The sequence below is a fragment of the Panthera leo genome, chromosome C2 (genome assembly GCF_018350215.1).
Source record: "Panthera leo isolate Ple1 chromosome C2, P.leo_Ple1_pat1.1, whole genome shotgun sequence".
Taxonomy (NCBI): Eukaryota; Metazoa; Chordata; class Mammalia; order Carnivora; family Felidae; genus Panthera; species Panthera leo.
The window spans coordinates 61449433-61713059 of record NC_056687.1 but is presented as its reverse complement, the minus strand read 5'-3'; the positions used below and the strand labels follow the sequence as shown (position 1 = coordinate 61713059).

At 39.3% G+C, this 263627-nt stretch overlaps 1 protein-coding gene, 1 long non-coding RNA gene and 1 pseudogene across 2 annotated transcripts; 1 reads left to right on the top strand and 2 right to left on the bottom strand.

Moving 5' to 3' along the window:
• Positions 1-28652: 28652 nt before the first annotated feature.
• LOC122198796 lies at positions 28653-28987 on the bottom strand (annotated as a pseudogene).
• Positions 28988-32389: 3402 nt separating this feature from the next.
• GAP43 (growth associated protein 43) lies at positions 32390-132715 on the bottom strand. Its single transcript, XM_042955803.1, has 3 exons — positions 132664-132715; positions 76267-76876; positions 32390-32962 (listed from the first exon to the last, which is right to left on the bottom strand). Exons 1-3 carry the CDS (start codon positions 132691-132693, stop codon positions 32874-32876), a joined length of 729 nt encoding a protein of 242 aa, XP_042811737.1. The 5' UTR covers positions 132694-132715; the 3' UTR covers positions 32390-32873.
• Positions 97209-99679, top strand: LOC122230112. The gene is made up of 3 exons (XR_006207287.1): positions 97209-97448; positions 98476-98529; positions 99661-99679. It is a non-coding gene; the product is annotated as an uncharacterized LOC122230112 (long non-coding RNA).
• Positions 132716-263627: the final 130912 nt, after the last annotated feature.

Sequence of the window (263627 nt, the reverse complement as noted above, 5' to 3'; positions counted from 1 at the left end):
TGAAAGGAACAAGGTCACAGAATAAAAATATGGCTTCCAGAAGACTAGGGAAAAAAGTGTGCTTACATGCCATTCCTACATGTATTACATGACTACTTTTCAGAAAGAATTCAACCTAACAAAGTATGGGAAGTTTCAGAAACAGGATGACTAGGAAGAAGCAGAAAGGGGAGCTTCGATAAAAAGAAGGGTACCACAGGGCTAGAAAGGTAGGTTCTCAAGTCCAGAGAATCAAAGAGAAGTATTTAGGAAAGACATATCAACTCTGATTGGCAAAAGTCAGGATCTGTGAGGGTCAGGAACAACCCCCAAACAGAACATGTGGTAGAATGGTATTGGAAATCTTTAATAGGATTTTTATAGAATTAAAGACTTAGCTGGAAGAGAAAGATAAAAAGAAATCTTTAAAAGTAAGTTCTAAACATCATGAATCTTAGAATAATTTTAGCTATCAAATAAGATTTCTTCAGTGTAATCAGCAAAACTAAAAGGCAACTGATGGAATGGGAGAAGATATTTGTAAATGACATATCAGATAAAGGGTTAGTATCCAAAATCTATAAAGAACTTAACAAACTCAACACCCAAAAACAAATAATCCAGTGAAGAAACAGGCAAAAGACATGAATAGACACTTCTCCAAAGAAGACTTCCAGATGGCCAACCGACACAGGAAAAAAATGCTCAACGTCACTCATCATCAGGGAAATACAAATTAAAATCACAATGAGATACCACCTCACACCAGTCAGAATGGCTAAAATTAACAACTCAGGCAACAACAGATTTTGGCGAGGATGTGGAGAAAGAGGATCTCTTTTGCACTGCTGGTGCTGATGCAAACTGGTGCAGCCATTTTGGAAAAGGGTATGGACGTTCCTCAACAAAATAAAAATAGAACTACCCAACAACCCAGCAATTGCACTACTAGGTATTTTACCAATGGATAGAGTAGTGCTGTTTTGAAGGGACACATGCACCCCAATGTTTATAGCAGCACTATCAACAATAGCCAAAGTATAGAAAGAGCCCAAATGTCCACCGATGGATGAATGGATAAAGAAGATGTGGTATATATATATACAATGGAATATTACTCGGCAATCAAAAAGAGTGAAATCTTGCCATTTGCAACTACATGGATGGAACTAGAAGGTATTATGCTAAGCAAAATTAGCCAGTCAGAGAAAGACAAATATCATATGACTTCACTCATATGAGGAATTTAAGATACAAAATAGATGAACATATGGAAAGGGAAGAAAAAATAATATAAAAACAAGGAGGGGGACAAAACATAAGAGACTTTTAAATATAGAGAACAAACTGAGGGTTTCTGGAGGGACTGTGGGTGGAGGGATGGCCTAAATGGGTAAGGGGCATTAAGGAAGACACTTGTTGGGATGAATGGGGTGTTAACATAGGGGATGAATCACTGGAATCTACTCCTCAAATCATTATTGCACTATATGCTAACTAACTTGGATGTAAATTTAAATTAATTAATTAATTAATTTAAAAAAATTTCTTCAGTGGAGTCCCCCAGTAAAGGAGAAATTACAACAATCAGTTTCAAACTGGTTCAGATTATAACTGCAAATCTGTCAGGGCAAAGCTAGGGCCAAAACCTTTATGCACATAATTCAGTAGGCTTCTCTAACACACAAGAGAAAAGGTATAAAGAAAAATACAAAGAAATCGTTGTACAGTATGAAACAAGATCCGTGAAAATAGGAGGAAAATGAGTTTCAGTTTGAATGAATGCTAACTAAATTATCTGGGGGAATATCCAAAGCACCATATAGTCAATGATCAGGAGCACATGTAACAATGATAATAATGAAAGAAACCTTAAGGTGACAGTGGACAGCAAATTCAGTGTGAGGTGTGAAGTGTGAGTCGACAATCAGAAGTAGCCAGTTTGGGCTGCATAACTGGAGAGGTGAGGGAACCGTGTGGCTCCTTCCAGTCAACCCTGGGAGGTTGTATTTGGGAAAGTGTACTCTCACCAGACCTTTAATACCACTGAAGTGAGATCATGGAATTACCTCATTAAAATTCTGGTCTAGAGACAGTGGGTACAGGCAAGGCATCAGCGATTGGGGACTGAAGACAGAAGATTTTGCTCAACGGCCCCAAAGTCTCTTAACGTAAGTTGGTTTGCCCCTCAGTGTAAGTGAAAGAGGATTTTCCTTCTTCTTCTGAAACAAAACAGGATTATACTCATTTTTCTCTCCTGAACAATGTATGAAAAGATCCAATAGATCAGAAGTCAATTCCTGAAATTCTGTTGGCACTTTCAGATCACAGAATTGCTGAAAGTTGTTTTATCTTTGGGAGGAGGGTGGTTATAAAAGCGAGGATAAAAGAAATGGCATTGAAGTGAATGCTGAAGAATGTTGAGAAAATCAAAGTCTAGGGCCTTTCTGACAGATGGTGCGAGAAATGGCAGGATGTATTTCAGGCCTGGCAAGAAGGCTGATCCGGCTGTGCCTAAAGCACTTTTCTGCACATTGGTTCCATTTGCCTGCTTCTCTCTGCTCCTCTGTGCAGAGTGCTCCTGTTGTCCAATGCTCAGCACCCATGGGCCCTGTAGAGCTGAGGTGAAATGATAGCCACACAGCCTTGGTCAACATTACCATCCAAGCCCGGTAATATTAGGTAACCAACTGAGCTGTTGGTTACCAAATCCAAATTCCTTAAACAGAAGATGTGATTGGTCCAGCTGAGTCAGTGGTCCACCCCTTGTTCAATAATCTGTGGTCAGACGGGTGGGACCTCAGGGCTAATCAGGAAGATCTGGCACAGTGAACTCTTTAAAGACCTTTTACAGAAGGGAGTATAGAAGCAGGTAGGAAATGGTGAACAAAATTAAAGTTAAAAAAGAAAAAAAAGTAAGTTGTTCTTTCTCAATGAAGGCCTTAAATGCTAGACTGAAGGGTTTTTATTCTTATATGGCAAATAATTTAATGCACTTATTTAAACCATCCTTTAAGCCGTTTAAGCAAAGAGAATTAAACAAAGAATTGCTATTATACAATTACTCCAGCAGCAGGAGAAACTGAAGAAGGGAATGACTGAAGAGACAAAGACCAGAGTAAAGATGGCAATAACCTTAGCTTGGCACAATAAGATTTTAAGCTGGCTGATGGCAGTGAAAATAGAAACAGAGAGAAGGATTTGAGAGAATCCTGACAGAATTTGTTACACCCTAGTTGTGGGAACCAAGATAATGTGTATGGATGCATGTTAAGAACAGAAAGGAACTGTATAAATGTAGCAACAAACATGTCTGAAAATAAAGAATGAGAAGCATGATGATGCTATTTTGATACCAGATTTGCTTTTGCAGGAAATCCATGTGATAAAGTCTGACAAACTAGTGGAAAAGCCGATCTGGAGCTCAGGGGAGAGTACAGGCCAAAGACAGGGACAAAGGGTAGTTCTCCTGGACTGGATCATAATAAAAGGGAATGAGAGTGAGTTTCCTTAAAAAAACTGGTAGGGAACATAGGAATGTCTAAGGTGGGAAAATTTATTTTCACATATTAATTTAAAACATATAATTATAAGACTCCTTCTTCTTACTTTCTCTTCCGAAAGAGTATAGGGTACCTTTGCTGGCCTGATCATGAGATTTCAGCTAGGGCTGGGAAAAAGAACTCTGTCTTGCTGGCCTTAAAAATGATTCCTCTCCTCTGCACAAAAGAGGAAGGAGTGGGCATGACCTCACATAGCTGCCTTTCATGGTCTCTCGCTAAATTTTTGATTGTGTAATTTCCCTATTGCCAGATGATTATGCATGGCAGGCTGATTCAGAGGCCATTGTCTGTTTTTGAAATGAACCCCTAGAGTGCACTAATGGGATTTTATGCCATTAATGCTGAATAGAGTGGGATGAGAAATCACTTTTCTGATCTGTCTGCTTCTCGCTCTTGGGGCTCAATGTGAACACCAGTGGTTACCGTGAGAAAAAGAATTCACTGAGACCTTGGCCCCTTCCATCCTCTCCCTAAGCCCCTGCAGTGAATTAACAGTGGCCTCACCTTTTCCCATCTTTTTATCTTTTCTGGTTTACTTCAGGGTATCGTCATCAGCTCCAATCTGTCAGGGTGGGTGAATCATACATCAGCTTCTCTAGAGCCCACTTTATCCAGAATAAAAAGGCTTGTGCCATGAGGATATTTTAAACCAGGGACAATCAGCTTTGTACAGCCCGTTACTATGCCAAATCCTTTTTGAAGACTTTCCTTTGCAGATTTTCCTTGTCTGGTCCTTCTAACTCTTTGAAGAATCTACTGTTTTTGTGCCCTGTGGACAAGAAGGAGAGATGAGCTAAGCCATAAGCTGAGCTCTTTACACTTCTTCCATCTTGCTCCCATGTAAATCACCCTCCAACTCTACCTGACAAGAGCAAAACCTGAGGTGACTCCCGGTCCCCCTGTTCTTGCTATAGTCTAAGAGCATGTTTACTTCCAAAGTGTCCACATTAACAAAATTCTTTTGTAAGAAAACAACACCACTGTTTTGAAGAGTTTCTTACCAATTGCGTTTCCCTGTATCATCACATCCTCCTGGTGTGGGAGATGGAGAAAAAGTAAAGAGGTGGTTCTGCACCACCATCCAGAGCCATTCATAGAAATTAGCCAGGTACCGTGATGAAGGGGTCAGCCCATGTGAGAGCTCCAGAGATTAGCAAAGGAGAGATTCTGAGTGCTGCGAGGACATGAAGAATTGAGGATGAAGCAAATGACTCTTACTGTTACTGGCAGAGGTCCTGGCGCATGGGCACAAAAGCCATCTCTGTCCCTCAGCTGTCCGTGTCTGCCTCTAACGTCTATTTGTGCACAACACAGTGAGGATTCCCTTTACCCTTTCTCCCATGTCCTGGGGAAAGTGAACTAACTTTAGGCTCTGAACTAACCTCTGAGAGACGTTTAAGGTAATCTTAGAAACAACCTGAGATGTAGGCATTGTTCTTACCAATTTACAGACGGGAATAAAGCTAAAAGTTGGAAAGTAACTTGGCCAAGGTCACACAGCTCCTGAATGGGAAAGAAGCTTAATATCCAGGCCGTGCATGATTCATACCCTTTCTACTATGCTACACTGATTTCAAGCTTTTAAAATTAATGTAAAATTTTATATGTAAAAATTGAAAACCTGATGAAGGGATAAGTTTTAATTATATACATATAACAAATGCTAATTCACGGAGATCTTTAATTATAGAATTTATACGTGGAGTTTTCTCAATTTTACGAAATAATAGTGCTAATTAAGCACTCAATTATATAGGTAATGATCCATATTCAGGGGGAATTTGAAATAATACTAATATTAAGACAATTCTATTTTAGGGTGGGATAGCTGGTTGATAAACTGAGGTAGTAAGTAGAAATAAAACATGTCTCCCTTCTCTGTATGTGTTTCCATATCCAGAGTATGGTAAAACAAAGGTAATGTATCTTATGCCTATAGGAAATTGAATTTAGGAATGTGTGTCACCACAGAGTGAAAATGAAAACCTAACTGAGAAATCATACCTTTATAAGATAGGTACTAGATGCCACCCGCAAGTGGCCATTTCCATCTCTGTGAACTAAGGCACTATGGCAGCAGGTGGGAGTTTACTCCAGCCTTCACCAGGAAAATGCATCCTTCCGCCTGATTACCACTTTTCTGGATAACTGCTCACATGATTTGGCTTCTGGTTGGCTCTGTGTCTGTGGAAGGCAAGCGGACAGAAACAACATGCCTAAGTCAATGACATGCCCCTGTAGAAAGATCTGTGGGAAGCATATGAATACCTGGTAATTGGGACAATTCTGGGCACATTAGTATGATTTCATGGCAGCATGGCACAATCTGTGAACATTTTGATGAACATTTCACTCCTGGAGAGTGTGTAGGAGGTCCGATGAATATTTTCATGCTACAAATAAATGTGTGAGTGCTATAGCTTCTTCCGCCTACCACCCCACTCCCTTTCAACCATACTAAGAGAAAGGGAGGGGGAAATACATAGGTTTGTATATATGTATTTATATATGCTTGCATATGCATATAAATGTATATGTGTGTATACAGATATGCATGTTAATATGCACACGCTTCCACATATGTATAAATAATATATAGTTGTGCCTAAGAAAAAAATGAAGGAAAAAAAGAAACTTTTATATCTTAAAATAGAGGCTTTGAGATAAATATGTGAAATGGTGAGTTCTGGACGCAACCTGCAAGCAGGGCAGGCCTACCCACTAGACATCTCTGCAGATTAGAATTATTCTGCTTTTGCTGATAAATGTCATGGAGAACAGGTGATCCATTTCAGACAACTGGATGGGAACTTTAGTTGTCCCAAACAAATATCTGTCACCATCACCATCCCCTCAAGTATTCTGTGTTAATTCATATTGTCCCTAATCATCAGCAAGGATGACATTTAGGCATATATTAGGCAGTTATCTAACCTCAAGTTACAGTTTTTGAACTCATTGGCACACAGGAAATAGATGAAGCAATAGAAAAAGAGGAAGATGCCTAGGGAGGATGTACAGACCAGGAAGGCAATATCACTGAAATGATCTTTTTGGAGGTGAGACATAATCAGGAGAAGCCAAAATAGATAGGGTGTTAAGAGGGTGCATGGTAGAGAGCAAATATATTTTTTTATTCTTCTAAATAATTAATAAAGAGAAAAAAGCATCTCAATAAAAATGCCAAGGGAGATACTAATATTTTTTGAGTACTCCCTGTGTACCAGGCACTGAGGTAATCATTTTGCATATGTGTTGGAACATGAAAACATTCCTGAATTTGGGTTTTATGGATAATAATTCAAGATTTGAGCTCTTTATGGAAATGTGGAGCTAAATGTACATTTCCTGAGGAATTGTGGCCCTTAATTTATTACTGCCAGAAACTTGTACAATGACCTGGAACAAAGCACTTCATCTTCCTGGGGATTTTATTTTGTCATCCATAAAATAAAACAGAGGGTTTGGAAATATCTCTAGGTTTCTACCCAACTCTATGTACATTGATTCGGTTAAGTGCCCTTATAGAACATTGCATGCTACACACAGAAATATAGTCTAGTGGTTAATGAATTCATCAGCAAAAGATCCAATCCAGACTCCAGTGCATTTATTTACTTATTTGTTGAAGGGCCTTATGGAGATTATCAAACTTTTCTGTGCTTTTAGTATGTTCATGTATAAAATACGGATAATAATATCTCCAGCCTTACAAGGCAATTGGAAGAATTAAAGAAGCTGATGCTTATCAAGAATTTAGCATAGTTCCTAGAACATTGTAAGTGCTCAATAATTGTTTTTGTATTTGTTGAAGGTGATATTATCATAATCATCACAGATAAGGCAATTATGAGCATTGATATCTTTAGATTCTGATTTCACAATCAGGACTCAGCAGGAAAGAGCCAGTCCAGTAGAAGAAGAGCTGCTTCAGACTGTGCTTGATTGAGTAATTAAAATCATAGCTTTAAAACTGCTTAGTTAAGAGCCAATGAATAGGCAAAATTTTTAAGCATCAACTTTTGTGCCATGTTCCTTCTTTTCCTATCCTTGCTTTTGTTGAGGAGTTAATCTGGATTTCAAGTAATAAGAAAAGGGGGTAGTAAAGGCCAGTGCATTACATCAACATACTGTACCAGTGACAGTGTTGACACTTTGATCAAGGCTTCTACTCATCATGATGTTTGTAAAGTTGGGCCATTGTCAACCCTGGCTAAAACCATTCAAGGCTATGGCAAGGTTGCTCTTTGTTCAATCAAAGGTTTGTCATCAAATATGTGCTCCAGTTATTGAACCGTAAGCTTAATGTGAAGCACCTGTACTGTGAAAACTACTTCCAGGATAAGTGCATGTTTTTAAAAAATATGTGTAGAATATCCAAACACCAAATCATCCAACCTGGAGGGAGAATTTAATGTGTTTGTAATGTAAGAAGGATCTGCCCGGATTTCTGTGTCCCATGATCCTTTCCAATCTAAATCTGTGTTAGGATAAAGGCAGGCTGCTAATAAATGATGTCAGCTGAGCTACAGGCTTCCTGAAGAGTAGGCCATTTGGACCATCACAGGGAATCTTAATGACCACATCATATACACCAATTTCGTTTGATTTATTTTTATATTTTTTTCTCATTTAACTGGAAATTGTACTGCATAGCAAAATTATGAGTTGTGGTTCTCAAACTTGGCTGCACATTAAAAGCATCTGGGGATGTTTTTAAAATATGATGTGCCCAGGCCATTCCATATGCCAATTACATGAGAATTTCTGGAGTTTGGACTCAAGCTCAATAGTTTTTAAGGCCACCCAAATGATGTAATGTGCAACCACGCTTCAGAACCAGGGCCTTCCAACACTGCTACTCAAGCTTGCCAAATTGGATTCATCAATTTTTTTATGTAAAGACATAGGTTTGTGAACTATGGCATAGTTTTAGCTGTAAAGTTTTTTCTTCCAAACTCAATTAAAAGGGACCATGTTTTTAAGTTTGAAACTCTAAGTTCCATGACCCTAGCTAGAGATGAGTCCACTCAAAGTGTGGTATGTACTTCCAAGATGAAAGGGCTGCCTTAGGGCTTTGGCTACTAGTAATTAAGAATCATTTGAGGGGCGCCTGGCTGGCTCAGGTCATGATCTCACCATTTGTGAGTTTGAGCCCTGCATTGGGCTCTGTGCTCACAGCTCAGAGCCTGGAGCCTCCTTCGGATTCTATGTCTCCCTCTCTCTCCACCCCTCTCCCTCTCATACTCTGTCTCTCTCTCTCAAAAATAAATAAACATTAAGAATTAAAAAAAAAAAAAATCATTTGATGAGCTTGTTAAATAGGCCAATTCCAGGTTCCTTTATCCCTAATTTCTGATTCTTGCCTGGGATAGCTCCTAGAAATGTGCATTTTTTAACCAACATGACAGGTTTGGGGTTGGGATATTATAAATTTACAGAGGCCTGAGCTCCATTCCTGGGTTTTCTGATCCAGAGAATCTAGGTAAGGCTTAATATATTGTTAAGTTCTTGCTTCATAGCAAATTACCTGAAAACATAATGGCTTGAAACAGCAGCCATTTATTGTTGTTCACAAGTGTAGGGATGCTTCTTCTGGTCACAACAGGCCTCACTCATGCATCTGTGATGATCTGAGTATTGGCTTTGCTGAAGTTGGCTGGAGTCTGTCAAGTGTTGGGGGCTGGCTTTCTGTTACTCGGTTTGGGACAGCCTTGGGTCTTCTCCATGTTTCCCTCACGTCTCTCTATGAGGCTGGCCCAGGTTTTCTCATGGCCCAGAGACAGAGCAATAGAGAAAGCAGAAGCCTACAAGACATACCATCTCTTTTCTCATATTCTGTTAGCCAAAGCAAGTACAAGGCCAGTCCAGATGCCCAGATTGGAAAATAGACTCTACCTCTTATAAGAAGCAGTTCTAAAGTCATTTTACAAAGAACATGGACACGAAGAGAGGTCAAGAACTGCAGCCATTTTTGCAACAGACAGAACAAATCCAGGCATCTATTTCTTTATCATTATTACATATGGTATTTCATAAAATTGTCACAATAATCTGATGAAATGTGTAGTATTAGCCAAGTTTTGCTGAAAACAAGGGACCATAGGGATCCCAGGGGATGATAAAACAATTGCTAATGATGTGTAGGGACAGGTTTCAGGTACAATTTGCAGATAAATATTTTAACTTAAATGAGCAGCAGAAGATGAGATCATTACCAGTTTGGCAGGCATACTGGATTAAAGTACAAATGCGCTGATATTGTGAGATGGAGGTATTTTATGAAAGAAGTGGTGGCATTCAAGATTCTGTTTCATTTAGATTTCACGGCTCTCTTTTGAACCCTAATCCTGATTTATTTTATCAGATTCTGACACAGTGGGGCATATGCAGTTGATGCAGCGATGGCTGGCACTTACATTCAGCTCCATCTCAGGCCTCAGCAATGGGAAACTGGAGGATTATATTCATTTGACCTTTGGGGAGAAATTGCCTGGTGATCTAGTTAATTGAGGTTGCAAGGAAAACTATCAAACCTCTATCCCAGCTGGGATGATTATGTAATATCGTTTTGTGTTTTAAGAGCTCTGCAAGAAAAGTTAACTTGTATAAAGGGAATGGAATGCATAGCAATGAGGGACAAGAACTATGCTTCTGGCCCTGCACCAGCCCCATTTAACCTGCTGTGCTATTTCTCATCTCTGCCTCTCTTATCTCAGTGGTTAAAGCAGGAGCTCTACCCCCTCCTTACAGGACAGACAGGGGAAAGCTCTATTTTTATGTGGCCAAGTAGAACTGCCTTTTCAGCATATCAGGGCAAGCGAACAAAATGGTTTCTCAGATAAAATCACAGCTCATTTTTAGGCCTAATGTCAATTTTTACTTTTCTACCTTGGGAGATACGTTACAGGAGAATGGAGTAAGATAATTTAATGTTCTTTTGTACTTATTTGACATCTCTTACACAATTTTGTAGCAACTCCGTGTTAGCTTCTTATTGGGGAGTGAACTTATTTTTTTCCTGGGCTTCTGGGTCTGCTTTCACTGACGTATCAACAGAGCACTGGATATTTGGGGGGCTTGGGTCAGAGGTCATAGGTGAGAGGCCTGGTGGCAGGATTTATCACCTATGAGAGCGTGCGAGCCTTAAAAAAGAGCTGTGTTTCCCTTTGTTGTCCTGTGGCCTAGTTCAGTGCCTGACACTTAGGCGAGAAGTGTAGGACAGGAGATCGGAGACTGGCATCTGAGCATGGACTTCCTGAGTTTGTTTTTCGTATCTGCCACATGCTGAGGACTTCAGGCAAGTTACATAACATCTCTGTGCCTCTGTGTATTCATCTCTAAATGGCGACAAAAGTAATGTCTATTTCATATCATTATATCATTATGAGGATTAAATTTGGCAATACACATAAAAGACTGAAATGAGTGCCCTAGGTACTTAACAAATATTATCATTCCTTAATAAATATACATTCAGTAAGTAGAAAGAAATGTTATATTAGTATCATATAATCTGACTATAGATTATATTAAATGGAAGAATTCCTAGGGAAAAGGAGTATAATTTTTAGGACCTAAAGAAACAGTATTAATAATTTATGGACACCTGGGTGGCTCAGTCAGTTGAGCATCCGGCTCTTGGTTTTGGCTCAGGGCATGATCTCACGGTTCATGGGTTCGAGCCCCATGTCAGGCTCTATGCTGACAGAGCAGAGCCTGCTTGGGATTCTCTCTCTCCCTCTCTCCTGCCCCTCTCCAGTGCACATGTGTGCATGCTTGCATGCACTCTCTATCTCTCTCTCTAAAAAGTAAACTAAAAAAAACAATTAAAAAAACAAATAATCTAGTTTTTTTTTTACTAGATATTGTTTTTCTATCTTTCCTAGTACTGCAACTTTACATTTTATGTAGATTTCCCTTTGTGCACATAAATCCGGTTTCAGTTCCTTTCCTTCCCACAGAAATTCTCCCATATCATATGATTTATAGTCTGATTACATGATATTTATATAAGCTTACAGTGAGCAATTATTATAGTTTTTACCTAATTTATGCTTTTAATTTATTTTTAATGTACTCATGTAATTGGGGGCTATTTGTGGATTCTCCAAGCTTAATATCAGAGTATCTATGTTCTGCTTGCAATACACTTTTTTTGGTTTATTTTTTTAAAAAGTGATATTAAGCACTGGAACTCTGAAACCACCTTTAGCAAAGGGGCAGAAAAATAAAAAGAGCTTGGGCTTTGGAATGAGAATAGGGTTCAAATCTCAGCTCTTCCAGGAGAGGCTTAAAATTATTTGATTTCTCTGAGCCTCCATCTCCTCTCTAAAAGGGGTTGTATGTACTTGACAGTCTCAAGACTGTTATGGTACCTGGCACATAATAGATACTTTGTAAAGGATACCTATTAAGGGGGGTAGCCTTTGGTCTAAAAAGGGAGTCGGGTTTGGTAGAGAGGCAGTAGTTGTTAACTAAAAGCGTTATAAATCAATCTTTGTATCAATATAGATCGAGCTATCTATCTTTTTTTTTCTGTTTCCACTTTCATAAACCAGGATTAAAACCATTGAGGTACCAGGGCACCTGGGTGGCTCAGTCAGTTAAGTGCCAACTCTTGATTTTGGCTCAGATCATGATCTCACCACTGGCTAGTTTGAGCCCCGAATCAGGGTCTGTGCTGACAGCGCAGAGCCTACTTGGGATTCTGTCTCTCTCCCCTTCTCTCTCTGCTCCTCCCCTGATTGTGCTCTCTTTCTCTCAAAATAAATAAATAAACCTTTTTTTTAAAAGATCATTGGTGGCCCTGATATGCTCCTATGTGATTGCTATATCACTTCTGTGACTGAGAGGGGCAGATGGATAGAAGCAGAGAAGGGATCTGGGTGCGTGGGTGTGATGGTTGAGCAGGAGCCCTGAGGCCACAGGTGAAGGTGCTATTGTGAGAAGTGTGAAGTCAGTTCATGCTTTATTCTTGTTTGCCACCCTTCACTAAGTCGTTCCACGGAGGCGGTTTCTCAATGTTCTTTTGAGCCTTGGAAAACTCTTATCTAGTGGAGACAGCAGACACAGGCAGAGAAATGACACAGTCAAATCCCATGTCCCAGAATGGGTTGTTTCTACACTTCCTTTCTTTCAGATCTGGGGAGAACAGGCATGCTTCCTGGGAGATGAGCACTTCCTCTCCCCTCCTGAAGCTGGGAGTAAGCACCCGCCGTACCCACCATACCCGCCCATGTCTTCCAGACTCTCTTCCTCTCCTTGTCTCCTCAACGTCTCTTCCCTAATTGAGGAGAAGGTGAGCATGGAAGAAACTGCTAAAGGCCCATGAATATTTCAAAGGGAAAAGCCAAGGGACTCCATTAAACCTCGTACACTCTTCCGTAAATGGGGAAAGAGACTGAATAATGAAATGCTCAGAGCTGCTGAGGCAATGCCAGAGCAAAACAGGCAGATATAAAATAAAATGCTTCTCACCATGATAAAAACTCCATTTCCTCTCCAGCCTTCTCCCTCAGCCAGTTCTTTTCAAACCTCCAACATTTTTGTGCCTATCGCCACAAAAGGGCATGGGAGGCCAAATAGCACAATGGCTAAACACAAGTCTTCCCAGTCCAAGAGTCCCAGTTGGAATCTGGTTTCTCATAGGGACTGGCTGCATTACTCTGAAAGGTACTTTACCTACATGTCAAGATGAAGAAATTCAGGATCGGGGAGCTAATGATACAGTGCCCACATTAGAATAGTGTGATGAGAATCAAGTGCGGCAAAATACATAAATCTCAGAGCACAGATTACTTGCCTAGGAAATGTTCCTTTTTTTATGTATTCCTCCTCCGCATTCTTTTCTTACATGCCTGGAAACTATCTTCTTCCAGCTTCTCACCAGACCACAGCTGTGCAAGGCCTCTACCCGTCGGTCGGGTCAGCAGCTGGTTCTGGCATTTCCAGGGCAAGCAGCCCATCTGCCTGACAGACGCAGCAGACTCAGTCCTCTGTCTAATGGCCCTGGGGGAACAAGGCTTTTAAGCCCACACAGGCATGCAACAGGCTAGAAAGCCTTCCTTAATGGCCCCTGTGCTGTCAAGATCAGTTAAGTCAGTAAGGCAATACCTTCTGCTTTCTAGTCTGGCAGGAAAATATGCCTCTTTTCGTTCCCTTTCTTTAGCTACATCCGCACAATATAAAAATCACTTTTGAATTGTCCAACCTTCCATATTTGCCACTATCAACTCAGAGCCCAAGCAGGTATCTCTTGAACTCTGGCATTGCTAGAGTAGGAGGAACGGGAACTATTTTCCCAGTGATGAGCTCTGTGTAAACTCCCTGAGGGCAGAGATGGTGGAGACACTGACCAAGATGTTTTGGAATCAGTTCATCAGTAAAGCATCCTCCTAAAGATTACAGAATTTTCTCTGAGTCATTGAAAAATACTGCAGTTTCTGCTCACAAACTGTCTCTGTTCAGTTTTCTATACCAGAATACCATAGCCTGGGTGGCTTATGAACAACAGAAATTTGTTTCTCACAGTTCTGGAGGCTGTAAGTTCAAGGTCAAGGCACCAGCAGTATAAGATTCTGGAGAAGATGCTCTTCCAGGTTTAAGACTGTTGACTTCTTGCTGTGTCCTCATGTGGCAGGGGAGCTCTGCGGGGCCTTTTTTGTAATAGCGCTGATCCCATTCATAAGGGCTCTACCATCATGACCTAACCAACTCCCGAAGGCCCTACCTCCTAATTCCATAACATAAGGGGTTAGGATTTCAATATGTGAATTTTTTTGTGGTGGGGAGAGGGGGGCACAAACACAGTCCACAGTATAAACATTATTGCATGACTACTTAATAGTCAGTCTCAGTATTAGAAGCTGGCAATGCAAAAAACATTTTAGTGGTCCCTGCCCTTAGTGTCTTAGAGTCTAATAGACAACTGAATTTGCATTAAATAGGCAACTAATTGGGTAGACAACTAAATGGGTGAATATAATGCAGTGGATGTCTAACATAGAAGTTAAACTCCATAGCAAGACACATGTGGGAGGACGCCTATAAGCAGATGGCCGCGGGAGTGGGGGGGGGGGGGTGGGGAAATCAAGAAAGACCTCTCGAAGGTGGTGGTGGGTGAATTGAGTCCTGAAGTGTAAGAATTAACCAATTGCTTGGCACAAGACACAATTTTCTGGTATGAAACTAGAGAAAATTCAAATAAAATGCCACATACTTGATCTCATATCTCATCTTTTTTGTGATGACTCCCCCCAGCTATTCTACTGAAAATTAATCTCACCTATTTTTTATCTTCTATAGCTGACCCACTTATATCTGTAATTTAGAATTTAAACTGTTTTACAACTATTTCAAGTCTCACTCCCAGCAAAATTGTAGGCTTCTTGACAGTAACGGTTTTAGCAATGTGAATTTTACATTTCCAATATTTCATGTGAGGTTTTGTCAAAGGTCATCTATCGAAGACAAAGACCATGGATTCTACTCCTGACTCTGAAACTGTTTGCATGATTTGCTGAAGTTTTCATGAATAACAATTCCTAATTTCAATTGCCCAATCCATAAATTAGGGATAATATCCCTCTTTCAGTCATTACATGGGATGATACGATGTTAATGATGGAATACTTCTAAAATGCTTCTTGTAAATACTTCTTAAAATACTCTAAAATTAGCTTACTGAACATACCCCCTGATAATTGCCTTTTACTGAATATAATGCTGGACATTCTGTACTTTGGTATCTGCATCAGTCAGGATAGGTGAGATTAGGCTGCAGTAATGAACATCCCTCAAATCTCAGTGACTGAAATCAACTAAGGTGTATCCTTAGTTATTTAACTTGTCCCCCTAATGTGTGGAGGATGGGATATCTGCTCTTATAGTCACTCAGGGACACAAGGAAGTGGCCAAATACCTTCTTTAGTACTCCCAGTTGCAAAGACAGAAAGAAAGAATTTGAGAATCTCACATGGGCACACACATGCTTCTGCCAGGAGGTCACTACTGTTTACAACTCAATAACTAGAGATAGTCGTATGATACACACACAGCCATAAGAAGTACAATCCATAGAGTCCTAGGGAGTTGATGAACAGCAGGAGCGTTCTGGTGGTACTGGGTATTAATGGTCTGCTGCCTTTGAGTAGCTCACAGTGGAGTAAAGAAGATGGACAAATAAAAACTGCAGAGTGACTATAAGAAAAGGTGACCTCATGGGGCTAAGGGACATAAATAGTAGACTAATTCATTCATTCAAGAAACACTTATTGAACACCTATATTATGCTAGGAACCAGGGATCCCAAGAACCCAATTCCTGCTTTCAAGGATCACATGGCCTTGATGAAATAAAGAAAGAGAAAAAAAGAGCATGAATTTTCACCCTTGTGCCAAGCTCAGGGATGTATTTAATCCTCATTACAATTCTACAAAATTGCCAGTGTCCCCATGTTACATGAAACCCGATCATCTCCAAGGTCCCTATGTTATGGTGACAGAGCTGGAATTGGAACCAGATCTGTCTGTTCCAAAAGCAGTGCTCTTTTACCATGGCATGCCAACTCATTGGTCAGAGAGAGAAAATGTATAAGCAACAAATTACAGCATGGGAAATATAACAGCATGAACAGTGTGTTCAGTGTGTATTCTGTGCACCCTGGAGAGGCAACTAAATGCCTGGGGAGTATCTGAAAGGCTTCTCCACGGAGGTGACATTTTAGCTGGGGCTTTTGAAAGATGAGTCAATATTTGCCATGCAGAAATCAATTCAGTCTAAGTAGTAATAAATGGGGCTTAAAGAGGCAAACAGCCAAGTTGTTTATCTAACGTCAAATGTCCCCATGATCACACATTTCCATCTGTCTTCCTTGCCACCAGCATCCTTCTAAATTGTCAGATTCATAACCCTACAGCCACCCTCCATTTCCCTCTCTTTTTCACCCTTTCCATCCCATTGGCAATCTATCACCAACTTCTGACAAATTCTTCCTTGTGTTATTTCCAAAGAGTGCACTAAATAACCAAATCTCCAAGAGGGTGGCTGTCTGGAGGACAGGAACGTTTCCTGGTGTAATCACAGATCTCCTATCTGCTTACGTTGCTGAAATAAACATGTTTCTCCACTGTCAGCAAATCTGAAGTCAATGTCGTGGGAACAGGGCAAAGCCGTTTTTCTCACCCAGCTTCAGCAAGTGCCAGTTTAGCTCTGCCTGGTGCTGGCAAAGGAAGAAGGAAGAGTGAAATGTGATTGTTTCTGAAGGTGTAAGCTAAAGCTGGAATAATAGTAAAGGGAACCCTACTTCAGATTTTCCCTGCAGATGTTTCCCTCTTTTAGCTCCTTACAAAAGTGTAAGAGAAGAGTTTTCTGTTTTTTAAGAAAATTCCATTTTCATTTGTTAAATGAGCCAACTTAATATAGAAGAGATGGAGAAAGAATAAGTAAAGAATATTAATATATATTTTGAAGACACTGGATTTATGTTCTACTCAGCCTCTCTTTTTTTAAAATGTTTTTTATTTATTTTTGAGAAAGAGAGAGAGAGCAAAGCATGAGCTGGGGGCGGGGAGCAGAGAAAGAGAGAGAGAGAGAGACACAGAATCTGAAGCAGGCTCCAGGCTCTGAGCTGTTAGCACAGATCCTGACATGGGGCTTGAATTCTCAAACTGTGAGACCATGACCTGAGCTGAAGTCAGACGCTTAACCGACTGAGCCACCAAGGCACCCCTGTACTACTCAGTCTCTTAACTATTTTACCTGGTTATACCAAATCAGAACATCTTCTTTTCTTTTTCCCAGGGGTCAGCATTATAAATTTTATCATCAACAGAAAATCCAGCGATTCTTTCTTTTACTTATGATGAAATATGGACTAAACAAACAATTAGAAATGATCTGGAAATGTGTCAATGATGCATTGTTTAGTTTGCTAGTACTTTGTATGACTTGAAAATCTCTTCAAAAAGGGCTTACTATGTTAAGATTTAGCCAGCAGGAGGCCAAAGATGTGGAGGGAGGTGACATTCTGCAGGTAGCATTATACTTATTTAAATTTTCTAAGCAATTTCATTTTAACTGACTATAAAGTAGTTATAATAAAACTGAAAGATGGCCTCTAAATTATGTTGGAGATGTTTGGAAGATTCTCCAATATGAGATTTGGAAAAGTCTTAAGGGGAGGAATATTATTGATTCTGAATCCACATAGCTAGTGAGGAAAAAAGGTCCTCTCTTATTTTTAAAAGATTTATGGAGAAACTGAGGATTGGGGATCCTTGAGTAGTAGGACAGTAATACTCTGGAGGTAGAGAATTTGGCAGGAACATAGTATATGTTTCCTGAATCTTAAAATGTGGATTTTTTCATATGTTAATATTTCTAAAATAAGATTCATTTTCAATGATGTATATACTTGATATGATAAAGTTAATTTTATTATTTTTTTTCTAAAAGGAGCAATTGTTTATAACTATTTTATTAGCCATTTGTGTGAAATGCCTGTTCAAATCTTTTGGCCAATGTTTAATTGAATCACATATATATTATATATAATATTACATATATATGTATATATACATATATATATATTCTTACTGTTGAGTTGTAAGAATTTTTTCATATATTCTGGATACAGTCTTTTATCAGATTATATTTGTGTATGTCCAGAATATATCAAAGAATTCTTACAACTCAGTAGAAGTGTATACATATGAAATATATATGTATGTATGTATATATATATATATATATATATATATATATAAACTGTTTCACAATATGTAGCATGTGTATTCATTTTCTTTATATTGTCTTTCAAAGATCAAATGTTTTGTTGGCATTCATTTATTGATTTTTTTCTTTTATAAATCATGCTTTTATCTTATATAAGAAATCTTTGCCTATCCTATGATTACAAAGATTTTCTCCTATATTTTTAGGCATATTATAGTTTTAGTTTTTACATTTAAGTCTATGATGCAGTCTGAATTAAATTTTGTATATAATTGGATGTAAGAGTTGAGGTTTATTTTATTCTATATAGATATCCATTGGTCTAGTGCCCTTTTTTGAAACAACTATCTTTTCTGCATTGAATGACCTTGGCTTTTTATCAAAATTCTATTGAATATATAACCATGGGTGTATTTCTAAACTCTCTATTCTTTTCCTTTGAGATGTGGCAACACCATACTGCCTTTATTACTGTAGCTTTATAGTGAATTTTAAAATCAAATAGTACAAGCTAGTTCTTTCTCAAAATTACATTGCCTGTTTTAGGTCCTTTGCCTTTCCAATAAATTTTAAAATCAGCTTGCCAATTTTTCCAAAAAAGAAAAAAGCTTGCTGGAATTTTAATCATTAATAATCTGTGAAAGGCAAATTAAAAGCACAATAAGATACCTCTACATATCCACTAAAATGGCTAAAATTACAAAAACTGACAACACCTGGTGCTGGTGAGGGAACAAATGGAACTCTGCTGTGTTGCTGATTAGAATGAAAAATGGTGTAACCACTTTAGAAAACAGGTCAGCAGCTTCTTAAGAAATGAAATATCCACTTACTATGTGACCCAGCCATCTTACTCTTAGTTATTTGCTCAAAAGAAATAAAAACATATGTTAACACAAAGATATGCACATAAATGTTAATAGCAATTTAATTCATAATAGCCTCAAATAGGAAATAACCCAAATGTCCAATAACAGGTGAGTGGATAAACAAATTATACTGTATCCATACAGTGGAATAATAGTCAGCAACAGAAAAGCCTGAACTACTGGTACATTTGGTACATTAAACAATGTAGATGAATTTTTAAAAGATGCTTCTTGAAAGAAGCCAGACACCATGCAATGCAGTTTATATGAAAATCTAGAAAAGATCAAATATGTAGTGATAGAAGGAAGATTCATTGGTGGTGGAGAGTTGGGGTAAGGTTGGAACTAGACTGGGAAAATACAAAAAAGGAATCTTTTGGGGAATAATGGAAATGTTCTATACCTTGTGATGAGGGTTACACAAACGTATGCATTTTCCAGAGCCTATTGAACAGCACAGTTAAAATATGTTCATTTAATTACATGTATAGTATACATCAATAAAATTGATTTTAGGGGCACCTAGGTGGCTCAGTCAGTTAAGCATCTGACTCTCAATTTCGGCTCAGGTCATGATCTCACAGTTGTAAGATGGAGCCCTGAGTAGGGCTCCATGCTGGGCATAGAGTCTGCTTAAGATTCTCTAAATAAATAAATAAATAAATAAATAAATAAATAAATAAATAAAATTGATTTTATAGTTAATAAAGTTGATTCCTATTTCCTTCTTGAAACACTTTTCTTTCTCAAGAATTTTACACTTTTATGGTCTTTCCCCTGCCTTTCTGGTTGCTGCCTCTTAGTTTCCTTTATTGGTTCCTGTGAGTGTCCTGAGGCTTGATCCTCAGCCTTTCTCTCTCTTCGCTCTCTCAGAAATAGTCTCTATAATATTTAACTTTAATACCACCAGCTTAGCTCTTTCTTTTGTGTTGGAGACTCGTAAATGCATCTTCCTACTTGACATCTCCAATTAAATGTATCATAGGCATCTCAAAATTAACCAATGCAAGCTAAACTCATTTACTTTCAAACCTGCTCCTCCCTCACTCTTTGCTTTCCGAGAAAATGAATTAAATGGTATCATTGTATGCCCAGTTGTTCATGACAAAAGTTTGAGAAATATATTTTATATCTTCCTTTTCCTCACTCTCCAGCTAGTCTGTCAGTAAGTTTTGTTGAATCAACACTTAAACATATCTTATATATTAGTCACTGTTCTCCAGAGAAGTAGAACCAATAGGGTATGTACATAGGAAGAGATTGATTATAAAGAATTGACTCGCATGATTGTGGAGGCTGACCAGTCCAAAATCTGCAGGATGGGCTGGGAGCCTGGAGACTCCAAATGGCCAGTATTCTAGTTTGAGTCTGACAGCCATCAGGCTAGAGAACAAGGAAGAGCCAATTTTCCAGTTTGAGTCCAGTCGGTCTACTGGAGAATTCACTCTTACTTGGGGATGGTTTATGCTTTTAGACCTTCAAGTGTTTGGATGAAACCCAACCTTGTTATTCAAATTGATCTGCTTTATTCAAAGTCTTCCAATTTATGTGTTAATCTGATCCAAAAATATCCTCACAGAAACCGTAACGTTTGATCAATTATCCAGACACCATGGCCCAGCCAAGTTAACAAATTAAATTAACCACTATACCATATTAAATCTCTCCCCTCCTTCACCACCATTTCTCCTGTCCCAGCCACCATCATCTCTCATTGGTCTCCCACTTCTATTTTTGCCCTCTATCCTGACTTTGCAGAAAATCAGAGTTCCCTTTTTATAAGATATATCAAATACATTGACTCCCTTGCTTAAAGTTCTTAAATGGCTTCACATTGTACAGATGGTACAATCTCCTTATCAAGGCTACAGTGACTTAATGACGTGGCCCTTCTACTTGACAGTCTCAAACTGTCCCACTTTCCCTTACTTGCCACCTCCCAGCCACTCATTTCCAGCTGGCTGGAACACAGCCAGCTCTTACCCACTGGGCTTGAACTTGCTGTTTCTGCTGCCTCATCTTCTCCTCCCTTCTTCCCACAGCTCCCTTCTCCTCAACCCCTTTTTCCAGTGTTTCTGCTTATTCCCCTTCATCTCCCATCTAAACAGTAACTTTAGCCTCCTGACCAATCTTCACCTTTACAACTTCTTTGTACTCTGCATTATGGGCAGTTTATTTTTAAATCACAAATCCAGTCTCTAAAATTTCTGTAATATAAGGTTCTTAACCTTTTTTGTTCCCTAGATCCTTTGACAGCTGACTAAACATATACATCCATTATCCTTCTCAGAATACTGTCTGAAAATAATAATATAATGTTTTGCTAGCTACCTTCATAACTGAAGGTGTTATAACTGAATCCTTGTCTCCTTCCAAAATTCTTATGCTGAAGCCCTAACCCTCAACATTATGGTGTTAAGAGGGGTGGGGGTTGAGAAGCAAGTAGATTTGGATGTGGTCATGAAGGTGGACCCCATGATAGGATCAGTGCCCTCATAAGAAGAGGAAGAGACAGCAGAGTGCCTTCTCTCACTGCCAGGTGAGGATACAGCAAGAAGGTGGCCATCTAAAGCAAGGAAGAGAGCCTTCACTAAGAATCAAATAATCTGCTCTCATCTGGGACTTCTCAACCTCCAGACCTAAGAGAAATAAATGTTGTTTTTGAAGCCACACAGTCCATGGTATTTTGTTATAGCAATCCAAGCCGACTAAGACAGAAGGAGACACTGTGTTTTACATGATAATCAGTAAAAATAAAGATTTATTGTATTTTTCATCTAAGTTTACAAACCCATTCAATTCTATCCCAGACGAATTCTAGTGGTTGAGTGCTTATATACTATAATTTATACAAGAGTTCAAACTCCTTAGTTAGTTTTCTAAACTCTTTACAACTATCTCCAACGCTTTTCCAAGCCTTTTATGTGTACAAAAACCGTGCATCCCTTTGCACTCTATAGATATGCAGACTTTTTGCCATTTCCAGCTCTCTTGTATGTTTAGGTCTGTAAATGTCTCTCTGTGTGGGATTTCTTTCTCCTACTTCTTCACCCAACAAACTTTCACGTTACTAAAGACTAAGTGTCTCTAATTTCTCCCCCTCCTCCAGGAAGCCTTCCCTATTCTCTGCACAGTTCGAGTATACCTCCACCTGGTTCTCACAGAAACATTCCTATACAGCAGCCATCACAACAATGCACTACTCTTGTTTTATGTTGGCACCCTTTAATTATCTGGATGGCTTCTTATTTCTTGTGTTATCTCCTGTGCTTAGGGCACAAGTGTTTAATACATTTCTGTGTAATCAACTGATAGTGACTTGAACCCAGGGTAGCTTCGAGGCTTCTGTGGAATAGTCAGAAAACAAAGACTGAGCATGGATAAATAGAAGAAATCATCCCATGTGAATTGCCCTGGTAACAGCTTTAAAGTAGCAGATGAGGACTTGCTTAATAATACACAACATGATGTAGTAACTCCAACTTGAGCCTCACAAAGACTATTTGAAGAGAAGGTAAGCAAAGGGGAAAAAGAAAGAAACTTGACTTTGTTCAAAAATAGAATAGGGGTGCCCGGGTGTCTCAGTCAGTTAAGAGTCCAACTCTTGGTTTCAGCTCAGGTCATGATCTCACGGTTCATGGTTCAGGCCCTACATCGGGCTCTGCGCTGATGGTGTGGACCCTGCTCTGGATTCTTTCTCCCTCTCTCTCATTCTCTCTCTCTCTCTCTCTCTTCCCCTCCCTCATTCATGCATGCTCTCTCTCTCTCTCAAAATAAATGAATAAACTTAAAAATATATATAATAAAGCCCCTTCCAGGGTGCTGGCTAATCATCCCTGTTTTAGGTGATACTTTGGCAAAATGAGCTCTTTTTTATTTCCTAATATCTTCAGAAGAGTTCCAAGATAGACAGTAGTGACAATTGATTCTATGTTATAGCTGTTAAGGTGAGTTTCCTGTTTTTGTTTTATTTTTGTTTTCAATTTTTTATTTCTTGTCCCACTTTCTGCATCTTATCAAATTATCATATACATGTATATATATACACACATTCATATTATATGTCTGTGTGTATATACATACATACATACATACTAACACATATGCAGTGTTTTCTACCCTAGGTAACAAAACTATACTAATTTTTATTTCATTCAACACCCACTCTATTGTAGCATAACAGTAATATAACCAGAGTAAATATTTTTAAATATTTGTTCAACATAGTTTGCCAATTGCAAAGGATTCATGTTCATTAAGATGTATAATTACTTTCATACCATATGCTGTTCTGATATAAATTAAGGTTTGATATTTGAAAGAGACACCTATGATTCCAAGATTAGATCACACTCAATAACCTTTTCTTGTAAGCATATAACATGCTTTATGACTTTCACTCAGAGTTTGGGGATGGGAAAAGTGTTATTGGCATCACAACCCACAACCCCACTTCCAACCTTCCAACCTCATGTTTTCCTCCTCCGTAGACATAATGGTGTTATCTCTCAGTATTTTTAGTTTAGGCATTAAATCTTGAAAATATGCGATCAACATGTGGGCAAAGGGATATGCTATATACAGTGGATAACAAATCGCCATGCTTATGCCACACATGTTGTGAAAATGTCCAGGGGCCAAAAACCAGGACCAGTAGGGTGGAAGCATCACCCAGGGGCTTACTTATGTGTAGGAGGTTACTGGGGCTGGGGCAAGCATGGAGGGGATGATATATCAGGAGTCTTTTAAGTTGCACATGGCAGAAATACAAATTCAAACAGAGAATTGAAAAGTCCAAGAACAGTACTTGTTTCAAGCATTGCTGGAACTAGGTGACCAGACAATGTTACCAGGACTCTGTCTCTTGCCGTTTCTTGGGCAGGCTCTTTCCAGATGGTGAGCAAACAGCCATTATAGAAGAAAATTCCAGGGAAGGACCTGGTTTAGTCACTTGCTGGTGCCTAAGCTAATTGCCAAAGCCAGGACATGTATTGGGCTGACTGGCCAGGCCTGGTTCCTACATCTAGTCTCTGTTGAGAAGAGAAAAGATTCAGAGTCAGCTGTATTCAAATTAAATGGCATAGAGTCAACACAAGAAAGAGGTAGTCTATTACCAGTGGACTGTGAAAAGATGCAGTGAACACATGTCCACTGCTAAGTAACGTTGTGAGAAAGTAGCTCATGGATGAATGCTATAGTTAGGAGAAACCAGTTTTTAAAAGTGAGAAGGTCAAAAAGTATGTGCTAAATTTAAGGAGCAAATAAAAGACTTAAGTAAAATTTGTGGTTGCAGTTTTGAGAGGGATTCATTCACTTGCTGTTGTGATAGAAAATACTGAGTCAGCTGGGCATGCAAGGCTTTGGTGAGAAGATGCTGTTTGAGAAAAGACCTGAAAGAGCCACGGAGGTATCTAGGAGAAGAGCATTCCAAGCAGAGGGAACGGCACATGCAAAGGAGACAATGAAGTAACCGAGGGCCAAGATGCCGTCAGGTGTGAGCAAGCAGGGATGATGAGGAGGCCATTGCTGGAATCTCTTAGCCATCATTTAGTGACTGAATCACAACCTGTGAGAGTCACAAAGCCATTGCTGCCCCAAGTTCATCACCAGGTATGATATGTGAGAGTGCTGAATTCTCCCTCTTCTTGGATAGGAGCCTGAGTTGTAACTTGGAGCTCCCGTGGGTAGTTTACAAAGCCAAAGGAAGGGAAAAGGAGGTAGACACTGACAGTCAAGAATCAAAGTCCATCATTCATTTCCTTCATCCATTCGTGCATTCTTGAAGCATTATTTGATATCCACTTGCTATTTTCAAACACTCAGGTAACCAGAGCACGAAACAGTAGGACAAAACTCGCTCGCCTAAGTGGTTTTACAGTCTAGCAGGAGTCATCTAAGAAGACTGGGCGGGCTACACTGGCAAGAGGAGTGGGAAGGAGGCAGGATTCATAGGCCTAGGCCGGTAGGAGGTCAGAAAGTCAGCAAGGGGAGCAATGTCAGTGACCTCCCATGCAAAGACAGAGGCTGCCTACCCTGTGGGGGTGGGGAGATGACTCTTGCCACTGCTGAGGTCAGCACACAGGCACTGCCTCCCTCTGGCTGCCACTTGGCATTTCCCCTTGTTGATGAAACATCCCAAGGTCTCCAGGCTCTTCCCTGCCTCTACTTACTAAAGGTGGCGGAGGAGGGCTATGGAGGGTAGAAAACAAAGACAGTTGGACACAAAATGTCTCCTTTTGTTTCCACCCTGCATCTTCTTTTCCCAACATGTTGGAAAAGAAATTTTTAGAAAACATAATTCTACCTCTTTTGCTTATAAAATTCAATGCAAGAAAGATACCTTCTTTTTTACCCCAAGTATAAAATGAAATATTCATCTTATCTATAGTTTAAACATAAATTTGCACTCATGATGAATTAAATGAATGCTTGGTTCTCATAGCACTTAGTAACCATTAGCTCCAGGTTATAAGAGGCCCTGGTTGATCAGCTTTTTCACGAACATGAGTTTTGAAGTGACCAAAGTAGTTTCAGGGCTGTACGCTTCCCGGGCAAACATAGCCGTGAGGAGTAGTGAAAGCCCAGGGGGCATCACAAATTGGTGGTTTGATTTGACAGGCCAGTGTTATTCTCCTTTACTCTTCAGTTTATTTCCAGAGTGTCTAGGTAGGGCATGAATCTTTCAGTTTGCCACAGCACGGACCAGTTTTGAACCACTCCCTATTGTCTATATCCACATGTTTCACCATCTCTACCTTCTCTTGAAAGCAGGGAAACATCTTATCGTAATTCTATTAACTTCCTAGGAATATTAGACATTTAATTCTGAAGTCCTCATGGGCCCACATGCTCTCAAGCCTTATAGTCCCTGGGTATCACTAAGAGCCCAGATAGTGACAGTTTTGCCAGTCATCAGAAAATGTCTGTCTCGAAAACAACAATTCTAGCATTCTCTTTGGGAGTCTCAAGGACAGGATTAGGGTGGGTGCTCGCCTGAAGGGTGAAATTTAAGGTCACATCAAAAAAAATCAGTAATTGAGACAAACGACATATTTTTTTTAAAGTTTATTTATTTATTTTTGAGAGAAAGAGACAAAGCGCAAGTGGGAGAGGGGCAGAGAGGAAGTGAGAGAGAGAAAATCCCAAGCAGGCTCCAAGCTGTCTGTGCAGAGCCCAACGTGCACACCTCACAAACCGTGAGGTCATGACCTGTGAGCCAAAATCAAGAGTCAGATGCCTAACTGAGCCACCCAGGCACCCTGAGATAAATAATAATGCAGTACTTGCAAAATCAAAGTTAATGCAAAAATATCTGTGATAATCAAAATATCAAAATTTCAAATAAAGACAGGTTTCTGTCTGCATGTCTGTGACTCTGCATTACTGCACAATAACATCAGTCCTTTTCAATCAGCCTCCATTCCCTGACCCAACAAGGCAAAGAAACCCATGGCCACCAACAGGCAGGTTTATGATGGGTGACAATGGTGTGCCAACAGGTTGGGCAACAAACGTGGGGCTTTCTATAGACTCATGTCTAGACCTTTCATTAACCTTCCCACTTGGTTCAGGATGTAGGATAATGTTTAAGTAAGTATGTATGCATAAAATTGCACACTTTCCCCTTTACCTCAGGCTTCACTAAGGCACAGGGAAGAAGTTTTATTTTTTCTTTAAGTTTATTTATTTATTTTGAGAGAGAGTATGCGGAAGGGGCAGAGAGAGGGAAAGAGAAAGAATCCCAAGTAGGCTCCACACTGTCAGCGCAGAGCCTGATGTGGGGCTCGAACTCACCGACCATGAGATCATGACATGAGCCAAAACCAAGAGTTGAATGCTTAACCGATTGAACCACCCTGGCACCCCCCAGGGAAGCAAATTTAAAGTCTTCTGTCTATAATTTAGCAGTCTGTATGAAAATGTCTGTCTTGTGTGGAACAGTTTACAAAATATATTCAGCATGAGCCCATTTTAAATATCTACCTATATATTGATACAGATGTAGATAAATAGATAAGCAGATGGCCTTTAGGAAGAGAAGAAGGCAGATAAACAAGCAGACAAACTATATAAAACTGTATCTCTAAATGTTAAAATGTTCAATTGTGGGTAGCAAATTGTGGATTATTTTTATCTTCCTTTTCTTATTTATATTGTTTACCTCTCTACAATGAACCCATATTATTTGGGCAATTAAACAATAAAATTATTTTAAGATTCTTTTGACAACCCTATGTGCTTTCATAGCCTGATCACATGCGATAAGATGTTAACCAGAGACGTTTTTCTTGGTTTGGTGCCATCTCGGAAACACTAAATATGCTGTAATTACCAATAACACATACCTGTAAAAAAAAACCAAATCAAGTAGCCAGTCTTCTGGAAAATGTACATTTAACATGTGTTTGCCACTTTAATAGAATTCTCCAAGAGCATTTACTAACTCGTCATCTCATAGCTATAACCTTGCCCTCCTTCCTGATGACTACAAATTTGTTTCCAGGAAAACAGGACAAAACTGCAATTACACAGGAGTAAATATGTGACTGAAAGAGGTAGTGGGTGTGGATGCCAGCCTTACCTACATGATAGGCAGGCATGAGTTTTAATCCCCTAGGAAAAAAGTTAGGTGAGTTGTTGTTAAATAAAGAAAGCCCACATTTCTAATGCTTATTAGCTAACATTTAGCTGGAAGGGTCACCAATCGTTAAATTATTTTTATAGGCAGCTTAGCAGAAGCTGTGTTTCCATGACAACAGACAATGTATGGAAAGGTTAAAAAAAAGTTAATGGGATTTGTGGTGATCTCAGTAATGCTCTATGGAAATCACTCATTAATTTGATTTTCCTATTTCTCAGGCTTCCCTGCCAACTGCAGAACTGGATTTTCTGGGGCTGACTGATGTTGGAAATAATGCATTTCTGAGAGCTTCACTGTGCCTTTTTCCTGAGGAGTTGAGAAGGAGAGTTTGATAATCCCTCCCTGATCTCTCTATGAGCTGAATATGGGCAGGTGCCTCTGTGAAAGACCCATAGCACCCCTCAAACTGACCAAGGGAAGTGAAGGTTTGGTCAGAGCAGCAGGCACAAGTTTACCTTAATTTTCTTCTGGAATCCACATTAGCATGTTTGCTTATAATTAAATGTTTTATGAGGAAAGAGAAATCAGCCTACTTTCCAAGTTTCTGAACTGAGTCACTGGATGGATGATGGTGGAAAAGATTGAAGGATGAGCAGAGTGTGAGCAGAATGATAGGAATTGTATTATGTCATGACTGAACATTTTAGACCCAAAAGACTACTTCATGCAGACATGGCCATAGTTTTGCTATCAATAGAATATCAGGAATAGTGCCCAGAATATTATTTTATTACCATTTGAAAGATTCACCTGTTGGTGTTGAGGCCTTTTTTACTTGTCCTCAATGTAGTTTTAATTTTTTTTTTTTTAACAAAAATACAAGAGAACAAATCTACACCTTTACTTATTTACTTTTCAGTAAGTTTAAATCCTTGAGGGATACAGCATTTCACAGGTTCTGTGGCCGATGGCTTTAGCAGGAAGCTTACTTTGGAATTTGGCATGAACCATGCCACTGTTTTCATGAGCATGAGTTACTTTTCCCCAGATTACTCTGGTTTTGTTCAGTTTGCTACCAGGAGTCACTGTGTTGTTCCTTGCTTTGTACACATAGGCACATCTCCTGCCTAGACAGAATTCAGTTTCATCTACAGCATAAACACCTTCAATTTTAAGAAGAACTGTGTGCACTCCCTCTGGTTCCAGAGACCCTGCTTATGGCCAACAAAAGTGGCCTTGGACCACAGCCTTCCAAACATATTTGTCATTTTAGGGGTCCTGTTCCCAAAAGGCATCCACAGGCTCCAAGATGGTGGAAAGAGAAAGACCAACTTAGTTTTAATTTTTATTAAAGTACTCCAGATGCAGATGTTTTAAAGATTTCTGCTCTTTTTTTTTTTTATATACTATTTATTTTTGAGAGAGAGAGAGAGAGTCAGGGAAGGGCATAGAGAGAGGGAGAGGGAGAAAATGTCAAACACACTCCATACTCTCAGCATGGAGCTCATCACAGGACTCAAACTCATGAACCTTGAGATCATGACCTGAGCTGAAATCAAGAGTCATCTGCTTAACTGACTGAGCCACCCAGGCCCCCCCAGATGTAGATATTTTAGAATCAACAAATTATGTTGCTTTCTGAACAGAATTTAGAATCTATTTATTTCCATATCTTGAATGGTCTATACTTCCTAGTATCACATTGACTTTGTGTGTGTTATGTATGTTAGAATCACATTGTTTTGTATCAATGTGAGGCTGCAATTATCCTTAGTATGTCTTTTAGGATTATTATGAGCTTCTCTGATGTGTCCTTCTCCACCTTAAAAATTCTATTAAGGAGCCAAGAGTTTACAAAGCAAATAAAAACAGATATTCACAGGGGCACCTGGGTGGCTCAGTTGGTTAAGTGTCCAACTTCGGCTCAGGTCATGATCTCTTGGTTTGTGAGTTCGAGCCCCATGTCGGGCTCTGTGCTGACAGCTCAGAGCCTGGAAACTGCTTTGGATTCTGTGTCTCCGTCTCTGTCTGCCCCTCCCCCACTTGTGTTCTGTATCTTTCTATCAAAAATAAATAAAATGTAAAAAAAAAAAAAAATTAAAAAAAACAAACAGATATTCACATGTAAAAAAACCAGAATCCCAACTTTGACCAGGAAGACCACTAAACAGTGTATATTAATATAGACTTACAATGCTATTGTTTTCAGTGTGACCATGAATTCAGTGGAAGAAGTTTAGAATTATCATTTGAAAAAGAAGTGATTTTTTAATTTTTGTTTTACTTTTATTTAAATCCAAGTTAGTTAACATAGTATAAGAATCGTTTGAGTAGAATTTAGTGATTTATCCCTTAAATATAACACCCAGTGCTTATCCCAACAAGTGCCCTCCTTAGTGCCCATCACCCATTTAGCCCATCCCCCAACTTAACACTCCTCCGGCAACCCTCAGTTTGTTTCTCTGTATTTAGGAATTTCCTATGGTTTGCCTCTGTGCTAAGTTACAAGGATGTTATTTTGAGGTATAGATTTGGGAGGTAAGTAAAAGCATTTATCCTACCAAAAAAAACTTTAAGGTAAAAGAATGCCTAAACAATATACTGCCAATATGGCTCCAACCCATGAAAGACCTTTATCAACATCATATCCCACACCTGTTGAGACCCTAATCAGATTATGGTTAAGTCCCGGATACTTACTCCAAAGTCTTCTGTGGAAATCATACCAACTCAGAATGAAGTAAAAAACTCTTTTAAATTGGTTACATTAATGATGCTTCCTGACCCTTTTCTGTGTGGTTTTTCCTCCCAATTAAAAGTTTCACTCAGTATCAGTGGCAAGGAAAGACCCTTTGATTCGGTAAGGACTCATCCCTATGTGACATCAGCTTTCTTCAAAACATTAAATAGGCACCAGCTCCACACAGAGCCGAGTAGAGTTCCTAAGGTATAAGTTGTTCCTCCTCAGATCACTTATTTCCATGATCTTCATTATCATGAAGGCTTTGACATAATTTTCTTTTCCTTGCTAGGGAATTCTATGTGCAGATGAGTGTCAGAAGCTGAAGGGAGTCCACTGGCCATGTTTGTCTATGGTGGGGACTCAGGGTCAGGGCAAAGTATGACTTGTTAGGAATTTGAACCAGGATTGATCTAGAAAATTTAGAGTAAAAAAGAACAGAATCAGACACTTCAGGATTTAAGAACATTGCTGTTTCTCATGGGAGCTGTTTACCTTCTAATACAGGGTACTTAGAAAATGGAATTAGAAGGAAATTTGAAAAGGATGGGTGCTAATGTACAACTTTTTAAAATATAGTATCACCATTGCAGGAACAATGATTATGAATAATCAAGAATCTGATAGCTGACTTGTGTGGAGATACATCCAATAGAAATATTAACTTATTAAAACTGAAAAAGATAGAATGTACTGCATCAATACATGTATTAAAACAAAAGCCAGGGACAGGGTGCCTGGTGGCTCAGTCAGTTAAGGTTAAGCATCCGACTTTGGCTCAGGTCATGATCTCATGGCTCATGAGTTCAAGTCCTGCATCAGGCTCTGTACTGACAGCTCAGAGCCTGGAGCCTGTTTCAGATACTGTGTCCCTCTCTTGCTCTGTCCCTCCCCCACTCATATTCTGTCTGTCTGTCTCTCTCTCTCTCTAAGAATAAATAAACATAAAAAAAAGCCAGCAGTTTCTAGGAATTATGTATGTCTCTATAATATTTAACTTAGCAAAACCTAGAATAGCTTTCCATTGGATACTTCTCCAGAGTCATGAAAATATTCTGAAGTGATTTAAGTCTTAGTGCCTGTTATGAGTTGAATTGTGCCCCTCCTCCCCAAATGCATATGTGACCTTATTTGGAGATAGGCTTTTGACAGAGTTAATAAAGTTAAGATGAGTTCATTATGGGGTCGAGCTCAATAAAATTGGAGTTTTTACCAATCTCAGTTTGTGACCTTGAGCCCCACACCAGGCTCTGCGCTGACAGCAAGGAAACTGCTTAGGATTCTCTCTCCCTCTCTCTGCCTTTCCCCAACTTGTGCTTTCTCTCTTTCAAAATAAATAAATAAAGTGTTTAAAAAAGGCAGAGGAGGGGATGGAATTTGAACATAGAGATATCCACTGGTGATGTAAAGAGACACAGGGAGAAGGTGGTCATTTACACATTGAGGAGAGAGGTCTGAAACAGATCCTTCCCTCCCAGCCCTCAGAAGGAACCCACTCTGCCAATACCTTGATTTTGGACTTCTGGCCTCCAAAACTGTGAGAAAATAAATGTGTGTTGGTTAAGCTACCCAGGCTGTGGTACTTCGCTATAATGCCTCAGCAAACTAATACAGCACACAACAATCCCATCAAGGACCAAAGCAATTGGTCCTGACTGGAGGCTTAGGCTTCATCCTTCTTTCCCTTATCAGGGTCACTGATGTCAGACTGGGAAGCCAGAGAGATGAAATGTGAGACGGCACTATGTCAAATCAACTAATGAGGAAAAGAAACACAGAGCCACTGGAGTTTGATTACTCTCATGATTTATTAATATTCAGATTGAAAAAGGAGCCTTAGAGCCGCAAGTTACGCTAATTGGCACATTTGCTTTATTTTATTTATGTATTTATTTATTTATTTTCAAAACAAACTGGGTTTTTGATTTTTTTCCTTTTTGTTCATTCCATCACATTAAAAGGAGGAAAAGAAAAATGGTTTTGAATTCACTCGATATTTTGGACTCCTCAGATGAACGGAACATTGCACACACACTTGGAACAGAGAGAGATAGAGAGGAAAGTGGACTCCCACAGGGCCACACGCACCAGATCAAAAAACTTGGATACAGTGCAAGAATTTCCCGAAATGATTGGATCATCATTACCAAAAACTCGCCATAACAACACCAAGAAACAAAAAATGTTTAAGCCACACTGTTTGACTTGGGATCTTTCCTGCTTTTTTTTTTTTTTTAAATGTTTGCCACACAGAGAGAAAGAGGGCTAGTGGGTAGGAGAGGACAGACTCACGGACGTGAGCAGGACAGGAAGGGGAACTTCAGAGTGGAGTTGAGAAGAGGGATGGGGAGAGACAGGGTTCAGGAGAGGGGAGAGTGGGGACATGGAAAGCCATTTCTTAAAGTTCAGGCATGTTCTTGGTCCGCCTCACGTTCTTCTCCTTTACCCTCATCCTGCCGGGCACTTTCCTTAGGTTTGGTTTCATCTACAGCTTCTGAGGAAGAAAACAAGAGTGGGGAGGGGAGAAAGGGGTTAGTATTTTGTCTCATCTCTTCATATGATAGTGCAATGCATGTCTCTTTTTCATACCATTTCATAAGAGATTTAAGATAAAAAGAGATTATTGTTATCTCAGTAATACAATTTCCAAGTTCAGAAGGGTTTACCTCCAGGAGGCTCTTCAGTGACATGTATGGAAGAGCTCAGGAACAAAGCTGTGATATTGGGGGAAGGAGCCACTAAACAGAAATTACCACAGTCTTTAATCTCTCAGCCTTGCAATCAAGATATCCATACACAGGCTCTTCAAATAAGGAATTGACAACAAGCTTGTATCTCTTTTCAATCCATGGCAAACTGATTGTGACAGATAGTTTCTGTGGATCGTTGAACAGCCATTCCAACTCTCTCACCTCTTATTAGTGGTGTCATAAAGGCTGGAAAGTAAAATAATTGCGTTTCCAGATCCCCTTGAAGCTAGAGGTATCCGTGTAACACAGTGATGGCCAATTAGATAGAGACAGAATTCCTTGAGGAGGACCCCAGAGAAGGTCTTTGCTTTACTTTCTGTTATTCCTGATAACTGAGACATCAAACGATACCTGGTAGTATAGCAGCTATCTTGTGACCATGAGGACAAAGACTATACACTAAGAATGGTGGAGCAGAAAGGAGAAAAAACTATCATTGAGTGACCTATCAGTCTCAGATAACTTTACCTCAGACTTTTTCTTGTTATGTGAGATAAATAAACTTTAAACTAAACCATTATAGTAGCTTTTAGTTTCTTGTAGTCAAGAATATTCCAACTGAATATACTTATCCATAAGGCAGTGTGCTTTGTTTAACATGGAAGACTGTGTCTTTTTAAAGGATAGTTTCTTCCTCAGGAAGCAGGCAAATTTTCTAACTTTTCTGCCTGGTTTCCTGATAGAACTCAGTCAATTGATTTCATGTGACAGATGGTTCACTAAGATGCCAGCTAGTGGAAAGAGAATTCCTTTGCCCTGAAATCACCCATATTGCTAACCTAAATTCCTTGTGTTGGGTGTCCCCCAGATTATCCCTGGTTTCAATAATTTGCTAGAAAGACACACAAGACTCAGTATATAGTCCTATTCATGGCTATAATTTGCTACAGTGAAAGGACACAAAACAAAATCATCAAAGGGAAAGTTGTATGGGGTGAAGTTTGGAGGAAACCATGCACAAACTTCCAAGAGCCCTTTCCCTATGGAGTCATACAGAATGTGCTTAATTCCTCCAGCAATAAACTGCAACATGTATGAGATGTCAGCCAACAGGGAAGCTCATCTGAGCTCACAAGTCCAGAGTTCTTACTGGGGGCTGGTCATGTAGGCACCCTCTGCCTAGCATGTACCAATTCCAGACTCCCAGAAGGAAAATGGATGTCCAGCATAAACCACGTTGTTTGCAACAAGTGTTTAGGCACAATAAAGACTCTTAGTTAGGAAATGGTGAGACCCTTCTCAAAATTCAAGTTCCCAGATTCCAGCCTAGGATCAACTTTACAGGCATCCTAAGAAGTGAGAGATTTTGAGACTAAAGAAATCGAGGCCTTTTAGGAGACCGCTAGAACAGTTCACATAAGTGTATGTTTCTTTCAAATCAGTCAACTCTATATTTATATTCAGATGAAGTTCAACATCTACATACAAATAAGACAACTGCTGGAAATATATTTTTGGAATTCTTTCTTTGGAACAACCATCTAATAATATTCTTTTAAATCTGTCAGCAGCAGAAAATGTTTATCTCCTTGAAAATAAATTTGAGTTTTAGAATCAAATGAGGCTGGACTGGTAAATAAGGTAGCAGCTATGATGGTTCATTTTAATGTTACAACGACTAATTTTTGACCAAAATTTTTAAGTCTGATTTATTTTGGGAATTTGTAGCTGACTATCAGTCACTTTCCAAATGTAATTATTATACTAAGGCTACCTACTATTACTCATAAAGCCATTTTGTTGGGCCTAGCCTTCTTAAGCGACCATTATTACTCTTAAAGAACTGGGATACCAATCATATTTTTCAGGAAAAATTTTTGTATAAAACTAACTCAGTTCTGATCATTGTAATACTCTATGTACCAGCATTGTCCCTTGTGGATTATAGAACTCTGGTGAACTAATGAATCAGCTAATTTTCTGCCAGAAGAAAGCTTTCAGGTTTATTTCAGTGAGTTTTTTGTTTTTGTTTTTGGTTTTTTGTTTGTTTTTTATAGCAATCTGGAATTTGCTCAGAGAATTTACTTAGTTCCTTAGCTCTACTCAAACTTTTGGATACTACAGGTATCCCCAAGGTGGTTTACTATCCGTATCACCCAGGAAACAATGAATTTAGTGCCCTCTTCAAACTGCAAAAAAAACAGAACATTAATTTAAACTGGCCTGAAGCATATAGAAGTTTCAGGTGTAGGAACAAGACAAGACTTTAAGCCTTTCTACCTGAAGTAAAAACTTGGGAGCTAAGAGGTAGATTTAAGGGAGGTTGGGGAACTTGAGAGAAAAGGTGGAAGCAGAATGTCTGTTTATAGAAAAGGAAAGAACATTCCAAAAGGAAAAACAAAAGAACAAAGATTCAGGTAATTCTGAAAAGCAGCCACACTTTCTGTCTTCTGTCAGAGTGGAATCAGGTTAAATTCTCCCAAATGCCTGTACTTTCTCTCGTCATCCTTTGCCTGGGCCTGGGGGAAAGAGTGAAAATGGCACCCATCTCTTTATTCTGGCAGGAAGTGCTGCTGTCCACTCCCTGTTAAGAGAGCTTCAATATCTATATATTCTTTCCTTTAAATGCTTCAAAATATTTGAAATATACTTATTTATTCATTTACTTGTTCAATAAGTTGTTATTGAACACCTGTAATGTGCCAGACATTTTTCTAGATATTGAGAAGAGGTGGAAAAAAACATTTAAGACTCATTTAAGTCTTTCACAATATACCTTTAACAGACAATGAAATCCATAATCATAGAATGGCAGGGAGAGAGGCCTCAAAGAACATCCAGTCACCAGACACAACTCTTTAAGGGTAACAGCAATTTCATTTTTGCTCAACTTTGAACCCCCTGTGTCTAGCACAGAACCTAGTGCAGGGAAGGCCCTCAATAAACATTTGTTGAATGAAAGAATGGATAGACATCCTCACTTCATAGATGAAGAAGCAAAAGTCCAGATGTTTCCCTAAATCATACAGTTTTCTCATGACCTAGCCAGAACAAAAACCTAGAACTTCTACTAGTCTCAGTTTCCCATTACATCAGGTGGTCAAACTTGACCAGAGAGGGTCAAGATCAAATCAGTTTTATTCAGCACTAGAAACAGGTAGCTAGGGCCCACAGGCTTTTAGTGATCTAAAAAACTTCTGAGATTAAAAACAAACTGTTGGCTCCAAAATTTAAAATAAAAAACATAAGATTAAAACTGATGAAGTTCAATTAGTTGACTACAAAAGGGACCATGTCAGTCAACTAGCTGGAACTCAACTGAATACATATAATTATATACACATTATATTTTATACGAGGTAAGATTAGTTTTTTATTTACTTGATATTACTGAATACTGAACAAAGGAGTCATCTGTGTGTTAGATGTAGGGATGACTAGCTGGTAGAAATAATATGTGTCAAGTCAGTGGATTCAGCTACATTTTTATAGGCCACCAGGAAATTATGGAGAGAAAAATATGGAGGAAGGAAACAATACAAAGTAAGAATCTTCCCCAACCACAAAAGCAGAACAAGAACTCATAATGATATATTTTTTAAAGCATACACAAAAACAGAAACAAGCAAACAACAATATGAAGCACATGCCTGCTCTAACCAGATCCACTTGGAAGGGAGACTGTGTATGAGTTTGTGAAAAGTTTTAACCTTAGACAAAGGGAAGTTATTGGAAACAGAATCCAAGTTATGTATAAATGGGTCCATTTGAGCGTGAATGCCAGAGAGAACTTCTGGATATTGCTAACTTGTTCCTTCTCCCTCGAATGCCAATTCTAAACAAGTCACTGTAGTTAATAAGTGATGTTGACCATAAACTTATATATCTACAATTTCTTACCTGTTCTATTCAGCAACCTCACTCCCTGGAAAGAATCACAAATGACAACTTTCCTGGCCCTTTGTATAAAGTGTTTAGCTATAGCTAACATAGTTGAGCACCTCCTATAAGCTCACAACAATTCTACATGTATTTGTGTCATTTCATTTAATCCTTACAGCTCTTTAATCAGTCCATTTTACAGTTGGGGAAGCTGAGGTACTTAGTGAGATGAAGTTACTTACCTAAGTCTGTACTGTTTGTAAATGGCAGCAGTGAATTTCAAACTAGGACAGAGACATCTAGGCAGCTTCTAATTTAGATTCCTCTCCCTGCCCTTATCTTTGCCCAAGAAGGATGGGTGGGCTCAGAGAGGGAACCAGAGCAGGGGGTCCACAGGTGCCTAGGCCTGCAGCCCACACAGTTCAAAAACTGGTCTTAATACAAGCAGCTCAGAATGGAGGGAAGAATCTTGATTAGTCTTGAACAATATGAAATCTGGTCTTGGCACTCTCTGGCACTAATTACATAATTATAAATGCTAGAGATGAGTTAATATGTAATCTTTAGTATTTTGTGCAAAAACTTTGATCACCATGGTGAGTGTCAGAGATAAATGAATGGCTGAGGCCAGCTGGTCACTCCAATTATCATGATCCAATTAGGGTAAATAATCACATTCCCCATCTAGAGGATCAACCTCCCTCTGAGACAGTTATTGCTTACGAAGCGGCGAAGAGGCAGTGGAAGCTAAAGACTGAATGAGATTTTCAGACCAAGTGACACAGAACAAGTGAGTGCAAGTAAATGGGCCCAGAACTGGCAAAAGGGGAAAGGCTGAAGTCATTAATGTGATTGTTGAAAGTCAGCAAGTTAAAGAGTAGAAAGTGCTTTTTCTTTTTCAGTTTAGCTCTGAATAGCAATTTTGCTCATATTAAACATGGAAACCTAATATTATTAAGACATTACAAGAAAGGCAAGATTAAATGAATCATAGGTTATGCATGTACCAGATGACCAGTGAACGTATTTTCATTAACAGTCATTACTATTCAATACCTAGTAATGGTTTCTCCCCCCCAAATCAGTCTTCACCAAGGGAAATCAGCCCCACAAATCCAGTTTTATTATGAGGCATAATGTATCCTCCCAAACAAATAAAAAAAACCAAACACCCAAATCCAAAAACTGATGATGCATTTTAGTAGTTTGGTCTAAGGGGGGAGGGGGGGGAGTATTTTTTTTTAATGAAATTGGGCAGTGTTTTATAATTATATATATTTAATTATTAAATATTTAAATTCTCAAAAACTATATATAGTCACTTTGAACAGGTGATGTTAGCTTCTGGTAAAGACCTATAAAATTCTCTGGCACTAGCATTTTAACCTTGACAAAAACATTACTTCTTTCAGACCCAAAGACCTCTTAGAAATGACCATGTTCAGGGGCGCCTGGGTGGCGCAGTCGGTTAAGCGACCGACTTCAGCCAGGTCACGATCTCACGATCTCGCGGTCTGTGAGTTCGAGCCCCGCGTCAGGCTCTGGGCTGATGGCTCGGAGCCTGGAGCCTGTTTCCGATTCTGTGTCTCCCTCTCTCTCTGCCCCTCCCCCGTTCATGCTCTGTCTCTCTCTGTCCCAAAAATAAATAAAAAACGTTAAAAAAAAAAAAAAGAAAAAAAAAAAAAAAAAAAGAAATGACCATGTTCATTAGAAGTCTCCATGAATTTTAACATTTCTGTGTTAACTTAAAAAGAAAGTTAGCATCATAGAAAGTAAAGTCATGTATTCTTAATGTTCTGGAGTTAAACACACTAAAAAAGGGAAGAAAAAGTGTGCTGCTCATTTATTCATTTATTTATTCAGTGAAAGGTCCTGAGCCTATGTGCATTCTACATGTTTCAAATATAGCAGTGGTGCTATAGCAATGAAAACACCAAGTAAGATAAGAATCCCTACCTTCCTGGAAATTATACACCAGTTAATCACTAGCACATTTATATGGCAGTGTATTGTTTGTTGGAGAAGGAGTGGTAAAGGAAAAAGTGGTAGCTGGACAAGAAGCACTCAGCCCAAAGGGGTGTAATTTCTCCTGGATTTGTAAAGTTGAGTATCTTTAATAAGTTTCTAAATACGGAAAACCCTGGTAACTTTCACATTCTCAATCCACAACCATCATTCCTAAGGAAGATCAAGACCACATTAAAACAGCAGTAAAGGGGCACCTGGGTGGCTTAGGTGGTTGACCATCTGACTCCAGCTCAGGTCATGATCTCATGAGTTTGCCCCTGCATCAGGCTCTTTGCTCTTAGTGCAGAGCCCGCTTCAGACCCTCTGTCTCCCTCTCTCTTTCTGCTCCTCCTCCCACTCTCTCTCCCTAAAATAAATAAACATTAAAAAAAAAAACCAGCAATAAAGATGAAAGTCATTTCTTTATGTATTTGAAATAGTGTGGTGGTAGCCTTAAAACAGTAAGGGGACCCAGGTGTATGATTTCACAGTGGTGCTTGAAAGATGTATGCAAATTGGCTCTCTGATCCTTACTGAAATAGAGTCTAGAAGCAGCTCTTGACTTGATGCATCCCATTCATTTCCTCGAAAGGGTGAGAATAGCACGTCTGCACATTCTGTCGGGAGCAGATACCAGGAGCATATGCAGCAGCGGCTGCTCGCGTGCTCAGTCGGGCAGTTCGGCTGCAGTGCTGTTGGAGGGATGGCGGTGTTCCCAGCTGCTATTGCCTACCCTGAGCTCTAATGGCCCTGTTTACTGGCTCCAGTCCAGGCCCCTCCTCAGCCCTACATTACTGAAATTAGGTTGAGTGGATTTCCGAGTAAAACATTATCTCTTGGGACCTGCCCAGCTCTCCCCAGCCTTGTCAACATTGATTAAATAGAAGCTGCTATCATCCTGGGGCCATGCCTACAATTACTCTACCAACCACTCCAGGCTGGGGTGTTTGCTTTCCCTTTTTATTTTCACTTTTCTTAAATATTAAACGTTATCACCTCAAAGGCTCAAAGGAAAGTAACAAAAAAAATTCTGAAGCTAACTCACACATATCCCTTTGTCACTTACATGGTCTTCCGCTGGAGCTGTGTGCCAGATGTCAATCTGGAGCCTGGATCATGGCTTTTGGTGGGCACTGGGATCCACATTTTGACCTTCACTTTTGGCCACTTTTTAAATCTTGTTTTACATTTTAAATTTCTTTCAAAGCATTGAGCCAGGATACACCATTTTCATGTCAGCAGAATGATGCAAATATTACCTATGCCCCCCACCTCTTGCTTTTTGAGCCTTCGAAAGAGAGGATAATTCTATTGCTTCTAACACTATTCACTTGAGGATTTTAAAGAGTAGCAAGCAAAAATTTAATCAAAGAGAAAACTCAAAGGCAGCATGATGGTGGGGTCCCAATGATATCTGAAACTACATACACATGTTTACTTTTCTTAAAAGTTTAGGCCTAGAACCAAGCTGATTTGTATTCTAGCCTTGACTTTGCCACCAATTAGTCATATGATCTCAGAGAAGTTATTTTTCCTTTCTATAAAATCTATACAAATTCTATAAAAACATGAATAGTGATTATTCCACCTTATTGCAGGCAGGTTGTTTGGAGGTTGAAACAAGAAATCTGAAAGGACTTCATAAAATTTTAAATGCAGAATGAAGTACATTGAGACTTAAATCCAACCTGTGAGATTTGGGTAAAAAAGACCCATCAAGTTTAATATTCTTATCCCAGGAAGATAAGAACCATTTCCCAAAGGAAAACAAAAAACAAAAAACAAAACTTCCTTCTCAGATAATTGCTTAAGAGGACTTCTCCACTAGAATATTCCTGTAGTCTCTGACTCTGATCAGAAAATAAGGATACACGTGATGTGTTAATAAATAATAATAAATTTAGTTAAATTTAGTAGATGTGTTAATAAATAATAAACTCAGTTACAGAAGTTAGGAAAGAATCTAGGATCTCTAACGTTTGAAATGAAAGTCAGTGTTTTTTTGGTCTCTCTCTTTCCTTCCTTCCTTCCTTCCCTTCGTTCTTTCTTTTCTGAAAAAAAAATGACCCAGAGATTTTTGTTTTGAAAAAATTAAAACAAAAGCCAAAGAACATACAAGTTGACTGGCCTTGAAAACTTCTTAAACAATCTCAGTAGAAAATGTCTGCCAAATCAAAAAGAATGAAATCTTGCCATTTGCAATTACGTGGATGGAACTAGAGGGTATAATGCTGAGTGAAATTAGTCAGAGAAAGACAAAAATCATACGACTTCACTCATATGAGGAATTTAAGAGACAAAACAGATGAATGTAAGGGAAGGGAAACAAAAATAATATAAAAATAGGGAGGGGACACAACCTAAGAGACTTAAACTGGAGGGGTTGTGGTAAAGAGGATGGGCTAAATGGGTAAAGGGCATTAAGGAATCTACTCCTGAAATCATTGTTGCACTATATGCTAACTAACTTGGATGTGAATTTAAAAAGTTAAAAAATTTAAAAAAAAGGAAAATGTCTGCCAAACCACCAAAAATTAGTGTTCTAGCTTCTGCCCCCATTAGAAACATGCAGAAAGATTTTAAAAATTGCAATTTATGTGTCTTGCATAGTTGCCCTAAATCATTTTTGGAAAAAGATGGTATAAATGAATAAAATTAAACAGTGTTAGCATTTCTTACCATTCTCATAATGAATAAGTCAACTTTTAAAAGTTAAAAGTGACAACAAAATTGGAGGAGTTTTACTCTAGCATAACAGTCAAGGCAATTCACCACCTCATTCTTCCCCTCAGCTAAACTACGTGCCAAATGGGCAGTGGAAGCTGGAGATCTAGTGAGACACAGCTTTCTGTTAGTCCACAGGAGGAATGGAAGATTGGGAGTCAGCATGAACAATCCATGGCTCCTCGGACACTGAGAAATATGGAGAAAGGTCACATTAAGGATAGAAAAGTGATGCTGTGATATTGAGTGTTGCTAGTAATGATGATCAGAAACAGTTCAGCCTAGAAATTAAGTTTTTCCCCTTTTTTTTGTGGGGAATTTTTTAAATAGTTCAAAATGCCATCTAATAGGAGTTCAACTCTGCATTGCCCCCTTTTCACTTCACAGTAGCCCAGGTGAGGAGAATCCTAGCTGGGAGAAAGGCTTAGCTGCATGTCTCTAGCCTTTATAAACTCCATTGTCTTAGAGGCTAGGAAGATAACATTAATGTGAAAAATCTGACAATAGATAAAACCAGTGGTAAGATCAAAAGGCATTTAAAAAATGTTAAAACACTCTCACTGGAAAAATAAAAGGGAGCATGATATCTGGAGTAAGACTCTTTAATTGTACTGAGAAGATACATTTGTGGACTCTGATTTCAAAATGGAAGAGGTTCCCTTTAATCAGAATAAAAGTCATATTCATCTTCAAGAACCAACTTCAAATCAGGAGCCCTGAATAATAGTACTGCCTTTTCCATTTTGCTAATTTTATATTACAGATCTTCCTCGACTTACAATGGGGTTATATCCCCGAAACCCCATTGTAATTTGAAAGTATCATAAGTTGGGGCGCCTGGGTGGCTCAGTCAGTTAAGAGTCCAACTTCGGCTCAGGCCATGATCTCGTGGTTTGTGGGTTTGAGCCCCACGTCAGGCTCTGCGCTGACAGCTCAGAGCCTGGAGCCTACTTCAGATTCTGTCTCTCCATCTCTCGGCCCCTCCCCTGCTCATGCTCTGTGTCTCTCTGTCTCTCAATAATAAATAAACGTTTAAAAAATTAAAAAAAAAAAAGAATCATAAGTCAAAAATGCATGTAATACATCTAACCTACTGAACATCATAAATTAGCCTTGCCTATCTAAAACGTGCTCAGAATACTTACACTAGCCTGTAGTTGGGCAAAAATCATCTCACGCAAAGTCTATTTTATAATAAAAGTGTTGGATATCTCATGTAATTTATTGGATGCTGTCCTGAAAGTGACAAACAGAATGCTTGTATGAATACAGATGACTGTATGGGTGCAGAATTGTCTCCGGTGTATCGGTTGTTCACCTCTGTGATCGTCTGGTTGACTGGGAACTTCAGCTCTCTGCCACTGCCCAGCATCATGAGAGGATCGTACCACATACTGCTAGCCTAAGGAGAGATCAAACTTCAAATTATAGTTTCTACTGAATGCATATCGCCTTCACACCATTATAAAGTCAAAAAATAGTAAGCCAAATCATTATTAAGTCAGGCATCATCTGTATTCATATTTCAAGATTTTTTTAGTGAATGAAGTAAAAAAAAGTAGTATCTATTTCAGATTTTATACATGGCCTACCAAAGCAAAAAGAGATAGCAAAAAAATTAGTTCACAATATTGGCTCTCCCTTTGCTCGTCAGTCAAGTTTTCACTACATCCCTACTTATACTTTTCACTACATCCCTACCTATGCCTTGCAGATGAGATGTCCTACATTCTTTGTCTCAGATGCTGTTGGTACCCTCTCAAGGTCCCCATTGCCATCTTCCAGCCACCGGAGGTGTTGGCTGCCAATGGCCCACTTCTGCCCCTGGAATGGGGATGTGAATTGTGAATTACCTCAACCAGAAGTGTCTGAAAAGTGATGCGTTGCCTGCCCCACAAGACTCCAGGGCCCTTGTTTTTGGGCAAAACCATCTATTGGTGGTGCAGTTTGTACTTCAAAGTTCTCTGTGGGATCAGGTTGAGACTTCACTTTTCCAGAACCCACATCTTGGTCTGTCCTCTTTCTCACCCCTTACAGATTTCCACCAATAAAGTATTCACATAAGAGTCCCATATCAGGCTCAGATTTTAGAGAATGGGACCAAAGTTATTCCTTTAACCAAAAATTAAGGACTGGAGTTGGAAGGGAGGCCACTCAATTACCTCAGTCAATGTGTGTAGCAAATCTTCAGGATTTGAATCATTTGGGTTTGCTGCTTAATTGTCTCTCATGACGCAGCTCAAATACTGTTTCCATACCTCCAAAGCTATCCGAGGCATAATTAGTCAGTTCCTTCTCTTTGTTTATATGGAAATTATATCTCTTGCATTATACATTAGTTTGTGGTATCCTTTTGTGTCTTCTTGACTGTGAACTAACTTTTCAAAGGAAAAGGATCTATTTGCTAGATTTCAAACTTCTCTAAGGAAGAGACTTTTTTTTTAGTTGGTCTACCTTTTATTAAAACCATGCTCTGACAATCATAGATAATGTAAGTAATAAAGCATTTCCCCACCATCAGGGAAGTGCACACCCACCCACCCACACCATTCTTAGTATGCTACTGCTTGTAGGTTTTAGCATCCAGGTTAATTTCTCAAGAAAGTCATCCATGATCCTTTAGACCAGTTCCTCCATCATGATCCTCAGGCAGAGATTATTTTAAATTTATTTTGTTCACTAATAAATCCCAAATGTCTAGAAAACTGCCTGGCAAATATTTATATGTATATTCATATTCATATTCATACGAATTTATTACTTTCATGAATCAATTCATTTATTTTTTTTAATTTTTTTTTTACACTTATGTATTTTTGAGAGACAGAGTGAGACAAAGTGAGAGTAGGGGAGGGGCAGAGAGAGATGGAGACACAGGATTAGAAGCAGGCTCCAGGCTCTAATCTGTCAGCACAGAGCCCGACGCGGGGCTCAAACCCACAGACCATGAGATCATGACCTGAGCCAAAGTCGGATGCTCAACCGACTGAGCCACCCAGGCTCCCCTCAATTCATTTATATTAACCCCAACTCCTAGTATCATGCTTATCACAAGATGAGCATTTGGTATTTTTAAGGGAAAGAAAGTATGGAAAAATGGAAAATCCCAAAAATGCTTTGTGACATGTAGATAAAACCTTAATTTTAAACCCCAAGCAGAAAAACTTGTAATGATGAATGGTGAACTTGTAATGATGTTCTGAATTTCAAAATGTTGGATAATAAAAAGGAACCGAAACATTATTCTGGCTCAGAGCCATGGAAAGCATTATGCCATCACCCTCCTTTTTTTTTTTTCTTTTTTTTTTTCTTTTGGCTGATTTGAATTTTATGTCTATCTTCTAAGTTTATAACAAATTACTCAGATTAAAAAAACAAATGTAAAAAATAGATATTTACTAAAAGCATAACTATTTTTAGATGGCCTAGAGTAATGAATAAGAAAGCTGGTTCTAGGGTCAGACTATTTGCATTTAAATTCTATCTCTGACACTTACCATGACTTTGAGTGAGTTACTTAACTTCCTACTGCTTCATTTTCCTTATCTGTAATTGATGGCAGTATTGTTACTCACCTTATGGAGTGGTTATAAGATTTAAGTATGTTAATTATTTAAGATATTTAATACTGAATGGTATATTTCAGTAAGTGCTCAATAAGTGTTGGCTATAGTATTAGTGACTGAATTGGAACTAATACTGGCTTAATGTTTACTATGTGTCAAGCATTGTATTAAGGAGTTTCAGATAAAGGCATTCAATATGCATCTTCCTTGTTTTTCTATTTCTCCATCAGTGGAAATAATAATAATATCTATCTCATAGATTTGTAAAGAGCATTAAATGAGAGGAAACAAAACCTAACTCCCTGCCACTACCTTGCTTGCCTGTGTATCTAATAAATGATACATTCATGCTTATCCAATCTTAATGCACAGCCCTCCCTTTTTTTTTTTTTCAATATCCCAAGAAAGGGAGAGAGAAAAACCTGTGACTTATTTAGTTTTTTGCTTATAAAATGGAAAAAAAAAAAAAATCATTCTTTGAAAAAGGCTTTGAAGTCAAAGGCCAAAGTCCAGAAATGACATCAGCAAAGATGATAACTGGCCAAACTTAAGGGGCATGATTCTATGATGTAGGATGCAAAAATCAAGGCTGCTAAACAGTAATATTTCAAAAGGCAGGAGCTTCTCTGCTATTGCCTCTACTTAAGAACAGAACAATCTCCTCTATTTTATACCCAAAGAATAGCAGCCTATTGGTTTCAAAAGGAAATAACTTTATCTTCGTCCTTTATCTTTGGTCATTTGATTCCATAAATGTTGTAGCAAAAATGTACCACACTGAATGAACAAGAACTAAGTCACCCCCATCCCAGATGTGTAGTAAATCTTGCATCCAATAGGCAAGTTACAGAGGGGATGGCAATTCTCCAGGCATAAGACATCATATCTGGGGCGCCTGCGTAGCTCATTTGGTTGAGCACTGGACTCTTGATTTCAGCTCAGGTCAAGATCTTTCAGTCATGGAATCAAGCCCCATGTTGGGTTCCATGCTGACAGTGCAGAGCCTGCTTGGGATTTTCTCTTTCCCTCTTTCTTTTCCCTTTCCCCCTCTCCTCTCTCTCTCTCTCTCTCTCAACATATAAATACACTTAAAAAAAAGGAATTATTTCCAATTTTAAGAAAAATTTCCTTATTTGATAATCACCAAATCCAAGACTTGAAAGAGACCTAAGACTTCCCATCCCTTAACCTTAAGGAAAACAAGTAGATACACTGAAAATTTTAACTTCATTATGAGAAAGATCTTTTCATTTCCAAGTAGACTTGCTGTCATCTGGGGACAGGGCTTGTGTTGGGGGAGAAGTCCTTGGAGCTGTGTCAAGGACTGCTCTGATGGCTTATTTTTCTTACCTGTGCACAACACTCTCTCATTTCTGGGCCTCCTGAAGAAAGGAATTCCAACAGACTTTGAAGGATAGTATAAAGATGGAGTAAGAAGGACTGTTCTCTTTTAAAAATTCCAGGCAAAGAAATACCATACTTTTTGGAATCTTGTTAATATTGTTAAGTTAGCATTCCCCACCCCCAAAATTTGCCTATAGTTTCTCCTGCTGTATTTTGGAGGAAGTTAATAATTTTCAAAAAAAAAAAAAAACCCAAAAAACAAAATCAGACCTTAGGTATTTGATATTAATTAATGAGGTCTGTATTTAGGAGATGGGAAAAATTAAACAGGCTTGTTATGTTTGTTGCTCATTTTTCATTGAGACTACTTTTTAGCTTTCCTTTATTGTAATTTTCCAATTTCATTCAAACAGGCTGCTTAGGCATTATACCAGCCTTTTCCTTAGGTGTTTCTATTGTAGTCACCCTAGGTCCCATTTAATGATCAATGTCTCTCAGACCTTAAGAAATCTAAAGAACAATCTTCTAAGCTATACTGGTTTTCATTTAAAAATTCAGCTAATCAGAGTGCCTGGGTGGCTCAATGGGTTAAATGTCTGACTTTGGCTCAGGTAGTGATCTCATGGTTTGTGAGGTTGAGCCCTCCATCAGGTTTCTGCTGTAGGCTTAGAGCCCGCTTCACATCCTGTTTCCCTTTCTCTGTCCATCCATCTCTCTCACTCTCTCTCAAAAATAAGTAAACATTCAAAAGAAAAAAAAAAGAAAGAAAAAATTTCAACTAATCATCAGTAATGTTTTAATACAGAGTCAGTTAATATGCTTATTACATATTTTCAACATTTGTCTTTAAAGCCAAAAACAGGGGCGCCTGGGTGGCTTAGTCAGTTAAGCATCTGACTTTGGCTCAGGTCATGATCTCACAGTTCACAGGCTCAAGCCCTGAGTCAGGATCTGTGCTGACAGCTCAGAGCATAGAACCTGCTTCAGATTCCGTGTCTCCTTCTCTTCCTGCCCCTCCCCCACTTGTGCTCTGTCTCTCTCTTTCTCTCAAAAATAAATAAACATTAAAAAAAATTTTTTTAAAAAGGCAAAAACAGATCCTGGGTTGTCAAATCCCAAGATCTGATATTTGAGTAAATGATTTGATTATCTGACCCCAGGATTAAAATACAGAAACCCAAATTAGACATAACTGTAACTGTATAAGAGTCACTCCAATAATGACTATGGCTGCCTAAAAATGTTTCCTACTTGTGAATATCTATTGTTTCGGTAACATTCAGATTTTTAAATAAAAGCACTACACTTATGAATCATGTTCAGCTTGTGCCTTGCCATGACTCGTTATGATGTGTTTGGGTGGTACTTGACTATTATTTATCTTTGTTGTTTAATTTTTCCCTTATGGCTATATCTATACAGCACAAAGAAAACTAAAGATGTGGCAGTTGTCTTGCTAATTTTATCAATGCAAATGGATAAAACACATGAGTCAGGACAAAAATACAAAATTTGTATATATGGTCATAGAGTTGGCTTATGACTATAAAAATACAGCATAGTGGAAGCTGAAGGAGGTCTTAGAAATGATCAGATCTCAGCCCCTCATTCCTTCCCACAAAAACTGAGGATGGAGAGTCTCCATGACTTGCCCAAAGTCACAACAGATAATTCAGATCCTCCTGGGGCACCTGGGTGGCTCAGACGGTTGAATGCCTGACTCTTGATTTTGGCTCAGATCATGATCCCACAGTGGAAATGGAGCCAAGCGCCATGAGATCAATCCCTGTATTGGTCTCTGCTCTGACAGTGTGGAGCCTGCTTGGGATTCTTTCTCCCTCCCTCTCTCTCTGCCCCTCCTCTGCTAGTGCTCTAAATAAATAAATAAATAAATAAATAAATAAATAAATAAACTTAAAAAAAAAAAAAAGAATTCAGAGCCTCCCACAATACCATAATACCTCCCATAGCCTTTGGGGATGAGTGGATTCTACTGCTTGATTTTAACTTGCATCTCTCTCCAGTGGTCCTAAGTGTACTGCATAAGTCTCTTTCCCTCATCCTTTCCCCCTTTACTCTCTCTAACCTCCCTCCTCCACTCCTTCCCTCCCCCATTCCTTCTTTCCTTTGTGAAATGAAAGGTAAACCTAACATAATTTTGCTTTAAGGGCTACCAGAAGTACTTTTAGATACTCTGGATGTTTTCAGAACCAGGCTATGGATTATTGTTGCATCAAACTTCAATATATTGTACACATTGTGAGGGGTGAAGCAGAAATTCTACGCAGACAGGGGGAAAATGAGGACCTCTAAAATTAGTAACTTGGGTTGAAAAGTTATCATCAACTAGGGTAGGCTTCATAAACTAAATGACTAGCTACCAGATAATGAAAGTCCAGAATTGCTAAAGTTACTACAAGTGCTGTCATATCTAGGAATCTGTAAAAGACCATTACTATGTCCTGAAGAAGAGAGAATGAAAATGCATGCCAGTTCCCCATTGACCACCTCCTTCACTTCCCAATGGAAGCAGAGTGTTAACAAGCCAACTGAGAAGGTTTAACTCAATTTTGAAATTAATTTTAAAAATATTATTGTAATAAGAAAGTCCTACAAAAGATGTTTGTGTTATATGCTTGCATGTGGATAAATAAATGCAATCCCCATCTCTTACCGGGACAATTCATTTTGCACTCATTGTGTGTTTTGGCTTCCTGGAGCCTGTCACATTATGGCACTGCCTTTGAATGAAAAAATTGCTTTAAAAATCAATAGCACTCACTGGAACACAACCAGAACTGTATCGAAAAAGTAGTATTTGTATTTGTACTGATTATTCTCTTTAGTCAAAGAGCTGAAAGTTCTTTACTTAGTGGCAAAGAATGTAATAGCTTTGGCTCTTGAGGACATTGGGACAATAAGCAATTAAAGAATAAAGATTCACAGTGAGTCTGAAGCTTGCCTGGGATAGAACTATAGAATCATATATGTTCTGCCTGTCGTATAATACTCCCACTTGAAAGATCATCCCACTGAAGGCTTTCTCTCTTTTCTCCACCCAGTGTCATTCTCTAATAAAGTCATTTTTCAAGGCACATTTTCTGTCTAAAATCTACATTCTACTATCTTCCTTCTTTCAAACCCCTATTTATTTGAAAATAATCAAACTATATACATACAGAAACCTTCGAGTAGAAAGGGGTTTTGGAGACCCTCCAGCAATGCCTCACCTTATATACTGGATTCCCCTAGAACACTCCTAGCAGATGGACAGCCTGTTTCAATGGGCCATTCCAATTTTAACAGTAACTTATTCTTAATATTTAGTTAAAATCTATCTCCTCTAAGCTTTCATGGAGCTTTTTCTAGAATAACATGGAACAAAATATATCCTAAATATATATTTTTTTGTACAAGAAATCCCTAAACACAAAGATAACAGACTCTTTCTTCAAGAAGTTTACAAATCTGTTCTTTTCTTCTTCAAACTGCATGAAAAGCTAAATTGTAGCTATGCTATCGTTTCTTCACCTCATCTTTTATTTCTCTATAAGCTGACTTTAACTGTTATTTTTCTAACAGTATTCTCCTCAAATTCACCAAAAAAGAAAAAAATCCAAATGGTAAGGCCTTTTATCATTTACCATTGTTCTTGATCTTTTTTTGACAACTTCTTTTGACAGTATTGAGCTTTATGCTCCAGAATACAGTGTCAGTTAAGGAATTTCCCCAATCTTTTGTTTTCTGAAGTCTCTGCACCTTTTTTGTGCTCCAGAAAACGTCTTACTGCAAAACACTCTTCACATGATTCGCTATCCACTCTTTCTCATGATTCCCAGACTTGTGGGTGATTCCTTGTTTACCTGTAACAAGGCCAAACCTGGTTCTTTCCCCACTTTGCCTGCACCTGTTGACAAAGCCAGACACAGACCCTCATATTTCCCATTCTTTGTCTCATAATTGAGTAGCTGAGATTACAATTGTTCATCCCTTTGAAACAAGCTAGACATGGAGATAAACAAATCCTGTTCAGATAACTGACTACACTTCCTCCTCTGACTACACAACAACCCTGGTTGTAAGTCACCCCGCATATAGCTTGACCATTCTTCCCCATAAATCTAAAGGAAACCCCCCCTACCAAGACACCATAATCTTGGGAGCTGGGGGTCTCTATTGCAATAGCTTGAATAAAATAATCTCTTTAATTGTTGGTGCATTTTTGTTTCTTAAAATATTCCTTCTTTCCTAGTTTTAATGGAAACTATGTTCTGGATTTATTTCTGCTGTTTCCCAGATTTTCTCTTGCCATTATGGGTCTAGTTTTTATTCCCTGTCCCCTAACATGACTGTAATCCAAGACTCAATTCTACATTTTTTGTAGACCCTGCAACAGAAAATGCATTCTCTCTAATGACTTCAATCCTGACCTCATAACCAGGTAACCACCCTATCTATATCATCACTGTCTTATTGTTAATACTTATACATTATTGTAAGCATATTACTTTCTTTATCACAAAACTTTAATGACTCCTGCCCTCATACACATTAAATTCCAATTTCTACAGCCAAATATTTCTCTATATCCTTGACTCTACTCCTGGCTCCAATCTTATATCTCAATCTCTACTGGACATCATACAATCACTACCACTACAAATATAACCAGGTTGGCCTTATCATTCCTTAAAATCCTCTCTCTCCAAATATACAGATATAAATAATCTGTTGATTATTCTTTCTCAGCAACACATCTCTCTGAGACCATGAAATGGAAAGAAAAAATTGTATTGATTCTCTTGTTGAAATATGTGCCAAACTCAAAGGGAATAGAGGCTAGCCATACTACTACTGCCTTGGCATGGATCCAGTAGTAAGCAATGAAAGGGAGTATAAGTAGGTAAGAATAACACAGTATGTAGACTAAATGGTTAAGGGCAATAGTCAGTAGAAGGTCAACAACAGGAGTAGTCAACAAGTGTTGGAGGCCAGTATAGATAGACCATGGACATTTGGGGAAGTTTATTAGCCAGAAACAGGCCCTCCAATCATACATCCAAGAACAAGATTCTCATCTCTAACAGAATGAATGAGAATAAGGCAGAGACTTAGTCTCAGGAAACCAGTGTACAAATGAGATGAATGAGACAGGGACCTAGGTAAAGCAAACGAAGCAGAAGTCTAGTTAGTGGCACTGTTCCTAAGTAGGAGATCAATTATTGGTGTTTGGGCAAACTTGACTTGATGCCGAGCTAATTGTGTATAGTGCTCTTTAAATTTACCTAGCCTAGGAATGAGAACAACATCGATTCCAGAATCATACCGCAACAAATTCTCTGACATCATGGAGTTTAAAGTAGGGGACATGACTTTCCTCATGTTTTAATGAGAATGTACTAAAATCACATTTTCTTTTTTTTGTCATAGTCTCACTATAATTTTGCTTAGACATGTTTGATGTTTGCACTCTGTCTGACCCACATGTCTTTGCCATCACTACTGACTCAGGTTACAAAATTTCCAAAGAGGCTTTTAAACTCATCCAGGGGCCTAGGCCATCATGTCTCATGTTGAGACCAAAAGCAAGAAAATATTAGGGATAGGAAAAATAAATTAGGAGTTAATTTTGTTTTTTAAGTTAGATTTTTATGAGACCTTAGAAGAATTGGTGAACTCATGGAGATGTAGCAATAATTTGGGGATAAAGATAGCATTGAAAATATTCAGAAGATATGGGAGAAAATGAAAAAAAAAGATTTTTAACTCAATTTTACTATAAATTGTAATATATAAATTCTATGAATTATCAACACTTCCAGCCAAGGACTACCAGGAACACACCTGCAGTTGAACAAAGTTGGATTTATTGACATGTTGCTCCTAGAGAGAACATAGCCATGTGGCATTGCAGTAAGACAGGGTTAGAAAAGACTTATCTGGGCCTGTGCTAGTCAATTTGGAGTAGGATTCAAGGAATCAGAGCTTTGGTCTGAATTGAATGCTTACATGACACAGGGGTCATTTTATGACTGGTCATCTCAACAAACATTATCTAGGAGGAAGAAGGAATGAGGTAAGTATCGGCACTCACATTAGCCAGGCTGGGGAAATATCTGGCCATTTTATGACTTAGATAATGCCCACAATTAATGTGCATTCAGACACAATTATGGTGGTCTTGTCTTGAGCCACCACACAAAGTCTGATATTGGTGTTCTATAAAATTGATTATGTCAGCAAGAGAATACCAAGGCCCACCTGTGAGTGCCAGGCCAGCACCTGATTGTCAGGAGCTGGTTTCTCTTTCTAAGAAGAAATAAGGGAGATTAAATTTGACATTTCCAGATCTGATGTGTAGCTGTTAAGGCCCTTCCTTGTATTTGCCTGTATCCCACTCCATCCATCTGGTAATACTTAGGGACGTATGATTCCCTCAAGAATCAGAGAAAGAGAAATAACATTGATTGTCCAGAAACAGTGAAAGATTCTACCTCGGTCCAGTGCCATCAGCTGATGCTGATCCTGAAATGCTTTTACTGGCTCTTAAAGATGCTTATGGCTCCCAGTGGACTAATGGCACTGTTTTCTAAATTAAAATATTTTAACTATATAAAATCCTTGGTGAGGAAGAAAGAAGAGTCAGATCAGGATCTGTCACCTCAGTGTTCTCTCACATCACTGATATGATAAGACAGCAAGTTTGGCTTTACCACCCTCTCTCTCTTCTCCTCCTTCCTTTAATGGCCTGTCAAGAGGAACTTCCATCCTGTGTTGGCATTAATGCCTGCTGTAAATACAGAAGAAATGGGAGGAAAGAGGAGGAGGGAAGAGAGGGGTGTGTATGATAGAAGCTACATTTGCAGCTCAATTGCAAGGCATCTCTCAGTGTCTAGACACCAGCTGCCTAGTATCCATGGAAACCCACTAACTTTGGCTGATGGGCTGAGGAGTAACAGCTCTCAGGAGATCCAGTGAGAACATGGTGGTGGGAGTGGAAGAAGGAAGGTGGGAGTAATGGCAGAGAGTGAGAGTAATATCAGAGAAAGCAAGAGCAAACAAAACTCTCTTTGAGAAAGGGTGGCATTAACCTTGTTACCGTTTTTCTCATGTGCATTCCACACATGGCGACAAGTAGAAATCTGCCATACCCAGCAGGTGTCAGGACACAGGTTGCTAAAGATGAATAGCTGAGCTGGAATGATTATATTCCCATCAATCTCCTGCCATGCCAAAGTACTTCCTCAGTAAACTAAAGCTTTCCACAGTAAACAGACATGATCAACAATTGTCAGTGGAAGTCTCAGGCGTAGGAAATTCCAATCCCCAAGACTAGATGCCGCTTTTATAAGCACTCAGCAATGAAGATTGATCACAGCTCTTTATACCTGAACTGTCCTCCTTTTTTGCTGCCCCATTTTGCCTTGTTATACGCAAGGGTTGGGCTGCTGTTCAAATAAAGAAGGATCTTGAAGGAATGAGTAAGAAATGAAGAGCTACCAGTCTGGGACAAAATCATCAATCATACAAATATATTTTGTTCTTTTCTTCATAAACAGATTCCTATCATCAGAGGTTTCCAATCCATAGATTTTAAAGCTTTGCAGTTGTATGCTATAATACTGGTCCCATCTACCACACATTCCTTTTGGATTGGGATTCTTAGGCAGCAATATCCCCAACAAGTCTCATCACCTAATTTTTTCCCAGTGCCACCCTCTACCCACATGTCTCCACTTCACTTCCTTGACTGAGCGCCACCACATACAAACATACCCCTGGGGACCTCCAGGCTTTTTGCTAGTACAGAACAGTCCTTTCTCACCAAAGTTCATCGAGACTATACAGACTCGATTTTCTTGTCTCCCAGGGTTTTCCTTTACTCAGGCATCCTTACCCACTATAGTTAGAATCTAATATAAGACCTGCTGGTTTTAGTAGAGTTATCAGGTCACAATACTGTTTTCCAATTTTGCAAAGATAATAGATGTTATGAGAATTAATCCTTGTCACTTTAATCAAAACTAATAGAGATGCCTAAACTATATACATATATACATATACAAGATACAGTCTGCAGGTTTTTATGCAGTGGTTATTCTGGAGAAATGCTCCCAAGTGAAAAAGAAATGCCCCATTCATTATCATATTGAGCTGTAATCAACATTAGGCAAATTCAACATACTCGGAAAAGGGCCACTAAGAGGTAAATGCTTACTTAACTATAATTTATGACAAGTAGAACATTTTAATCCACCAGGGACTCTTTATTAGACATAAAAGCTTCCCTGGATTTGATTGGATGATGTCCTATGAGAAAAGGCAGCTCACTCCTAAGCAAAGGTGTGTTTTTGTCATCTATTTCCAGTCAGGGAAGAATTTCCAATGGTTTTGAATTGCTAAAATGGTTCTCTGCTTTTAGAGATGTACTTTGCATGGGGAGATAAAACCAGTTTATTCCCTGTGACCTGTGCACCATGTAGGCAGTGACAGAAGCAGTGAGACTAGGACTTGGGGCTGGTCCTCTGCTACCTCTAGCATAGCCCAGTTACAGTCGCTGTCCAGCTGCCAAGATCTTCTGGTCAATAGGAGGGATGACATCGCACGTCAGAACTATTTGAGCCACCAAAGAACTTTTAGGAACAAAGGAAGATGGGGGAGCATCTGCCCAGGTGGCAGAGAAAAAGTTTCTTTAGTGGCAATAAGGAGTGAACCAACTGAATAAGAGAGTGATTTGGGGTCACCTTTGTTACCTATGCACTGACCATCGGGATTACTCAGCTACTCTTTCCTACTAAGTAGGTATCTTCTTCCTCACTTGTTGAATTAAGCACACCTATTGAGCACTCACAACCTGCTCCAGTTGCTGGAGATACAGTAGTATACAAAACAATAATGAGACAAACAATCCCCCCCCCCAATGGAGCTTATATTATACTACAAATAAATAAGTTAAATGTATAGCGTGTCAGGTGGCAGTGATAGGCAATAAAGAGGGTAAAAAGAATACAGTATGCTGGGATGAGGCTGAGGTGACAATATCAAACAAGGAAAGTCTCTCTGAGGAGGTGACATGTTAACAGAAGCCAAGGAAAGTTAGGGAGTGAACTATATGAGCGTCTAGAGGAGGGAGATTTCCAGGCAGAGGGAACAGGAGGTGCACCCATCCCCTAGCTATGGGCACATGTAGCTGCTGGAGATGTGGCAAGGGCATTAGTATTGCTAGAATAGAGGAAGAAAGGGAGAGTAAAAGAACAGGAAATCCGAGCAGTGACCTAAGGGGATGTTAATTGTCAAGGGCTTTGAGGCCATTTTAAGATAGTGGGCTTTTGTTGAAGCCAGATTTGTGTTAGGGAAATTGAGATGGGCTCAGTTTCTAGACATATTCTGAACGTGGAGCCAAGAAGATTTGGTGGCAGATTTAATGTCATAAAAAAAAAAATAAATCAGGGATAATTCCAAGATACGTGGTCTGAGCCTCAGGAAAAGATGGGCCTGCCATTTCCTGAGATGGGGAAGACTTGAGAAAGAGTAGGTTCAGGGAGAAAAGGCAAGGGTTTGGTTTTCAGAAATGTTTAGTTTGGGGTGTCTATTAGATATACAAGTTGAGATGTAGAGTAAGCGATTACCTGGAGTGGGGACAGAGGTCTGGGCTGCAGATGGAACACTGGGATTTATTAGATTATAGACAATATTTACAGCCATGAACCAGGAGAGATGACCAAAGGACTAAATGTGAATGGAGAAGAGGAGGTCCAAGACTGAGCTGTGGAGTACTCCAACATTTAGAAGCCAGGGGACGAAGAAGGAAGGCAAAGGAAACTGGAAGGGAATAGACAACGTGTTAGGAGAAAAATCGGGAAGAGGTAATATGCTGGAAGAGAAATAACAAATGAAGTACTTACTTCAAAGAGTAGAGAGTGATCAACTACCAAATGCTTTTGGTAGGCCAAAGAAGGTGAGGCCTTAGAATTCACCACTGGATTTTAGCAAAGTAGAGGTCATTCGTGACTTTGGTAAAAGTTGTTTCAGTGGAGGGTGGGAGGGTAGGTGTGGTTGTTGTGCACTCAAGAGAGATTAAGAAGAAATTTGTAGACAGTCAGTATAGATAACTCTGGTTAAGAATACAGACTCAAGGGATAAACAGCCCTTGGTAACTACTGCTTCCCAACCATTCTGTGCCTTGATTTCTCTGTCTATAAAATGGGGATACGGTACCTACCTCATAGGGTTGCTGTAAAGTGTATGAGACATATAAAATGCATAGATGATGTACTATGTATTAATTAAAATAGTCTTTATCGTCACTTCTTACAATTCTCAGTAAGATAGGGTCCTTGTTCTATCATCAGTTCTGGAACCTAAAATAATAAAAATTGTTGTTTGAGCAGCTATGAGGGAAACTCTGCTAACCTTGATCTACTTATAGTGCTTTATGACAGATTTGGATCAAACTACCTCAAGGTAGTTTGGATCAAACATACCTCAAGGAAATGTCATATTTCATATGTGTCACATATTTTATATGTGTCATACACATAGTGTAACGTTTTGGTGCAATAAAAACAGTTTAATAAAATACACAGTGATCCAGAATGTTTAATGAGTTTGAGCTTTTCCAAGCACTACTACTCTTTAACTTTGAAAGATCCCCAAATATTTTTTTTCTGATCACATTAGGCTTCAGTGGTGATTCTCATAAAGTACTTCTAAATATATAAAACTCAAAAGTGTTAAGGCATTGATATGTCTATGCTACAAAAACAGCTCATCTGGTATTCTGTCAAATAGACATCTTTATCAACTAAGACTTCTGCATTACAATAAAAATTGACATTTGTATAATGATCCTGAAGCATTTTATGACTATAATTACTACACTTCTAATGTTGTGTGTATTTTATTATGTCCCAAACCTTTCCCAATTGAAAATCCAATTACGACTCAGATGGCAATTATTAATCAAAACATTTGATTAATCAGAATGTTCCATTCCCCAATCACAATGGAGAACACAGAATTTACTATAAACGTGTTGTTCCTTTTCTATCTTGAGGACACCCAAGTTTAACAATAAGGGGAAAATAAAAGTAATTATATAGAGAAAGCAGAAATGAGACCCTGATGTATTAACACTCACTAGCCATGTGTCTGAGATGAGATGTTTAAATTCTCTTCCTAAAAAGGGACAGTGATACCGCTCATCAGAGGGTCACAGCAGACAGTCTGGTACAAAACACATAAATGTTATCTACACTGTTATTGCTATCACTATTATTGTTGCTATCGCAGTTGTTCTTTGGTGAGGGCCTAATAAGCGAGCATCAGACCAAAGATTGAGTAATTCAGAGCTACCAAATATGCATTCGAAGCAAATACACATTGGCTTCACATGCTAATTAAGGCTTGTATTAATATTAGAAAAATAAAGTCACCATTGAGGAAGCCTCAATTAATTATAGGAGCTCAATAAACATACGGGGCATATGATATATTCACATGGATTTACTCCAGATGGATGGCTTTCGGGGTGGGGCTGGAAAAAAAACTGTCTCCACTTTGATTTCTGGGCTGCCTGCAGCAGCAGCCTCGGCCACTCAAGGCGTCAGGGATGCTCACACAGCCTCCTGAATGACTGCACCCCCCCCAAGTGACAGGGGGACAAATGGCTGCTGTCTCACCACACATCTCCCCTTCCTATCGCCTCCACCCTCCCGCCAGCCCACCAGGCACGTGCCAGCAATGAGCTGCCTGCCTCACTGAGATCCTCAGCTCCATTAATAAGCCCTGCAAGGCTGATAATTGGGGATTTGTGGAGCCTGCAGTCTTTCAATAGCCAGGTTGTTATGGAAACCGGAGGCAGGCCTCCATGTCCCTGCTATTGATCCTAAATAAAATAAAATAAAAGTGGAGGGTTAGAAGTGATCATTTCATTCCACTCCCCCCATCGTGTTATTTTAGAAGTTCACCTCCAATTTGCACACATGAGAATTCACAACTCTTCTCTCTTTTGCTTCCCTTCTCAGCACTTCCCCACCCCTTTCTTAATTACAACTGAATGTGTTTTCACCTCTAGCGAAAAATCAGCTGAGCAGGGTACTACAGGAACACCAGAGTAGACACTCTAAATTTAATTTAACACCATGGCATTAATTCTAATTATTTGAGCCAAGAAATCAGTGATGAATATCAATGTGCTTTACCCACCGTTAAAAAAACAAACAAAACAAAACAAAACAAAACAAAAACACAACAATTGAACAGGATAAAAAAAAATGGCCTCAGAGTCTCTCACTGGCCTCTCAGGAGGTATTGTTCTGTAGCAAGATGGCCACCACCCACAATGAGTCATGGTATTGTGTGCAATGAAAGGAGAGTCCAGCTCTCAAACTGTCAAGGAAAAGGGGACAGTTTTCTTGGACTTTTAAAAATTAGCTGACAACCTCCTTACAATAAAAATCCGATTACTGTTTTTGGTTAATGAATTCAGGCATGATCCCAGAGCATACCTGACTGGGATGGCTGTAAGGAACACTAAATGGGTCCAGCCGGGAGGCTGCCTTGGGCTCAGAATCAGAGACTAAGTCTCTACACTGCAAAGACCAGGACACCATTGTTTCCTGCTGAACTTCCCATCTCTGCCCAGCAGAGGGCACCAGTGTAATTCCGTTCCCAGACTTGGAGCCTGGGTGGAATGCTAAGTCAGGAGTTCCTCTCCAGGAAGAAATGACTCCGGGCAAGTGACAGCAATGCTGTCAGTAGGGTGGGTACAACCTATTGTGACTGGGTCCTACTTTTAAGCTGTCCTGAATTAATTTTTATTTTTCAGTCCTTCTGAAATGATTAAACACTCAGACTAAATACTGTTCATTTAACCTGCTTTAAGGAATAAACTAAAATTATTACTAGTCTTTGAAGTGAATTAGTAAGTGTAGATTGTGCTTTGTGTAGATGCTCTTGTAGAGAAACATCAGGGTCATTCTTGGTGAAAAATAATAATAGTAAGACGGAACCTTCAACCACCCTCTATGCACCCTCCATTCATTTGCACTGTCAAGTCCTTTGAGCACTTTAAGGTTTTTTAATAAGCAGGTCCAGCATATCCACCTTCCCCACATGGACACAAACTACTAGGGACAATATCCTCACCAATACTCCATAGTGACGTTCATTTCTTTCCTTTGGACCCTACTCACCAATCTGACCTCTGAATTCCTTCTCTTCAATTACAGACTGCAGCTTGCAGGCAGACACATTGCTCTTTACTGATCCTTACCTTTTTTTTTCAATCAGACTGTAACTTTCTTTGACAGCAACTATTCCCTTTATACACTTATATCCCCCATTGTGCCTAGTGCAGTATGGAAATTATACATACTAAAAATAAAAATTAATTGAATGACAGGGAAATTCAATTGTTGGGACATCTGTGTTTATAGCCTCTATTCTGATACTCATTGTGTGACCGTGGGCAGACCATGCAACCTGAATCCCTTAGCATGTTTCATCTTTCATTAAAACACACATCTACACAACCTCTCCTGAAGATTGTTTGAGTACAGTGGATCTTAATGTTTTTGTGTGATGGTCCCAGCTGAGTATCTGATGAAAGACAAGGACACAAGAATGTCATCCATATATACACTTAATATAACATGTTGCAAATGATTTCAGGGGATTAAAAGACCCTCATGAAGCCCACTCATTTGCCAGGTCTAGGCGATTTTTTAAGTTTCCTTTTAGGTCTAAGAATTATTATAAGACTGAAATCCAAGATGTCACAGTTTATAGCTGGTATCTACCTAGAAAGAGTGTATTAGCGATTTCCCTTAAGGGACCCCAACAGTTTCTATTGAATCCCTAGATCACAGTTTCTAAGGGACCAATTACATAGAGCCTAAATTAATCCTAACATCACTACCTGTGGCCTTGGCTGACTTCCAGGCTCAATCATTACTGATAATGTAAGGACTCAGTAATCTTGCTGAGCTAAAAGGTAGACCAAATAGAATAGTCTCTGACTCCCAGAAGAGACTGCAAATCATTATGTGTCTCTCTTGCTGGCCATAAAACATGTCCTATTTGCCCATTAATTTCCTTTATAAAATCGGAAATGTAATGCCATGGGAAAAAAAAGTTTCCTGATAGCTTTAGCTGAAAGCAAACGATGGTGACTTTCCATTAGGTACTTACTATGTGTTCAATAAAATACCATAATAGGCACTTTACATGTGATCTATTTAATGTTAACAACCACAAAGTTCAGCAATGAGGGTATTATATTATTTTGGAGCTGACAAAACTGATACTGAGCTAGTGGCATAAAGCGAGTTAGAGACTGGGCCTTTCATTCAAGTCCAATTCTAACACCTGTGATTTTCCCTTGCACTGCCAAGTCTCTAAGGAAGAGAGTTGGCTAAATTCATGGCTGTTGCAATTGTCTGTCTACTGTTGCAGTATCTATGAAGCAGTACACTTTTTTGTAGTACTTTATACTCTGAGATAATTTATTTCGGGTTGCCAAAAAAAAAAAAAAAAGATTTTATTTTCTGGATGAAAGAATCTCTTCCACTATTTTACCTATGGACAGATGACAGACAATCCTTGCTTCTATTTGAAGATCTGCCCAGGGGATGTCCCTATGGGGAGAGGGGAGCATGAGAACGATTTATTTCAGATTATCAGAAGAGAGGGAAGGCAAAGCGATGTTCACTGAGGACTTACACTCTACCAGGTTCTTTAAATATGTTACATTACCAAATCCTCACAACAATGGTTTGAGGGTAGCATTATCTCCATCTTATGAATGAATAGACTGGGGGTTAAACAAATCATGAAAGCCACATTGTGAGAAACCTGGAAATGAACCCAGGACTCAATACTGTTTGCCTATGGGGCATTCTACATAAAAAAATTTTCAGAAATATGCCTTGGAAACCATAATGGGTCAGTATGAAAGTAGCCATCCATTTAAACTTGCGGAGTAATGAAGCTCTCAACTCCTCTTTCCTTCTGCTGCCTGGCAGCAAGCGGAGGCAGTGTTTCTTGGTGGCGGAGCCTGCACTGGCTGGGGACTGACTCTGCCGTAGAAGGGCTCTAACAATAGTGAGCCCAGGCTGGGTGGGGGCGGGTTCTCCTTGGGGAGCTGGCCCCATCTGCCACTTAGATCTGCTCAGAGACAGAAAATCCATTTGCTAAGAAGCTCTTTAGGCCTGTTATTTGTGACATCGGAATAGAGAGAGCTAGAGATGGAAGACACCTTCAAAACCATATCCTTTTATCAGAGAGGAGGGTAAATGTGGCCTGCCTATTCAGCAAACATGTTCCGTCCATTGCTACAGGACCCCCATCTCTTGTGCCTTAGCTCAGTGCCCTTCCTCTGCTCTTCTCTGCCCCTCAAGTCCTGCATCTACCATGCTTCAAACTTTCCTCTTTCTCTTTTCCACCTTCTCTTCTTCCTCTAGTTCCTTTCTTATTCTTTCTGGTCCCCTGATACTTCCATTTCTGGTCCTCATTGACTTTTCTTATTCTTTTCTCCTCTCCTATTTTCTAGCCTCTCCTATTCTTCCCTTCTGCCTCTTCTTTCTTCTTTGTTCCATGAAGGATTGTCACCCACACCTCATCTGGTTTTTCTGGGGCCCAAACTTCTTCTCATACTTGAATCAATTTCCCTTCTGAGCCAAACACCCTCATCCAGATGCAAACTGCTTGGGTGACTGGCTGATATTCAGAAATAGGTCATCAAAAGGAGGTTCCTGATTTATAAAGCCTAAACAAGTCGGCCTATAGGCAATACAACTGGACTCTTGCCTTAAAAATTCTTAACTTTTATTGTGGGTCTTCAAATTTGAAAACTGAAATAATTCTTTCTCTTTCGCAAGCTGTTTACAAAGAGAAATCTCTCCATAGGTGAAATTTGTCTTATTCGTTCATCAGTGATGTCCATCAAGGGCTATCTATGTGCCAGGCTCCATCCTGAGTACTGGGACTACAGTGTTGAAAAATGCCAAGTCCCTGCTTTCAAGGAATAGGAAGTCTAGAGAGAGTTAAATAACTCATTTTAGATAGATAAATACATCTTATTAGGCACTGAAAGTGATATGGAAAAAACAAATTGGGTAATGTGGTAGAATTGATGGGGCTGGCCAGGGTGGTGCTGCTCTGGTCAAATGGTCAGGGAAGTCTTCTCTGAGCAAGGGTTATCCAAATGGAGACTTAAGTGCTAAGAGACAGCTAGGGAAGATCAAAGGAGAAAGCAAGTGCAAAGTCCCTGACATAGGAACAAGAAGTGTGTCCTAGAGACATTAAAAATGTAGTGTGGCTAAAGAAGAGTGAAGAAGGGCAGAGTAGAAAGACATCAGATCAGTGAAATAAGCGGAAGTCAAATCATACGGGGCCTTGTAGGCCATGGTAATCCTTTAGATTTCATTCTAAAGGTACACACTGGAAGGCTTTCTATAGGGTATTTATATGGATAGGTATACATTTGTAGCTTTGTACGAGTGGTTTTCAGAGTAATCTATTAGAAATTCTAAGAAGAAATCAAACCCTGAAACCCTAAACCTAAGATTATCATTCCATGATTGGATCTACTCCTTTTATCCAGGTGGGTTATTTCACATTGTGATTTTAATCATTCAGGTGACATTTAGGATGTTAATCTCTGGAGTAAAATAAGAACTGGCCTGGCTACCCATGGGTGTTTTCCATTTCAGGCATCCTTTTAGACAGAGGCACAAACAGTTATTATACACTAGGGCTGAGAAGTGGAAGAAAGAAGGGTGGCAGATTGTTTTAGAATTTTTGAGACAGACTTTGGCTTTCTAGAAATCTTTTTTTTGGTAGATATTTCAAAACTACATATATGGAGTTCCTTAAGTGGTTTCTCACCAGAGAGAATGTTTTGTTTATAAAATTATGTTATAAATTGAAGAACGAAAAAATATTACAGCATTGTTAGTCTGTCCCCTTAAATAAGATCCAGAAGTTATAGACGCAGTAATTTTACTTAGCCTTGGTTAGTAACCCTAGGTGAGTCACCTAACTTCCATTTGTGTAGAATTTGCAACGTGAGCAAATTCTTATAGAATTTGAACAATCTCAACAACTCCTATTTGAATGCAAACAATTAGAATTTGAGCAATTCCCATAATATATCTGGGAAGATCATATGTTGGTAAAATAAAGAATTCAGGCTACATATAGAGTGGATGCCTGAATGAAAAGAGGAGTTCTGATTAAAATCAACTGAGTTTGAATCATGCCAAAATTCAAAGACTTTTGAAATTGGCCCTAAGTTTAGACCAGTAATTTTCAGGTATTATTAGTTAGAATGTCAAAATTTTACCAAGATCCAGAAACCATTAGTGGAGGTAAAGGAGATTATGGAATAGTGGAGGACCCAGATCTTTGTGCCAGCCTGGCCCCGCAAAACAACCCAATTTTCAGAAACCATTTCTGAGGTGCTACTCCATGGAATTTCAGGGCTCCAAAGAACACAATTCAAAATTCACCGATTTAAGGTTTTAAAACAAGATTTTAGAAAATAAATTCTCCTTGGGTTTGCTATTTATAAGTTTTGAATGACTTCAACACTGTTTGGAATCAAAATAAAATAGGACATTGTTTAATGTACCCAACACCATGCTGAGAGGTTACTCAGACCAATTCTATCTGTGCCTAAACAATTGGACTATAATATGGGGGGTGGGAATGGGGAGAGTTATGTTGACCTTCTAAATAATACACATAATCTACTACTTAATCAATATGGCTCCAGTTATCCATACTTGTGAAGACCAGCTGCCATGAGTGAGATCAACAGTTTTGAACCTGACATCGACCATTTTGCTGGACATGTGTAGAAAGCCAGTAAGAGAGAGATTTCTTCATGTATTTTTCAAACTTACACTTCAGAGCCCGGAGGTCTATTTAGAGGGGAAGGAAAGATGCAAAGTAAAAGGAGCCCTGGGTCTCTCCAGCCATCATTTCCCCCTGCCATTGTCAACTGGCTCAGCTCTGTGTGGGGGTTTCCTACATATATATTTGAAACTCATTTGAAAAAATGATAACCTGGCTAAAAATTTTGAAAACATCTGTCTTCAATAATTACTCACTAATCTGATCCTACCTTCTATGACTTCACTGTTTCACAGAGCTTTGCCTAGAATTAAAAGCATCATGCTCACTAAAAAGGAAATAGGCAACCCTTCCTCTCCATTAAGGGCTGGAAATGTCAGCAATGATCACAACTCAATCCAAACCCTGAATTCACCTCGGAAAAGATAAAAACTTCAATTCATTAAGAGGATGCAGCTCAGATCACACTTTTGAGGGCAATATATCTATCCTTTCAGTGACAACTATTTTTCTAGCTGTATAGCAGGTACAATTCTAAACTTTACCCTTTTCCTTAACCTTTGATAAATGTACAATGCATAACAGAAATTACTGCAAATGTTAAAACTAGTTCTCAAGGCATACATGTATGTGATATATATCTATACATATATATGTGTATGTATGTATGTGTGTGTGTATATACACACACACACACACACACACACACATATATGTATATATATATATGCATACCTATATATGTTTGTGAGTGTTATAAACAGATATTTATGTGCTTCTATACTGACACACTCTCTGGGAGCTGATAACTACTGTCCCAGTATTTTAGAGTCACCAAAAGTAAAGTTTATTACATTATTAGAATATATTGATTTGGGGTATGATAGAGCTGGCTCACATTGGCTACTGAAAGTAAGCTGTTAGCATCGCTGCCCATTTGTGTGTTCAATGACAACACACTGGTAGCCTGAAATCAGCTACAATCAGGGTATTTGTACCACAGAAATTGGCAAATACTACAAATCAAGGCTTTTTGAGTTTGGGTGTTTGTTTTTGTTTTGTTTTGTTTTGTTTTGTTTTGGAGAGCCAGCTGACCAGCATATCACTGCAGATATCTGATAGAGCCGTGAATCCCGAATGATACATGTTTTGGGTTTGTTTTGTTTTGTTTGTTTGTTTTTTACACTGTTATATATATCCATGCACAATCATCAGGAAACTCAGATGGCAATGGCCAGACAGTGACTAAAATGCAGATAGGGAGAGAGTGGGAAGGAGAAAGATTATTCTTTAATACCTTAAAATATGATAAATGCTCATTCTAGCTCATATACCAAACAAATCCTATGATGGTGACTTCTGATGTGATAGACACACCCAGAGTTCCAGACTTTTGAACATGAAAACCGATTTCTTCATTTATTGTGAGGTACTCTTGCAAAAGCCTGCTTTATCAGGATGTTAGGGAAGTAGAGAGGCTTTCCCTTTAAAGAAGTTCAAAAGCAATGTGTAATCTGACAACTGCATGAACCTTGTATCCAGACGGCTCTCAGCGTAGCCCCCAAACAGTGTTACATCTTAAAGGTCTACCTTTCTGCTGGGGTGAAAAACATGCATAAATAGCAAACCAGAAAGTGACAAGATTTTGCTTCATTTTTACCCTCTGCTTTTCCTTTTTTAAAAACTGGTAAGAAAGAGGAAACTGACGTGTATTTTCTAACAGAAGCCAGGTTCTGTTCTCCACCTAGGATAGGTAAGCCCTCCATGTTCAAAGAGAAGGAAGGAGGGAAACAAACATCTTCCACTGCTGCTTTTCTTTCCAAAACAATCTAATTACACCAGTGGGAAAATACTGCAAACTCATGACTAAACTCTGGGCTTTCTCAGCCCTTTCGAATGGACTAGAGACAGTTTCATACAGTGGGGGCCTGCCTTCTTTTTATCAAATACATGACAGTTGCTTCAAGTTTGAGTTTATATGTGGGGAAAAAATCTATTCAGACTCCCACTCCAACATCCTTCATGGCCTATAGCCTGAATGGCTCACAAGCTATACATAATTATGTTTATAGCACCGTGGGGAAGGAAAAGAAGCAACAGGAGTGCGGAAGCCTGTCTTCTGGTCTCTGTCCCAACACTGTGGGTTTGGGAACATATTAACAATTCATCCTATCGTGGGGGCACAGCAGGTTCAGGAGACTCTTAACACCCTGTGAAAATTACTTAAACATGTCAGATGAAGAAAAGGAGCCAAAGAACCTGGCAGATCACTCCTTCTCCGGCTGTACCTGTCACACGCTGGCACAAGCCCCACACAGGTCACTCATGGGGCTGGAACGAAATTAATCACCTGCTTTCAGAAGGGAGCCGCTTTGGTTTCCTCTAGTTCTCAATATGCTTCTGAACACAATGCAAAATGCTCACTCTGGTCTCTGAACAGTTTGAAATCTAGCTACCTCAGGGATGACGTATGCCTCTGAGTAACAGCGAAATTTCCAGCAAGCTCTGTATTCAGCTTCCAAAATAGCAAGAAAGGTTGACAGCAGCACAGCTTTCTGTTTAAGCCAGTGTCTGCCTCCCCTTGTCACTTAGAATCTGCATAGAGGTTGGGATGTGTCATAACATGGGCACTGTTGAGCTATTTTAGAAACAGTGGTGATCCTGAGATCCTCTGTCCAACACTTTTGTTCTAGGAAAGGGTAAACTTACTCCCAAAGAATGCAAGGAATTTGCCTGCCCAGAGTGTTAAGGTTAGAATCCAGTCTCTTAGGGCAGTTTAGGACTTTCTCTACTGTAATAACATTGTTCACTCATTCTTAGCTCATTCATCAAGTATTTACTGGCTGCCTTCTATTTCCCAATCATTGTTATAGGTGTCAGGGACTCGACAATAAACGGAACATACCATGGAGCTACCTTTCCCACTAAGGATTAATCTTCAATAGCTGCTGCTGAATTATGACTTGAATTAAGTTATTGTGATTTTTGTGTGAGTTTGAATGAAAGGTAGTTTCTCAAGTTGCTTTTTTTTTTTAAATAAAAAATACCCCCTTTTTAGTAGATACATGTTGTCCTTCAAGACTTAGCAGAGGTAACCTCTACATCAAGAAGTCTTCCCGGACTATTTCCTCCTATTTAGCTTATACAGAAGTTTAATTTTCACACACTATAAATTTCATCATAGATAGCCTTAGTCCTGACTCCTAGCTCTCCCCATCTCTCTGTACATTCCAATAACACAACTGGCAGAGAAAGGAGAGATGCTCTCTACACATATCTTCGGAAAGACAGTGTTCCCCCAGCCATCCATCCACCTCCTCCCCTCACCCCTGACTTCTTGACGGTCATAAGAGTGAAAACACATGTATGTAGTTTATTATTTTTCCAGATTTTCTCTGACAGCCTGAACTCACCGGCAGGCCTTCCCTACATGTCAGATCTGTGTGTGTGTGTGTGTGTGTGTGTGTGTATGTGTGTGTATGTGTGTGTGCATGAGTGTACACACATGTGCTAGTGCGTTGGCAGAAGAGTATGCTACAAGCATAGATACAATGCTTAAGCATATATAAGTTAAATCTTTCACCTTTTCATATCCCAAAGAGAATATTCTGGCAGGGCTATAAAAATGTTCATCCCCACTCTATCTGAGAAATGCACACATCCACCATGCACCAGCAAGAAGGGATCACTTTAGGTGAATGGTTTCTGGTTTCTATTACAAAATCCAAACTATTCTACTATGTAATACTGGAAAAATATATTTAAAAAAAAAAAGCTAGCCTCAGGACTTACTTGACTATATAGACACTTCCAGGAAAGAATACTATACATGACTTACAAGAAAAGGCACCTAGCCTTCCTACGGTATTTTTTCCCCTTGAAGATATTTAGGAATGGTAGTCTCTATTCCAAATAGAATAGTATGAGATGATCAAACTGGAATGTTTTATCTTCTACATTCCTATAATTTGTGATCTGAGGATTGAAAATATGTGTGAGAACTGCTAAGTAATCACAACTAAGTTGTGTGTCATCTAAACTGTTTTTTTCTTGGAATATATGATAGCCCAATTCTAACCACTTAGGCCTGTTAGCTAATTTCACTAATGGTGTAAGATCCAATTACTGTGATTGTAGAATACATAAAAGAATTGGAGGAAAGTTGTATTAGGCCCATCCATATAATTCTTATGTTTTAGTGACACTCTACAGACAAAATTTTTAAAATTATCAACCACAATTGCCTATCAGATGCAACCATTGCTGTACACAGGAATCCAAGGCTTTACATACTCTTGAAGTGGTTTTAATTATTTTAATAAATAATATAGGTATCAAAATAAATAGTGAATTACGTCTAAGAAGACAGTGAAACTACTGACAGTAAATTATGGCCACGATAGCTGTAGATTTTCATCTCAGAGACAGAGTCAGCAGGGGTATAAGCAAGAGTCTAACCATGTCAGAAAACATCATTGTCAACTCCTCATTTTCAATCTCAAGTATAAGGTGGGTTAGAAAATTTCACTGAGTTTGTTTTGCAGTCTCCTGGGCCTCCAGTATAACCATAAGCTTTCTTAGAGTTGACTCTTCCTGGATTCTTTGCCCCTCTTTTTAGAGCTGTTTATTACTGCTCTGTCCCCTAAACCCACTTGGCTAATAGTTTAGAAAATAAGGCCCTGCAGGAAATCAAGCATGGTTGAATAAGAGGTCATGTGCCCACACTTCAAAGATTCCTCTTTAGTCAATCATTGCATACTTGCCTTTGGGAGCTAAGAGGCAGAGAAAACCTAGCTGAGCAACACTTACTTTGTGGGTGTTGGAACTAAGCCCAGCGGGTAGAAGGGCTGGCCTGGAATCACAGCAGGACCTGAACACAAACCCAGGTCCCTTGATTTTAGGGGGTGTTTAGTCTATTATGCTGAAAATACAGAGCGTTGGCACCAGATACTTCCTATAAGATATTAGATCTATTAAAAACATGGATTCTATTCATCAGCCTTATGAAAAAAATTTATGGGCAATTCTTTTAAATAAGCCCAGAAATAAATTATTAGCTTAGGGAGCCAAGCTTTATTGCTGTGAGATCAGTAACTGACTAAAGCTATTTAGAAGAAGGCAGAGATTCAAGTTTTCCTGATGATAGGTATTGATACGAGGTTCAGCACCTGATTCAGTCATTTTATTATGACGCAAAATTCACCCAGGACTAAGAGGGCTGGCAAAACTTATACATCCTTTCAAACCTCTCCCTCCTCTTTATGCATGTTGCAAAAACATCATCTTGGGGGATCTTTAAGGGCTCAGGTCCTGTAGCTTGAAGGAGCACCATTGGTTTCCTTCTTTCTTCCCTTTTATGTCTGGTTATAGAAAGCCTTCCTTTCTTTATTTAACGAAGCTATGATTGTGAGAAGGAAATAAGAGTAATGACCACTCAGTGCTTTCTAGTCCATTAGATTGAGTGCTCTGCTTTCTCTCCATGTTTAGCCAAATGGACTGACTGTGTAAGCCTTGGGGCTTTTAGTTCTGTCTCCTCCTCCTTTTAATCCTTCTGGGAATCTGTGTGCATGGGTATATGTGCAGACAAAAGAAAATATATTTGATGAATATACATTAGCATCTGAAAATATTCTGTATTTTAAGAAATACGGCTTCATTTTCTGCTCCAAATATAGTTTTATCACTTTAAAATTAGCAGAGTTACTTACATGCCTTTCTGATTATTAGCTTTGTTTATGAGGCAATAGTAGCTATTTAATACGAGCTAATAAAATAGGTCATAGAATACGTAAAAGCCTTCGTAGTATGAGTTTCTTGACTCTAAAGCATCTCTTGTCTTTTGTCAGCTTACATTTTTTTTAAATGAAGAGAGAGTGATGGCTCTTCAATCTATTAATCTCCATTAAGTTCTTTATATTATTTTAATCATAAATAGAAAGGTATCAGGGTCCTTTTAGAAATGTACTTGCCAAAAGGGAGGAAAAAGATATAAATAAGAATTTTAAAAGATACTAATTTTGATAAGCCAAATTCAGAGTAGGGATCACCTGGAACACATGAAATCGCTTCTGTCTGATTGAGATCTGAAAATTTCACTTTCCAATGTTCAGCTCTCCCAGCATATGAAATGGAGTTAGTAGCACTTCTGTCAAGAATAGCCAATTTTGACTGATCTTTATAGCTCTCTTGGGCCTAATAAAACAGTACTTGAAGGATTTTCACACTAGGAACCCAAGATTCAGAACTAGTTTACTATTCCCAATAATTTGGGGGGTGATGCAGCTGTGAGGGAATTATGATCAGGTAGTATGGTTAATTATTGGTTACTCATCTGTAAAAGTAATCACTCATGATTCCTAGACAAGGGTCTTATAGGTCTAATTATACAAATGAGAAGGCGGCTCTTAGATATCCCTCTCATCTTCGTTTCTTTCAGAATAATACTTGCAGGAGTGTCAGGGTTCAACGCATGACCTCTGTAATCAGGCCGTCAGGGCTCAGCCCCTGGTTCAGCCACTTGCTGGCTGTTGACAACCATCAGGTTCTGCAGTCTCTCTGAACTTCAGATTCCTCATCTGTAAAAGTACTTACACACAGAGTGTTTCTGATGGCTAAATGGGATAATCCACAGACAGCACTCAGCATATGGTCAGGCACTTGATAAATCCTCATTAAGTGCTACCCATGATAAAAACTATGTATTTCAAATCTCGAAAAAAAACCTTAAAAACCAACTCTCCCAGACCCTCCTTTCAAAGATGAGCCAACTCAAGCCAGGCAAAAAGCAATGACTTGCCTAAAATCTAACAGCTGGTTAGTAGAAACATTGACATAGAACCCTGGTGTCCTTATCCCAGTCCAGCGTTCTTTCCTCCACATTACCTTACTGGGCACACAGGATATAGGATGGCCCAGGAAAGTCCTGGTTGGGATTGCCCAACAATAATCAGAAAGTGGTTGCAACTGCTAAGCAAAAGAGAAAATGCAGGAACTGAGATACAACAGCACCTTGAAAGAGATGTAAAGAACTCCAGGGCTAAAACTAAGGTGAGGATTTAGAGTTCTATCAGTTTGACCCCTTGGTTTGTCACTGAATGTGTCTGCGGGCAGAATATGCATTTATTTTGCCTCTATTCTCAGAATGTAAAGGCAGAAAGGAAAATATTACTGAACGCCAGTGGATTGCTGTCAAGAAAAGCCAATAAAAATGATTACTCTAGCAGTATAAAAATGCTCCATAAAAACTTAATAATCAACAGTTTTTAAGCAGGATGCCACTGAGTATCTGACGGAGTGCCCACATTTTATAGACAACATTTATGGGCTTTCACAACCCAAATTTTCACTCTTTATGAGTTGTGTATAAATTTGGGACGTGGTTGAAACCACATCTCAAATCAGAACTGCTTATGAGTTGCCCTGCCAAGTAAGTGTAAATATCCTCTGGAAATCTCACATCTAACACAGAGCTTCGTGGACGAGGATCTGTCTTTTGGAGAGCTAAAAATATTATGGATGGTTACCCTGGGCCTTAGGAAAATTTTGTTTGGAGGAACATAAAGAATTGCCCCAAATCCAGAAACACAGGCTGGGTATTTCATTTTCTTACACTTAATTATGATTCCAGAAACTATAACTTTTGCATCCATTATTTTTGCTAACAGTTTGGCAACTGAGACACACATTACATAAAAACTTTTTTTTATCATGCTTCAAACTGCACGAAGCACTGTCTCATTCATATTTTGCTCCACAGTGCCTTGCCATACCTTTGGCATCCTCCATACCTCTTGCAGAATTTAATGGAGTCGATATTATTACTGTGATTGTTTTCAACACCATTCTCTGAATTTCATCCCACACCCACTACTGGATCAGGACTCTTTAAGATCAGTGGCCATATCTACTCGTCTTTGTGATCCTAATGCCACACACAGTAAAAAGTTGACATAAATGGAAGAAAAAAAAAAAAAAGAAAGAAGGAAGAAAAAGAAAGAGGGAGAGGGGGAAGGAGGAAGGAAGCAAAAAAGGGAAGAAAAAAGAGGTAGTTAATTTTTCTGTTCAGACAAATAAAACTCCCCTGTTTCCAAGATCATTATTGACGATACCAGATAGAAAGAGGCAATGAAATTATGAAAATAAAATGCAGCCAAGTTCAACCTAAAGAAAACCTAGGGTAACTCAGAGTTATACCTGTTAGTAGTATCAGTCAAGTACCCTGTGGCAACCACCTAGTCAAGCTCTCTGATTTCCAGCCACCTGGATGGGTTACTCTGGTAGTGTTGCATCACTGCATATGGCCACGTAGAAATTCTGGAGTCCCCTATTGGGGAAAGTCAATACGATATCATGGAGAAGAGACACAGCAAAATTCTTTCACTGAGAGCCCAATGAACACAGTGTGACATTGCTCAGCAGGAGACACCAAGAACATTATCATTAAAGGCAGCTTGAAAGTTCTCTCCTCATGGCTAAAGGGGAGCAGGGTCCTAGATATGCCTAAATACTCCTCCTATAAAAGAATCATCATCAGAAAAGCACTGAAGTCTCTTGGTCATAGGCATATCAAGAGATGGGCAGGGAGAGTGGCAAAGCAGAGACAGGGAGATATAGTTGGGTGATTTAAAAAAAAAAAAAAAGGAAGAAAAAAAAAACCTAACCAACTCCAAAGGTTAATGTAAAGAGCATCCACCTGTGATAGACCCATAAATAGTAAAAGAAGTGAAACAACATATTTATAATATACAAAGCATTTCCATTTGTATTAAAGCAGTGATGAGATTTAGTCCAAATTGTTTGACTCTCTTGCTGACAGAAATTATTGTCCTGAATTCTACTGAGTGACTTGTTCTGCCCCGAACCCCACTCCACCCTCTCTGCTTGTCTCTCTATACCCATCCAGACAACCGTGGAATCCTACAGCAACCCAGGGTAGCCATCTGTTTCCAGACAGTGGAACTCAATTGGAAATACTGTTATTTTAACCTGGATTAGAATGAAATCCAATGGGAGATAGAGGAAAACGTGGTACAGGGCTCCTGGGAATTGAGGCCTGCTATGCCGTGATAGATCTCCCTGTCACCTCTAGTTTCTGTGATTCTTGAGATTCACATATCTGGGTAATTTGTGCTTGTCACAAACAGCAGGCAAGGCTAATAGACACATCAGTTGGGATAGAAACTACAGGCAGCATTTCAGAATGTAACCAACATGACAATGCCTGCCCCAAACTCAGAAGCAGTGTAAAATAAAGTGTCCTTTGTGATTACTTTCAAGTACTTCATCCACAGTTTCAATTACCTTTCAATGTACATTTTAAACTCAGACTAATTGAGACATTTTTCAGTTGGAATTTGTAAAATTGAGGTTTTTGTTTGCTTACAAAAACCCAACACATTTTTAATCAAATATAGTGAATAGAGTAAGCCAGGTTGCAGGAGGAATAAGAGTGAGTGAACAAATTATTATCTACAAATTAAATCTAGTCAATTTCATTCATTCATCCATCACTAGACATTTACTGAGCACGTACTAGATAAAATACTTTATTAATTCATTTGGAATCACCATAATGTGCAAAATAATGAAACCGAATTTCCTTAAAAATTTTAGACTTCTCATTGATTCAAGCAGTCCCTCTTTCTATTGATCCAAATCATGAGCACAAACCTAAAATCACATCACATCTTTGTTTATTCTCATAATGTTAGAAATTGCAACTTAAAAAATATGACTTTGGCAATGTCAAATATTTTGTTTTTAAAATCATGATTAATTTTTAAATTTACGAAAATAACATAATAGGTGGTGCGTCATACATAAAGTGATTTCCAGCCATCATATCTGAGACTATAACCTTAAACCTAAAGAAAAACAGTTAACTCTCTTAATTATAAGAAACAAACTGATGGTTATCATAGGGGAGGTGAGTGGGGGGATGGGTGTAATAGATGATGGGGATTAAGAAAATACCATAGTCCAGGTGGCTTATAAACAGCAGACATTTATTATTATCATGATGAGCACCAGGTGACGTATGGAATTGTTGAATCACTATATTGTACACCTGAAACTAATATAACACTATATGTTAACTGACTGCAATTACAATAAAAAACAAAACAAAACAAAACAAAACAAAACAACCAAAAAAGTAGTTAACGAGGTTTGTTCTGCTGAGTAAATTAAAATCAACACACCATTCTTCATCATGTGCCTTACCTTTTCTAGGGAAATATCCCCATCTTCTTAACCACAAGGTCTGACCCCTGGGGCAGGTATGTAGTTAGAATAAAGATTTAAAATGAGTCACTGGTAAAAAGAGTTGTGTGATCTGTCTGGGGCTAGGGAATGCTAATAACAATAATAATTAATATAGTCTGGCTTCTTACAGAATTTAGGGGTTAAGGTGAAAGAAGTTGACTTGAAAATATCTAAAATAAACATCTGCCATATTGTAGTATCTAATTTTGTATCTAAAATGAATATCAAGGCGAATGTCCAATGATTACTTTCTCAATATAATGGTCAGATGCCAAAATATTTCCCTCTTGGAGGAGGTCCTTTCTCAAGGGCACAATGTGGTCCGGTCCAAATGTGGGTCCTTGGACACATCATGGGTTAAGTTCACAAAGTTTGAAAGAAGTAAACCCAAACTTTTAAATTGGCACAGAAGCAACTTTATCTTTATAATCTTTGAGGCTGAAAGGTATTCATGGGTCATATTAGGGTAGAGAAAAATCTTGGAGACTGTTGACCTCCTTCACCACTACAGATGGTTAGGGTGAGAGATGGGTCTAGTCTCCAGAGGTGAAGTTCTGTTAAATCGATCTTGCTCTGAGAATGCTCTACTCCAATTCTGCACAGGCTTTTTGGGCCATAATAGTGAAAACACTCCAGCTTTCAAGTAAGAGCTCTAAACCAAAGAGAATCCAGTTCCTTTTTATAATCATAGTCAATCCTCAATTATTTATGCATATGGTAGAAAGTCGCATCTTCAATAATAAAATGATAATTTATGTTTGACTTCACAGCCATGTTCTATATTTGGGGTTTTTCTTTTGTTTTTGGCAACGTCAACAGACTTATTTTCCTAATTAGTTTGACCCTGATTCAATGTTACAATTAACATTCTCTGAGCGTACACACACATACTCACACTACTCACCAATTGATGGTGGGGAGAATGCCCAGAAACATACTGTGGGATAGGCAAAGGTGGTCTGAGATTATGTTTTTGCTGCCAGCAATTCACAAACTAGATCATCTGGATCAATAGGGAGTTGGCTGTACTTATAACCAGGCACTTCCTAGAGCCAAATAATCACATTAGCTAATTCCCATCTATAAAATATATGTAGCCTCAGTAGTTACTTATTAAACTAAGTGTATCCAGCACACAGAATCTTTTTTTTTTAAACCAGGATTACCTAGTTTTACTATTTATGTCAATGCAGTTAACAAGATAATTGCCACATCTCGCTAGTACCAGCAGCTACACAGACCTGCCAGCGTTCTCTCGAAGGCTTGGAGATACTTGGGAATGTAAGTGGCCAGACTTAGCTCGTAGTCTTGCCACTTTGGGGAATTAAGCACAGCTTCCCTTCATTTCTTGAAAACCCTTCTAGACTTTTCCCCTCTCCCTCAATGACCCTGGTGGCCTGGCCTTTCCAGTAGGCCCCCTCTGGCCCACCCACCCGTGGCATGGGACCCTCGAGGTTGCTCACCTATCTTCTCCTCGGCTTGGCTGCTCTCCACAGCATCCGTTGGAGGCTGGGCTGTTGCCTTGGCAGCAGCATCCTCTGCAGCAGGGGTGGTGGCGGCAGCAGCAGCAGTGACAGCAGCAGGCACGTCGGCTTGTTTAGGCTCCTCCTTGGCTGGGGCGTCTTCGGCCTTGGAGGACGGCGAGTTGTCAGTGGAAGCTTTAGTGGCACTTTCTGTCTCAGCAGAGCCAGCCTTCTCCTCTGAGGGGACAGGAGCCTGGGGGGCTGCCTGCTCTGTGGCAGCATCAGGGGTGCCCTCCCCCTTCTTCTCCTCGGAAGGAGTTTCGCCTGCCTTGCCGGTTTCCTCAGGCTTGGGGCCAGAGGCAGGGGCCCCGTCAGTGGGAGTGGGACCTTCTCCCTCCTTCTTCTCCACACCGTCAGCAACAGGGGCTTCATCCTTCTCATTCCCTTCAGCCTCAGCAGCTTGGGCATCACCCTTCTTCTCTCCTTTGAGCTTTTTCCTTGTTATGTGTCCACGGAAGCTAGCCTGAATTTTGGTCGCGGCCTTATGAGCTTTATCTTCTGGTTTGATGCCATCTTGTTCGATCTTTTGGTCCTCATCATTTTTTTCAACCTTTGTGGAGAAAAGGGGGGTTTAAAAAAAAACAAACAGAAGAGATGGAGTGATATTCTTTTCCTTCAAATCACAGCATTCAACAAATATTCATCAAATGATTTAGTTTCACTCAGGCTCCATAGTTGAAGTGAAGAGGTCAACAATACCCTGGAAATTCAAATCAAGTCTTTTGTCTCTCCATGATGGAGAATTAAGTAGAGAACACATTATCCGATGGGAAAACCAATGTCCTTTTGACCTTCCAGAATGACTGGCATTATTTTATATGTATTTCTTTCCCCAGATCAATGTCTCTTCATTACCAAACTTAAACCAGCCTTTTTAAAGATGTCCCTTGATAATTCAAATTACATTCATCCTAGGTTTTCATCAAACAGCTGTGAAAGATACTGGTTTTTCAGAGTTCCGGAAAGGGGACTCTGTGAAAAACGTGATGGCTTCAAAAAATATCATGGATGAGCACTGGGTGTTGTATGGAAACCAATTTGACAATAAATTTCATTATATATATCTATATATATCTATATATATATATAGATATATATAGATATATATATATATACACACACACACATATCATGGAAAAGTCTATTTGTTTCCCCAAGATTTCAAGTCTGGTCAGGAAACCAGTAGGACTGAGGCAAAGAGTATCAGGTTTAGACAACAAATCCATCAGAGTTTAGTGCAAAATGCAGATGAGTTTCAGGGCTTTGAGGGATTTGTTCGGAACGTGACAACTCAGAATGCTGGTCACAAAATGATGTCTACTTTGACCTGTATGTGGTCTAATATCAATAGTCAACACAGAGACCTTCAATATTTGAATACAGAAAATGGCCTTTTTTTTTTTTTTTTTAGTGAAAAACAAAAAAAGAATGGAAAACACTGTTTCCACTTTTGAAAGAGTAGCATATATTCACTAAATCACAATTTCTTATTCCCAAAGCAATTTAAAACTAAAATTAGTTTGATATTATCATTAATAGAGTCATCCTGGTACTGAAGGCAAGAGACTAGAACAGAAAAATTTTTTTTTACCATTTGGTTGTAACATTTATAGAATAAAATATGCTGCAAATAACTTTTTTTCCATAAGGAAATTAAATCATAAGATAGGCAAAAAAAGTATAGTCATGAAAAGAAATGTATAAGCAAGTACACAAAATTCTACATAGCTCCATTGCTTGCCAATGTGCCCTCATATGGTTAGATATAGTCTCCATTCATTCTTCCTTTAACTTTTGAACATTTAACTTTTGTTCACTTTTGTGAACACTGTTCTAGGCAATGGGGAAATACAACAGTGAACAATGCAGCCAATGTCCTTCTAAAGACTAACAATAGAAGAGTGCTTATCATATACTACATCCTGTGTTGGGCCCCAATCTTGACTTTGGCCTGATCTTGGCCTCTACTCCAGTTTAGGAGGTAAGCCACAGCAGACCAACACAGGAGTATATTTTCTATCTGTCATACCAGCTCTGTCCCAGTGACCCAGATCTTGCTAATCATAATGTAGGTCTATTTGACATTCTTTGGACAGGCATATGGGCCTGTTGCTATGTAGGTTCATCAACATGCTAGTGGATGGTAGTTTTGAAAATTAACTACATGTGAGAGTAAAAGCAGGGTTAACAATTTTCCATTAAAATTTTTAAGATAAGTTCCTCCTCAGTTAACTGTGCATGTATCCACACAAAGAACAAAAGAGTGGATGAAAAGCACTTTGGAGAGCCCATTGGGCTCCCTCCCCCCAATGCCATGCTGCGACACTGTTCAGTTCTCTAAGGCAATACCACCTTCCCTCCATCCTGCTGCCCTTGATAACTCCTACTGGGATGCACACAGCACAATCTGGGGCACGGGAGCAGCTGTCCCCGCCAGGAACTCTCTGCTCAGAGATGGAAGCATAACCCTGTTAAATTAACAGTTGTGAATGGAGCACAGAGCCAAGATGTTGTTAATTTATTTTACTCTATCTTGAGTTTTCTGAATGAGGCACAGTCTTATATGATAGGACATCTGTACTTGGGCATTGATGCCAAGTGATCCTTTAATACAAATACTGCTTCTTGTGAAAGTAGACAAACCAATTATTTCAGAGTGGGCAGGTGTGCAGAAAAGACCCTCTGATGATTCAAAAAAGCTACAATTTTACAGCCTCCCTTTTCTCTTCAAGAACACAAAGCAAAGGGGATGAAACTTCTTTTAAAAATCTGGAAAACATAAAAAGAAGAAAGCTGAGACTGCGTGCTATAAAGAAAGAAACTTTACATGGATAAATCAAGGCTCCTCTGTACTCTCCCCCCCCCCCCACCCCACCCATCTCTCTTTCTCTTTCTCCCCCTTTCTCTCTCTCTCTTCCAATTTTTCAGATTATCTGCCACTTTAGCTTTCCAAATGATCAGGACTTAAGTTTCTATACATAGCATCTATGTTACAATATCTATTTAGAGGGCTCAGACTGGGCTTGAGTGCCAAGATTGTGGGACCAGCCTCAACTGAACAATCCAAGAGTATAAGGCACACAAGAGAAGAAGGGGTACTAGGAAGGGAGAGAATCATGTAAGACCAAAGTTAGGGGAGAGAGATGAAGGCAATCTTGTAAGAGCTAGGCAAACAAATAGGCAGGTGTACCTAAAGAGATAATCAAAGTGTTCCATGGGCATGCAGCACATTCTGGAGAAACTGCTGGACCACTTAACATCATTAGAGATTTAGGGAAACTGGATTTTAGAGATTGGTTGAAAAAAGACCACTAATATATGTTTCAGATAGAGGGAAAGAGACAGATTGAGATGAAAGGAGAGGGGAATAAGGGAAGGGGAGGAAGGAAGGGAGGCAAGGGAAAAAAACGAGCCTAACATAAGGTCAGACTTAAATGACTGAATAGAAACATCCAAAGACAAAAATATTTTAAGTAAAAACTGGGTCTTATGCTAGACAGTGTTGGATTGTAAGTGTGCATATCCTTTTTTTTTTTTTTTTTTTTTTGTACCTTTAATTGATTCTATTAATATGGCTTAAACTACAGGTTATTTTCTGGTAAAATTCCTTTCACAGTACTAGAGGTAATTGGACTAGGAGTACATTTTGGTGAGAGAGAAAACAAGAAGAGGACGTTTCCCAAGACCGGCTACGGGGTAACCTAATGTGTCAAGCCACATAGGCCTTTTCCTAATTGGAAATATAATAACTTACCCAAGACAAAGGCTATTTGAGCCCAGAGAAACCAGAGATCACTCAGTAAAAGCAGCACGGCTCCTTCAGTTTCTAAAAATGGCCCCGAGAAGTTAAGTGACTTGCCTAAATTTATAGAGTGATTAAGTCAGTGGCCCAGGTTATACTTGACTCAGGTCCTCTTTCCTCCCACCCAACCCCAAGTCCAATTTTATTGCATTAGTGACTTGCAATATCTTAGCCTTTCTTCTGGCAGATAATCCACTAAGCATCACGTCAACATTCTCATTCATTTATTCATTTAACAATACAGAGTGCCTATGCTAGGTACTACGGATACACTACTGAACAGATGGTACTGTATCTACCCACATAAGATTCTTTTTTTTTTTTTTTTTTACACTTATTTATTTTTAAGAGAGAGAGAGAGCACGAGTGGGGTAGGGTCAGAGAGAGAAGGAGACACAGAATCCGAGGCAGGCTCCAGGCTGTGAGCTGTCAGCACAGAGCCCAACGCGGGGCTCGAACTCACAAACCGTGAGATCATGACCTGAGCCAAGGTCGAACACTTAACCGACTGAGCCACCCAGGTGCCCCCATAAAATTCTTTTGTAAGTATGCTTTTGGGAGAGAAAAAACCTCATGGTGCTTTAACAATCATTAATTTCTCAGGAATTCACAGTAGATGCCGGATTTTACACCCATTTTGTAAAGAAGTTAGGCCAACAATCTATGTAGTGTTACAGGTGCAGAAGGTCTGGAAAAAGGGGATCTTGGTATTTAATAGCTAAAGAGTCAGTTCATAAGTCTCATCAAGATAGATTTACTTTTAGGGTGCCTGGGTGGCTCAGTCAGTTAAGCGTCTGACTTCAGCTCAGGTCATGATCTCGTGGTTCATGAGTTTGAGCCCTGCATCGAGCCCTGCATCCAGCTCTGCATTGACAGCTCAGAGCCTGGAGCCTGCTTCGCATTCTGTGTCTCCCTCTCTCTTTGCCCCCTCCCTGCATGTGCTCTCTCTCAAAAATAAACATCAAAAAATTTTTTTTAATTAAAATTCTTAAAAAAAAAAAAAAAAGATTTACTTTTGGGATACCTGGCTGGCTTAGTTGGAAGAGCATGTGACTCTTGATTTCAGAGTCTTGAGTTCAAGCCCCACATTGGGTGTGGAGATTACTTAAATTTTTTTTTTAATTAAAAAAAAATTACTTTTTCAGCTCAGTCCTATAACAAATAAGCTTTGGGCTGACCTCTGATGTTTTCTGAGATCATTTCAAAACTCTTTAATTTTTACATGGGATTGTTGCTATCTGTGAATTAATTGAGGAGGACATTCCAATGCAGTGCCTTACATGTAGGAAGAATCTCATTATAAGTTACAATCACTTTTTCAATCTTCACTTCTATAGCTTATTGTCTTTATTGACAAATTTGTTCGGGAGCTCTAAAGTCTTAAAGGAATCTAAAGTATGTGAAATCTTTACTTTTCAACCAATGCTAAAACCTTGGATGAATACTGGTCTGAAAAAGATGGATACCACTTTGCTAACTTGTTAGAAACTAGTCAAATTTCTAAATGGATTAGATGAAAGGGGAATAATTTTCAACAGTATTTAAAAATCACAAGTAAGAAAGACAAATATAAGATGTAGCTATTTAATATCCAACATTGTTGCTCTGGTTAATATTTTCCTTTCCTTCTGGGGAAGGGGGAGTGTATAACTTAGGAGACAGTCTAAGATGTCCAAACATTTGCATTAATTATGTTACAAAAAAACTTTAGGCAAAACTCTATGAATGCCTGACTTCCAGAACTAAAATAACATCATCTGTTCAACTGGGACACCACAATTCATTCAATGTTTTCCAATTATCATAGGACTGCCTCAACCTTCCAAACACAAAAAACTTGGCCCTATATCTACTTCTGCCAGCCATAAATACTACTATTATAATATTTCAAATTATCTCTTAAACAAGATTGAACTATAAATGCTTTTAAAAATTCATTGGTGTAACCAATTCTTCTAAGAACATCTTTAGTTAATCAAAATATTTTCTGATTGAGCAAAAGATATTTCTGAGAAGCAAAATTGAAGGACCAGAAATATCTTAAGCCACCCTTTCTTTCTCATACTAGTTTTCATGCCTATCAGGATCTTATGCAATCCATAAAGGAACCAAAATAAAGTAGTGATGATATATATAAAATTTGGCAGACATCTACCTATGGCTCACTCTAGTTTTATTAATAATTTATTGAGGTAAAATTCACATAGAAAATTTCACTCTATTTTTAAGCAGTTTATTTTAAATATATTGATAGCATATACTTTAGAAAAAATGTCCAAGCATTAAAGGATGTCATGCTGAAGCTTCTGTATTTCTTTAAACCCAGTCAAAGATCAGAAATTCAGGGACGCCTGGGTGGCTCAGTCCGTTAAGTGTCTGACTTTGGCTCAGGTCATGATCTCGTGGTTCACGAGTTCGAGCCCCGCGTCGGGCTCTGTGCTGACAGCTCAGAGCCTGGAGCCTGCTTCCGATTCTGTGTCTCCCTCTCTCTCTGACCCTCCCCCCATTCATGCTCTGTCTCTATCTCAAAAATAAATAAACGTTAAAAAAAAATTAAAAAAAAAAAAAAGATCAGAAATTCAGTGAAATGCCCCTTATGGAGGAAAAAAAAAGGAGGATGCACCAACCTCCTCCAGTTCTGAAGATAAAATGTCTTCGGGTTTCTTTCTGGGCAGTTATAAGGAAGAAAGTGTCGTTTTTAAAAGATGAATGGCGTGCCTGGGTGGCTCAGTCCATCAAGCCTCTGCTTCTTGATCTTGGCTCGGGTCATGGTCTCCAGGTTCATGAGATTAAGCACGGTATGGGGTTCGACATGTGGAGACTGCTTGGGACTCTTTCTGTCCCTCTCTCTTTGCCCCTCCCCTGATCTCTCTCTCTCTCTCCCTCAAAATAAATAAACAAATGCAAAAATTAATAAAGGAAGGGGCACCTGGGTGGCTCAGTCGGTTAGGCATCGGACTTCGGCTCAGGTCATGATCTCACAGCTCCTCAGTTCGAGCCCTGGGTTGGGCTCTGTGCCGACAGCTCAGAGCCTAGAGCCTGCTTCTCATTCTGTGTCTCCCTTTCTCTCAGCCCCTCCCCCGCTTGTGCTCTGTCTCTCAAAAGCGAATAAATGTAAAAAAATAATAATAATAAAGGATGAATTGACACAGCTATGCTACACACGGTTCCCTCAACACTCAATCTGGTTTGACGATCTAAGGGTGTGGGTGGGGTGGAGCAAGATGGAGGTGAAAGCAGTGAAACTGTGCCTTTGCCAACAAGTGTCATCACATTTTAATTTCTTTTAACTTAAAAATTTTTATTTTTTTGAAAGAGAGAGCACATGCACGAACAGGGGAGGGGCAGAGAGAGGAAGAGAGAAAAAGTCTTGAACAGGCTCCACGCCCTGCATGGAGCCAGAGGCAGGGCTCAATCTCAGGACCCTGAGATGATGACCGGAGCCGAAATCAAGAGTCGAATGATTAACTGACTGAACCACCCAGGTGCCCCTGACATCACACTTTTAAACTCTGACTTTCAGTCCAGTACAAAATCCTTTTTTAGTTCCTGGTCAGGTGGGAGCACAGCAAATATATAATGACCAAGAACATCTCCAGGGGAATGTGGGACATTGAGTTATTTTGCAAAGCCTGGAAGAGTGGTAGTGAGGCAACTCTCTTTCTCCCTTCAAGTAAACGATGCAGCATATTGCTGCAACTTCAGAGTTATACTAAACGAATAAGCGATGAATCATGGGAATCTACCCCCAAAACCAAGAGCACACGGTACACACTATACGATAGCCAACTTGACAATAAATTATATTAAAAGAAGAAGAAGAAGAAGAAGAAGAAGAAGAAGAAGAAGAAGAAGGGGAAGGGGAAGGGGAAGGGGAAGGGGAAGGGGAAGGGGAAGGGGAAGGGGAAGGGGAAGGGGAAGGAGAAGGAGAAGGAGAAGGAGAAGGAGAAGGAGAAGGAGAAGGAGAAGGAGAAGGAGAAGGAGAAGGAGAAGGAGAAAGACATGTCCATTGGTTGACAGACTACATAAGAAAACCAAATATCCCATTTTGGAAACTGGAATAGTAATGTTAACTTTTCAGATAAGAGCTGGTTATCAAAATATGGGTCTTTAGCACACTTTCATATACTATTTATTTAACATGTACAGCCCACCTGCTTCCAAAAGAATACAAGGTGGCATATGTATCCTAGTGGAAGAGGACACAGTTTCCTTTCAAAAGAGTTACCTTCCATTTTGTATTATATATTTGTAACTATTTTTGTCCCACAAAGACACAGAGAAGAGGTAAAGGGCATATGGTACTTGGTGGCTTCTAACAGACCTAAATCGGCATATGAAAGACTTTGTCCATTTTGCTTACAGCTGAATTTCCAGTTTCTAGAATGGTGTCTGGCACATGATAGATGTTTGATTAATGCTTATTGAAAAAATCCAAACTTTGAACATATCTATTAGTGTCATTTCAGAAAGATGATGACAGACAAGGAAGTCCAGCGTTCCATTTTATCAACTTTCATTAAAATCTTTCCTTTCCCAGGGTGCCTGGGTGGCTCAGTTGGTTGAGGGTCTGACTTTTTGCTCAAGTTATGATCTCATGGTTCATGAGTTCAATCCCCACTTTGGGCTCTGTACTGACAGCTCAGAGCCTGGAGCCTGCTTCGATTCTGTGTCTCCCTCTCTCTGCCCCTCCCCTGCTCATGCTCTGTTTCTCTCAAAAATAAACATTAAAAAAAATTTTTTTTTTAAATATTTCCTTTCCCAGGGACGGAATTCAATAGTTTCGGACTAAAACTGGTATATATATATTCCCCAATACCTAAGTGACTGACCTCATATGGTGAGGTTGAACACAAAAACCAATCAGAAATGGAAGAGGAGAAATCAGACAAGAGAAGTCACAAACCTATAGAATGGCATTGATAATTTCAAAAGGCACTTGAAAATGGAAATAAATCTAAGGTAGACAACTGACTTATATTTATCTTATCTATGAATTGGCTAAAGTCATATCAATCAAATTATTTTTCAAATACAAATCTCTGCTTCTCCATTGTAAAACAGGTGAAAATATTCATTGAGGATTGTTGGAGACCCCTCCCACATCCCTCCATTTATACTTAATCTGTATACTGAGCCCTAGGGCCTATGATTGTGAGCTGGGGATAACTAGTCCTTTAGTTACTCAAAGAAGAAAGTTCTGCCTCCACACAATGGAGCTGGGGAGAGCCTAAAGTTGAGATGAAGCACATACTTATGCTGGTCCATCTATCAGCGCATGTGCTGGCCAGAATTTGACAAAACTCTTTTAGAAAACCTTGGAGTGTAAGTCGCCCGACTGAATCAAGGGTTGAAGTCATTAATGCCCAAGCAAGTACTTACTAAGAGTCAGGTCTGGGGAAAAGGGGTGCCATTCTTGAGCAACGGGACCAGCCCCTCTGATAAGTGTTGTCCAATGCAGTTCACTGTCTCTACAAGTGCTCACTGCCTCTACAAGTGGCACACACTGAATGGAGGAAAGGTGAGGGAGACACTATATTCTGATCTTGGAGAGGCCACTGAGCAGGAAACAAAAGGGAGGGACTCCCCATCAAGTGATGAAAAGGCTGGAATCACACAGGAGACTGTGAGAGGGACCGTGAGGCTTCTGCTAACAACTGGACAAAGAAGGAGAACAGCACGCAGCTGATCCATCTGGGAAAAGATAGAAAAGCAGTCTCCCAGCAGACAGTCCCTTGTACCACCATCACAGGTGAATTCCTCCCAGGTGTGATTTCCCAAGAGCAAATCACAGCCCAAGCTGCTGAAGAAGATACTACAAAATGTCTCTTGTTGGACACTCAGGAGCACAAGACACAATAAGTATTTAAATAAATATTCTTCCTATTATACTGAATAGTGATTATTGATTTATTTCTTGATTGAGCCTCTTTCATAAATTACTTTCTAAGTCAGCAGTACTTGATGTGTTTTGTTCGATGGATACGTAAATGAGAAAGAACTTCCTCATCCACTGTAATACGCACCCTTCCTCTTGGTCTACCTAACTTGCTTTTCCTTCTTTGCGCTTATGGTTACCTGACATATTTTTATTTCATTATTAACTAAATCTTTCCTTGGACTATAAACTTTCTAAGAGCAGGACCTTGTCAGTTTTATACAACCCTCAAAACCTCCATAGCTAAAATATTGCTGGTTCATAGTTGATGCTCCAAAAACATGTATTTGTAGTTGTTGTCAAATGACTCTGCCACACTGTGTCAGTGACCAGACGGCATGTCAGTAAGCAGCAGCCAGCTAACTGGCCAGGTGTCCTCTCTCCACTCTGGGAAATGAATGCTCAGGGTGTATCTATCCTCTTACATGTATAATGAGTTTATAGCATGTACAGGTGGTATTTCAATTCAGTCCTCATCAGAACCATGTGAGGAACACATCACTGTGCCTGTTTTATAGTCTAGGTAACGGAGAAAACAGAAAGTGGCCCATGTTATCCAGCTTCTAGATGACAGGACCCTTTCTCAATCCTACTTCCCACCCAATGTATTTTAAAGAACGCAACAAGTCAGTATTCCCTGACATTTAAGAGCATGGGCTATGGAGTTAGATAGCCGGGCTGGACCTAGACCCTGCCACTGAATCACCAGCTCTCGAATTTGGCTAGTCAGCTTCAGTTTCCTTACCTATAGGACAGGGGGAGAACAAGGCTCTCGCACTAGATTATCATGAGGATTATATGAGTGAGTGTCTATAGAGTTCTTAGCACAGTCCCTGTCGTGGTACACATGTTCAAAAAGGGCTAGCTGCCACTTTTTCTCATCTTAATCACTGTCCTCATCACTATCATCCCAGAGTAACTTATACATTATCATTAGACTAAGTTTAGACATATTAATAAGATAGAATCTGTAGGGGCCAAGGACAGGTCACCCCAAAACATAGCACATTGGCATATTATTTTGAATTGAAGCTACTTGGGAAACAACCAATTCAAGGACACTCTGTCCCCTTAAAAGTGGGAAACAAATTTCCCATATGAGAAATACCCTCCCGGAGCACCTCTCCGTTGGCTAAGCATCTCACTTGATTTCAGCTCAGGCGATGATCTCATGGTGGTGAGATCCTGAGATCGAGCCCCAAGCCCCGTGTTAGGCTTTGTGCTGAATATGGAGCCTGCTTGGGATTCTCTCTGTCTCCCTCTTTTCTGCGCCTCCCCTGCTTTTGTGCATTCTCTCTCTCAAAAATAACATTAAAAAAATAAGAAATGCCTTCCCTGCATTAAGAAGTAAAATGATATCCTTATCACCATAGTGACTTTAAAATTGAGAAAGCTATAGAAACAAATCTTGTTGTTTTTTTTTTCCAATTTGTTAGCCTCAATTCTGCTTACAATTCCTTATTAATTAAAGTTTCCAAGTGCTTGTTTTCTTTTTCCTATCAATTAATCACAAATTTATTGTCTTTTTGTTTAAAATGTAATGAAAACTTCCTGCCCTGGTCATTTCTTTGGATCTCGGTTTCATTATTGGGCCTCCATGCACATGTACTAAACCTTTTTTTTTTTCTCCAGTCTCATGTAAATTTAATGCTTAGTCCAGCTGGCAGACCTTGAAGGGTAGAGGAAGAATTTTTCCCTCCCTATAGTACAAATCAGGTTTGACCCTAAGACCTTATTCGTCTCCACAATTGCTGGTATCCCTACCCAGGGAGGGGAAGAATCCATTTCCTTAACTTTACAGTGTTACAGAGCTATCTATCCTCAAAGAGATAAGCAGAAGTCTGTCTAAAATGTATACAATAGTCAATCCACTTCTTTCCATCCTAGGGAAGGGGGAGGATCTGTTCATAGTGTCAAGCATAAACCATAATCCCTCTCCTCTGCCAACTAACATGCACCAATCCTTCCTAACCATATCCAGCCCTAAACCTCCACATGGTCCAGCATCTGGTGATGAAAGTTCACTTAAACTACACGTCTACTCATTTTCAAAACATATAGCCTTCACCTGACACCAGCCCTCCCACACACACACACAAATCTCATTCAGCTACTATTTCACTTATCTCTACCCCATGGATCAAGCGATAGACCTTATACATCCAGAGAACACAACTGTCTGTATAGGTTCTGAGAGTACTCTGGTTACTCGTGTTTGGTAATACTCATACCTGGTAAAACTGTGGATGCAGCTGGCAGACATTTTGTGGGGGGTTAGCTTAGGAACCTCTGGTCCTGAGGAGGGAGGGCTTCATGATTTGGGATTTCCAACTCTATCCAACACACCCCCACTGGATAGTTAGTAAAACTCCTCCTGAATGTCACTGTATTTAATACCTAGTGAGGGTACAGAATGTGTCAGAGTGCATGTCATTATAAAGCCTAGCTGATGGGAAATGGAAAAAAACTGGGATTCCATTTGCTAAGAAAAAAAAAAAAAGACAATAGCTTGAATTTTTATATTACAGGTTATGAAGTACTTTCAACTTCATAAAACTGTTCCTCTAGGCTGAGTAAATGTGCTATCCCTTTTGCAAAATAAAGAAATTAAAACCAAATGGAAAGCCCCACAAATGGTAGAATGGGTCTTAACCCTAGGCCTCCAATCTCCCACATTTCAAGGAACTTAACCAAGAATTCAATCTAAGAATTTAACACTAGACACTCAGAAGGTATCATCAAATAAGTAGCAATCCTCAATGAGCACCAAGACTACCTGAAGTACTTTTTACTTAACAGAATTGGTCTGTATTTCAGATCTTAAAAGGGAGGTGGCTCCGGAATCTCTATGTAGGAGGGATTAGGGGCAGAGATATGTTTGGAAGGGGGAGCTAGGTGATTTTGCCAGAAACTGCACCAACATGGCAAGCTTCTTACAGTAGGCTTATTTATCTGCAGAGGCTCGTGGGATGATTTTGCAGACACTACTATCTATCAGCAATAATTTGCACATGACTTGATGTACTATTATCAATCACCACATAAGTGATTGCACATTTACAGCAGTACCTGAGAAATCTTTTAAAAAGCCTAGTATGTTTTCTCTCTGATTCTAGAAGATATGTTGTTGTGTTCTTCCATGTGTGGAAAAAATGATGGAGTGTTTTTGTTAGGGGTGGAGCAGGGATGTCAGGTAAAGGGCATACAGTTTGAGGACAAATAGACTTCCATTTAACAGGGTTTCTAGAGGCACCTGGGTGGCTCAGTTGGTTAAGCATCTGACTTCGGCTCAGGTCATGATCTCGCAGTTCGTGGGTTCTAGCTGACAGCTCAGAGCCTGGAGCCTGCTTCGGATTTTGTGTCTCCCTCTCTCTCTGCCCCTACTCTACTCGCACTTTTTCTCTCTCTCTCTCTCAAAAATAAATAAACATTAAAAAAAATTTTTTTAAAGGGTTTCTATTCCCAAGCTACTAGACAGTTTAAGAACAAATACATAGACCCTAGAAAAATCTGTAAATCATAACTGAGTCAAAATTTGCTCATGATGTTTTTGTCTTTGTCATTCTTCCTATCATTTGCTCTGTTTTTGGCATCCTGTTCTCTCTTGATTGTCAGTCACTGACACTCACTGATTACATGTTCCCTGGTGTGGTTTGGGGGGCAAGTGATTTGAGTTCAAATCCTGCCTTGGCCACTAGTTAAATACATGACCTGGAGTAAACTACCTAATTTCTTTAGAATACAGTTTCTTAACCTTCAGATTGGAATATTAATACCTACTGTGCAAAATTTTCTTTAGGATGAAAGAAAATGGTATTCACAAAGTGCCTGATACTTGAGAACTCAATAAATAATTGTTTGGAAGAAAACAATATGAGTGAAGTGAAAATTACTACTTTCTGGAGACTAGGGATTGAGTATATTATTTGACAAACATTTTTACGATTTTCTCTTTGATATCTCATGAAGGAATTTTTTTTCAGGGCTATGTACATTTCATAAAAATATACCCCCTCTGAACAAAGAAAACCCTTTAAGGTAAAGACTATACACACATAATTAATAAATAAATAAATAATAAAGGTAAAGACTATAAAATACCATCAGATCCTTGGAGGAAATAATACTAATAATAAATTGAAAAAATTATATATTACTATGTGCCTAGTACTCTTCCAAGTACTTTATATATATTTTATAGAGAGACATACAAATATATTTATTAAATATATATATTAACTAGTTTAATTCTAACAAGGCTATACAATGGGTACTATTATTTTACAGATAAAGGAACTGAGGCACAAGGACATTAAATAACTGCTCAAAATCACATAGCTAGTAAGCGACAGAGCCAGGATTTGAACTCAAACTACTTACATAGGTTGCATGTGAGATAAGATCATCCCAGGGAGACAGGGCTGATCTACTCTCTACAGGTTTTCCCTTTAGGCTCCCAGGCAAAGTGAAACGTGGAGAGGGAGATGGAAAAACCCACAGCAGGACTTTCTCAGGGCCAGTGCCTGTTAGGGCTGGGCTATAGCTCCTAGTGTCTAAAGGAGCAGGCTTTAGAGCTTGTACTACAATTTCATCTTCCCCTTTCAGATTTCCTTTACAGTAGAAAAGTACAAATACATTTTCAAAGCAGGGGCTGTGGTATCATGACCTCATCACCAGTTGATGCCATGACTCATTTTCCTTGTGAAGATGTTGACAGGGAAGATTCACACTTGAGATTTTGAGAACAGCCCAGAGACTAGGTTCCATATTAATTCTGAAAACAGGAGAGGGAAAATATCAGAGATCAGAGAAAGAAATACTGGGGAAAGTGGCAAGGGAGGGCCCCAGGTTAGGATAAATTAGGGCTATTTAATGACATAAGAAAAGCAGATGAATGAACGAGTAACCATATGCATTCTTGTCAGGAGGAAGGGCTTGGACAGGTGGTAAAGAGCAGGTTCTATGACTTATTCCCAAATCTAAGGATTTAATCCAGCCAGCGTTCCTGAATTGGACATTGCCTTTTCCTCAAACCAACTATTCTTGTTATTTTTCTCACAATTGTAGGGAAACAGGGAAATCCATCTAGAATGTTCCATGGATGTCATACTAGTTGTTTTGGTTATATTCTAAAAACACGTCATACTATTTATGCCATGTAGTTCACTGGAGGAATTTAGTGACAGTGCTCATCATGGTACAAAGAACCAGCACACCTCCCGCTTTGTGGTTCTGAAGGGTGAAACACTGCACCATTTGGAGCCACCAAAGAAAGTTCCCTCTTCTCTGTTTTTGAAACTGAGCAGGCAAATTCTACAACTTCTGAATTAATCTGTATGAGCTGTCTGGGGATTTATGATAATCTGATCTTCGAGCCAGAATAATTAGGCTGACTTGGGTAAAAATAAGGAAATATTAAGTCTGACTCTGATCTTGAGGTAAATGAAAATTACTTTCCTTTTGAGGCATAGACAATGATGAGATGTGCCATAATCCTCTCATAAGTGATATCACATGACCCAAAGAGCCACCCAGGGCAACAGGTCTGCCTGGCAGTGTGAAACTGAGAGCTTTAAAACAGAGCTTTACAGATGTGTCACAACCTGGAGCGGCCTTGGAGAAGGTCCTGAGCTTGAGGCTCCCCGGAAGGAAGGGGGATGTCACCACTCTTCCCTCAGTTCCCATAGACCCATCGGAAGTCAGTGATTCCCCATATTCCTGTGTCTGCTCAGGACAAGACCCAAGACTAGGAATAAAATATTCCAGGGCAGTCCAGTAAGCATCTTTCCCTTGTGGCTGGGGCAGCTCAATAGCTCCAGGCTAGAACAATTCCCTACATTCTATCCAGGCTGAACTCACAGTTAAGTCACATATAAAAGCCCAGTGATCTTGGGGACCCCGGCTGGCTCAGTCAGTAGAGTGTGAGACTCTTGTTCTCAGGGTTGTAAATTTGAGCCCCGCGTTGGGTGTAGAGATCACTTAAAAATAAAATCTTAAGGGAAAAGAAAGCCCGTTGAGCTCAAAACGGTAATGCTAGTACCTCTGCAGCCTCTGTGTGTTGTCATCAGCCTGTGGAGAATTAAGGTAATGATGGGGGTGCTGGCAGCAGGAGCAGAGGGGGTACCCAAGGAGAACCTAGACAAAGATTCTCCTTTTATCGAAAGTCTGAAATTCCACCTTGAAACATTATTCCCTTATTCCCTTATTATTATGCGCTGAAAGCTAACACCATAGACACCCTCTTAATTGGTCTGCCTTCCACTCTCTACCACACCTTTTAGCAGATTAAGCAGAAATAGAATTAGGTCTTACCATTTGCCCACTTCCACCAGTCTGAACCTCCCTATGCCCCTCCCAAAACACATTAAGTATTCCTGTTGCTTATCACACTAGAAAGTCATGCATTGTTATAGCATAAGAAATTTGTGCAATGGACCCAGTCTGCCCTTCCAGCTTCTCCCATGAACACACCCTTTACTTTAGCCAATTAATTCACATGCTGCTTACTGAACACTCACCTCACTCCCTGAGTTCCCTGACTTCACATATGATGTAGCCCCCCTCAAACATTTCTGTCCTGTGTCTGCTGAAACCTTGCACACCCTTCATGACTCATTCCAATCCTCACCTCCTTGGCAGGAGGAGAATTTCCTTGCACCATCCTAAATGAACAGTCCAGAGCTTTTTCTGCAAAGGGACAGATAGTAATTTTTTTCTTTCTTTTCTTTCTTTTTTTTTTTTTTTGGCTTTCTGAGACAGTTGAGTCTGTCTCAACTCTTCAGTCTGTCATTGTAGTGTGAAAAAACAATAGGTGCTACATAAATGAATGAGCATGGCTGTGCTCCAATAAAACTTTATTTATGAACACTGGAATTTGAATTGCATATAACTTTAAAGTGTCACAAAATGTTACTCTTGATTTTCTCTCAACCACTTAAAAATGTAGGAAAAACACACTCTTAGCCCATAAGCTGTAGTTTGCCAATCTCTGGGGCAAGATATACCATTACATTAAGCTCCCACATCATCCTTGGTTGTATTTTTATTATTACTATTATTATTTTTTGTATTGCAGTTATTGGAGTACTTGTTCCCCAAACTCCATTATTTTATAAGCTTTTTGAGGGCAGGAAGATTGTCTTATTAGTAGAGGCTGTGATATGGTGACTTCTATTAAGAAATATAGGGGCGCCTGGGTGGCTCAGTCGGTTAAGTGTCTGACTTCGGCTCAGGTCATGATCTCGCGGTCTGTGGGTTCGAGCCCTGCGTCGGGCTCTGTGCTGACAGCTCAGAGCCTGGAGCCTGTTTCGGATTCTCTGTCTCCCTCTCTCTCTGCTCCTCCTCTGTTCACGCTCTGTCTCTCTCTGTCTCAAAAATAAATAAACATTAAAAAAAAAAAAATTTAAGAAATATATATTTGGTCTTTGTCCCATTTCTGGCACTGAGTTCCTAAAACCTTGTAAATTTCCTGCAATGACTGCAATAAAGGTGTCTTTTTGTTATGTTACTGAGATGACTTTTGGAGAGCACCTAAAGATGGGGCTGGTTGCCTGGAGAACCACCAAGTGATTTGAGGGTTGGAACTTTGAGTTCCATGCCCCCTGACCTCTGGGGAGAAGAGGCAAGGCTGGAGGTTGAATCCAGCACCAATGGCCAAAGATTTGATCAATTGTGCTTAGGGAATGAGGCCTCCATAAAAATGCAAAAGATCAGAGTTTCAAGAGTTTCTTCTAGGTTGCTGAGTGTGTGGAGGTTTGCAGAGAGAGGCACATTCAGAAAGGGCATGGAAGCCCTGTGCCCTTTCCCCAAACCTTGCCTTGTGGGTTTCTTCCTTCTGGCTGTTCCTGAGTTACATCCTTTTATAATAAACCAATGATCCAGTGAGTAAACAGTTTTCTTGAGTTCTACCAGCCACTCTAGCAAATTAATTGAACCCAAGGAGGGGGTCAGGGAACCTCTGACTTGCAGACAGCTGGTGAGAAGTGCAGGTAACAACCTGAGCTTGTCATTGGTGTCTGAAGTGGGAGCCAATTTCTTGGGACTGAAACTTTTACCTGTGGAATCCATGCTCTCTCCGGATACATAGTGTCAGAATTGAGTTAAATTGTAGGACGCTCAGCTGGTGTCCAGAGAACTGGGGTTGCAATAGGGAAGCCCCACCCCCACAGTGGAATTGGGTTCAAGACCCTTTAAGAGGCTAACATTTATTGGTCACTTTGTTGCAGGCACTGAGCCAAATGTTTTACCTGGAAAATACCCTAATAATTTGATAAGGCAGGTTTTATTATTTTTTAGTGAGGACACTATAGTATTATTTTCACAGTGAGGAAAATCATAGACTGAAAATGAGCTCACAGGGCAACTTAGAGCGCAAAGGCAGAGGCACTTCCTGGGCAGGTGAGTTTCAGAGAACTGAGAAATGTGTGGCACTGAAGCTTGCCTACCTTAGAAGGGTTTCTGTCCTGCTATCCCTTAGCTGCCTGCTCAACTCAAAGGGTGCACAAAGACACTCAGACCTGAATCCAGGTATCACACGCGGCTTGAGCAGAAATACAGGGCAGAAGTGAGCGGTGGGCAAATGCACTGCACGGAGAACTGCTGAGCCCCAGGGGAAGGGCCTCGCCTGTGAGCCAGCAGCAAACCAGCTGCACTCCCAGAAGAAGAGAAATGAGCTGCAGCTGGGAGGACATTTGTGGGAGAGAAAAAAAGACTTTTTTTTTAACCATCAGAACTGAGCAGGTTGTTTATGTGTGAAAGCTTTTGTGGAACCAAGTTAGAAGGTGCTAAGTCACTAGACAAAAGATCACACCCTCCAGCTCGAGACACCTGCCTCCAGGGACTGTTTCTAACAAGTCTCAGGTCTCAGTGAGGACAAGGAAGTGAAAGACATCTGGATTAGCTGAGTGAACACTGCGACTTGGTAGGGGGAGGGGAAAGGGCTCTTTAAATCCCCAGGGCTGTTCTATCAGTGAGAAAGAAAAGACAAGGAGGAAATGCTGTTCACAGTTCTGCTGCTCAACTTTGACCACCAAGAGCTGGGTGGCAGTGTTCATCCCCGCCCCAGATCTGCCAATCAGGATCTGCATTTTCACCAATTCTCTGCGCATCACAGTGTGAAAGGTACTGGCCTACGACATCCAGACGAAACGTACCTGTCCCAGGAAATCCACAGTTCCTTCTGAATATTTCTTTACACAAAAGTATAATTTCAGAGGTGCTTCTATTATGAAGCTCGTAGAAATAAGAAGCAGCAGGTAGAGCAGCAGAAGCCATGGCTTAGCTATCAGGAGACAAGGACTATAAACATGATACATCGCAAACTTGCAACCTCCTGGAAGTCTTTTCACTTCTCTGGACCTCAGCTTCTGTGTCTGTACATTAAGGGAGTTGACAGGAAGATTTAAGACTCAAACATTCAAAGTCTCAGCGTCCTAGTTGTGTACACATGTATATATGTTCCATTTTCCTATTTCCCTAGAAAAGAAAGCCTTCAGAGAATTGACTATCATCCAATCCTACTACCTGCAATGGACAAGGTCTCCACCACACACTGTCACTTACTTTCTAAAGTTAGTTATATACATTGAACATATCATGAGACTAAGTTCATTCTCAAATGTGCTAATCCCCAGAGGGGATCACCAACCTAGGGGAGCACAGAGTTTGTCCACTGACCAGTCTCCCATGCACCAAGACTCTTAACTGTACAATTCAGGATGACTTTCCTTACATGCTTCTATGAACTAGTAACAATGCACCTCATCAAAACAGACACCACCTTCCTTTAGGCACCGAATTCCAACCCTTTGAGAATGCAGGAACATATCATTCCTCAGTCAGCAAAAAACTGCCTCTTCCCCACCTTCCCTAAAGCCTTTTTGCAGGAGAGTGAAGCCATTCTAAAGGAACACCTTACTTTACAATTTTCAAAGCGTCATTGTCAGTCCGTGTGGAAAATCTGAATGAAATTTACTAGTGGGGTGGAGGGGAACCAACGCTGCTAAAAATAAACAAATGCAGTTTACTCATCCTCTGCCACAGTGGGTTCAACCTTTTTAACCAAGAAAAAGAGGTCAGAAAAACAGAGAAAGAGAGAACTCTAAGTCCCATCAGCTTCCTACCCTCCTCACTAGTGCAGCTCGTCTTCTGCAGCTCTTCTATTCTCCAGGTCCCTTCACAGTCTCTGACTCCAGGGCGGGGCCCATTCAGGCCCTAGAGTAGCTAATAACCACCTCAGCTCTCCCTTTCTCTTCCCTGCAGCTCTCGGGTCAGGTGGATCTGTGGTCACTTACAGCCAAAGACAAAGTCCATCACAGAGTGTGTTCAATGTTCAATGTTCAAAGTGTTCAATGTTCAATACATATTGTTAAAGTAAATTTCTAGGCTCAAGATGGCGGCGCTCCTGCCCTTGGAGCCATGTCAGCAAACAGTTTTTATGGCCCTGTAAATGCTCCACTTGACCAGAAACAGTGTACCCAGTCAGCCCATCTCCGAACGTAAAGCGAAGGCTGGTATCCATGTCTATTTCCTTGTTCCTCATTCCTTACCCTGTAAAAGCTTCCCGCTTTCCTCCCCATTTTGCAGTTACCTGGAATCCTTGAGACCAGAGACTGCTGGCCTCATGAAGGGTTCAATAAAGCCTGTTTGTAACACCTAAATGACTTCTTCAATCATTTTTAACAGTATTATTGAATGAATGAATGAATGAATGAATGAATACCGGCCGGCACCATGCATTTCCAGGTTAAGACAAAATCTCACACCAAGTCTAAACTTGGCCACACCTCCAGAAGTCATCTCATTTCCTCCCACCTGCTTCAGGTACCCTCCTTCCCTTAATTGTCTACGGAGTCCGCATTTCATCGCGGTCTGAAATGGAAAGTTCAAATGAAGAAGCCTAAGAAACTTTTTTTTCTTTTTTAATAATTTAGGATCATCGTCTCTGGCCCTGACCTAGCTGGTTTTCTCATGTCTGCTACACTCCAATCAAGGCATTCCTATTTACTTTCCAAAGGTCTTTGCCTGCTGACAAGCCCTCCTCCTCTTCCGGTGCTGCGCGCCCGAGGAATGCTAATATGCTCTTGGCTGCCTCCAAGCAAGGAAAAACTGGGAGGGACAAGAATGCCTTCCAGTTGACCCAGCTTTCTCTCCCGTCCTTCCCCACCCACTGAGTAACCTTGACGTGACAGAGGGCCCAGTCCCCGCAAGCAGGCTGCTGCCGCTCCTGCGGCAGGCGGGAGTGGAGGCCAACAGACTAATGAAGGGCGAGGGAGGGAGCCCACGCGGCGCCCCTGGCTGCTCCTCCACCGTGGACAGGCCCGGGGCTTTTGTTCTCCGAGCCACCGAAAGAAGCAATTACCGCGCAAACAGGAGTTTGCGGAGGTTGGTTAGAACAGCGATCCGCGGCGAAGCCAGGAGCAGTACGCCTCCCCCGAGGGCGGGGCGTTGGGGAGAGGCGGTGCGGTCCTAGCCACGCCCCGTAGCCAGGCCCCGCCCGCCGCGCCCGCAGCCCTGCCCGAAGGCGGAGGCTCAGGGCGGGGGCGCGGGGCGGGGCCGGCGGCGGTAGCCGGGGAGAAACAAAGGGATGAGGTCACCCTGAAGAGAGGCCGGAGGGAACGCCTAAAGGGTGCGGAGGAGGAGTAGCGGAGCAAGGCCGTGGGACGGAAACCCGAGTCCAAGTGCTGGGGGGAGGGGCCGGAAGACAAAGGCTGAGCTACGACGCCCCACTTGGGGAAGGGAGAACCGGCGCACGGTTGTAGGTGCTGGGAGAAACGGAGTGCGGAGAGACCAGATAGGAGCAGCTCTCCTGAGGAAAAATTTTAAAAGTTTGCTTAAACCCTGCCCGGTGCTCCCCAGTATGCTGTTCCGCAAACTCCCACGATTTTTGCCAGTTCTTTGAATTGCATGATTTTTTTTTTAAGTCTGGGGTGGGGCGCCTGGGTGGCTCAGTCGGTTGAGTATGTTGAGCACCCCACCTCGGCTCAGGTCCGGATCTCTGGGTTTGTGAGTTCGAGCCCCTCATGGGGATCACTGCCTTCAGCCTGTTAGCGGGGAGCCCGCTTCAAATCATCTGTCCCCCTTTCTCTATCCCTTCCCCGCTTGCGCTCCCCCCAAAAATAAATATTAAAAAATAAAATATTAGAAAAAGTCTGGGGTGCTCTAAGGATGGATTCCTGAATCTGAAGAAGTATGCAATGCAGTTTGTTTATATGATTATGTTTATATGATTATTCTGTTAAATGTCCATAGCTTTACTAAGAATGTAAGAGGTGACCATTACCCTGCAAGAGATTAAATGTTACTAGACTGCGGCATTGTAGGAAAAAAAGAGAAAGAAAAGAAACACCTAACATGCAAATGGTGCCACGGTTGAGGAATTCTGTAACACCTCTTCTCTTTCGTTAATCAGGTTAATACCCATCACTCTAGCCAGGATAAATATTTTGAAGACAAGAGGCAAAAGGTTAGTAAGATTTTTTTGAAAGAAGGCTGAAGGCGTGGTTCTGAACGACCAAGAGATGGGGTTGGAACAGAACTCTCAGGAGGCATTGCCACCCAGGTGTGGGGAGCTGAGTGGAGAAGAATTATTGACCTATCTTTGGTTTTGTCTGGGCTAACATTGAGGCAGGTCATCAAAGGAGCAAGTGTGCACCTCATTATATACCAACTACCATTCTAGGCCACTCTTGCACTTGGTTAACCTGATACCCAACAGTAAGTTCACTGAGGGCAGGGGCTTTGGTTGGCCACTTCAACATCAGTTCCTAGCATAGTTGATAGGACATAGTGGGAGCTCCATAAATATTTGTGAAGGAAATAAGTGAATTGCCACAATCATACCACATAATCTCCCCTCTTCCCTACAAACTGACCAGTACCCAAGAGGCCTTGGATCAATTTTGCCATCTGGTGGTAAATCTGGGTAATTGACAAAATCTCTTACCCCCTGTTCCTTTTGTCTGGGGTTGGTGAACAGACACCCAGTAAGTGTTTCTCCGTAGACCTAAGTAACTCACCTTTCCTATGCTTTCACTTCAGGTCACCACCTGCTCACATAAACCACTTATTTCCTCCTTGAGCTTCTTTTTCGCTGTTTGTCCCTGCCCTAAACTCCCCCCACCCCCAACGGCATTTCTTCTAGTTTTTGCCCAATCAGCATGAGAAATTTCCTTTTTATCCCCCCTCTTCTCATTCCTCAAGAGAATCCCACTATGACCCAAAGTTGTTTGATAAACAAGAATTTTGCTATAATTTTCATTCTCACGACTGTTGAGTGGGGTAGCAAAACACCTTACCAGAAAAGTTGTGTGTTTGTACATGTTTTTTTTAAATGAAATTAAATATAAAAAACTGTTTCTGTTCCCTTCCAAAATGCAGTAACATTATTGTTTTCTCCTCTGCTTCCATTACACATGTACAGAATCTCAGCTACATTGGCTTAACCTGAATTTTATAGACAGGTCTAGAAATCTTCAGATGATTTTATTTCTATGCAAAAGCATTTTAAGTTTCAAATTCAACATTGTATTTTTGGAATATACTCCATTTGTTTTTTTTTTTTTAAGGACTTTTTTTTAATGTTTATTTTTGACAGAGAGAGAGACATGAGCGGGGGAAGGGCAGAGGGAGAGGGAGACACAGAATCGGAAGCAGGCTCCAGGCTCTGAGCTGTCAGCGCAGAGCCCCACGCGGGGCTCGAACTCACAGACCTCGAGATCACGACCTGAGCCGAAGTCACGCTCAACCGACTGAGCCACCCAGGTGCCCCAGGAATATTCTCCATTTGTAACTAGGAAATTGCTCGCTTTTTCCAAGAAGCCGTTATCCAAAAGGCTTTCCACTAAGACACTAATACTTTTACTTTTTGGGGAGTTGGGAAAGATTGATACTGTTTCCATTATTACAAAACTGGGGTTTAGGGTAAATTCAATGATTTTGCCCCAAAGACAATGTCAGATTAGCCCCCCAAAAAAGTGCTCTTTCATCGAGATTAGGGTTTCCAAATCTCAGCATACATATTACCAGCAGGATGTTTGTGTAAATCAGATTCATGGCCCCACCTCCCACCATGCTCACAGAGGGAGTCTGGTGTAGAACCAGCTGTAGAGCACCTGAAATGCATTTTAATAAGTCCCCTAGTGGGCTTTGACCACAATAAGGACTATAATCTGACCACACTCCTGTTTGGAAATAGTTCCCTTGATTTTATTGAAAATGTCGGTAGTAAGCAACAGTCAGAATTTTCTATTCCTACTCCCATTGCCTGCTGATTTGGGAGACAATTGGCACTCACCCACACACATGACCAGGAATTCCTATTCTAAATTCCAGCATCACGGACACACTGAACACAGACATGAAACCTAGAAGAGGTCATCAAACCATGTCATTTCACAGCCATAGGAACTGAGGCCTAGAGGTGAAGCAGTCACTGGTAGAGCTGGGGCTAACCTTCATCACCTCCTGTGTTTTTGTTTTGAGTCCCCAAGGTCACAGAGAATGAGAAGGCTGAATTTGGGACAAAGTAGAGAATTGAATTAGATCATTACTGTCAAAAGGCATGCTTTGGCCTAAGGCAACTGGCAGGTCTCTTTATAATCCTTTCATTCTGGGCCTGAATGATCCAGATTAGCAGACTAGATTGTTCCTGTTACATTTCAATCACAGAGCCATGGTTTGGGGCTGCTGGGTAGTTAGTATGGAATCATGAATGCAGAAAAGCATAGCCTGAAAAAAAAGATTATGCTTCTGCCCCAGAAGCAAAATTCCCAAAGGTAGGCGTGATATCTTTGCATATTATAGTTTGTAATGTGAGCAAATTAACTAACAATGTTTTAGCACATTTACTAAATCATGGGATACATAGTGATCTTCTGCAAAATTTTGGTACAAGCAAAGGTACAGATAGCCTGCGTTCAAGAGAAAGCTCATACTTTAGGTACACACTGAATCACTGTATAACATTCTACACACAAAATTTGACATAGTTTAAAAGGAAAAGAGAATTTATACAGAAAGAAGGTAGCAAAGCTTATAGTAATATACATATCTGTGATAACAGACCTGTTCAGTAAGCTCTACCAGTGCAATAAGCTTACCTTGTTTGGTTAGTGTTTTGTTTTAATTTTTAGGGATAACACTAATTTTCATATAGTAACAAATATACATCCTTAGGGAAAGAAAGTATTTTCAATACAATGAATTCATTAGTAGAAATAGTTTCATCGAATTCTTCTTGTTATATCCAAGGTAACATAGGCTTTTAAAATAAGGAACCATAGAATCCTAGTTTTCAGGGGAGGATCTGGGGACCCCCAATCCTTGCCAGCCCCTGCAGTGGTGAGTTTAGGAATATTCTGGTGTTCACAGGTCAAAAGTATGATCACCTTAATGCAATCTGGCCTCACTGACATCTGGTTTTTATATCTTAAATGCACAGAGGTTTCCTAATTCCACTTTCTATTCAATACATATTTCTTGCCTGAAAACTTTAGAATCCGAGATGTGTTATTACCTTCTCTGGATGTGGAAATTTGTCCAATATCACTAGGAATTTTTAAACACACCAAATAATCTGAACCATTTTCTGGATGCTCCTGGACTTCCCTGCTAGATGCCCCACTGAAATTTCCTACTCTTTAGGCACATTCAGTAATAGACACTAAAGAGACCTCCATACAGAGTGTTACAGCTGCACTGCACTATGTACATTTCTGGAAAGTGGACTTGGTATTATTTTCCCCCAAGAAACCACCAATTCACACATCTGTTCTTTGCAGCAACGGATATAATTACCACAATGCTGTTTGTAGGCACATGACCCTCTGAAGGGGCACTGGTTAAACATCTGTAAACAGGGATAAACATCATATTGTGTCTCACTCTCAAGCAATTTGAGTAATTTTTGCTGGAGATAAAAAAACAAAAAAACTTCTTTTGTTCAGTCTATGTTCAGCAGTATCTGTTTTCCTGGGAGTGTTACTGTGTGATATTGCTTTGCCCCCAGGAAGGCAGACTTTGCTGAAGCACTCTTTTGGCTCAGGAACACAGTGTTCAAATGAAATAGGGCTTTTAAAAAAAGACTGTGAGAGACGTGTGCTGAAGTAGTATTGGGTTTGCTCACCATTTCCTCAGATCTTCCTGGGAAGAGCTGAGCTCTTCAATAAAGAGACAGTTTGTATTTCCTAAGTCTCTTTCTCCAGAGAAGAACTTTTCAGGTAAACTTGTGTAATTTGCTGTTTCATTCACTGTAGGTGGCTAAGCGGACAAGTTTGTGATTTGCTTACAGTCATACTAAAAGTGGATAGAATAGTCAATATTTGAATCACTTGGTTCTTTCCTCTGAGTACCGATTCTGTTTCATACATATAGTGGCCAACTGAAAAATTAAAATGAAAACAATGGAAAACTTGAAATATAAGCTATTTCACAACAGAGCAGAAAACTTCAAACCAGTGAGAGTCAACTGAGCTAAGTTTCCCAGCTTTAAGAATGGCAGAATTATCTTAACACAGAGGCGATGCATAAATGCTTATATACAGTGGATTTGGGGTAGAGGGAGGAGTGGACAGGAGAAAGACAGAGAGTAGTATTTCCTTCTTACTGTTGTTCCATATATTTGGGGAAATATTTTTTAGGAGTACTTTTTAAATTTCAAATGTTAAGTATCTGAAGTGAGGAGGGGATCTACTTTTTCATGGAAAAATCCATTAAACACAAACAGGGCATTTAAAATTTTAAATGCTGTTTTTAATATAATAGCAATATTTTGGATGGAATTACCCAAACTCTAGGACTAGTACAAAGTTCGGGCTTCAGAGATGAGGCCCAGAAGAAACAGGTTGCATATCTGTAAAAAAGGGATTTGAAGTAGACGGTCAAGTTTTTTCCAGCTCGATAATTCTAAAGAATCTCTAAACCTACTCCTGTGAGAAATAGGAGTTTAAGGGGTAGACACAAAGTAAGAACAGAAACCATTCCTCAAAACCTTCTTAGCCTCCTTTGACACTGGAAAAACTATCCCATAATTTGGTCAAGGAAAAAAATAAGAAAATGCATCCCTGATGTCAGTATTTTTTCACATGAGGTATAGAAATCCAGTCGCCAATTTTTAGTTCAGCTTCACCTCTCATTTGGCTATCTGCTTAACCTAACCTAACTCTAGATCCTTCAACTTGACTCATAAATGTTTTGACTCATAGCTTCCCTCTATCAGAGGTTATGAACCGCAGGACACATTCAGTGTAAACATGTATAAAATTGTAACGAATCCACTGTTAATAATGTTACAGAAATTCTCCTCTAAGTAAATTTATTAGCTGCCATTTTGTCTCAAGATGGTGGTCTGAACCATAATTGCATCTTTATGTCTACTAATTTTTATCAAAATCTATTAACCTTTCAAAAGTGACCACAATGAAAGAGATATATACAAAATATTAGCAACTTAGCTGAAACATGTCAACAATAAAAATTATTTATTGAACACTAGATTAGAATCAGGAATATAGAGATGTAGAAAATGCAATTCTTGCCCTCAAAATATTTACTATTTATGTAAACAAGCAATAAAATGCTAACAAGAAATAAAATGAAAGAATTAAATAACACAAAGTAGCATACACTCAGAATTAAGTGGGTGGCACAGTTAGTTTGTGCTTTAGAAATTCAGATGAGAAAATCATCACTGAGTCTGCAAGAAATAACAACAGATAGGGGGGAATTCAAAGGGGAAAATGGGTTTTGGAGAAAGGTGATGGATTCAGTTTCAATCATAAAGATTTGGAAGGGGAGTTCAACTAGAGATACCCAGAGATACCTAGAGATAAGAAGCATTTTAATACAGGAAACATAAACTTGAGAGCCCTTTATGAAAAGGTAGTCAATGAAGCTAAAAAGGTGAATGAGATTTCTAACAAAGAAATTAGAGATTAAAGGTTAGAAAGACTAAGATCTTGTTCTGTGGGGGATATCTGTATATAGAAGACAGAAGGAGAAAGTTGATCCAGTGAAAGTCAGTCTCATTAAGCATTGAAAGGAACCAGAATAGGAGCCAAGAGAGAATCCTAAAAAGGAGTGTCCAGAAGAGTCTAATGCAATGAAAATGTTAAGTGAAGCCTGAGAAAAAGTCTTCGGAAATGGGAATGCAGAGGCCACTAAGGACCTCAGAAAGGGATTTTAGAACAGGGGAAGAGGGTGGCAATTACATGTGTTTAAGAGAAGCATGGGCCAGATAAAAATGGAGGAAATTACTATACTCTTTTAAGGATATGGGTATATGGGTTGAAGAAAATTGAGAAACTAAAACTTCCCATTTCTGCGTTGGTAAGTAAAATGGAATGCATTGTAAGGAAATATAGAATTTACATATGAAATGAATGTAGGATATGTTTACTCTTGATGACAGGGTCCAATTCAATTTTCCAGCATTCAGTGTTGATGTTCTCTCACCCTAGGTAATTGGTAGTAATTTCTTTTCTCTTTTCTTTTCTTTTCTTTTCTTTTCTTTTCTTTTCTTTTCTTTTTCTTTTCTTTTCTTTTCTTTTCTTTTCTTTTCTTCTCTTTCTTCTTTTCTTTTCTTTTCTTTTCTTTTCTTTTCTTTTCTTTCTATGTTTATTTGTTTTTGAGCGAGAGAGAGACAGGGAGAGAAAGAGCACACTAGCGAGGGAGGGGCAGAGAGAGGCAGGGACAGATGATCCAACGCAGGCTCCACACTGACAGCAGGAAGCCCATGCAAGGCTTGAACCCATGAACCATGAGACCTGAGTTGAAGTCTGACGCTCAACCCACTGAGCCACCCAGGCGCCCCAGTAGTAAATTTTTTTCTACCAAATAAATAAAAAACCCAGCCAACCAACCAACCAAACTAAAAACAAATGAGATAATCTTCAAACACTAAGCCTAACTTTTCAAGCAAAATAAAATCACAGCTCATGTGCATGGTGTGTGTGAGAAAGAGAAAGAGGGAGAGGAGAGGGAGAGGAGAGGGAGAGGAGAGGGAGAGGAGAGGGAGAGAGAGAGAGAGAGAGAGAGAGAGAGAGAGAGAGAGTGACTAAGACTTCACTTGCTAAGAAACTAATAATGCTACAACTCACAGAACTCCACCACAAATCCTATGCTCCTCCTTTTGTGGGCCTCCTGGCATATGGGGTCCACATAATTAAAGGTATCCCAGTGTGGCAGAATTGAATTTTACTTTCTTCCACCCACTTTTTCTTTCCTTTTACAGTTTATGAGGAGTTAAGGCTAGATTAAGAAACACTGACTTCTTAAACATGAAATAATACATCAGAGTTATGCTACAGAGAAAGGATCAAGGTTACCAAAGCAAATGTCAGTTGATCTACATGTGCAGCTTCGAAAATTTTAGGGACCAAATGTCTGAAGATTCTAATGCTCACCCCCCCCAGAATAGAACAGGCACAGAACAGGCACCTCAAGTCTGGGATGGAACTGGGGTGGGGGAGGAGGAGGGACAAAGGGCTAGAAAATGGGAATGAGTGAAAGAAAAAAAATAAATAAATAAGGGAGGCTAGAGAGAGAAAGGGACTCCCAGATGCCTACCTGAAATAAACTCCTAATGAACTAAAAGGAAATTCAATGGAAAAAATAAGTGGTTTACATCACCCTCTAAACCATAGATGTGTTCGTAATTGATATTAGGTTTTCTTCTTGGTTGTAGAGATACCTTAGCACTCTCCCAGATATTATGGACCTAACCAAGAGCTCTTGCCAGTTTATGCTGGGATGAGTTTCACTCTCTTTCTCATGGAAATACACCTAGGGAAGGAAGCATTCTAAAGGATGTGAAGATTAAAATGGCCACAGGGTAAGAGACATTGTAGCTTCCTGTTAGCTTCCTAAATTCATAGTGCTTTCACCTTTCACCTTTCACATAGAGGCTTCACCTCTCAGTAACGGACGGCTCCTGAATTCTCATGCATTAAACATCATCTGAGGAGCTCATAAATGAAGTCTCTCTCCCTCCAGAAAACTTCATTTTAAAAATCTCTAGGTGATGCAAAGTCAGGTGATCTGTAAGTCACTGGGGAGCATGCTGCTTAACTCACTCTTGTTGCTTAGTAAGCTCTTCTGGCAGTGTTTCTCCTTTTCACTCTGAGCCACTGACCAGTTTTTCACCAGGAAAAAAAAGAAGGGGCATTAGAATCTTGACAGGATCTGCTGAATACACACCCACCCAGTCCAACAAATCTCTCATCCCCTTCTTTCTCCTTTTTTTTTCAAAGGAAATTTCTCCACAAAGAACCTCTCGTAAAATTTAGGAATTTGGACCCATCTGGTCATTGATATCACATTTGTTTCCCGCTTTACTTAGCCTTTCTGTCTCTCCTTCCCTATTTTCTCTGCTTTACCATAGGTCTCTCCCTAGCTAAAAATAGCACCCTTTTACTACAATCTCATTTCTCTCCCTCTTTTCAGTGCCAAATTTCTTGAATGTGTGGTCTCTGCCAGTTGCCTGTATTTCTTCCACCTCAGTCCCCTCCTACACCCCTACAATCTGGCTTTCGTCTTCATCATTCTACTAAATCACCCGCTTGGAGGCTATCAATGGTCCTCCCACATGCAATGATCTATTCTCCATTTTAATCCCTTCTTGATCACTCGGATTTAATAGTGTTGACCTTTCTGTTTTGGAGTTTTCTCCTTACTGGCTTCTTTGATTCTGTATGCTAGATTTTTATTGACCAATGTTTCTTTTCTTTCAATGAAATATTTTCTGCCACTGAAGGGAGAGTAAGCCTTTCCCTCAGCTCTTCTTTTTCTAACTCTCCCTTATCTGAAGCCTATGGAAATGAATACACTTTCAATCACCCTTTGAGTCACTCGCTCCTGACTCCTTCCCCACCACTTCCGAATCTTCAACTAAGCATTGTTTTCTGGACACCTCACTCATATAACCCATGCTGGAAATCAAAACCATGATCTTCCTTACCAAACTAGCTCTTACTTTCAAGTTTATCAATTTTGCCAATAGTATTTCTACTCTATTTATCTAAGCTGGAAATCTTACAATCATATTTTATTTCTCTACCCATCCCAGGGCAACTTAGGGGCATTGGCATGGCTTATCGGGTTCAGTGGGTTTGAAATGGGCGATGCAGTTCAACGTTAGAAATATTGTCCAAGGCTAGAGAAGACAACAGGACTAAGAGGCCAGTAGAAGAGAATCCCCAGTCTCAGGCAAGGGAAGGAATTCCTGATAGAGTCCACATGAAGGAGTCAGAATCAGAAAGTGTGGGAAGTAGAGCTAGCAATCCAAGAACTAGGGAATTGAAAATGGGGAGCAAGTAGATCTGTAGAAAGGTCTATCTGTAGAAGAGTAAATGCCTAAAACAAGGGCTGTTCTTATAACTTGCTTTGTCATACAACCTATGCCACATGTCACCTGGTCCGAAGAATGGGAAGAATCACAGGCCACATGTATTGACAGAGACTTTGCTTCATGCCCTCTAGCCTCTGAAATTGGTCCATTTTCCTCAAAAGGGCCACAATTAGCTTTATATTTCAATTCCTCTAGTTGTGAACACCATTTCATCACTCATATTTACAAAAGTAATAATAACTTCTTTTTAAAAATGTGTTTATTTATTTAGTTTTGAGAGTGAGGGAGAGAGAGAGAGAGATAGAGAGCGCACATGTTAGGGGGAGGGGCAGAGAGAGAGAGAGAGAGAGAGAGAGAATCCTAAGTAGGCTCTGTCAGCACACGGCCTGACATGGGCTCAGTCCCATGACCCTGGGATCATGATCTCAGCTGATATCAAGAGTATGATGCTTAACCAACTGAGCCACCCAGACGCCCCAAGTAACAATAACCTCTTAACTCATCTTCCAGTCTCCAGTCTCCCTAGGCAATCCCTCTCATGCATATGTGCCCTAAATACCTCTTCTATCATGTCACGCCTTTAGCCAAAAGCTGCTAATGACACAAATTTCTTACCACGGCAAACCAGTTTTGTTTTTTTTGTTTTTTGTCTTTTGGTTGTTTTTTTTTTTGGCTAGGCCTCATCTACACACCGATTTCCTCCCTAATTCTCACCATTGAACACTCTGCACTTTTCTCAGGATGTTCCCCTCAAAGCTGCACAATTTGTTCTTTATCACTCCGTGTAGCCAGAATGCCACTTCTCCTCTCCTCTTGACCACACTCTACTTTTCTCATCCCTAAAGTCCTCATGCTTCCCTGCCTCCTCCAGTGCACATCTGTCATGGCCCCTGTATCCTTTCATTACAGACTACCTTATTTCATTATTTTCATGAGTGCCATTCCACAGTTTGTGCGGATTCCTTAAACATAAGTCTTTTCTCTCCTAAATGGTGGGGTTTGCATTCTCGCAGTTGTCACAATATGTCCTCAGAGTTAGGCCCACAGTACAAGCTCAGGAAATACAAGCTGGTTGCTATTTTCCTGGAAAAAGATACTTGATATATAAAAAAAAAAATATGAGAAGTGGATTTCTAAAATATAATATAGTATCAAATGGCAATAAGTCCCAGTGGAGGGGTCTCTGTGATTGGGATTTTTCCTGATTATATCTTCACTGTAAGAAATGATAATCTAGTTAGGGCACTGCAAATATTTCTGAGGGCTTATGTTTAATTCAGGATACCTATTGAGCTTTCCCTCCTTTGTCTTGAATTATTTCTAGTGTTTTCCATTTCTTCAGAATGATTTGAAGCATGTGCTCACTCTCTTTCCCTCTCTCATTATACCCTTTCTGAACCTCCATTGGCAGCAACCATCCCTAAGTCCTTGCTACATGATCAAGGCACATGATACAAAGCTTGAACACTATAATCTTTAAAAAAGATTTTTTTAATGTTTATTTATTTTTGAGAGACAGAAAGAGACAGAACATGAGTGGGGGAGGGGCAGAGAGAGAGGAAGACACAGAATCCGAAGCAGGCTCCAGGCTCTGAGCTGTCAGCACAGAGCCCGATGCGGGGCTCGAACCCACGAACAGAGAGAACGTGACCTGAGCCAAAGTCAGATGCTTAACCAACTGAGCCACCTGAGCGCCCCATTGAACACTATAATCTTGATGGCTTCTTTGACTTCTATCCTTGACCAAAACGCATGGGTTAACTGAGCCCTTCTTGGCTCCAATACATAGGAAAAAAAAAAAAAAAGGTAAAGAAAGAAAGACAAGACAGAAAGAATGACCCAGCACAGTAGTAATTAGTTGTATAAGCAAAGCAAACCTGGGAATGACAGTTTTGGAAGTTTCCACTGTGCCTATAAACAGTTGGCATAAGCAGAGCTGCTTGCAGGAAAAATCTTTATAGGTCACAAATGTTGGACAGATTGGTGGCCTAGGCCAGACAATCTGTTTATCTAAGGCTGACTTACCCTTGGCCCTGAGTTTCTGGACCCTGACAGTGAGGAAATATTAGGAGAATCTGAAATCATGGCTTAAGCTCATCAAGAAGCATAATCTAATAGCTTTAGTTTTAGTACCAAATTTTAAACCTTAAAAGTTAGTCCAATGCTTAATTTTTCTAAATTATTGTTAAACCAGAATGCTGACAAGTGATAATTGACCATAGCCTTAGACACAAACTAGAAATCTCAGTAATCCCTAAAATTCCATAGTTTGGGTTGGTGTGTTTATGTATGTGTTTGCATGCCATTTTATTTTTCATTTTTTTGGGAACTCTTTTTCTTAAGTATTTATTCATTGAGAGAGAGAGAGAGAGAGAGAGAGAGAGAGAGAGTGCACTTGGGAGGTGCAGAGAGAGAGGGAGAAAGAGAAAATTCCAAGCAGGCTCCACACTGTCAGTGGAGACCCCGACGCAGGGCTCAAACTCACAAACCATGAGATCATGACTTGAGAGGAATAAAACTAAATTGAATTAATGAGGCTTCGTTCAATAAGAGAAAGTGTCTGAAATACATTAAGGGGGTTGGGGACATTCTTTGTGGCAACAAGGGACTAATACTCATTGGATTACAAATATCCAAATTGAGTATTTAGCTCCCATCTCTTGGTAGGCATAGAGAATGGTCAGGCACAGTGATAGTTGACAGGATCAAGACAAGAATACAAAGGCAAAAGGGGTCACTAAATTAACTGCTCAGAGCTTCAAGGACTCTACTTTGGTCTCTGTATCTGACTTTTTGAATGATGACGGGTAAGCAAAATTTTGTTTGGGCCTCTGTACCCTTGTGAGTGAGGTTAATCTAATTTCTCTCATTTGAAGAATATTGTAAATATATAGCAACACATGAAATATTAGAGATACTCCAGCAAAGGCCGAACTCCAGCCTCACAAGGATATCATGAAAAGGAATTAATGAATCCTGTAGAGGGGACAACCATATCTGATTCATATTTTTAGCCTACATCTTTTAGTTTATAGTAGGTACTCAATAAACATTTCCTGATGAATAAATGAATGATGCATGATTTAGTTGACTTCTAAAATCCCTTCTAGCATTGAGATACTATGAAAGAGGTAAGTGATCTACTGATAAACTAAAATAATGTAAGGGCCAGCCACACATGTACCTTAAAGTTATCTTTCTCTGGAGAAAGATATAAGATTGAATAATAGCTTCATTAGGCTTCCTGCTCCAACAAGACTGTCAGATGGACCTAGGCATGCTGAACACACCTTACATTAGCAGAGTTATCATCACACTTCTGCCTGGAATAAAGCCTCTGATGAAAATTGGACTTTGAGAATGCCAGTGGGGGACTAGATTTTGATTCAAGATCAGCTTATAACCACAGAATTCAGTGCCTGACATGGTGCCATTTGCCATTATACATTTTAATCTTCAATTCCTATGAATCAAATTTCTTCTTACAATGTCTTGGGATGTCATTAAAAGATTCATTTAAAAAAATATATATATCCATTTATAAGTCACTAATGCTGTTAAAAGATATACACAGAATTCTAGCTGCAACCACAATCATGTGGAGTCATGGCATACTCAGCAACCATAAAGGATTTTTCTTTTTCTTTGCAACTTGAATCTTTTCTAGAAGATCTTGCTATTTTTATCTTGGAATGTTTTTGCCATGTTGGCTCTTGGAAAATTAACCTGGAATGCAAATAGGACATGCGATGGGTGTTCTATCTTACTCAGTGTTTAGAATGCCTCATGGTGTCTGACGTTCTGCTACAGGTTTGTTATCCTTTCTCAACCAGTGTTTGAACCCCTCCCACTCTCACCCATTCATCACCCTGATAGTCCTGTCCAAAGACTATCAGGTAAAATACAATAATCAGTCAAAGCCAGATGGTGCCAGTGGCAAAAGCAAGCATTTCCCCTTACAGCACCCACCATACATAAATAACTAATACCGTCACATTTGACAACTTAATGAGTATAAATTTACCACAGCAGGAAAATCCTCCCCAAATATTTAAACAATTAAAATGTAAAAGAAGAAATGAGTAAGCATTTTGTAGTGGTAGGCAGGGCAAAATTTCTCTTTAATTATTCTTAGGTAATCTAACCATGTATCTGGGACTGACAAATCAGCAGAAAGAAATATACAGAATGCTACTGGTCAAGAGTAAGGGATAGAACTCAAGAAAGACGTGGAGGACAGAGGAATGGATGTATTAGCTATAGCACATTTTTAGCTTATTGTTGTTACTGCATCTGAGCAGAATTTAAATTCATTATTCATTCAAGAAAGATTCATTGAGCATCTAATAAGTGCCAGGCCCTGTACGAGGTGTCAGAAAATATCAGTAGCTAAGAGTCAGGAAGTTTACATGCCACTGGTGTGAACAGATAATAATAAATAAATATCTTGGGTGGATATAAAGTCTAGAGAGAAAAATGAAAAGAATAAAAGGGGCCAGAAAGGGAGTATAGGGGTGGGAGTTGCTTTATATGGAGTGAGGAGAGAAAGCCTCCTTGATGAGATCTACACAGCTGAGATTCTAGCAGAGCCCTAAGAAAGTCAGGAAGCGAGTCAAGAGAATAGGTGTAAACAAAGCATTTCAGGCAGAAGGAAGAGCAAGTGCAAAGTCCTGAGGCTGTTGCAGTAATCCAGGTGAAAAAGAGTAGCTTGGGCCTGATTTCTTGAGTATTGGGTTGCATCAGTCAAATTCTTGGCTGCAAGCAATAGAAGCTAGACTGCATTAGGACAATATCAGAGCTCACAGTGTTAATGGGAAAGCCAGGAATGTGGCTGGAAAAACAGGCAGGAAGCAAGAAAAGCAACCTGAACCCAGGAAACACAGGCAAGCCAAGACCACCAACTGGTTAGGACATCAGTCTGTGGACACCACCGCCACCAGATCCTGGATGCCCCCACTGCTGAGGATAATTTCTAATTGTCACTGCATGTTTGCATTGCTCCTTGAAGATTCAAAATGGCTGAGTCTAGATCCTGAGATGCTCACATTCCAGTCACCTGGAAATGATGGGCTGCTTTAGCTTCTAACTGTATGCCAGGCTCAAAGTTCTATTCCTATCTTATTGGCCACATCTGCAAGATAGCTAATTATATCTCTGGGTTCTAGACTCTAAGAACCAATACAGATTAGCCCTAAAGAGCATTGAGAGTGCAAGGTGTACAAAATCTAAATCAATGACATTAATAACTCATTTTTCAGTTAGCTAGTTGTATGTTCACTAAACCTCAGACATGCATACACGTACACACACACACACACATGCACCAAAGTCCAGAAACTAATCCTTGAAGGATTCCTACAAAAAGATACCTAGACATAAGATTCATTTAACATAGATACAACACCATTATCAACAGCATCAACTATAAAAAGCCATAGCTAACATTAAGTGCTTATATATGCCAGTGCTTATATATAGTTCTAAGTATTTTATACATATTAACACATTTAATCCTTAAAAATCTTTTAGAGTCATGGCATTTAAGCCTTAATACTTGTGAATGTTCTTATATTCACAAAACTCAACCTCCAGGCCTCCAAGGCAAGTTGGGTAGTTATACATAATGAGAAAAAAAAACACTTGTTTATTCCTATAATGGGAAGCTTCCTTGAACAATTAGGAAAACACAACTGAAATTAATAATTATCTAGGAGCAGTTTCTAGAACACAGACTTTAAAATAGACACACATAGGTCTGCCATACTAAAGGATGAAGAGTGTTTTGTTTTTTTTTTTCTAAATTAAAAAAAAAGTTTACTCATTTATTTTGAGAAAGAGAGAGTGCAGGGGAGGGGCAGAGAGAGAGGGAAAGGGAGAGAATCCCACACAGGCTCCATGTTATCAGTGCAGAGTCCAATGTGAGGCTCAATCCCACAAACTGTGAGACCATGACCTGAGCTGAAATGAAGAGTCGGACACTTAATTGACTGAGCCACACTGGAACCCCCAAGAGTGTTTCTTTTTTAAAAATTACTTCTATGTTTCCTGTATCTTACATAGTTTCTGGCATAGGACATGATTAATAAATGTCTGTTGAATGAATAAATGACTTCCATATAATATTTGAAGAAAATATCTCCCCAAATTCATTCTGGTAAAAAAGACTAATTGAAAAATAAGATGAATGAGTCAAAAGGTAGAAAAGAGAAAAATAACTTTTAGTCTTCATTTGTAAAAGAGTCCTGTCTACTGCTGAACCACGTAAATGCTGACATCACAGGTTTACAATATTTAGGAATTTGTACATCTGGAAATTGAGAGTATGATGCTCTCTCATCCTCTGAAAGAAGTAGTACTGATGTAGGAAGGAATTCCTGGTCAGCCCTTCCTGCGCTGAATGACCTTGATCACACAAATGCCAACACTGGCACCATGAAAGACTGGATGTAGATCAGTGTTGCCAAAACTCTGCTCCCTAGGCTTCCTCAGAGGGGCCTCTGGGGAAGGAGGGCGTCGTTGACCAGACAGATCTCTGAGCCTCCAAGCTGTTTGGCCACAATGGCAACTTCATCTGTTTTATATATTTGGGATTCCAAGAAATACCTGGGACAAAAAGTTTCTGTGGCTAAAGAGAAATTAAATAAACAAAAAGGCTACAAAAATTGTAAAATCCCCTTAGCCCTACTAGTCAATGATAATTATCACCATCAGGCATAGCATGAAAAAGGATGAAAACTTTTCCCTGGGAGATTAAATAAAAAGGTAGTAAGGTAAACTGCAGACCCAGGATGTGCAAGCACTGGACTGTGCCTTGTGAAATCGAAGAAGAGAACTCATGAATGGCATTGAAGCAGCATCTAGGGAAATAGGAAAGGACAATACACAAGTACACTTATAAAACATATATGAATGCTCTCTTTCTCTGACTATGTATGTGTGCATATGTATATATATGCGACATATACCCATACACACAAACAACCTGGGGGAGGAGGAATTATTAGGGAGGTTACTATAGTGATTGCAGTATGGGACCAGATGGGGAATGAAGAAAAGTCTGAAATGATTTATTAAGGAGGGGATCTTCAAAAGAATTTTTGGAAGCAAAACATGGTTTGGCAGAATGGAGGAGAAAGAAAGCATTTCAGGTGGAAAAAATAGCACCACTTATGGTTAGGAGGTAATAAAAGCTTGTGTGTGTAGAATGCCTTGAATATTTTGTTAGCCCCTCATCTATTCTATCCTCTAATCTTCTTGTACCTACATAGGCCTGACCTGTGGACCCCTCACTGGAATCCAGAGAAATTCCCTTAGTTTCAGAGAATTTGGCTGAAATTGGTTTAATCGAACAACCCAGATTGATTAGCTCTTCCTGGAGTATGATAAAATAAGTTATTGGCAACTTAAAAATTTACAGTGGCCTGACACTGCAGGTTTCTGGGTATATATCAATCGAGAACCCAGAGCCTTGATGCAGAAATGGTTTTCCACCCTGTTGAGGGTTCTCTCTCGAGAGCAGCCTATGGAAAAGTCTGTGGAAAGTGGAAGCAAAAACTGTATAACTAGATCACTGGGATGAAATGCAAATCCTCATCTAGAAATGGTTCCAAGTGGTTCCACCTATGTCTGGTGGGTCTTCCAATGTTACACCATATCCCACCAAACCAACCTCTCTTATGTTGAATACTTGCTTCTCTCATCTACTCTCTCAGCCACCCAAACTACGCATGCATCTTCTCCACCTCCCACATCATTACCGAAATAAAAAATGTACAACTGAGAAAAGTGACTCATTTTTTTTTTTTTTTCAGCTGAAGTCTGCTTCATCTTGCCTTCCTTATGTTCATCCATTCCCTAAGCAGACAAATTATATTTCTTTGGTCCTTCCCAATTTTGATTTTAGAGTGAGCATTACCCCAAACTATAAATGAGATGTGTTTCCAAAGTTTGTTTTGCAAGTTAGCAGCTTGAAACTTAGAATATCATTTCCTGATATTGAAAGAGTGTTTGAAAGAGCGTTTAAGTTTTCCAGACCAAAAATGTATATTTAATCTCTCTATGTTATTTAGCTTTGGTTTAAAGGGACTTGGCTACTAATGACCATGGTTCATTCTTCTCCCTTCTTGAATCTCATAAGTATACTTACAAAGGAGGCAGACTAAATTGAAGAATATTTCTCCCTCTCCAGAATTCTAAAGAAGAGCCCATTCCTTCTCAGTTTCATTCCCCAGAAGGAATCCTATTTTTGTGTGTAAGAGACGTAAGTTAGATGTTGATAACTCAATGATTACCTGGCCATTTGTTTCTTCATTCCCCTGTAAGTAAATCTACTAATATCTATCTGTTTGTTTATCAGTTTGGGGATAGGTACAGCAACATCAGACAGATGGATGCTTCTATAGCACACATACAGGGACCAGGAAAAACAACAACAATTAAACATGCACATTTTTTCTAACTAGAAATTTATTTTTTTAATATATTTATTTATTTATTTATTTGTTTGTTTGTTTGTTTGTTTAGAGAGAGTGTACATGACTGCTTAAGTGGAGTAGAGGCAGAGAGAGAAGAAGAGAGAAAATCCCAAGCAGGCTCTATACTGTCAGCCCAGTGTGGGTCTCAAACCCATGAACTGCAAGATCATTATGATCTGAGCAGAAACCAAAAGTAGGACTCTTAATTGACAGAGTCACCCAGATGCCCCTCTAACTAGAAATTTAAAAGAATGAAAGGAGAGGGAGAGTGCCTACATGAATATACAGATATAGGTCATATCATTAACAAAGACGAAGGATATAAAACCTCACCAAGATTCCTGTGGGTACAGTACCAGAAGACATCAGTTTTAGGTACTAGGAAAGGGCTGGATGTTTAGCACCAGGCTTAGGAGGCAGATGAATGGGTTAAAAAGACTACAGCAGTATATTTTAAATGGCTACTTACCCTTAGCCCAGATCATAAGAAGTTCATAGTGTCAAGTATGGTTATCTTTCTGTCTATGTTGAAGTATCTCTCTACAAAATGGTGACTGTTATTTGCTGAAGCAACCAGCTGGCACCACTTGGGTGAAATCCAAGTCTGTGTAGTCTTAGCTCTGTGAGATATCTATTAGGTGCCCAATTATAAACTGTGCCAGAGTGAGCAGATTCCATGATTGATCAGTGAAACTGGGTGACTTTTGCCTTAGATCTAACCAAATTTTGCTCTCACTTACTACTCACTAGACCCTGATATTTGCTCATTTGTGTAGGCTCCATTTACTCAACTTTTATTTAATGGGAGCCTAGTATGTGCAAAGCATTGAACTACAGCTACACATAGGCAATAAACGAAACATGATTACTACTTTAATGGAGCTCCTCGTATAGCAAAAGAGCCACATATTCATGTAAATGAATATTTATAATAGAATCTGTTGAAAGTTGTAGCAGAGGTATATACTAACATAATAATGCAGAAAGGAGAAGATCATCATATCTGCCTGGAGGATGAGGGAATCTCCACAAAACCACTCTAGCCACATTATGTAAATAAATTAGAAATGTGTTATATAAAAAGAAGAGAAAGGAAGACATTCCAGACAAAAGGAACGGTGTTTAGAAGGGAGGAAAAGACGAAACAATATAGGTTATTCCATGAAATTATACAACTGCAATGGAGTGTAGGTTGTGAAGAGGGGTGGATGTTGAAGTTCAAAGAGATACACAAGAACCAGAAACTTAACAAATATTTTTAAAAGAATCAAATTAAGAGCAATACTAAAAGAAAATAAAAGAGGTGGGGTGATGTGTTAGAAGGTGACTTTCCGAGGGATGCCTGGGTGGCTCAGTCAGTTAAGCATCTGACTTAGGCTCAGGTCATGATCTCACAGTTCATGAGTTCTAGCCCCGCATTGGGCTCTGTGCTGGCAGCTTAGAGCCTAGAGTCTGCTTTGGATTCTGTGTCTCCCTCTCTCTCTGCCCCTCCACCACTCTGTCTCTCTCTCTCAAAAATAAAATAAACATTAAAAAAAAAAAAAGTAAGAGAGAAAGTGATTTTCCAGACACCACTCAGATGGATTTGCCACAGAAGGCCTCTCAAGTGAAGGCCAGAGAAAGGCCTTGAAAAAGGAATATGCATGATGAATTTTTTTTTTAATTTAAATGTATTTATTTAAATTCAAGTTAGTTAATATACAGTATAGTATTGGTTTCAGGAGTAGAATCCTGTGATTCATCACTTACATATAACACTCATCCCAACAAGTGCCCTTCTTAATGCCCATCACCCATTTAGCCTATCCCCCTACCACCTACCTCTGGCAACCTTCAGTTTGTTCTCTGTATTTAGAGTCTCTTATGGTTTGTCTCCATCTCTGTTTTTTATCAAATGTCCATTGGCTGATGAATGGATTAAGAAGATGTGAGATGCACACACACACACACACACACACACACACACACACACACACATATGCACAATGGAATACTACTCGGCAATCAAAAAGAATGAAATCTTGCCATTTGCAACAATGTGGATGGAACTAGAGTATATTATGCTAAGCAAAATAAGTCAGTCAGAGAAGCACAAATATCATATGATTTCCCTCATATGTGGAATTTAAGAAACACAACAGATGAACATAGGGGAAAGTTTTAAAAAACTAAAAGGCCAATAGTCTTGGCAACGAAGCGTGTATTTTATAAGTCTTGGTGATAATGAATTTGGTTTTGATTCTAAGTGGAATGGAAAGCTATGAAAAGTTTTTAAGTGGGAGAGTCACATGATCTTATAGGCACTTTAAAAACGACTACTCTGGCTATTGAGGGGAGAAAATTATAAGGTACTGAGGTTAAAAGAAAAGAAATTAGAAAGGAAAGTTATTGCACTTGTCTCCATGAAAGATGAGTGTGTTAGAGATGACAGAGGAGATGGAGAAAAGCGGAAAGAGCCAAGACATATTTTTGAGGTAGAGAGTGAGGGAAAGGAGGAATGAAAGGATATTTTGCTTTTTACTTATAGAAACTGGGAAAAGTAGTAGTATCTAGTGATACAAGAAAGATGGGGGGAATGAAGCAGGATTCTGTTTCCATTTAAATGACGGGATAAGAAAGAAGACATTGGAACAAGAAATGACCGATTTTTAAGGTATGTGGAGATTGGGGATCCTGTTGGTCATGAGACAAAGATTTTCAGTGGACAGTTAGATTTATAAAGCTCTAGGGCACATGAGGTAGTTTTGGCTAGAGAGCGTGGAGAATTTGAGACCCACTAGTCCATGTAGGAGTTGTGGGGATGAATTAGAAACTGCTGGAGTTTCTGCTGAGGAAGAACATGCAAGAATAAGGGTAAACACCTGGGTAATATCAAATTTTCAGTCAGTAGAGAAAAAGGTACTCAGAGGAGGGGGGGAAAGAGTATGTAACCAGAGATGCAGTAGAGAAAAATCAGCTAAAATAGGTGTTATGGAAGTCAAGAAAGTAAAGAGATTCAAGACAGAAGATATATTTCATGGTTTCAAATGTCCCAGAGAGTTCACTCAAGATAGCTATACTTGTCTTTCTGAGAGTTTACTGAGACTTCTATTTGAATTATATATTACCTAAGAGTCGAATGCAGAGCTATTACAGAATAGATACCCAGATATCAATCAATATGTGTTTCTTGAGCCAGCCACTGGATGTGATAACTTCAAACAGTTTACAACCAGTTTGGAGAAATCAGGTACATATAAATATACATGGTCAATTAAGTAAGACTCTGTTTAAATGAATGCTGAAGAAATGGGACAGGTAATATATGCTACTGAAGATCTAAGCAGGGAAGAAGTCACAGAGAACTGTAGTAGTCAGAAAAGTCTTCACAAATAAGAGAACTCTTGGTTCAGGACTCAGGTTGGGTGAGACTGAGCTAGGCAGAAAGAGGACTTTGCAAATAGTGGGAACGACAATGAACAAAAGTATAGGGGAAGTAACACTTAAATTCATATTAAGTCTGGCTGGGCTAGGATGCAAAAGTGGAGGAGGAGCTTAGCTATGGAACATGTTACTTCCTAAGCTGGAAGGCCTTAGACACAACTTAGTCTAATACTCTTGTTTTATAAAGGAGATGACAACCCAGAGAGATTAAATTTGTTTAAATTCACAAGCCTAGTCAATGGCAGAGCCTTTAAAAGGCAAGGCAAGAATAGGAGATTGGTACCAGATTATGAGGAGCCCCAAAAAACAATCATAGATAAATAAATTGGAATTAACCCTGTAAACAAAGAAATACCATTGACATTTTGAGAAAAAGCGGGGGGGGGGGGGGGGGGGGTGTGAAATGTAAGATTAACCAACAGGCAGAGTGCAAAGGCAATGCCAAATGCAAGGAATTTTGGTGACTCTCCAGCCTCTCACCTGGATCTTCTCATCTGAACCACAGAACACAAATAAATGATCTGAGTGATGATTTTCTGCATTCTCACAAGGATGGTATGTAACTTGTGTCAGTCCAGATGCACAGGAAAGAGGTTAATTCATTATGTACAATCATAGGTCTTAGGGCTTGGTTGTCTTTTAGATGGTTGGCTGAAAAAGGCTGGCAGAAGAAGGAAAGGACAGATGTGAAGGATACTGCAAATAGAATTTGGTAACTGATATTATGGCCTTTGTGAGGGAAAGAAGAATATTCCCATGTTATGAGCTGGGAAACTGGGAATGTTCTGGTATCACTAAAAGATATAGTAAAGGAGTTGGAGTTCTAATCTAGGGAGAAGATAATTAGTTTAACACGGGACTTTCTGAGGTACCAACAAAAAATAAAAGGAAAAAAATATTTTTAGTACCTGGAAATCTTGGATTATGGGAAAATTAAATTTTCTTTCGGTTTACCTATAGTTCTTGCAGTTTGGATCTTTATGGATGGATTTTTACAGTATACCCAGATCAGTAAAAGTAACAATATTGATAAAATATATTTAATAAAATAAACTTTGGTTTGTACCTGGGCCAGATTCCAATGTTGCTAGAATGGTAATGCAGAATTGTAGAGGCCTGCAGAAAAACGCTTAAGTATTGAAAGATATAGTCTTACATAAAATGGGACAATATGTGTGATGACAAAATTGCATTTCTTTTTTAAGCCAAGGATTGATAATTTCTTCACACTTAAGTGAGGATAAACCTGAATTTGGTCCTGAGGATGCTTGAGTATACTTAAAGTATACTAGGGCCCAAACTTCTTAGATTCTTTCCTGAATACACATATTCTTGGGCTTATTATGGGCTTACTGCATCTTTCAGCTGATGTTCAGAAGTGAAGTCAGAGCCATCTGTGGTCATTAAAGTTCCCATGACAGTTTTTACTAGAAGGTTATGGCCCAATTCCAAACTGAGTAATTCTATTTTACAACTCCTCCTCCCTTTTCATTTATAGTCATCTTCATTTTCTCTTCTATACTGGTTTCACCCCAGAGGTGTAAGGTGTGAAGTTCAAAATGGAAGAAAGAACATGCAAGAAACTAGGTCTTCATGTTTTCCATATAGCTCTCAGTATTGAACACAAATCTGGCTGAGTTATCAAAAGCTACCACCCTGTGTCTGTCTGTCTTTCTTTCTTTCTTTCATTTGAGAGAGAGAGAGTGCAAGCTGGGGGTGGGGGGTGGCGGCAGAAGGAGGGAGAGAGAATCTTAAACAGGCTCCACACTCAGTGCAGAGTCCAATAAGGGGCTCCATCCCACAATCATGGATCAAGACCTGAGTCAAAATCAAGAGTCTGATGTTCAACCAACTGAGCCACCCAGGCACCCCCACCCTGTATCTTTCAATCAAAAGCAATCAAAGTGTAGAGGAACATTGAATTTATATTAGCATTAAAGACTTATTCAAATGAATACTAAATACCAACCTGATTTCTCCAGAGTAGCTTTCCCAGGTGATCAGAGTAAACAAGTCCTTGAGATTCAAGAGTTAGTGAAAGATTGCAAAAGGTACTCTTCAGAAAAAAAAAAAAAAAAAAAAAAAAAAAAAAAAAAAAAAAAAAAAAAAAAAAAAAAAAAAAAAGTTTGAATATATCAAAACCCCAGGTCAGATCTGACTAAAGAAAAAGCCAACATTTTTTAAGTGAGATAATATAATTCTCTCCTTCCTTTTGAAAATCTCTGAAGTTCTTAGAAATATTAGTCAGATAAAACTTTGGAAGAAAAATTCTCCAAATGCCTAGAAATGGGGTAGGTTTACAATGGACTACTTAGAAAGTCTCACTACTGCTTTACATCTCTCACATAAAATAATACCTTTTTAAACATGATTTGAAGAGAAAGAATTTGCAAGTGCAATGTCCACCAAATAATACCCAATACCTATTTATGTAAGAGTCTGGATAGCCAAACTGAGCTGTCTCAATACATGTACCTAGACATTTAACTACAAGTTAATCATTAAGAAACTGAGAATAAGAAACTGAGAATTTTCTTTTTAAAGAAATTCTGTTTTGACTGGTGGGGTGGGGAGGTAAAGAAATAATGGAGACAATTGCCTATACTGGAGTTTGAATGGAATTGTGGAATGCATCTTTGCAACAGCTGTTAAGGATCCAACTTGGTGATTAGGAGGAGATTTGTACTTCTCAGTTTATACTCCAAGCAGGTAAATTGGTTTCCGAACCAAAGAAAAGTAACAGTAGGAAGGAGGATTTGAATTCTAATACTCCTACTCTAGCTAGTTCCTAGGCTAGTTGTGCCAAGAGATTCTGAAGCCCTTTATTTATTTATTTATTTATTTATTTATTTATTTATTTAAATTTTAAAAAAAATGTTTATTTATTTTGAGAGAGAGAGACAGAGCATGGTCAGGGGAGGGGCAGAGAGAGAGGGAGACACAGAATCTGAAGCAGACTCTAGGCTCTGAGCCATCAGCACAGAGCCTGACACGGGGCTTGAACCCACAAGCAAGATCTGACCTGAGCCAAAGTCAGACTCTCAACCGAATGAGCCACCCAGGCACCACTGAAGCCCTTTATTTAGATTTAGATTCTGAAGCAGTCAATTTTTGCTTAACCTTTGGAGATCACTTTATTTATTTATTTATTTATTTTTGCCTCATCTAGTTCTTTTATATAGTCATTAATGGGAAGATATTAGGGTCTTTCAAATATTCATTTAAAAATAACATTTTCTGAATAGTTATTGGAACTGGGTTTATAAATAATGGATGTAAGGTTAATTACCAAAATTCTACATTTAGAGCAAACTGGTGCATATGGAGACAACAGCTCAATATTTTAGAAAGTGCCAATTTGCTAAAAATAGATAAATATGATGATTATTGCTGGAATTGATTCAAGGACATTCAAAATGAGATGACTAATATCAAGGGGTAGCATTTCCCTGATACAAATCCAAGGGAGATGTTTTACACCCATTATTGCCCAATCCTTTCATAGAAATAAATCCCAAAAACTAAAAAAGAAAAATTAGAGCAAAGCCAGCCCAGGTCAAATTAGCAAGAATATATGATAGCTGGCATTCCTCTTAGACAGGTAGTACCTGCCAGAGTTCAGCTCCTGGAAGACCTTGGAAACCCGGTGCTTATCAACTCCAGATGTGGAGATTTGCCTTAACTTTTATTTTTTTTTATGTATAAAAACACATAGGATCAGTTATCTGTGTGGTTGCTGCTTCCTTTTTGAATCATCAGTGATGACAACCCTACCAAAAATAGGAATATGCAATACAAGACAACTTGAAAGCAACCAATGGGGAAAATTAGTGATCCACCACATTTGAGATAAGTCTCTCCTGATCTGGGTAGCTACCCTATCATATATACATATATATACATATATATACATATATATATATATATATATATATATATATATATATATCTTTCTCAGCCAATTTATTCTCTTACTAGATTCACAGGTGTGGGCTTCCACAAATTGTGTCTAAACTGTGTGACTTGGCCCTTCCTTCAATCAGAGATAAGTGGTCTATTGGTAACTAGTTGATCCAAGAAGGATCCATCATATTCATTCATTCTCAGTCTTTCTCTGTTGTGAGTATGAAAAGATGATATATATACACATACATGTATACATGTGTATTTATCTCTCATTTAGAATTTTGAATTGTGAGATAGTTAAGGTTATTAGTAACTGAGTCTTTTAAATGCAGGGCTCCAGAAGTAAAGTCTATGAATTCCTGCTCTTGAGATTACCAGATCTAATCTAGTTTCCATAAGCTTGGCTATTCAACTTCTTAATTTTGTGTGATAGCTAGTTTCCCTTCCATAGATCCCTTTCATAGACACTTAAAGTTGATTTCTATTACCTGTAACCCATCAAAGTATACATAAATAATGGAAATGTGTGTGTGTGTGTGTGTGTGTGTGTGTGTGTGTGTAAAGAGAAAGACAGAGAGACTGAGAGATAGAGACAAGAGAGAGACAGTGGCTAGCATGAAGGATTAAGGGGTGATACTGACCATTAATAAACTAGCAACATCATCAAAGAAATAATTGTTTCCCTCTTTATACCAACTTATTTCAAAATTAGTAGTTAATATGCCTTTCTATTAAACTCTATATAAGACCAACATATAAAAGATTTTCCAAAATATGCACATTTTTTCTACATTAGACTTCTAGTCCTGGACAAACTTATTCAATTATTACACTTTAAAATATTTTCAAATATATCCATATATTAAGAAATCAAATTCTTTGGGTTATAAAGTTCAATTGCTTATATGAGAATTGATAAATTTATTTTATTAAGTTGGTAACTTATGTCAGTCAATCAGGGACACAGGAAAACAGAAATGTCCTTTGTAGAGATCCTGAGAGTTTAAAAGATAATACATGGCCTTAGAGTTGGGTTGGAAAAGGTTCAGGATGGCATATCACTTCTTCTGGTCACAGTTAATAACTGATGCAATGAGGAATCTTGAAGCTGTATGAAAATGGTGCTCAGGGGATAATCTTTGAACTGTGCTTCCCCAAGTCAGGCTTCATCCCCATTTGCAGTCTCCCAACCAACCTCATATGCCTATTCTTCTGTCTGACTGGGCCCTCATGTGATGGATGTGAGCACAGCATGCCTTATCTTAGTGCTGAGAACCCAGTTTAGAAGTGAGGTGGGGGTGGGGTTGGGGATGAGGGAGAAGGAGCCAGTTTAGCAAATGGAGAAGAGAAGAAACCCAAATGTGAAGGAAAGACTAAAACAGGAAAAAAGAAAAAGAAAAATAGTGGATATTTCTAAATGCATTTGAACTGATCCTTCGGGTTTCATGACGATTTGAACATTGGCTTATTTAAATTCTGTCACTGAAGTTGTTGAAGGAAATGATAACGATATACTATGCTTCCATCCATTAGCATGGTTAATATTTACTCTGGAGAATAAGAGAGGAGGGGTGGGAATGGCAGATAAATATATAGACACATTCCGTACAGAGAGCAAGGGTACCTCTTTGCAGAGAACCATGAATACTGTGGGTTTCAGTATGTGGAATTCCTCAATTGATAATGCCTTCCACTTGACAAACACATTGTTCGCAAAACACTTTTATTTTTATCACTTTATTTTGAGCCTCACAGCAACCTAGTAAAAAAGGCAAGGCAGGATTTGGGAGTGTTCTTTTTATGTGCCCACTACATAGATGGATAAACTGAGGCTCAGAAATATTAAGCTACTTACCCAAGGTCACACGACAAGCAAGTGGCAGAGCCAGGTCTAGAACCCAGGGGAAGGGTTTATTTCACTACAAAGACATGAAACAGGACATTAAACAAAGAACATCTAAGAGAATAAGATCTGTAAATAATTAAGGACAGGAAATCTGGAGGGTCACACTCCCATACTATAACCTGAGTTCACTGCAAGTGAGCCACTCTGGTCTAAGCAGACAGGAAAGGGAATTGTAACTTTGACCACAACCACCTTGTAAGGAGGACCAGTAGAATTGAGTGTGCATTTACACAAAGCCAGCTCTGAAGAAGTCCACAGAATGGTCTTCTGTTCCAAAACATCTCCCCTAATGACCCATTATGGTATCTCTCCCTTCCTACTTTTATCAATGAATATTATTTATTGAGAAGCTACTATGTGCTAGACAAAGCTTAAAATATCTATTTTGTCTAAAACACCTATTTGGAAAGCTGGAAAGAACACTTTTTCTTGAAGTTCTCTTTTCATAGCTTCACACATCAAACACTAGCCTGGGCCAATGTCGCTTAATCAGAAAACTCCACCCGGACCTAAAGAAGAACAAAAGAAAAACTCAAAGAAAGAGATTGAAAGAGATTGCAAGCAATGAGCAAGATATGGAATAAGGGTGTGGAGATTAGAAAATATTACCTAGCTTTAGGAGCTGAAGACCAACATCACCTATAAATCATTTTATCTTATTGCTCTTCTGAAGGCCATGCCAATTCAGTCAGAGAAAATATACTACATAGAGTCTGGCCAAGATCATGTTCATAGAAAGCTGTGGTTGCAGTTTGCCCTATGGTAGCCACAATAGGTCGACTTCAGAATCCAAATCCCTTCAGTCTATTCAAATGTAAGACAAAGTTGATCTGATTCTCATTCACGTAACAGACATTTGAGGAGCTACTTACCATTTAACCCCCCTTTACCTCCATGAAAGATTTCCCTTTGTGGAACAGTATTCTGTGGATACTTCAGTGGGAAGGAAAGAAACCCAAAAGAAGACAAAATTGATTCTTGAACACAGGCCCCCCCTGAGCACAGGCCAACACTACATGTACTTTTGGAAGTTTGTGTATCAATGAAATAAATCAACTAAGTAATCAAGAGATTGAGTCAACATGTGTAAGTAAGCACTGTGGGGTCCTAAAGGAAGGATACTTGAAGATCCAAGATTGGTAACCATATGTCTAACCTGGCACTATGCTAACCTCAGAGGGTAGACTAGTTTGCTGGGCTGGTGGTGGAAGAGGAGACTGAAGGGAGGTTTTCAAATAGTACCAGTTATAGTAGTTTGGAGAATTGCAATATAAATGGACTTATTTTCTGCCTGCTTTCATTAAAAACTGATGATTGTGCTATGTATAGGTCGATACTAAGAATCAATGATGATTAGCTTCACCTTAAAATTGGATGCCAACAGATTAAACAAAAATCTACTAGTGGTTCTATCCATTTAGATATGCCACAATTTATGGAAAGTTTGTAAGCCTGGTTTTGTATTAATTTAGGAAACATACAACGCACTGATAAAACCAGTTACTGTATGTGTCAAACATTGTGATAGGCCTGGAAGTAGAGAAAGAATTAAGATTCCACCCAAGTAGCTCACAGTAGAGATGACAGCTTGGGAAAAAAAAAAAAAAAATGCTATGTAGTAAAAAACAGGTGATATGTTGTGATGTTATAAAATATAGCATAGTCACAAATAAAGTGGAACTTAGGAAGGTCAAGAATGGCTTCCAAGAGCTAACTCTGACAGAGGAAATGTGAATTTTCCAGGCAGGGAGAAAGTATCATGTCAGTATGTGCAAAGGCACCAAGGCCTGAAATACTGACGTGGTGTCATAAGGTGTGAGCAGGTATTTGAGGATGTCATTGGAAAGGTAGGCAAGATGGGGGCACTTGGGTGGCTTAGTCGATTGAACGTCCGACTTTGGCTCAGGTCATGATCTCACGGTCTGTGAGTTTGAGCCTCGCCTAGGGCTCTGTGCTGAGAACTCAGAGCCTGGAGCCTGCTTCGGATTCTGTGTCTCCCTCTCTCTGACCCTCCCCCGCTCATGCTCAGTCTCTCTCTCTCTGTCAAAAATAAATAAACATTAAAAAAATTTTTTTTTGATAAAAAAAAAAAAGAAAGGTAGGCAAGACTAGATCATGTCATCCATGCTGAGGACTTCATATTTTAGTTTACAGTTAACAAGAGACTACTGGTGTATTTCAACAAGGAAAATAAAATGACCAGATTTGCATTAGTTAAAGATTAAGTGTGGTGTTCTATGCAAGAAGAATTGGAGGAGACCAAGAGGGAGATAGGAAGTCTATGCAAGAAGCTATTGCCTTGGTCCAGATGAGAGGGAATGAAAGTCAGAACCAGGTTATTTGTGGTGGAGTTGAAAAGCAGAGGATGGATTCAAAAGCTTTTTACCTAGAATCAAAAAAATTATTATCTGGATGTGAGGACTGATAGAATGGACTGCCTCCAAGATTTCTCCCAGGTTCCTAGAACTCAGAAACTGGATAGAAGGTATTATAGCATAAAAGTAGGAATCTACAGGAAGACTAAGTGGTACAACATAGAAGATACTGAGACTGGTTCTGTACATTATTGCGGGTGTCTGGAAATACCTAGACCTAGTTATATCCATGGATTAGGTGCTGAGGAAAGATATCTATAGTCTACAGATTTGGAAATCGCCCAGTGGTTAAAACTCCCAACATGGATGACATCATCTAATGTATCAATGGATGTGTCAATTAGTGTGTCGATGGATGCCATCTACTGGATCAAGATCATTAACCAGAAGATAATTGATATTTGGGGGGAAGAGAGTGAAAAAGCCAGCAAGAAGACTGAGAAAAGCTTATCTGAGAGGGAGGAGAGCCAGGGTAGCTGCCAGGGGAGACAAGTGAGGAATTTCAGGAAGAGGAAGGGACCACAATACAAAATACCAAAGAGATATCAAGTAGGATGGAAACTGAAGAGTCACTTTTTGTGGTGTCTTTTTCAGAATATGAAAACAGAAGCTATATTAAAGTAAATGGAATAAGAAATGAGGAGTGATGAAGAAGAGGAATCACCCATGACCAGAAGGAACTGTTCGCTAACAATAGGCACACAACAATCCTGACAAACTGGCAATTCCAAGCCAAGAGTCAACATCACAAAACTTGGAGAGAAAATGTTCTCACTTTTGTATTGATTTTGTCTTCACGTGAGTTTGGTTTAATCCCTACAGATACTCTTTAGGGTCAGGAAGTCGGGTTTTTGTTAGTTTGGTTTTATTTTTTATTTTTTAGACTCCATCTCATAGGAAGAAACTGAAGCTCAATATTATGTGATTCATTCAAGATCACAGAATCATTAATTGGCATACACTGAGGACTCTCAGCACAGTGCTCTTCCCAACACCTCAGAGAATGTTAAGCAGACTTCAATACAATTTTGCGGAGGCAACCTGACCACACTTCAAAAGGGAGAGCTGCCCATAATCACTTTTTTTGCTGGACAACAGACACGTTTGGCTGCCTGAATGCTTCTATGATAGTTAATAAGGAAGTGAATAATTAAATGCTGTATCTTCTCTTGAGATGACCTGCTATGTGCATCATTTGAAATGTTCCTTTAATATTAGAGGAAGATTTTAGACTTATCTTACTCTGTCAATGAGAACAAGGGAACATTTGGTTAATACATATATATGCTCTACTGTTGACTGATAGAACCACCCCCCCCCCCCTTCTTTATGAAGCCAGGTAAAACTGAAGTCTGTGGATTAATCAGCCCCAGGCACAACACTGACAATTTCACCATGACGGAGGCAAAGGGAGACCCTAAGCCACTCTCCCTCTCTGAACAGGAGCTCTGCCCTTTCGAATAAAACATGAAAGGAGGTTTCTGTAGTTTTGCCAACTCAGCAAGAGAGAAAATTAACCCTACATTTTCTTATCCCAATTGCCTCCGCATGGGTGTGGAGGGGGGACCTGAGTTGCAGGCTGACAGCCTAAGGGCACAGGGCTCATTGTGAATGCACCCTGGCATGGGCTAGAAGGAATTAGAGTCACCAGATATGAACTCATTTCTAGATTTACCATGAATTTTCTAAGGTTCCCTGCAAGTCCAGATAATTTGGCAGGAAAAAAAAAAATGTCCTTAAATGATTGCTTCTTCTGTTTAAATTTGGATATGTGTGATAGAAATCACCATTTAAAAAAAAAAAAACAACCAGTTTCAATTATATTAAGTAGAATGCCTCCATTTAATTAATTCACTTAGTCCCTGGGTGACACTGGGTGTGGCTCAGTGAGATTTAGGAGGAATCCAATTTATCACTAGGAGGAAGCTTCTGCACCAAGCGGCAAGGCGGCATCCTTCCACACCTTTCCAGCACTGCAAGGGAAAGGCGCAGTGAGGCTGGAATTCCAAACCACAGCTCACACTCTCTCAGATAAGATTTATTTGTTTTACGAGGAAAAAAGCAGATGTTGGTGGGGTTGAGAGGTGGGGGCCGGGGGTGGGGCTACTTGCTTGCCCCGGTATTCTTTACACTTAGATTGCAATTTAAAATCCTTATTTTTAAACAAAGGAAACACCTCAGTTCTCTGGCTTTGTGGACTCAGATCCCGTCTTGCAAGTTTTTCATCATCTGCAATATGCGTGGTAATTCAGCTATTTAAAGTTAGCCCCAAGATATTTGAAAATCACAAACCAATACAATCTCCGGGATTCTTTTATTTTATTCCTCCTTTACCATCCTCTCATTGTCGCCCCATTCCCATTCTCTTCCTGCTCTAATATTCCAGAGTGGTAATTAATGGCTAATAAAGATCATTTACGCTTTCCTCTCACCCACTGGCCATGTATTACAACTCAGAAATCCAAGATTGCTTCTTTATGCGGCTCAAGTGGAAGAGGAAGGAAGTGCAATCCCTCCACCCCCTCCCACGTTTCTGCTGGATTTCATGGGTGTGGCAGAGTTTAGACCTTTGCAGGTTTTTGCCCTTGTTTTATTCCCTGTTAAGGACGAGGATGATGAATAGATGGCAGAAGGATAAACACAATCGGGTTCTGCCTTGAATGATATAGGATCATTTCACGCACAAGCAGGAAACCTGTGTGAGACTTAAGTACTCACGCTATATAAATGCCAGTCAGTGTAGTATGGAGCCCACGCCCTGAATACACCATTTCCTTCTGTCTGATTTAATGGTACCCTAAATACTGACTTACGTGAATGATACACAACAGTACTCAAGAGGGCACATGACCATTTCACACAGAAGTACACATGTATGAAATGCATGGGTAAATACAATATCTGTACCTTTCATTTTCTCTCTCGAATATGAATTATGCTAAGACACATGCGGGCATGTGGAATCTATACAGAGTACATGCATGACTGTTGTACATGTAGTATGCGGATGCTACATGCATTTACATGCGAATTTCTACAACTCCCTAAACACACCATTTCAGCTTTATCACTCTGCACATCCCAGTGAATGCTTGGGGCTGTTAGTGAGATAGAACCCAAGTAAAGGCAGCTGTCCCCTTTTGGGAAGGGAATTCTTTTAGCTTCAATTCCCTTTCTAAAATTATACTTGGTTTCCTTTGTTGAAGGGGGTGTGTGTATACTTGTATGTGTATACATACGGTGGCAAAAAGTTATAAACCGGTACATTTTTCTATCTGAAATTAAAGCTTTTCTAATGAATAGCATTGGCTTCCTTAGGGCTCCGCCTTCCTAAATTTTATTTCCTCAGCTCACCAGTGGGGTAACCTCAGAACCTTTCCTTGACAGTGTGCTTAACCCAGCCACCTGTATCTATTGCATTTATGTATTAGAATGAAGGAAGACAAGGAAAGGAAATGTCCTGGTTTGAAAAATGAGCCAATGGAGGCATCAATCTCTGGAACCACAGAACATTTTAGGAAAGTGGTGCATGTAAGACTCTCATGCTCTTCTTCAAACACTCCTATAGGATCCACACACAAAACCCCTGGGGTCCTGCTTTATTTATTTATTTATTTATTTATTTATTTATTTAACTTATTTTCCCCATGCCTCTCCACCCTCTGCACCCACTGATCTGCTCTTCTGCTTGTTTCCCTTCCCCTCCCTCTTCCTTCTCCATCCTTATCACCCCCCACCCCTCCTTCCAGGGCGATGGCTAAATGTGCAAAGCTGGCAGGCTGTTTCGTCTCCACTCCCCTCCACCCCCTTCGGATTCAGCGAGTGTATTACAAATTGCCCAATACCCAATACCTGTACAGGAATAATGCCCAAATCCTATCTCTTGCACCCCACCCCTAAGGCAATCAACCTGCAAAGGGCTTTTTTGACCCAGACGGCCTCCCTTCCCACGAGTATGCACACACACGCGCGCACACTTCCCCACACCTCACACCCATTTTTTTTTTTTCTTTCACCTTCGCCAAAATCACTCAAACACGTTCCAATAAATGTTTGAAAGCTTCATTTGAAGAATGCCAGGGCACTGCCGGTTGCTGCAGAATACTGAACTCGTCATTCCTCCCCACCTTCAGCCCAATCAAGTTTCTAAAATGTCTTTCAAGAAATAAGTGAGCAATTTGCCATAGAAGAGAAACCTGGGTAGTGGGGGAGGGAACGAGGGGACTCGGATTCTCGCTAATCCCGTCTGTGTCCCTCTTCCTGATGAAAATGAGTCACCATGCTTATTATCCAAAATGTGAGCCCGTCTCCGGTCACTGACAACCCCAGGAAAGATGCAAGGGAAGGGAGAAGGGAAAAGACCTGATTTCCAACAGGTAATACTCGGCTCGTCTTTCCCATCCCATCGCAGCCCAAAGCTTCTAGGGGCGTGGTCCACCCTCTCCTCCGACCAGCTGGTGCACAATCGGCTACCGTTCTTGGGAAGGGGATTTTCCCCTTCCACACGGCCAATTTCCCTCACAGCCCCAGTCGTCTTTAGCTTCTCTTAAAAAAAAAAAAAAAAAAAAAAAAAAAAAAAAAAAAAAAAAAAATCTCAAACCACAGTTTCATTCATTCATTGAAAAATAAATAAATAAATCCTTCCCATGTTTTTCCATTAATACCTGCGCCCATTTGAAGCTCCTGCATGGACGAAATAAGGCTTCTTCCGCAGCACATGTGAGAAAATTGTACGACAGAACAAGCAACACTTATTACTGAATATTATTCCTTCACCCCGCTTTTTTGCAAATAATTTAAAGGACTGCCTCCCCATCTTGTAGGTAGAGTCCACATCTTCTCCCCACACCCCTCTCTATATCCACACCCGCAAAACCAGAGACCTAAAACGCTGAACATTCACTAAGAGCCCCCAAAATCTTATTTCTAGCCAAACAGGCATCTTTTTTTCTAACCTCATCCTAATTAGTAGCAGCGTTCCCAGACCAGAGCATGAAAGACAGACTGGAATAAAAGCTGGGATGCAACCATCAGTTACCATATGCTAAGGAAACGCGGGCACCATGGCCAGAGCACAAGCAGTTAAAATATTTTTTCCCCCTGCTTTTACAGGGAAATATTGCAGTCTGGTAATTTCACAACAGCAAGAAGTAAAAATCTTTAGCTCTACCTGTTTGGTTCTTCTCATACAGCACAGCATGGTTGTATCGTCCCTTGCCTTCTTCCTGCCTTCTCTCCTTCCTCCTCTCTCTTTCTTATTCCCCCCCTCTCCACCTCTTTTCTGCTCGCTTGCTCACTCGCTCTCTCGCGCTAGCGCGCTCTCCCTCTCCCTCCCTCCCTCCCTCTCTCTCTCTCCCTCACACACACCAGGGCAGTTAGCAGCAACTGTAAGGTCCACAGCTACTGCTCAACGCACATGCTCGCTCGCTCTCTCTCCCTCTCCCTCTCCGGCTCTCTCCTCTGTCCTCTCTTCCCCTCTTTTCTCCCCTTTCCCCCGTCTATCTGTCTTTTTCTTCCCTTTCTCTTCCTGAGAATTGTTCACTAGCTTTCAATGACTAATCACTTCCCCAGCCCCCACCCCCCTTCTAGACAGGCACCCCCCTCCCAGTCCCCTGCCAGCCTCATGAATATTTAAACATCTCCAATCTGGACCCAATTACCCACCGACTTTCCCACTGCATTGAGAGGATGGTGGGGTGGGGGTAGAGACGGATATTCCAGCCTGTTCTGGAGATTGGATGGAATGTGTTTTAGGGAAGAGGGGCTTGAGAAACGCTTGTATTTCTTTACTAACTCTTCTCTTTTCTGATATCATAAAAGCAAAGAACAGCTATTCCCAATGAGTAGTCAGACCTGTTCCAATATAAGTTATATTTGCTATTTAGATTTTATGTACATTTAATAATTGTGAGGGTGAAGTTCTCTCAGAAAAAAATGAAACAATATGTAAATATCATACTGTATGCGTATGCTTCTCAGTATTCATATAATCTAAAATACATATATAAGCTTAAGTATGCACAAAAAAACGTATCTTACAATATCCTTGAGAAATCCACATGAATATGTAGCATTTTAAACATTCTAAGCACATGAGTTAAGAAATGATAACCAATGTTTAGGAATTAGCATCCGTATCTAAAATCACATGGTGGTTCTTTTCTGAATGCACTCACACCTGTTTGAAAATTGGAGTTTCAAAAATATTATAAAAAAGGGAGGGGCACGTGGGTGACTCAGTTGGTTAAGCATCCAACTTTGGCTCAGGTCATGATCTCACGGTTTGTGAGTTCAAGCCCTGCATCAGGCTCTGTGCTGACAGCTCAGAGCCTGGAGCCTGCTTTGGATTCTGTGTCTCCCTCTCTCTCTGCCCCTCCCCTGCTTGTGCTCTGTCTGTCTCTCAAAAATAAATAAATGTTAAAAAAAAAATTTTTTTTTAAAAGAAAATTGGGGTTTCTTCTAATTTTACTAAAGAAGTAGAACACATTTGAAAAATAAGTCTGTGTAATATTAATGGTACCCAAAATGATAGTTTACAGTTTGGGCAAGAAGAATAAAAGTAAACTTAATTGTTATGAGAAAAAAAAAAAAAAACACCTATATTGTGATGTTTATGTCTTCAATTCCTTCTATGGCCTTTCATAATTTGGTAGAGGAAAATATGACTTTAAGAAAAAGTATACACAAATTTTTAGATATATGGTACTGTGTGATCTTGAGAATGTTACTAAGCCTCTCTGTACCTAATTTTCTAATCTGTAAAACAGGAATTATAATGCCAACAAGTTGTGAGGACCAAATAATATAATGTACATAAAGCATACATTGGAATGGAGCCATTCTTAATACATAGTAACTTTACCTTAGAGACTGTACTTTTCTGAAGTTTTGGTGGCATTTTTAAGTGAATATCTCAAGGAACTTTTCAAACTATTTCTTGTTGTTCATTAGTGATGACAAAGATCCCCAATAAAACACCTCATATTCTTTCCAGTCTCTCCTAGACACAACTTTACTTAGTAGATTTCAACCAGACAGCTTATTATCATACATATTATTGGGATTACTGAGCTTAATAGGTGCTTAATACATTTTTACAAAATTCAAGATACATCCATCTCAGAATGGACTATCATCAAGAGATATTTAAGGGGTGATGGTTATAAAGTATCCCCAGAGGTCTTTCTGAGAATGATCTACTTCAAATCCAGCCTTACTTGTTCTTTTACTCGTATTTGTTTCTTAATTTTCATATTTTATGATATGAAACAGAATTAAATCCTGAGTTTAATATTTTTTTAAGTTTATTTTTTTATTTTGAGAGAGAGAGAGCTTGAGTGTGGAAGGGGCAGAGAGGGAGAGAGAGAATCCCAAGCAGGCTCTGCATTGTCAGCACAGAGCCCAACATGAGGCTATTATCTCACAAACCGTGAGATGATTTCGTGAGCCAAAATCAAGAGTCGGGTGCTTGGCCAACTAAGCCACCCAGGCACCCCTGAATTTAATATTTTTTAATGTAATCATGAGTCTAGTCAGGGTCAGCTTTCAAAAACAATGGATGTAACTGGCGAAGAGGGCAAAGAATGGGTAAGAAATGACTCTATCAGAGATATTCCAGTTGTGGGTGAGGACCACCCTGCCTGCCTGCTGGGGACTAGAGATTAGAGATGAAAGGAAGAAGAGGAGGTGAAGACTGGGGGCAAAGGAGAAGAAAATTGCTTCTTTTGGTGTTTAAATAGACACATGACTTCACTGATTAAGATCATTTTGTCAACTATGGCAACCTAGTTGGCCATAGAATGGGGCTAACTCCTATCCTTTTCAATCCACTCCCCTCTGCCTTCCCAATTATATCTTGTTTTGGGAAGCAACCTTGGAAACAACATGATATAATGAAGTCAAACAGAGCCTAGAGCTCAAAACCAGGCATAGGCATGGGTGAACTCTGTGAGTAAATACATTAAACCATGTTTTTTTTTTTTTTTTAATCTTTAATGTTTATTTTTGAGAGATAGAGTGAGAGAGAGAGTGAGCAGGGAAGGAGCAGAGAGAGAGACAGCAGAATCTGAAGAAAGCTCCAGGCTCTGCACTGTCAGCACAGAGCCGGACATGGGGCTCAGACCCACGAACTATGAGATCATGACCTGAGCTGAAGTCGGACACTTAACCGACTGAGTCACCCAGGTTTACACTCAGGCTTTCATCTATTACCCAAAATGAGGTAGGTATGATCTTTAATCCCATTTTGATAGCGATACTAAAGCTAAGTGAATTAAGTACCTAGACTAGGTCACACGGCTAATAACAGGTAAAGCTTGGACTCCAAAACCCTCTTAACCACTAAGCTACATGGCATTCAGTGGTCCTCTACACCTCATTACCTCTGGTCCTGAGGGAATTAGATGATGCAGTGGAAGTTTTTGTGGTGAAATGAAATCAGCATTCTGCAAGGTCCACCTAACAGTCCCAGCCCTTGCCTTAAGACCCATGGAGGACAAGCTGATACCCTCATCCAACGGGAAGCCCTCTGTATACTTCTGACCAAATATCACATATTTCAACCACTCTAAGGTGCCTCAGTATTTAAGGTCCTCACCATTTGAAATACCACCCTTTGGACATACTACATTCAGTCAATGAGCCTCTAAAATTACTTTCCAGAAGGGAGCTCAAAATTCCAAATTTAGTTTAAATATTATGGAATCAATTCCAGTACATTTTTCCCCCCTGAGCAATGGAGGTTATAGGATGGTAAAAGAATGAGAAAGAGAAAAGCACACTGATCCGATCTTGGCAGACAGATGAATGATAAGATAAGGTAAGATAAGATGAGATGAGATGAGATGAGATGAGATGAGATGAGATGGGATGAGATACCAGTATTGTCCTGATACCTACTAGTGTATTCAGTGGACCCACTAATCCTTATCCCCTTACAATCAATCCCAGTAAATGCCTAGGCTTAAGCCCCATGGTTAAACCTTATATAAATTTAATTAGCAGAATAACTAATGAGACTGTCAGGTAACTTCCTAACTATAGGTTAGGCAGTAACATCATTCTAGAAAAGGGTGAAGAGTGGTGGAGGACAGGTGCCAGTTCCATTCTCAGATCTCTTTGAAGTTCATACTAAAGTGATACTGTTTTCATAATAAACCCAGAAGTCTCTGGCTTTTACTAAGGGCTGTGTCCAGCTGTATGCCATTTTAGGAATAGTACTGGCACTTGAGAGAAGAGTGTCAGTAATGTACCTCTTTTTATTTTCCCTTTCAGGTGCTAATTTTTCTTAACTTTTAGTCTTAGCTTTTTACCTACTGTATTCTTTGGCTACAGCTGCCATAACAAAATATCACAAACTGAGTGGCTTAAACAATGGAAATTTATTTTCTCACAGTTCTGGAGGCTGGAAGTCCAAGATCAAGATGCCGGCAGGATTGGTTTCCTCTGAGGGCTCTACGGGAAGTATCTATTCCAGGCCTCTCTCCTTGGCTTGCAGAAGGCCACCTCCTACTGCCTCTTCACATGGTTGTTCCTCTGTGCACGCAAATCCCTAATGTCCAAATTTCTTCTTAAAGGACATCAGTCATATTGGGTTAGAGCCCACTCATGTGACCTCATTTAACCTCAATTACCTCTTTAAAAGCCCTAGATCCAAATACAGTCACATTCTGAGATACTGGGGGTTAGAGCTTCAACATATGTCTTTCGGAAAACACAGTTCAGCCCTTAACACCTAAATTCTCCTTTGGTACTTTTGCATATCATTTACTTATGCAACATTTTACTAAAACATCCCACCCTCAAGGAGATACACACATATGTGAAAAGTGAAACAAATGCTGACATGATTCAATGTCAAATGTGAGCTACAAGAATTTAGAACATGAGAGAAATCACGATAGGGTACACCTTTCATTTCATGATTAGGATTTGAAAAAGTACAGAAGACACAATGAGTTTTAGAGAAGGGAAAGAGGTCATGTTGGAAAAGGCAAAATGTACAACTAATCACTGAATGATCAAGAGACTGTCAATATGCGGAAGAGGGGCAGTTGTAAAGGAGGGTAGAAAGAGTGAACCTTAGAAGGGCAGGCCACACTCAGATTGGGAAGAGCCTTAAGGGTCGGGCAAAGGGGGTGTATTAGTGTCCTAGGGCGGCCATAACAAATTTCTGCAAACGTGGGGGCTTAAGACAACAGAAATTTATTCTTTCAAATTTCCGGGTGTCCAGATTTAGTGTTGGCAGGATTAGTTCCTTCTGGAGCCTCTGAGGGAGAGTCCATTCCATCACTTTCTCCTAGCCTCTGGTGGCTATGGCAGTCCTTGGCATTTCTTGGTCTGAAGATGCATCAGTCCACTCTGCCTCCATCATCACATGGGCTCCCTTCCCTCAGTCTCTGAGTCTTTCCCTCTTTTTATGAGAACACTTGTCATTGAATACAGGGTCCACTCTAAATCCAAGATGCTCTCGTTTCAGGATCCTTAAATTAATTACATCTCCAAAGAGCCTTTATCCAAGTAAGACCACAGTCCTCAAACTGAGGGTTAGGGTTTAGACACAGATTTTTGAAGAACACAAGTCAACCTACTAGAGAGGATTAGACATAAGATTTGTTACCGGAACAGTTTAGACAATGCCTATTGTAATGTTGTATGGTATGGAATGGTGAGAAGGGTTCACTGGGGCCTGGTGAGAGAATTACAGAATTGTTCTAATGCCTAGGTCAGGGAGGAAAGGTGGAGAGAAAGTGAACTGTCATTCACTGATTGCCCAGTATGTTTCAGGTATCACATATTCTGTACTTTCCCATATTTTGTCTCATTCACCTCACAGAAGAATATCTTGGGGGAAGAGAAAAATGGAAGAACCAAAAGTGGTTTGGAGATTGGGCCTGGGCAGCCTGGAGAATGAAAATAGGAAATCCAGATGTGAGGAGGTCCAGAAAAAGGGCTGGTACTGTGAGGGAGGTGATGAGCCCATTTGGAAAGCATTCATTTTAAGGAAGCATTGAAAGGTTCAAGTGCATTGCAGGATCAGGTTGTAAGAAAGAAGGTGCAAAAGGTGTCTGAGCCTGCCAAAGTTTTCCAGGCAGACACGGCTCCATCTGGTTCCAGGGAGAGGCCAGCTTCTATGAAATGATGTCACCATATGAATTAGGCTGATAGCATTTCAGTACTTCCTCACTGCCAGAATTAATCCTGCTTCTTGTGGACAAAGGCCTGGATGGTTCTTAGGACCCTCTAAGTCTATCCATCTTTCCAAACATGCCTCAAATGTCCAGAGTTTCTCCAGCGCTCTGGAGACCATCTGAATCTGTGAGTAGCCAGGGAAGTCTCAGGGAGGGAACCGTGTGCTGGTGGCACAGGAGAAGACGAAAGGCATGTGGCCCATAAGCTAAGACTCAGTAACCATGCAGCTCATGAGGAAGTGTGATTGCCTGAGTGGACAAATCTAACTCAGTGGCTTGTGGAATGTGTTAAGCAACCGATGTGAAAAATTCCATCAGGTTACACAAACCTCTACCACCAACACATAATCAGAGGCTGAAATGAGAGTTTCATTTGATTTGGTCATTGAAGGGACCACGGAACTTGCTACATACTTCTTCTCTATTGCCCCTGAAGTTTTGTGATAGCTTGTTTGCCAGCCTACCTCCTCCCTATAATGCACATTCCTGGATGGCAAGCACCATGTCTTGGCCTTTTTAATTTGTTTCTGGTATTTCCAGCAGGAGCATAGGTGCGTTTTATGGGACCTAAAGCTTATATGATTTAGGGGAGATTTCTTTAAGAAAAAGAATACAAGTTAAGTATGAAAGTGGATATTTATTTATTTGGAAAAAGAAACCACACATCTCTGCCTGACACATCTATGCAATTTCTATGTTTTTGGCTACCTGTTCTTTGATCATCTCTTTATATAACAATGACTTTGTAATGTAATCTTCTAAAAGAGAATGGAAAGATAATCTAGTCCTTCCTCTCACACAGTTGATTGGATTTGTTTTTATTCTTGGCAGTTGGGGGTGCTTAAAACATGAGACCACATACAGAGGTACTTTCGGTAAAGGGTGCAAACAATAATGCAAAAACACAGGAATTCTGAGAAATTTCAGAGAAAAAATAGCATGATACATTTATAAATTGTGAATTATTAATTATGTGGCATTATCAAATTTATTCCTGTCAGGAATAAATTTGGTTTTGGTTAGGCTTTGGTGAAAACTGAATCTCTCACCTAAAATTTTATAGAGCTGATGATTAGAAAACTTTCCCACAGACGAGCTTTTGGTTCATACATTTCAAATCTTGTTTCACATCTTTACCACATGACTCAGGAGCGACGTGATATAGGCCAAGTGATGTTTATATTTGAATTCAACCTCTGGCTTGGTACTTCAGGTTACCATGCCCAGTGAGCTGGCTCACTGTATTCCTTGCAGCCATAAATGGCTAGCAATAACTTACCTGTACATAAAAGCTCCAAGAAGAAACCTAAATATATCCCATTAAACCCAATCTAAATGTAACACCAATACAACCACATCTTACCTGGTTCCCAGAACTGCCACTCAACACAACCTGATTGAGGGGATATGTTGCAGAGGGGAAATTTGAGTGGAAAGAGACACAAGTCTAATGGATTCTTATTAAAATATCTTACTATTTCTTATTTTACACAAACGTACAAACTTATGGCTCATGGCCCATGTAAGTGAGGTCCCCTAAAGCTTAAGCTGAATTAGCTTCTTTGTAAATTTGCTTCTCATTTCTAGTATTGATACAGAGCCATTAAGTCTTCAATAAATAGTTGTTAAATAAGAATATGAAGGAGGGAAAAAGGGAGAGAAGAAAGGGGGAAAAAGGCAAGAAGGGAAAAAAAGAGGGAGGAAATATTCAAAAACTACTCGAACTAAATTTTAAACATTGACTTTAAGGATTCCCCAGTTGTTTTATTTTCTTTTATTTTTTTAAGTTTATGCATTTATTTTGAGAGTGAGAGCAAGCATGCAAGTGGGGACGGGGCAGAGAGAAAGGATCCCGAGCAAACTCCCTGCTGTCAGTGCAAAGCCCTATGTGGAGCTCAATCTCACAAATCATGAGATCATTACCTGAGCCAAAATCAAGAGTCAGATGCTTAACTGAGCCACCCAGGTGCCCCGATCCCCAGTTGTTTTAATCTGCAATTGTTATTTTGTTCTACACAGACATGGCTGTTTCTCACCATCTCCGCTCACATCCTGAGTTTGTCCCACTCTAAACTTCCTTCTGGAGAAATAACAAAATGCAGCCTTCCTGGCAGGGTCCAAATAGGAGACTCCCCATATGTGTTCCATTAAATGTTAATCTCCCACTATGTGGGGAATCAGAGAAGTGTCCTTCTCCAAAGACTACATAGCTAAACTCACCACCTTGTATTTTCTCCCATGTCTTGTGATAACTCTTTCACTATTTCCGATAGACTACGAATTTTAGGCGGTGTGGTATACCATCCAATGTATAGTTGGACAGTAAGAGAGACTTCAGATATATAGCTTTATATTATTTAATTTGCTCATTTTGGCTTCAAGCATTGATAGATTTCACTTAAACATTATTAATTTCAACCTTCATTCAAACAGGGTAGCTCATCCTGTAATACAATCCCTTGGTTTATTTTTCTCCTTATTCCTTCTCCCCACTCCACCATGATTCTGTCAAGTCTAGAACTGAGCTTTTTTGCTTAAACAACTTTGATCCTTTTCCATCTGAAATCCAAGTCTACTCGTCTTTACATTAAAATTCTTCACAGTGAAGCCATCCAAAACATTGAGCTAATGTACTCTGTCCACAGAATTTTCTTGAACAGACTTCCCCATTCTCTCTCCTTAAAACTCTGGGATATATATTTCCAACAATCTTCATCTGCTATTCCTTCAAATCCCTTATAGTACCTGTTAGATCCTCGAAAATTCTTCTGCTGATTATTTGGTTTTCTATTTCCAAGTCTCTATTCTTCCCTTCATCTCAAAGCCCTCAATTTCTCTAAAATTCAACAACAAAAATTCCACTATTCATTTCTCAAAGATTCTTTGTTGTTTGAAATACACCTCTCTGAATTCTCCAGGCCAAATAGCACACCATCTACAACTGCACTGTACTTCAGTTCACACCATAGCCTCTTTAACCCACAGAAGAACCCATCACAAGAATATGATATTATATTCATATTATTTTATGTATATTTTAATACATTTATTTAGACTGTACAGCATTGTGAATTTTTAATTCCTGAAATTGGAGCTCAAAAATGTCATCTCATCTATCTCTCTGCCACTAACTAATGACCCCAAAGTTTTGCTTACTTTTTTTTTTTTAAGATGAAGGAGTCTCTCATTAAGGTTTTATCATCCTCATTCCTAGTGTCTGATATATTAGGAGTCTTTTCCCCTTATGTTAGCATATTGTCGTCTTCTGGAGCCCTTCATCAGAGTGGATGTGTTTAATGGCCTGAAGAATAATGAGGATATGGGCCCCCTCTTAACAAATCTTCAAATAATCAGCTTCATAGAAATTGGGCTGTGCATGCCTCCAGTCATTTGCACTGTATGCTCCTGAACTTCAAAGATTCCAGAAGGTTTGGATGATACCTATGAGGTCATCTGGCCCAGGTCGCCATTTGATGTTACCAAATGTTAAAACATCCTGTGCTTGAAGGAAAGCATGTTACTTCTAAACCTTTTCATTTTTGGGGGCGCCTGGGTGGCTCAGTCAGTTGGGCATCTGACTTTGGCTCAGGTCATGATCTCACCATTCCCGAGTTGGAGACCTGCGTCTGGCTCTGTGCAGACGGTTTGCCTGTTTCAGATTCTGTGTTTCCATCTCTGTCTCTGTCCCTCCCCGTCTTGTGCTCTCTCTCTCTCTCTCTCAAAAATGAATAAACATTAGGAAAAAAATTTTTTTAAAGCTTTTCATTTTTTAACTTTTGACAATGTTTTGGACATTCTTTCCTATAGATACTGATATTTGTCTCCCTATAAGGTCCACCTGTTAATCATGTTTGAATTCCCTTGGGCCACTAAGGATAATATCTCTTTCACATACTATTTCAGCAAGGGCTTAACTACAACTTGCCCATACTCCCTGTCTTTTGGGTACCAAGTATCTCTTGAGCATTTTTCATTTAACAATGTTTTGAGTCCTTCTGTTCTGGTTACTCTCCTATCTCCTTTCAATATACTACAATTTATCCATATTCTTAAAATGTAGCATCCCTACCTACTAATTACACTTGAAGTGAGAAAGAAATAAGTCAGTGCCATAATTCTAGATGTTAAATATCAATCAGTGCATCATGGAAGTGTAAAAGATCTCTGTGTGTGCCCCACCACCATACCATTAAATTGTGAACTTATTCCATGGTGTGCTGGTAAATGTTTAACAACTTGCTCTCAAGGGGCTAAGGGTGAGGGAGACATGATTTGTAGCCTTTGCCACTTTCCATGGTGTAAATACTCCTACCACGTCCTATTACAAGCTACAAATGTGGCATCACTCAATGCAGAGCTGGGAAGAGATGAACAGCAAAACAGCATTATATAGTATTTCCACCCAAGAGATACAATAGAAATAAATAATCTGAAGAGTATAGATAATAGTAAAAGAAAAAAAAAAAAAAGGAAGAGATATGTTTTCAGTATTCGTTACCTTTGTTTTTAATATAATTTAAGTTTATACAGTTTAATTTTTAGTAATGGCTGTGTTTAAAAACTGATTTGCAAAATTCCTGAAAATACAATAATTAGTTTGCAAAAGTTCATCCAGCCATATATCATACCACTTATTTACTCCAACTAAAATTTTGTGACATTTATTTATGTGTGACCCTGCTAAACTAAGTTCCTTCCACACCTTCCTCAAATTGTCTAGTTCCATTGTTGACTTTTCTTTTTTCATCTGGGTAAAATATTGTATACATATTATTACTTATTTGTGCCTTGTTAGATTCAACCAATTATTTTACCCTGTCAATAACTCTTTAGATCCTAATTCTGTCATCCCATATGTCTGTCATCTTTATCCCTCTGGCTTCATGTCATCCACATATTTGATGAGCAAGTCTTATGTATTTTATCCAAGGTGCTGAATTAAAAAAAAAAAAAAAAAATGCTTGACAGGACAGGGCCAAGGACAGAATCCTTGGCCATGCAAATAGAATTCTCTCTCCACACAGGCATCAAACCATTAGTCAACATCGATTCAATGAGATATTTGTCTACTTAATAATAGCCTTTGCATCCAGTCCAAATCTCTCCACCTTGTTTGTAAGACTCACGAGGTTATTTACAAAGTGCAGAAACCCTCACTTTCTTCTGTCTCATGTCAGAGAAAAAGTTTACCCTCCCCCAATGCAAAGCTGATCACTTTCTCCACGATTCATCAATTATGCCTCCTCTCTTTTGTCTTTTCAATCTGCCTCTTCTTCCACCTCCATCCCACCAGCATATAAACATAGCATATACACAGTGCTGGAAAAACCTTTGCTTATCTACTCTGCTTTTGTTTCCCATTTGAAATATTACACATTCCAGTTTGCCCACTTTTCTTGGGCTTACTCTTCCATCCCCCGCCTCTATTCTCAGCATGACCAATACCAGGATCTTGTACCACTTAGGAAGTGAATGCATTCGGGTGAGACTTCACTCGTTTGCTGCTTTGCCATCTTCAGACTTAATCTGAACCTGGCAAAGTGGAGGTGGAAGTTTCCCCTTATATCTGGAACAGTGTCTTCTCATAATTCCTCAAGATCTTGGCTCTCCTAGTCCCTCTCTTATAGTATCACGCTCTTCCTCTCAACTGAATCTCTAAGCCTCATCTTTTAAAAGACTCTAGCTTCTCCCATGTCTTCACAGATAAAATATTCTCCTTCAAACCTGGCCCTGCATCATATTCTGCCCATCATCTTTACTTCTTCACCTCCTTCTCAATTGTCAGTTATTGGTCATTTGCCTTTGTAGTCACCAGTTCATTGGCTCCAGTTAGGTCCCCAAGAACCTCATACTTGCCATCACTCGCTCTGTCTCTCTTACACACACACACACACACACACACACACACACCTTTTCATTCCTTACCTTACAAGGCTTCTCTGCAGCTTCAAAACTAACCACTCCTTGTGTTTGTTTGCTTTATTCTTTAATTCCCTTTTATCTTTGTTTCAATGACACTCATTCTCCTAATTTTCCTCCTCCAGCTCTGGATGCCTCCTCTTTCTTCTTGTCAGATTTCTCTTCCTCAATCACCACTTGCCTGGGCCTTCTCAGCACTGCCCACAGCTTCCTCCACCACCACCACCTCTTTCTGTGTGACTCCCAATTCTGTATTTTCAGCCCAGACCTTGTTGGAATTCTGCTTCAAATACAGATCTCCATATGCATGATTCACTCTCCCAAAATGAACATCTTATCTTCCTCCCGCGTCCTCTCACCAAAATATGCACCTCCTCCTGGAATCTCTATTCTGGTTTATAGGACTGCCACTCACTCACTTGCCCAGGCCAACAATGCGCTCTCTTCTTTGTCACCTACAGTCAGCCAGTAGATCAGGAAACCCTTTACGTATCAATTCTTTAAGTTCTCATTTCTTGCCTGATGTTTTGTGATAGGTTTCGAATTACTTCCCTGCCTGAAATCTCTCACTTCCTTAATCTATCCTGTACCCACGGCCAGTCATCATTCTAAAACAACCATACCAGATCATGGACCTCCTGTTTGTAATATCCTTCTTTAACTACCAGTTAACTGCAGGAAAAAGTCCAAATGCCTCACCCCCAGGCAGTCTGCCTATCTACCTCTCCAATGACATCCCTGAACACCAAATTCATTGCATTCTCCAAAGAGGTCTATGCCTTAATTATCTCTGTCTTTTCACACACTGACTTTGACTCACAGAATAACTGCGCCCGTGTTTAGTGATGAAATTCTCATTCTTCCAAATAACAGCTAAAATAATCTGTCTTCCACGAATCGTGACCACATTCCTCATGCCACCATTTCGCGTGTTAGTATTCTCTCCTGTACCCTCTCCTGTCAGGCACTTGCCACACATTATTGATAGTATCTACTTACTTGGCTATGTCCATTGTTACATGAAAGTTATGAAACTAACACAATTCTTAAAGGAAGAAATTGAATTATATTTATCTTTGCATCTCCAGTTCTTAGCACACGGCCCAGCACATCTTAGGTAACTCAATATATTTTCACTGAATGAGTAACTTTCCCTTACTTTCTATTTTGTACCCAAATCAAAGAAAGATATATGGAAACTAGCATGATTTATTCTTGGTGATCTTTGGGACCAGTACCTTTTCATTTTTCTTCTCAAACCAGAATTTCAATATTCAACTCTAGATAAATGTGCCAATATTAATTCCCTTAGCTTGGGGGATCATTTTTTCCTCCTCATTTTAATTTTTGAAGACAGAAATAAAAATTTTCCAAGTTCAACACTCCTGCTCCAGAAACAGTAGAGATACAACTCTGCCATTTTACATAAAGGTCCTCACTGTTGGGTAAAATCTTATGTGTGCTGATACAAAACTAGAGACAAAATAGGTGTATCTGGAATATCTTAGAGCTATAAGTAACTAACTAAACTCAATTACAGAGGGCTTAAAAATATCATTTCTGTGTTCTGTACCAAGAAATATGATGGTAGGCGATTGCATTCACTTATCTCATGGATGGAATCATTAGGTTCTCAGGTTCTCTTCTCTTCTATGCTCTTCTATCCTGAACTATTTTGTTTGTCTGTTTGTTTGTTTGTTTTCAATCCCATGTGTGTTGCCTCTGAGGTAAAAGGGCAGGGGCAGCTCTGGGTTTTCCCAGTGCTTTTCAGAGGGGAAAATGGAGGAAGCCACACCAATATTTATAACAAAGTATACACTTTATAACAAAGTAACAGCTTTCCCAGAAACTTTCAGGCAGATTTGCCCTATGTTGTGTTGGACAGATCTGAGTTGAATGATCATACCTGGACCTCAGGGAAATTGGAAATGTAACTACCTATTTTACTTTCTTTTAGCTTCCACTATGGAAAAAAAAAAAAAAAAGTAAGGGAGAATGGGGTAGAAAACCAACTCTGCCTTGGGGGATAAGATCAGGTGTGACTGGTCACTGTTCTGTTTCCCAGTCTGTATTGGCTTTTATCTTATATTACTCCATTGTTTTCTTAATTCAAAAATTGTACTGAACTTGTCTCTGGATAGTTTGAAGAATGCTTCTGCTGCCTTTCCCACCTACACAGCATCTGTTTTGAATAATTTTTCTCCCCTGACTTCTCCCTGATGATTGACATTTTTGAAGGCAAAAAAATCTCATTTTTTCTACTCAACTTTCTAACCTCTTTAGGCCCATTTATATTATTTTGCCTTTACCAGTGCTGATAACTAACTCACAATTTTAATATAATTTCTCACTCTTGCTAGCGTTCTTCTTAATTCCTTTTCTAAATCATGAATATAACACTAAACAGAACAAATTCAGAATGTACAATATTAAATTTTGAATTATCCTAATGAAAACATTTCTTATCAACTATATACATACTCATTTTAGAATTTTCTCACATCTCTAAACCAAATCTGAAGCCTTTTCATAGAGTTAAAGAAAGTCGGAACTGGGGTGCTTGGATGGCTCAGTCGGTTAAGTGTCCAATTCTTTTTTTTTTTTTTTTAATTTTTTTTCAACGTTTTTTATTTATTTTTGGGACAGAGAGAGACAGAGCATGAACGGGGGAGGGGCAGAGAGAGAGGGAGACACAGAATCGGAAACAGGCTCCAGGCTCTGAGCCATCAGCCCAGAGCCTGACGCGGGGCTCGAACTCACGGACCGCGAGATCGTGACCTGGCTGAAGTCGGACGCTTAACCGACTGCGCCACCCAGGCGCCCCAAAGTGTCCAACTCTTGATCTCAGCTCAGGTCTTGATCTCAGGGTCATGAGTTCAAGCCCCATGTTGGGCTCCATGCTTGGCATGGAGTCTACTTAAACAACAACAACAACAACAACAAAACACGACTGAAAGAAGCTTCTAGCCTTTTTCATTTTATCAGTTAGATAACCGAGACAGAGAAAGTCAAAATGACTAGTTAGTGTTTTGAGACAATGCTAAAAACCCTGGTTTCCTGGTCTCCAGTTTGATGTTTTCTCCACTAGGTTGAGATGTGAGTGGGTTTTGCATGAGAAACATTTGAGATACCAGAAGCACTAGGCCAGTGGAACAGGAGCCAAGGAAATGGGCTATAGTATTGGTCCTAGAAAGGGGAAGGACAGAGCCCAACTGAAAATCATGGAGCAAGCTGAGGAATGGTTTAAGTGATCTTGGGCACAAAGTCCAATCTGGTAGGACAGGGCACAGCAGCGGGTGAGCCCTTGGGAGCTAGGCAGGTGGCAGTCATGATTCTGGGAGTTGTGTCCATATGTTGCAGAATCCCTGCCAGAAGGCTGTGTTTGGGCAAGGCTCCAGTTCCCGGAGTGGAGAGCTGACAGGTGCCGGGTGGGGTCCAGGCCCTAGCCAGATGTACTACAGTTCAGAGTGTGGCTCTGGTCACAGGGAGGGGATGGCAGTCTCTGGATGACGGGTTGCAAACCAAGGAGGAGGAAGTTAGGCAGAAGTAAGATAACATGGCCAGGGCCAATTTCAGGGGTAGTACTATGACGTGGGCCACTCAAGCATCCGTGGCTCACTCACCCAGAACTGAAGCACTTGGATCTGAGGGCCAGTAAAAGATGCTTGTAAGGCATGGAGAAAACCCAACAGCCACAGCTGAATTTTCAGACCTCAGGTCTAGGGTCGGGATTTAATTTAAAGTCTCACCAGGCTCAGTTAGCACTGGCTCAGGATCAGAGATAGGACCAAGCCCGTAGGTTTGCAGCACTAGTAAACGCTGTCAGGAGACTAGAATGCTACACCCTGAAGTTGCTAGGATCCAATCTACACTTAACGTTTGACCTAAAATTATATTGGGGCGGGGGATGGAAGAAGGCATGTCCGGATCCACAAAACTCAATTTAATAATTCCATAGGAAAAGTTTATCTTGCAGCTTTTTAAAAAAGCATCTCAGTAGTAGGTGGTGTTCATGAATTCATTATCTGCAGTGTGTTTACAGATTTGTATGTCTTAATATAGTTACGGTGTTGGTCTGTGTTAATTTTAGGTCTTCTTTAGCAGCACCTTCGTTCTCTGAGACTTTTAAAAAATAGAGACAGCACGGAAACAGCTATAAGGACAGTAGATGTTTTATAAAAAATATATCCATAAGATGGAGAGAATGCATGGCGGTCAGGATTCTGCAATCAATACAACTGGGTCATTAAGGTGACCAAGACCACCAGACCATGAAACACTTGGTCCAATCATTTCATCCGTCTTAATGACCAAAGCCAACCAACTGCACAATGATACAATCAATTGCTCAGTAACTATCCATTATGATGGCAGAAAACAAAACAAAACAAATTGGCAGTGTTTTGGTCAGTTTAGTAAAGCTACACAGACAAGATTGCCAAGCATATGCTGGCTCCTAGTTTTTATGCCTTTTGTGGTCCAGATGCATTTCCTTCATTCTGATTACTTCACAATACTCAACTCCCCCAAGTGTTTATCTCTAGCTTGCTCTTTGCCATTAGTTTCTGTCTACTTTACTTTCTTCAATTTGTCTTGTTTGTGACAGATTTTTAAAGCGATCGGTACTTCATTTTTAAAGTCAGCATTCATTTTCTCTCCCTACCTATTTATTATGCCTCATTAGAAAATTTATTTTTGTGTGTGTTCCATGCTTTGCTGCTACATTTATACATGAGCTTTCCAATTTGCCTTACTTCTCTTTGATAGCATTAATTCAAATAGAACATATAAGTAGAAATATTATAGATACATATGTTTTTTAAACATTAGCCTGGATATATATTTGTTTACACAAATATCTGCCTATGTATTTTTAGATTAGCTATAATCCATATCCAAATACTTAAATCACCTATTCTAGATATATTATGTTCATATCTTGCAAATGGATTGATCTACTTTTTCCCTCTGGAATTATACTTAACTCTATGTCCAGCTTTAATTCTCCTAGCTTTCTATAGTGGTCAGATTCTGCTAAGTTTTACCATTGCTTTGTACTCCTTAGCTTTTCTAGGCTGGTCTACATAATACTTCATCAAACAGAAGCTAAATATTTGGTAATCTAATAGCTGTTGTGTGTGTGTGCATTCGAGGGAGAAAAGCAGACTAACTTCTTTACTGATTTCTCTATTTTAATGAAATTATTAGAATTGACTAAATGTTTTGGTCCATGCAGGCACAGAAAATAATTTTGCAAAACCTTTATTTCCTGAAAAAAATTTTGACTAAAGAAGAAAGGTTTATGGTAAAGATATAGCTTTTTGTAAAAAGGTGAAAAGGATCAGAATCATCTCTATTTTCTAAGAATTTGCTTTGTACTCATCTGATAATTAGTCTGAGTGTCGAGCTCCCTGTGTTTTCAGGTGTGTATGTTGTGTGCATGCACGCGCAAGTGCATGCATATGGATGCATTTTGGGTGGGGGGAGGCAGTTACCATAGTTAAAAGATAGTGATGGGCGACTCACTGCAATGACTGGATTACAGATACAGTGCGTATGTGCCTCAGGCCCTGCAATAGGAACAGATGGTAGTTGAGGTCAGGTGAGGTCAGGTCTAACCAATTGGAGCAGGGGAACTGATTATAAGGATTAATGGTGGGCAGGTGAGGGTGTGATAGGGGTCAGGGTAGGCAGCTGCTATTTGGGGTACTTGAAGTCAGAGAAACAAATTTCCAGGCAAGGCAGTCAGGCGTATGGTTGGGCTCTGGAAATGGGACTAAGCACTTCAGACAGAAACCAACCATGGTCTGGGCAGCCTGCCTGAAGTAGCTTTAATAAATTCCACAGTCCCTGGAGGACTTTTGTTCTCAAAGTCTCAGACTTTTATTCTCATAGTTCCTTCTATCTAGTAGAACTTCAGTTAGCATAGCCAACTCAAATCTTTGTTCCATGTATAGATTTCTTCTTATCCATAGTCTATACGAACCCAATCATCTCTACAATCTAAAGAGCTATTTATCTCCATCTCAGACAGAAATACCCTTTTTTTCCATGTTGAACGGGACTATTCAGAGATGTCAAAGACCGGGAAAGGTTTGACAAGCTGAAGAGGAGGAAAATTTTACAATTTATAAATACATGATCCGTCTTTCAAGGAACCCATCTGTCTGAGTAGACTGACCCAGGTTAAGAGCCTTTACACTTTCCTCCATACAAAATGTTTTCCATTTGTGTTGGAAAACCCTGGACTTTAGAGAGCTTGTGGCAGAAATCTCAGGCAGGGCAGATGCACTAATATCAACTAGTACTCAAGGATTACCTGAGGAATTTAAAAATTGACTATTATTGCTTGCTCTAACAGGTGTAAGAGTTAAAGATTTCATGAAATTCATACTCATCTCACTAACTGCTTGGGAAAATGTGAAATTTGTGTACATGTCACTGTTAAGGTAAGCTAGAGAAAGAAAAAGAAATGGGGATGTCTTATAATTGGAAATATATTTGGTCTTTGTCACCAGTTTTTGTCACAGAGCTCCAAAAACCGTTGGCATTTCCTGAGTGATAGGAGGGTTTTTTTAGGTAGTCACAAGAAGCTCACTTTGATCACCTTTGAGTTTATGCTAATGAGGTGGCTTTGGGTGGAGCCCTTATATAGCCTCAGGATGGGGTTGCTGGTCACCAGAATGACTAAACTGATTATAGAGTATTGGAACTCCCAGCTCCTCCCTCCATTTCCCAGATTTGGGGAAAGGAGGTGAGGCTAGAGATTGGATTATAAAAACTTTTTTTAAAAATTTTTTACTATTCTTGAAAGAGAGAGAGCGAGAGCACATGAGCAGAGAGAGAGAAGGGGAAAGAGGACCTGAAGCGGGCTCTACATTGATCGCAGAAAGCCCTATGCGATGCTATGCAGGGCTGGAACTCACAAAACTGTGAGATCATGACCTGGGCCGAAGCTGGACGCTTAACTGATTGAGCCACCCAGGTGTGCTGGATTATAAAAACTCTTGAACAATACAATTCAGAGAGCTTCTGGATTGGTGAACACATCCACTTGCAGGGAGGGAAGCTCTTTGCCCTGCTTCCTAAACCTTGCTTCCATTTGGCTTCCTAAATCTCTTCCATTTGGCTGTTCCGAGTTTTGTCCTTTGTAATAAATTGGTAAGCATATGTAAAGTGTTTTCCTGAGTTCTGTGAGCTATTCTAACAAATTATTGAAGTCAGAGAAGGAGGTGTGGGGACTGATCCCTCTGGTCAGTCAGAGGTGCTAGTGGTCCAGGACTGGTGTGTGCTGTGGGGGCAATCTTGTGGAACTGAGCCCTTAACCTGTGGAGTCTGGGACAGCTATCTCATGATAGTGAATGTCCTCATTGAGTTGAATTGTGACCAAGTTGGTGCCAGAAAATTGGAGAATTGATTGGTGTCAAGAAAAACCCTCCAAGAGAGGAAGATTAGTTTGAAGGTTATTGCAGAACTCAATCAGTCAATTCATAAGTTAAAAACAAAAAACAGAAAAGTAGGCACAGGGGTTTTGTTTGAATGATTTTGTACATCTTTCCATACTAAAACTTAGAAAATCTATCAACTTTATTAATGGGTGAAAAGGAATGTGCAGTTTAAGGGAAATGTATGATACATTAAACAGTCTAACAAAATCTTGTCAGTAATTAAGTTTAATTCCTACTTCTCATTTCCAGTGAGCCAAAATAGAAGAATACATTTACCAAATGATAAAAGTAGGGCTGCTTGATCAACCCTAAATGATAGTTCCAGAGAAGAAAAGAACAGCTCTCATGTTGTAGCTGGACTCTTCACTCATTCATCTGCCAACTTTTTGAAGATGGGGCTGTAATTCTTAAGAAAAGGTAGGAACACGATCTGTATTAGTGATGATTTATTGGTGCTATAAGTAAAAGTAAACTGGAAAATAATGGCATAAACAGGGAAGCAATTCATTTTTCTCACATAACAAAAGATATAAGAGGTAGGTAGTTCAGGGACAATTTGGCCGTTCAGAGGTGCTCTTTAGGACCAAGGATCATTCTATCTTCCTGCTTTATCAACCTTGGCTTAGGGCTTCCATCTTTGTGGTTACAAGATGATAATTATAATTACATAAATCACATCTATGTTCCAGGCAGAATGAGTGAAATAACAAAAACAAAGGGAGAGACAAAGCAAAAAGCCAATAGTCGGTCCTTTTAAAAGGCTTCCCATAAAGTTTGTACCAGGTGATTTCTGTTTATATCTCATTGGCCAGAACTGAGTCACATGATGGTATTGATTTGTGCCACCTCAGAATTCATACAGTAGTCCCTAGTTCAGTAGTCCCCAGTTCATGGTTTCTCTTTGGGTGGTCTCAGTTACCTGTGGTCAACCATGGTTGGGAAGCAGATGATTGTACTTCTGACATACTGTCGGAAGGTCAATAGTCTAACCCTATGTCACAAGGCTTACATCATTCATCTCACTTCATCTGAGCATGTAGACATCTTATCATCTCACATCATCACAAGAAGAAGGTAAATACAGTACAATAAGATACTGAAAGAGAAAGAGAGAGCACATTCATATAGCTTTTATTACAGTACATTGTTTTTATTATTTTGTTTTGTTTTTAGAGAGAGAGAGAAAGTGTGTGAGTGGGGGAGAGGGGCAGAGGGAGAGAGACAGGGAAACTCAAGCAGGCTCCATGTTCAACGTGGAGCCCAATGCAGGGCTTGATCCCACAACTCTGGGATCATGACCTGAGAGGAAATCAAGAGTCGGATGCTCAAACAACTGAGCCACCCAGGCACCCCTACCGTATATTGTTTTAATTGTTGTATTTTATTATTATTAGTTGTTAACTTCTTACTGTGTCTAATTTATAAATTAAACTTTACCATAGGTATATATATAGGAAAAGCATAGTACAGATTTTCCTTGACTTATGATGAGGTAACATCCCAATAAATCCATTGTAAGTGGAAAATATCATAAGTTGACAATGCATGCAATACACCTAAGCTAGACAACATAGCTTAGTCTAGCCTACCTTAAATGTGCTCAGAACACTTCCATTAGCTTACAGTTGGGCAAATCATCTCACACAAACCTGTTTCCCCATAAAGAGCTGAATTTCTTGTGCAATGTTTTGAATACTGTACTGGAAGTGAAAAACAGAATGGTTGTATGAGTACAGACTGGTGGGCATATACCGGTTGTTCACCCTTGTGATTGCCTGGCTGACTGGGAGCTGCAGCTTGCTGCCACAGCCCAGCATCACAACAGAGCATCATACCACATATTGCTAGTCTCAGAAAAGATCAAAATTCAAAATTTGAAGTACAGGTTCTGTTGAATGTGTATTGCTTTTGCATTGCAAAGTTGAAAAATTGCAAGTTCAACCATTTTAAGTGGGGGAACAGCTGTATATATGAAGTTCGGAACTATTACAGTTTCAGGTATCCACTGGGGGTCTTGGGACATACCCTTCTGGGATAAGCGGGGACTATTGTGCATTGAAAACCTAATGCCGGGGCGCCTGGGTGGCTCAGCCGGTTGAGCGTCTGGCTTCAGCTCAGGTCATGATCTCACGGTTTGTGAGTTCCAGCCCTGTGTCAAGCTCTGTGCTGATAGCTCAGAGCCTGGAGCCTGTTTCAGATTCTGTGTCTCCCTCCCTCTCTGCTCCTCCCCTGCTCATGCTCTCTCTCTCAAAAATAAATAAATATTTAAAAAAATTAAAAAAAAAAGAAAAAAAAGAAAACCTAATGCCAATGCAATGGTATCAGGAGGGGATGTGATTAGGTCATGGGGCAAAGCCCTCATAAACAGAATTAGCATCCTTATAAAAGAAGCTGAGAAACTCCCCATGCTTTTGCCATGGGTTACAGCTACAAGACATTTTCTATGAACCAGAAAAAAAAAAACAGGCTGTCACCCAGACACTGAATCTGCTAGTGCCTTGATCTTGGGACTTGCCAGCCTCCAGAACTGTGAGAAGCAAATTCTTATTGTTTATAAGCCACCCAGTTTATGGGATTTGTTATAACTCCCTGAAGGGACTAAGACACATGATCATTCCTTGCTGAAGGTGGTCAGGAGTCATTCCTTAGCAGTTTAGCTGAGCATATTGTATGCTTAATAAAAGTCATAATTCTGAGTCACAGATTAAGGGAATGAATGCTGTGTTAACAACCAGCACTGATGCTTTCACTAGTTATAAATAATGACCGTCTACAAAACAAAAACATTAACTTCATAGCTATCAACCAAAAAACTCCAATTCCCTTTCCTCTTTTCTTCTCATTCTTCTTTTTTTAATCAAATCTCTTCCCTACGTCTTATCTCGCTCTCTAGGCATTTTGTCCTCTCTTTTCTCCTTACTTCTCTTCCTCTGTTCTCCTCTTTTGTTGTAACATATATTCTTAGTACAAACTTACACTTTTCTTTAGTTCCATTAGATAAAATACCTGTTTCGTTAATATGCTGTTGCACAATAAATCACTGTTCAAAGTTAGTGGTGTAAAGCAGGGGTCAACAAACTTTCTGTAAAGGCTATATAGTAAACATTTCAGCTTTATGGACCGTGTGGTCTCTGTCACTATAGTGCAAAGGCAGCCACAGGTGATATGTAAACATGTATGATTGTTTCTCAATAAAACTTTATTTTCAAACAGGTGGTGGGCTAAATTTAGCCCTTAAGGCTGTAGTTTGCCATCCCTTGACTTAAAACAACAATGATTTATCAGTTCTCATGATTTTGTGAGTTGATTGACTCAGCAGGGCAGTTTTTCTATTCCATGTGGTATAACTGAAGTTACTATTTGGCTGTATTTAACTGATAGTTCAACTGGAGATGAAACATTCAAAATGGCTTCTTGTCCTCCAGGTCCTCTCTCCACATAGCTTCTCGTTATTCGGTCTGAGCTCTTTACAGAAGGGAATATGGCTTTCAAGGGGAATAGACAGAGAGATCAAACTTGAGATTGCAAGTGCTTATCAAGCCTCTGATTGTATCACTTTGCTAAAATCTCACCGGCCAACACAAGTCACATGGCCAATCCCAGAGACAAAATGGGACAGGGCTATATAGGGGTGTGAATACCCAGAAGTATGGATCACTGGGGGGCCCCAATATGAGAAAATACCACAGTCTGCCTTCTAGCCCTCAATGATGCTCTCTCCTACATTCAAAATATACTCAGCTCCTTCCCAGACTCATACAATACTGTCCCACTTCAGCATCAGGTTGGTGTCCAGCATTTTGTCATATAAATTAGTTTCATGTGTAGATATGGTCCCTAGGGTATGGATCCTCTAGTTAAGAGAGCTATGAACTAAAACAAGTTATCTGCCCCACACATCCAACATTCAATGGTGAAAACAGGAAAGGATAACTTCAATAGATATTCCCTTTCCAAAAACGGCAGCAGGGGGAGGAGGCAGAAGGCCTATAGTTATTGCTCCATAGCAATTTTGTAATCCATTGGGGCTTATGTTCTTAGAGGAAGAGAATGTTTGTTTTGATCCCCAGAACTCATTCCTTAATCCATAGCTCTCCTCCACTTTTTGATCTTTCGGAATCTTTTTTTTTTTTTTTTTTTTTTTTCAGAATGTGAGAGAGGAGAGAGAATGAGTGTGCAAGGGCGGGGAGAGGGGCAGAGGGAGAGAGAAAGAATCCCAAGCAACCTTCACACTAAGCACAGAGCCAAACGCAGGGCTTTATCCCATGACCATGGATCCTGACCAGAGCTGAAATCAAGAGCCAGACACTCAACTGAATGCGCCACCCAGGTGCCCCATCTTCTGGATTCTTGGTTTCACTTTCTGAGATGGCCTTCCTTTCTATAAATAATGGCTATGCCTACAGCTGAGTAGTACTCTCAGATGGCTTCCTGCCAATAGTAAGTTGTTTGGCTCTTTTCATTTTGACCTATTCCTTTGAGTCCAAGCTGATACAACTCTTTAAAACATGTTGTGGACTTTTAGATATCAAGTTTAAAATCCATTCCAGGGGCGCCTGGGTGGCTCAGTCGGTTAAGCAGCCAACTTCGGCTCAGGTCATGATCTCGCGGTCCATGAGTTCGAGCCCCGTGTCGGGCTCTGTGCTGACAGCTCAGAGCCTGGAGCCTGTTTCAGATTCTGTGTCTCCCTCTCTCTGACCCTCCCCTGTTCATGCTCTGTCTCTGTCTCAAAAATAAATAAATGTTAAAAAAAATAAAAAATAAATAAAAAATAAAAAAATTAAATAAAATCCATTCCATTAGGCAAAAGCCCACACCCACAAATCCCCTGTCATAGGTCTCTCCCTGATTTGAGCTCAGAATAAGTGTGTTGTGGTAAAATACCCTTAATATTCTCAGAAGTGATTTTGTTTAGGCGAGGGGACCTGTGAAGCATTGCCTTAAATCTGTCAGAGATCTAAACAAGTGATCCAGCTGCTGCAACCTTGATTCTCTATTTGCCTTCAGGCCTCCAGGATGACCGCATCTTGGAGTTGATCTTTTTCCCTGAGGAAAATTCTTACTTTAAGATGTTTTAAAGATGAAAACTTGAAACAGTGAAAGTGAGAAACAGTTATAGGCCTAACCCAAAAAGTCTGAGTTGGAAATATTTCCTCTCTGTTCTGCTTAAAAACTGAATAGTACTTTCTTTAGCTTCTATTTCTCTTACAATATCTTACCGTAAATGGCTTAAAGCACCGATTGGCGCATTCAATATTCTGCCTACAGTTAGCTACATTCTTAGCTAAATTTTCAACTTTTTTAAGTATCTAATTTTTCTATCTTCTAAGTTACCACAGGTGACAATTCCTTCATTCCTTTACCAATATATAACATAGTCCTTTTTTCTCCAGCCTTTCACAGAAAGTTTAGTTCTTCTAGGCTCCACTCACAGTCTTCTCACTTTTGCATCTTCCCTGCAGTCCCAAATTCTGTATTAATCATATATTTTTTTTAAATTTTCTGTATTTCATGATGCTTTGAAGGATCTTGGGGCCTTGCTGACCCAGGAGAGACTGTCCCTCCCCAGGCTAGCTAATCCCTAGAGATAGCAAAAGACCACCTTGCTAGTGTAACTTGCATATGCAAAGTAACTAATCCAGAGCCCATACCACCAACTACCTTCTTTGCCAAACTGTCACACATTGCCCTGCCTTAATCACCACAGGGCAAGGTATCACACACTCAAGGCAGTCTCTACGCTCCAGAGCCTGCTGAAATTATTCAAATGAACCAATCCTAAACCTGCTTACCCTGATTACCTACCTTGCCCATTGCTTCCCATGAAAACCACAATAAAGGCCATGCTATACCTTTACTTCTGTTTCTTGATAGAACTTGGTGCTTCCCCATGTGGCCCTGCATAGGATAGCAAGCCTCTTCCTCTTGAGAACTGTAAGAGAACAAGCTGCCTTTTATGTTTTTATTTTTTTTATTTGAGAGAGAGAGAGAGAGAGAGAATGCACAAATGGGGGAGAGGGGCAGAGGAAGAGAGACAGAATCTTAAGCAGGCTCCACACTCAGGGTGGAGCCCAACATGGGGCTTGATCCCACAATTCTGGAATCATGACTAGAGCCAAAATCAAGAGTCAGACACTCAACCAACTGAGCTGCTCAGGTGCCCCCAAACTGCCTTTTCAATGGCAAGCATCTCCTGATCTACTGGCCTCACCATACCTTAATAAAAACAAACTTCTAGGCATATTTTAAAGAAATCCAATATCATATACTTTAGTTTTTTTTTAAATTTTAAAAATGTTTATTTTTGAGAGAGAGAAAGAGACAAGTGTGAGCGGTGGGGGGGGGGGGGGGGGGGGGGGGGGGGGGGCACAGAATCCAAAGAAGTCTCACGGCTCTGAGCTGTGAGCACAGAGCCCAACATGGGGCTCAAACCCACAAACCCTGAGATCATGACCTAAGCTGAAGTCGGATGTTTAACCGACTGAGCCATCTAGGTGCCCCTTAGTTTTTTGTTTTTTGTTTGTTTATTTGTTTTTTATAATAGCACCCTACTTTTAGGTACCAATTTCTATGTCAATTATTTGTTGGTATATAATAGTCACTTCCAAACTCAGTGGCTTAAAATGTCCATTATTTTTTATTTCTCACAATTCTGTGAGTTGGCTGGCTCACCTGAGCATTTTCCTGCTCCATGTGGTGGAGATGAGGTCACTCAATTGGTTGTATTCAGCTGGGAGCTCACCTAGGTGTGGAATGTCCAAGACTATCCTCCAGGGCCTGTCTCTACTTGTCTTCTCATCACTCAGTAGTCAAAACTGAACTTCTCTGTAACATGGCAGCTGGTTCCTGAAAGTGAACATCCCAAAAGACAATCCCCAGTGTGCAAATATTTATCAAGTCTCTGTTTGAGTCATGCTTGCTACTGTCTCAGTGGTCAAACCATCAGCTAGCTCACACTCTATGTGGGAGAGGACTACCCACGGGATGAATACTAAGAGGTATGGGTCCTCTGGGGCCATCAAGGTAATAGTATACCATACCAGTGTGATAATGCCATTCCAAGTTTCTTTTTGCTTTGGGGAATAGCCCATGGAGTGTAGCAGAAAATGTATGCATGCTGTGATGTGGTGAAGACAAAAGGTCTGTAAGACATGGATGTAGACAAGACAATCGTGAAAGATTTGATTTTTCACTACTCAATTAGCCATGCTGGCATTCTAAAGACACAAATTTTCATTTTCCTAGAACACATCCTAATCTAGGATTAAATGGCATCGCACTGCAAGTAAGCTTGTATTTCAATGATATCCCCATCACTATTAAAGAGGCCTACTCTGGCTAACTATTTGGGACTATGAGATTTTCCAATAAAATTTTGTTTTCTTTGCTGTCATTGTTCCTGTTCCTTTTTCCTACAAAGATTCCTTTGGTTACATTGACATTCTGAGAAGAGACAGTCTTCAGCAATTATCCACATGGAAACATGTGCTACTTACGGCAGTCTGCTCTTGCTTATTTCCTATCTTGCTAATTTTGTGAAATTGGTTATTTGTGAATAGTTACTTGATTACAGAAATAACTTACTTAAGCTTAGAATTGTTGTAGACACTTAGACGATTAAGGTCATCTACGTGAAATCTGAGTCATTGAGATAAAAAGGGGATATCCAGGCTACAATCTGACTACCAAATATTTATATGTCTGGGAATATCTCTGGGCTTTTGAGTCACATAAAGAAAGTCAAACTGACAGCTGCCTTATTGAGAGGTTAAAAAGTAGGAGGAACTCCATCCATCAGATTACTCATTCCAGATATCATCCTGAGTCAGGCCTCTTCCAAATATAATTACTACTACCGTCTGTACATTAATCTCTGCTTACACCTTCTATTTTAGATAAATTGTTGCTTCTGGGTCATGGATTCATTTAGATACACTCTTCTTTCAGTCCTCTGCGGGTTTCAAAGTAGGATCCACGTATAACACTCATGAAAAAACTTGAAGTGCCATTTTAAAATACAGATTCCTGAGCCTTGCCTCAGACCTACTACATCAGAGTTTCTCAGGTTTGAACTCAGGAATCTGGATTCTTTTTGACAAGTGTCTGTGTTTGTTTCATGTACTCTGAAGTTCAAGGATCACTGTATAAAGGGAAAGACAAAAATAGGGTGTAAGATCCAACCTGAGTTAAATAGTATTCATGTTTGGCTGCTGAGAGGAAGGGCAAGATCTCTTCTGGCAAAATTCAGAACTAAGGTTTGTCCTTGGAGACCTTTTTATCTCCCTTTCATCTTTGCTCCCTCATATTCTTCAATAATTCAACACCAATTGTCATTAGTCCAGCTAACACCATGAGGTAGGCACTGGGCCTCGAGCCTCACAAAATTCTATGGTATAAGGCATAGTATCATCCCCCCATTTTGCAAGTGAGGATATTGAGGTTCATTGAAGTTATGGAATTTGTCTAGAACAGGAGCTAAGTAAGGTAGAGCTAGGATTTGAGTGCACATCTGTTCTACAGTCACTTGCCTGAGAAACTCATTCACATCATAGTGTTGGGGGTATTAGGTTTCAGATGCATGAAAGTCCCTGCATCTAGCTGAGGCCATGTCTATTTTTTTTTAATTGAAATGTAATTAACAATGTTATATTAGTTTCGTGTGTACAACATATTGATTCAACTCTTCCACACACTACTCAGCACACACCAGGTTAAGTGTAGTTACCATCTATCACCAAAGAATCATTATAATATTTTTAACTACATTCCCTATGCTATAGTTTTCATCTCTCTGCTTATTTACAGAAACTTCAATGCCAGCACCCCTGAGAAGCACTTTTCTCTTTCCTTTTTAATCAACTCGAATTTTCTTTTCGGGGAGTATTTCTTCCAATATTTTGAACTAAAGACCAAAAGGCTGATGGCTGGTGTCCTCTCCACCTCCGCCTTCTCTGGAATGTTTATCAGGCAAGATGCTGCCTCTTAGTACACACCTCACTAAATATCTCCTGGAAAAAAATGAGTAGAAGCTGACTTACTGGGAGCCCTTTCTTCCTCATAAATGACTCTATTGGAGCATATGCTTCATGTCCACGTTTTGGTCCCTGTTTGAGCTCCAGCACCTAGAAGAGTGGTTGGTGCACCAGTACTCACTAAATGTTGACTGAATAAATGAATGAACACACTGAATTTTTTTCTCAGTTTTATTGAGAAACAACTGACACACATCACTGTGTAAGTTTAAGGCACACAGCATGACGGTCTGATTTACATATGTTGTAAAATGATTGTTTAACTAACATCCATCTTCTCATATGGATACAATAAAAAAAGAAAAGCAAAAGGAAAACGATGCTCTCCTTGTGATGAGAACTCTTAAGATTTATTATATTATTAACTTTCCTATATATCACACATCAGTGTTAGCTACAGTCATCATGTTGTACCTTACATCCCCAGTACTTATTTATAACTGGAAGTCTGTACTTTCCAACCACCTTTCTCCAATTCTCCCCCACCCCACCCCAGCCTCTGGTTACTAAAAATCAGAACTCTTTTTCTACGAGTTTTGAAATTTTTTATCAAAGATTCTACATATAAGATCATAGAGTAATTGTCTTTCTTTGACTATTTCATTTAGCACAATGTCTTTATGATACATCCTCGTTGTCACAAATGGTAGGCTTTCCTTGTTTTCTTATGGCTGAATAATATCCCATTGTGCATATATACCACTACTTCTTTATCCATTCCTCCATGAAGGGACATGCAGGTTGTCCTCATGTCTTGGCTATTGGAAATAATGCTGCTATGAGCATGGGATTACACACATCTTTTCAAGTTAGTGTTTTCATTTCCTTTGGATATAGTTTGAGAAGTGGGATTTCTGGATTATATGGTAGTTCTATCTTTAATTTTTTGAAGCTCCTCCATACTATTTTCCATAATGGTTCCAATTTACAATTTCACCAACAAAGCACAAGGGTTCCATTTTCCCCACATTCATGCTAGCATTTTTTATCTCTTGTCTTTAACGATGGCCATTCTAAGAGGCGTGAGGTGATATCTTATTGCGGTTTTAATTTGCATTCCCCTAATGGTTAGTAATTTTGAGATTTTTTTTTTAATGTTTATTTATTTTTGAGAGAGAGAGAAAGAGACAGAGTGTGAGACAGGCAGGGGCAGAGAGAGAGGGAGACACAAAATCTGAAGCAGGCTACAGGCTCTGCGGTCTCAGCACAGAGTACACTGGAACTCACGCCTCACAAGATCATGACCTGATCCGAAGTCGGGCACTTAACCAACTGAGCCACCCAGGCACCCCGAGCATTTTTTCATGTACCTGTTTGTCTTTTGTATGTGTTTTTTGGAGAAGTATCTGTTCAGGTCCTTTGCCCATTTTGTAATAGGGTTATTTCGTTTTTTGTTTTGTTTTGCTATTGAGTTGCATGAGTTCTTTATATATTTTGATATTAACTAACCCCTCATCAGATATATGCTTTGGAAAATTTTTTTTCCCCCATTCTGTCGATTGTATTTTTAAAACTGCATTTTAGGGATGCCTGAGTGGCTCAGTCGGTTAGGCTCCTGACTCTTGGTTTCAGCTCAGGTCATGATATCACAGTTCATGAGATAGAGCCCCACATGGGGCTCTGTGCTGTCAGCACAGAGCCTGCTTGGGATACTTTCTCTCTCTCTCTCTCTCTCTCTCTCTCTCTCTCTGCTCTTCCCCTGCTCGTGCTCTCTCTCAAAATAAATAAACTTAAAAAAATAAAAAAATAAAAAATGTTATGGCTCTCATCAGAAACTAAGAAGGTGGGAAAGCTAAGATCTGGGTTACAGTTCCCAGGACAGAAAAGTTGCTCTGCTAGATACATCAACCCCATGTCCTGTGCACTGATCAGCTGCAGCTGTGTCCCAACAAGTGACCCAGGAATGGGAATTTTAAGTGCTTCACCACAAATATTTGGCTAAATGCCAATAGGGTTCTATAGATATTAAAGCCAAGCTATGCTTTTCTCATAAGCCTATGTATTCATTCTTTCCCTCATTAAACAAATATTTATTGAGCAACTTCTATGTATAGGCACAACTCTAGGCACTGGGCATACAGTAGTTGACAGAATTATCAAAAGTTCTAGTCATTTTAGAGTTTCTTATATTTTGTTTGGGGTTGATGGGGGGCGGGGGCGGGGAGGAGTTGGTAAAAAGGAAATAAAGACTATGACTAGGTCTGCTAAAGAGAAGAGAACACTCAGACCAACATCAAATGTATATGCATTGAAGGAGGTCACACATGAGAAAGTTGCACTGTGTCTGGCCTTCCCACACAGGGCTATCACTGTCAAAAGGGCTGCATTTGGGATACACTTGGACTGGAGAAAACAATGATACCAGGATGGATCAACCCCACCATTCCTCTCTTCCTCTGGATCATGCATTTCTATACTGAATACCAGAATAGAAAGGATGTTTCTTGTTCACTATGAAGCTTGTAGTACAGGTTCTGCTGCTTTGGATTCCATAGACACCATGAACTTGTGCATCACGGCTGACGGAATAGGTAACAGGTGCAGAGAGAGAGGATGAAGCTGCCTGCTCTGTGTGGTGGGCAGAATGAAGTGGCATTGTCAGGAAAAACCACATACTTTACCTCACTCACTCTCCTGGCACAGCCATCTGGCCTGGACTGCAACGATGTGGGGAGATCCCTGTTCCTTATAGCTTAGGAGGATTCTCCCTTTGGAGACCCCAGATGTGCTTATTTGGGCAATCTCAAACAGGATCTGTCTGGTATCTCCCCCCTCCTCCAATACCTGTGCCTCTGATGCTGGTCCAAGCATCAGACCAGCTCATTTTGTGTCAGCTCATTTTGTGCCAAGAATGAGATACATAATTTCTACAATATCATTTGCCCTTCTCCCGAAAACATCTGGATCCACTCCTTTATTTATTTATTTATTTATTTATTATTTTTTAAAGTAAATTCTATACCCAAGTGGGGCTCAAACTCACAGCCTAGAGATGAAGAGTCACATACTCTACCAACTGAGCCAGTCAGGTGCCCTTAGATCTACTCCTTCTTGAAGGACTGATACATTTTTATTAATGCTTTACTCTTTATTTCCTCTTAAAGTGTGAACAATCAAGGGAGAGTTAAATCAGTAAGTTCCTAACACATGCATGTAAATTAATTACTCAGGCACTCGACAGGAGAACTGAGAATAAGGAAACTCTCAAGTCAGGTAAAAAGTGCATATGGGGTGCAGAGAGGTGGGGGATACATGCACACAGCCTGAAATTGCCAAAGCCAAACTCCTCCTTCACTAGTCTTGCTTGGGACACCCCCAAGGTGTGGCAGTTCACCAGTAAGTTGTAGGGATAAGTGCCCAAGCTCTGGAGTTAGCAAAATGGGTTCTAACTCTGACATCATTTCTGCATATCTGGGTTATTGATTCTCTCTGAACCTTAATTTTCTTAGCTGTGAAAAAGAAGAGTGGGGGATAACGACACTTATTTTTTAGCAGTGTCATGAGGATCACATAAGATGATATACATTGGGTGACTGGCAGTGCCTGACACATAACAAATCCAAGGGCAGTGAACTTTAGGCTGTGTTTAAAGGATTCCGGGCTTATGGGAGGCAAGTCAGAAGACCCCAGGTCACTTCCATCACCACAGTTGCCTTATTCACCCGGAAGGGATTAGGAAGGTGGGGTAGGGGCAAGGCAGGGTCACATAGGTGATGCACTTTGCTGTTCATGCTAGCCTGGCCAAAATCTGCACAGAGATTTCTCTTCCAAACTGAATGGCATTGAGGCATTTATCTCATGGCACAGTGACTTTCATCTCTCGCTGCTGCTTCTCCTGCCTGTACACAATCCTGCATGACTGCTAGTTCCTGTTGGGACCTGGAACAGGAGGTGTTATAGGTGAGGATGGAAGAGCACGGTGTGGAGAAGCTTCCGTGGTGCCAGCCGAGCTCCATCAGAGCTGGAAACGCTACCACTCCAACAACAAATATAAAGCCCCTCCCTCACAGTTGACCTTTAGTGTATTCTCCCCTTCCTGCTTCTGCACAATACACTGGCACATGCATATTTTCCCTGCGGATCTATTTGCAAATTTCATCTCACCTTTTGCTCTCAGCTTCATTCAGTCTTTTGCCAAGTAGTGGAGAGCTAATGCGGCATTCAGATTCACCTTTATAAAATAGAAGCCAAAATCTCCAGAATTACCAGCCATCTTCCTAGCTTCTTCTTGCTTTGGCCTCAAACTGTGTCCCTGGGTGGTCTTGTTTATAGACTTGGGGGCTTCCATTAAATCCGTGGCTATGGAGAGAGCATGGGGCAGCCCCCGTGGGGCTGCAGAGCAGGAATAGAGCAGTTGAAGCAATAATTCCTCAGGTCGTTACCACTGCAGCTAATAGATTAATCAGTGCCTTCCTTACAAGCCTTGAATATTAGTTTGAAATTAGCTTGGTTAAATACACAGGGCTGGAGTGTGCATGCCAGTGCATACATGAGGCAAAGGGATTGAGTCTCCTGAGAAATGCTCTTTTCCCTAAGACCTACCTTCTCCCTGTGCTCCTGGCTGCCCCAGCAAACCTGGCTTCAAACCTGCCCCAAACCTGGACTTCATTAGGGAGAGTGAGCAGGATTTGCTCTTGCCAGCTGGAGGCAGTGGTCATGAATCCATTTTGGCTTCTCCCATAATAACTGAGAGCTGGTAAGAAGTGATTATGTGGGGGCTCTTGAATCAGGTTGCCTGAGCCTGAAATCTCTCTGGGGCACTTGCTCTTCTGCAATTAATCACTGTAAACTTCAGTTTCTTTCTCTGTGAAATGTTAATAATAGTATCTACTTCAGAGGGTTGTAGAAGGGTTAACTGAGGTAATGAACATAAAGTGGCTGCACAATGCCTGGCACATACTAAGTACTTAATAAATGTCAGATGCTATTAATAATCCTCTACATTTTTATAGCACTTAATTATTTTTAAACTATTTTCACATAGTTTCACATGATTCTTCTAACCAACCCACCAGGTATAAAATGCAAAGCATGTACTATTATCCTCATTTTTACAGTTATAAAATTGAGTTTGTAAATGATTAAGTGTCATAAATTGTAATTAATGAGAACTTACTCTGGCGTCTTGTCCCCTTTCCAACATCCCTCAGCTGCTTTAAGAAACCAGACAAAAAAAAATCCTCTGTTCACATCAGAAAAAGCAGGAGACTTGAATTATAACATGTGCTTCTCAACAAATAACAACTTCTCTGGGTTTGGTTTTTGCATTTGTGGTCTTAGAGGGTTCCTTCCAGGGTTGATAATCTGTGGTCTTTGTCCCTCCCTTAAAAATGGAGCTGGTTCCAGAGAGTAAATAATAGGCAGTAAGGAGAGATGACCCACTGCTCACTGGTCCCCACTCTCTACTACTCCCGTGACCTTTAGTGTATGTTGCCTGCATTGCAGCTACTTTTGTGAATATGCTATCTTCCAAGTAAAGATGAACTCCAGGAGCATAGAAGAGCCATTTTCCTTCTCTTAAGTTTATTTATTATTTCGAGAGAGACAGAGAGAGTGTGAGTGGGGGAGGGGCAGAGAGAGAGGGAGAGAGAGAGAGAAAGAGAAACAGAGAGAGAGAGAGAGAGAGAGAGGGAGAATCCCAAGCTGGCTCCGCGCTGACAATGCATAAGCTGATGTGGGGCTCACTCCCACGAACTGTGAGCTCATGACCTGAGCTGAAACCAAAAGTTGGACACTTAACTGACTGAGCCATTCAGGTGCCCCGCACAGAGGAATCATTTGTTTGATTTGTGTTTCCCCTAGAGCAGCTAGCACAATGCTTCCCACACAGTATTCAATACCTACTTGTGGACTCACAATTTTTGTAATTTGGGGTTCTCTGGTTCAGGACTAATTAATGCCTGTGTTAAGGTCAGCCTCATTATTCTATCAAGTATTTTGATATTCTTATTAGTCTAGACATTCAAATATTAAAAAAAAAATCTGCAGTTTTCAATGGTTTTACCAAGAGGGTAGGAGGGGAACACATTTCTGTCAACTTACATACTGATATTGTTTAAAAAAAGGTCAGGGGCATGTGGGTGGCTCAGTCAGTTAAGCATTGGACTTTGGCTCAGGTCATGATCTCACAGTTTGTGGGTTCGAGCCCTGCTTCTGGCTCTGTGCTGACAGCTCACAGCCTGGAGCCTGTCTCTTCGGATTCTGTCTCTCTTTCTCTCTCTGGCCCTCCCCACTCATGCTCTGTCTCTGTCTCTCTCAAAAATAAATAAACATTAAAAAAAAAATGGTCGTTCACTTCAAAGTTTCCAGGGACACCCATCATTAGTTATCAAGTTATCAATTAGTTATCAAGAAGAAGTAAAAAGAAAGTCTCCCTGTATATACCGGCATTGGTCTTTCAAGATCTTAGTTAAAAGCGAGTGTGACTCAGGGTGCCTGGGTGGGTTGAGTGACCTACTCTTGATTTCAACTCAGGTGATGATTTCATGGTTCATGAGTTCGAGCCCTAAATATCGCTCTGTGCTGACAGCACAGAGTCTGCTTGGGATTCTCTCCCTTTTTCTCTGCCTTTCCCCTGTGCTCTCTCTCTCTCTCTCTCAAAATAAATATATAAAAAGTTATAAATAAATAGAAGTCAGTGTGACTCTGAGAGCAAGACATGCACTAGACATCATGGCCTTTCTCCTGTTTTGTAGATTTGGATTCCAAAGCAAATAATTTTGCAGCTTTCATACAAAGCAGGTAATGTTCTCTTCGTTAATGGTGGTATTTTTGTATGGCTCCATGGACCATGATCATGAATAATTGAGGGCCTAGACCATAATGCATGCTATAGCCAACAGTGCCTTTCCTTTAAAATTAAACTTTATCATGAGATCAGAATTGAACAGTGAACTAACCAGAAGGTAATAAATTTAAAAAAATGACCAGAAGATACAAAATAATGACCAGAAAATGACCAGAAATACAAAACTAACCAGAAGATAGTATAAACAATGATAGGCTACTTGGAGGAATACAAACACATGTAAGTGAAAGATAAATAACTACATGATATAATAAGATATTAATGCATAATCCTTAACTGTTATTAATGCATACATAATTTAATTCTAGTTCTAGCTTGGAAAGACTGTAAAACAATTAAACCAAAACATTTTCTTAGAGATAAACATATTCCAGGATTCACATTCTGCTTTTCAGTGTATTGGTTCAACATCAAATGCCCTCCCAAAGAACTTTACTCCAGGCTGCTTAGCAATTATACCATCTAATATTTAGTTCTTCTGCTTATTCAAAAATTTTGTTAAATTTAAAAATGACTATTTTTCTTTTTTAAATTCTAACAGCAGTAATAAGAACATCCATACCAAGATTTCAAGGTCCTAAGTAAAATCCTTTTCCAAAAAGATATTTTTTTTTCATCTAACAACTTTTCTTTACATAAGAACCTCTTTTGAAACTTAGGGCTGAACACCAAATTACATGTTAATTTATCTTACTTATTACTTTTTTTATTATAAATTTCCAGCTTGGCCTCTATGAAAGCCCAATGACACAAATCTTCAAAATGTTTTTAGCCTGAACCATTTGAAAGTATATTATAGAAATCATGTCTCATTACCCCTAAATAGTTCAATTTTTCTTGGGGTTAAGCGTCTGACTTGGGCTCAGGTCATGATCTCATGGTTAATGAGTTTGAGCCCTGCATTGGGCTCTATGCTGACAGCTCAGAGCCTGGAACCTGCTTCAGATTCTGTGTCTCCCTCTCTCTCTGCCCCTCCCCAACTCATGCTCTCTCTTTCTCTCTCTGTCTCAAAAAAAAAGTAGTTCATTTTTTCTTAAGAACAAGAGCATGCTGTTTCATAAATACAGTAAAATTTTCAATTGAAGATATTTAATATTCTCAATGTATTATTAATAATAAAAGGTTCATTATCAAATTTTACCAATTATCCAAACAACAACAAGTGTTGGTGAGGATGTAGAGAAAAAGGAACCCTCTTGCACTGTAGGTGGGGATACAAACCGGTGCAGCCACTGTGGGCAACGGTATGGAGGTCCCTAAAAAAATTAAAAATAGAACTAGACTAAGAACTAGACCGTGACTTAGTAATTGCACTACTGGGTATTTACCTCAAAATACAAAAACACTAATTCAAAGGGATACACACACTCCTAGGTTTATAGCAACATTATTTATAATAACCAAATATGGAAGCAGCCCAAGTGTCCACCAAGAGAGGAATGGGTAAAGAAAATGTGGTGCATATATACAATGGAATAGTATTTAGCCATAAAAAGAATGAAGTCTTGCCATTTGCAACAACATGGATAAAACTAATGAGTATAATGTTAAGTGAAATAAGTCAGTCAGAGAAAGGCAAATACCATATGATCTCACTCACATGTGGAATTTAAGAAACAAGACAAATGAACAAAGGAAAATGAGAGAGAGACGGAGAAAGAGAAAGAGGGACAAACCAAGAAACAGCCTCTTAGCTATAGAGAACAAACTGACGGTTACCAGAGGGGAGGTGGGTGGGTGGGGGGTAAAATAGGTGATGGGGATTAAAAAGTACACTTATGATAAAAAAAAAAACAACTTTGCCAACTGTCCCATTAATGTCCATCATGGCAATCCTCCCTGCCCCCATGCCCAATTCAGAATCCAATCTAAGAGAACACATTTCATTTAGTTGTCATGCTTCTTTAGTTTCCTTTAATCTGGAACAATTTCTAAGACTTTCATTGTCTTTTATGACATTGACATTTTAAAGAGTACAGACCAACTGTTGTGAGTTTGTGTGGTGTTTCCTCATGTTTCCATGCAGGTTATATATTTTCAGCAGGTACAGCATGTCAGAAATGCTGTGTCCTTCTATGTGCTTCCAACCAGGAGGCCCATAATGTCAGGTTGTCCCATTGTTGGTGATCTTACTTTTGATCACTTGGTTGAGGTGCTCTGTGTCAGGTTTCTCTTTTGACAGATTATCATTTCCCCCTTTGTATTAACAAGAAGACTGTAGAGAGATATTTTGAGACTATAAAAATATACTGTTGTCTCATCGAACTTTTCACCAATCATTATAGCATCCTATAATGAGCATTCTTAACCTCATTACTATGGATAACTGCAAAAATTTTTTTTTAATTCTATCATTCTTTCTACATTTATGATGTAATTCTACTGTAAGAAGAGCTTCCCTTTATCCCCTGTTATTTATTTATGTGTTTATGTATTATCAATATGAACCCATGGGTTTTTATTTTATTCAATGGGTTATAATAAATTACTGTGATTATCCATTTCAAAGCACAAATTGTAACAGATTTGATCAGACGGAGCCCTTTCAAGTTGGCTCTTGTATCCATTTGACATGTCCTCATCATTTTTCGATTATTTCTTTACCTTGCAGCACAGCAATATGTTCTAGCTCATCTTGGATTTTCTCTGCCCCAGTCCTGGAATCAACAGTAGTCCCTTTTAGTGGAGAAATGATACTTAGAATTGCAAATATAGGCATACAGTTAGATGGTAAAACACAGACTTTAAAAGATATTCAGTGCTTCCTCTGTTATGTCTAAAGTGCCAGTTTGGGCAAAGCTAACTGTGTCCATAACAAAACAGTGGGCAATCTATATTGGCTGACCCAGTGCTATTAATCTTAACAAGAATGTAGAGTACTAGTTTTAAAACAGCTTTTTGGAAGGTAGAAGGAGGGGTGAAGAACATTAAATGTTCACATTGATTATGAGACATCTACTAATTTCAAAAACATCAAGATGTGAAAAAATTTGCATCTTAGAATCAAGAAAATAAGCAGTTCGTTTCAAAGAAGAGCATATCATTATGGCTTCATGCAGAATCATTCAAATGATTTAGGGAAAGCATTAATAATGTTGTAAACTGCTTTGTTTATATTTCCCCTCTCTCTTGTTATCGTTAACTATACTTTCTTTTATTTTCAGTAGACTCTAATAAAAGTATAGGAGCTAGGCCAAATGAGTCTATTTTATTTTTTACAGATACATGAAAAATGAAAAGAAATCACAGCCAGAGTTTCTCTTCCTCAATGATTGCACTTAAAGAAGATATATCATCACTAGAGATAGCCTGGTTTGTTCCATATTTTCTCATGTGTCTAAATTTTAATAGGTCTATTATGTCATCTTAATGAATCAGAGAACTAAACAGATTTTAATAATAATAACAAGAATATTTTATGTAGGGATCTGACTTTGTAGTTAACAAGCACTTTACAAAGGCAATCTTACCAAGGGTAGCAGAGTGTATGAACTAATTAGGAGAACCTGCTGGGGATCTGACTGCCTGGGGTCTGAGTCCTGTCTCTGCTACTTACTGGATGTGTGTCCTTAGGCAAATGACTGAATGTGTCCAGCCTTCAGTTTTCTCACCTGTCAAAGGAAGATAATAGTAGCACCTACTTCAACAAGTCATCGTGAGGATGAAATGAGAGAATTCAGGCAAAGTGCACAGCATATCAATGCTTGCCACCCAGTAAACTGCTCAGTAAATGTTAGCTAATAAAAAAAATAGATCAAAGACAGGTCAGTGTCATTCTAGAATCTCAAATGGACACAGCTCCTTTGTCTATTCCTTGTAAGACAATTTAGTCTTTTTTTCCCCTAAGAATCTAAATAGATTCGATAGGAAGGAGCTTCTTTTTTTTTTTTTAAGTTTATTTATTTATTTGGAGAGAGACAGAGACAGCATGAGTGGGAGAGGGGCAGAAAGAGAGAGAGAGAGAGAGAGAGAGAGAGAGACAGGGAGAATCCCAAGCAGGCTCTATGCTGCCAGCACATAACCTAATGCTGCAGGGCTCAAATCCATGAAGCTGTGAGATCATGGCTGAGCAGAAACCAAGAGTTGGATGCTTAACCTACTGAGCCACCCAGGTGCCACAATAGGAAGGATCTTCTTCAATTCTAAGTGAGGGATATGAGTGAGGACACTGCACCGCAGGTGGACACGGGCACCTGTGAAGGTTGGTTTAGTTATCTATCTCCTCATGTCGCTCACTGCCAGCAGGTAATAGCTTGCCTAACCCAGCTGCCTTTCTCTCATATAATACCCTCCCATTTATAGGAAAACCATGGTTCATGCGAGCTATTGGTTCAGAAAACTGAGCAAACAAAAATGTTTGAGCCCTAGATAAGCAGAGAAAAGGAGAAAAAGAGCACCTAGCAGATTTGGACTGCCCTGACTCACGCAGGTTGTCAGCTCCTGGATGACTCACTCTCTATCACAAAGCCAGTCACAAGTGGTCCTGAGGGTACTTATCCTGGGACAATACCATACAGATGATTAACATTTTCAAGAAAGAAGAAAAGACACCCTTCTTCCAGGACAAGGGATTCACCATTTCCCTTTGAATTCTTTAATTGGCCTTTCTAATTAGAGGGATTTGCTGCTTTATTTAACAGTAGTTGGCTGTGATCTATGTGGTTTCTGCAGGACTGGGCCAGATTGTTTGCATCTTAAAGGAATTCTGGGGAAGCCCTACCCCTTTCTAGGGTTTCTTTCATGCTATTCGAGGGTTTTAGAGAACCGAGGTCAAGGACGATCTACTAGTGTGCAGAGGAAGGAAGCTGGGACTCCACTGCCTATTTCAGAGTAATTACATCACTCGTGCTGGCTCAGCTCCTACAATGTCGTGGGAAGCTATAGATGAGGCAATATGTGTTCTCAGACTGCCACGGGTCCTCTGCTATTTGCACAGCTCTTGCACTGTAAGGTTTTCACATCTACACTACTAGTTCTTGGGAGACTCTCCTAAGTTATCCCTACTGCATAGAGTGTCTAAAGGTTCCACATAACTAAAGTCTGGAAGAAAGTAATTCTTTACTTGGGAAATACCAAAACATGGAGACATGTGGGAGAACAGCAGAACAGAGTTCACTGGGGGTTATGCTAGAATGTGGCTTAAACAAATAACATCAGAACAGAAAATGTAATTATATGCTCATCATAAGAAGCGATTTGTAACAATAACTCTTTGGGCAGGTCTGTTTCCACTTTGCCCGGCAGAAGCCTCAGGTGTTTGTTCAAAGGGATCAGAGCCACAAATCCAAAGTCGTTTTAAAACTAGGGAGCCAGGGGCACCTGGGTGGCTCAGTAGGTTAAGCATCCGGCTTCAGGGGGAGGTCACGATCTCATGGTCAGTGAGTCTGAGCCCTGAGTCAAGCTCTGTGCTGACAGCTAGGAGCTTGGAGCCTGTTTCAGGTTCTGTGTCTCCCTCGCTCTCTGCCCCTCCCCCACTCACACTCTGGCTCTCTTTCTCTCTCAAAAATAAATAAATATTAAAAAATTTTTTTAAACTAGGTAGGCAACAACTGTGAGTTTTGTACTTTACTCCTCAGGTCTTCTGCTCCATGAACATTTCCTACCCAAATCACACATCCCCTCACCAACCAATGTACACTGTAGGTAGATTCAGAAGTGTCCCCAGTCTCATTTTTCTGTCTTGCTCCTGATAGAGACTTAATGGTTTCTGGGAGGCTGGATGTATGGCTGCCTTGTCCCTTCCAACTACCAGTTTACTGACCATGATCTGTTGTCTGACCTTTCCCTGTGAGTGTGTATTTCCCCAGCCTCAGGGTTTTCATGGCTATTCCTGGTCTATGATTTTTGTCCTTGAGTTCAGTGGCTTGCTGAAGACCTAATCCAGCAGCCTGTCTGCCTCTGGCTCTTTAATTAGCTCCCCAGAGACTTTTCTCAAAAATCATTCTGGATCATTTTGAAAGAAACATGTCCTTAATAGAAAGCTCCTTCCTCATCAGGAGGTGTAGCTGAAAGCTTGCCCTACCATCCTGTCTACGGCCTACCAAGGCCTCTGATTATGAAAACATGCTGCCAGAAGGCTCAAGGATGAAATAATGTCTTTCTTCATGCCTTCTTTTACTACACAGATTTTATTTGACCGTCTATTATACTAAATGCAGTGTAAAGGCTACAATGATGAATACATTTCCATTCTTGTCTCAGAAGACTTATAGTCCAGAGCAATAGTCCCTTAAACTTCATTGTACATAAGAATCTCCTGGGGAGCTTGTTAAAAAACAAATATCCAGATACCGTAACTCAGAGTTTATAATTCCATTCTTGTAGAGGAGGGCTTGAGAATCTGCATTTTGAATAAGCATCCCTCCCCTCCCTGGAGAACTGATAGAGCAACCCTGTGGATACTTGAAGAACACTACTCGAGGAGAGAGATACCTCAAGTCCGTGTCACCCCCTACCCGATGGACAATTCTGGAAGCCAGTGAAAGTATGCAAAACATGGCCTATATGTTTGGTTTACCTGAATAAATTGTGGAGCTCATGTTGTATCTGAAATTTTTATCCCTGTTGAGGTGCTCAAACTGCTTTTTGTACTTTTACTTCCCTTTCCTTTGTCATAGGCATGAGTATTACCTATCTCCATTTTAGAGATGGAAAAGGTGAAAACTATCACTCTGTCTTGTACACATTACATAGCAAGTCAGTAGCAGGTGCAGACCTCCAGCAAGTAGACTCAGCTATTATGTAACAAGACTTGTTCTGAAAACACACTAGCTTCCCCCAGCTCCCATGTGCTCTGATTACCCAATAGTGCACAAATAAGAAACCACTTGACTTTCTCGGGTTTACCAAGCCATGGGTGGGGCCCAGGAATCTGAACATTTTAGAAGATCTCCAGATAATGATGCTTCTGGGAACCTGTTGTGAGGGCAACGTGTTTAGAATGTCAAAGTCTGGGGTGAATCTCCTCACCTCTCCATCCCATCCCCCTGGTCAACTTGAATCCATTGAACTTTGGGGTCCCACCTATGCTTATTCTCCTCTGGCTCCTATCCCCATATCTTTTCTTTTCTTGTTCTTATTTCCTTTTGGCAAAACACTCTGGGCACAATTCCATCTGTCTACTCTGAGCAACAATTGCTCTCTTTCCATATGTGGTTGTTTAACTCCATTTGCCTCCAGAGAGAAGCCTGAAGACTCTCTGGTGTATCAAAACGATGCTGGTGTTGAGGGGCTGACTTGGAGGACAGAAAGTTACAGGTAAGGTAAACATACACATATTAAGTGGATATTACATATAATTATACATAAATTAGAAATAAAATAGATATAGATACATAAAATAGATGCACATTTCAAAAATCTTCCAAGTATCTTTGCCATCAGTTCTTCCAACTCCAGCTATCATCTTCAACTTCCAACATTATATGATGCTTATGTCAAAACTACTCATAGTAGAAACTGCAAGGATTTTACTTGCTGGCTCTCAGTCAGAGAAACTCTTGCAGAAGGCCATGTCAAAGTCATGTCAGGTATCCTAAAACTCAGGAGAAAGGTAGTGAGAGGAAATCCATAAGTATCCTCGTCAACATAACCTGACTGGGCAAGACTGGTTCACACTGAAGCATGAAGAACACCCATATTTGGCTGACCCTCACCTTCTTTAAGTTCTGCAAATGTTTTCTTGTTAATTGCTCCTGCAGTGGTCTAAATTGGACATCAGTATCCTTAACTCTGCAGACAGTATTTTTTCTTAAATGTTTAAGTACTTTTTTCCTTTTTTTTTTTTCTCCCTGAAGGGAAGATGACCATTCTGAGGAAAACCAGAAAGTTCTAGGCGCAGGGTAGCAAGTGAGGATTTGGGGTCCTTTGTTCAACTCCTACTTTCCCCCTTATTAGCTCTTTGACTTTGGATGGGTTATATGACCTCTCTGAGCCTCAGTTTCCTCAGTTATAAAATAGAATTAATAACAGTGCCTCCCTCAAAGGGATGTTGTAATGAGTAAATGAAAAAAGGCACAGCATGGGCTCACAATAAGCATTCATTAAAGGTTAAATTTTATTGTTATTGTGAAATGTTATTGTTATTATTACTAGTCTGGGAACATTTGAATTTTCATAGGTATTAGAACTTTCAGAAAAAGAAATAAGAGCCTCTGGGTGGCTCAGTTGTTTAAGCATGTGACTTCAGCTCAGGTCATGATCTCACAGTTTGTGAGTTCGAGTCCCACATTGGGCTTTCTGCTGTTGGCACAGAGCCCTCTTTGGATCCTCTGTCTCCCTCTCTCTGCCCCTTCCCCTAAACATTAAAAAAAAAATTAAAAACAATAAAGAAAACTCCTTATATCAGTAGGCAGATGAATGAGCATTTGGGGGTGGGGGTGTCTAATAAATGTTCTTCCCCGAAAGAACACCACTGACTTTTGAATAAATTTATCCATTCAGCAAAACTATGTGGTGCATATGCTATGTGGATTGTATCTCAATAAATTAAACACATACACACACAACTGTGTTGTGCACTCTTGACTAAGTAGCGTACACAGAGAAATGCAGGGGATACTAAGTTAAGGAAAGCACAATTCCTGTCCCTAGACTATGAATAGGAGCAATCAGAGCTTACAGTGTCCTGACCCACCATCTGACACACCCCTAGAGCAGACTGCAGCTCTCAAAGGAACACATGCAGGAATGAGTCAGTGTCAGGAATGGTACCCAAGGTTCTTCTCTCTGAATCATGCAATAGCCATCCAGCCACTGTGGGACACAGAACAAGTGCGTTCCCATTCCACATTCTTTCCTTGCCCAGCCCAGTGTTGGGGTGGGCCTTTGTCAAGAGTCCCCTTAATAAGGGATTGGGAAGTCGTAATTATATGGAGAGAGATGATAAAGATTAGACAATTATTTTTACTTTTTTTTTTTTTACTTTTTTTTTTTAACGTTTATTTATTTTTGAGACAGAGAGAGAGACAGAGCATGAACGGGGGAGGGTCAGAGAGAGGGAGACACAGAATCTGAAACAGGCTCCAGGCTCTGAGCTGTCAGCACAGAGACCGACACAGGGCTCGAACTCATGGACCGTGAGATCATGACCTGAGCCAAAGTCGGCCGCTTAACTGACTGAGCCACCCAGGTGCCCCTTTTACTTTATTTTTAAGTAATCTCTACACCCAATGTGGGGCTCTAACTTACAACCCCAAGATCAAGAGTCGCACACTCTACTGACTGAGCCAGATGGGCTCTCCAAAGATCAGACAACTAAAATGCAATTTCTACATTCGCTATGACAGGTTGGAGGGCTGGCATGAAAAGTGGAGAGAGTAAATTTACTATGACTTTGGATTTGAAACCACACAATGCACCTTCTCTATTACTGCAGACTGTGGAAGGTGCTGGCTAACAACACCCCCTTGCCAGTGTAAATCTAATTCTATGAGTTTTTTCTTCAGGACTTAGAGGTGCTGAAGTATGTGTAGAGGTTTTTTATTGTTGCTTTACATTATTATTTATTTTGGCTGGGTAAGAGAGAAAAAAATGTTAATTTTCAAGGAAAGACCAATGGAAGTACAGTTTGATAAAGGAGATGGGCCATCAAAGATTAGTGTTAGACCATATATCATTCTCACACCAATAAACTTAATCTTATAAAAAAAAAAAAAGAAAGAAAAAATAGGCTCTCAAAGATGATTCTTTGGTCAGAGTGAGACATAATTTTTCAAAAGCAGTGGAAAGGCCCCATAATATAGTGGACACGTCCTGAGCTGGGAGCTGAGAAACATGACTTCTCACCTGTGTTTCTGTTGGTCTCTATGACCTCAGACACATTGTACAGCCTTTTGGCCTCAGACTCATCATCTGAAAAGTAAAAGTATGTGATGCTTAAGTCCTCTTCCATCTCAGACACACCATCGGCACATGAAGTGTGAGAATGTAACACGAAGCTCATGAAGCCACTTAGATTACTGAGTTGGTATCTTCCCAAGTGTCATCAAAGTTATAGACATGCGGTTATTACAGTGTTGGACCTATCCTTCTAACGCTGGATCTTGCCTTTTCAAACCCTGAGCCTAAATGGCTCCTAAGATTGGCACTGCATTTGCTCAAGTCAGCTACTGCATCTGGTGATTCACAACTCAATTTCTCTGCATTTGTATTTTGTTGCAATCACCGCCCTCTGAGGCAAGTATTTTTTTATTTTTATTTTTATTTTACAGATTAAAAAAAAAATTATGGTTCAAAGAAGTGAAATACTCTATATTCCATAGCTGGTGCATGGCATAACTTGGACATAGACCAAAATATTTTGATTTTCATGTTAGTTCTCTTATGTTGTGCCTTTGTGCTAATCCTGATTAATGTGAAAAGTGTTATGAAGCCTTGGTGAAGATGTTGTCAGTTGATACATTTTTATCATTTGTCACCTGAGGCCCTGCCTACACCTGTACCAATTATACTGATGAGCTGCCACTCATCCCTGAGAGACACTGACCACAAAAGACCTAGGGAAATGACTTACTTCAGTAATACCACCAAGTTGGGCCATGGCCATTCATTCTTGCCCTTTTCTATCTCCTACTGGTTATACATCATCACCATTTGTGCATTAGCCAATCCAGAAACCCATCATCTTTGACTTCTTTTCTCTTCTCTCCCATATCTAATAGTCACTAAATTGTACACATTCTTCTTTAGAAATACCCCCAATCCATCTCCTCCATCCATACCCACTACCATTTCCCACGGTCAGCTTGATTTAAATTCTGCTAGCATAAGGCCATTTAAAACACACCAGAAATTATTTTTTCAGAATTAGAGTTTTTATTGTGTGGCTCCTTTGCTTAAAAACTTTTAATCCATCACCCTCCCTTCAAAGAAACAAACAAAAAGCCCCACAAAATCCCACAAACTCCATAGTATACTCCATAGTATAGCATTTACATCCATCTCCAATCTACTTCCCAACTTAGCCACTTTGTCCTTCTGACCCTCCCCAACATTCGCTTCACTCTATGGCACCATTTCACCCAGGAAGAGAAGATATGGAATAAAAAGAGAAGGAATTAAATGATCCAATTCAGAACCATCAAAATTTTGTCAGTTGAAAAGAGAGAAGCCAGCCAATGGGATTAAGACTCTGGAAGGTAAAAGGTCCAGCATTAGTTAAGTAACTATATGGAGGAATTTTTAAAGAAAAGATCTGCACATAGCTGAAATGTTCTTGGTAGCATCATAGGAGCTTCAGAGGGCACAGAGGGGCAGAAAAGGGAGGGGCTGACCTGCATGGGAGCATTAAAGTAGACACTTCAGCAGATCTCATGGAAAGGAAAGGAACAGAAGAAATGTGATTGGATCTCACGTTATCATCCAAAGCTGCTTGCAATCTGATTAAGATTCTCATGCATAAATTATCCCCACCCCAAGATTCATTCATTAGGTACTTTGGAGTGTTTAATGTAAGTCAAGAGCTCAGTTGAGCAATGGTGACCCAGAAATTAACAAGCAAAGATGAAAAAAAGAGAGAAGAACTCTTAAAATTCCACAGTTGTCCTCAAGAACCCCATGTTTGAGAATGGCAAGTAAACAGTCATAGAATAGTGTAAAGAAAACAGTGATAAAGGCAAATTCAGAAAGTTGAGGGTAGATAGATCCAAGAAGTTTTCTCCTTATGGAAAATGACATGGAAGCCTTTGCCTTAGTTCCATTCTTGGGTCTTGAAAGTTTGATTATGTCACATGTAATAAATATTAGGCCTCATAAGCCTGAACGTATGTGTGAAATTATACCAATGATAGGTGTTCTAAGCCACATCTGCCAGTGGAGTGGATATTGGTCTCTTACGTATCTCATCCTGCCCTCTCCAGGCAGTGTCAGGGCTTTTCTGTCATTCTGGGCTTTTGCCTCTTCCCCCATCATTCGTGATCTGGATTTACCAATTTCTACTCCATCTAACGATCATTGGCCACAATTCTGTTGATCTTCTGTGAGTCTGGAACTTCTGAGCTCTCCAGTGAATTCTGTAACTATTCCACTGGCCTTGGGATACCAGGGGTTTGGGGCCAGAGGCTGTCCCCCCCTATTGGGAATATGAAATGTACCCTTCTCACTCTGCACAGCCTAGCTGAGTTCAGGCTATGCCTTTTAATAGGACTGGGTGGCAGAAGGGAATCACAATCAACAGAATTACCATCAATTGCTTCTGAAAGTGCTGCGCTCAGAGCTCAAGGGTCAGGGGCACATACACAAGTTCCTTATATCATTGCCTAATCAGCTATATGGATCCTGTCTCTTTCCACGCCTTTCTTTGAGGTAGGGACTGACCTAATTCCATCACCAGGAATCTGCTAAGTCTACAGTCCTTAGAATTCTGATGCCAATAGCCATAGGCTCAGAGAAAAGAAGCTGGACTTTGGTGAACTGTGAAGTCCTACTTTCCAAAGTCTCATTACCTAACTAAAGAATAGTGATTTACTGGGATGACTGCTAATGGGAATAACCACTTTCTATAAATGAAATGTCCCCTCCTACCCACCAGAGTATGATCTTGTTCTCAGGTCTTACCAAGGCAACCCTTTAGTAAAGATGTTAATGATGATAATAACAAATGTTCATACATGCCGACTAAGTGGCAAGTATAGTTCTAAGGACTTAAATCAATTCATCTAATCCTCAAAGAAATCTCACAAGGTATGTACAACTATTTTCCCATTTTATGGATGAGGAAATTGAAGTACACAGCAGGCGTGTAATTTGCCCAAGATCACATATCTGGTAAGTGCCAGAGCTGCTATTCAAATCCAGGTGGTCTGATACCAGAGCCCATGCTGCTACCCAGTACATCATACAGGTTCACGTCCAAGAGAAGGCCTTTTCCCAAGCTCTGAGTCATTCAGTGTTTGTTTTTTATTTTTAAAATTGATATTTAATTCATATACCCTAGAGTTCATTTTAAAGTGTGTGGTTCAATAGTTTTTAGTATGTTCTCTGAGATGGCAACCATCACTGCAATATAATTCTAGAACATTTTCGTCATTCTCCCCACACTCAAAAAATCTCATATCTATTAGCCATCAGTCATTCCTCATTCCTGCTCCTCTCCTCCTGCACTCCCTGCAACCGCCATCTCTACTCTGTCTCCATACAGGTCTGCCTGTTGTGGGCATATCATAGAAAACATACAATATGCAGACCTATGTAACTGGCTTATTTCATTTACCATAATATTTTCAAGGTTCATATACACTGTATCATGTATCAGAACTTCATTCTTTTTTATTGCCTAAGTATATTCTACTGTACGGATATACCAATTTTGTTTATTCATTCATCAGCTAGATGGACATTTGGAAGGTTTCCACTTTGGGACTATTATGGATGATGTTGCTATGAAACTTCATATACAAGGTCTTGCTTGTGTAATTCTCTTCAGTATATATCTAGTAATGGAATTACTGGTAACTCTTAGTTTTAAATTATTCAAAATATGAGTCATCAAGAGCATAGTCTGTATGGAATTTCCACTGGTTTGCTATTAGTCTTCTCCTGGAAATGGTTTTTACTGTGGGAAGTCAAAATCCATCCTGTAGTTCTTCTTAGGCTTTAGGACTCAATTCAGTGATTCAAGGATCATTGATAACACACATTCACACACACTTACATATACACACATTCAACAGAAATGTAAGCAAGAATGTATAGGCCAGGTGTAGTCTAGATTCCTGTAAAGAAAATAAATATCCCCCTTACCCCCATCCCAAACTGGCCCCAAAGCAGCCTCATTTGATTATCATTTGACATTTCTTTGGCTCAGATCCCTATCAGAATTCACATCATCAAACTCAACCCTTGGTTTCGCACTGAGAAGATCTGCTTCTTTCACAGCTTTGTTATTGTTGTTGAAGAACAAAGCATAGATTATTGCTTTGCATTTCTGTAACTTCAGTTATTTAGGTGCTTTTTGTAGACCAAGGGACCAGTTTGCCCTAAAAGAGCAAGTCCTTCCCTCTTATAAGACAGAAAACTACTTCAGTTCTTTCTAGTTCTGTCAAGGTTTAGAAAAAAATACATAGCTTGATTTTTTTCAGCTTGAACATAATGGAAAAATGCCAAAACACACAGATCTTGCTGAATGGTTTAAAGTCAAATGTACTGCCCCCAAGGATGAAAGTGCACCAAAAGGATGACATAAAGAGTTGACATATATAAAAGCAGAAAAAAAATTACACATGTAGTTATTCTAGGCATCTGCAAACCAAACACTTTCTAGCTTTTTTGCTCCACTATTTCACATTAATTGAGGGTTCAGGGGTTTGCCTTTGGGACCACATCCTACCCTTTACTTCCCTTTAGCTTTCTTCATGGAATCCCTTCCACACAGAACATACTCACCTAGCTATTTGAAGTGCAAAGTCAATGAAGGGAAACAGTCTGTGTATTAACAAGTAGCCCTTGAGGAAGGTCCACTAGTCATTCGTTTAGCAGGCTTTGTAACATGTGCCTCCTGTAGTCTGTGAGTCACTCCTGTAATTTCCCCTTGCCCTATTTCCCTCAGTCCCTGTTAGCTGTGGCCCAGTGCTCCCCTGCAGGTTTAAGTCAGGTTACTCTCCTCAGAGCCACCTGAACATGGCCCACATTGGCTCCCTGCAATTCTGGTTAACAAGCATCTCTTCCCCCAGAGACTGTTTTTTGGATTGAAAAATACAAGTTTGAAAATAGAGTAGACCTTTAAGGTATTTGACCCTGAGGTAGAGAGAATCCTGGAGGGAAAAAAAAGAAAAAGAAAAAGAATAAAAATTCTCTTCACAGAAATGATTTCCAAAGACAAACATGTGTTCCAAAGCTGTAGGCTTAAATTTCTTTTTTTTTTAAGTTATTTTTATTTTTTAATGTTTATCTATTTTTGAGAGAGAGAGAGAGAGAGAGAGACAGAATGTGAGTGGGGGAGGGGCAGAGAGAGAGGGAGACACAGAATCTGAAGCAGGCTCCAGGTTGAGCTGTCAGCACAGAGCCTGATGCAGGATTTGAACTTCCAAACTGCGAGATCATGACCTGAGCCGAAGTCGGACGCTTAACCAACTGAGCCACCCAAGCACCCCATGTAGGCTTAAATTTCTTAAAAGTTAATGTGTGGATGCCATTTGATCTTGGTGATTTATCTGAATTTAGCTCATCAAACAAGTTTTGGGTTACCATCTGTCTTGAGCTGTTACTTCTTCTTTCCTTCTTCCATTCAGATGACTGACCTCTCTTCTGGAACTTTCCAGTTCCAAATTGTCCACACTACAGATTTCTGTCCCAACCAAAATCTCTAAGAAATTCCTGGGTGGGATAGTACCCTCTGCAGAACCAAGAGACAAATGGTTCTCTGGTTGCTGGACCTATTCTTTTTATTTTTAATTATTTTTAACGTTTTATTTATTTGTGAGGGGGGGTTGGGAAAGGGCAGAGAGAGAGGGAGACACAGAATCCAAAGCAGGCACTAGGCTCTGAACTGTCAACACAGAGCCTGATGCAGGGCTTGAACCCACACATTGTGAGATCATGACCTGAGTCAAAGTCAGATGCTTAACTGATCGTCACCCAGGTGCCCCTTCTGGACCTATTCTTGATGTTGCTCCTTGTCTACCTGGCTTCCTGACCCACTTGTGAGCCTGCTCCTCTTGTAAGATTCTGGTCTGCCTGGATTTATGGTTTTGATCTACTTAACTCCCCAGCTAACTTTGTTCTTTGGCTTTCCTTTCTGGTAGGGAGAGACTAGTCTTCTGCATCACCCAACTGCTGGTTGTGTCCATTTCTGTCCTCTTGCAGAATCATCATTGCCTTTGTGGTCTGTTCACTATCCCATGGGCTTTGCCTTGCTCTCCTGGTTCAAACATCCTGCTTTATCCTCATGTTCTACTGCTGTTGATGAGGCCAACATAACCTAGAACATTTGCCTCTACTTTATCAAGTATCTGACCTCTGCCCTGCAGTGAAAGAGACTTGGCCAAAATGAATTTAATTCTATTCCCTTTTCATTTCCCCCCAAAATCTGTATGGATTACAGAGAGAAAAAAGAAAATAGAAAGACTATCAGAGCCAGCATTTTAAAATGATGATTTGAAAATTGTCAGTGAATCTATGTAATGAATCATTTGATTAAAAAGATAGAACTTCTCTAAATCTACCATAAGTTATATTCACTGAATTAACTAAATTCAAATACTGTCTTTAAAAGGGAAATAACCAAAGGAGGATGGAAGAAAATTAATTTGTCGATCATTGCCTAACATTTTAATATTAATAAATTGACTGATTTTTAGCAGCATTAGCAAGCCCAATCATACATATAAGGTAGAATCAGAGGTACTATCAGATAAAGAATTGGAAATGAGAAATTTATTCCATTCTGTTCATCATAGCTGCCCGATCCAGATGTCAAACTTAATAACGAATTTGGGTCTCACAATTAGTTTGATTACTCAAGTATGTTGATCATCACACAATATAATAGCTAAGTTTTTTTGTGTGTGTGCCAAGAATTGTGTTAAAAGCTTTATACACATTTCATGATTTAATCCAAGAATGGCTTTATTATGTAGGTATTATTATTATCATCAACATTTTACAGATAAAAGTGTTGATGCCTGGATAAATTAATTACCTCCCTCAACATCACCCAGCTGTTAAAAACTAGATTAGTGACTCCAGTGCAGGCTACCTGACTCCAAAGCAAATGCAATTAACTGCTAAGTGCACCAGGAAGAGAATTCTCTGATTGCTCTTTTTATTCTTCATAGCCCTACACTATTTGTTCTGCCTTAACATGAAGGAAAACTACAGTGTTGATTCATTTGGGCTGTGCTGCTTATGTCAATGGAGGAAGCAAAAGGTTAGATTGGTGAACATGTTCTTTAAAAAAATATTGTACAAAAGTGTCATTTCCCAAGATATCTCCTTAGTACCTGCACTAACAGAATTGAGAGGACAAAAAACAAGTTACCTACACATCTTTCCAGATGTCAGAAGGGACTCATCACCCAGAATATTTATAAGTCACATGTTGGCAATGAAAAATTTATAATTTTTTAGAATACTGCTGAGCATGCTTTATAATAACTATTACCCATTTGGTGTACATGTGTACTAAATATGTTTGTTGTATGTTTAGTGTATTTGTCTTCCACTTCAACCGAATTGCCCACAGCAGGCATTGCCTTTCCTTTGACCGTTTATGACTGGTATTTGTGTCCACCTAACTTTATCTTTCCCTTTCCTACTCCTCCTTTACATAACCGTGCCCACCTGTCTCTCAGCTGCCCCCAAGCCCAACACTCTCTGTACTTTCTCTTTTCCTCTGCATACTCTTCAGGTCAAACACATTCTCTTTTTTGTTCTCTTTTTCTCTGGATCTTTTCTCAGTGTAAATTCAGCAGTTGGTTGGATTCAGTTATCTAAATAAGAAATTGATCCATTCTAAAGTCTACTCTTTAATCGAATTCAGCTGTAATTTTCCCTTGTCTAATTCCATCTTCTCTGCTCACCTGTTACACCAACCTTATGGTTTTGTTACTGGGTTTCCCTCTGTTTATCATGTTTCCATAAAGCCTTCATTCATCCACCCCCGAGTGTCTGGGCCATCCTAAATTCGGCAGTAGTTCCACCTATAGCCCAGCTGCCTTGTCCACAGCTCTCTCTGTCCTTCTTATGTGCTTTCCCTAAGTGGTTCTCCCATCCCAGCTGACCTTTCTTCTCTAGTTGCTCCCTTTCCCTGGTCTTTGAGAGAACACTGACAGACATTATCCATTTATAATTCCTCCATATTTTCTCCGCAGATCACAAGACTGATTTGTTTCAGAACATTTGAGGGGTGGAGAGTGGCTGTTGCTTGTGGCTACTCAACAAGGACCATGTGCCTGACATAAACCTAGAGGAAAGGGTCCTGACTCCTGATCCCTTCCCACTTCTCTCAGACTTTATATTGACACAGAACAAGTTTTTTTTTTTTTTTTTTCAGTATGTAATTCTGACACTTAACTGATGTATACAATTACCTGAGATTTCTACATTTGAAGACTTAGTATTAAGTTTTATGTGAAAGGTAAGCCATTTTAAAAAGCAGATGAATACTCCCCTCACTGATAGTCATGGCCAAAATTATACTGTAAAGCCATTCTTCTATTAGCTACTAGATGTCTTTGTATAGTGTATCCAGTAGGACTGGAATGAAAAGATTTGGTCAAGTTCAGTACATGTGGCAGGCATTACCAGTGGTTTGCAGCCTGCCCACACCAGTATCTCCAGGGAGACAGTGGATTTCAGCTGCTGCATCATCAACCTGTTGCCAAGGAAACGAGAGAGGGCCAAAAAAAAAAAAAAAAAAAATGTCCTCAATGACATTCATTTTCAAGGCAGTCAAGACACCCCTGAAAGGAATTTCAACAGTCCTGTGAAGGAAGCTGAAATAGGCTTCTAATTATAAATTCTAAGCGGTCTCCTCTAACACCAGGTTATACTGTCTGCTTAGATCTCAGCCTTTCAGTCATTTCCTGTGTACTGTGGCATGTATATTCCAGTTGTCAGAATAGCAAGAGCACATTCCTGGATGGGGGAAGAGGCAAGGGACCAAAAGAGCAAAAAGGAGAGGTTATGGGGGAAAAAATGAATGAGAGTGAAATGGTTGAAACATAGAGCACACCAAGGCAAGTGAAGTCATAAGTCCTAACCTAGGGGAGCTGGATTAAATTTCAGTCCAAATTTGTCAGATTTTAAATGCATTTGTAACTGTATTTGTGTCACAACAGGTTGAGAAATTCTCTACACATGCATATATTAGAAAAATATGAGATTTGGTTTAGCATTTGTGATTTTTGATTTTACATTCAGGTACAAAATATGCAGGGCAGGACTTCTGAATAACTGCTTTGTATAAAAGGGTCACCCCATCCCTCCCAAATATATAGAAAACGGTGTGTTTAATCAGTTTCATTAGTGTTATAAATTTTCAATGTATAAAGGTTTAGCTATATATAGTATTATGTTTGGGGACATATAAGCAATTGTGTAAGAGACTGTAGACATGTCTAACATTGATCTTTGTGAGGACATTAATGAGTCTGTCAGGTAGAAGTTCCTAGGCATTGACGCCTTTTCCAGAAAGCCGCATTGGCCTATCCTCAGCATGTACCCTGGGCTTCCAATCAGTTCCTTTCTCTCCAGTAGCCCTTACCCAGACCCACCCACCAGCATCCTGTCCACACACTTTCCTTCTTGTGGAATTTAAAGCTCTTTCAAATTGCTGGGCCTCAGAACAATATTCTATGAGAGGAGTACCTACGAAATGCCCCAGACCAGGGCTTCTCAACCTTTCATGTACATACAAATCATCCAGATTCTGATTCGCTAGGTCTGGGTCTCCAGTAACCTTCCAAGTGATGGTGAGGTTGCTGGTCCAAGTTCCTAGACTACAGATTCCCTGAAGACAGCAGCTGATTCAGATAAATTCAGATAATATTGTAGACTTAAGTATGTAATATATCTATTTTGAATGAAATTAATCTTATTACACTTCCCACCCTATGCCACCTCTACCCTCACTCCTGGATAGAACATTAAAAGCTTTACACAATTTCAGAAGGTCATGGTCCAACAGCGCTGTGGATTTACCTCTTTGTGGCAAAGTCTCACTAACTGATTTTCATATCTGATTCCTCCTCTTCCTGAGTACACAGCACAATTACAATTCCCAGCTTCTTTTGCAGTTAAATGTGGCCACCTGAGTGAGTTATGCCCAATGAAATGTGAGCAAAAGTAATGCATGTTCCCTTCCCACCATTTATTTCCCCTTCTGCTGGTAACCACTGGACTTAGGAGATGGTGTAACCTAGGAGAAGGAAGGAGTCTGAGCCCCTGAACCATCTCTTGGAGGAGAATTCACCCATTGGTCACTCACCTATTTCAGATTTTATATGAATGAGAGATGTTTATCATATTTGAATGCAAACATATTTGCACTTTCTTTGTTATAGCAGCTAGGATTTGCTTAATTATGCATTTCTCTTAGAGGTATTATCACATTGTATTATAATTGTCAGTCCCTCCCCCTGGAATGTGAGCTCTCAAATGTATTTACAGTTATTTTCTTTGCCACCTTGAGCATATTATAGGAACAGACACATAGTAGGAGACCAAATTTGCTCTATAAATTAGTAAATGAAGATGGTGTCATTTTTTAGTCATTATTCTGTTCAATTCATAGACCACCTGCCATAAATATAATTTAATTCTCATGCCCTACAAAAAAAGAGAAGCAGAGAAAGAATCAAGTTTATTTAATTATGCTTAGACTTTAGTTTCTTTCTTTGAGGCACAGGTGATAATCTGTAGGGGTGGAGAAAAGATATTGCTACATAGGCTTTTTAACTTTCATTCATGGTGTGTGTGACCTTTCCATGACAGATTTTGATTTCCATGAAAGATCTGATTATACAGAATCAAAAGGGGTGAAGAAAAGGGTATTGGAAAGTAAATAGAACTTCAGTGGGAGTGTATGGACAGTGAGAATAATTACATGGGAAATTATAATACAAAGTGATTAAGGGGAAAAATAAATATGAAGCATGTATTATATGTAGCTATATATGGCTATATAATCTTTGGTTTGGGCTTGCTTCTTGTATCCTATTGTGCTAGGCTTTACATATATTACATAATCTTTACAACAATTCCTATAGAGTATTATCTTCATGTTACTGTCTCAGAAGTTAAGTCTCAGAGAGGATAGGTGAGTTGTCTGATGATTAGAACTCATCCATATGGTTTCAAAGCTCAATTTCCCGCATCCCCCACCCCACAATTCATGACACTGAGCAAAAAATGTCCTTAGAAAGACTTTGTTACAGAATATTTGAAAACAGAATTATCCTGGACATTTAGGACTTACGGTTGTTGTAGGTATTTCGTAAGACTTTGTAAGCAACTACACTGGAGAAACACAGTGTCTCAATTTCCAACTTCCATGAGGGGCAGTCATGATAGATGTGTGGAATTCTTATGGGATAGAATGCAGGCATGAGGGACACCCCTGGGCACCATGATGCCTGGGGATCATTACATGCTTACTGAGACAGAGGCAGAAATGAAAAACTTTGTTGTCTTACCAGTAAAAGAAGTAAGGACTGTGATGCCCGTCACCACATTATAACTTGGGTGAGGTAATGGGAAGCAAAAACTTAGGTCTTCTGACTTCTAAATCTCTGTTTTCCCACTGGACTGGTCCTTCCTACATCTGGAGATGTAGGTCAGACATGTTCAGGGCCACTATAAAAGAGTAGGATATTGGCCCTTTTATGTTCCTTTATATTGATCTTTCAAGCCATAATTGAGGAACAGGTATCTCAGTTTACTGAGACTTAACTGCACAAATTCTTTTTTTTTTTTTCCAATATATGAAATTTATTGTCAAATTGGTTTCCATACAACACCCAGTGCTCATCCCAAAAGGTGCCCTCCTCAATACCCATCCCCCACCCTCCCCTCCCTCCCACCCCCCATCAACCCTCAGTTTGTTCTCAGTTTTTAACAGTCTCTTATGCTTTGGCTCTCTCCCACTCTAACCTCTTTTTTTTTTTTTTTTCCTTCCCCTCCCCCATGGGTTTCTGTTAAGTTTCTCAGGATCCACATAAGAGTGAAACCATATGGTATCTGTCTTTCTCTGTATGGGTTATTTCACTTAGCATCACACTCTCCAGTTCCATCCACGTTGCTACAAAAGGCCATATTTCATTCTTTCTCATTGCCACGTAGTATTCCATTGTGTATATAAACCACAATTTCTTTATCCATTCATCAGTTGATGGACATTTAGGCTCTTTCCATAATTTGGCTATTGTTGAGAGTGCTACTATAAACATTGGGGTACAAGTAACTGCACAAATTCTTGTAAAGAAACTCGATGGCTCCCAAATTTCCATTATCTAGCTTTATTTTTCTCTTTTATTTTCTAAATTATCCGTTTAAACATGCTTCCTTTCTGGAGCCCACAATGAACAAGTATCCCTTATATTTTTCAATAGCCATCCCAGGTCTCATCCTGAAACCTAATCCAAACACTTCTTCAAATACCATACTTACCCTTTGCTAATCACAATACCATTTGTAACTCATGTCACACAATTTATTTTACTTGTATTATTATTCCCCAATTATTTTGCATCTGTGAATCTCAATGGCTTCATTGGGTTATAAAAGTTAGAACTGTGACTTGCCACTAAATATAAACTCCTTGAGGGCAGGGCCTACACCTTTATAAGCCCTTGTAACTCCTATAGCACTTGCACATGTACTAATTGCTTGTAAATATCAGCTAAATACATTACACTTTTTTCAAAGTCCTATATTATCTGGTACAGTGCTAGGCACATAGCAAAGTATCTAGGCAACTGGAGATCCCATACATACAGTGGCAAGGTCTAAATTATTCATAGCTGTGTCCCTAGCTCCTATATAGGGAGTGACCCATACAAAGTACTCAAAAAATACATCTTGAGTGAATGAATGAATGCTATGAATGTTCATTGCATGATTTCCCTGTATTCCTCTTTCATTGTTTCACATCTGTAAAGGAAATCACATAGATTAAAGCTTCTCAAATGCTAATAATGTGCATATGAATCACCTGGAGATCTTGTTCAAAACCAGGTTCTATTTCAGTAGATCTGGGGTGGGGCCTGATTCATTAAGTGTGGGTAGGGCATCTCTCACTGAATCCCAGGGGATGCCCAGGTGGTCTACAGATCACATTTTCACTAACAAGGATCTAGATAGGCCCACAAAAGATGCAGAGCTTCCATGTCTGAATTAAACCTTATGAATGTACATCAGTATACATGTCTTTCATAAAATGTGTTTAAAGAACCTTATTTGCCAGCCTTTTGGGAAAGAATTCCTGGGGCATTAAATCTGTATGTACCAAGACGAATACTATAAAGCTACTAAAACAACATTATCAATACTCAGTCATCAGATCTGCTACATAAGTATTGATCAAATCTGGTTCTGCTTCAGTATTAAGCCTGATGAGACAGTCCACCATTTAAAGATCAAACTAATGGTGTTGCTGTAAAGTTTTTGTCTGTGACAAAGAGGCAATGATGTTAATGTCAGGAGGAACTATTCAGGAGGGTTGCCAATGGGAATGAAGATTTCTGGCTATTGAAAAGGATTGAAAAAATAACCAAACCCTTCAGTGATGTGTGAGAGATCGGCTCATTATTCAGTCTTGAATTTGTCTTCATACTAATGCCAAAAACGTCAGATTAACTCAATTGAGTTAAAGTCTTGGGACCAAGGAAAAGTTGAATGTAATGTGTGGTTATAATCATGCTATAGAGTAAATAAATTTGAAAAATATCTCATTTCCCCTATGTTTTGTTTCATGTGCAAAGGTCTATAACCCACCATATCCAGCATTTACAGAAGTAGATTTATTATCTGTCATCTGATCACCTCTTATGTCTTCTCAGAAAATAATCTTTTGCAATTAGGGTCACTGTCTATACCTTAAATATTTTAAAATGCTAATTGGCAAGCTCCGTGCTATGCAAACTGTGGGTAAGGTAGATAATAATAGGTTTTACTGATTATTAAGCAGTATTGTGCTATAGTTAAAAGTCTAAGGGCTCAATTCTGTCGTGAAAGGAACTGATTTTTCATTTGTTGTTACTGCAGTAGATGCCATAGTAATCACCATTATTGCAGTTATTCTGTAGAGAGGCATCCATTGTAGAAGCCCTGAGTTCATTTTCAGAATGCATAATCAAATTTACTCCACCCATTTGCACATACCACAGAGCATTTTGTATTTATTCAGGTAATGCTTTGATACTGAGCCTCATGCATGCAACTTTACACTGTGTCCAAGATGCAGATACACCATGACTATGTCTGAAAGAGCTTAGTGGGTACTTGAGTAGAATAGACTTTAGGAGATGATATAAATTAGATAGGTCAGCCCCATTTTCCTGATCCTGGCCCTACCCTTCTTTCTGGTCTTGATCTTCCCCAAATTCACTCTCCTGTTAATGAGTCTTGAGATTTGGGTGAAAAGTAATAGAAAAGAAGAGGCAAAGGAGAGCATTGGAATGTTAGGGAAGATGGTGCCAAGAGGGAATTTTTGTTTGTTTGTTTGTTTAAGAAAGAGGTAGAGAAGTAAGGGTTAAAGAGAGGACCATCTTGTCCCTGGAGAAGCAGAGTAGGGGAATGAAAAGGATCTGGATAAGGAGAAGAAATAAAGCCTGTTTTAGTGTGCCTCAAAAGTTTCAAGACAGATGTAGACTTACAAGAAAAACAAAACAGAATGGCAGCTTTCATTCTCTCCCACCCACTTTAACCTCCAAAATAAGTTTTTTTGGAGATTTTAGTTCTTGGATTACTGTCATTATCCTCTGTACTATTCCTGTCATAATCCTTGACAATTTTAACGTCCACATATACAATCCTAATTCCCTCGTCCTAGTTCCTTGGTTGACATCCTCTCATTTCCCTCTCAGACCCCATCACTATCACTTATTGTCTTGAGAACCCTGACTACAACCATACTTGGCCATCATGGGATCCTGTCACCTTTTCACTGTCTTTAACCCCTCTGGAGCCCATACTTGCCTCCTCACACAGCTTAAAGTCCACAGTCCATCATTAGAATACATACACTCACATGTATTCTGAACTCATTTGCTCCTCTCTTTCTTTGTCACAACAACGACTTAATACAATTGTATGCTCATTAATTCTAACACTCCATCTCCTGCTTCTCTGCACTCCTGTAGTTGAACATGACTGGAGAAAAACGTGATGCTTGATCACTGCCCTCAAACAAGTCTGTCAAGCTGCCCTATTTCTCTGCTTTATTCACTCTTGCACTCTCCAAAATGGTTGTTTCATACCTTTTCCTAAAACCTCTACCACCTTCTCCCATACCCTCAGCCTCATCTCATGACATTGCTTCCTGTTCACTGAAAAAACAGAAGTAATCAGAAGAGAACTTCCACGAGCTTCCACCACCATGTTAACCAACGACTAAAACTTATGTCCATAAACTCTGCTGTTCTTTTTGTTACCATGGTCTGTGTTCCTAAGGTTAACCTTCCGGTTGTACATTAAAATAACCTCTATTATTTTTCTCTCTACTGAAGGATCAAATTTTCTTTTGCTATTAGGTTATTCCTATCAGCTTACAAAAATGATGTTATTCCTCTCATCTTAAAAATAAAACAAAAACATGTCTATGGCCTCACTTCCTTTTCTGGCTATCTTCTTTTAAAATTCAGTCCAGGCAGATTTTGCCCTACCTTTGCACAGAGGTGCAAGCCACTCTTGTCAAGGTTGTTAGTGACTTCCAAGATATTTGACCTCCTGCTCAAAACTTTTTTTTTTTTCCAAGAACAACACATTTTCCTGGCTTTCTTCTAATCTTACTGGCCACATATCCTCTATTTCCTTTTGCTAATTTCATCTCATATCACCAAACTGTTAAACTTTGAGAGCTCTAGGATCAGGTTTGGACCTCTTCACTTTTGCATATACACTGATTCTCCTGTTGGTAATTTCGTCTAGTCTCCTGGCTTTAAATATTACCTATGTATTGATCTGTCCAAAGTTCTCTCTCCAACCTGGACCTCTCTGAAATCCAGACTCATATGGCTAATTGCCTACTCAATTATGTCCACTTCTATGTCTACCAGGCATTTCAAACTTCACATGCTCAAATCTCAAACCCTGGTCATTTTCCCCAAACTTAAGTGACCACAGATTTCTCCCTCTGAATAAATGACAACACTATCCTTCTATCTGGTCAGATTCAAATCCTTGGAGGCATCATGACTCCTTTTTACTCCACAACTAATCCATCAGCAAATCCTCTTGGCTCTACCTTTGAAATATACTCAGAATCTGACCATTTCTTGCCACTTCCCACTCTGGTTTATACCCCATTGATTTCATTTGGATTACTGCAATAGTCTCTCTTAACTCTGACCTCCCTGCTTCAGCTCTTTACCAGGTATGGTCTATTCTAAAAAATATGTCAGATCATGTCATTCTGCTCACAATCCTCCAATTGCTTCTTATCTCATTTCAAATAAAGGAAAATGTCTTTATGATGGCTCCATGACCCTTTGGTACCTCTTTGGTGTTTTTTCTTACTGTATTCCCATTGTTTCACTTGACTAATCCTTGAACATTCTGGTCACATCCCACTTTAGGGCATTTGCACTGTTCTTCTGTCTGGAATAGTCTTCTCTCTGGATATCAACATGGTTTACTTCTTTACCTCCTTTTGCTTTTATCTCCCTGATACTTTCTTATGTTTTCCCTGATGCAAACTCCAACATTCCATTCCCCTAGTCTGCTTCATTTTTTTTTTTCATAATACTTATCATTATCTGATACTATTATTAGTTGTCATGTTTATAATATGCCCACTAAGATGTAAGTTCCATGACAGCTTGAGCTTTTTTGCTGTTTGTTCACTATTGCATGTCCAGGGCTAACATTCTCAATCCCTATATGTGCTTATTGAATGAGTGAATGAATCAATGAATGACATTCAATTCTAGTGGTTTGTTTTTGTTTTTGTGTTTTTGTGAGTAGCATATAGTATTAGGAAAATCTCAATCCCAGATTTTTTTTCAAGAAGATCCTGAGGTTATTAATCTAACACAATGCTAAACATTCCTAATTAGATGTGGGAATATCCATGGTTATCCAGATGTTTTAATTACCCACAATGTACCCAAGTAATCAACCGTTTCTAATCCCTTCCTTTAGTGAAGAGAATGGTTTTTGGATAATTAGATTCCAAGGTACCAAGTCTGTGTCACTATTCCAATACTCAGGCTGATTAACTCAGAATATATATATATATATATATATATATATATATATATATATATGTTTTTTTAAATTTATAAATAGAAACCAGTGCAAAATGGGATCCAATAAGAAAATTCACTTTCAGTCAACTATACAGGAATCAATCAATTTTATATCAGCAGTCACTAAAAGCAAAAATACATTCATTCTTTAGGGACAAGAGATACCTACATGCTCAACTTCTTTTTGAATCTCACTTTATTATATGTAATTTTTGGAATAAAATATTCACATTGCATTTTATGTGAAAATAATACATGGATAATTTAGGAGTACCTAACATGTTCCCTGGAATTTAGCAGGTAATTTTTCCTCCTTCCTTGAGTATTTTTATTTTTCCAATAATCCCAATGCCATTTGTAGAGAAAAGTTGTGTTTCCTATTGAAGGAGTTTCAGATAGTAACTGTCGGGGGCGGGGGGGGTGCAGATTTTGGATGGTGGTTTTTTTAGCAAGAGCTTTCTTTTTGCTTCTACACCTGTAATTCCATTTTCTACTTAGTAGCAAAAGTAATGGTAAAAAATAAGTGAGATTATCAGTTTTACTTAAAACAATTCAATGAATTCCAACTCTACCTGGAATAAAATGTAGATTCTTTTTCAGGACTTCAAGATCCTGCATCATCTAGTTACTATGTTTTTCTCCAAACTAAGCCCACACCACTCTTTCCTGTGTTCATTTTCATCTAGTCACAAAGGTCAGCAGGATTTCCCTACCTCAGGACCTTAGCTCATTCTCTTCACCTGGCATGCTCTTCTTCTGAAGATTCCCCCAAGGCTTATTTCTTTTCATCATTCTAGCTTTTGTCAGCTGTCAGTTCCTCAGAGAGTCCATCCTGCCTGTCCTATGGAGTAGTAGGTCTCCTAAATTCTTATTCTCATCTTGTTTTTTTCATTCATGAAAATTGTCACAACTGTATAGTTATTTTTATTTGTTTGCTTCTTTACTTGCTTTTTGTCTGTCTTCTCCACTGGGTTACAATCTCCACGAAGGTAGAAACCATGTCCTTGTTATGTCTTCTTATGTATTTTATTGTGACGAGATGTAGAGGTAGAGTCATTCACATGTTAATACTAGTTGAAGGCTCAGAGTCAATGAGATCGCAAAAAAAAACCCATGTGGATCAAGAAGAGGACTGTGAATAAACCCCTGTAGAAGTAGAACCCTAATATTTAAGGAGCAGACAGCAGAGAAAGGAACTGCTAAAGTGATCAGTGATCAGTGACTTAAGAGCAAGAACTGCTAGAAAAGCAGGGGACAGGTAGACATGCCATGTGCTCTGTTAGATCCCAGCAGCAGGCACAATGCCTAGCGTTTAGTAGGCACTCAAAAACTATACCTTCGTCTGTTGGATGCAAGATGAAAGAAGAACAGGTTCAACAATACTAAATGTTCTGAGAAAATCAGTCAAGATAAGGTTTTAGTAATTACCAGGTTACTGGCCACCTTAAGAGGAACATTCACTTTCTAACATATTATATAATTGATTTGCTTAATATATTATTGTTTTCCTCCCCTGCTAAAAGGTACACTCCATGAGGTCAGGAAATCTTTGTTTACTCACTGATATATTCCAAGCTCCCAGAACAATTCCTGAACAAAGTCAAGAAGGTATTAGAAATGTTTAAAGCCTTGGTTTACATACAGAAAAGAATTGTATTTCAGAATGCTTAATTCGTTAGTGAGCACAAACAATAAGAGTATTCCCATATTATCAAATCAGCTGTTGTTTTACTAGTGAATCAGTTGGACACTAAGTGGTTCTAAGACTCGCGCTCAGTCATCCTCACAGATTTACTGTGTGATCTGGAGATAGGTTTAAATGTCAGCAACAATTATTTATTGTTCAATCTGCTCAGTGGTAGTCAGTCCTTTAAATCTCTTATGCAACAACAATAGCAAAGACCAGAGGGCCTGATTTTGTCTTTATCACCCCGGCACATATCCCTTCCTGCTCACTGAAGCTATTTCAAAGAACATGTCACACCCTGAGAAATTCATTAAAGTCCCAGAGAGTCTAAACTTTTCTGCAGATCAAGGGCTCACCACCTGAGAGAAATCTACAAACACCTTTTCTAATCAATGGGACTATTTCTGTAACTGGCAGATTATTGAAAAATGTAATTTACTCATCTTTTATAAATTAGACTATTTCTCCAAAGGCTTTTTTTTTTTCATTCATTTTTCACAAGCTTTCCTAAGAAACAGATCTGTTTTTATTTCCTGAATTCATTAGGGAAATACAAAATTGGTTTTTTCTTGGTTTTGATGGTTGACCCTTTTGTAGTTCTTCTGAATATATTTTTCACTTGGTCTCCTTATTGAATCTAAAATTGAAAAGCATTTTAAATTGTCTCATGTTTTGATATTTTTTGATATTGTGGACATTGCTCTATACCAAGTGGACTGTGGTGGTTTGGGGTAGTAAAGCAGAGAGAAGATAATTAGATGGTGTGAAGAAATGTTGGGTGAAATGATGAGGAGAGAATGTATGAGATTTAGGGAACATTTTGGAGGCAGAAATAACTGCCTGTGCGGGTGTTTGTTGATGGAGGCTGAAAATTTTAAAACTAAGAATTTACACATCTGATTTTTTTTTTTATAACAGGTGTGTGCCATATATTTAGATGTCAAAAAACTATCACTACAAGTGGCACAAGAGCCAAAGTATTCAGTATCAGAACATCAATTCATCAAGACTGCCAAATGGAGGAGGCATATGTTCTGAGTACTCACCACTGATTGGTCAGCTGCTGTTTCCATGGCAATCCATGTACAGCTCAGACATTTTTCCTCTCCTATTCTACATTACCTCTATTACATAGCAAAGAATGCTAAGATTAGTAAACAGGCATATTTGGTAAATGTAATGTGGTATTGCAGTCACTAAAATTGTGGCTGATTATTCTAATTTTAGAATAGTTGCCGTCCATGGCATACCCCCAAACTGTGGCAAAGCAGCAAGAAACCTTGTATTTTTTCTTGTTCTTGAGAAAAATGCCCTTTGTTAAAACAGTTTCTTGAACACACCACACAGGTTTAGGAAAACAGTGATGTGTGCCTTAAGCTGGAAAGGGTGAATTAACTAGGATTTTAAGAATTTCAAAGATATTTAGATAGATAGATAGAGATCTCTATCTATTGTCTATGTATTTATATTTGAATTTTACATGTAGAGTGAACACATTTATCTTAGGTGTGTCTGGCATCTGAACATTATTTTAGACTAAACTAGTCCATTATACTGTAAATGTGAACCATAACAAACAGATGAATACATAAATAAATAAATAAATAATCACTACTCCTCAGAAACTGCAACCAGGAAGATAGTTTTTCTCTTAGCATACTGCTAGTGGTCCCTTCTCTAAATGCAACCAAAATTTGTGTGTCCTCATTCTACTCAATTTGTTGCTGTGATGGAATTAACCATCTGCTCTCCATTTCCTCTACTTTAAAAAAAAAAATAATGTTTATTCACTTTTGAGAGAGAGAGAGAGAGCGAGAGACAGAGAGAGAGCAGGGGAGGGGCAGACCAGGATTCAAAGCAGGCTCCAGGCTCTGAGATGTCAGCACTGAGCCAGACGCAGGGCTCAAACTCATAAACTGTGAGATCATGACCTGAGCCAAAGTTGGACACTTAACCCACTGAGCCACCCAGGCACCCATTCCCTCTACCTTTGATAACAATGCCTGGTCTTGGGGCAGTTATTCCATGCCCACTCTGAGGCCATACGCTCTGGTGGAGTAAACTCCATTCTCAGCTCTGGGGTTGGGTGGGATGTGAACTTAAGTCTGGCTCCACATCCCTCTGGTGATTGGATCAAGGATGAGGATGGGGCCAAGGCCATACCAGGAGTCAGGTCCAAGCAGAGTTAATTCTGAAATTTTTGCTGAGCAACCAGAGAAGAGGCAAGCTTCACCCTGTGGACTCTATCTGGGAGCATGTGAATCTGAAACAGCTACAGAGACACAGAAAGAGCACCTGCTTGGGAATGAGGCCACACAGAAGAAGGCAGAGCGAGTGATAGAGGGAGTTGTAAGGCAGGAATCATAATAGGACTTTGCTTATTGAATGCTGTGAGAGTTAAATGAATTTGTAATATAAGGGACTTAAACAGTGCCTGACATATTGGCAGCACTCCATAGATGTTAGCTTTGTTATCATTCACATTGTTTGAATCCTCTTTTAAAGTTAGTTTTAGTTAGTTTTCTGTCACTGTAACTGAAAAAGTTCCTCTCTATAAATATATATTTATACTTATATAAATATATATATAAACCACATATTATATATAAACACACACAAATATATTCCTAATCTCTGTCTTTCTATGTACAGATATATGTATAAAAAATCTCAAAAATAGTATACATTAATCTGAAATTCCTATTCTTTACCTAGTTACTCTGCTTATCGGCATATGTATTTGAAATGTGAACGAAGGCTATGCACACATATAATCATTGCAGCATTATTTATAATTAGCAAAAAAAAAAAAAAATCTGGGGCAACTGGGTGGCTCAGTCGGTTGAGCGTCTGACTTTGGCTCAGGCCATGGTCTCACAGCTTATGAGTTCGAGCCCCGCGTTGGTCTCTGTGCTGACAGCTCAGAGCCTGGAACCTTCTTCGGATTATGTGTCTCCCTCTCTCTCTGCCCCTAACCCACTCGCATTCTGTCTCTGTCTCTCTCAAAAATAAATAAACATTAAAAAAAATTAAAAAATAGAAAAAAAGTCAAACATCTGATTTGTCAAGAAAAACAAGAAAGTTTAAGTATCTTAATGGCAATTATATGGCCATATATTATGCTGTCATTAAAATGATACTCATTAAGCATTTTTAATGTATTGGCTTGTGATGTTATGTTTAATGAAAAGAATAACAGAATATATAGCATGTATTTATAGTATATGTATATACAATGTGATCTCAAGTACATTAAATAATTGTATAAAAAGAAGACTGGAAAGAAAGACACTAAGATATTAGTAGCCGTTTTTTCTGAGTCTTGGTACTATGACTGACTTGAATTTTTCTTTCACTTTTCTAGATTTTATAAAGTATCTAAAATAAGCAGTTAGTATTTCAAGTATTATTTTTCATTATCTGTACATTCATAGAATGTTATACATTCTAAACAGCAGATCTGATATTACCTTAGCCATATAGTTAGAAAAGTGATTTACAAAAATGGAGAAATATAAGAATCTTAGGAATGTTCTCTAGTTCCATCATTTTTATAGATTTTGTAGGAAGTTAAGGCTGAGAAGTTGTAACTTACTCAACATTTGACAGTATTTGGCAGATATTTTAAGACTCACAGACATGGATGTGAATCATATTTCAGTGTTTTTTTTCATTTCTATTATAACACATTTTTTCTATACGCAGCAGAGTGGACTTGCAGATCTAAATTTGCATCTGGTTTCCATAGTAACTGCTTTTCAGCTTTTAACATTAGGCACCACCTGTTGTTCTGTGGACACACCACCAAATAACATCACAGATCATAGAAGGGAAAAAGGGTGCATACCTGTCTTCAAATAGCACTTCCCTAATGTGCTATTTTTCACCGATATTTAGCTGCATACTAGCCTATACCTAAGATAATCTCCTTGCCATCTCTGCACAAACAGCGGCTGTAATTCCTGAATTTAAAAATATTAAGTCCATACTTTCACACACTGTTATGGCAATATGAAGCTCACAGCCAGGCATAATAGGACATTAGATGTAGATCTATAGAGCTATGCAGTCTATTTCATGTGATATGTGAAGATTCTGAAAATTACACCATAGTTAAGACTCTCACACAAATTGTTTTTTTTTCTACATTTGCACAAGAACACACACATAGAGTCACACTTCTAAATATATCAAGTTATTTTAGAAATTGTGCAAACCCTTTTTCTCTGATTCATTTTTAGGCTTTCTTATTTGCAAGCAAACCAGCTGTTGGGGAAGACATAGGGATTTTCCTTAATTAAAATGATTTCTCATAGCTCTGATTTAAAGACCCTAAATTACGATAGCAAGAGTCTCTCTCCCTGGCAAGATTTCCTTTGGAAAGGGCAAAAGCATTTTCAGAAAGTAGCTTACTTAGGTTTTATCAACCCTTGGATAGTGATTAAGCCCTTAAGGTAAGTAAGAAAAGACTCATATGTGTTTTGAAAAAAAAAATATAAGCAGCTGCTCAAAATGGTGGAGAACATATACTGTGAGAGAATGTGGCTCAGGCTAAAACAATTCATTGAAACAGAAGCATTTCATTTAGTCAGGTGACTGAACGTATTATTTATTCATCTCTGCTGCTCAACCTCTAGTGTTTCCTATCGGGGAATAGCGTTAGTTTTAAATGCTAGGAGGCCTACTTAGAACCCTAGCCCCACATGCGTTAGCCATGTGGGCTGAGTTCAGGCCTTTCTGCAAAGAGGTAATAACACCCATCTCACATGGCAGAGTGATGAAGAAATGTAGTAAAGCAGATATCACTTTAAAAAAATTATTTATTTATTTTTGAGAGAGAGGGAGAGAGAGAGAGACAGAGTTAGAACTTGAGCAGGGGAGGGGCAGAGAAAGAGAGGGGAACTGAGGATCTGAAGCAGCCCCACACTGACAGCAGGGAGCCCGACATGGGCTCCAATTCACCAACCGTGAAGTCATGACCTGAGGTTGGATGTTTAGCGAACTTAGCCAGCCAGGCTCCCCAAAGCAGATGTTACTAAGCATGATACTTAGTAGGCACTCACAAGTTTTGTTTCCCTGATCTTTCTCTACTTCTAAGGTTTTCCTGGATCCTCAGTTGGAGGTTAGAGAGGTCACCTCCTGGGGGCACTCAGAAGCCCAATGTTGCTCCCTCCCACTCAGCTGCCACTGAGCTTGTCCTTAGTTCGTCTTCCTTACTAAGCACAGGCGTAGCTGCAACAGCAGCAGGAGTGACCCTAAGGCGTCAGAGAAATGAAAAGCATCTCTCCTCACCAGCATTTATCACTTGCTGGTCCCCAACAGAATATGACTTCCAGATCCCTGAAAAGAAGCAATCAAAATAGGATTAAAGGAGATGGTATTTGCAAAGTGCTTAGCATGGTGCCCAGCACACAGTAAATGCTCAGTAAATGTTAGCCATTCCCATAAATTATTTTTGGAATGAATGGCTAAGCAGATCAGTCAGGGCTCCACTGGATGTTAAGCTGAACAGTTTAAGTGAACTGATAATGATGGTGGCTATGAACATGAAACCAATTTCTGTTTAAATGGGGGTCTGTGGAGATGAAATTTCAGATGAAACATGAAGGGTAGGATATCTCGTTTCTCCCAAGACAGAGTAGTAGGTTAGATCAAGTTGAGATATAAACCATAATACAGACATTAATTTCACTCTTAGCTGAAGTCAGCACAGAATGACTCCCCCAAATCTTTCACCTTGGATTTTAGAAATATTATTCTGGGACATAATAATCTCTAATGCGAACAAGAGTGAGAGAAAGAAGGTTCTGAACTTTTCATGATAGCTGCAAACTCTGTCAACTTTAGCATTAAAATAGGAAAAGAAATAGATCAAAAAGAAAATGTTATATTGCTGGTCTAAAAGCTACAAGATGAAAGTTGCTCATTCCACCCCCAAATCCTCCCACTGTAGTCTGAAGGAATATTGGTGATGAGTAAAATGTCTTGCTTAGAACAGTAACATTTCAGAGGTCAGAAACATCATAAAATTTATCCAGATTAAAGTTTATCCACAGACTCTTCACCTGAAGCCCGTGGGATAAATTTGGGATGGTGGTGGGGGAGTCTATGAACCCTCTGAAATTATATGCCAAATTTGTGTGTGTGTGTGTGTGTGTGTGTGTGTGTGTGTGTATGTGTGTGCGTGCACACATGCGTACGTGCATGCATACTTTCTGGAATGCTGGATAGCTGGAGGTGGAAATCAGGGCATTGTCCTGGATTTCTCCATAGATGAGGGTGATGTGGCTGAGCCGATGCCATGGGACTTAAGAATAAGGAAGCAGCTCTTTGTAAACATTCCATGACTGGAAGTTCACAGACTGTCAGTATAAATTCATCAATGGTGAAACAAGCCATGAACATAAAGGGGAGCAGCAAAGCAGGCACCACCTTCTTGGATCAGGGAAGACCCCAATGTGCATGAGTAGTGTCATCAGCCCTTACTGTGCACCTAGGCCCAAGAAAAACTACACCAGATCAACCGCGGCTGCTCCTGCCCTGTGTGGCTCCTTGTTTCCCAAATACTTTGTATTTTTGGGTAAATAAATTAGAAATCCAGTCTAGCTTTGCAGAGGAGGTATGCATGTGTGTGGTCAGTTCCTGATAATCTGTAATACTGAAGTATACATGATTAGGAAGACATGATTTATGGCTTTTACCCGATTCTTTTTTTTTTTTAATTTTTTTAATGTTTATTTATTTTTGAGAGAGCAAGAGAACAATGTGTGAGCCTGGGAGGGGCAGAGAGAGAAAGGGAGACACAGAATCCAAAGGAGGCTCCAGGTTCTGAGCTATCAGCACAGAGACCAATACAGGGCTTGAACCTACAAACCATGAGTTCATGACCTGATCTGAAGTTGGATGCTCAACCAACTGAGCCACCCAAATGCCCCAGCTTTTGCTAGATTCTTAAAGGGTCCTTGACTTAAATGGATTAACAAGCACCTAGCTAGATGAGTAAAATAATTTTACAGATAAGGGAAGTGAAGTCTTAGAGAAGTTAGGAGATTTGCCCCAGGACAACTGGCAGAACCATGACAAGGAAGCAGTTCTATCCAAGCCCAGATCACCAGTTCCACCATTAAACCCTTGTAGAAACTAAATACTTTAGGGTCTGTCTTGGTCAGTTCAGGCTGCTGTAACAGAATATCACTGGCTGGGTGGTTTAATTAAGAAACATTTCTTTCTCACAGTTCTTGGATGCTGGAAGCATGGGATCAGGGTGCCAGCATAGTCAGGCTCTTGGTGAAGTCCTTCTTCTTGGTTTATAGATGGCCATCTTTTCCATGTATTCTGACATGGAGAAGAGAAAGGAAAGATCTCTCTGGTACCTTTTTTCATAAGGGCACTAATCCCATTCATGACAGCTTCACCTTCATGACCTAATTGCCTCCCAAAGGTCCTCCCTCCTAATACCATCACCTTAGGGGTCAGGATTTCAATATATGAATTTTGGAGGGACATACACATTCAATCCATAACAGGAGCCTCAGGGATGATCAGGTGAGCTAATGTCAACATCACACCACCCTAAATCAGGAGCCAGAATTAATTCCATGGTTTGTATATCTTCTATCTCATAATCTTGGTTTTAGAGAGAACATAATAAACAAGGCCAATCAGATAACTAGACAACAGAATCCAGGCAATCAATGAATCATAGGCATAAAACTAACATTTGTTTCTGTCAACAAGATGCTTTCCCAGAAAAACCCTTGTTCCATACATCATGGAGATAGCAGCTAGCAGCAGCTTATGTATCTCCCTCTTAGTTGAACTGCATGTGGAATGGCCTTGGCAGTCAAAACTCTTCTGATGGATTTGTGCCCCCATCTCCAGCAACATTCTTATTTTTGTTTCTAATAAGATTGACCCATGAGACTGCTTCTGGGAATATTCCAGGGAAGACCACTTATCACACTGACAGAACTATTTCACTAAAGCAGCATCTCAACCTAGTGGTTCTTCCAGTCTCTCCTTCTCATTTCCTGTCTTTGGTCTTGGCCCCTTTATATCTGTTTTTCTTCCTCTGAACTCACCACCTCTTTCTGTTTGGGTCCATCTTTCATCCTTCCTTTGGTTGCCTATCTTCTTTCGCAGGTTGCTGGGTATTTAACTAGGGAACTAAATCACATAGTTTGATAAAGATGTTCTTGAGCTATTCATCAGCATGGCAACAGAAAGGGCTTTCTGGGATTTAAGAATATAAGACATGCGATTCTAAAGTGAGACAAATGGTCCATTTCATGCAATCTTCATGTCTTACAACATAACATCAAGATGTTTATAGAAACATATGATAGCTCTCTATGAAATCTAATTCTATAGGCAAAGTATTCTGAACGCTGTCAACTTTCCCTTAATGACCCATCCCATTAGTAGCAACATAAAATGTTTATGGAGTACATACCATATACCAGGCATTGTGTGAAGTTCTTTAAGTGCATTTTCTTATTAAATATCACAAGTGTCAGTATTATCCCCATTTTGTGGATGTGGAAGCAGGTTCAGAGAGTTTAAGTAGGTAGCAACGTGGTACAGCCAAATTCTAACCCAGGCTGGTCTGCCTTCATAGACAATTTTAGCTACTATGAATATGACACACATGCATTTAAAAACGTTTAAGACATACGTTATCAACAGTTCCAATTTTAACCACATTTTAGTGTTAACAAGCTCTATGTTGTTACTATCGAACACATTGTTTCTGTGTGCTTCTCATAAAAGATGTACTTTCTTTATTTCTTTCTTTTTTGAAAGACATACTTCCAAATTTAATATTGTAATATATATATATAGGTTAGCATTTGGTGAATGAATCCACATTCATTTCATCACACTAGGAGAACCCAAATAAAATCAGTAGGAGTCCCAAGAAAAAAAAAAGGGGGGGGGCGTGCTGAGGAAAAATTTCTCAAAGAAATAATATAAGAATGTTTTCTAGAACCAAAAGACATGAATCTCAAGCCCACTGAATCCCCAGCACAGTAACCGAAAGAAAGATATTCCTATCATGAAAATTCTAAACATTAAGAATAAAAGCAAGTTTCTCAAAATTTGCAGAGAAAAACTGGTCATATAGGAAAGAATAGCTTCAGACTTCTTAGCAGCCATCCACAAGAATCTGGAAGATAATGAAGACCTACCTTCAAAGTACTTCAAGTGTGAGTGTAACATGTTAAGTCTAGAATTCTTTACCCAAACTAGGCATTAAGTGTGAGAGGAGAACAAAAGCTTTCTTCACGAGGCTGATAGAGGCTGTACTACACCAAAATGGGACATAAAATCAAGAACGAGGAAGACATGGACCCCAGGAGATAGGAGATGCAAACGTGTAGAGCCAAAGTCTATCTCTAGAATAACTGGGAAGGGAAGGCACAGGATGATAGTTTAGTGGCACAGCAACAAACCTGATTGGAATATGAAGACAGGGGTCTCAATAATGAGCCATATTCACATAGTTACAGTAATAAAAACACTAAATACATATTTAACTAAAATAAAATTAAGAAATGTGCAGCACCTGAAAGATAAAGCAGAAGAACTTTATTGACAGAATAAAAGGAAGGCTTGAGTAAAGGAGAGGCATGGCCATGTATCTTGATAAGAATAAGAACATTAGATATTATAAATATGATAAATTCCCAAAATTAATTAAAAGGCAATTTTTTTAAGTTTATTTATTTTGAGAGAGGGAGGGAGGAAGAGAGAGAGAGAGAGAGCACACACTCATGCAAGCAAAGGGGGAAAGGGAAAGAGAGGGGGAAAGAGAAAATCCTAAGCAAGCTCCACGCTGTCAGCACAGAGCCTGACATGGGGCTTGATCTCAAGAACTGTGAGATCATGACCAGATCTGAGATCAAGAGTTGGCAGCTTAACTGACTGAGCCACCTGGGCACCCTGATACAAAAGCAATTTTTAAAAATGTAATCTGGATAGTTGTTCTAAAGTTCTAAAAAGTAAATATATGAAAATCGCAAATACATTTGGGGTGCATTTTCCCCCAGGTATAAAAATTTACCACAAAGTTCAGATCCAGGTCACAGATAGGACTTGAATGTCTGATAATTAAGGCCTTTGGAAGCAGTGGGGACATAGTAAATCAGCAAAGACCAAAAGGGTTTTTGCAACAAACTGCTAACAATGAATAAATAGCTTAATAGTAATGTGGGGAAACAGACACTCTTATACATTGGTGGTTGGAAGGCAAGGTGATGCAACTTGACAAAAATCTATCAAAATTCCATGTAATTATCACTTGACCTTTATTGCTAGAAAAGTTAATATGTACAGGAATATTTCTTGCAAGACTTTTTTATTATAGTAAAAGATTGAAAGCAGTATACATGGGATAGAAATTCATTTCCAAAATACATTAGGTGCAACAAGGTATAAAATAGTACATGTAGTATATATACTACATTTGTGTATAAAAAGGAGACAATGGTGAGTGTGTGTATGTGCATGCATGTATTTGGACCTGTACCCTAAATTATATATACATTTATATTTGCTAATCTCTTTATGAAGTATCCTTGGACACTGATAACATTAGATTCTTCAGAGAAGGGAATGGGTAGGTGGATAGCTGGGCAACAAGTGTGAGATAGGGATTTTCTTGAATACCCTTATGGTTCTTGAATTTTGAACCATGTAGCCATAATGTTTTAAATCAATAAAATATTTTAAATATTAAAATAAATTTGTATTTTTATACTTGGTTTTGGGACTGAGTTTGCTAATTCTTTAATATCTGAGCTAAATATTGCCAGTATCAAGCATTGCTTGACACAGCTAACAGACTGAATTAATAAGTCTCCATTCCTGGCACTTTGGACATCATTCTGTTATAGCATTTATCAACATTGTATTATGGTTCCTTCTGTATATTTCTGTCTTGCTTACTATAGTGTGAGGACCTCTATGGAGTAGCGATAGACAGAGATTCATAGATTCATATATTCATTCACTCATTAACTAACTGCTAGACAAGGTGTTTATTCAACCTTGTATCTTCCGTGCATCGCCTGGCAACTGACATATAAGAATTCATTGCACCACTTTTGAGTGGATACATGAATAAACGAATAAGGCAAATTCAGCAATTCATCATAGGATGCAGGATGATATATCCTTAAATTGGTATTGTTCATAATCCTGAGGACTTCCATCTTTTCCTGACTCAAAAGTTAAACTGCAGTCATGTTGAATATACATTCAAAATCCTCTACAAGGAAACCTTTTAATTTACTTGCAGAAAGGTCAAACATATGCATTCAAATACAAAGGAGGCTCTGAAGTTTCTTTAAATATTATTTTATTACTTTTTTCTCATATATTTGCATATTTGCAAATATCATAATTGTATCAGACAGAAGAGGCAGAAGAAAATAATATTTTAGTGCAATATGTTTCATAATTACAAGGCATCATACACCATTTGGGCAAAATATTGCCCACAATAGCCTTGGGAAGCAGGAGATTTTGATGGAGATAAGTAGATAAGAGCAGTGTGAACAAATGATTCCTACCAAGTCATACAACATGTCAGTAGCGCAAATGGATTTCACCCAAACAAATCTATGCTCTCAGGTCACTGTTTCATCTATTTCCTCTCTCATATTAAAAACAATATTGAGGCTGTGTGTGAAAAGGTCACAGATACATATTGATAAGCTCCCCCAAACAGCTCTGATAAGAGGGGATATGATATTAGAAGAAATGAATTGAGTCCCAGCTGGAGACTGCTTACTTATGTGTCAATGAATATTTTTCTTGAAAAACATGATTGCAGGTAGTTTTTAAAAAGAATTCCTAAGATCTATGAAAAGATTTGTCAAAACCTAGACTTTCTAAGGGAATCAAAGTATCTCACAAACCCCTTTGAATGCTTCTATATTAGTCACTGTATCTTACCGCATCGTAATGGATTTATACCTTCATTTCCCGCCTGCCTCCCCACCCCAGCCCCCTGTGAGTACTTCCTAAGAAGAAGCTGTATCATCATTTTTTGCTTTTAATCCCCAGGGTTTGGCCTAGTGCAAGGCATTTAATAGTACTTAATAAATATGCAGACTAAAGCATACAGTTCTTGTTCACAGTCAGTATGATATAGTAGAAAGTGGTTCTATTCTTGGCTCTGCCCTGGAGCAGCAGATTCAACTAACACATGTAATGATAAACCAAATTTCAGTTTATTCTTCTGAAAAATGAATGGGTCACTAGCTGACTTGTGATAACATTTTCAGTTGTAAAGTCCTATGATTTTATGTAAGTGTGAGGGAGGGAGGATGATGACAAAAAAGAAATATAAAATACAACAGTAAGCATGTATTAAACCATTACCATACACCTGGATCCATGCTAAGAGATGCCTTTACATTCACTTTCTCATTTAATCCTTGAAACAACCCTATGATGTAGAAGCTATTGCTATCTCAATTTCACACATGGAGAAACTGAGGTGCAGAGAGGTGAGTAACTCGGACAAGTTCACAGAGCTATTCTGACTATGCATTTCAAGTCTATCAAGCACACTCCTATCTGGACTCTACATAATTCCAGATGCAAAAAGATGTCTGTTGTTAACAACAGCCTGAAAATGGAGATGCAGCCCGTAGCATATAGGTTCTAATGATAGATTAATAATATGATTTATGTCTTATGAAGAAATCTAATTTATGCAACTATATAATATCCTTCCCTTCCCTTTTTCCTGGACTTTGGAACGGCATAAATATTCAATCCTCCAGTTCTTTTTACCAGGTTCACTGCATGCTGAGGTATGAGTGACTTCTGGGTGGGCTTAGTCAATTATAAGTAGGTCTGCAATCAGGATGGATGAGTTCAATATAATCCCTTCCATTAATACACAACTTTCATTTAAAAATTACCAGGAGTGTTTGACACAAGACAGCATTCCTAAACTTTGTAACTAAACTTTACAAAGTCTTCGAAATCATCACAGCATTTATGGGTTCTTCCATTCCATCAATCTACTGCTATCAGGAGAACTATCTAACTTAGGTGCTCTAAAGGATACCAAGAAGGTCTTGGTCTCTGCCTTCATTAAACTTACTTCCTGCAATGGCCTGCACATGAGTATGCAATCGATACATGCATGTTGATTGAACAGGGAGATTATGTTATAAAATGGCAGTGCTAGAACTCAAATATTGATCCCTCTGTGGCTGAAGCTCAGACTCTCAGCAACCATACTATATCCAGCTTCCTGGATGACAGGTTCCTTGATATCAAGGATCTGATTATATGTTTTATTGTAATGTCATATTGCCATATACAGAGCAGAACTCAGTAAGTGTCACTGATGATAGTATGGAATAAAAAGTCAAATTACATAGAGTTATTAAAGAGAAGATTACTTTATGTGATGCACTGAGAAGAGCACAGCATCATTTTGGTGGTATTCTTGCAAAGAAAGAATGATCTGAGGCTGGTAATGAGGAAACATCAGGAAGGTCCAGGCTGAGGGTCATTCTGAAGACCACTGGTATCCCAATAAACTTTCTGCAATGAAGAAAATGTCCTAATGTCATGCTGTCAATTTGTTAGCCATGAGTCACATGTGGTTATTGAACATTCGAAATGTGGCTAGTGTGACTGAAAATGGTATTATTAATTTTATTTTATATAAAGTAATTTTAATTTAAATAACCACATGTGGCTAGTGGCTATCTTATTAAACAGCTCAACCACAGATCCTCCGCTGTCTCCTGAGAACACGAAAGTTAGGGAAAGAAGGAAGAACTGTACACAGATTAGAGGAGACTAAAGAGACATGACAACTAAATGCAAGGAGTTCCTGGATGCCATCCTGGACCAGAAGAAAAAAAGAATCATCATTGGGACAGTTTGCAAAATTCAATAGGGTTTGTGTTTTGGATAGAAGTATGATATCCTTGGATTTCCTGACGTAAAGGCTTGCACAGTGGTTGTATAGGCAAATATCCCTGATTTGGTAAGTTGGAGTGTTCAGAGGTAATGGGGAATATTGTTTTCAGCTTGTTCTTAACAAAAGACTAATGATAATGGAAGTATAATATATAGTGTGTATATATGTAAATGTCTATGTAAGTGTATGTGCAAATACACACACGTGTTTATATGAAAACATATTTACAATGTACATGTATGCACATTTTTGACATACATACACAGATGGAAACAGCAGGAGGGTGGGAGGTAGAGAGACGGAGCAAACAGAGTGAAATGTTAACAGCGAGAAATCTGGGCAAGGGGAATATGCATGCTCTTTGGATTGTAATTCAAGTCTGAAATCATTTCATAAAAATTTAAAGGAGAATTAATATTAATAAAGGTCCTCTGGATGTTTACCTTCATTTGTTTTTAATCAACAACATTCATTCATTCATTCATTCAGCAAGCACTTATTGAGTATATAGTTTGTGTAAAGCACTTTAGGGGATACCCAAATGAATAAAACAGTTCTCTGCCCTTAGGGAATGTATAATCTATGAGAGGTGATAAAACATATTCATAGCCATTACACAAAACAGTGTGAAAAATATTAAAAGGGCAATAAGTATGATACGAATGCATATTGTACAAAGGGTGATTCTATATTAGGTAGAGAAAAAGCTTATTTGAAGGATTTTATCTGTCTCAAAGTATAGGAAAGGTTTTTAAGAGTGAAGATGGTGTAAGAGGTTATTCTTGTCACTGAAAATAGTATCTTTCTCTAAAGAAACTTGAGGAACCTAAGCCAAAAAGAGTGATAAGACTCAAATTCCTTCCATATCAATCAGCTTCATAGGTAGTCCTGTGTCCTCAGCTTGAATACTTCTAGGGACAGAGAAATCACTACCCTACCTGAGAAGCTCATTCCGTCAGCAGACAAATTTATCCCTAAGGAAAAACTTCCTTATTCTAAACCAGTCTTTTTGCATATCTCTCACCCAATCCTGTTGGTCCTACATCTTCCCTTCGGGGCTTAAAGAACAAGTCTGAACTGTGCTCTTCTTCTGCATGACAGCTCTCTGCATATTTTTAAATAGTTAAATCTTCTTTTCTCCAAACTAAATATCATAAATCCTCAATTGTTTTGAGTCTCCTCATGATCCCATCATAGTTCTCTGAACATGTAAAGACTTTTCTATGTCTTTCTTATAGTGTGATGAGCCTAAATGAGTTCAACATTCTTTATGTCATAGGAACCAGTATCAAGAATGGTGGGACCATTGGCTTCTGCTTTTAAGATAGGTATAGGGGTGCATGGGTGGCTTGGTTGATTAAGTGTCCAACTTCTGCTCAGGTCATGATCTCTTGGCTTGTGTGTTCAAGCACCGCACCAGGCTCTGTGCTGACAACTCAGAGCCTGGAGCTTGCTTTGGATTCTGTGACTCCCTCTCTCTCTGCCCCTCCCCTGATCGTGCTGTCTGTCTCTCAAGTAAACATTAAAAAAAAAAAAAGACAGGTATATGTTCACTAATGGGCCCTGAGATATATTTCCTTTGGGGAAAGGCCACAGCATGCTGCAGACTTACATAGGTAACTAAAAGCTCTCCTACTTGGACTATCTCCCATATTATTATTGGGTACTTTACTTTTTAGGACCCCGTGTGGACCTTACATTTTATCTCTATTATGTGAATTTTTTTTAGTGTTCAACAATCCTCTAGTTTGTGGAGATCCATTTGGGTCCCGACTTGACATCCGAAATGTTTTATATCCCTCCCGGCTTTATGTCATTTTTAATTGCAATGAGATTAATTGCTATGTGGTTACTATTAAAATTTAATTGTAATAATTACTGTAAAAATAAATTAGAAAGTGATTTATGTTAAGAGATAAATCATGAAAGATATTAAAATGCAGAATTATGAAAATGAATGAAAAGATATGGGTGTGTATGATGAGAAATAGAGACAGAAAGAGAACACATTGAAGACAGAATCATAAACTAAGCAACTGGTAAAAGACAAGGAAGAGGAATTCTCCCCATGTATCAAAAGTGATTACTCAGAGAGAGGCACAGGCAGAGTTGAACCTGAATTATAAGGCATTTAATAATGAGAGTTATTTTACACTGATTCCACCTGATAAGATACTGGGACATGCCATCCAAAATTGTTGTGCCCGAGCTATTGTAAGTAAGGCCTTACATCTGCTGCCTAAATAGTTCAATAATTCTTCTGCCACCTAAAGAGAGAATCCATCTATGGCAGACAATACTCTCTACATCTGGTCCAGGCCTTACCATCTTGCCACCCTTCTCTGCCTGGAGAAATCGAATGTATATACACTAGACTCCAAATGTAAAAAGTGACTTGTGGTTCCCAGAACAGATCAAACTCTGCTTGCCCCCACACCTCGGCACTTACTGGCACCCTTCCTTGTTTTCCTTTGCTTGATAAAACCTTGGCTCTAGGCTTAGTTTAGTCGCCATTTATTTTCAAAATACCTATGCTGCCTCCCCTCAGCCTTCATTTATTTGCCATGTCTATCTATTTTGCACATATGTCTGATGGAGGATTTCTTTTATTAAATCATAATTTTCTCTTTGTCCTTCTTTAACAGCCCCTGCAGGATGGTTCACAGAATATCTGGCATGTAGCAGATACTCTGTTGATGTGTACTAAATGACTGAGGAGGAAGACCAGAGTATCAGCCTAGAATCAGGTTACTAGATTAGTTAGGAGTCTCGGTTGCCAGTATGAGACACCAACTCAAGTTAGTTTAACCATAATAAAGTGGGAAGGAGAGGTAGAGAAGTGTCTCTCAGAGAATCCAGTAAAGGAAGGGAGCCAGACTCCGAGAAGGCCTGAAACTGGGAACTGACAACGCATTAGGTATTTTCTCTCTCTTGTGTTCTTGTTTTTTTCAGATTATCGACTTTGATCTTCTGTCTGGCTGCAGAATAGCTTTCTGCATTCCTGTAACAGCTCCTGCCACTTGCAACTGGGAGTTCCATCTGCATGTCATGACTGCTCACAGTCTCTCTGTTCCACTTCAAACATCTGGGGAGGAAATTGGATGGATCCAGGTTGTAGTGGGTATCTCACTCATTATCCAGCCGGACAAGATCAGGAGGAAGGGGGCAGCACTGCACAAATATGGCTGCTGGTGAGTAGTCCACGCCTGCGTGCTGAGATAGGTGATGGCATTCTCAGAGAAGGGAGAGTGTACCCCAAACATAGGCCATCAAGTCTGCCAAAGGAGGTAGTAAATTGCTGCAAGTAGGGGAGCTTTGGTTAATAAGCTTGGATTCTATAAAAAAAAAAAATTCTTTGAGGTTTTTATGTCAAAATAGCAAAAAGTCAAAAAGTTGACTTTTTTTTTTTTTCCTTTTTTAACCATGGTTAGTCTAGGGCTAACCTCTCTCAAGCATCCACTAACCCAGGTTATTATGAATGATATTTGGAGATGTCTAGAGTACAAAGGTGTGTGCAAGTGGGAGGAACATCTTGGAGTGAAACTTTGTGATCAATCTCTTGGAAATCTGTACTTTTGTCCACTGATGATTTGTTTTTTATTCTCCCGTAATGTTGTATATAAAAGACTCCACTAACTGTTTTAAATAATGTATTTAAAGAAGAGTGAGTGGTTGATTTTACTGGAGCATAGAGTACACAGAGGGAGTGACAGAATGTAAAAGTTCCAAAGTTAGTCTGGAGAACTGAGCTAAGAATCTTTGGTTTACTGGAAAGACATCTGGAAGTGTTGAACATTGTTGATTGGGGAAATGGCAGGATTGGAACTGGGTTTTAAGATCGCCGTGACAGTGGTACAGAATGAATAAAAACGAACTGGAAGATGATGAGTTAGGAGGCTGTTGTGTTTGGGCAGAAAATTTTAAAAACCTGTGATTATATGGTAGCAGAAGAAACACAAGTAAAGGGATGACTGTGGCATATAACCTATTTGACTCAAGATACATTTAAGAATTTATGAAAATTATGACCTTTTCCCCCATATGATATTAGAAGGTTCGCAGACTTCCTAAAGTTCCTTCATGACCCCATATTAAGAGCATGTGGATTAGAAGGTTGTACCCGTGAATCCCCTTTATCTATTTCACCCATCCCCCTGCTGACTTCTGCTGAGAGAGGCTTTGGAAGTAAAGGAAACAATAGGTAAAGTGAAACAATAGGAAGTAAAGTGAAACAATTCTACAATAGGTAGAATTTTGAAACAGATTGGATGTGGAGGTGAGGGAGTTTGAGTCAAAGATGATGTGACAGTTTCAAGCCTTAATGACCAGAAAAGGCATGTTGCCATAAACAGAGACAGGGAAGAAAGTGGAAGTCAAATAGACAAGCAAGCCTTACCATGTGGGTGGGGTGGAGAAGACACCATGTCTGGTTTTAAACACTTTGTCTCTGAGAATCTTGTGGGACAGACATGTGGACGTCAGGTGGACACCTATGTTTTTTTGAATATCTACTATTTTGCAGGCAGTGGATGTATTTTAACTCACTGAAGGATCACTCAAACCCTAAGGAAAGCATTTTCTTCATTTTACACATGAAGGCTTTGAGACTTAGTAAACGGCTCAAGGTCATGCAGTTCAGCAGAGAGACTTGGAATCTCAGTGTGCCGGACCACAGACCTGTGCTCCTCTACCGGCCCACAGTGCCTCCCTGCAGGTGGCCGTGAAGACCAGGCTGCAGCCTCAAAGTGTCATTCTAGTCAGTGCCAGACAGCTTAGAGCTGAAGTGTTCTGTAAATGTTTTCTGTGTTTGTCTGGTCTCCTCACATGGAGGTTATGAACTGTTTAAGGGTAGAGTTGGAATCATAAATTTCTCTTGCCTCCTTCCACGGCACCTCCTGCAGTTCTGGACACAGAAGAAGCCTTACTGAATGCTTAGACCAATCAGTCATTCTGATCCCTGCTGAGAATTGCATAGCATCTTCACGTTGAGGTTGTAATCCTCATGAAGCATTCGTCCAGAGGCTCCCCCCTCCCCACTCCTTGGGTACAGTGGCAGGTATAACACAGGAAGGGAAGATGAAGATGCTGAAATATAGCAAAGCAACTAGTTTCATTCTCCATCATTACCACTTCCCAGCCTCTGAACCTTCGTCTTTTTCCTTACGGGAATGCTGAGGAACAGTGTCTGGACACATTTGCCAGAGGCTGGGAGAGTCCCTAGGTTCTGTCACCAGTGCTCCCATCACACATCTTCACCATTCTTTCCTACACGACTCGTTAAACATCCCAGCTGTGGCTGAGCTCCATTGTGACAGTTAACCAGCTCAAGTTTGCTGAACTCTTGCCTCTGTCCAGAAGCAACTGGTGGCTACTACCTGAGATAGAGAGTGAGAGAAGTGATTTGCAGAGATCATGGACACATGAGAGAGTTATTGAGACTTGAGCATGCTTTTCTAGGAATAAAGGCAATTTAAAATTGTCAGCTAGACCAATTTTTCCCCCATGGTTTCCTAAAGAGCATAATGCTACCAATAATAATAATAACTACCATTTAATTGTCTTATCTACTATTTTGGGAGCTTGCAAGTGCTTTAAATATGTTGATTTGTTTAAGACAAAAGCCAGTTTCCTCAAGAAAATGTCTTGTTTATGCTAAAGTCTGTGCAACAAAGCATAGAAGGATACAAAGGGGGTGAGATAGGGACGACCTGCACAGCTTAGAGATGGAGTTGCTCAGAGGTCCCTGGACCCACATGTCCCTGAAACCTTTTATTTTATGGGGATCCAGGGCCCACTATCAACGACATCATATGTAACAACTGTCTTGTTTACTTGCTTCTGTCTTGTTTACTATTATATCCCTTGTACCTGAAATATAATAGGTGTTCAAAAATATATATTGAATGGAAAAACAAATGAATCATTGAATGGATGATTCCATGCAAGGTCTTTCATACGGCAAACACAGAAGGTATCCTAAGCTATTGCTCTGAGCAATAAGGAAAAGCAACTTTTGCCAAAGTATGGCATGCTATTCATCTTTCACGTTCTTGTATCCCATCATTAGAGAGTGTCTGTTTTTAAATAGGAAATGTCTCCTTACTAGCAAAGGCATATTAGGCTCTTGGCAGTCATTTGGAACTCGGAGAGATTCCGATTATCAAATCCCTTTCTTCCCAGGCAGCTAGCTGAGGCAAAACTACAGTGAGAGTTGAAGGGGAGAGGGGGAGATAGACATGCAATTCTATGATTCTGAGAAGAACCAAGGACAGATGCTCTGCCTGCACCTTTCTACTGCTACTCCCTAATCTAAGGCCCCAAACTGTAGCTGGGTGGGGGAGAATCCAGAGGCCCAGAGGACCAGAGGCCATGAATTGGCCCTCAAGAGGAAGTGCTGAAAACATAACACTGAACTGTTCCACTGCTGAGAAACCTCAGGGCATGCAGCGTTGAGCCAAAAGGAGCTTCTGCCAAGAGCAGCTGTCACAGCAGCAGAGAGCAGCAGCTGGGAGTTCACCGAGGAGAGAATGGCTAAGGACGTTTTACACTAGAGAGATCCATCTTCTTCTTAACCTAGCAAACTAGAGAAAATCAGAGATGATTAATCAGCCACAATTCTTCTCCCTGATAAAAGACAATGACAATTACCTGTTGAATAAGTGAGTGAGGCCAGGGAAAGGGAGATCATATTTATAATGGTTCCTTTTCAACTCTGCTCTTACTCCAATACCTTTAGAGGGTGGCAAAAAATAGGCAGAGGCTACAAATACCTAAGGCAGGGACTGCTAACTATTCACCAAATTTTCATTTTCTTCTTGTCCTTGGCCTATAAACAGACTAAATATCATCTTTGTCTCTCTTGCATTAGTTCTCACAAACAGAATATGAATGGAAGGGACATGTGCCAGTGCAGGGCTAAGGCATTAGAGGAAGCAGATGTGCTTTCTCCATACTCTTTCCCATCTGTTTTCAGCCAGTGGAGGCTGACAAAGCCCTGGCCGATAGCAGAGCCATGATATGGAAGAAGCTTGGTTCGCGAATTATTACAAGGAGAAAGTCAGGTGCTAACAAGAAATACTGATCTTGGACTGTTGAATGAACAAGAAATAGCTTCTCTTGAATGGATCCAGGATGCAACCTGGGTCTGTTTGTTACAACACCCTGGCTCATATTAACCTAATACATGGACCAAAATACATCCCCCAGACTTATGACAAGAGTTGATTGAGCAAAGTTCAGGAAGAAGACAAGATCCTCTGGCAAGGAAGGCCCAGCCTCTCTGATTACATTTAACAAGATCACACATGCTATGGAAGAGAGTCATCATCAACAAGAGACATTCCCCTTTCCAAGAGTGATTTACAGACTTCTTGCTGGTATCATTAGAGTGCAGGGAGTAAGTGCAGTAAGTGAAGGAAATAGAATAAAGTAAGAACATTTAACAGGGGGTGTGATGAAATTTACCAAAGTATAACTGCTCAATGATGAGCTGGAAAACTGGGTGTCTAAGTCTATAAACCTGAGATTCAGACCCAAGGGTTTATAAGGAAAGCAAAAACATGGGGAGCTTTAGCACAGCCAGACTAAATCTTGCTGCCCATCTCACTCCCTCTAACTTCTGTTCACATAGTGGAGAAAAAGAGGATATTACATCAGAAAAATTCATGCTAGCTACATCTCAAATTCCAATCCAGTAATGTAAATTATGCAGAGGTGTCAAATTCCTTTAAACATCCAAAATGATCAAATTCTACCTGTAAAACCCAGAAAGTAATTTACCTTAGGGTTTTGGACCATGGTGTCGAGAGACGGGCTTCCAGGAATTGGTAAGGCTATAACACAATTGTTATACTATCACTAAAGGGTTGTTCCCAACTTTGGATTCCCAGAATCATAATAAATCTCCCAAGATGGAACGGAGATAGGAGCTAATGAGCTATTTTCAGAATTTCAGAAAGCCCTAATAGAATCAATATATTTACCAGAGATCATGTTGCAGTGACTATTTAAAACATTTAGGTTCTCTGACTTGACCAGAAATATGTCATTTAGCATGACAGCAGTGTTTATTATCTTGTGTTGATCAGAAACTCTGAGCAACCATTTTAAATGTGCTAAATTAAAATATACTAGAAAAAACATTAATTATTATTAGACTAACCCTTTTGATAACATGATTCATATTATTAAAATACTAATAACAAAAGGGCCTTTTGTTGAGAAAAAGGTTAACCAGATTCAAAAGTCAGGATAGGATTGAGGCATTCAGCCCTTACTTTAGATCCAAGAAATGAATTTCTTCAGTACACCCTGAACACCTCAATATATCGGTATTTTTATGGGCATTCTAAGAAAATTGGTAAGAAAGCCTATCAAAGTGGAGGAAAGGTAGTAGGGAGAAAGATAGATAGATAGATAGATAGATGATAGATGATAAATAGAGATATATGATTATATAGCCCCATGTAATAATAGGAGATAGAACTATTATAGTGTGCTCTTTTCTCTCTGTGGGAATAAACAAAGACCATACAAATGAGAACAAATAGGTTACTTATTCAGACCATGCTACATAGCAAGGAATTCATCACTTACATTCGGCAGAGACTCAAAAGCAGGCAGGGGAGTGGGAAAGCTTTATAGTGACAATAGGGGAAGACTTCAGGTCTGTTCCAATTGGAGGTTGTTAATATAGGGGAGCTGGAGGTGGACAAACTAAATGTGGGGCATCCTGAGTGACTGGTCTGGGGAGCATATTTGACTTTCTCCCTTGTTGGTCCTGAATTGGAAGTAGGGGGTGAATAGACAAAAATCAGGAATGTTGGCAGTCATTGACCATGTCCTGAATCTTCTGGAATGACTGCCACAGAGACTGACTGAGGTTTGGCTTCCTGCACTGGTTGTTGCAGAGGCTGCAGATCAGAAATGTACTATCACATGTGATCATTTGTATATGTATATCATTTGTAAACAATCCCTTCTCTTTCCCTGACACACACTCTATGACCCAGTTTAGGCCAGGGATTTCACTTTTTTCTCCATATTCTACCACCTCCTTTTTCTACCCACTCCCCATTTTTTGCCAGTAGCCTTTCAAATGGAATACCCCCAACCTAGATAATCCTGTACCTTTAACTGATATTAAGCACTACCCTCACCTCAAGGGCAGCTGAAGCTCCATTGCCAGTCATTAAATTTTCTTGGATAATGTTTTCTTTGAGTAATTTTACTTTCCTCTATATTCCTGCTACATTTAGAATTTGTGCCACATCATTAAGTACTTGATTATAAAATGTTTTTAATTGATTTTCATTAATTTGAGCATGTTAATCTTATCTCCCCAACCAGAGTATAAACTGAAGGCTGGTATGGTAACTTATACTTTCTTTTATTTTATGATACTTTGCAGTGCTGAGTCCTAGTAGTAAATGCTCAGAAGATACTTGTTAATTGAATATTATCTAAACTCTATTCAATTGAAGAGATCAAAGAAAGTGACTCATCATTTTATCCATTACCATTCCAGGTGCTGTTTTCAGCCCCAATCACCCTGATTTTCTTAGAACTGGGAGATTTTGTGCACTAAAATTTTAGGACCCTTTTCTAGCATCAAGTGACAAGGAGGAAAGACTCTAGTGATTTTTTTCGTCAACTTCTAAGCCCTGTATAGCAGTGAACCTTTTGAACAATTCATAAGATACATATTGGGTTTTTCAACAAGACGGATATAGGGTGCTAGAGGTCAAGAAAAAAATAAAAGTCAAATGACTCCCTGAACCTGTGGTAGAAGAAATGAGAGTATAAGTATGGATATTTTTCTAATAAGAATTCTCAACATATTTCTGAGAGGACTTCAGACAGATTAAGAATAGCAGCTAGAATAGAATCAAAGAGAAGTTGTGGGTGAAACCAAAGCAAGGATATATATGCTTCATATTTGGTGTGTGGACAATCCAGTTGTGTCTATGCACAAGAGGCTATTCACTGAGGCATCTCTTTCTACTTGGGGGAGCACCAGTGGTGTGCTAGAGTGGCTCATATCAGCTCATGAGAGCCAATTGTAGGATTTTCAGAAATTTTGCTAAATTTTGTTAAATCACTGATAGCCTGGAATCAGCCATGTTGGGAATACACCATGAAAATTAGCAAACTCTACAAATCAGGGGTTTTCTTTTTGCAGCATGCTAGTGGCAGAGAGTAGGGGCATCCATCTTCCTTTCCAGAGAGCATCATCAGGGAGGTGGGGGAAAAGGGGCGACCTGACAAATTCCCCATTTTCTAACTTCCATGAGAGTGCCCCAGAGTCAAAAGTATACGATGTTAGAGCTGGATGAAATCTTAGGGGAACCGAAGTCTGGAAATGAGAGGTAACTTACCTAAGATCATGTAGCTAGCCTGATCAAATAGAAAGTCTGAAGAAACACTCAGTTTTCTTACCCTCACCCATTGCTTTCTGGAAATGAATATAGTGTCTGATTATTCAGGATGGTATATTTTCCTGCCTCCTTCCTCTCACATCAAGGAAAGCTCCTGCTGGTAAGACCAGATCACTCTCTTGTGTCAGAGCCCAGCTCATAAAATGCTATTAAGTGAATTACTGATGACCTAATTCCCAGTTGCAGGACACATTCCATTAGAGGCAGGCTGGCTGCCAAGTAGTGTCAGCGATGACTGGATGGCAGGAGTGATTGAAACCATCCTGCCTTGGGTGGCTGGGCCTCCGAGAGTGCAGTTCATGGTGGGGAGGGGGTGCTCCTGTTCCCCAACATCAGTCCTAGGTCTCCTTCTGGGAACTGAATCCATCAGCTTCAAAGAGAACTTTCTTGAAATACTAAGGATCACTATTACAGAAGCAACTAAAGGTAGTGCTTCCCCATCATACATGTCTAGAACATCAGAAGATTTAACTGCTATCATCCATTGCATCTACTTCTGTAAATTCTTCTTTCTGTCCACATCATTACTTCCTTCTAGCTCATCTTTATCATCAGACTGCCCATCCTCCTATTTCTATGTTTCATTTCCTTTAAGCACAGTGAGTTCCTTGGTTATCGATATGGTAGAGAAGAGTAGGAATAATACGTTTTTTGGTTTGTTTGTTTGTTTGTTTGTTTACTTTACTGCAGTACTCCACAAATAAGAGCTGGGAAAGTATTTGAGGGAAAAATATATCATAAATCAAAATTAGATAAATCCCATGTGGGTCGTTTTATAGCTGCTATTTACTTCTCATAGAATTGGTACAAAGGTTAAATAAGATAAAGCAATTTGCAAGCTGTAAAGCAAAAATATAAATGTGAAACAGGTTGTTAGCAGTTCAAGGAAGTATGGCAAAGTATTTAAATTTCAAAGGAATTTTGGATTCAGTTAGCCTTTACAAGTGTAAGAAATGATGTAACAGAACTAACGCTGGACCCAGAGTCAGGAAACCTAGGTGCTAACTTCGGCTTCATCTCCAATCAACTCTGATATTAGACAGTCACTCATCTCCTCCTGACTCCTGTTTTCTCAGCAGTGAAACAGAATAGACTGGATAATCACCAGAACACTTCCGGCTCTTTAAATCAAGATGAGATTAAACTGGAAGATCCTAACCTATTCATTAAGTGCTTAAGACATCCTGTTCTATTTCGTTTTTCCCCTTAATCTCTTGTTTTTCCACTTCCTTTTTATCCTCTTCATTTTTCTATTATTTATGTCTCATTTTCTCCTCTATGGTTTTATTTTGCCTCCACTGCCTCTGCTTCCAGCTATTAGTGGTGTCAGCTGGGCACTTCCTAAATTACCAAGCTCGTTTCTAGGAACTGTCATACCATATTGACTACTACTAAAAACTATAGAAGTACATTTGACTGTATTTGGATGAATGAGGTGCCCATGTGTCTGTGGGTGTTTATTTGAACTTAAGAAGCCAGAAAGTTTTAATTCAATTATCCAGAAGGCTGTCAGAATGGCCTTAAAGTGAACTAGGAGTCAAAAGATTCTGTGGTAAACCATGTGACTGAGAATGAAAAACTAGTAAGAATGAAAATAAGTAGATTCTCGGCATTCAGTGCTGTTATTTTTTTTATCTAAAAATTGCTAATACTCTACTATATTGCCAAAACTCCAATGAGATGTTCTTATTATAGATATGTTCCTTAACCAACTGAGAGTAAGACCTAGAAAATAAGCCCTTACTAACCAATATCTCAATGACACAAAAACTATGACCAGTTTGAGCACATATGACTTTCTTTCTCTCTCCCCTTTTTTCATCCCATTACCTCTTGAGATCTTCCATCCAAAGGCTTAAAGCCAAGAATTAGCCTTTGGCTTCTTTGCCCTTTAATTTATTCCTGAATTTTTCCTAATTTTGGAATGAAAATTAGAAGGTTCATGGCTATCTAGTATGCACTAAACTCAGGCCAGAAAAGCAGCTCTGACTGGCACCAACACCTGCTGCATCTCAGTCCCATCTCAACTAGACAAGTTTCTCGATGCCCTTCATGCTCATATAGTTCTTACTCACCCTGAACCCACAGGCTTTTTCAAGCATCCTTTCTCACAATTCTAGTCCCTGGGTCTATCTGAAAATGAAACCATTAAACCTTGAACCTCTAATACCAAAACATTGTGGTTTAGTGAGTGGTAAAGATGGAATAGAGGCCAAGCAAAGCTAAGACCAATACAAGGTCCCTTATAAATTGCAGCAATAGAAATAACTTGTCAGAGAGAAAAAAAAAAAAAATGGAAAACCAGTTCACTATGTCACTTGACAGACAATTTTACAGAATTGGCATTTTAAATCAAGCAATTTGTAAAATTTCTTTTTCGATTCTATTCCTACAGAAGTTTTCCCTGTGCTTCTCTGTTGTGTACCTAATGTAAAATGCAAGACCTCAGAAGCATCTAACATAAACTATTCTTTTCTTTCCTGTATTATAATTAATTTCACCTTTCTTGGATTTCCCATGGTATTTATTACCTGCTGTTTGTCCCTATTGGTCATTTGTGAGTGTATCTGCTTTCCCAGTCAGAGCATATGCGCCTTGAAGGCAAAGACATTTTCACTCATTTTACACACACTTGGCTCATAGTGGACCTCAGAAAGTGTTTATTAAATTGAATCGGTTTCTCTTTGTAAGACTGGCAGGCACTCTGATGGCTTATAATGGCTTTTTCTTTTTTCAAAGACTTCCTTTTTTGGAGCAAACTCCACGTGACCCAGTTATCTAGGGCAGTAAGTAATGTTCAAGTGATTATAGCAGAAAGCTGAGATTCCACCAGCGCTCTGGGAGTTGCAGCCAGAGATCAGCAGAGCCACCTGCTTAATATTTTAACGAAGCAGTATAGTCCTTTCATAGAGGTTTCTGCCATCGATCCCCTCTGAGGATTCATCACTCAGCCACATTTAACATTCACTAGGTCAGACCTTTATTAAAGCTGACATCATCTGAACCCTTGTGCAATTCAATCTTAGCATAGATTCTGCCCAGCCACCTCCTCCTCCTCCTCCCCCAACCTTTTGCTAGGGATTCAGCCAATAAATAGCAGGTAATCCAGATCCCAAAGCTTTCATTTAGTGACAGTGTAGAGGAAAAGGAGGAGAGTGGCACATAGAAGTGTGGCCCCTCCTACGCCAGCAGTGAACCTACAAGACTTGAGACTGGGGCTGAGGGATAAGTCGCTCCTTCCTGGAAATGAAACTGAGCAGCGTTATCAGCTGGGAGTCCCCCCACAAGGAAAGAGGTGTCCCAGTTGCCTGTGTTAATTCTGTCCCTTACAACCTGAAATCAGAAATGAGTCTATAGAAGATACTTCTTACGCATGGAATAAGCACCTCTTTGCCTCCGGCTGCCTTCTTTTTGATTTCTCCTGAGAGCATGAGGTGGCTTCGTGCGGGGATTTTTCTATTTCCCTATTTGAGTCCTTGAACACCCACAGACTCACCACCACCACAGTCCTTACTCCAGTTTCCTCCCCTCCTCTTTTACTATCCCTTCCCCCACTTTCCCTCCTTTAAATACAATTTTCGTTTCAACCTTGGAACCCTCAGAGGAGACAAGGTCCAAGAAGTTCCCAGGGTCCTCCCACTGGTCAATTTCTCATGCAACCAACAGAACTCAGCCTACAGTGAAGATTATATAGGGGAGTCAGTTTTCTGAGTTTACTTACATTAAAGCAGCTACCACACCTTACTCAGGCAAAACACTTCTCAGAAAGCACTTAAAATAGGTAAAAGAGCCAACATCACTGCACATCTCCAGTGTGCCTAGACATTTTCTACATGATACTTCATTTTATCCTCAGAAAGGTAGCATTATGACCCCTATTTCACAGACAAGAAAACTGGCTCAGACATGTTACTTTTCCAAGCTGATACTTAGTAAGGGCAGGAATTTGAAGCCAGATCTGTGATCACCAAAGTCCAGATTCATTTCTAGCTATAGTCTAAACTTCCTGGCCCTATATTTTGTTTCCTAAATAATTTACTGTAAGGGAATCTCTCCCACTTCTTCACTGAAAGGAAATAAGCATCATGACAGGTGTTCACAGAGACTGGAACAGACATCCAGGAAAACTGGATTGGGTCCATGAAGATCTGGAAGTATGAAGTTGGGGACAGCTGCAATAGCATAATCTCTCTATGACAGTCCACGAGTGGATCTGATGATGTGCATTCTTAGGGAAGCAGTTGAAATGCTGCATGAGAGATGGTGGTGGACAGTTATTCTGTCCATAGCCTCACATCTGATTTGTAAAGTCTCAGAGCAAACTGGACCTCCAGAGTAGTTACATCTTGCTGGATTCCTATTCCCCTTCCTCTTGTTTGAGGTAACACATCCCAATTCTCCTTCAGTTCTTTCCCTTATTATATTAAGAATCCCTGTATTATGTTACAGCTGATCCTTCAACATGGGTTTGAAATAAACACACTAAAACTTGAGAAACACCAGTCAAGAATGTTGTATTTAATCATTAACTTTAATATACTCCATGAAAGATCTGATGAACTACTCAATTTTTAGCCACAAGTCCCAAATTTATATCATTAGTGTATATCACTCTTTGCATATGGAACTATCCATCAGACATCTTTCTCTAGATGTTCCACATGCATTTCAAACTCACCCCATTTAAACGTAACTCATCATCTCCAACTCCCCATCCTCCCTGCTTTGGTGAAGAACTTCTTCACCCAAGTACCCAAGCCAGAACATAAACCCCTTCCTTTCCACATCTCCACAGTCACACTGTCATCCTGTCATATCACTTCTAAAATATATCTTCTCATATCTCCAAGTCTTACTGCTGATACCTGTCATAACTATATCAGCCATTACTTTTCTTTTTAATTTTGTTTAAAATTCAAGTTAGTTAACATAGAGTGTAATAATGGTTTCAGGAGTAGAATTTAGTGATTCGTCATTTACATATAACACCAAGTGTTCATCCCAACAAATGCCCTCCCTAATGCCCATTGCCCATTTAGTCCATCTCCCACCCAACACCCCACCAGCAACCTCAGTTTGTTCTGTGTATTTAAGAGCCTTTTATGGTTTGCCTTCCTCTGTCTTTATCTTATTTTTTTCCCTTCCCTTATGTTCATGTTTCATTTCTTAAATTCCATATATCATTGAAATCATATGCTACTTATCTTTCTCTGACTCATCTATTTCACTTAGCTAATACATTCTAGTTCTATCCATGAGTTGCAAATGGCAAGATTTCATTCTTTTTGATCACTGAGTAATATTCCATTGTGTGTGTGTGTGTGTGTGTGTGTGTGTGTGTGTGTTTGTGTGTGTGTATACCACTTCTTCTTTATTCATTCATCAATCGATGGACATTTGGACTCTTTCCATAATTTAGCTATTGTTGATAATGTTGCTATAAACACTGAGGTGCACGTGTCCCTTCAAATCAGCATTTTTGTATCCTTTGGATAAATACCTGGTAATGTAATTGCTGGGTCATAGGTTAGCTCTATTTTTAATTTTTTTTTTTTTTTGAGGAATTTCTAAATTTCTCTGTTTTCCAGAGTGGCTACACCAGTTTGCATTCCCACCAGTAATACAAAAGGGTTCCCCTTTCTTAGCATCCTTGACAACATGTTATTTCCTGAGTTGTTAATTTTAGCCATTCTGACAGGTGTGAGGTGATATCTTGTTGTGTTTTTCATTTGTATTTCCCTGATGATGAGTGATGTTGAGGATCTTTTCATGTGTCTGTTAGCCATCTGAATGTCTTCTTTGGACAAGTGTCTGCTCATGACTTTTACCCATTTCCTCACTGGATTATTATTATTATTTGTGGGTTTTTTTTTGGTGTTGAGTTTGATAAGTTCTTTATGGATTTTGGATTCTAGCTCTTTATCTGATATGTCATTTGCAAATATCTTCTCCCATTCTGCTGGTTGCCTTTTAGTTTTGTTGATTGTTTCCTTCACTGTGCAGAAATTTTTATCTTGATGAGATGAGGTCCTAATAGTTCATTTTTTCTTTTGTTTCCCTTGCCTCCGGAGACATGTCTAGTAAGAAGTTGCTATGGCTGAGGTCAAAGGGGTTGTTGCCTGTTTTTTCCTGTAGGATTTTAATGGTTTCCTGTCTTACATTTAGGTCTTTCATCCATTTTGAGTTTATTTTTGTTTATGGTGTAAGAAAGTGGCCCAGGTTCATTTTTCTGCATGTTTCAGCCATTACTTCTTAACTGGTGTCCCTGTTGGCAATCACACCAGAGCCTCTCAATGACTTCCCACTCCCAGTGTTTGAAGGGTTTCTGAAACACACACACACACACACACACACACACACACACACACACACTTGAGGACAACAGTTTTATGGTTTTAACCACTCCTCCCCTCATAATATGCAGAATAATGTCTCAATTCTTCAGCATGATGACAAAAGCCCCCTTGATTTGGCCTTTTGCTTTCTCACCAGTGTCTCCTTCCCATACATGTATTTTTTTTTTTTTTACTTATCTGCATCATTTGTATTGTATATCTTCATACTTCTTTAGCTTGTGTAACCCCTGCTGGTTGCACCCTCTCCAACATTTTATAATTGAGAAATTCTTACTAAATCCTTCAAAATCGGGCTGAGCCACCAATAACTTTTTCCTGACTCTAATCTCTCCTCACTCCCAGCAGAGATGAGGTATTCACTCCTTTATGCATAATTATGCTTACTTATGCATATATATATATATATATACTTCTTTGATAATTATAACACTTATCACGATGTTTTGAAACAATAACTTTTTATCTATATCTAAAACTTCCTGAGATGGTGGGTTTTCCCTCATTATTTATCTCTATATCATTACCAGTTAACATACTCCTTAGCACATCTCAGGAATTCAACCAATGTTTAATAAATTAATGAATCAAATAGACAGTTAGTGTATTAGTTGATCAATTGATCAAACAGCAGCCCCCAGGTCTCAGATTACAGTGTCATGAAGATAGGGATCCCTGGACACACTTAGCCTACTCAGTGCTCCACTAGAAACTTTTTTTTTTTTAATGTTTATTTATTTTTGACAGAGAGAGAGACAGAGCATGAGCAGGGGAGGGGCAGAGAGAGAGGGAGACACAGAATCGAAAGCAGGCTCCAGGCTCTGAGCTGCCAGCACAGAGCCCAATGCGGGGCTCGAACTCACAGACTGCGAGATCATGACCTGAGCCGAAGTCGGACGCTCAACCGACTGAGCCACCCAGGTGCCCCTAGAAACTTTAATTGGAAGGAATCCTCAGGGCAGTGCTTTTAAGAGTACCTGGATACCCAAATAAATACCATGTTGTAATAATACTTTCTCTGGTTTTTAGATTATCTCCTAAATTAGCTTGCAGGCTAAAAGACTTAAATATAAATCTGATTGCTGCAACATGATTAGAATTCTGCTCTTTGGCTTTACATGTAAAAATGTTTGTTTGAAATATAAGAGTGTGCCTGACTTATAGTTACATATTTTTGATATATTGGTGGATTTCTTCTTTTTTTAATGTTTATTTATTTTTGAAAGGGAAAGAGAAAGAGAGTGAGTGGGGGAGGGGTAGAGAGATCGGAAGTCAGAGGATCCAAAGCAGGCTCTGCACTGACAGCAGAGAGCCCAATGCGAGGCTCAAACTCATACACTGTGCCAAAGTCAGATGCTTAACTGACTGATCCACCCAGGCACCCCAGTGGGTTCCTTCTAATGGGGCATCCTAGCTACTGGATGTCTGATCACACTCAGTAGGAATGTGCTGCTTGCTACATAAATAAGCAGAGTCCCACCTTGGCTATCTCACTGGAGCAGAGGTATACCCCTAGTCCACAAAGCCACCATAGTATCTGCTGGAACTCATTCAGAAATGTATTCTTCCTCCTGTGGTTGGACAAGGAAGGTCATGGTTTCTGTGGGGAGCTTCAGGCTGCCATGGCAACTCCGTCTTTTCTCCACTTTCTATTTATGCTATTTTACCAGGAGATGTGGAAAGCTGTAATCTTTTCTCATTCCCTCTCCCCCCACATCCTTTTTCTTCTCCACTGGGTCTAAGATGGACAGAGGTTAGCATTAAATCCTGCTTATGATTTTCTATACCTTGTGAGACTTTGTGCAAGTCCTACTGATAGAGACAAAAAACACCTGGATTCTACTTCTTTCTTCAGAACGACATTGTTAACTCTTAATCAAAACAACATACTGTCCTAGCCAGAGCTCCTATATTCTCTGAAAAATCAAAATGCAGAGTGGGAGGAAAGGGAGTCAAAGTAAGTTAGTAAGAAACTAACTGGGCAAAAACCAGATACAAAGAAAAGCTGAAGGTATGCATAATCCATTTCAATTCAGAATTGCTAGAGTTGTAGAAGATCCTAGAGCAGAACTTCCTAAACATGTCTGAACATTAGAACACATGCCAGGAGCTTTTAGAGACATATACGGCCCACCACAGATTGCATTAGAACCAAACAGGGATGACTCTGTGTGGTTAACACCAGGAAACCCAGAGCAGAACATGAAAATAAGAAGCCTGAAATAAAATTCTATGAGGGATAAAAACCAAATCAAGGACTTTTTACAGGAGCAAAAGGTTGGTAAGAAAGGCTAAAGTGGGATATCAGGACAGAGAAAAAAGGAATGGATGGTTGCATCAATACAGTAAAATCAAGGTCTAAGAAGCCACAAGTAAAATAAAAGATGCAGCCCCTAAGTTAGGTTTTGATATAAATATTGGTGGGGCGCCTGGGTGGCTCAGTCGGTTAAGCGTCCAAGTTCGGTTTAGGTCACGATCTCGCAGCTCATGAGTTCAAGCCCTGTGCTGATGGCTCAGAGCCTGGAACCTGCTTCGGATTCTGTGTCCCCGTCTCTCTCTGCTCCTCCCCAGCTCACTCTGTCTCTCTCTCTCAAAAATAAACATTAAAAAAAATTTTTTAAGGATATAAATAGTGGTATTGTACATACCCCCTTCCTCAGTCCTTAGGCTTGGTTGCCCCTCTCTTTTGGATTGGTTGCCTTTCTCTGCTTCTGTGGAGTTTTTAATTGTATTCTACCATTTACTACTTTTTGAACTATAATTTGCCTGTTTACATGTTTAAGCCCCAAAAGCCTAATACTTCCTTACAAAGAATTGGTGCTCAAAAAAATTTTTTTAATGAGGTACTCAAGAATCAATGCTTATAGTGTATAGTTGATAGTGTAGTCAGGGCTTGGCAGTTAAAAACATTCACTGAGAAGGACAAATTCCCAACCCTATTCTTGATAGGTAGAGATGAGATACCTGCATACATTCTTTTTTTTTTTAATGTTTATTTATTTTTGAGAGAGACAGAGACAGAATGCAAGTGGGTTGGGGCAGAGAGAGAGGGGGGCACAGAATCTGAAGCAGGCTCCAGGCTCCGAGCTGTCAGCACAGAGCCTGACACGGGGCTCGAGTTCAGGAGCTGTGAGATCATGACCTGAGCCAAAGTCAGATGCTCAACCAACTGCGCCACCCAGGCGCCCCCCTCCATACATTCTTAATAAAACTAACACATCCACTTCTGGGAGATAGCTACTAAATTTGGATTGCTGTTTTGGAGGCCTGAAGTCAATGCTGGCTTTCCTCCATTCTGTTGAGCAGCTCAGTAGTATAAATGGGTTGATAAATTCTATAGCAAAATGTATAATTCTTTCCCCAGTTTTCATTTCATTCAATCATTCAATAGACCTTTTATAAAAGTGAGGAAGGAGTGCCTGGGTGGCTCTGTCAGTTGAGCATCTGACTTCAGCTCAGGTCATGATCTCGAGCCCTGCATTGGGCTCTGTGTTAACAGCTCAGATCCTGGAGCCTGCTTCAGATTCTGTGTCTCCCTCTCTCTCTCTGCCCCTCCCCCACTCACACTCTGTCTCTGTTTCCCTCTCAAAAAATAAATAATAAACATTAAAAAAAAAAGAAAAAAAGTGAGGAACTACACTAAATATTTGGGGATACAATGATAATTGTGTTTGTGTGTGTTGTGGTTGTATTGATTTAATACCATTTTAAAAGGAAGTGGTATCTTATGTAATACATGTAAACATGGATACTTATAGGTACTAATTCATGATAAATTATATATCATAATTTAAATTTTAATTCTATAGAAGGTGGTATATGTTACGAACTATGAAGGGTCCAAGATTTTGCTCAACTTGTAAGCTAAAAAATTACCTGCTATAGTTTTATGGATACTGGCAGAAGACATGGGACTTCTGGGTGAGAGACAAAAGATTTTATTACTTATAGCACATCAGGTAGCATGGGATTCTTGTTTGTGCCAGTTCCCCATGTCCTCTAAGACCTCCAAGGGTAACACAGGTATGCATAGAAGAATGCTGTGAAGTGGCACAGTTGGGCTTTGTTTGTTTGTTTGTTTTTGTCACAGCTGAGGAAGCCTGAGCTTAGGAGACTCCAGTCTTTTATAGTGGTCTGCAAGCAAACCCATCCAACATTTACCCTGGAGGAAGACATTATCTTTACAAACCTGCCCTCTTCTCTGGACCAAGATATTATCTCGATTTTCCAAGGCTGTTTGCTATATACATCCTCGAAAAGATCATCTAGAACAGAATCTTGTCAGTCACAAAATATGCAGAACCACAAAAGATTCATGCAGGAGCGTCTCCTAATGTACAGGTTAGTATTAAGATGGATATATAATGAGGAGAGAGATAAAAAGGAGGAGTAAATTGACAAAAGCAGATACCAAAAGGCAAAGCTAGCAAAGCTAGGATAAGAAATCTTAGGTCTAATTAAGAGCAGGAGCTGGAGAAAAGCATGTAGAAAGGTTGACATATGCTTGAATCATGGAGACAGAATAACTCAAAAGACTCGAGTGAGAAATAGAGAATCTCAGAAGCTTCTTAGGGAATATAGAGGTCATCGGAAAGAGCATCTTCAGGTTGCAGTGCCAGCTTGAAAGAACCTTGTTTCTTCCAAAATCATGTTGCTAAGAAACAGTACCTAGCAAACCTGGGAGTAAAATACGAGGAAAGATAAAAAAGAAAAGCCAAGTTATCTCTGTAGCTATTACAAAGACACACACTAAAGCTACTTTACTCTACTTGTAATGTATTGACTTACAGTAGAAGGGAGTGGTAGATGTTCACCACTGTCCAGCTTTTTGGAGAAGGCTCAAGTTGGTTCCTTTTAATCCTACCCATTTTGAGGACCTGGCATCTTTCCCCTCTACCTCATCATAGCTCCTCCATTTCAGGGGCTAATGAGTGTCCTAGGTTATTGAAAGGGAAAAAGGATAGGTATATAAGGGTAATTACTTACAGCTGTAACAAACAAAAACCCTACAGGGGTTTATCCCAATAAATTTCATCTCTCATTCACAAAATCCATACCTAATGTTCCTAAACATGTGGTATATTAATCAGCTTTCCTGATTAATCCACAAACAACCCCAAAATCTTAGTGGCTTATAACAGACCACATTCTATATATTGGTGGCTGCAGGTTGGCTGCAGATTCTGTGTCTCTGTTTGAATCCATTTGGCTCTGCTCCATGTGTCTTTTTATTCCTGGACCCAGGCTAAAGAAGAAATATCTGTGTGGGATGTACCATTTTCATGGCAGGAGGCAGAAGCAGAAAAAAAAGAAAGCTGGCAGAATTTCACAGTGCTTCCTAACGCTTCTGGAATGTGGTAGTATATATCATGAGTGCTCACGTTTCTTTACCCCAAGTAATCACACAGCTGAGCTTAACAATAGGTAGAATTCTTACAGGGAAGGGAATATGTTTGTGAACAATAATATAACTAATGATGAGTAGTTTTCTTGGGAAATTGTTCTCCAAACTCTCACTCAAAGGTCTTGCTTCCACATTGAGGTAGCACCATTGTTTAGGGTGTCTCTGAGATGGAGAAAAGTAGCTGGCAGGAAACCTGCTAGAAAGCAATACTCAAGAGGTGTATGTATGGGGGAAGAGGTTTTAAAACCAAAAAAAAGTTAAAAAAAAAAAAGATATCCAGGGAGGGAATAGGTACAGGTCAAAGGCATGGCTTAGCAGTTGCTGACTGTGACCATGGTGCCCTGTGGGCATTCAGGACCCTCAAAGAAATCTTCCTGAAAATAAGACAGGGAAGAGTTACCAACAATTTGTTTTTCTGTTCCTAGCAGTTGACTGTCTGCCGAGGCAAGGATGAGTAGACAGAATCCCTTTCCCTCTGTCCCAGAATCCAGCAGGGAACAATTTGGCTGGCTGAAGTCCAGCATTTTGGTTCCCTCAACTACTTGGGCAGGTACACAGATTTCTTTCACTCTGTAATTATGCGTAGTTCTTAAGTGAACTTTTACTTTTGTATTTACTACATTTCCTGAGTGCCACAAGGGAAGCAGAAAAGTAAGGAAATGTAGTAAGGGAATTAGCAATGGGATCATCTTTGTTGAAGAAAAAAACTTCCTTTTGATCTTTGGGTAGAGACAACAGAAAATTCAGACAGAGCAAGCAATGAACAGAAGGCACATGGGGAAACCGTCAGACTTTAGAGATTATTCTTGCTCTTGCCTGGAGTACTACTTTCTAACTCATCACTCAGGTAAGTAAGAGGGCTGTGTAGTTAGATTAAGATTCAAATATGCAACAGGACATTGAGGAAATTCTTTGCTCACCAGCATCCCTGTTGTATGTGTCCCCTAGTCCCTATCAAACTTCTCAACTCCCATGACTACAATTCAGATATACAGAGATTCATTATTTTTCTATTTGTTTAATAACCTCACTTCAACATCCAGATTTAAATTGAAAGCCCACAGCTATTTAAATTGCCCCATTATTCTAGTTAAATCCCAGAGCTTTCAGGAACTATGGGGAAGGCTGCATACATTTGGACCTGGCACGTTAGTGGAAATTACATGAATGTATCAATGGGAGAAAGAATGCCACAATGACTAAAAGCATTGCTCATCATGTCCCTTCAATTCTTTGTACTTTTTCTCCAAAAAAATTGCTCTGTGGATTCCTTGGCTATTTAAATATCATGGCTATTCTAGCCACAAGTGAGTTTTGACGTTCTGAATGAACAGTTTGCTTGCATACCCACAATGGGAAGGAGAGGTGAAGAAGATTCTCCTGAAAGTGACAGTACATGGAAGACATCATTTGTGTGACTGTTTGAATCATTTTTGCAAAATGTTTGGAGGCAGTAGCTGTATCTCTACCTCAAGGGATAAACTTCCAAACATCAGTGGATTCATAGAATGCCATATAAAATCCAAATGGCTCAGAAGGAATGAATGTTGTGTTTGGTAGGCTACCTTATAAGTAGATCATATAAGGGATGCCTGGATGGCTCAGATGGTTAAGTGTCCGACTCTTGAGCTTGGCTCAGGTCATGATCTTGTGGTTCATGAGTTCCATCCCCACATCAGGCTCTGTGTTGATGGTGCAGAGCCTGCTCGGGATTCTCTCTCCCTCTCTCTCTGCCCTTCCTCAGCTTGTGTGCATGCGTGCTCTCTCTCTCTCTAAACAATAAATAAAGAGGTGCCTGGGTGGCTTAATTGGTTAAATGTCCAACTTTAGCTTAGGTCATGATCTCAGGGTTTGTGGTTTCAAGCCTCGCAATGGGCTTTCTGCTGTCAGCTTGCAGCCTGGGGCCTGCTTTGAATTCTGTGTCTCCCTCTCTGTTCCTCCCCCACTCACAATCTGTCTCTCTCTCTCTCAAAAATATATAAACATTAAATATATATATGTGTGTGTGTGTGTGTGTGTGTGTATGTATATATATATATATATACATACACACACACACACACACACACACACATACAAACATGAAAAAAATAAAAAGATGAGATCATATAATGACCCAGACCCTATCTGTGTTGGGGCACCTCCCTCCTCTACAGGCTCAGATGCTGCTCCACATGGGCTATGAGTGAGGAAAGACCCAATAGTGGATTATGATCTGGGTCTGGAAAATGGCATCAACCTTTTCTGCCCATATTCCTTCGGCGAGAACTCAGCACAAAACCCCATCTACCTGGAGGTGGGGGAAATTTGGGTAATGTAATCCAGCTGAATGCTTAGAAAGAGCATGACAGTAATTTAGTGAACAAACAGTGTTTGTAACTTGCTAATCCTAAAATTAAGAATGCAGTCAAATCATCCATATTTTGGGTCTCAGTATTCACAAACTATTGCCAAATACGTTCTTTCCCTCTGTCTTTCTGGGTGATGCTATGGCTCAAGAATCTTCTGCAGCGTGTAGAAACCCTGAGGGACAGGCCTCCTTCCCACCCCCACCCCTCCTCTCCCCACCTTCCACCCCATGTGGCAAAGATATTGCTGGTGGCAGTGAAGCGGTGCTAAGGGTGGGTGGGGGTAAGTAGCTGTTATAAAATACTGCTTGGGACACTGAATTTTTAGCATTACCACTGTCCACTTTTCCAGCTTCTTCCACATCCACAGTATTCTAGAGTTAATTTCTTCCTGTTTTCTTAGTCTATGACCTGAGCTTATTTTAAACATTAGTGCCCACCCTCAAGGTTTCCTGCCACTCATCCTATGGTCAGGACTGCATGCTGACTGAGGATATGAAACAGACTTAAAAATAGTACTTCTGTCCCCACCCATAAATTTCAAAAGAATAGGTATAGGGATATTCTTATGTGAGATAAAATTGGTACCTATCCCCTGCCCTCAGCTTCCCCTTCATTGCTAATTGCTTCCTTCCTCCCACTGTTTTCCAGACTATCTGAATTGTATCAGTCCAAGGCATATGGGAAAGTGGGTACCACCGGATGGCTATTGTCAGTTAGGAAATAGCTACTATCCAAACACTGTTTGCTAATGATCATATTTAATGTGATAAAGTGGATGTGAATATTAAGTTTGAACCATTTCGGCACCATCTCAGCTTAAAAAAAAAAAAACAGACATGAGAAATGACAGCTTTGCATAAACCTCTTTCTTTCTATTTTCTGTAATTCTGACATATTCACATTTTGCTAAATAAGAGTGAACACCGCCATCCACCCACTCACCAGGCGTTCACTTTATATATAGCTATAGATATTCAATGCAAAACAAAGTGAAAAAGGATTCATGGAACATAGATTTGTGGTGGGGTTTTGAGCAGAGCAGGGACTAAAATTTTTATATTTAATTTTCAGTCCTGGTCTTGGTTTAAAAATATGTTCTTGCTTAAGGTCCTACAGAGCCTTGTCCTTCGACTTCTTGTTTATTCATTCACTCACTCATGCATTCAATATTTTTTATGTATTCTCTGAATACCTGGGACTAGGCTAGGTTACAGAGAACACAGAGTGGAATGATAGATTTGTTGCATAAGGAGCTTAAAGTCTCATGGCTCCTATTACAAAAGTACATAATAATAAATGTTATGCCTGGGGAGGGGGAAAGTGAAAAAAGGCTCCATAGCCCTGGTGGGTTCTTGAAAGGTAAGGTATTATCCAGACAGAAGACTTTACCTTATGTACCTTGATACTGAGTGCTCACAATGGGCTAGCACCGACTGGGGAACCATGAATGTGTTGGGAGCTAAGGCTACAGAAATTATTAGGGTTTGGATTTAGAAGGTCTTCTATCCCATGCATAGATTTTGGCCTTTTCCTTCCCCTTCCCCTTCTTCCTCCTCCTCCTCCTCCTCTACTTTGTGAGTAGAGTCACAAGATCTGTCTCTTGTGAGAGAGTCACAAGATCAGTCTCTCAGAACTACTTTCTTATTCATCACCATGGTGGGGAACACAAAAGGATTACATGTTTTCAGAGGTTATGCCACTATTTGGCAACACTTTTATTATTTATTCACTCTTGGGTCCTTAACTTCATATATGAGCTATTTCTGGGACTTTTTCAAATGTTCAGGGTCATTCAGATATATTTGTGTTCTCACCCTGAACACATTCCACATTTCAGTCATGGTGAGAGAAAACATTACTCTTGGCTTATACTTTCACTCTCCATTTCTTTCCACTCCCTGGATCTTGGGAAGTCCCTGAAATCAAAGTTCATGGAGCTTAATTTGAGGGTTCTGAGAGGTTCAGCCCCTAAAAGGAGGTAAGGTTTCATAGCATATGCTTTGTATTTTATGTAGGTATCAAAGCTCAGAATGTGAACAGGAAAAATGTGGAAGGTCCTCAAGTATGTGTTCTTCTAAGAGGGTGGGCCTTGTATTTAAACAGGTTACATTTGGTTCCAGTTCACAGTGAGATTCTCTGCCTACTTTCTGGTTCTGGCCACAACTTACTGATTCCAACCACTGACCACCCACAACTCTCATTTCAAAAACTTCTGGCCTAACAGTTACCTAATTCTGGCCTTAGCAAGGTTATTCTTCGGAATACATATTTTCCATGGAACGATTTAAATACAACCATTTCTTGTGAACCCACCAAGAAAGGCTACTCCCTTTCTCCCAGCCCTGCCACTTCTACTCAGAAACCCAGGTAGTCCTGGGACACATGTAAGCTCCAAAGACAGCCTCACGTGGTCCTCTTTCAAAGTTGTCCAGAGAAGGCTCATACTCTGCCCCTACGCCCATGCTTCCCCCAGAGATGTGCCTTCCTTATTATAGTCTCATGTGGATCTTCTGGACCATGCTAGTGAGAATAGGCTGAGCAAGTCCCTTCTGGGTGGGATACTGGGATCTGCTCTCCCCAGCAGTTGGCTCCCAGGAAGCCCAGCAAGTGTTTGGGAGTCTCAGCAAGTGTTGTGGTTTTCCTCTACACCAGCTCTTGTGGATGGATGGGTGGGGCAACATTTTTGCAGGAACTGGCCACACATCCCCCACCCCCCACCCCCGACCAGTGTTTATCAGAGTTGGGGAGAGTATTCCATTTTTAGCAGGCTGAATTAAAATGTGGTTCACTGAGAAACACCAGTCCACGGTGATCTCAAGTGTATCTAATGAACGCCTCCTATGTTTAAAGCTCCTTAACTAGTGTTCTCTGAACCAGGCCTCTAGTGTCAGGGTGTATGCAGAACCCCTCTCACTAACTTCAGAGACATTCAGGAGAGTGACTGGCCCAGCTCCCCAGTTTTCTTCTTGCCCAAAGACTTGTTCAACAATGTTTAGATATTAAGTACAAAGATTGAAGTGTTAGTCAGTTTGGGGATATGGATAAGCTCAACGTAGGGTCGGGATGGGAGCCTCTGAACCATCCCATTTGCCTCCAACATTTCCTGCACTCATGAATCTGATGTTTTTGAAGGATCATAGTAGTATTCCCTGTTTAAGGTTTACATGCTTCCTTGCTAGCACTAGAAAATCACTCTCCACCCCCAAACCTCTACTTTCTTTCTTTTTTTTATTAATTTTTTTAATGTTTATTTAATTTTGAGAGACAGAGAGATAGAGTGCAAGCAGGGACAGAGTAGAGAGAGGGAGACACAGAATCTGAAGCTCTGATATGTCAGTGCAGAGCCCGACACAGGGCTTGAACTCACGGACCACGAGATCATGACCTGGGATGAAGTCGGAAGCTTAACCAACTGAGCCACCCAGGTGCCCTTCCAAACCTCTACTTTCAATAATTATTTGCTTCAGAAACAAGAGGAAAACTTTTCTGAAGAGAAGTGGATGAATGTTATTTCTAATTGCCAATAGGACCTTTTTTTTTTTTTTTAAAGAAAGATGGATCAAAAATAACGAGAGAGAGAAAAAAGTTGGATCAAGAAGGATGGATTTGTGGGGGCGCCTGGGTGGCGCAGTCGGTTAAGCGTCCGACTTCAGCCAGGTCACGATCTCGCGGTCCGTGAGTTCGAGCCCCGCGTCAGGCTCTGGGCTGATGGCTCGGAGCCTGGAGCCTGTTTCCGATTCTGCGTCTCCCTCTCTCTCTGCCCCTCTCCCGTTCATGCTCTGTCTCTCTCTGTCCCAAAAAAAAAAAAAAAAAAAAAAAAAAAAAAGGATGGATTTGTGAATCATGTTTCATGGCTCCCTTGGGGAAACCAATGAGGGTCAACATCAGACTGGAGCATCTTAAAAAAAATCACATCAGAATCACTACCCTTCTGGTGTTTTAGCCACGAAAAATTTACATCTTCAGTGCTTTGAATGCAGCTCTTCTGATGCTTTCTACCTTCAAGTCTTAATCATGGATTATAGGTTACTCTGTCATCCCAGGCACTTAGGAAGAGTTTCTTTCTAACCTCCTGAACCACTCTGTTGGTGATAGAGTGCCATCTAGAATTAAGTAAAAGTGATGTGGGGAAAAAATGCTTGGGTCTAGTCTGTGTGTGCCATTATGCCTGTGATGAAACCTAAGCTGCAGCCAGACTCACATGTTAACACCATCAGAAATGGTGCCACCTGTAATGACAACATCCTCCCCTTCCCGACCCAGCTCAGACTACTCACAGCCCCATGCTAAAAGCTCCTGGCAACCCCCATGACTGGTGTCCCATGGGCTGCCCTTGGAGTTACAGCTGTCCTGGAAAATTGCAAAAAGTCCTTGGTGCAAATGAAGAGTTGGGTCTACTCTTTTAAAGACCAGACAATCAAGGGGTTCAGGTCCCAGGTGTAGGCAACTTGAAAGTCTCTCTCACAGGAAGATAGCAACTAACTGGAAAGAATTCTGACTCATGTTTCCTGGGCCCTTCCATATTGCCCTTCTAGCAATCAATAACCTCAAGTCTCTATTATTCCTTGATACCAATATTTTTCCTTTTGTCTCAACAAATGATTAATCAACACCCACTATATAGCAGGTCAATCATTCTCAAAGTTTAGCTTGCACCAGAATTGCCTGAAAGGCTTTTACATTTTGCCAATGTCCCATAGCCAGAATTTCTAATTCAAATTTGGGGTAGGACCCAAGTTGTGCTTCTCAGTATCTCCCAGATGATAATTATGCTACCAGTCCAGGGACTACACCTCGAGAATTTCTATACTACTTACTAGAAAACACAAATACACACACACACAAATCTCTATTCCCCTGAAAATTATATTATTTTCTCTTCTGTCACAAAAGCAACTTGAATGGCCATTAAAACTAGAGTTCAGTAGTTCAAACCATTAGCATGAGGAAAGCTGGCTTCTTCTTCCTCAGTGCAAGGTGGACTGTATCTTCAGAAAAACATAATTGCTTGATCTCCATTCCCTGGAAGATGAAATAATCTCACCTCTCCCACAGAATGGGTCAAGTCACTCTTTATAATGATTATAAAGAATGTGACAAAACAATTTTAATCATCATTTTACAACAGATAAACGTTCATTTCCTTCCACAAGACTTTTGGGAAGAATTCTTTTGTGAAGAATGGATTGGAAGAAGCAGTCTTGGATGGAGGTAGGAAAAACAGAGGAAAATGGCAGTAAGCTTGGCCAATAAAAGATCAAATTCTGAGTCAATACAAGAGTAATGGAGGTAGGTAATGGGGTGGCACATGAGAGAGGTTATAGAAGTAGAAGTAACTGCACTTAAACACTCTTCTGCAGTGTGAAGTGAAAGTCAGGGTGATGTCAGGAGTGATTCCTAGATTTTTGTCTTGGAAGTCATTCCCTAATTACCGAAATTAGTAAAATTGGAAAGAAAACAAGATTAGGTTAAAGAAAATTAGCTCAATTTTGAGGTTCCTTAGGCCACCCAAAGGGCAAAGTTCTATCAGCTTTATCTAAAGTAGCAGAGTTTAGGGTGAGTTCTAGGCTACAGATGAACATTTATGAGCTACAGCTTATATATAGCAATACCACAATATGGCAGTGGAGGAGACACTCTAGATAACAAAGCACAAGTTATAACACATCAACACCAAATGAGCAGACAAAAGAAAAGAAACCCTCAGAGAAGACTGAAAAAGTTTACCAAAGAAGGAGAACAATATTTCAGATGTCACAGGAGCAGTGATTTTAAGAGAGAAGTGTACTTTACACCAACTGCCATAGATAAGCCTAACAGGTTGAAGATCAAGAAGAGTTTATTTGATTGGGCAGATAGGTCATCAAACAGCATTGCTAAAGACATTTAATTTCAGTAGGATGACAGTGAGAGGAACCGAGATAGGAAGAAAGGAAAGTGTATAATATTCTTTGGAGTAGCTTGGCTGTGAAGTGAAGAAATGGAGGTTGTAATTTTTAGAGGGAAGGGTTTTTTTTTTTTTATGGGAGGCTGTAACATCTATAAATCAAAGGAAAGAATCCAGGTGAAGAAGATGAAAAGGTTCAAACACAGGCGAGGAAAAAGAGAGAGACTGAGAGAATGAGAATGGCCAAGAACAAAAACAAACATGTAAATTCTCTTTGAGCAGGAGGAATGTCTCTTCCTTGATACTGGAAGGTATCAAGGTAAGGCTGAGTACACTAACTGATCTATGTGTAGAAAGGCAAGGAAGTCTGCAATGGATAACCTCTAATATTTTAATGAAGTAGGAGGCAAAGTTGCTTGCTGAGATAGAAAAGAGTCTCAACAGATAGACTGCAAAGAGAGAACCTTGGAGAAATCACTGTGGGAAATGGAAGGGTCCACCAGGGACACATGGAAAAAATTAGAGTTGTGCAGAGAACCTAAGTAGTGCACCAGACCATGAATTTGTAATGACACCATTTTTCTCAACAGCATTCAATAGTCCAAGTGAAGAGTGAAGAAGGAGGATTGAAGGATGACTCAGTGGGTGGTCTGCAGCATCAGAATGACAGCAGGGCTACAAAATCAAGAGCACTGGCAAAAACAAACAAAAACAAAAAGACCAACCTAAGTGCTGGACTATGGAATCTAGTATACTTATGGAAGTAGATGAAGCTATGAATGGAATGACAGACTCAGAGAAAAGACAGGGTTCAAAGTATTGGAAAGTGGCAAGTGAAGAACTTAAGAGATAGGAGAAATAATGTTCAGCAGCTGGTATACATACTATTTTATATTTATATAACACTGTGATCTAAGTGTTGTTAAATATTAATTTATTGAAACTGTGTAAACAATCCTATGAACCATTATTATGATTATGGCCCCAATTTATAAATGTAAAAATCTGAGTCAAAGAGAAATTTACTTGCCTGGGACCATACGGATACTGAGTGGTAGAGCTAGGATTTCAATGCAGGCAACTTGGCTATAGGAGTTGAACTGGTAATAGATACTTTATGCTGCCTCTCCTTGATGCTTTACATTTCATAGTTGCTCTGAGACAGTAGCTTTCAATCTAGACTATACCTTAGATTTAGCCAGTCTATACTCAAAACCAGAATCTCTAGGAGGGGGATACAGGGATCAATGTATTATAAAGCTCCCCAGGTGATTGCAATGTGCAGACAAGGGTGAGAACCACCAACCCTAGACCTAAATAAAGAAGCAGCATAACTTAATATGATAAAATATTACGGACAAATTAAAGTGGAGGAAACCAGAGTCAAAACACTAACAAGACAATGCTGCTACCTAGGTGGGATCTAGTAGAATTCAGAACCTCTAAGGACAATTAGATGGTATAAAGATTAAGAATGGATAGAAAGGCAAAAATCAAGAAGATAATCTCTCTAGAGAATAGTGATGAAAATTAATGCCTAACTTCTAACCCTTAGTAGAAGTGTTTACCTGCAGGCTCAACACTACATGAAACAACTGAATAATCACCATGTGAAAAGCAAAGTTCTTATGTGTGTGTCACAACTCAGAGGACAGATCTCTTCAATTTGGTACTAGGGTAAGACATAGCTGTCTGCTAGTTCCATTTGTGCAAACAAAAATGAAGCCTGCCAACCAAAAAAAAAAAAAACTCACACAACTACCTGGAAAGCAAATACCCTTAGAAGAGATAAACCTAAATAATTGCATAAGAAACCCATGCCTGCTGACCTAATTCTTATGAATATTAAAAACTGACTACAGATGACCAAATTATTTGTTTCATTTCAATTAGGATAGTTAACAACTATAGAACACATTATTTTATATACCACAAAAGAAAAAAAAAGCACTACCAGTTAAACTCTGACATACTGTTAATTCTAAGATACATCTTGATTTCAAAGATATAAATATTTGAAGAAAAAAAAGAAAGAGCATCTTAGAATTGATTATGTTCAGAATTTGAGGAAAACTAGTAGCACACACACACACACACAAAGAAGAATTGAAATAAATAAAACCACTGACTTCAAATAAGCAGGAATAGTTCAGAACTTGAAAATATTTTATTTAGTATGCTCAGAGAGATTTAACAGGATATTGATTTGATAAAATAAAAATAGGCTGCTATATAAAAATAAAGAAATCTGAGTATAAGAAAGAATTTTTGGAAAGTTAGAATATGATCAACAATTTAAAAAAATCAATACAAGGGCTATAATAAACACTTGAAGAAACGTCCCAGAATGTAAAGCAATATATAAAAGGATAGAAAATTTAATAGAAAAGTTGACAGGAAATCATTGTAGGGTACCCAACACATATCCAATGCATGTTTCCCAAAGAAGGAGCAGAGAAAATGGAAGGGAGGAATAAGTTTTAAAATAATTGATTACATTGTTTAGAACTGAAGAAGGACCCAAATCTTCAGATTTAGAGCTGATAGAACGACAAGCAGGGTGAATGAAAAATTCAAACTTCAAAGATAGAGGGAAAAAATTTCTAAAAGCTTTCAAGAATAAAGTGTGTGTGTGTGTGTGTGTTCTTAACAAAAGGATAATGAACAGATTGCCACTAGACTTCTAATCAACATCATTAGATACCAAAGGCAATGCAGCAAATGCCTTTTCTGTCCTCTCTCTCCCCCCATCACAATCCCCCAAAATATCATTTAAATATAGAATACTATACTTAGAGTATCAGAAAAGCATGAGGGCAGTCACAATATTTTTAAGCATGCAAACACTCCTATCTCTTATCCATTATTTCTGAAAGATATTTTTTTGGAAATACTATAGCAAACTGAAAAAGAATTCAAAAAAAAAGAGCAATGCATGAGTTTCTAGAACTATGGGATTAAACCAAGGGTATAAGCAGTAAAAACCCCAGCATGGCTACTGAGAATAAGGCTGAAAGTAACTGAGCCCAATAAGAACAGGCAATGAGAATCCTGAAAAAATATGTTTTCAAGAAGAAAGTGAATTCTCTATAACAAACAGTATAATTACAAAATTTAGGGATAAAGTAAAATGATATGATTCTTTTAACGACAATAAAAATATTTTAAAAAACAGAAATTTGAGAAAAAACTATATATGAAAGTTATAGCGCATACATGAAACAAAACAGAAAGTGTCATGAATTTGAACAACTGACGGAGAGTAAAAAGAGTTTTTTTAGTAGAGGTATTCTTCAAGAGGTTCTAGTTTTTCACTCAAAGAAAGTATTACCTTCTCCACAGGTACATTCACACTTGTTTCATCTTAAATAAATAATATTTACAGAACTTACTGAGTTTCAATTCTTAGAATCAACTCCATGAACAAACACAGATATATAATGGGCACTAATTTTTTACCTTACATGGTAAAGAGTCAAGAAAGTATCTAGAGATAGATAAAGATAGATATAGATGGATAGACAGATATAGTATATGTGTATATATAAGTCTTTACACCTAACATTTGAAGTTATTAAGTTAAGTGATAGAAGTGCTAAAAAAAAGTAAAATGAGCATAAAGAGAGGAGCGTATAAATGGGAAAAACATTATCTTTTCCAGTTGACAATAAGAGATAACCATGTAGAGTTGTTAAATAAAACAGTAGAGATAGGCTATATTATTTACAGTAATGGAGCCCACCACTTGGAGATCTAAAAATAAAAATGCCCCAAAGGGATTACTTCTTGGGAGTGAGATTGTGGAAGATGGGGAGAAAGGGTTTATTTTTATTTCATACCTATAGATGATGGTTAGGTTTTTATTACCATTGCTTTTATGATAAAAAAAAAATAACCATCAAGATGATAGTAAACCTAAATGGCTACAAAAAGTGAAAAAAATTTATAATTTATAATCCATAAGTCTTATTATAAACAGTAGCTTCCACATCTTCTGCATTGTACAATGGCATACTTTGTTATCCACTACCACCTAAATAGGCAGAATTGACTTTCACTTCTTTTCCTTTGACCCCCTACTGAGGGTTCTAATGAGCAGCAAAATGACCAAAAGGAAAGCTACTATTGGAAGGAAAAGAAGAACATTCTGAAGACCTTACTGATCTTCTGACTTGAAAATGAGTTCCTGAATAATTGGGTGCTGTTCCAGGAGTGCCTGCCCACCACAAATTCAGAGCCTTTTTCCACAAATGGAAAGGTGGATTCCTTTATGAACCTGGTAGCAATTTAATACGGCCTGTAGCATCATGAGGTTGATTCTGAAGTCGGAGTTAGGGTAGATCTGTTATAAAACTGCATCAACTCTAATAAAATCCCAATAGCCAGGTCTGGAGCAAAGCATAGGAAGTGAGCTGTCAATGCACTGCATCACAAGCGGGGCTGAAAAGGACTGATGACAGAGGTTTAAGTGTGATTAGCACGTAAAGTCAAACTACGTTTTCAGCTGGGTCTTGGGTGAACTCTGATGCAGATCCTTGTATTGAACGAGTACCAAATGACTCTCACATTGTATCTGACTGTTTAGCGATCAATTGAGTGGAATGTTATGGGAAGGAACAAGAAGTCCTACTGGCTAATATAAGAGTGCAGACAGGGAAAGCTTACCTTCCCATCTGCTGCCTCTGGCACTCATTAGTCACACTGGCATTCAGGAGACAGCAGACAGGTGCAAGAGCTGGTGGGAAATGAAAGTTATAGAAAAGAAAGAAAAGGAGGGTATTTTTCCTAAACAACCATTACATGTGCTATTGATGACTACTCCACCAAACAAATTTTATTGGTGTTCACCAAGTTCCTACTCCATCCCAGAACCTGAGGAGGCAAGCATATGGAAATTTTAGAATAACCTTCTTATCCCTGCTTTCAGCTATTAATAACTCAGAATTGGAGTCTAATCTCAGAATAACCTGCTATGAGATCAGGAAAACCTGTTAGTTATTACAGAATGACTATTCACATCTGGTTTGATATTCTATTACCTGATTAAAAACAAAAAACAAAAAACAAAAAACAACATTATGCCAGACTGAATCATTGCTAGACTCCTGAAAATCTTACTACAGACTAGAATAGTGAAGTTTTCCTATAGTAATTATTGGAGTTTGTACCACTTAATACTAAAGGAAAGGGACATGCTAGTGCATTGATAAAAAGAGGAATAGTAATGAAGAGCATTAAATTTGGAGCTGGGTGATTTCTTCTGAATCTCAGGACTGCCACTTGCTTTGTGATGATTACCTCTCCAGGTCTGATTTTTCTCATCCCATTTTATATTTAAAGAGATGGCCTAGACAATTTCTAATATTCTTTACATATTTAAGATTAAATGATAGTGTATATATTTTGAAGGATAACTTCTTACATTTTTTAACAGAGAGCTGTAATGTTGGAAGGATAGGGTACAAGTGGATTCACAATGGAGTTATTTATTGAACAAAATAGAGAGGAGGACATGGTTGTGACTGGAGGCTAAGCTTGCAAAACTCAGAAGACAGACTTAGTAACTGAATAATGCATAACTGCAACTTACTTGGTTCAACTATAGTTTCTACCCTCAGGTTCCTTTGCACTAAAGTAAAATAATCATGTCACGCCCATTACAATGGAATATATCACACTGCTGGAGACAACACAAGATAGTGATATCTGAAGAGGTACAAAAGGGGGAAAGACCTTGAATCCCAATGTCAAAATCTTTGGAGGAGGAATTAACACAGTACAGAAAATAGTGGTGATAGAAACTTACCCTAGGAATCAGAGAACTTTCTTTTTGTCAGGGCAAATGGGAAAAGGAAAGGAGAAAGACAGAAGGAGAGGCTGTTTTGTTGTAAATTAATTATAAAAAGAGATCCAAGGGATGGGAAGATTCTGAGCTCAAAATCCTCGACTACAGGAACCAATATTCCCGCCCCACCAACCGACACTGTTATCCTTTCATAGCCTCATTGCCAATTACTTTGCTACAGTGTGGTACTTCAAAAACTTACATTCAACCTGTAATCCACGCAAAGTAAAAAATTTCAACTTTTCGAAATCTCTTTTGCCCACTTCTTTTCTTGTATTAGTTTCACTTTCCTAGCTCTTCTTGTCACATGAACTAAAAAAGATCTTGCATCCAAGAGTCTAACGTCATCCTTAACAATGCCTAGGTTCTGATTTAACATACTGAAATATGTATTATATCTCAAGGAATGCCCTGTGTGAGATGTCATGAAAACACCTGAATTAAGAGAAGTTTGAGCTGAATTGTCAAAATAGATCTTCTGCAAGTTTTAAAGAATGTATATAGAACTTTCTCCCACATAACATCTACAGGATAGATTGGGTGACTTCCTCTGAAAAGAATAGATACTTAATGAATTATTTTGGCAGTTGATAATATACTGTCTCCAGCCATCATTATTGGTAATCTCTTCAAATGATTTAAATCTTTTTAGTTAAATCTCATTATGTTTATACTTCACTTTGCACATCTAAGCTCATTGAAAGCAAAGACCACTCACTTCTTATATTTATTTGTATTGCATTAAGAGCCCTGTACCTAGCAATACTAGGAGCTCAGTCACCATGAGTGCTGACCTATACGTTATCTAACAACTCAAAAATTCTGATTTGATCACTTTGGTTATTTTTTAATTTGATTTGTTCATTTGCTATTATGTCTAAGTATCAGACTCTTAGAACTGTTTCAATGATCAGGTGAGAATCATTTGTAGTAAACATTTTCTATTCGTATGTCAACAGACAATAGCAAAGGTCTTGAAAAGACTTTTTCTATAATATTGTTTACTTTATCAAGATGTTTAGCAAGAACATTTTTTTAGACATTGTTATTACAAACCTAAATCCATGTGTTCAAATTAATAGGTTATTAATGCAACACCAGAATTAACTATTTTTACTAAAATATGGATAATTTATTTGATCCCAAGCCCACAGTGTTATAATACAAATGACAAACGAGATATTTACTAAAGTTTTAAGGTAGATCAATACTGTTCAAGCAGTTTCTCAGAGCAGTGCCTTGCAAAATAAAATCTATACAAATAACTTCAAATAAAGTTGATAAATTTGTTTTTGATGTGAAATTATTTCATAATATCAAATTTGCAAAAAAATAACATATATTCCATCAAGGAGCACTAGGCTTTTCATGAACACAAAAAATTTTAAGTTAGTAACAACAAAATCTTAGCCTCAACAGTAGATTTTATTTCTATATTTTATTTTGATATGTGATAGTAGAAAAAAATCTGATTCACGAGGCTAAGAAATAACAAAGGCCTATAATTTTTTTTTTAAGATTGCTTCTTTTTAATCAGGATATTTCTCAATTAAATCCATCCAGAAACCTAAAAGCAGATGAATAGAAGATTTTTTATTCAAAAGTATAAACACTAAAATGATCCAAACAATAGGATTGCCCTAAAACGATTTCAATGATTATCCACTCTTAATAATCATACTATTGTAACAATTTTCAAAACCATTTGCTATAATGTGTGGCATATATTGATGATATAATTCTGCAATTGCTCCATCATTGAGCAGGGCCCAATCAAACATAATTGAATTGGATTGTCCAAATCAGTAATGGTTGAATCCAAAATTACTCTCTCAGAGGCAGTGAAATCACTTGCATTTCATGGAACAAAAGTCATTTACTGCTAGGGAGAAGATAGTCCTCCTGTGCAACTAAAAGGTAGCCACAATAAGGAAAGTTGAAGCAAAAACAGGCACATGACATGGTCTGTCTCACCTTTTTTAAAGGGCTTTTACATCATCCTCTCCTCTGGCTTTTGCCAAGAATATAACAGAGGTAAATGGTTTCGCTGTACTCTCACATACAGGTCAAGAATTTCTCAACAAATAGAAATTTTATGAAAAACTTATAATGTAGTATGTTACATTATATTTCTAACTTATCAGTTATAATTTTTATATTATAAAAATTATAATCATGATAAAATATAATACAATTAATAATATAATAAAACAAATTTATAATTCATTTATAAATTTATAATTTATATATTATAAATACAAATGCAGTCTATATTATAAATGCGTATATCTTATAATTTTTAATGCATTACAAATTCTGAAGTTTTGACAGGAGAATTAATTAGCAGAAGAATTTATTATACTCCCATCATTAACTATTTAAAATTTAGGTCATTTTATAAAGTTTTCTGTTTTAAAAGAAAATCCCACAGGGCTGTTGTAATGGATGTGAAAGTACAATGGTTGCTTCAGATGTTTTCTAACCACGTTACATAACTCACTTCTACTAAATGACAGGTTTTCTAAAACATACGTGATTCTTAAAACTCATTTATTTCTTATCCTACCTCATGTCTCATAGCATGAATTAAAAAACCATTAGCTCCAACACCCATTCATGATAAAAACTCTCAGTAAGTGGCAACTGAGTGGCTCAGTTGGTAAAGTGACTGACTCTTGATTTCAGCTGAGGTTATGATCTCACGGTTTATGAGATTAAGCCCCCCATCGGGCTCTGCACTGACAGCACAGAACCTGCTTGGGATTCTGTCTCTTTTCCCCTTTCTCTGCCCTTCCCTTGAGCTCTCTCTCTCTCCTACAATATCTAATGGTGAGAAACTCGAAGCTTTCCTACTAAGATCAGCAACAAGGCAAGGATGTATCCTGTCATCACTACTTTTCAACATTGTACTATACATCCTAGCTAATGCAATAAGAACAGAAAAGGAAATAAAAGTTCTACAGATTTGGATAGAAGAAATAAACCATCTTTGTTCATAGATGACATGATTATCTTTGTGGAAAATATTAAAGAATCAATAAAAAAACTCCTGGAACTAATAAGCAATTTTAGCAAGGCTGTTAAGATACTTTAATATACCCAAGTCAACTGCTTTCCTATATACTAGCAATGAATAAGTAGAATTTTAAATTTAAAAAACAGCATCATTTACATTAGGATCCTCCAAAAATGAAACACTTAGGTATAAATCTAACAAAATATGTATAAGGGCTAGATGAAAATTACAAAACTCTGATGAAAAAAATACAAAAAGAACTAAATAAATGGAGAGATATTTCATGTTCATGGATAGGAACACTCATCATTGTCAAGATTTCAGTTTTTTCCAATTCGAGCTATAGATTTCATACAATCCTAATAAAAAACCCACCAAGTTATTTTGTGGATAGCAACAAACTGAGTCTAAAGTTTATACGGAGAGGCAAATAACCCAGAAGAGCCAACACAATATTAAAGGAGAACAAAGTTACAAAACTGACACTACTTAAGTTCGAGACTTACTAAAAAGCTATCATAATCAGGGACGCCTGGGTGGCTCACTTGGTTAAGCATCCAACTCTTGATTTTGGTCAGGTCATCATCTCCCAGTTCATGGGTTTGAGCCCCAAGTCAGGCTCTGTCAGTGCAGAGCCTGATTGGGATTCTCTCTTTCCCTCTCTCTCTTTGCTCCTCCCTGCCTTGTGCATTCACTCTCTCTCTCTCAAAATAAATAAATAAACTTTAAAACTATAGCAATCCAAACAGCATGATATTGGTGGAAGAATAGATGAATAGATAATTAAACAGAATATAGAGCCCAGAAACAGACCTACATAAATAGAGTCAACTGACGTTTCAAAAAGAAACAAAGGCAGTAAAATGGAGAAATATAGTCATTTCAACAAACAGTGCTGGGACAACTGGACATCCCCATGCATAAAAACAAATTCAAACATAAACCTTATATCCTTCATACAAATTAACTCATAATAGATCATAGAGCTAGATGTAAAATGCAATACTATAAAACTACTAGAAGATAACATAGGAGAAAGTCTAGATAACCTTAGATTTGGCATTGACTTTTTAGATATGATACCAAAGGCACGATCCATGAAAGAAATAGTTGATAAACTAAAATTAAAATTGCTGCTCTGCAAAGTACACTGTCAAGAAAATGAGAAGACAAACCACAGATAGAGAGAAAACATTTGCAAAAGACATATCTGATAAAGGTCTGTTATCTAAAATATACAAAGGATTCTTAAAACTTTATAAGAAAATAATTCTATTAAAAAATGGGCAAAGATCTTATTAGACACCTCACCAAAGAAGACATACAGATAGCACATAGCATATAAAAAGGTGCCTCACATCATATGTCATCAGGGAAACACAAATTAAAATGAGATATTACTGTATGCCTATTAGAATGCCAAAATCTGGAACACTGACACCAAAGGTTGGCAAGGATATGGAGCACCAGGAACCCTCATTCATTGCTGGTAGGAACGCAAGTGATACAGCCACTTTAGAAGGCAGTTTGGTGGTTTGTTACAAAACTAAATATACTCTTTCCATATGATCTAGCAATTGTGCTCTTTGATATTTACCCAAAATAGTTGAGAACTATGTCTACACAAATCTTCCACATGGATGCCCGTGAGAGCTCTATGCATAATTGCCAAAAGTTGGAAGCAACTGACATGTCCCGTCAGTAGGTGAATGCATTAATAAACTGTGGTGTATCTAGACAGTAGAATAAATGAGCTCTTACACCATGAAAAGACATGGGGGAGACTAAATGTATGTGACTAAGTGAAGGAAGCTAATCCTAAAATGTTACATAGTGTATGAGTCCAACTATATGACATTCTGGAAAAGGCAAAACTACAGAGATAGTAAAAAGAACAATGGTTGCCAGGGGGAAGGAAGGATGAATGGGCAGAGTATGGGGGATTTTTACCTCTGGGAAATTACTCTGTGTGATACTATAATGGTGGATACATATCATTATAAAATCATCCAAACCAATAGAATCAATAATACCAAGAGTGAAATGGTGTAAACTATGGACATTGTAACAAATGTACCACTCTGGTCAGGAATGTTGATAATGGGGGAAGTTTTGCATGTGGAGATCTCTTTGCATATTTGCGCAATACTTCTGTGAACCTGAAGCTGCTCTAAAAATAGATTTTTTAAAAAGAAGTTCTTATCTCTTTAAAAAAAAAAGTAATTAGCTATGGCTTCTGACTCCTCTGGGGTAGAATTGTGTGTGTGTGAGTGAGTGTGTGAGTGTGAGAGCGTGTGTGTGTGTGTGTGTGTGTGTGTGTGTGTGTGTGATGTGGTTGTATAGAAAAGTGTCACTTTATTGACACCGTTGTTATCTGCCTTTGTTTTTACCTGGCTGTGGTTAGTTCAGTGCTGGCTTTGCTCATCAGATGCTTGTAGATTTCTCACACACCCTTTCCTAACTGCTGGGGTCTCCCTCCTGAAGCTCCCTTTACAGGATAAATGCATCTTCCTGTGCTGGTTACTTTATTCCTCCATTAGCCTTAGGTTTGTTGGCTGAGGTCTCCTTGCTTTTCCAGGCAACTCCCATAAGCAGCATCTAAGACAACCTCAAGGAAGTTCCCTTAAAGAGTCCACACCAGGTCCATGGGAAACATTCCCACATCTTTAGCCCACACAATCTGGGCATGAAGACTGTCCCAGCTATTGCTACCACTCTGCTTTCTATGAGTGCAAGCAGCTCCAGACGTGGTCTCAAGCATGTGTCAGACACAAGTTTACTGTTCCTCAAACTACAGGAATGTTACTTAAGCTTTCTGATTGATCCCACTGAAGTCCCTCACACCTGCACACTATGAAGAAGTCCCCCTGCTCCCCGCCCACCCCACCACCACCTGCATCTACCTTGGACAGTGTGAAGGTAGTGAATTCACATGATTTGAACATTTTTTTAGGGAAAACTTTTCCCAAGTTCTCAACTTCCCTTCTCTAGGCCACTATGTCTCCTTTATCAGCTAAAGGTATGTGGTCAGGTAAGGGACATAAAACCAGTATTTTCAAGCCTCCTTTGCAAATCTTGTGAATATGGCTCATCCCTTTGCTTTGGACTATGAATTCAGAATTTGCTACCTTTCTTTTGGCTCTGAACTTTCTGGGCACTCAGTATTAACCATGAGTTTGAAAGAGATTAATTTTAACAACTCACTATATATAAAGTTCTTTTTTGTAATTTCCAAATTTGCAAGTAATACTTCCATACTCATGTGTTTGTACTCATAGCCACATGAGTGCCTTCTTTTTTATGTTTTTATTTATTTTTGAGAGAGAGAGAGACAAAGCATGGGCTGGGGAGGGGCAGAGAGAGAGAGAGAGGGAGACACAGAATTTGAAGCAGGCTCCAGGCTCTGAGATGCAGGACAGAGCCCAATGCAGGGCTTGAACTCGTGAACCGCAAGATCATGACCTGGGCCAAAGTCAGATGCTCAACTGACTGAGCCACCCAGATGCCTCTATAGCCACATGAATGCCTTCTAAACTAGGAGTGGAACATGTACCAAGCAGATGTGCCTGAACCTTGCTTGGCCTTTCAGTGATCTCTGTAGACATGTGCTGCAGAGATGTGCAGTCTTTTAAAGACTTATTAGTCTTTTAAAGACTAATACAGAACTAGAGTTTTTCTAATCCATGACATGCCACACAAAGTTAAAATATATGAAGAGTAATAACAGGAAAAGCATTGTTCATAGGATTGTACAAAACCCAGCTCCTCTGACAACATAAATAATGGGCATGATCTATAATATATTAATATATATGCATGTTTCAATATGTATAGTATCATTTACTATAAGATTGCAGTTCTGAGAACTAAAAATTTAAAGAACAAAATTTTAAATCAGACATTTCTATAACAAGATACAGAGCAGAGAAGATCATTATCTCTCAGTTATTTTACTTAACTATTATTTAAAAATCTTCTGCTAAGTTCTTTGGTCCATTTCTATTATCAGCATAAGTAGAGAGTATTTACTAAATAGGTATGATAAAATCCTTACCATCTTTAAATGTTGAGGTCTATAATATGTGAGTAAATCAATAGCCAGGTATTAATATAAACCAAGGAAACTCCATTTTTGGATTTGTGATTTGCTTATTTGAAAATGTGCTCACCCTCACAATTTTCTACAAGTCCCACGAAATGCAGAAATATTTACAAGCACTCAGAATGGTAGACAGATGAAGCAAAGCTGAACCAATCTGAAGATGTTTCATTAAAGGGAGAAGAGGAGAGGTGGGGACAGGCCAGAACCTTGGGAAGAAACTTCCTTCCAAATATTTATCCTCAACCCAGACCATCAATTAGTATTTCAGATTTAAAGAGCATAAATTCAGGAATTACTAAATTCTATTAAAAATAATTTCCCGTACGGGCGCCTGGGTGGCTCAGTCGGTTGGGCGTCCAACCCTTAAGCTGGCTCAGGTCATGATCTCGCGGTCTGTGAGTTCAAGCCCCGCATCAGGCTCTGTGCTGACAGCTCAGAGCCTGGAGCCTGCTTCAGATTCTGTGTCTCGCTCTCTCTCTGACCCTCCCCCGTTCATGCTCTGTCTCTCTCTGTCTCAAAAATAAATAAACGTTAAAAATTAAAAAAAAAAATTCCTGTAAATTAAGTTAGTTGAATATCTACATAAATGAAATGAACTGCATTTTGAATCTGGGTGTTAGTTGTAATGAACTCTGAAAGGGAGGGGTCATTTGGAGCTTTGGACATTCACAGAGGATGGCAGGGGCCCCGGGTGGGGCATCCCAAGGGGGATCCTATAAGAGCTCAAAGTTGTGCAAGGGTTTTGGGAAAATGGAGAAGAATCTACAAAAATAAGAGAAGAGATACACAAACATTTCTTTCTTTTGAAGAAAATGTAAGACCCTAAAGAAGCTTCTAAAAGTTGCTTGACTTGCATACTTGAGGTTCCCAGTAACCCCCAGATACCAGGATGAGAGATGACGACTAGTATTTCAATCTGTCTTTCTCCCATCTCTTCAAAAGCCTAGTGCCTATCCTTCCAATGCTCAGTCTTTCTCCCCTGGGAAATGAGAAGGGGTAGTGCTGATATGTATGTGCCTCTTCCAGAGGTTAGACACCCATGGCCTCTACCTCAGTCTCTCCTCAGCAACCGCTCTCTCATTATTCTGTCTCATTGTTATAGTCTAAGTGTTCTAAGAGGAATATTTATAGCAATACAGGCCTACCTCAAGAGGGAAGAACAACCTGACACCAAAAGGAGCTAGAAAAAGAACAAAGCCCAAAACCAGCAGAAGGAAGGAAATAAAGATGAATGATATAGAAACAAACAAACAAAAAAAAAAAAAAATACTAGAACCTATCAATAAAACCTATTCACTATATTTTGTGAAAACAATTCTGCCAAAGGACTTCTATATCTTTTCCCTTCCAAGATGTTACACCTCTACCCCTTGGATGAGAGTGAGAGCACTAGATAATTTATTCAAAATGACTAATCAACAGGCACACCCTGCTACAATCCTTGAGGTAACCTAACAGCTATTTATCCTCTCCGCTTAGGAGTTCACTTTCAATCTTCCCTGCTAGGGGGAAAAAAAAAAAAAAGACCAGGCTTCACCAAGATTTGCTGCCACGATGAGACTAGAAATGTGATAGGTTCTTGGAGATTGTGGAGGGCTGGTACGTATTGTGACATTAGCTTTCTTCAAGGCTGATTATAGCTTCGCTGCTCCTGCCAACACACACGTAACTCACAACTTTTTCTCAAGCTTTCATCTATTCAGTCATGTAAGTGGCCTTGAAAATAAACTAACATGCTGATTTAGCAAGGGTATAAAAGAAGTCAAGTATGAAGTAATCTTGGTAAGTCTACAGATAGATGTGCAAATGTGGGTCTGGGTATATCTGTGGTGCTGATAATGGGAGGTGGTGTTATATATGTTTGCTGTTTTGTTGTTTTTGTTTTTTCCATTTAACTTGGAAACATTAGGGAATAAAAGAAAGTAAATTTGACTCTCAGTAAAGAAAGTAACCCTGCAAAATATGATTTAGGCAAATGCAAATTTGATAGGCCAAATAGATTTTTCCAGGCTTAATGATTTTCGAAGGCCATTTAAAAGGCTGATGTGGCATTTTTGTCTTGCAAATCCCTTTAGAACTCCAGAATTCAAACAGATAATGCAGGATAAGCCCATTGAAAGAAAGAGGCTCAATTCCAAATTTCCACCTTAAAAGAATGGAAATGGCAGGAGGTGTATTATTTATCCCCCAAGTATATTCTGCATTGCTAAAGAGCTTAGGCAAAAATGGAAAGCTAGTGAGTGGGTTATGGGGTGAGAGGGAAGGGCCTGACTTGTTGCTATTGTTTATGGTGTACCCAGTACTACACTGGCATTTGCATGCATGACATCCTCTATCCTAGAAATACTAGGCTGATAAAGAGCATGAATGATTCCACAAACTGTGTACTACCAGTAACAATCTAGATGTGACATTAGCCATGAAAGCCTTTATGATTCTAACATTTAACATCCAGGGCAGATCCTATGTGGCTAATTAACAACTGAGGTCATTCTGACATTGAGTGGGCAAGCACCTTCTCTTAGTTCGTTAGGATTATCCTAGATCATATATGTTCTCTTATAGCAGGCATTATATCTTTGCAAGAACACACAATTTTCACTTTTGGAACTTTTACATTTATTTAAGTTCAACACAGTAATATTGCTTCTCTCAATCTTAAATCTACTTCAATTTCACTCCTACACTTTCTACTATTTGGGCGGACTTTCTGCTGTCTTCTTGTTATGTGATATTAGATATCAGATTAAGAATTTAATAACACTGAGCTTAAAGTTTGGCTGGAACAGCAGAGTTTATGTTAAGACACTGAACATAGTGGAGCATTCTCAGAGGGATGGAAAATGACTGACTCTTACAGAAGCTGAATATAGCAAAAAAAAAAAAAAATTGTGCACATACATTCAGATGATTTAAATCAAGGAAAAGCCTTTAAACTGGCAAACTAGGATTCTTTTTCCAGTACAAAAGCATGACACAGTGTACCATTTCAACTGAGTCACAGAGATATGTGAGAAATTCAACTTTATGAAATAATAGATGGGAAAAGAAATTTGAGGAATTGTAGGAATAAGGCAAGAGTTCCCTTTAGTCTCTTAATGCTAATGTGGTCCTTTATTTTTTCAGGTCAGTTCATGCTAAAAATTAAAAAAAAAAAAAAACGTGGAACAGAGGGGGAGGGAAGTGAAAATAAAATAAGATAAAAATAGGAAGGCAAACCATAAGAGACTCTTAACAATAGAGAACTGAGGACTGCTGGAAGGGAAGCCAGTAGGGCGATAGGCTAAATGACTGATGGACATTAAGGAGGGCACTTGTTGTGATAAGCTCTGGGTGTTATGTCTAAGTGATGAATCACTAAATTCTACTCCTGAAACCAATACTATACTGTATGTTAACTAACTTGAATTTAAATAAAATCTTGGAAGAAAAAATTAAAAAAAAATTTGTTTAAGTGGAAAATGGAAATGAGATTTGGAGATGCAGCTAAGACTGATTATAGCACTAGGAGCTGACAAAGCTAGTAATAAGAGAAAGGGATATATTGGGGCATCTGAGTGGCTCAGTTGGTTAGGCGTCCAACTTCAGCTCAGGTCATGATCTCACGGTTTGGGAGTTTGAGCCCCACGTCGGGCTCTGGGCTGACAGCTCAAAGCCTGGAGCCCACTTCGGATACTGTGTCTCCCTCTGTCCATCCCTCCACTGATTGCACTCTGTCTCTCGCATTGTCTCAAAAATAAATAAATATTAAAAAATAAAATTAAATTAAAAAAAAGAGGCACATGCTCTAAAAAAAAAAAAAAGAGAGAAAGGGATATATACATGGGAAATATACAAAATCCAACATCGCAAAATCCAAAGTCAAAGTGGGGATTGGAGAGGAGAAATAAAATCATCCTGAAGGTGTTAATTGGGTGGCTATGCCAGGAGGTTTTGTTTTGTTTCATTTTACATTTTAATTTTTTGATTAGAGTTTAGAGAAGATGGGAGGAGGATGAAAAACATCCTCTCTGAGTGACAGAATGACCCTAAAGAATAAGGATGGATCTGGGAGGAATCAGTCTTCTAAAGCAGAACCCTGCAGAAGTGGCATTCCTTCTGCAGGAGCTGATAAATGGCCAGCTCCTGGCTGGGCACTTCCTGAGACTGTCACATAGTTGTAGTTATTAGAAAGGTGCTCCACAAACTGAGTCACAATTTTTCGTCCTGTCACTTTCCACTATTAATCTTCACTGTGTCTTCTGGAGCTACACAGAATAATCACAATCCTTCTTTTCCAGGAGAACAACCCAAACAACCTTGGAGAGAGAAGTCAGGGAAAAATAGCCAAGTGATGGGACTGTTGGTTATAAGAAAGCAATTTCTCAGGTAGGTCAAACTCTGAAAGGGAGAACCAAGAAAGATGCTGGAATGCAGAGAGGAAGCTGAAAGCTGAGTCAATTTCCAAACGAAGGAAAATTACAATAAAATACAGAAACAAAGTGGTACACTTGTAAAAATAACTTGGAAGAAAGGAAGCTATTGACAACTTGAAGGATATAGAAAAAAGAAAAATATACTTATAATCCAATTTGAGAGACAGGAAAATATGTAATAAGCATAATGAATATATTGCATGGAGGCTAAAATCAAGCTATGGTACATCATTGGCATTAAATCATGATTTGTATGGTAAGTATTGTAATTTTAAATTTCAGAGTATAAGAAGATATCCTGAACTGCATTCAAGCTTCATTCTGGAGGAGAAAACATATGAGAAATGAAGCAGCATTATGAGCATCTCTGGGAGAAGGATAAACCAATGTGATTAGACAGACTCTAGCATGGTCCCCACAACCTCTGCCTCAGGGTATTCATGCCTTTTCTAATCCTCTATCCTTGTATATAAGTGGAACTGTGATGTGCTTCTTTTCTTTTTTTAACATTTATGTTATTTAACATTTATTTTGAGAGACAGCCAGCAAGAGTGGGGGAGGGGCAGAGAGAGAGAGAGAGAGAGAGAGAGCAGAGAGTGAATCCTACGCAGGCTCCACACTGTCAGCATGGAGCCCGTTGAGGGGCTTGTACTCATGAGCCATGAAATCATAACCTGAGTTGAAATCAAGAGTTGGATGCTTACCTGACCGAGCTACCCAGGTCCCCTAGTGACTTGCTTCTGATCAACAGAATACAACAAAGGTAATGGGGTACATGCAATTACATTATATAAGATTGTTATGCCTTTTCCTTTCTGGTTTTGAAGAGACAAGCTGCCATTTTGTGAACTGTGTTTGTAGTGAATGTGAGAGTGGCCTTCAGCTGACAGCCAGACAGACTGATGCCCTCAGGTCCAGAAGCCCACAAGGAACTGAATTCTGCCTACAAATACATGAATAAGGAAGTGAATCCTTCCCCAGAGGAGATCACAGCCCAGCTGACACCTTGATTGCTGCCTTGCAGAGTATTCAATTAAGTCATGGCTGGGTTCCTGACTCACAGAATCTGAGAGATAATAAATGTATGTTGTTTTTATCTACTAAATTTGTTAGAGTATTGTCAATAGCAATGAATAAATAATACCGCCAGTTCAATGGTCTACAAGAGAAGGAGACATAGGAAGCACTCTTGGCAACAGGACTATGATTTTCTCAAAGAGACAGTTGTACCTCACTCTGGACTAGACTAGTCTAGACTTTCACAGGAGCTTCCATATGGTCTTTTACTCTTGATATCAAAAAAAGGATTAATAAATGCATGTCTGTGTTTATTGAGTACATTGTATTTACCTACTACAAAAGTCCTCTCTGAGAGCAGGAAGCATTAGTAGACAATCTCAGATACCTCTCCAACAGAGAAGTACTGATACTTACAAAGGAGTCAAAATCCTGCCCAGGGCGTGAGTCTTATTATTAAGAATAGAAGGGAGAAGAGGAAAGGAGATAATGAAATAAGTTAGAAGTTATAAATTATATAACATCAATTAGAAATTTTAGGATAGTTTAATAGTGACAATTTCTTAAAGATTATAAATATTCATTGACAATACATGTGTATCTTTTGTAATAATGAAATATATGTGTGAGGGGCACCTGGGTGGCTCAGTTGGTTTAGCGTCTGACTCTTGATTTCATCTCAGGTCCTGATCTCATGGTTTGTGAGATCAAACCCCATGTCAGGCTCTATGCTGACAGCGTGGAGACTGCTTGGGATTCTCTCTCTCTCTCTCTCTCTCTCTCCCTCTCTCTCTCTCAAAATAAACAAACTTAAAAAAAAGAGAGAGAAACTTAAAAATTATGTGAAAATACTGCAAATCATTAAAGAACTAGTTAATTGTGAGTTCACATTCCTAGAATTTTCCACAGTATTATTCAGGTCCCTGATTTCTAATTTTTTCCTTTTTTTTTTTTCTTTCTGTAGTTTTCTTGCCTTTGGATAATCTTACTGGGTGTGGGTCTGGGTCTATGTTATTAGATCATTATGATGCCCATGTTCAATAGGACAGGCAATATTCTTACTACTCCAATTAATAATGACATGTGACAAGGCCTTCAGGGAGGGCACTGCCATTTTCATACACACAAAAAACCAGTATTCAGGATCGCTCTTACTTATTGGCCCTCTCTTATTAATTTCTGAAATCCAGCTGGTTGGGAAGGTTCCTGCTCTTTTTATCAAGCCTCAAAGGACTGAAAAAGAAGTGGGAAATAAAAATAAAATCCTTTCTTCAGCTATGGAGATTAGAAAACAACTTGCCCAGCATCTAGTTTTCTCATAAGATGCAGGGTAGAGAAAAATAAGTCAAAAAAGAAGTTGAGTCCCCATGACCATGGAAATCTTAAAAGAACCAGGGGACAAAAAGAAGAATACATTTTTATTAAAAGCAATAGTTTCAGGAAATCCGAATAAAGGATCGCAAACAATCATTACCTTTAAAAAATTTTTTTTTAATGTTTATTTATTTTTGAGACAGAGAGGGACAGAGAATGAGTGAGGAGGGGCAGAGAGAGAGGGAGACACAGAATCTGAAGCAGGCTCCAGGCTCTGAGTGGTCAGGACTCAAACTCACAAGCTGTGAGATCATGATCTGAGCCGAAGTCAGACGCTTAACCAACTGAGCCACCCAGGTGCCCCCAATTGTTAGCTTTAATTCAATATTTTCCTAATCTACAGAAACCATTACTGAAGCAAAATACCACTAACTGAAGGAAAACAATTATTAAGTGTGCTCATGTGACAGTTTAATGCTTGCTTGCGTAATGATCTAAATTGGTAATACTTGCATGGGGATCTGCATCCCTATTTACAGTAGAGACCACCCAGCTTTTTCTTTTCCTTTTTTTTTAAAGTTTATTTATTTTTGAGAGAGAGCCAGTGGGGGAGAGACAGAGAAAGAATTCCAAGCAGGCTCTGCACTATCAGTGCAGATCCCGTCTCAGGGCTCAAACCCACGAACTGTGAGATCATGACCTGAGCCAAAATCCAGAGTTGGATGTTCAACTGACTGAGCCACCCAAGTGCCCCAAGACCACTCAGCTTTTATCTGTAAATTCTAAGGGCATCCTATGTTTGTGCCTAAACATCAGATTAGTCCTTTGATAGTTTCAATTCCTGAATTTCAACCACAATTTTAATAAAATAAAGTTTATTTGTTCTCTTGTGACCCAAGCGTCCTTTGTAGTATGTTCCAGGAACTCAGTCCCCAGCCAAGTTCCCATGTTAGGCTTTCTGGGAAGGTAGTGTTTCCTGTTAGCTCCCAGACAACATTTTGGAACCTAGAATCCTTACCCTGGATGCATGCTGAATCTCCTGTCCCAACATCTGGTTTTTCATAATGACTTCTGCCCTGCCTGTCCTCTTCCTTAATATCAACTATGAGGCCACTAACCATCTGTCCCTAATGTTCTTCCAGGTTGAGCTCTCCCTAGACTGTCCATCTAGGAAATCATCAAGCTCCTAGGGCGAAGGAACATTCACACATCACAAGTTGTTCTAAGAACAAGAACAAAAGAACAATTTATTTTGCAACACAGTTTAAAACACATTAATCTTAAATATTCCCAGTTTGACCAGAGAAATTCTTTTAATTTTTTTAAATGTGTACTTATTTTTGAGAGAGCGAGATGGAACATGAGCAAGGGAGAAGCAGAAAGAGAGGGAGACACAGACTCCAAAGCAGGCTTCAGGCTCTGAGCTGTCAGCACAGAGCCTGATGCAGGGCTCGAACCCACAAACAGGGTATCATGACCTGACCTGAAGTCAGATGCTTAACCAATTGAGCCACTCAGGTGCCCCAAGAAGTTCTTTTACGTAAAGAACATCTCCTAGAACTTGACCCATTATCTATTAGGAAGAAGTGTATAGTAGAAAAGTCCATAACTCTGGAATCAGAACTGGATTTAAATCTAGACTTTTTCATTTACTATGGGATCTGGTTCTAATCCTGTTTTTTTTCTTTTCCCTCTGAGCCTCAGTTTCATCATGAGACTAATGATAACAGCTTCCACCACCTTTACCTGAAACGTGAAAATAAAATTACAAAATTGCTCTGTAGACTACTAATTCTGTGTTGCAGATTATCAAGTTCTACATAGAAAAAACTATTTTTACTAAGATGTGCATAGAATGATGAAACAGTACAAGTAATTCTTTCCAGTCTTTTTTTTTTTAGCACTTTTATCAGGATATGATTTCTATATTATAAACGTCACTCATTTAAAGTATAAAACTTATTTTTACTATATTTATAGTGTTTTGCAGCTATCATCATAATCCAATTTTAGAAAATTTCACCACTTCCCAAAGAAACTTGTATTATACCTGTTAGCAGTCATTTCTCCATCTCATTCTCCTCCCTCCAGCCAGAGGCAAGCACTCATCTACTTTCTGTCACCAGATTTACCTATTCCGAGATGTTTCATACAAGATGTGTTTTCTGTAACTGGCATCTTTCATTTGGAAGAACTGATTTTGAGGTTTATACATGTTGTCGCATGTATCAGTATTTTCTTTCTTTCTCCCCCAATTGTTCTATTGTGCTAAAATACACATAATGTAAAATTTACAATCTCAACTATTTGTAAGGGTACAGTTCAGTGGTATTAAGTGCACCTATATTGTTGGTGCAACCATCACAACTATCCACTTGAGAACTCTTTTCATCTTGTAAAACTGAAATTCTACACCCATTAAACAATAACTCCCCACTCCCTCCACCTGAAGCCCCTGGCAACCATTATTCTACCTTCAGTCTTTATGAATTTGACTAACTCTAGGTACCTCATACAAGTGCAATCATTCATTATTGTCTTTTTGTGACTGGCTTACTTCACTTTAACATAGTATCTTCAACATTCATCCTTGGAACATATGTTAGAACTTCCTTTTTAAGACTGAATGATAGTCATTTATATGCATATTTCACTTTTTTATTATCCATTCATTTGTTGACGAGCATTTGGGTTGCTTCCACCATTTTGTGAATAATGCTGCTATGAACATTAGTGTACCAATATCTTTTCGAGACCCTGCTTTCAGTTCTTTTGGGTCTACATTCCAAAGTGGAATTTCTCTATTATGTGGTAATTCTCTTTTTCATTTTCTGAAGGACTGTCAAACTGCATGTACCATTTTACATTCCTACCAACTTGTGCACAAGGGTTCCAATTTCTCCATATCCTCACCAGTACTTGTTATTTTGTTTTGTTCCTAATAGCCATCATAATGGATGTAAGGGTGGTATCTCCTTGTGGATCTGAGTTGCATTTCCTTAATGGTCAGTGAGGTCAAGCATCTGTTTATGCCCTTATTGACCATTTGTATAT

What these genes read in the sequence shown, in the direction of transcription:
- GAP43 (XM_042955803.1), bottom strand. Translation starts at nt 132,693, where the DNA reads ATGCTGTGCTGTATGAGAAGAACCAAACAG. An exon ending in GTATGAGAAGAACCAAACAG is followed by an intron (nt 76,877 to 132,663) that starts GTAGAGCTAAAG and finishes TTCTCCACAAAG; the next exon opens with GTTGAAAAAAATGATGAGGA. An exon ending in CCAAGCCGAGGAGAAGATAG is followed by an intron (nt 32,963 to 76,266) that starts GTGAGCAACCTC and finishes TTTCTTCCTCAG; the next exon opens with AAGCTGTAGATGAAACCAAA.